Raw genomic sequence first — 288,358 nt, 5'->3', positions numbered from 1 at the left:
GCCAATAGCTAGTCAAAGTAACTTGTTTTTGATTGCTTCCTGGTCTGCGTATAAGTGCCATACTCCTTTAGAGCAAACTATCCCTCCTGAACGGTATGTAACACTGAAATTCGTACCACCTGGAACCACTGGACAAATTCAACTTGTGGATGAAATGTTTCGAGAGGATCGCCAAATCTCTTTTCCATAGTAGCAGGTTTCGAGGTTAGGCCTATTACTGTTTCCCTAGTTTCTGCGGCATTGTTGTAATAATAATTGTTATTATTTGTGTTATTTTAAAATTGGATTATATCTATAATGACCCCTGCTACATATGTGTAACGTCGAGAAATTATCACATTATTTTTATCATACATTAATGTTTAACACGAATGTCTGATTTACAATTATGTAACAACATTAGGAATATATTTGGTTTCGTTACAATGGAAATTTAGTCTGCCAGCTTCTTTATCTTCAAATTATACTAGCATCAGCACCGCGACCCCTGTAAGGAACGGTTACATGGCGTCCAGGCCTTTGATTTTCATTAATTGCCTATTTCTTCTTTCCTTGTGCCAAATATAGAACGTTCTCAGTTTTGTATCACCATCGTTTCTTTTCACATTAAAATGGATAACTGGTTGAAAAGGGTTCAATAAAATCCCAAGATAATGTTACGTCAGGAAGTCATTGAGCGCCTAGTGATACGTGTCAATCCGTCAAAAATGAACCGTGTGTAAAGAAAAGAAAGTAAGAAGATAATTGCATTAGGTTTGGACTTTCGTATATAGGTGATAAGGGCTGTCAAATACCCATAGTGTGTTGTCTGTTGAGACATTCTTGCTAAAGGTTGTATGAATCCTTCTCTATCTAAACGCCTTTTAGAAACTAAGCAGCATACCCACGAAAACAAATCTGCTAATCCTCTTTACACGAAAAGCTAACGAGAGGAAAAATGATTTAACTACTTTCGTATCAGCGGCAAACACTGACAATGAGATTGCTCTTGAAGCGTCTTAGCGCGCCACGGAATTGCTAAAACAGCAAAACCTCATTCAGTAGATCAAGATTTATTGCGGCTATGTATAAATGATGTAGTGCAGTGCATACTTGGAGAATTTTTCACAAAAAAGTCAGTATGGTACCAGTTTCCGACAGTCCGATCAACCGCCAGATTAAAGACGTGTGAAATTAGGTCGAAAATGAAATTTTGGAAAGAATTCGTGCCAGTTCTTCTTTTTCGAAGCTACTTGAGAAATCGACTGATGTTGCCAATTTACCCATTATGTAACTTTTCGCCCGTTATATTAATGGGGTTTGTGTAGAAGAGGAGTTACTATGCTGCAAAGGCTTAAAAGAGACAACTGCGGGAAGAAATATATTTAAGTTAACTGATGAATGCTTTCGTGCAAATTCAGTATACTGGACCCGCTGTGCAGACATTTGCTCAGATGACGCGAAATCAGTGACAAGTTGCTATGCTGGGCTTCTTTCCAAAGTGACATTGGTATCGCCGAACGGTTCTTGGTTACTCTGTTGCATTCGGAGACAGACTCTTGTTTCTAAAGGCATGCCCGATGGACTGAAATCTGTGCTGGGCGATGCAGTGAAAATAATTAATCTTATTAAGGCTCGACTTACAAATGCTGGCATCGTTGCAGTGCTTCGTGAGGAAATGGGAAACATTTATTTGCGTCATTGTCTCACGCTGAAGTTAGGTGGTAATCACCCGGTAAAAGTGTTTCCAGACTGTACGAGTTTAAAGGCGAAGTTTACATTGTTCTCACCAGCCATGCCTTTCACGCAGCAAAGTACGTGGGAGATGAAAGATGGCTTCAGACTTTATTTGACAGAAATTTTCTCAGGAATTAACAGTTTAAACCTCTCTCACTAGGGGTTACATATAAACGTTTATATTGTACGAGACAGTATAGAATTATTCATTAAGAAACTTAATCTTTGGGAAACGTGTTTCAATAGGAATCAAACTGAATGCTTTGATACCCTTCAAGAGATCCTGATGGAAAATCATCTTTCTTTGGACGAAAATGTCAAGAATACAATTAAAGGACGTTGAAGGGACTTGGAAACACCTTCCGAGACTATTTCCTTGCTGTCTCAAATAATAACAATTGGATTTGCAATCCCTTCGAAGAGCCAACGATTTTGAGAACCTATATTAACCATAAATGAAAAATAGTAGCTTCTTGAAATTTTCACTGGGTTTCAGTTACAGATACTAAGGAACTCGCACTCAAGAGTTCCCTGTAAGAGGTTATCTTCACGCCTCTCGACTACAGGCGATATTATAGCCAAGACTCCTCGTAACGAATATAAATGTACGGGCAGTCATGCAATGATCTTAGCCGACATATTTCTCAGTGTCTGTCAGCTGTTTATTTCTGAGTGAGTATCGATGTTCCACGAAGATCTCTATGACGACTTGATATGAAATTTAGTTCCATGCGCCTTGTCATTAACTGGTTTTTGGTTAAGTTTAAAGGATTTCCCTGAGTTAACTAATAACACCGCAACGAAACTCCGCTACGCCGGTCCCAAGCCCGGGGCCTCACCATACAAGAGGTGAGGAAGGAGGAGGGAGAGGAGTAACAACCTCGTTAAAAAACCAAGGTTCACCTGGTCCGGGTGATAGCACCATGTAAGGGCTCCTTGCTAGGACTACAGTGAAGACCTCAACGGTAGTGAAGGCGGAGGCAATAGTTCTCGGTACGGCGGAACTAGCGGAAGAGCCAACCAAAGGAAAAAAATCCACTTGGTGTCTGTCTTGAAATAAGCGGCTGAGTGGTCAGCGTCTGTCCACCAGTGGTGCGGCTGAAAACCATTGCTCGGAGCTAATAACCTCGAGTAGAATCCTTAGGGGACTTGTTCCCCTAACCCAACAAACAATCAGCAATGGATACGCACCTTGTAAGAGATTTTACCCCAGGGAGTAACCAATCTCCAATTTCTAAGGAAATTAAAAGTAGGCATTCGGATTCTGGGGGCCTACAGCAATGTGCGAAGGATGAGTCGGAGCATCCTGAAACCTGCCTTAAGCAAGCAACAAATAAAATTAAACACAAAAATATAAACTACTTGGCAACGTTCAACGTAAACTCACTTCTAAAAACAGGAAAACTTAAAACGTTAATAAATTTTATAAAACAGAAAAATATAATGATAACTGCACTCCAAGAAACAAGGTATACTGATGAACATTCATTTGATTCAGAGGGATTCAGAATCTTCAAAGGGAAGCCAGGAAAAAGAGTTATGAAGAATGTACCCCAATTTGGAACAGGATTCATTGTAAACCAAAATATATTAAACTCGATAGTAGAATTTAAATCTGTCAATGAAAGGCTTTCAACATTAACCTTCAAATCAGTAAACAAACTGTATACCATTGTAAACTCACATGCACCAACAAATGAGAAAAACAGAACACAAAAAGAACAAACAGAAATTTTTTGGCAGGAACTGTCAAACACCTTAGACCAGATTTCATCCAAAAACACAATAATATTGTTGGGAGACTTTAATGCTCAAATCGGCAAAGAACGTCATCTCCAATCCATAGTAGGCAAATTCCCTGCACATAAAAGAACCAATGCAAATAGAGAAAGACTTATTAGTTTATGTAGAGAACGTGACATAGTTCTAAAGACTACATATTTCAAAAAACTCTCTAGAAAACAAACTACATGGGTATCCCCGAATCCAGTCTGTGGGGAGAAACAACTTGACCATGTTGCTATAAGCAGACTGTCTGCATCAGAGATACTCAATGTAAAAGTTGCTAAGAGTGCAAGTTTAGATTCAGATCACTATCTGTCTGTCGTTAAATTCAAAATTAGACCAATATATAAAAGAAAGAGCGAATATCAACCTAAAAAGTTTGACACTCAGAGATTAACCAAGGAACACAATTTCAGGACACTTTTGGAAAAGAAAACACCTAAAACATGGGAACAACTTCAAAAAGATATAGTACAGACAGCAGAAGAAACCATTCTCCTTACCAAAAAATTGAAACATGCCTGGTGGAATGATGAGTGTGACAAACTAATCCAAACAAGACAACGAGCTTGGAACATTTGGAATGCCAACAAAAATGCTAAAAATAGGAACTCCCTAAAAGAAGCCCAGAAGCAAGCTTCAAAAGGCCTTAAAAAGATCCAAGTTCAATACATAAAAGACCAACTAGCATCAATAGACTCCAACTTCAAATAGAACAATGCTAGGGACTTTTACAAAACCTTCAAAAGTAACTTAAAGAAATACTCTCCTCCTAGTCTATTTTTCACGGACCCGAAAACGCAGAAAACTGCATACAATAGCATAGAGAACTGTAGAATACTTGCTGAATATTTTGAAGAACTACATAACTGTTATCCACCAAAAGAAAAATTTAATTTCAATATTGTAAACCCAACACCACCAAGCCGCCAACCACAGAAGAGAAATCATAAAAGAGCTTAAAAATAATAAAGCCCCTGGAGAGGATAATATAGTTGCTGAACTATGGAAGTACTCTAGTGACAACATGATACAGTGTCTATCATAAATACTAACAGAAATCTGGACAACACACAGATTACCACCAGACTGGACATCTGCATTAATACATCCACTACATAAAAAAGGGAAGAAAACAGATCCTAGCAATTATAGGGGAATCTCCCTCTTATCAGTGACCTATAAGATCTTGGCTAAGGCGCTTTTAAAAAGAGCAGAAGAGATACTTGACAAACAGCTAGGAGAGTATCAGGCTGGATTTAGGAAGGGAAGGTCATGTGCAGAACAAATACTAAATTTAAAGAACATAATAGAAATGAGGAAAATCAGGAACTTAAAATATGTAATTACTTTTGTGGATTTTAAAAAAAGCCTATGATTCAATTGACAGAAATACACTGCATGATATCTTAAAAGAATTGGGACTCGATGCTAAAACAACTGCAATAATTAAAGGTACTTTGACAAATACAAAATCGAAAGTAAAATTTAGGGGAGAGCTCTCAAAATCGTTTGAAATAAACTCAGGTGTTGGACAGGGAGATGGTCTGTCACCTCTACTTTTCAATTGTGTCTTGGAGAAGGTAGTTCGAGAATGGAGGAAGGCCATCAATACTAAAGGGATTCAACTAGGGAGAAATCCAAACAAGATCACTGTCGACTGTTTAGCCTTCGCAGATGACATGGCATTGATTACAGATTCACTAGACAATGCCCAAGAACAAATAAGAGAACTACAAAAACAAGCAGCCAAAGTAGGACTACAAATATCGTATGAAAAAACACAGTTTGTGACAAACATCTGTGATGCTCCTCAAAATATTGCAGTTGACAACAACACAATACACAAAACAGATTCCTTTAAATACCTAGGAGAGAGGATTACATAAAATGCCAAAGGAAAGATAGCTATAGAAACTAGAGTGCACAAAATGGAAAGAGTGTTTCATATGACCAAAAACGTTTATAATAAAAAATCCTTGTCCTGGAACACGAAATTAAGACACTAACAAACAGTGGCCAGACCTGAAGCTCTCTGTGCGGCAGAAACACTTAAACTAACAAGAAATGGAGATCTTGACTAACTAGAGAAGGTCGAAAGAAGAATTTTAAGGAAAATACTGGGAGCTAAAAGAAACGATAATGCTGAATACAGGTTAAGACCAAACAGAGAGCTATATCTGAAAACGGAGAAACTAGCTGATGTAATGAGGAAGAGGAGACTACAGTTTTTTGGACATATATTCAGAATGGATAACAACAGACTAACCAAGCGGATATTCACATTACTCAATAGCTACAAATCCAAGCCAGCATGGTTCATAGAGACTGAAAAGGACATTGAAAATGCTGGAGTTACAATAGACACAATAGAAAACAGAACACATTTCAGAAAGGCAGTTCAAAAGGCAGAATTTCAGGAGAGAAAGAAAATAATTAGACGAAAGTGGACTCAAGAAGAAAGGGAACAACACTCTAAAAGGATGAAGGAAATTTGGAAACTGAAGAAATCTAATACAATGAAGAGTAGCCAAAGTTGATTCATCGTACCCTCAAAATGGGTTATTCGAAAGAAAAAAAAAACCGCAACGATTTTACTACGCTTTTCACCCATATACTTGTGTCAAAAGTCGTGCTCTTTATGTGCCTATTTAGAAAATAAGTACAGAAAGAAGCTTAGCGCTGAAAGTGACTGGAGAATTTATTTAATCTTTTGTGGTTCCTGACTCAAAGCTCTGTGCCGTGGAAGGTAGGTGAAACCTTCTCACTGAATTCCAAGGAAGTGGTGGTGAATTACAATGAAAACTAATATTTATTGTTGTGTAACTTTATCTTGGACATCAACAAAAGCAAAACGAGAATAATGGAATGTAGTCAAATTAAATCAGATGATGCTGAGGGAATTAGATTAGGAAATGAGACACTTAAAGTAGTAAATGAGTTTTTGTATTTGGAAAGCAAAATAACTGATGATGGTCGAAGTAGAGAGTATGTAAAATGTAAACAGGCTATGCCAAAGAAAGCGTTTCTGAAAAATAGAAATTTGTTGACATCGAGTATAGATTGAAGTGTCAGGAAGTCGTTTCTGAAAGTATTGGCCTGGTGTGTAGCTAGGTATGGAAGTGAAACATGGACGATAAATAGGTTAGACAAGAAGAGAATAGAAGCTTTCTAAATGTGTTGCTACAGAAGAATTCTGAATATTAGATGGATAGATCACATAACTAATGAGGAGGTACTGAACAGAATTGGGGAGAGGGGGAATTTGTGGCACAACTTAACTAGAAGAAGGGATCGGTTGGTAGGACATGTTCTGAGGCATCAAGGGATCATCAGTTTAGTATTGGAGGGCAGCATGGAGGGTAAAAATCGTAGAGGGAGAGCAAGACATGAATAAACTACGCAGATTCATAAGGATGTATGTTGAAGTAGTTACTTGGAGCTGAAGAAGCTTGCACAGGATTAAGTAGCATGAAGAGCTGCATCAAACCAGTCTCTGGACTGAAGAGCACAACAACAACTTTTAAGACGTAACTAGAGTAATTTTAGGTTTTTACCGTTGAGGGTTACTTTAATTTAAGGGTATTAAATCTTTTGCTTGGAATTAAATTTGTTGCATGTCCACTGTTTGTATATTTAAAACTCAGTGGTTCACCCAATTTAGATCGTTGCAGAAGGGGCTGGTGCGTCGAGAAAGATTGAGAAGCTCCACGACAGACTGTTCCGAATTCAGTTGCATGCCATCACATTCTATCAGTTTTAATAACGCCTTTACTTCAATGTGATTCTATACGCGTTGTTTAAGAGTGACTACGTAGCTGAACGTCCCGCACGGTTTGCAGCTCCCAAGGCGTTTGCCTTTGATCCTGATGGTAGGAACCTTTATGATTACTACAGCACGCCATTATTCACTCGGTTTCATGGTGTAAGTTAATGGTTTGTTTTGAACATTTCTTAAATGTCGACGATATCCATTTTGTGGTGTGTAATACACAAATCCCGTAGAAGGTTGATCTCTGCGTTTCCCGGATACTCGTGATGCACTTGGTGGGCCATTAACAGCTAAAATTTTTTTTTGCAATAGTTGTTAACACTTTCAAAAGAACCTTACTAAAAATGTAACTTGCGATCTCACCCTCATGGTGTTTCTTGCAAGAAGTTATGTTCACGAGTTTCGGCTATAGGCGACATTAAAGCCGAGATTGCACGTAATTAATAGAAATATCTGCAGAATCATGCCGTGATTTATCTGAGTTATTTCTCAGTATCTATCAGCTTCTTAGATTTGAGTGGCTATTGATGCGAAGGTCTCTATGGCGACATGATATGAAATTTAGTTTCATATGCTGTGGTAAGAGCAATAATTTCAAATTTTATTTCCATAGGAATACGAATACCTCAAGGTCAGTGTTTTCTTACACGCATAATGAGATAGAACGATTCGACGTACGCAAATTAATAAACAGATGGCATAAGATATATGCAGTTGTTAAACTAACTGTCCAACACGCATAACCGGCTAGAAAATTACGAATACTCAATGTGCTCCTAATATTCTCAGGTTAAATTTTTTATTGCCATTTGCAGTACGTTCGCGGAAAGGACTCCTACGTCTAACCTGACTCTTCAGTTTGTTCTGAGGAAACATTCGAGAACATCCTGTACTTTTAAGTCGAAGATAGGAAATTTATCGCCCTATTCATCTGGAGCTCATTAGAAATAGACCATTACTGGATTATAATCGCTGGTGAGGTTTACTGAAGAAACCATCGCGAGCCTAAACTAAGATTAAACTTATGAAACATTAGCGACTTTACCCTAATTTTCTATTTGAGTCTTTACACTGTAGAGCTCTGTGCACTAAGTGTGTCGAAACAGTAGGACTGGAAATGACGTGACTGTGGGCACAACACAGCTCCTAAACTAATTTCAGGGCAGCGTGTGTTACCTCACTGGCTCCTCGTGGGAATTACTCAAAATCGTGGCCTAACCCAAACCATTTTTCTGCATTGCAGTGGTGCTTGGATAGGGTGTGTCAGTTACAAGTTTTGTCTGCCTGAAATAATTATGCTACCAAAGGAGAACTAAAAACGATAAAGAAATTGTTTGAAAATTACAGGAGACAATAGTCTGACGTAGTTATTATCACGCACTTCCTCGTCTAAAATATTAACATATACTGAGCCACTCGAGCAAAATTTTGATGCAGTAGTCTTAAAAGTCTAGTAAATTCCTCATCGATTACGGATGAGAAATGTGTTGCGCATAGTTTCTTGGCATTCTGAGTTTCTCATATCCATAGCCAGAGTATGTAGCAAAATTAACTCGAGGAAAGGTATTTGATCAGCTATACTAACCATCGTGTGACACATGGGGACGAACATACTATCGCTTACCCAGTTTTCTAGATGCATACTGTAGCTTATACGATTTTATAGTAGAGTTAACAAAGTTCGTTCCTTAGTTCTCCGCACTGGATTTTAATATGTCACTAAGCGGACCTAATGCTTACAGCTGCTGTATACTTTTAAGTTGTTCTCTCACAAAGTCTAATGTATTCTTTGCCTTTCGCGTCAGGTTAATTTCAGAAGCATTGTGTAGTTACATATTCTTTACTTCATCGACAAATATGAGTCTTTCTTCAATCACAGATGGTATGTTATCATTTTCTATTTCAGCTAAATATCTCAACCTGCGACAAAAATGTATTCGATGGAAAACATTTCACCTATCAATTTCGTCGTCTTGATTTATGATTTCTGCGGTTTACCTGTACGATTTTAGACCAAGGGTGGCCAAGATTTCGGCTCACAGGCCGTGACCAGTCCCGAGTGTCAAAGCACTCAACCTTGCTTCACATGTCCCCCACCGCCACGTCTCGCTGTATGAGCACGAGGGTGGGAGCGAAGAGTGCAGTACAGTTGTACTACTGCAAACGACTTGGTTGTATATTTCACGCTTCTCTACAATACAGCTCACAAACGAAACAAGTTTTCAGGATTAATTAATTGTTTACCACACCTACACGGAATTTTGTATACACCACATGTCGGCACAGGATAAACGCCCTCCTTTGTCGACACTGGAACTACCACGAGGAGCGTAAATACATCGCTAAAAAGAGCGCAAAAGTCTTTGCCGACAAGAGAAAATATAGAAATGAGCTACAGCAGGGCATGCTCTACAGCGAGAAACCCACAAATTGAAGTTTTCTGAATCAGAAATTTCATCTACAACATCAAATTACTATACTCGACTATGCAGAGAAGCCTTTGAAATTTATAAGCATCAGGAAAATTTTAATAGGAAAGAGGAGGCAATGAAACTCAGCGACATATGGACAGTAGCTCTGCAGAATCTCTAGTCAGTTTTATCTCTGACAAGATGACAATCGATAGTTAAGTTTTATCTCCGACAAAAAAGTATTGTCTCTGCACATCCCGTGTTAACTGCGCACGCCCCTTTCGTACAATATTTATGTCGCTCTCGGTCGGACATCCGACCGGTCAGTCGGCAAGACTCAGAGGAGGAGCGTCTATGAGGATTTCCAGCGCAGTCCTGAACGAAACGTCCCGAAAGGCTTAGCAACAACTATGTCAACCGGTCTTGAAAGCCTTCATCCTACGATCAACGTAATTATTTGGAAATTAAAGTCTTTTCGGAAGAGATTCTTCCTGTAAAGGGAGTCTGACTATAAATGGTACAAACGAAAGGACAAAATAAACAAATAATTCTAGTGAACGTAGTTCTACATCTACATCTACATAAATACTCCGCAAGCCACCTGACGGTGTGTGGCGGAGGGTACCTTGAGTACCTCTATCGGTTCTGCCTTCTATTCGAGTCTCGTATTGCTCGTGGAAAGAAGGATTGTCGGTATGCTTCTGATTTTATCCTCATGGTCTCTTCGCGAGATATACGTAGGAGGGAGCAATATACTGCTTGACTCTTCGGTGAAGGTTTATTCTCGAAACTTTAAGAAAAGCCCGCACCGAGCTACTGAACGTCTCTCCTGCAGAGTCGTCCACTGGAGTTTATCTATCATCTCCGTAACGCTTTCGCGATTACCAAATGATCCTGTAACGAAGCGCGCTGCTCTCCGTTGGATATTCTCTATCTCTTCTATCAACCCTATCTGGTACGGATCCCACACTGCTGAGCAGTATTCAAGCAGTGGGCGAACAAGCGTACTGTAACCTACTTCCTTTGTTTTCGGATTGCATTTCGTTAGGATTCTTCCAATGAATCTCAGTCTGGCATCTGCTTTACCGACGATCAACTTTATATGATCATTCCATTTTAAATCACTCCTAATGCGTACTCCCAGATAATTTATGGAATTAACTGCTTCCAGTTGCTGACCTGCTATTTTGTAGCTAAATGATAAGGGATCTATCTTTCTATGTATTCGCAGCACATTACACTTGTCTACATTGAAATTCAATTGCCATTCCCTGCACCATGCGTCAATTCGCTGCAGATCCTCCTGCATTTCAGTACAATTGTCCATTGTTACAACCTCTCGATACACCACAGCTTCATCTGCAAAAAGCCTCAGTGAACTTGCGATGTCATCCACAAGGTCATTTATGTATATTGTGAATAGCAACGGTCCTATGACACTCCCCTGCGGCACACCTGAAATGACTCTTACTTCGGAAGACTTCTCTTCATTGAGAATGACATGCTGCGTTCTGTTATCTAGGAACTCTTCAATCCAATCACACAATTGGTCTGATAATCCATATGCTCTTACTTTGTTCATTAAACGACTGTGGGGAACTGTATCGAACGCCTTGCGGAAGTCAAGAAACAAGGCATCTACTTGTGAACCCGTGTCTATGGCCCTCTGAGTCTCGTGGACGAATAGCGCGAGCTGGGTTTCACACGATCGTCTTTTTCGAAACCCATGCTGATTCTTACAGAGTAGATTTCTAGTCTCCAGAAAAGTCATTATACTCGAACATAATACGTGTTCAAAAATTCTACAACTGATCGACGTTAGAGATATAGGTCTATAGTTCTGAACATCTGTTCGACGTCCCTTCTTGAAAACGGGGATGACCTGCGCCCTTTTCCAATCGTTTGGAACGCTACGCTCTTCTAGAGACCTACGGTACACAGTTGCAAGAAGGGGAGCAAGTTCCTTCGCGTACTCTGTGTAAAATCGATCTGGTATCCCATCAGGTCCAGCGGCCTTTCATCTTTTGAGCGATTTTAATTGTTTCTCTATCCCTCTGTCGTCTATTTCGATATCTACCATTTTGTCATCTGTGCGACAATCTAGAGAAGGAACTACAGTGCAGTTTTCCTCTGTGAAACAGCTTTGGAAAAAGGCATTTAGTATTTCGGCCTTTAGTCTGTCATCCTCTGTTTCAGTACGATTTTGGTCACAGAGTGCCTGGACATTTTGTTTTGATCCACCTACCGCTTTGACATAAGACCAAAATTTCTTAGGATTTTCTGCCAAGTCAGTACATAGATCTTTACTTTCGAATTCACTGAACGCCTCTCGCATAGCCCTCCTCACATTACATTTCGCTTCGCGTAATTTTTGTTTGTCTGCAAGGCTTTGGCTATGTTTATGTTTGCTGCGAAGTTCCCTTTGCTTCCGCTGCAGTTTTCTAACTCGGTTGTTGTACTACGGTGGCTCTTTTCCATCTCTTACGATCTTGTTTGGCAACGGTTTCCCCGGAACGAAGAATGCACAAGTGCTATCATGCCAATGTTATAACACTGTTAATGTATAAGGTTACGTTTATTTTGAAACGTAGTGACACGTAAATTACTAAGTGATTAACTATCCTGTCTGATCATATCGGGTATCTAACCAATGGTCACTTAAATTTCAAAAGCTAGTGTATCGGTCGTGCCTCGCAAATACCATGGCTTCCAAACTCCCTTCCCACCCCCCCCCCCCCTCTCTCACCACCATTCTTGAACCCACTGGATCTGGTTTGGTGGGGGATATTCAAAAGTTTTGGTATATTCTAGTCCTGTTCACAGTGTCAATAAACTCCAGGAACATATTATGCAAGGTTGTCAGTGTTTTCGGTAGACGCCTCAGATTTTTCAGCGAGTTCAGACATCACTGAGGAGACGTGCTGAAGCCCATCTTCACATGGAACGTGGCCGCGTGTAGCATTTGTTGTAATGTGTTAACTGGATCGTCGGGGACTCTGTTGTAAGGCACTCAGGTATAGACGTGAAACATCGTGTCGGGGAAACCATTGGTTTCCGGACGTATGCCTGTTGCGAGTATTTGGTTATTTCATTGTACTATGCTCTCCTCTTTAATTTGTACTTACAAGTCAGACTACTTTTATGTGAAAGAATTACGGTAAATTACCATACTCAGCCAACACACAAGTTCAACTGTCAGTATGACATATACAAAGACGAAGACAAGCATAAAGGTTCAATTTTTTTGCTGTTACCACCACTACAATGAAGCTAACGAACTATCTCAGAAATATCCTTTTGTCGTACATTAATGCATGTAGATAATTCATATAAATTTTCAGATATTTATTTCAAATAATGAAGAATGTTGTTTTATAGTTAAGTGTAAGAGTGGTTGTAACAACTCCTCTCGTTAAAAAAAATAAAAAAAAAATAAAAAAATAAAAAATAAAAAAATAAAAATAAAAACCTATGCTTTTTTTTTAAACGAAAAGTACTTTCTTGTATATGTGTTCGTATATTCTCCTGCAATTGTGTAGCTTTGATTTTTAATTACTTACATTAGGGACTTAAAAGAAGCCCATATTTATGAAATATGGGGCTAGTGTGAGCTAAATAATGAAAACTGAACCAGTTACACATTTTTTTCGTGCTTAGCACAAGGCGATTTCAGAATTTATTTTCATTTTCAAGTGCATTTGTGTATTTGTTTCTTCTTCTTCTTCTTCTGCTTTTACGGCCTCATTGGACCACTTCAGTCAATCATTTCTGGTCCTCTTCTTTGGTATTTTCCCCTTCCGAGTGGCCCAGTATCTCTTCATTCGTTCCGATGCTTTTTGTCGTTCCTTATCTGTAAATACCCTTTTCATTGTATGTCGTTTGTCAATTTTTGGTTTAAATCTTATTTCTGTGTCCCTCAACTTCTTTAAATTTGGCGTTTTGTTCTGCAAATCATCCAGAGTTATTTCCAGTTCTTCCATATCCTCTCTTATTTCCTTAAGCCATCCTCCTTGTTGTTTCAAATTCCAGAGTTTCTCAATAATTTTCCTTGATAATCTGGTTTCTGGTGTCCTCAGAATGTGACCACAAAAACAGATCCTTTTCTTTCGTATAGTATCAGTGATGGGCTCCAGTTCTCTGTATACCACTTCATTTGGAACTATCCGCCATTGCCCAGCTTTTTGATATTTCTTATTTATGCATGTTCTAGCAATTCTTCTCTCTACTTTTAAAATTTTGTCAATTCTGTTTTTCTGGGTGACTTTAAAAAGAGTTTCACTTCCGTATGTAACCTCTGGTTGAACCACCGTCTTGTAATGTTTTAATTTTGTTTTAATTGATAGACATTTTTTATTGTACGTAGACCATGTTAGTTTTTGAGCTTTTATCATTTTATTAGTTCTTGCTCGCCATGCAGGTTTCTCGTCCAATTTATGTGTTATAATTTCACCCAGGGTTTTTAAATTGTTTAACTATTTTAATTTCCCTATTGTTCACTGTGATGTGATCTATTACAAGTGGAACCGTTACCATTATTTCAGTCTTTTCAAATGATATCTGGAGTCCTAATTTTTGTGCTATATTTTGTAAGCTTGTTATTTGTTTTGTGGCTTCCTGAATATTATTAGCTAGTAATGCTAGGTCATCAGCAAATCCCAAGCAATTTAGGTTTATTTTATCTTTCTTAGTTCCAATTTTAATATTCATAGGATTTTCCTTGTACCATTCTCTCATTACATATTCAAGAGCACAATTGAATAGCAATGGTGATAAACAATCTCCCTGTCTCAACCCTGTTTTAATCGTAAATGGTTCAGATATTTCTCCTCTAAATTTTACTTTGGATTTGGTGTTTGTTAAGGTTAACTGGATCATTTTTATTAATTTAGGATGAAGTCCAAAATTCCTTAATATTTTCATCATTGAAGATCTATGGATGCAATCATACGCCTTTTTGAAATCTACAAAGGTTATGACTAGTTGTTTTTGCCTTCTTTTGTAGACATCCATAACTAACTTCAAGGTGATTATCTGTTCTGGGCAGCTTCTCCAGGGTCTAAATCCTCCTTGATATTCTCCCAGTTCCAGTTCTTGTTGATCTTTACAGCGGTTGTATAGTATTCTTGACATGATCTTATACGTGCAGTCCAAAAGGGAAATTTCCTCTATAGTTGTCTGGATTTGATTTTTCTCCTTTCTTATGTAATGGATGTATTATAGCAGTAGTCCAATTTTCTGGTAATTTCTCTTCACTCCAGATTTTTACTACGCATTGGTGTAATGCTATCTTTACTGGTTCTGCTGCATATTTCCAAAGTTCAGCAAACATTTGATCTTCTCCACTTGCTTTGTAGTTTTTGAGTTCTTTCAAAGCTCTGTAGACCTCATTAATTGTAGGTGGATTTATATTTTCTGCTGGTGTTTTAATTGGGGTTTCTGTGTTTATCTGAAGAAGTTCTGGGGGATCTTCACAATTTAGTAACTTGTTAAATGTTTCTGCTAGAATTTCTGTATTTTTGCTATTGCTATGGGCTAGGTTATTATCTCTATCTTTTAACATTAATGTTGGAGGATCATATCTTTGTAATTGTCTGCCAAATATTTTGTAATAGTCTCTTGAGTTTGTTTTTTCACTATTTGTTTCTATCATTAGAAGTATATCTTTTTGGTACTGACGATTAACTCTCCTTATTATTTTTTGTGTTGTCTTCCTTTGTTTTGTGAGTTCCAAATATAATTTTTCTGTTTTTTCATTTTGATGCCTTAACCAGGCTTGGTGTCGATCCAACACTGCTTCATCACATTCATCGTTCCACCACTGGTGTTTTTTCCTTGGATTTATAGGGGCAACTTGTTCAGCTATTTGTTTCAATTTGGGAATTATTTCTTCCAGATCATCTGTTATTTTTATATCCCTGGTTTGTGCTTCATAATCCTCATTTTGTATCAGTTTATGAGGGTCATAGGTTCTCTTCTTCTTCTGGTGGGATTTTTTCTTTGCTAATGGGGTTAATTTAATTTTAATTTTTATCATGTAATGATCTGATCCGGTATCTGTCCCTCTCAGTACTTTCACATTGTAAATTTCCTTGTGGTAATTCTTATCCATGCAGACATGGTCCAGTTGCCATTCTCCTTTTTTCCAGTCTGAATGTTTCCAAGTTTTTAGTTTACTTGGTCTTCTCTTAAAATACGTCGACTTTGAGATCATGTCATGGTTTCTGCAAAATTCCACTAGTCTTATGCCATTTTGGTTTGTTCTTCTTTGTGCTGTTCATTTCCATATTATGTCTCTATATCTCTTTTCCCTTCCTAACTGGGCATTGAAGTCTCCAATTTGTGTTTACATGAATAGTTTTGGTGATTTTCGCATGTGTGATTTATGCTTCTCGCCCGTCTATATGAGGTTATACTGCAATCGGAGAAAATGAATTTCTGAGGGTTTTTAAACGCTAATGTTAGAAATGATATTTTTGTTTGTCTACTTACAGGTACTGTGCCTCCTCCATTACACAAAATGTCACACACAAGCAAATGATTACTTACACTGTTAGTTTTCTAAACGTGCTACAAAGCTACAAAGACATTACGACACGAGGGTTTGCCGAAGAGTTTGTACACAGTCCGAGGTGTTACAGTGTTTTCATAAAACATAACGTGTATTTTTACCACAATTAACTACTGAATTATCGATTATATATTTTTTACAATATGTCTTGCTGTCGCTGGGCACCCATTCGAAAATACAGAAGATCTTAAGACACTCCACCACTTCCCAAAATCACACACAATGGGTTTAATGAAATTGCCTGAAATTTTTCTACACCACGAGAAGGAAAGAGAAAAAATTCTAAACGAAATACTAGATGGTGAATCAGTTATTTTTTCAAGTGTTTCTCCTGCATACGATAGCTGTAACCCGAACACTGCAACACCTCTGACGGTGTACAATCTCTGTGTGAAACCATCGTGTCCTAATATCTTTGTAGGAAGTTTCGAAAAGAAACAGTGTAAGAGATCATTTGCGGTCGTGTGATGTTCTGTATAATGGAGGACGCACAATACTTGTTAGAAAAAAAGAAATATACTATTTCTAACATTAACATTTAAGAACACTCAAAGATTCATTTTGTCTGATTTTCCGATTGCAGTACAAGCTCAAAAAGACAGAACTGAGGCAGAAAGTCACACATGCAAACATCACCAAAATTATTCATGTAAATAAATAAACAAACGCACTTGAAAACGCGCTGTGCTAAGCATGAAAAAATAAGTAGCTGGTGCAGTTTTCGTTAATTTAAATTATGAATGACAACGTTGCCGACTTTCTGCTGCATTCATGGAATCAGATCCGCATTAACCTGCAAATACGATGCGAAATAAGCAACTAACGTTTGATTCAGCAACAAACCTTTAAATTCCTTTTCTTACTTTAATCCGGTGTAATGAAGCTTCCACACAGTTGAGCAGCAGCCGAGAATGGATCGTACCAAAGTTTTAAACCCTTAGATACAGTGTAAGAATCAGACCAGTTGTCTCTTAGGAGAATTTCGGAGTTAGAGGGATAATTTGGAAGAGACGATCGTGCGTGGGTGCGCTCACAAGCACACACAAACACAAACACACACACACACACACACACACACACACACACACACACAGTCCGCAGCTCGTGGTCGTGCGGTAGCGTTCTCGCTTCCCGCGCCCGGGTTCCCGGGTTCGATTCCCAGCGGGGTCAGGGATTTTCTCTGCCTCGTGATGACTGGGTGTTGTGTGATGTCCTTAGGTTAGTTAGGTTTAAGTAGTTCTAAGTTCTATGGGACTGATGACCATAGATGTTAAGTCTCATAGTGCTCAGAGCCACACACACACACACACACGCGCGCGCGCGCGAGCTCGCGGTTGCACATAAATATACACCCATTCCCATTTCAGTGCCGGTTATTGTAATTTAGTAAAACTGGTTGCATTTCTCTGTGATTTCTCGTCTGATCTGCCTGACTGGAACTGATATCGGAATACGCGTGTTATTTGCAAAGCTTCGAGAGCCAGGCTAATGACTTGAAAGCTAATGTATGTTAAACAATCACTCGAGACGCATTATCTGGTGACATGCAAACGCTTTCCGTTAATCTGGTCAACATAACGGTGTGATATCTCGTAGCTTTAAGCACAGACAGTCGTTCCCCACGTTTGAGTCCGAAAATGAGCTAGAAAGTTTGTCTATCTCTACAAGTTTCACGTGTGAAACTTGTGAGAATATCTCCATTCGTCGGAATACTGATTTCGCTCTAGTCCCACCCTTAAACAGGAAGCAGCGATTTGGTTGGAAAGTGTTTTAATGACTGTGTACAATAGATTATGTACGATATGAGTTACAGTTACTGCTTTCATTAGCACTCCTCCTTTAAGCAATTAGTTGTCCTCAGGTACCTAATTCTTGCTTTACGGTATTGATTCACATTTAAATAAGAAAACACAAATGCTTTAGCAGTCCAGTATTACTTTCGAAATGTATCACATTAAATTCACTATATTTGTAACGTTATGCATGGCTACATATGAACGTTAATAATTATCATTTACTTCTACTGAAGCATCTAAAAACCTATAGAATGTATGGGAATGGCCACAGCCTTTGACGGTCCATATAAATTGCAACATACTAACAGCTTTGCAACATTTGCCAGCAGTTGCACATTATCACTACTTTGTGATAACTATATTTTAGTTTAATATATTTCTAAGTGACAGATACATTATTTGTATAACGAGAATTTTGAATCTTCTAAAAGCGAACGGTGTGTGTTTAGAGTCACTCTTCTGCATCAGAATACGCAGCGGGTCATGAAATTTCACGTTTGCCGAACAGGTAGATATGAGGTTGTGTGAGACAAGACGCAGTATTGCTGGCTACGACCAAAGCCCCTCACCAAAATTTATCGCGTTACGGACGTAGCGCCACCTGACATCCACAGAAGAACTGTTGCATAAATGGAGAAAAAAGGAACAGAAAGTAGATCCCAGACATCCCTTGTTTGGGTACGAAGCACAAAATCTAAGTTGAGGTCAAGGAGGGCAGCATGCGCACATCATCAACAATTCCATCAGCACCTGGGATTCGGTGAACAGAGGTATGGCAAAAATCATTAACCACGTGGTCGTGGAGAATACGAAAGAGGAACCTGTTGCGAGCTTTTATCTGCCTTAGATGACATGGAAGACAGTAAACCGATTGGTGACAGAAGTGCCACGATGCAAGGCGAATCTCGAAAAGTGGGGTTTCGTGATTCAAGGTGAGTCGTGTAAGTGTGGTGACCTGCAGCACTCATGGTATTCCCCGGCCTGCTAAAACCTTCTCGATCCTTGCACCACACAAGATCTATACGCAACAAATGATAAGACCATCAAGACAGCGAAATTCGGGACCATATGGTCCATATAACTGCAGATCACCAGTGTCAGGCAGCATTTTGTTACTGTTCTTATCTGTATAACCTCAGTCCTGGACACGTGAAATAAATTAATCATGAAAATTTTAATTTCCTCAACAAAATTCTTTCCGTTTTTTTTAGCTATGTGAAGATTCTATACGGAAATATACACAACAAGCGTAAATGGATTTCAAAATGCGTTAGTACACGACAAATGTAATGTACAGTGCACTAGAGATCACTAGATATGAAAGAGCTTGTCACCTTCGACAAAAAAGTCCTTCGATTATGAATGCACATTCGAATCGCGTGTCACTGAATGCATACTCTCTCTCTCTCTCTCTCTCTCTCTCTCTCTCTCTCTCTCTCTCTCTCTGTGTGTGTGTGTGTGTGTGTGTGTGTGTGTGTGTGTGTACTTCATAAGAATAATTATAAGACTAATTAAATTTTATTTCTGGGTATATCTACGAGTAAATGTCGTAGGGTCCAAGCTGCTTTTGCTTACTGAAGTTCCAAAGAGTGAAATATCCCTAACCTATGAAAATAAGGCAAGTGTTGTTGTATAATACTGTTAGCATTTGGGACGTTATTATGAAGCATCAATAAGGAAACTGAGGAAATGCGTCGTAGTAATGTACTTAAGAAAAATAGATAAGACATCTCAGTGCTTAATTTACTTGAGTCCAACGGTAGAGAAATATTAGAATGGCCACAAACCTTCCGGACTGTAGTAGCCGAAACGCTGTTAATATTATTGATTTTGCGCTCATCAGTCCTAAGACTGGCTTCACGCAGCGCTTCACTCTAATCTAGCCTGTGCAACCCCGTCCCTCTTTGTATAAATAGTGCCACACATATCCCTTTCAAATGGATTACAAAATCAAGCGTTTGTCTCTCTTTGTAATTTTTACTGTTCCTCACTTCTTTAGTTTTCTTTTTAGCTATTTTAGTTAGCTTCATGTGCCATGGATTATTCGAGCGATAAATCGTAATGATGTGGAACCAATTACCTTATATTCAGATCACAAATTATTTTGTAAGTGTGACTACATGCTGACCATTTACTAGCCTTTTTTTAGCATGCAGATGTCAGTTACTAATTCCGACTCACAACAATACCTGAAAATAAACTCTTACCTGGAACGGTGGGAGTTGTCAACCCGAACTTTTTGCAGCTTTCTAAATGTTACTTTGTTATCTGTCAGACATTTTATATCACTGGATAAGCGATCAAAATTTTGGCTGCTTCACTGTGAACCTCATTCTGTGCCAAATACAGTCTTTATATGGAATAATGAATGTCATTTTTTCTATTGGTAATGTAAGTGCGTGCATCGTTGTTAATTTTCCACTGCAGTGGATTATTTACAGCAGAAGTGAAAATACCCAATGCCTTAAACAGATGTCTACATAACTGTCGTTGGTGAGCACCACAGATTATTCTTAGAGCATGTTTTCGAGCAAGGGAGATTTTCTTTATTATGGGTATGTTATCGTATAACATTATTCCATATGACTTTGCTGAATGAAAATACGGTAAAATTGCTAAAACTGATCACACTATCAAGTGTGATGCTTATTAAAGTACATTGATGGTCTTTTCCATGCCATCCGCTCATTGCTGCGCTTTTGATTACCACATAATGATTGGCCGAGATCGCTTGTTGGAGATGGAGAAAGACTCTTGGTGGAGGGGCAACACCTTCGGGGGTTGGCTAGCACCGAAACAGTGATCGCTACATGACCGCTAAACGAGGATTCAATCGAAACAGAACACTGAGCAATCAGGTATTACTGATGTCTCTCTCCCCAAAATTTGCAATGACCATCATCCTACCGACTCAGAACAACACACCAAAATGATCAGGCTAAATAACCACAACGGATTCCTTATACCAGTGCAGGAAAAGTCCATGAACCCAAAAAAGTGTTGAAATGTGTGTGGATCTCTGAGGGACTAAACTGCTGAAGTCATCGGTCCTTACTACTGAAACTAACTTATGCTGAGGACAACACACACACACCCATGTCTGGCGGGAGGGGCCGCGCAATCCGTGACACAGGGCCTCTAACCACGCGGCCACACCGCGCGGCTCCATAAACCCACTGCAGACATGTCAGCATTAATTCTCTCCTAAACTTAGGAAAGGAATTGTAAGATAAAAAATTAACGGTATCGAATTACACGCTCACCATACTAAGACGAACACTGATTCCCACGCGCGCACGAATGCACACACACACACACACACACACACACACACACACACACACACACACACACACACACACACACACACAGATATCACAAACATACAGTGGATAGAAGGCAATAACATCCAACAGTTGGCGACAACATCCAAAACGCAGCATTTAACATAAATGAGTGATCCTTCGTACTGGTGTGCAAACGAAATGCTGAATGGCAGTGAGCAGAAGAACAGCTCTAAACCAGTAACAAGAACTTAAGTAGAGCAGCAGAAACGGAATTTGTAAGTAGAAACTTAAACAAGATCTAACGTGATAATTATCAAAACAATACTACACGCAGTTGTGCCCGAGAGGATAGCCGTGCTGTCTAACGGACGCACGGCTTTCTGGTCCCCGGCACGAATCCGCCTGGCGGACTTGTGTCGAGGTCCGGTGAGCAGGCCAGTCTGTGGATAGTTTGTAGGTGGTTTTCCATATGCCTCGGCGAATGCGGGCTGGTTCCCCTTATTCCGCCTCAGCTACACTATGTCGGCGACTGCTGCGCAAGCAAGTTCTACACGTACGCGTACATCACCATTACTCTACCATGCAAACATAGGCGTTACACTCGTCTGGTGTGTGACGTTTCCTGGTGGGGTCCACCGGAGGCCGAACCGCACAATAACCCTGACAGAGTGGTTCGGTGTGGGGCAGCGGAGGTGTGAAGTGGACTGCGGTAGTCGTCGTGGGGTTGTGGATCACTGCGGCTGTGACGGGGACGGAGCCTCTCCGTCGTTTCTAGGCCCCAGTTAAAATACTATACAATACGCAGTTGTGGACGACGTGATAAGGAAAGTTAATGATCCTAACGTGATTAGAATAACTGTGTACTGTGCAGTTATAATTCATTTCCACACCTTCATGAAAGCTCTCCAACGCAGCATACAGAAATTATTTTTCATTTCTTTTTCTTGAACCTTAATTCCCTTTCCAAATTTCTACCTGCAGTCTACTGTGGCCATGACTACTACCTCGATGTAGGCAGCCGAAGAAGTGGCTTCACAAATGACGCAGGTAAGAGAGGAGGTGGGCGTGGAGGAGGGAAGACAGTGGTGACAAAACACCTTTCACGACTTGCAGGCTGTGCACAAAAATATGGAAACACCGAAACGACAACACATTACCATGCCTAACACAGCGCAGGAAAATCTTGGGCGTTCAAAACAGCTTCCAGGCTATGTATGGTTTTAAAGAGGATCTTACAGCGTACTGTGTGCAGAATTATGCTGTCTTTACGTGACTATGATGGTAGATAGTGATCAAGTACCCTTCTGTCCAACACAGACCATAAAGGCTCAATGGCATTGGGATATCTGGTGATTGTGGTGGACAGGCGAGATGCGACAGTTCATCCCCATGCTCGTTAAGCCAATCCGGTACGATGTGAGCTCCGTAAACAAGGGTCCTATCGTCTTGGAATACAGCATCACCCTTCGGGGACATACTTTGCGCCATCAGATGGACCTGATCAACTAACATTGTCACATAATCGTCGACTGTAATACGACCTAACAGAACTACTATGGCTGAACAAATCATTACAGAAACCTCGACATGTTTCAATTTTTGAACGTAAACACTACCAGAATTTGAAAACAGTGTACGACAAGACTCATCTGACCAAATGACTTTCTTCCATAATCCAAAAAAATTGCTCTGAGCACTATGCGACTTAACTTCTGAGGTCATCAGTCGCCTAGAACTTAGAACTAATTAAACCTAACTAACGTAACGACATCACACACATCCATGCCCGAGGCAGGATTCGAACCTGCGACCGTAGTGGTCGCTAGGTTCCAGACTGTAGCGGCTAGAACCGCACGGCCACTCCGGCCGGCTCCATAATCCAGGTTATGTGGCTTCGGCAGCACGTTTTCCTGTTACATAAATTTATGTCACTGTTGAACGGTTCTGTGACTCCAGCTTGGTCTGCCAGCCACTCCTTATAAAGTTCTCATCGGGGGCGTTTTGATTCTGACACGGTTCGCGTGAGCGACATTCACTTTTGCAGTGACTTTTGCAGCTATCGTCCTCTTCCTTTCTGTCAAAATCGTCTTCAATGAGCGTGCGTCTGGATCACTCGACACACGCTTTGATCCCCGCTGTGAGTTAGCGGATGATGTCTTTCCGCTTTCTCTCTATGCAGTAGGAATCTCCTATATTGTGGATCTTGAAATACCAGCCACTTCGGCAACCTTGGTTACGGGAACACTCCCAATATGACCACCACCAAGTTGCTCATACTGTAAATCACTTACCTCCCACACAATGCACTTGTAATTTTGCGGAACACTGTTCTGGCAGCGACTGACGTTTGCAACATGTTTAGAACGTTTGCAGGTGCCGTTCTTGGTCACAAGCAACAACGCAGCCAGCAGGCTTAGCTATGTCCATTTATGTTCAAGTATGCGTCTTTTCGTGGTCTCTCCATATTTTTGCCGTACCCCTGTAACTTAAGGTGACTTAAGGGGGGTAGGACGTCAAACGGGCCGACTTGGAGCAGGAGAGGCACCACAGGACATATTCTTTTCTACTGTCTATACTTTTAGAAATAAATTCATAAAACTTTGTCTGCAAGACCAGGAAGGATTCAGGATTCACATTCATAGCAGTGGAAGCGCAAAAACATAACAAAATAATTTTTTTTTAGATATGAAATGTCATCGTTTTTTCACCTACTGTTGGCTGCATTTGTGGCTATAGGTACATTTTTCTTCACAAGTAAGAGAGATTCTTTGATGAATTTTGCACAGCATACAAACCATACTTACAGGTGTATGAAACTGTAGAATTTTCCAAATCTATTAAAAACTGTGGTAAAAATTGAGATAATTAACTACAAAATTTGATTTTCTTCTAAACATAAAGTTTGAAACGCAACAGCTCATTCATTTTTTCATAAATTTTTTCATAAATTCTAGAGTTTCACACACCTGTAAGTATGCTGTGCAAAATTCATCGTACAGTCTCTCTTACTTATGAAGAAAAGTGTACCTATAGCAACAAATGCAGCCAATAGTAAGTGAAAAAATGATGAAATTTCACATGTAAAAAAAATTATTTTGTTATGTTTTTCAACTTCCGCTGCTACGAGTGTGAATCCTGAATCCTTCCTGGTCATGCTGACAAAGTTTTATGAATTTACTTGGAAAAGTATAGACAGTGGAAATTAAAATGTCCTGTGGTGCTTCTCCTGCTCCAAGTCGGCCCGTTTGACGTCCTACCCGCCTTAAGGAGTGAGGGTGTGGACGTAGAAATAGACGGTATCAAGCAACCTGCTTTCGAGCTCACTAATCTAGTTAACAGCAAATACGTGCCCTTCGACGTTAGACGTGGTGATTCAGAGGATATGATGCAATGGCTGGATACTGCTGTACAAGGGCGCGAGCACAGTGCTGGGGCGAGTGCACTCTGCGTCTGCAGCGACCGTCCGTATTGTGAACGCCGGGCAGAGCTACGAGTGGCTGCAGCAGTCAGTAGTCGGCAGTCGGCACTGAGCGGGATAATCGCGCCGGCCCGGCAGGTGAGGCTGACGGCTGCGTGGCGCCTGCGGCGGACGCGGCCGACTGCTCGCCATTGTCCGTGGCCGCCGGCCGGCAACCGCCTCTCCGCTCAGCGCTCCGGATGACGTCGTCCGCCCCGTGAAAGGCCTGCAGTGGTAGCAGCCTGGAGATGCGCGCAGCTGCAGGGCCGCCGACAGGCACGAGTCGTGCCACTGCCGCGGCCTGCTGTTGCCGATGAATGTAAACTTCCACCACTTGTAGCTGAATATAAACTTCCACCACAGCGAGAGTGCTGCTGCGTAGACTGTTGCCAGCACTCGGATACTGTGTGGGGTAGATTCTGCTGTGAAACTATGCTCCTGTCATCATCATCATCATCATCATCATCCCCTTCAAAGTATTAGGTGTTATAGTTACCTGTTCCGGTCTCTCTTATGAAATCTGCTTAGTTCCCTCTTTCCAGTCTGCCAATAATTTTTTGAAATCTGTTTTCTGTTGTCCTATCAACATAATCCTCCCATTTCACTCTCTTCTCTTCTACACTGAAGCGCCAAGGAAACTAGTACACACAGGCGTATTCAAATACAGAGATATGTAAACAGGCAGAATACGGCACTGCGCTCGGCCACGCCTATACAGGGAAAAATTGTCTGGCGCAGTTGTTAGATTGGTTACTGCTGCTACAATGGCGCTTTCTAAATCTGGTGCTACAGAAGAATGCTGAAGATTAGATGGGTAGATCACATAACTAATGAGGAGGTATTGAATAGAATTGGAGAGAAGAGAAATTTGTGGCACAACTTGACTAGAAGAAGGGATCCGTTGGTAGGGCATATTCTGAGGCATCAAGGGATCACCAATTTAGTAGAGGGCAGCGTGGAGGGTAAAAATCGTAGAGGGAGACCAAGGGATGAGTACACTAAACAGATTCAGAAGGATGTAGGTTGCAGTAGGTACTGGGAGATGAAGAAGCTTGCACAGCATAGAGTAACATGGAGAGCTGCATCAAACCAGTCTCCGGACTGAAGACCACAACAGCTACAATGGCACGTTATCAATATTTACGTGAGATTGAACTTAGTGTTATAGTCGGCACACGAACAATGGGACACAGCATCTCCGACGTAGCGATGAAGTGCGGATTTTCCCGTACGACCGTTTCACGACTAAGCTGTGAATATCAGGAATCCGGTAAAACATCAAATCTCTGACATCGCTGCGGCCGGAAAAAGATACTGCAAAGAACGAGATCAACGACGACTGAAGAGATTCGGTCAACGTGACTGTAGTGCAACCATTCCTCAAATTACTGCAGATGTCAATGCTGGGCCACCAACAAGAGTCAGTATGCGAATCATTCAAGGAAACATCATCGACATGGGCTTTCGGAGGGGAAGGCCCACTCGTGTACTCTTGATGACTGCATGACACAAAGCTTTACGCCTCGCCTGAGCCCGTCAACACCGAAATTGAACTTTTGATGACTGCAAACATGTTTCCTTGTCGGACGAGTCTCTCGTCAAATTGTATCGAATGAATGGACGTGCACGGGTATGGAGACATACTCATGAATCCATGGATCCTATATGTCAGCAGGAGACTGTTCAAGCTAGTGGAGGCCCTATAATAGCGTGGAGCGTATGCAGTTGGAGTGATATGGGATGCCTGACACGTCTAAATACGACTCTGACAGGTGACACGTACGTAAGCATCCTGTCTGATCACCTGCACCCATTCATGTCCATTGTGCGTTCCCACGGACTTGAGCAATAGCAGCAGGACAACGCGACACTCCAAACGTCCAGAACTGCTACAGAATAGCTCCAGGAACACTATTCTGTGTTTAACACTTCCACTGGCTACCAGACTTCCCCGACAAGATGACTATTGAGCATATCTGGGATGATTTGCAGCGTGCTGTTCAAAAGAGATCTCCACCCTCTGGTACTCTTACAGATTTATGGACAGCCCTGTAGGATTCATGGTGTCAGTTCCCTCCAGCACTACTTCAGACATTAGTCGAGTCCATGCCACTACTGCGTGCTCGCTGGGGCCCTACACGATCTTAGGCAGGTGAACCCGTTTCTTTGGCTCTTCAGTTTATCTTGTAATTAACTGAAAATATTTTTAAATGTGCTCCTGATGTTTCATTACTTATTTTATTCTTCTTATTGTAGCCTCTTACATATACCATAAATTTCATTTCTTCTGCCTGTATACGTGGTTTTTCCTTTGTTTTGCTGTTCAAGACTCGCAATAACGTACAGGGATAGGTAAAGCCCTAGCTTTATAGAATTACATTTGTGTGTCCTTTCTTGTTTTCTTCCCAAAGTTCTTCCAATTTTTTCGCTGATAGCTTGGTATTTGTCAACCTTCTTCTCAATGTCTTTGTCTTAATTTAAAAAAATACAACATCCTGGATAACTGAAGTGGGATACTTGTTCTAATATTTTCTCATTTATTATTATTTTCAGTCTGACTGGATTTTTTCCTTTGAAAGCCAATATCATTTTGTTATTTGTAGATTTAGTTAAGTTGTAATATATCGCGTTTTTCTCAATCTATGTACTGTTCTTTGTAAATTATCTTCCATTTCCTGTACAAATATCTGGTCATCAGCATGTAACAGAATATTTCATGGTACGCTACATCCTATTTTAATTTCGAAGTTTATTTCATCTTTACATTTCGTAACTAGTTCCTCAGTATTTAAGTGCAATAAATTGGGAGGTAGACTGCACTCTTTTCGAACAACGTGATGTATTAATATTTCATCTGACATTTCGAACCTGCAATTAAACTTGTTTCGTATTTACGTATAGACTCTTTACATTTTTAGGAAGACCTTTTGTTTCCAATATTTGACACAAAAGAGGTCATTTTACCTTGTCAAAGACTCCCTTAAAATCATTAAATCCTAAATGCGTTTCTAGCCAAATTTCCGAAGTTTTTCAGTAATCTGTTTTATTGTGAATGTATTAGCGTTACACGAACGTCCCTCTCTGTTCTTCTGAGAAATAATTTGAAGCGTTTGAATAAGAATTTTCCCATAAATTTAATATCTTGTATTCAGTAAACTTATTCCTCCATAATTTTCTGCGTCTTTGATATTGCCTTTTTTAAATATAGAAAAACTTTAGCTGTGTTCCATTCTTGAGAAACGGATCAGTTCCTTCAACAAACAATTCTTCCAAAACATATTTAAAAATTGGAGGAAGTAAAATTCTAAAGTGGATACTCCTTATTTGATTAATTCAGCATTAAGAACCTTGTGCTGATGGTGGCAGCCGCAGTCCGGCCTCGACCCGTGGCTATTCACTGTTCCGCGTAGCCCTGGCGTCGGTGTGTGTGTGTGTGAAGTAGCCCATATCACGAGATATTATCTTTGGGTAGCGCTGAACCGCCCACTACGGTGCGCTGCACCGTGCTGTCTTCCACTAAGCCTGGCTAGCCTCGTCTCGCAATCCCCTTATGTGTAATTTATTCTGACCTACATCTCGTCACACTACGGCTACCACCTGTGTGTGCTAATGCAATACTTAACGGCGACTGTCTCACTACTTCTTGTTGATTTTGCTGAAAAACTCGATAGCGTTACTACGATAAGGCGTTACACTCGTCTCCGATCCGTGTCGTTTACGATATTTTTGCAGTTGCTCTTACGCTGTGTCCCAAGGCTGTGATTGGTACAACATTTCTAGCAGACACTTTTCTCTGTCCGGACAGATACACTAGGAAATCAGGTAACTTCATCCACAGTTTGGTCATGGGCTTATTAGAAAACGATGCATACTTGCTGCCATTATCTCCCATCTCTACGTCGACCCATATCACAGTGTTTATATCACACAATCGACTGACACATACACACAACGTGTCTTGCTCTCGAGTGTCCAGTCAGGAGCAATAGTTCACGGAACACGATATTTCGACATCATACCTTGACGTCATCTTTGGGTAACGCTTACAGAATGTTCGTCTTCGCCACACTGAGACTTTTATACTCTAGCGCGGACGAGTAGTGGCGGAATATATGGAGAGCCATAAGAGTATGGAAGCACGGCGTAGGAAAGGCACCTGAAGATGACGACAAGGTACGCTGTCAAAAGATCGTGTTTCGCCAATCATTGCATCTGCCTCAACACTCGACAGCAAAACAAACGGTTGATTCACCGGGAAAGCTTAAGATCACATGCGAACACACTACTTCAGTTGCGTGCCTTACAGTGCGTCTCAATGAAATCTCCGTGATTCAAAAAAAAAAAAAAAAAAAAAATCAGGTATAGATATTATCTGATACTGGCATCATGTACAGGATCTCAAAAAGTGCCCCACAAAAAATTTATGTTTTTGAAGGGCTGCTTAAGTAAACATTGGAATGTTTAGACAATACTCTGTCTCAATCCAAGCCTGCAAAAGTATGTCTGGGGTGAAGGAAGACTATTCCATCCACAGTTCTGCTAAGATCGCGAGACATACACAACATCTTTCGCTTAATCCAGAAGGTTTATGTTCAGAGATTGGATCGGCCATTTGGTTGGTCCATTAATTTCTTCCCATTGCTGTGAAAAATTTCGGTCCAGGATGTCCAGAATATGAAACCAGTGCTGCGGTCCTTCATCCAGCTAGAAAATCAAATTTGAGCGAAGAGAAGGAAGGTGGGGGCAGCAAATTGTTCCAGTATTTCGAGATGAATGGTCCCTGTTTCTCTTTGTTCGATGAATAAAATGATCCAGTTCAGCGGTTTTTAGTCAGTTCACCCCACACATTCACCTTTTCATTGTCTCTTACATGTTCCCCAAGCTATGGAGGTGTACTTCGGTCAATGCTTGCAGAATTCGAGCTATGTCAGACCGCAAGCAGCATAATGTTAACTGTCGAGATAGGGATGCTTAGCTCTCGTGATTCTCAGGGAACTGACTTTGATCGGCTTCATTGGTAGGTCTTACTGATCTCCTGTACCACTGCATCATACGCGCTTTTTCGTCTTCAACCTTGCTGGCTGTTTACACCTTCAGTGGCTACGAACTTCTCACACCGAAACATAATCGTCTTAGCGTCAGGTCGTTCCCTGTGGAAGTCATGTCGAAAACTTCTTTGCACAGCTATGGGTGACTCCGTTTCCGCACACCACAACATGAATTATGCTTGCTCTTGAGGTGTAATCATTTCTGGTAATTATTCCTGAAACAAAAGAACAGATATGACTTTAAAAAATCTATGCATTTATTTTTTAGTTGTTTTACGTGATGCCGCAAACCTCAACTATTATTTAGTTGTATCTCTCTATTTAACCGGATCTGGCTAGGGCTATCAGGAACTCTGTTACATCGGACCAGGGTTTCATATACACAGTACCTTTTTAAGATCATAGATACCTAAGAAATAACAATTTTAATGTAACAAATAGTATTAAAAGGGTTTAGATGTCCAAATTAACAACGTGAGTGAGTAATATTATGTACTAATAGAAGTTAATACTGGCAATTATTTTACCACCGCTGCTGCTGCCACTAATATTGATAAAATTAATAATAGTATTAAAAATAACAATAACAACGACAGCGATTTCGGTAAATATAAGAAAAAAGATTTTATATATGCAGAAAACTATTTTCTGTTGCAGAGTGTTCTGGGGAAAGCAAATTTAAGCAAACTACACCACCTAAGAATACTGGGAAAAGAGGAATATTTTTTTAGAAAGAAGTATGTACAAGGGTGACGAATGCATGCAGGGGCAATGGTAGTCCTTATTGTTGGCTTAGTAGATATATTATTAACTGTCTTCTGAAGATGCAAATGTTATGCAGATCTCTAATACTGATGCGGAAGTTTATTCCAGAGTCGGGCTCCTGCTTTTGATTAGCACTTCAAAAAAGTGGCTGAACGATGGAGTGGGACTGAAAAGATCTTTCTCTGTTGGGAGCGCTTGTTTCTGCTAAGTTGTTCAGACAAGAGCGTTACCGTCGAGGAGAGATATGGGGGACAGTATACTTTGATAACACAGTAGAGAAGACAGAGGATATGGAAATTTCTGCACTTGTCTGCACGCAGCCAAGATAGCTCTACATATGATGAAGAAATATGATCAAAGAGTCGAACATCGCGTGTATAACGAACAAAGGCATTCATAACCAGTTCCAACCGCCTTCAACTTTCCAATGAAATACATTGCAGGATAATATCGCTGTAATTAATAATTGGAAGTATAAGTGTTTGTACAAGTATCTTTTATCAGGTAAGGAGGGATGAGCTTTGTATGTTTTTGTAGGGTATGGAGTGATGCCTTCTCGCAAAATGCAGTTAAGCGCTCAGTTCTATTTATATTTTCGTCTGCTATTAGCCATAGTCTCTTTTTCTGAGGGAGAGAAGCTCATGCTTGTACAATTTAGGATTGAAAATGATACCAATTCCCGATACTTAAGGCTAATGAGGCTAGAATGAGAAACGGGCACTGGTGGGTTTTTGGTAGTCTGCGCTTTAATCTTACATCCTAAGCCCATTTTGATAGTGCACATAGGTCGGTAGTGAGATTCTCGATATCTGTCTTCAGGTTTATTTATTTTGCACTTAGATACAACTGGAAGTCATCATCGTACATGTGGTATTTGCAGTAAGATAAAATTGGTGATACGTCATTGACGTACAATGAAAGGAGTACAGGACCTAATATCAAACCCTGGGGGACACCCGATACTGCTTGTATTGTGTCTTTATGGGGCCGGATAAGACGCACTGGTGCAGATCATCAGCGTACAAGTGGTATTTACCGTAGGAAAAAGTTAATGACACGTTATTAATAGAAAATGAAAAGAGTACAGGACCTAACAGCAAAGCCTGGTGTACATCTAATAATGCCTGTTGTGGTGGGTTTGTTCTGTTTGTTTGAAGTTTTGGTTGTGTGTAGGCGTTAATGTGAAACGTATGAAAATGTAGCAGCAAGAATAACACTATTATTTAAAAGAAATAAGTAATCTCTGTTAAGTCTTATTTATGTGCAACTGAACCCGACAATAATGAATTATTTTGTCATATCACTACAAATATATACTAAAATGCTGTTTAATTAAGTCAGTAAGTGACATTAAAATGTGTGCACCAAATAATTAATATCTGTATATCACACTACAACCTCTTCCCATAACAACAGTGGTGTCGTAAATACTTTTTTTTTAAGTCACTGATAAATTACTCGGAGAAAAATTAATCTTACTCACCAGTCACAAAAATTATTTCATTTACTTAAAGTCTAAGATGGTTCTACACAATGATATTTTCACTGTTAGACTAGAAAAATAATCAGTTCCTGTGGTCCTTGTCCTCTGAGTTCAAGTATTGTAATATCGATCGAAAGAATTAATGTCTGATTATTTCCTTAGTTTGAAATTGCTTCTCCAGGCGCTCACGTAATGGCGCCTGACAAATCACAGTGTGGGCTGGGTATTTTTACCGATGTAATTTTTAGTAGAAAATCAATAACATCAACCTCCCCCTTTATGCTGTGCTGCATTAAATGTCAGAATCCTACATCGTTCGGACTCTTCACAATATCAGTACTATTCACCAGTTACCAATAATTCATTATCGCCGTACCAGGCGCTAATGGCCGCTTTCCTGTTTGCTGTGGACACAAAACTTAAAACATTAATAGTAGGTTATCTAGTTACACATAAAAGTCCGTACACTAGAATTCCATTTAGTAAATTGTACGTTATGTTGTAGATTACTTGTACTTCACACAACACGATTATTTTTTACAGTATTTAAAAGAACGGACCTCAGTTTAATCTTTGATCTCAGCCACTTCATACATCATAGAAAACAACAGAGGGAAAAATTTCACAAACAATACAATGCCAATGTATTCTTTTGGTGGTATTATCTTTTGTTATACGATTATTCTTTGTAGAAAACAGTGCATAAAAATAATAAAACATATAATAACAAGTCTTTTCTTAACCAGTTTTCACATATAGGCGTAAAAGTCACATCTGGAAAAATATACATCACTTCATAAAACTCGAGAAGTGTCGCATACATGGGTGATACAAAGGATTGGCGTTGACATTACAATTCCTCCATTGTGACTATGGCGCGGGGCAAGACGCGTTGCTGGTGAAACTTGACGTATGAGCGAAACCATTACATCGCACATGGCGAGAAAATTAGGATACTAGGTTTGGCAATTAAAATGACGATCTATATTACCGACATTATGATCTACACTCCTGGAAATTGAAATAAGAACACCGTGAATTCATTGTCCCAGGAAGGGGAAACTTTATTGACACATTCCTGGGGTCAGATACATCACATGATCACACTGACAGAACCACAGGCACATAGACACAGGCAACAGAGCATGCACAATGTCGGCACTAGTACAGTGTATATCCACCTTTCGCAGCAATGCAGGCTGCTATTCTCCCATGGAGACGATCGTAGAGATGCTGGATGTAGTCCTGTGGAACGGCTTGCCATGCCATTTCCACCTGGCGCCTCAGTTGGACCAGCGTTCGTGCTGGACGTGCAGACCGCGTGAGACGACGCTTCATCCAGTCCCAAACATGCTCAATGGGGGACAGATCCGGAGATCTTGCTGGCCAGGGTAGTTGACTTACACCTTCTAGAGCACGTTGGGTGGCACGGGATACATGCGGACGTGCATTGTCCTGTTGGAACAGCAAGTTCCCTTGCCGGTCTAGGAATGGTAGAACGATGGGTTCGATGACGGTTTGGATGTACCGTGCACTATTCAGTGTCCCCTCGACGATCAGCAGTGGTGTACGGCCAGTGTAGGAGATCGCTCCCCACACCATGATGCCGGGTGTTGGCCCTGTGTGCCTCGGTCGTATGCAGTCCTGATTGTGGCGCTCACCTGGACGGCGCCAAACACGCATACGACCATCATTGGTACCAAGGCAGAAGCGACTCTCATCGCTGAAGACGACACGTCTCCATTCACCCCTCCATTCACGCCTGTCGCGACACCACTGGAGGCGGGCTGCACGATGTTGGGGCGTGAGCGGAAGACGGCCTAACGGTGTGCGGGACCGTAGCCCAGCTTCATGGAGACGGTTGCGAATGGTCCTCGCCGATACCCCAGGAGCAACAGTGTCCCTAATTTGCTGGGAAGTGGCGGTGCGGTCCCTTACGGCACTGCGTAGGATCCTACGGTCTTGGCGTGCATCCGTGCGTCGCTGTGGTCCGGTCCCAGGTCGACGGGCACGTGCACCTTCCGCCGACCACTGGCGACAACATCGATGTACTGTGGAGACCTCACGCCCCACGTGTTGAGCAATTCGGCGGTACGTCCACCCGGCCTCCCGCATGCCCACTATACGCCCTCGCTCAAAGTCCGTCAACTGCACATACGGTTCACGTCCACGCTGTCGCGGCATGCTACCAGTGTTAAAGACTGCGATGGAGCTCCGTATGCCACGGCAAACTGGCTGACAGTGACGGCGGCGGTGCACAAATGCTGCGCAGCTAGCGCCATTCGACGGCCAACACCGCGGTTCCTGGTGTGTCCGCTGTGCCGTGCGTGTGATCATTGCTTGTACAGCCCTCTCGCAGTGTCCGGAGCAAGTATGGTGGGTCTGACACACCGGTGTCAATGTGTTCTTTTTTCCATTTCCAGGAGTGTATATTGACGACATAGGAGACAATTTGAGTAGCCGTCTTAGATTGTTTGCAGATGATGCTGTCATTTACCGTCTTGTAAAGTCATCAGATGATCGAAACGAGTTGCAAAATAATTTAGATAAGATATCTGTATGGTGCGAAAAGTGGTAGTTGACCCAGAATAAGGAAAAGTGTGAAGTTATTCACATGGGTACTAAAAGAAATCAGATACACTTCGATCACGCGATAAGTCACACATATCTGAAGGCTGTAAATTCAACTAAATACTTAGGGATTACAATTACAAATAACATAAATTGCAACGATGACATAGATAATATTGTGGGTGGAGCAAACCAAAGACTGTGATTCACTGGCAGAACACTGAGAAGTTGCAACAGGTCTACTAAAGAGACTGCTTACACCACGCTTGTCAGCCATATTCTGGAGTATCTGTGTGGTGTGGGATCCGCATCAGGTGGGACTGACGGATGACATCGAAAAAGTACAATAAAGGGCAGCTCGTTCTGTATTATCGCGAAATAGGGGAGACAGTGTCACAGACATGATACGTGAATTGGAGTGACAATCATTAAAACAAAGGTGTTTTTCGTTGCGACGGGATCTTCTCATGAAAATTCAATTACCAGTTTTCTCCTCCGATTTCGAAAACATTCTGTTGGCACCCACCTACATAGGGAGAAAAGATCAACACGATAAAATAAGATGAATCAGGGCCCGCACATAAAAATTTAATTGCTCGCTTTTCCCGCGTGCCGTTCGAGAGTGGAACGGTAGAGAGACAGCTTGAAGGTGGTTCATTGAACCCTCTGCCAGGCTCTTTGTTGTGAATAGCAGAGTAATCACGTAGATGTAGATGAAACTGCCATAGACTTTGCCGGAGTCTAAGAAGCACTAAGTCCGATAGGTTTTTAAAACACATTTGGAAATCAGAGATATTTCACGTGGATATTCCTTATGTTAGTAGTGGAGGGTCATAAGACTGACTGGTGCCAGTGGACCATCACCTTACGAGGCAGTGAATAATACTTTGACGGGCGAGCTTGTAAGTGCTGCTATAGAGACAGCAACAGCGGTAAGGGAGCCACGCTCGGCCGCTGCGTCCGCGGGGCGTGTCCGGTCGATACGCGTCGTGGCGTGGCGGTATCGGCGGCCGCTCCACCGACGCCTCCGCCTCTTCGCGGAGGCTGCGGAGAAGGCGGCGTCGCGGCCCTTTGTCCGCGGCTGCTCGTACACAGGGTCAGCCGGAGAGAGGAGGTCCGCCGGTGCGCGGCCTAAGAAATGTGATATCGGCCGGCGCCGCCTTTGTTCGCCGTTTCCGGTATTATGTGCCGGCGGCCGGGACGGGGCGGACCCTGCGGCGCCGGAGATGAAAGCTGTCGGCGCCGGAGTTGGCTCTGAGTGCTGCGGGCAGCCGGCGGCAGGCGGCAGGCGGTAGGCTGTGGAGCGCCGGCTGCCGCTCCTGTCGGCGAGCGCCTTTCAGCTGGCCGGAGGAGCACCGCAATCCGATGAGGCCGGCCTCAGCGGGCCCACCGCTAAGTGATTGAGAGGTTTTGCGGCTTACGTTGCCAGCAGCGGAACGTCATCGCACCTCGCGCCTTTATCCGACTACGGGGATATGTCACGTAGAGCGAATAAGATTTCTTCCTCGTTTCAACTCAAACCACGTTGTAACGACAATACTTGTTTTTGTTTTGTTAATATGCGGCTAAGTTCATTTCAGATTTTAATTGTTTATGATACACAAAAAATAGCCCCAGGCTTCGAGAACGATTGCAATGATTCCTGTTACAAAATGGTTCAAATGGCTCTAAGCGCTATGGGACTTAACATCTGAGGTCATCAGTCCCCTAGAGTTACAACTACTTAAACCTAACTAACACATCCATGCAGAAGGCAGGATTCGAACCTGCGACCGTAGCAGTCGCTCGGTTCCGGAGAGTAGCGCCTAGAACCGCTCGGCCGCAAAGGCCGGCAATTCCAGTTACAAAGAAGGCGAGTGCTGATAAGTGTAAATATTACTTAACCATCAGTATAACAATCCATAGGTGCAAACTATTAGCAAATTCACAGATAAATGGGAAAACAGGTTCGAGCGAAGAGTTCAAATTTGGAAATTTGTGGTTAGTTCTATGGGACCAAACTGCTGAGGTCATCGGTCCAGAAGCTTACACACTGCCCTATCTTACTTAACCCTAACTTACGCTAAAGACAACACACACATACCTATGCCCAATGGAGGATTCGAACCTCCGACGGGGGAAGCTGCGTGAACCGTGGCAAGGCGCCTGAGACCGCATGGGTACCCCGCGCGGCCAAGAGATCAGTTGGGCACAGAGCATGCTAGGAGCATGAAGAGCAATACTCACTCCTGGACTCACCTTAACGTTAGCCACACAATGGCACACACTGAACAACACTGGCGCGGAAGACACAACGCTGTTTTTCTACTCTTTCGTGATGCGTGGATTCTAGGGAAGACACAACATTTAGATGAAAATCATTTACTTAAGTTCAAGGGAATCCGATGGAATGTGGCCGAGCGGTTCTAGGCGCTTCAGTCTGGAACCGCGCGAACGCTACGGTCGCAGGTTCGAATCCTGCCTCGAGCATGGCTGCGTGTGATGTCCTTAGGTTACTTAGGTTTAAGTAGTTCTAAGTTCTAGGGGACTGATGACCTCAGATGTTAAGTCCCATAGTGCTCAGAGCCATTTGGACCATTTTTTTTTTTGCGATGGAATACAGGTGCAAGCTAAACCAATTTACAATCCAGGATAACCCTCGTCCGCTGCCAAGTCCGAGTTAACGCTGCAGTATTGAAAAAGAGGCAGAGTATCCGCAAGAGTGGAAGGGGTAATGATAGCGGCCTCTTATACTCCTCGATAGTCCTGCTACTGGGTCAGGTGAGGAGAGCGTCTATGGCGAACGACCACGTAAGTGTCTCATTTTCTTCTCCACTACTACTTGCCTTTCATGATCTTCGGCTCTGATAATTTCAGACAGAAATCTCGTATCCCTGCTACATTAAGTACTCCAGTCAATTTCGTGAAAAGCTTTATGTAAATCTACATAGGCTATAGAAGTATGTTTGCCTACCTATTAAACTAAACAAAACTCCGTCCGAACAGGCCTTGGAAGAAGGCCCAACGGTAGCGACCGGCCGCCATGTCATCCTCAGCCTACAGGCGTCACCGGATACGCATATGGAGGAGCATATGGTCAGCACACCGCTCTCCCAGCCGTTGTCAGTTTCCGAGACCGGAACCTTTACTTCTCAATCATGTACCATCTCAGTTTGCCTCACAAGGACTGAGTGCGCCCCACTTGCCAAGAGCACTCGGCAGACCGAATAGTCACCCATTCAAGTGCTACCCCAGCCCGACAGCGCTTAACTTCGGCGATCTGATGGGAACCGGTCTTACCACCGCGGCAAGGCCGTCACTTACCTCAAAGAAAATCTTCATAACACGAACTACAGTGATTACAGCAAGTAGCACCAGTGGCAAGCTAAATTAAAAGATTCTAACTACTGTAGACTATTAGGAGACATATGGTTAGCAAAAGAAAGATTTTGTTGAAGAGCAAGCAATGTATTCAGAAAATTTTACCATATTCACGTGACATCCAGTTCCAAAAATTATATATTGCCAATAATTCCACTGCTCAAACATTATCGATCACATATCCATCCCCATACATTTCCTTGCACATTTTCTTATAAACACATCATTTCGTCTCACTTTACAATGCATGTCCTACCAACACAGACTCTCCACTAAGAGTATCGTGTCCATACACTTCCCTATCCTGTCGCTAATTGCTAGTCCGCCCAACCCCAGAATCTCTTGCCAAGGGCGCAGAGTGCTGTCAGCGATAATAACACAGCCCATAGCACTGTCAACATACAAACAGGCTACATACAATATATGTCAACAGCAATTAACAAATTAAAGTTCCTTTTTAATTTTTTTCGGATGGGCATAAAGTACACCCCTCTCCCCCCCCCCCCCCTCCCTATCCGGTTTGGTAATGCGAGCTATGCATGCAGTAGACGAGACAAAGCACAAATTTGCAAAGGGACTCAACGTTCAAGCAAAAGAACTGCATGAAAACGGATTCTGAGAAGCAGTTGAGCGGAGTGGATAATATACTGAGCCAAAGGCCTTCCCGCAGTGGTAACACCGGTTCCAGTCAGATCATCGAATTGAACCGCTGTCGAGCTTGGCTATCACTTGGATGGGTGACCATCCGGTCTGCCGAGCGCTGTTGGCAAGCGGAGTGCACTCAGCCCTTGTGGATGAGGAGCCACTTGTTTCAAAAGTAGCGGCTCCGGTCTCGAAAACTGACATACGGCCGGGAGTGCGGTGTGCTGACCACATGCCCCTCCATATCCGCATCCAACGACGCCTGTGGGCTGGAGATGACACGGCGGCCGGTCGGTGCCTTTGGGGCTTCCAAGGCCTGTTCGGACGGAGATAATGTATTGAGGTAAAGTCATAAAATGAATACCAGTGAGACATAATCAAATGTTATACTTCTACATCTACATTTAGATTCAAGTGTAGATGTCAACAAATGTTATACAATGTAATTGAATTAATTCAGACGATTGAATTTATTCAGGCAATGCTGGCCGTATTACGTTAGGAACCGGGATGCTCAAAATAGTAAACATGTTTTGAAATTGTAGACAACGAAGAAGTGGCGATGACCAAAGTAGAGTGTGAATAAAGTAGATTGACAATTAGAAGTGTTTCTAAAAACTGAAGTTTATTGATGAAGGTTTCTCGGGTCTCCAGCCGGGTGGTAGCGTTGATATATCGCGACGTTTCGGGAAGTTAGGAAGTGTCATGCTACCCAACATCTGGCGAAGTGTCGAGATTCGCGGAGAGCGAGGTATTTATACGAGCGGTCTTTCCCTTCTACTAGTCCTCGGTAGGCTCGATGGTCCGGCAGTGGGCGCGCGGTGGTGGGGTTAGCATCCGCCTCGGAGGCCGCATTCGACTCTCTGTGTGGGCATTCTGTTTGCGTCTGCGGCGGAGTATGTTGGCGGACGCGCTCCTGACAGATTGCCACTATCGCAGGGTTCCACGCTGCGCTTAGTTGGTCTACTTCAACATTGTTGACCAGGTTGTCGTGAATCCTTGTTTCTAGGGATGCTTTGATAATAATGAAGTCAAATTAAACACCATTCAGCCGTCAATTTTCAACCTTATTTCATTAGGCAACCAGTTTCAGCTCTTTATTATGGCATGTTCAGGCCCCTGACCGACGTGTAGGAATAATCTACCTCACTTGTGATCGAAGCAGGGTCCAGCAATTCCGGTGCCAGAACATATCTGCTTGCTACAGTGACCACTTCAAACATCACCCGTCGACTGTTAGATCAACAGTTGCCTAATAAAATAAGGTTGAAAACTGACGGCTGAAAGGTGTTTAATTTGGCATCATCAGTTGAACAGCCGAGTCCGGTGACCATCGCTAAAAAGATGGACATAGAAAGACTCTTTGATAATACCTTCCCAGAAGCCAGATGCTCGGCAAAGCACCTTCGCGTTTTCGAAGTTGAAAGTGCATTCTTCCTTTATGCTGTGTTCTGCTACTCTCGATTTTTCCGTGTCCCACGTGCACACATCCGATATGTTCCTCACAGCGTTTAGACATACAGAGCTGTGTTTGTGCAATGTATTGTTTTCCGAATTCACGTGGGATGCTGTGTATTCCTGGAGTGTTAAGTTTGAGCGGGTCTTTATCAGAACGTAGGAGTTCCCTCGTCTTCGGTGGTGGGCGGAGAACGGTTTTGGTATTGTATTTGGCCAGAAGTCGTGCAGTTTAGGCCGAGAGCGGACCCACGTATGGAAGGAACGTGAGTCGTTCGTCCTCTTCTTCTGCAGTTGTCACTGTTTCTTTCTTACGTTTTAGCGCCCTGTTGATCTGCGTTTCGCTGTATGCATTTTGGCGGAAGACCTCCCGGAGGTGTTGCAAAAAAAAAAAAAAAAAAAAAAAAAAAAAAAAAAAAAAAAAAAAGGCTCTAAGCACTATGGGACTTAACATCTGATATTATCAGTCCACTAGACTTAGGACTTAGAACTACTTAGACCTAACTGAAACCTAACTAACAACTATGCCGAGGCGCCTAGAACCGCTCGGCCACAGCGGCCGGCGCAGGTGTTGCAGCTCGGATGGTAGACTGCTTTTGTCGCAGATGGCGCGTGCACTATATACCAGGGTGGTGAGCACTTTCTTTATGCTGGATGGTGTCAGTTTGTTTCACGAAGATATTGGTCCATGTGTGTCTTCTTCCTATGCACTGTATGGCCTAGTGAACCAACTGCCTTCCAGTATGTCATGGAAGGGGCGGCATCCATTTTCTTCCATTTCCATCGTAAATTTGATATTCGGATGGATGCTCTTGGGGTGCTCCAGAAACGCATCTAGCGCCTGTCTGCCATGCGCCAAATCGACATAGCGGAAGAAGTGCTTTGATTTCTGTCTAGCAGTTTTAAGGGCCACCTCCTCTAAATGTTCCATATAGAGGTTTGCAACCGCCGGAGCCAGTGGGGAACCCATGGTTACACCGTCGATCTGCTCGAAGAATTCCCCGTTGCACTGAAAGTAGGTGGTTGTCAGTGCGACACTTCGCCAGAAGATGGGTAGTATGGCACCTCCGAAACGTCGCGTTGTATTAACGCTACCACCCGGCTGCAATCCCGAGAAACTTTCATCAGCAGTATACGCCGGAAAAGCCTACAGTCACACTAAAATTTATTAATATAGAATATTAATTTAAGTGTTAAGAAGTCGTATCTGGAGGTTTTCGTGTGCTTTGTACTAAAGTGAAACGCTGACAATAAACAGTTATGCGATGACTGATACGGAAGTGCCACCATACCTTTTTCTAGTTCCCCTGTTTACTTTAATTTTTCCCAAAAAAATAACTATTCTCTAATCTTTTATCCATTACATAACCTAATATCGCAAGCCGCCGTCAGTGTAAGGGGTACCGGGATTAATTTATGAACAGTTTAAAAATTATCTTCACACTCCCACCCCTGTCCTACTTTTACACTTTTGTCCATAACGATCGACCAGGATGGCCCCTCTCACTCACTCGACTGACTGGTGGGTGGTACCCCGTCTCCAGGGTGCGTCAATACTATCCCGTACCACAGAATATAGATGATTTTACCGCTCAAACTTCCTAGTTTCTTTGCACGTGCTTGAGACGCCCACGCGCTTGGGTATCCTGACAATTCCATACCAATGGTTCAAATGGCTCTGAGCACTATGGGACTTAACTACTGAGGTCATCAGTCCCCTAGAACTTAGAACTACTTAAACCTAACTAACCTAAGGACATCACACACATCCATGCCCGAGGCAGGATTCGAACCTGCGACCGTAGCAGTCACGCGGTTCCGGACTGAGCGCCTAGAACCGCTAGACCACAGCGGCCGGCAATTCCATACCACTCGACCCGTTATACACCTGTCCATAAGCTTCTGAAATGTGTTACTACAGGTGAATTCTGAATATTATGTAGGTAGATTTCGTAACTAATGAATCGAATTGGTCAGAAAAAGGAAATTACAGTGCAACTTGTATGAAAGAATGGGTCGTTTAATCGGACACATACTGAGGTGGTGGTCAGTTTGGTAATGGAGAGCGGGAGATCGAGAGGACTAGGAGGGGCTGACCAAAGCTTGACTATGCTAAGAAACGTTCAGATGGATGACGGTTGCAATACTTAAGCAGAGATGAAGAGTGCACTTGATAGACCAGCATGTAGAGCTGTTTCAAACCAATCTTCGAAAGGGAGAACGAAACAATATATCTCTATTCTATCTTATTTTTACAACAATATGGTGACCCAAGTGAAAGAGAATATCATAAGAGGAACAGATACTGATACTAAAGTTAGGAAGACTTAGATGATCTTCTAAATAGAATGCAAAACAACATTAAGCCCTTTCTGCAGGAATTTATTTTCCTTTTAATAAAAAATGTATGTATTGTTTTTTTAGTTTACTAGACCATATTGGCACGCTGTTTTGAAAAAAAAAGTTTTATTTCCTAATATAAGAAATGAATGGTTCGGCATATTTCCGTCACACCATGCGTATTAGCTGCAAACCAGCAGTTCAGCGTTTCTTTATGAGTACTGTACTACTATATAAATCGTACTGCCTAACTGCACACGATCGACATCAGTATTCCTTTACTCCTGCAGTCTGGGGCCTGTAGAAATAGTCTCTGTTCTTATTCACCTCTAAATGAAACAGTGTTGGACACTTAACTATGTGGGGAGGTCAACAGCGACGCGAATTGTCACAATTAAAGGGTGTAGATTCTTAGTCCAGTGTTTGAATCTCGAAGTTCATTTTTCTATTAATAAGTACACAAACTGTTCCAAAATTGTCCAGACTGCACAATTAAATGAATATTAATGCAGATCGTAAAGCAGTAACTGTGTCGCGTACTGAAGTAGCAGTAGAAAAACAATGGGCCGCTAAACATGGCACCTTACATGCAAAGTGTGCCACAAATGTTCCAAACCAATTTTTTTCTTACATACGTCTCTTTGCAGAACTGTTTGTATGGTACAATAACCTCAAACGTCAATAACCTACATACATACTAAAAGAAAAAAAAACTTGCTGAAAGTACACAGCCATTTCCCGGCTTAGCACATGTATAGACCGCTATGTAGTAACAGGTTACCATAGAACACGCCTTCAGAAATGAAAAAGATACCGCAGAAGCAAACATGACTGTCAAAGATTAAGCGAAAAACCAGGGTACCTTCGTATCATTTGTGTGTCCAGAGAAACCCCTCCGCAAATCTCATGTGAAATAAGATGTCCACAGTCCATAGAATTTTGAGACTGAAGTAGAGAAAGAGGGAGAAGAATAATTTATATCCTCAAACCTTAGCACGAGTAATGTTATTGGAGACTCAAGATAGACCAGTTACAGTATAAGGCAGGGTTGCAGCTTATCACCAGTTTTGTTTTACGTGCACGTTGAAGAAACTCTGAAGGAAGTGAAGAAATGTTGAATAGATTTATAAAGATGCAAGTCTATCTACGTAGCTTAAGTTTCAATGTGTCTGACATGTACGTGGAAGGCCTGGTTTTGATTTTGACGGTGGGAGGATTTTAAACTGGGTGCGCACACTCTGGTGAAGCCTACTGTGGAGCTACTGAGAAGCAGCTGACAGAGGCTGGGAGACCATACCATATTTGGATGATACCATGGTCAGAGGATGACGCAGCAGTCTATTTATACTGAATGGTCTGACAGGGCCAGTAGACGGAGCTTTAGCATTATTTTAATACAGCTGGACTGGCAGCATATACCAGAATTAATTATAGCAGTCTAAATATTTTTTTTTTTTTTTGGCTGGGCTTGAGACACACGTGACGAGTTGAAAGAAATGGACGTTATATTTAGGACAGATTAAGAGTTGGAAATAAAAGAAGGTATAGTCGAAGAGGATAAAGAGTGGTGGAAAGGAGAATAATGCTTATTTAACATCGAAATTGTGTACATAAAAAAAGCGGAATAAATTAATGAATTCTCCTACCTATGAATCTAAATCTGACAGGATGGTCTGAGCAAGGACGATACCAGAAGTAGTGTGGTACAGACGAAGAAAGCCTGTTTCAGTACAGCGTTATACTGTTATTACATTCCGAGATGGAAGTAAGAAGGAAGTTGTAAATGGACCGCCAAATCGTAGTTGGATATTTCGGCTAATTGCTGTAATCGCACTATTTCACTCCAATTTACGGAGCTTGTTAGCACTTGATGTTAGGTTGGCGCCATTACAAAATATTGTATTGTAGTAATCGCTGCTGCTTGCTGGATCGCTGCGGTGTCTCGTTGCTGATGCTGGCTCTAAATTTGGTTGTCTAGGGTAAACACATGAGGTTCCGTGTTTTTCATGTGCTTTTGATGATAAAGAACGAGCGAAACCAACACATATGTAAACATCAAACATTTATTACTTTGGTGGCCATATTGATTCCACTGTCCACCAAAGACCATAACACAACACAAAGTAATACTTCCTTTACATGTTCTTTGACTTGTTTTGCCAAACAATAACACAGAAACACACTTCACCAAAGTGACATTCCGACTGCCTTGACTGCCTCCGACTGGTCTGTATTTATAACATTGTCAAAGAACTACTAAAAAGAGATATAGTTTATAAGTCACATATACATCTGTTATCATAATTTGTGCAGAAAAGTTATTAATTTGCATCGAGTGACATAATTTAACATGTTATTAAAATGACAGACAGATTTGTTGACTTGACAGAATAATTCTTTGTTACAAAAAGGTCGTTTTTTAGAAGTTTGTCAATTGACTTCTCTAATTTGCATAAATAAGTAAGTAACGTGAATTATGAAGAATTACATAGGTTTTCGTCTAAAATAGGATTGATTACGTGAATACTGAGTGAAAACGCTCCTAGTGAACAAATAGGTTTCACTGGGCGATTTTTATTTAAGGAGATCCAAAATACGTAAGTTGGCCACTATTTCTCGTACTTCATATTAATTATTTAAGATGAACTTAGTGTTTTTACATGATGACATTTGCTGTATCAGTGATCAAGTGATATTAACTTTTGTGTGGGTCAGTTATTCAGTATAATTTAATGGGTTGACTGTTTATGGAGACATGTTGTGCAATCATTGTTAACATACACAATAACTTTTCTATAATCATAAATACTCATTAAACTGGTTGAATTTGGAAGGGATCGCATACTTCATTAAAGTAAAGCCTTTAATATGTATCGTTACAATACCCCCCTCGGGTAATATCATTTACAGAATGTTAATGATATTAGCCGACTAGGACAAATGTGTCAATTACTGTGCATAATGTGTATGTATACAACAACCGTTACACCGTTTCAAAATGACTTATTCCTGCAAATATTTTAGTTGCGTTGTTTGAAATGCACTTTGTGTTATGTCAATCAGTATGACAGCATAATAAAATTATTTAGTAATATATGAAAGTAAAAAAAATTGTTAATCTTTGCTCCCAGTGAGCCACATGGAAAATGATCAAAAACAGACACAAATATATCACATGCGATTTTAAGATATATAAAAAAAATAAATATGTAAATTATTTCAAAGTCAGCTCTCATTGAGTCACAGATTAATCAAGATAATAGAAGGAACATAAATATATTACATAGATGGACAGGTCAGATGTCCATAGCAAAATTTTGCAACTGTCTTTTTCTTTTGAACCACATAAAAGAAATGAAAACCAAGAACATAATTATAAGTATGGACATGATATATAAACATAAACACTAGAGAAGTCACATGTATGAATATAATATGCATTTAAAAAAAAGAAAATGAAATATAAAAAAAAACTTGTCTCCCATTGAGACACATAGTCAAGATAGTACAAGAACATATGAATACTAAAATTGGACACTTAAATTGGTCACAACATAACAAACATCAAATTTGGTAAACATCTGATTGGCTGTAGAAAATTGTCCACAAATCTTATGTCTAAGAAAACAATAGTAACACAATGATGGGTCTTGCACCACAATTTTTACATTGTCTTTTATTTGGTGCAATCATGTCCCATATTCAACAATACAAAAAGAAAGTAATAAATGTTTGTCACCTTCTTGCCCATTGCAAGTAAAGAAGATATCACAATATTTAATATTCAATAGTGACAATGAAAATATAAAAACATTGTCTCAGATATCTGGAACTTCTCCAGGGTCTGTAGTGGTAGTTGCTATTTGACACACCCAGTAAAAATCTTTGCTGGTAAAACACTTTACGGAAAATGGGTAAGTAACTGTATTCAAACAGGGAAATGTGCTTAATCATGTTTATATGGTTTCAATTCAGTGATGTTTCTTAATCCAAATAACCTTCTTGATCTGGGGAAGATAAGTCTATACGCATTAGGATGTGGGCTTTCTTTTATTTCAAATGGACCAATGTAAATATCAAAAAACTTTTTAAGTTCAGCGGACAATAATTTTGATTTCTCTTGTGTCTTGACGAGTACAAGGTCCCCAGGTTTGAACTGCGTAGCTTTTCCTTTGGCTGCATGTCGCCTTTTTCTCAATTCCCCTTGTTTTTTCATGGTTTCCCGTACACAGTCTTCTCTTTCTTGGGGTGACATAATTTTGCAAGGTGGATACTCTATGTTTTCAGTGAAGAAACTAGCGGGGTATTGGTTGTACATTATTTCGTGTGGGGAAAATCCAGTGGAAGAGTGCTGTAAGCTGTTCATTATTTCTTCAAAACTATTTATGTACTCTAACCAATTAGTGTGGTTCTGGCTACAGTAGGTTCTGCACAGTCTTCCAATTTCTCTCATGTATCTCTCAGCCGGGTTGCTTGACGGGTGGTAAGCAGATATTAAAATGTGTTTAATTCCCGTGTCTTCAACAAAAGTTTTCCAGTATTTAGAGGTGAACTGAGACCCATTGTCTGAAAGTATTGCCTTAGGTTTTCCCACAGTGTTGAAATAATTACTTGTAATTTTTGAAACTATCTGTTTGCTGGTAGCTTTCCTCAAGGGATAAAGCTTTATAAATTTGGAGAAGATGTCTACCATGACATAAATATAACTGTAACCCCCCCTTGTCTTGGGTAATGGTCCGTAGATGTCAGTTGCAACGAGATCGAGTTTATTTGTGGGTAATATGTTCTGCATTATTCCCCTGGTTGTTTGGTTAGTCACTTTTACCCTCTGACATCTGTCACATGTTGATAACCTTTTCTTTACTCTTCTGCTAATGTTGTAAAAATAAATGTTCTCCTGTATTTTCTGAATACACTTAGTGGTGCCACAGTGGCCAAAGCTTTCATGTACATAAGTAATGAGCGTATCAATTTGTTGCTCAGGCCAACATAGTTTCCAATAGTCTAAATCCGGTTTAGGTCTTCTGAATAGTATCCCCTTGTGTACTTTATAATATGCTTCTACCTTTTCTCCTCCAGTTTTTCCTATGTAACTTTTGACTAGTTTCCAGTTCTCATCGTGGTTCTGAAACCTCCTAATGTCGTTACAGATTTTTTGTATTTCCTTTTCCTCTTTAATGCCCTTTAGATACATAATTTTGAAAATTCTCTCATCCTCCCCACTACTTCCCTCCAAATCACTTCCCAAAGGTAGTCTTGATAAAGCGTCTGCTACCACATTTTGTTTTCCCTGAATGTACCTCACTTTGTAATCAAACTGCTGGAGAAACATGGCCCATCTGGTGAGTCTGTTATGGTATAACCTGCACTCTTGGAGATAGCTTAATGCTTTGTGGTCTGTCTGTACTATTACTTTATGTCCCAAGAGGTAATTTCTAAATTTTGTAAAACCCCAATGTATAGCTAGTAATTCCTTTTCTGTCACTGTGTAGTGTTTTTCATGTTTTTGAAGAATTCTGCTGGCAAATGCGATTGTTCGGTGTTCCATTTTTCCATTTACTTCCTTTTCTTGAAATAAATGTACTCCTAACCCTGCATCGCTGCTGTCAGTAGCTAGCCAGAAAGGACTTGACATGTCTGGTCTATGTAGAAGTTGGCTGTTACATAGTTGAGATTTGATTTTGTTAAAAGCATCTTCACATTCTGGTGTCCAATCCCACACTACATTTTTCTTAAGTAAGTTGTACAAACAAACTGCATTTAATGCTTGATTACTGATGAATTTTCTGTAAAACCCTGTGAAGCCGAAAAATGATTTGAGTTGTTTCTTGTTTCTAGGTGTTGGAAAATTTTCTATGGCTTTTATTTTGTCTTTGTCTGGCAAAATCCCTTGTTCTGTAATTATGTGTCCCAAAAATTTTAACTCCTCTAGCCCAAATTTACATTTTTCTAATTTTAATGTCATTCCTCCCTTTCTGAGTTTCATAAATACTTCCCTTAATAGTTCAAGGTGTTCTTCCCAAGTTTTCCCAGTGATTAAAATGTCATCTACATAAATGGTTAATTTTGAACTAGTTTCATGACCAAGTACAAAATCTAATGCTCTGATGAATTCCGCAACTGATACATTGAGACCAAATGGTACGACTGTATACTGATAACATTTACCATTATATAAAAAGGCTGTATATTTTCTCGAATCAGGACTAAGTTCAACTTGATGAAAACCAGCGGTGAGATCTAGGCTTGTCATATGTTTGACACACTCAAATTTACCTAACAGCTCATCTATACTTTCTGGGTGGTCATTCTCTCTGATGAGATACTTGTTCAGATGTCTGGAGTCTAATACAATCCTAACGCTATTGTCTCCCTTTTTTACAATGACCAACGGGTTGTTGTAGGCACTGCAACTTCTTTCTATAACTTCCCAATTTTCCATTTTTTGTATTTCTTTTTCCACAGCGTCTCTTTTTGCAAATGGTATTCCATATGGTTTTATAAAGAAAGGCTCATGCGGTTTCAACTGTAATTTACATTGATAATATTTCACTCTACCAGGTCTATCATCAAACACATCTTGGAATTCCCATAATAACTCTTTTAATTTTTCCTTCTGTGTAATATTTAGGCTTTCAGCTTCCCCCAGTTTTTTCTCTACTAACTTCTCAAACTCTTGACCCTCTGCATCTTCCTCTAAGTTCTCATCCAGGTAATAAACATCCTCCTTTTCATGATACACTGATTGAATGTGATTACAGCTGTCACCACAGTTTAAAATTAACAAATTCACTACACAGCTTTGTTGTGTAACAGGTTCTATAATACACATTTGTTTTGCTGTAAAATTAAACTCTGCATTCACTTTTAATATCCAATCCATACCTAAAATGAAATTTTCATTCAGGTCATCTACTACTAAGCGTCCATGTTCAAAATTTAGGTTATCAATTTTAAAAGTAAGTAACACTTGTTTCTTAACTACCTTGCTGGCTCTGCCTGTAGCTCCTTTCACTTTTAATCCAACAACTGGCATCTCGGGAAAATGTTGAGAATTTCTGAGCTTATCTCTAAGTCTAGAAGTGATGGCAGAAACAGGACTTCCTGTGTCTACTAACACTCTCCCTTCCCACTCGTCAATGTTTACTTTAACATATGGACAACCTAGCTCAACATCTTTGTCTATTTCAGTATTTTCAAACAATAGATCATTTTCAATTTCTTTAGTCCCTAAGTCTAATGTCTCTTTCCTACACTTAGACACATCCCTCTCTGTTTGTAACGCATTGACATTTAGACATAAACTTTTGTTTTCATCTGTTCCTCTTAACACTGTGTTGTCACTTAACAAACTACTGTTTTCACCCCATTTTTTATAAAGTCCACTACGGATTCTTGTCCACCATGTAGGATACAAGGTTGCACTTACCTTTGCTAATTCTTTCCAAAAGGCATCTTTGTTTATACAGTTTCCATAGTTGTTCCACAAAACTTCTAAAAACTTTTCCCCTTTTTCTTGAAAACACCCATTTACATTCAATCCCTTTATATTTTCTTTAATATTATTCTTATTAGTACCATTCTCATAGTTTAATGTTTCATAGTTCCCAATAGGCAATAGCTTGTCCTCAGATACACATTCCCTAGTCTGCATTTCACTTAAATTAACCTCATTATTACCCATGTTCGTCACATCACTTACCTTTATCTCATCATCACTTTTCAATTCTACAAATACTTTTATTTCTTCCTCTACACTCTCATCAATAACATCACTTGATTTAGGATCATTATTTAAATGTCCCTCTATTACTTCTTCCTCCTCCTCCACAACAACCTCATCTTCAGTTTCCCCCCTATGTATCTGAATCTCAGCAATTGAGTCTTTGGCTCCATTAAACACTTCGTCATCCCCCTTCATATCAAATAAACCCCCCAAAATAGATTCTACTTGTGGTGTGTCTGACTTGTTATTAACACCAGTATCTTTTTCAGCCCAACTATGGAACTCTGCAATACCTTCAACTTCTGCACTTTCACCAACTACCTGTGCTTGAGTACAGTTTTTATTAACTGTATCACTTTTACTCATAGTATCCCAAAACCTTTTATTAAATTCTAATTTATTCATTCTAACAACTTCAGTATTTTCATGGTATTTACTCTTTACATTGTATCCTCTCCTTTTCCAGTTTCGGTTATGTGTTGTCCTGTCATAATATTGTCTAGCCCCTAAACTACGGACATCTAGTGGGACTGTCCACCGTTTCCCGGTTGGTTTCCTCGGTCTGTCCGTTTGTAGCTGTCGTTTTGTTCACTAGTTTCAACAAACCCCCTTCTATCTTGTTCTCTTCCCCAATACCTATTTCTATCATTCCTGTTATCTCTCCTCCATCCTCCCTCCTGTGTATTGTTTCTGAAATTATTTTCATATCTCCTATCTCCCCTATTTGGAGCATTATTTCCAGAATTTTCAAAGTCTCTCCTCCCATAATAATCTCTATTTACATTCCTGTTCCACCCCCCATACTGGTTGTTGCCAGAGCCAAAACTTTGGTTATTTTCTCTTTCCAAGGCCCTATCTAATCTATCTACAAATTTCAGGAACTCTTCCATTGAATCGTCTGGTCCATGGACCAATTCCCACTGCAGTCTCTCTGGTAATCTTCTTTTTAAAACATCAATTTGTGTCATAATATCAAAAGAGTTATTTAAGTGAGCAAGTTTTTTCAATTGATCTCTGCAAAATTTTTGCATTCCCCCTACTTTCCCTCTATACACTGGTCCATTTAGAAATTCTGACTTTAATCTGGCTTCTATGGACTGTGACCAAAATTTACAAATAAATTTGGCTTCAAACTCTTCAAACGTATTCCAAGAATCATTATTCTCATTTGCCCAGGATAGGGCCTCCCCTTCTAGAAACCGTTTTACTAATTTAATTTTTATGTTATCAGACATTCCTACAACAAACATATCCTTACATTGGTGAATAAAGTCAATAGGGTGGAGATTTTCACCAGGAAAGCATTTCACTTGGATGTGCCCATACATTGTATTTTGATTGTAAAACGTTTGTTTGGACATCACTGCATCTTCCAATTGTGAATATTTAGTGTGCATATTTTCTACTTTTGTATCTACATTAGTGGTGTACAGGTTGTATTCCTGTTTAAGGTTTTCTGATGTTTTGTCTATTCTCTGATCTAATCTTTTAGTTTCAGTATCTACTCTGTTGTAGATGACAGCAATGCTGTCTGTGTTCGCTTGTATGTTTTCATTTAAACTTTCAACTTTAACTTGAAATTCTTTTCTGAAGTGTATCAACTGTTCGCTAGTGTTCTTGCTGAGGGTAGTTTTAATTTCCTCACACTTCTCATTGAGATGAGTACTTAAGAGATCAAAATCCAAGCTTAACTTATCCAGTCTATCTGTGTTTTCTTCATGTTTCAAACTTACTTGTTCACTTAATTGTTTAGAATCCAAACTTAACTTATTCAGTCTATCTGTGTTTTCTTCAAGTTTCAAACTTACTTGTTCACTTAATTGTTGAAAATCCAAACTTACTTTTTCACTTGATTGTTTAAGTTGCGAGCTTATTTGAGTTGCAAACCCTGCTAGCCACTCTGTTAAGTTTAATTGTTCACCATCCCCTGGTTCAATTTTTACATTTCCTACGCTCTCATCCCTCTCAGATAGAGACATTTTCACTAATAATTATTTTAAATGACAACAACAAAATACCTTGCTTTATGCTATGATGTCGTGATCGGTGTTCTTGTTGGCTTTCTTCACTTCTATTCAGTTTTATCGAAGCTGTAGTCTTGATTGATGAAATCCATTGACATAATCCAGACGTTAATCTTCTGAGCGGTGTGATGATAGTTCTTCGTAGTCGCACAAACACACTTTATTTATTTATTTTTGACATATTTTCACTGTTGCCACACTGCACAAATAAACTTTTTTTTTTTTTTTTTTTGGAATGCTAAGCACTTACGAAATTTATTGCTGCACTATTATCATCGATGCACTTAAAGATCCCGGACGAGCCCCCACTTTTGTAAATGGACCGCCAAATCGTAGTTGGATATTTCGGCTAATTGCTGTAATCGCACTATTTCACTCCAATTTACGGAGCTTGTTAGCACTTGATGTTAGGTTGGCGCCATTACAAAATATTGTATTGTAGTAATCGCTGCTGCTTGCTGGATCGCTGCAGTGTCTCGTTGCTGATGCTGGCTCTAAATTTGGTTGTCTAGGGTAAACACATGAGGTTCCGTGTTTTTCATGTGCTTTTGATGATAAAGAACGAGCGAAACCAACACATATGTAAACATCAAACATTTATTACTTTGGTGGCCATATTGATTCCACTGTCCACCAAAGACCATAACACAACACAAAGTAATACTTCCTTTACATGTTCTTTGACTTGTTTTGCCAAACAATAACACAGAAACACACTTCACCAAAGCGACATTCCGACTGCCTTGACTGCCTCCGACTGGTCTGTATTTATAACATTGTCAAAGAACTACTAAAAAGAGATATAGTTTATAAGTCACATATACATCTGTTATCATAATTTGTGCAGAAAAGTTATTAATTTGCATCGAGTGACATAATTTAACATGTTATTAAAATGACAGACAGATTTGTTGACTTGACAGAATAATTCTTTGTTACAAAAAGGTCGTTTTTTAGAAGTTTGTCAATTGACTTCTCTAATTTGCATAAATAAGTAAGTAACGTGAATTATGAAGAATTACATAGGTTTTCGTCTAAAATAGGATTGATTACGTGAATACTGAGTGAAAACGCTCCTAGTGAACAAATAGGTTTCACTGGGCGATTTTTATTTAAGGAGATCCAAAATACGTAAGTTGGCCACTATTTCTCGTACTTCATATTAATTATTTAAGATGAACTTAGTGTTTTTACATGATGACATTTGCTGTATCAGTGATCAAGTGATATTAACTTTTGTGTGGGTCAGTTATTCAGTATAATTTAATGGGTTGACTGTTTATGGAGACATGTTGTGCAATCATTGTTAACATACACAATAACTTTTCTATAATCATAAATACTCATTAAACTGGTTGAATTTGGAAGGGATCGCATACTTCATTAAAGTAAAGCCTTTAATATGTATCGTTACAAAGTTCTTGAAAGTATATGTCTGGAACACAACAGTGTTTGCAAGTAATACGTGACTCATAGGAAATCCAGGAACAAAGAAACTCTCAGCATTTTGTTTGTGGTGCTACCAAGAATATTACGTATTAAGTGTACGAAAGAAGAACTAAAATGAACGATAGAGGAAAATAGCCTGCGGAACGCCTTTACCGACACTGGGAGCACGTCACTGATACGCCGGCTACGGCATTCAGATATTCTTAACGTGACAGGATGGAGATGGGAGAAATATTAGGGACAGACGAAGACTAGAAGTTGCATAACAAATAAGAAATGATATTGAGTATAGTATCTACATGGAGATCATAAAGTAAGCACGAGATAGGCAAGGTCATGGACAGCATTAAAACAGTTAAAATATTTATTGCTTAAAAAAGCCTCATGCGAAATTATCTCTCTCATAATTAATGTTTATTGAGAATGTACCGCGTACCGAAGTGTCCAACATAGTTGTGGAAGAAGCTGTTTACCTTCTCTTTTTAGAGTGGTACATTCTCTATACTATCAAAATTATCCAGAAACCAGTGTGTAATGCGAAATGGACCACTAGATGCGACGAGATGTGGACTCACCGGTATAAAAGGAGGCGGGGAGTATTGTGTTGTCAGTAGAGATGCAGTAACAACAGAATGAATGAGTCAGGAGAGCTCAGTATTCGAAAGTGGACTAGTCGTTGGATCTCATCGGAGTAACAAAGAAATCAGCAACATTTCAATCTCACTGAAGCTGTTGTTAATGTGACTGAGAAGTGGGAATGCGAAGGAGCATCTGTGAGGGAGTACCCAAAAAGAAATAAAATAATATAAAAGAAAAGGGAATAGCATTGCCGTGGGCGGAGCTTGTGTAGTACGCATTTCTGCCGCTACGCGTGTATAGCGCAAATAATTGCAAGCTCAGTGCCGTCTGTGTTGTCGACCTGGTTACTTCTGTTCACCTGCAGTGATTGTTTTTGCTAGCGCTATTTTGTTCTTGTTTCCTCTTTTATGATGGCAAGTTTAAGTGAACAACGTGCAGCCATGAAATTTCGTTTTCTACTCCGTAAAATGCCGCTGAAAATGTTTTAATGTTGAAAACAGATTGCCAAGGTGACGCTAAGAGAAAAACTCAAGTACACGAGTTCTCTGTTGGATTTAAAAATGGCGACATGTCGATTGATGACAAATCTCGTTTTGGACGTCCATCAATGGCCAGAACCGACGAAAATATTAAAAAACCGTCAATCAAACTTTTTATTTGGAAGTTGTAAGAAGATGACGCAACAGTGCTAATCGAAAAAGACCCGATTTCTGGCAGACAGGGGACTGGTTCTCCCACCAGGACAACGCACCTGCATACACAGTCATCCGTGGTAACCAGTGTTTGGCTAAAAATGGAATGGTTCTGCTGCACCACACACCTTACTCGCCTGCCCTGGCTCCGTGCGACTTTATCTTATTCTCACGCATGGAAAGGAGCGTGAAAAGTCAGCGATTTTCCAATATTGAAGAAGTCAAGGAAAAAACTAGATAGGTGCTATGAGCCATTTCTAAAGATGAGGACAAAAAATGTTTCGAACAGTAGAAGCACCGGTGGGACAAATGTATTAGTTTTAATGGACATTATTTTGAATGGGATAAGATGGTTCTGTAAATAATCTGAAAATATATGGATTTAAAAAAAAATATTCCGTTCTTTGTACCCCCTAGCACTGCTTAACCAAGACCAGGCAGATCTAGCGTACTGACTCACAATAACCGACGAAAATCGCAGGGGTTGTTTGTAAAATAATTGCATCAGATCAGCGGAATGAATCGCTCGTGAGTTCCATAGTGCTAATAACAGTCAGTTATCACAATGACTGCGCTTAGAGAGTTAAAAAGAACGGGGTAAACGTGGAGCAAGTACTCGAGTGCAATGTCTGTATTTGGGTCCCGGGTTCGATTCCCGGCCGGGTTGGGGATTTTCTCTGCCCGGCGACTGGGTGTTTATGTTGTCCTCATCATTCTATCATCATCATCATCATCATCATTTGTGACAGTGGTTAGACTGGACCGTGTCAAAAAAATCGACTGTGTAACAATTGGGACTGCGTATAGGAGCTAACGACCGCTCAGTTGAGCATCCCACAAACCAAACATCATGATCATCGGGGACTTATGACTTCCGCAGTTGAGTCCCATAGTGCTCAGAGCCATTTGAACCATGATCATCATTTCTGTAGTCAACGCTAAGTGACGCCTGAGGAGGGGTAAAGGGCGATGCCACTGGACACTGGACGACTGGAAGCCAGTGTTTTCGACTCATGAATCACGCTCTAGCCTGTGGCAATCCGATGGAGGGGTTTTCTTTTTGCGAATGCGTAGAGAACGTTGCCTTCCAACATGTGTAGTGCCAAAAGTGAAGTACGGACGATGAAGTTGTGTATGTGGACCCAGCCCAACCACAAAATTCACGGTACTGGGATGTATTTGGTGGTTGGGGTGTAGTGACCATATTGCGCTTAACAAAATTGCTAAATGCTTAATGATATGAACACATTTTGCAGCTGTGTATATAGTAGAGGAACACTTCGGAGACGATGACTATATCAGCATGACAATACATTCTGTCATAAAGCAGCATCTATGAGACAGTGATTTGTGGTGAATAAGATTCCTAAAATGTCGATAGTTCCGACCAGAAAACAACTGAAAACCTTCGGGATGAGTCAGAACGTCGAGTTCGCTCCATGCTCCAGCGTCCAACATTACTACTTCCTTTGTTTTCTTATCGTGAGGAAAAATGGGCTGCAATTCCTCCACAGACATTCAGACACCTCACTGAACGTGTCTCCAGCAGAGTTCAAGCTGTCGTAAAGCCCTAGGGTGAACACACGCCATATTAATGTCCACTAATACACTATGTGATCAAAAGTACCCGGACAACTGGCTGAAAATAACTTACAAGTTCGTTGCGTCCTCCATCGGTAATGCTGGAATTCAATATGGTGTTGGCCCACCCTTAGCCTTGACAACATCCACTCTCGCAGGCATACGTTCAGTCAGGTGCTGTAAGGTTTCTTGGGGAATGACAGCCCATTCTTCGTGGAGTGCTGCACTGAGGAGAGATATCGATGTCGCTCGGTGAGCCCTGGCACGAAGTCGGCGTTCCAAAACATCCCAAAGGTGTTCTGTAGGATTCAGGTCAAGATTCTGTGCAGGGCAGTCCGTCACAGGGATGTTATTGTCGTGTAACCACTCCGCCACAGGCACTGCATTATGAGCAGGTGCTGGATCGTGTTGAAAGATGCAATCGCCATCCCCGAATTGCTCTTCAACAGTGGGAAGCAAGAAGGTGCCTAAAACATCAATGTAGTCCTGTGCTGTGATAGTGCCACGCAAAACAACAAGGCGTGCAACTCCCTCCATGAAAAACGCGACCACACTATAACACCACCGCCTTGTTACTGTTGGAACTGCACACCTGGGCAGATGACGTTCACCGGGCATTTGCGATATCCACACTCTGCCATGGGATCGCCACATTGTTTACCGTGATTCGTCACTCCACACAACGTTTTTCCACTGTTCAATCTTCCAATGTTTACGCTCTTTACACAAAGCGAGGCGTCGTTTGGCATTTATCGGCGTAATGTGTGGCTTATGAGTAGCCACTCGACCATGAATCCAAGTTTTCTCACCTGCAGATTAACTTCCATGGTACTTGCAGAGGATCCTGATGCAGTTTGGAATTCCTTTGTGATGGGAGTGGATAGCTGTCTGCCTATTACACATTACGACCCTCTTCAACTGTCGGCGTTCTCTGTCAGTCTACAGACGAGGTCAGCCTGTACGCTTTTGTGCTGTATGTGTCCCTTCACTTTTCCACTTCACTATCACATCGGAAACAGTGGACGTAGGGATGTTTAGGAGTGTAAATATCGCGTACAGATGTGTGACACAAGTGACACCCAATCACCTGACCATGTTCGAAGTCCGCGAGTTCCGCAGAGCACCCCATTCTGCTCTCTCAGGATGTTAAATTACTACTGAGGCCGTTCATACGGAGTACTTGACAGTAATCGGCAGCACAGTGCACCTATTATGAAGAAGGTATTTTTTTGGGGGCGTCCGGATATAATTTTGATCACATTGTGTAGGTTCCGAGTACGGTCGATCAGATGGTGTTTGGCTCGAATGTACAGAAATATAGGCTAGTATACCTCTGTCACCCGGCTGGAAATGGTAGCTCACATTATACGCGATTTAGTAGATTCTAAATGGTTCAAATGGCTCTGAGCACTATGGGACTTAACTGCTGTGGTCATCAGTCCCCTAGAAATTAGAACTACTTAAACCTAACTAACCTAAGGACATCACACACATCCATGCCCGAGGCAGGATTCGAACCTGCGACCGTAGCGGTCGTGCGGTTCCAGACTGTAGCGCCTTTAACCGCTCGGCACTAGTAGATTCTCTTAGAGGGTGAGATACAAATCGTCTTAAACACCGCCGCATTTCTGAACGTGATACCTCGCGAATAGTAGACGACCAGCAAACTGATGAAAACGATGGCCGGCCGAAGTGGCCGTGCGGTTAAAGGCGCTGCAGTCTGGAACCGCAAGACCGCTACGGTCGCAGGTTCGAATCCTGCGTCGGGCATGGATGTTTGTGATGTCCTTAGGTTAGTTAGGTTTAACTAGTTCTAAGTTCTAGGGGACTAATGACCTCAGCAGTTGAGTCCCATAGTGCTCAGAGCCATTTGAACCATTTGAAAACGATGAAGCAGACGCGTTACAAGGCTTTCATGATTTTCGCTGAATTTCTGATGACTTTCAACAGTTCATAGGAAAGAATATAATCAGGGTACAGTAGTTCAGTAGTTACTTTTTCCCTTTTATTCGAAATTCATACACCTCGGCTACCTTTTTTGATTGGTTGATTTGGTAGAGGGGTCCAAACAGCTAGGTGATCGGTCACACTGGATTGCAAATGAGCCATCCCGGCATTTCCCTGAACCGATTTAGGGAAATTACGGAAAACCTAAATCAAGATGGTCGGACGCGGGTTTGAACCGTCTTCCCCCCCCCCCGAATGCTAGTCCAATCGACTACTTTAAATAGCCGTATTCAGGGAGATACTTATTAACATTAAAAAACGCCTCAAATAACGTAGATGGGCTGAGGCGCGTAATGTAACACACACTGGGCCGCAAATGTCAGGAAATACCTGTAACGTGGATGACAAATGTTGAGCATGTGACGTCATATCAAAAATAAGGAGGGTATTTTTAAGCGTGTGCGTGAAGAAATGATTGAGCATAGCAATATTCCCATTCAAGAAAACGGTGGAAATTTCGGAAACCTTGTGCAAATGTGATCTGTTGTAAATGTAGCAGTTACAAAATTACTGTCCTCGCTTTAACCTACCAAAAAGCTATTCTTATTGTGTTTAGATTCTCTGTCCGTAATTTTTTTGTTTACAATAGTTGTTCAGTAAAGAAAGAAGAAAGCACGACATTTACTGATAATGGTGCATTCCAGAAGCTTATATTTATTTACATGTGACACATTACGGTAGGTTTTTGTTGTGCTGAACTTTGGAAGAAACGATCGGAGACCAAGAAAGCGGTAAATAAACTAATAAACCAATAGCACACTGTGAACACATAAGTGTTTCAAGCAACAAAAAAATTCTGCCAGACGCAAAATTCAAACCGTGGGCCCCGAGTGCTGAAGTCGCGAACGTAGGACTGGAGAAACACAAACGTGAATACTTGACTTAGATTGGGGTGATTAGGTGCAACGGACCCGTAGTATAAGGCGGTGCACGTGCGGCGACGTACGCAATCTGGTGACGTCCCATACTCAACATCTGTTGTACGCTTTTGCGATATTTCTCGGCATTTGTGGCCCCATGTGGCTTATATTAAATTATTTCTCTCAAGCTAATCTACGCTTGTTCTGAGGCTCTTAAACGGTCGCAAGAACCCCCGTGTACATTAAATTGTTGCACAAATCGAAATGAAACATGCGTTCTCGTACAACGAAATTTATTTCCTATCAGTACCATTTGTACCCAGGTTGTGAACTTTCCACTTTGTTGTTATTCTTGTACTTGGGCTGCTTCAGTGTTGGCAGCGCTGTGTAGCGCTCTGCATTGGACCTCTGACTGCGTTTTCTTAGTAAGGGACTCTGTGGCTGGTTGGACTCGTTGTTGGAAGTTAATCGCCAATAGTTTTGGCCAGTTGGAAGTTAGTCGCCTGCAGTGATGGACGTACTGTTGGGCAGTTGGAGGTGAACGGCCAGCAGTGATGGATGTTAGATGTGAGAAGTTAGCATTGATACAGGGTAGAGGTCTGAAGTGTTAGCGTAGGCTAACGATCTGTACATGTTCGACTTGGAGATTGATTATTATTCATGATTATTTACCTTTGTACTAGATGTCAATGACGATTTGAGTTTGTGTCTGAACTGAATGTCACATTGTTAATGTAAAAAAATACATTATTTGGTTTGCAACAAAATCTTTCCTTTGCTAACCACATACCTATTAGTAGTTAGTGGCTTTAGTAGTTAGAATATTTTATTTAGCTGGCAGTATTGACGCACGCTGTATTGCAGTAGTTGGCGTAATGAAGATTTTTGTGAAGTAAGTGCTTAATGAAATGTATAGTTTATTGTTAAGATTTCTTTTTAGTCAGGGCCATTCTTTTGAATTAATTATTTGAAGTCAGGTTATCCTTTTCTTGAGCAGTCAGATTGCGTTGCGCTAGAATATTGTGGGTCAGTGGTGACATGATAAGAATAAGTAAAGAGAAAGTAGGTTCACTTGCACTCAATTTCACTCAGCAGTTTAAGTAAAATATTTAATAAAGAAGTTTCATTATGTCTACACTAATAAGCAAGAGTCCTAGAATCGTATGGTCTTATATAATCCTTTTAGCAAGAGGGGTATAGTGTCGATGATATAAGACTTTCATTCGTAGTTACAATTCTCAACTTGTCATTGTTCAACATAAGCTCTGGATGGTACTTCTAGAAGTGGCTCAATCAGAAAAATCGAACGCCCACAAGTGAACATAGCTTCGTCACATGGTTTCAGCATCTCAGAGAATGATCAGTCAGCTGTACAGTATCGGCCGTTACTGGATGGAAGTAATATTACAAAAGTTAATTTTTTTATATTTCAATTGATGTTCGCCAGTGCCTTCCGCCTGACGACTAGTTTCAGCTCGTAAGTCACATTGCATTATACCCGACCCAACCACTTCGAAACTCACGTGTTGAACCATCAGCAGCTAAAATCACGTGTTGCTAAAAAGGTAACGCTACCGAACCACGCGTTTACAATATGGCTGTCCAATAGGGAGGTTTGGAGGTGGTCACGTAGGGGTGGAGCCGCGGCCAGCCGCCGGGAGCTGGCAACGTCCGACCCTGTTAGATTCCCTCCTCCCCAGCTCTCTGGGGCAGCAGCCCATTCAGCTTCGGTGGCTTTTCTATCCCTGCCTTCAACCACTTTTTACTCAAATAAAACATCATGACTATCATAAAATGTTTTTCATCACCTCAACGGGTGCCTGCTGCTTTCCCTTCCTCGCCAATCCTGACACATTAACACTGCTAGGTATCAATGAACTTCAGCCCCAATCGAAATGCTGATGCCTATAAAAACAACGTTCACAATAAACATAAGAACAAAAGAAAGTTTTAATATCTACTGACGAGTAAAGTAACTACTTTGTAACTCACTGGGGAACCTCCCCATCGCACCCCTCTCAGATTTAGTTATAAGTTGGCAGAATGGATAGGCCTTGAAAAACTGAACACAGGTAAATCGAGAAAACAGGAAGAAGTTGGGTGGAACTACGAAAAAAATAAGCAAAATATACAAACTGAGTAGTCCATGCGCAAGATAGGCAACATCAAGGACAATGTGAGCTCAAGGGCGCCGTGGTCCCGTGGTTAGCGCGAGCAGCTGTGGAACGAGAGGTCATTGGTTCAAGTCTTCCCTCGAGTGAAAAGTTTAATTTTTTATTTTCAGACAATTATTATCTGTCCGTCCGTCCGTCCGATGCGAGGTAACTGCGCCGTAGTATGGGTTCGGAAAATATTCATTGACCTTGTTATTGAAGTCGCGAGCTATATTTGCTGGATTCATATTGCCCACGGAATACATCCCACGTATTTAATGCACTCTCGTCCAAAGTAGCGAACAGTCAACTGCCTGCCAGGGAGCCTCGTTAGCAGGAATACTCTGTCTTCCGTGCGCTGTAGTCGACTGACGACGTGTGTTTCGATGTTTGTTTAAGTGTAGCGTCCCCATACTACGGCGTAGTTACCTCGCATCGGACGGACGGATAGATATTAACTGTCTGAAAATAAAACATTAAACTTTTCACTCGTGGGAAGACTTGAACCAAGGACTTCTCGTTCCGCAGCTGCTCACGCTGACCACGGGACCACGGCGCTCCTGAGCTCACATTGTCCTTGATGTTGCCTATCTTGCGCATGGACTACTCAGTTTGTATATTTAGCTTATTTTTTTCATAGTTCCACACAACTTCTTCCTGTTTTCTCGATTGATGTGTGTTCAATTTTTCAAGGACTATCCACTGTGCCAACTTATAACTAAATCTGAGGTGGGTGCGATGGGGAGGTTCCCTTGTCAGTGGAACTTTAAAATTCTATACTAGAGCATACACTCCTGGAAATTGAAATAAGAACACCGTGAATTCATTGTCCCAGGAAGGGGAAACTTTATTGACACATTCCTGGGGTCAGATACATCACATGATCACACTGACAGAACCACAGGCACATAGACACAGGCAACAGAGCATGCACAATGTCGGCACTAGTACAGTGTATATCCACCTTTCGCAGCAATGCAGGCTGCTATTCTCCCATGGAGACGATCGTAGAGATGCTGGATGTAGTCCTGTAGAACGGCGTGCCATGCCATTTCCACCTGGCGCCTCAGTTGGACCAGCGTTCGTGCTGGACGTGCAGACCGCGTGAGACGACGCTTCTTCCAGTCCCAAACATGCTCAATGGGGGACAGATCCGGAGATCTTGCTGGCCAGGGTAGTTGACTTACACCTTCTAGAGCACGTTGGGTGGCACGCGATACATGCGGACGTGCATTGTCCTGTTGGAACAGCAAGTTCCCTTGCCGGTCAAGGAATGGTAGAACGATGGGTTCGATGACGTTTTGGATGTACCGTGCACTATTCAGTGTCCCCTCGACGATCACCAGTGGTGTACGGACAGTGTAGGAGATAGCTCCCCACACCATGATGCCGGGTGTTGGCCCTGTGTGCCTCGGTCGTATGCAGTCCTGATTGTGGCGCTCACCTGCACGGCGCCAAACACGCATACGACCATCATTGGCACCAAGGCAGAAGCGACTCTCATCGCTGAAGACGACACGTCTCCATTCGTCCCTCCATTCACGCCTGTCGCGACACCACTGGAGGCGGGCTGCACGATGTTGGGGCGTGAGCGGAAGACGGCATAACGGTGTGCGGGACCGTAGCCCAGCTTCATGGAGACGGTTGCAAATGGTCCTCGCCGATACCCCATGAGCAACAGTGTCCCTAATTTGCTGGGAAGTGGCGGTGCGGTCCCCTACGGCACTGCGTAGGATCCTACGGTCTTGGCGTGCATCCGTGCGTCGCTGCGGTCCGGTCCCAGGTCGACGGGCACGTGCACCTTCCGCCGACCACTGGCGACAACATCGATGTACTGTGGAGACCTCACGCCCCACGTGTTGAGCAATTCGGCGGTACGTCCACCCGGCCTTCCGCATGCCCACTATACGCCCTCGCTCAAAGTCCGTCAACTGCACATACGGTTCACGTCCACGCTGTCGCGGCATGCTACCAGTGTTAAAGACTGCGATGGAGCTCCGTATGCCACGGCAAACTGGCTGACACTGACGGCGGCGGTGCACAAATGCTGCGCAGCTAGCGCCATTCGACGGCCAACACCGCGGTTCCTGGTGTGTCCGCTGTGCCGTGCGTGTGATCATTGCTTGTACAGCCCTCTCGCAGTGTCCGGAGCAAGTATGGTGGGTCTGACACACCGGTGTCAATGTGTTCTTTTTTCCATTTCCAGGAGTGTATATCACGACCCACCCGTCCCGGTTTAACTTCTGCCAGAATACGTCTGCAAATAAGAGACAGCCACTCTTAGAAAGCTTTAGATCGGCACACACTCCAGTGAAATGTGGTCTCTGGAAGCAATTATTATATGGTTTCTGTATTTGGGGAAAATGTCATAAACATATAAATGGTCGTGTCACGTTAATGTGACCACTGCTTATGTTCGAGGTCAATGTGCAACGACCACTCATAGACAACAGTTTCGAAGTGGTTCTGTCTGCGCGGCGTTGTCGCAAATTGGAAACGGAATGATCTAGCTGACTTCCGAAAGGGCATGACCATTGGCTTTTGGGCGAAGAATGGAAGCACTTCGGAAAGGGCTTTATTTGTAAACAGTTCGCGAGGTGCAGGAGTTTAAGTATACTTCGCATGGCAAAATGACGCAATCCTAAAACGGTGCTGACGCATCTGTGATGCACCACACCCGTGGAGGAAGGTGTGAACGACGGCTGCGGAGGTGTGTACGAGCGAATAGACCTGCAAGTGTTGAGCAACTGATCTCGCAGATGAACCAAGGGGCTACCAACAGTATCTCCTCAACAATCATTCAGCGATCGCTGCTGCATACGGGCTTCCACAGCAGGTGCCTCGTTCATGCAGCCATGGAGACCCTGTTCATCGGTGACAACGGCTGGAACTTGTACCCGAGTACTGTAACTGGACTTTATATAGAGTGATAACAGGTGACCTTTTCAAATGAAAGGTTGCTACTCAGGATATTGCGAAAATTCTGAGTTGCAGATTACGCGTTTTGTTGTGCCTATCGACGACTCAGAATTGCGCTATATGGTGAGTAGCAACTTCCCTTTTCATAATATTGCTACATTCCATCCTGGATTTTCCATTGTTTGATGTATACTCCATAAGACACGTGACCCTCGGCGTGTATGAGACTGCAGCAATCGTCATAAGGGTCCAAGCTGGCGGCGGGAGCATTATAGTCTAGAGAACATCTTCGTGGCATTCCCTAGGTGATCCCATCGTTCAGAAAGGCACACTGAATCAACATAAGTACGCATCGATCTTTGAGGATTGTGTCAACCACAACGTGCAGTTTACTTTTTCTTGGAACAATGGCATCTAGCAGCAGGACAATGCGTCGTGTCATATAGCTCGTAGCCAACGTGTGTAGTTCGAAGTCCACAAGGATTAGTTTACCGTATTATCCTGACCACCAAATTTCCCGGATTTAAACCCAGTCGAGAATCTATGGGATCAAATCGATTGGACAGTTCGCAGCCGGCCACTGTGGCCGAGCGGTTCTAGGCGCTTCAGTCCGGAACCGTACTGCTGCTAAGGTCGCGGGTTCGAATCCTGCCTCGGGCATGGATGTGTGTGATGTCCTTAGGTTAATTAGGTTTAAGTAGTTGTAAGTCTAGGGGACTGATGACCTCAGATGTTAAGTCATTTGAACCATTTTTTTTACTGTTCGCACCATGGATCGTAGCCCAAGGAAAGTAGCGCAGATGGCCACGGCACTAGAGTCGGTATGGGTTCGCATCCCTGCTGGTACCTTCCAGAACGTCAATTATACTTTTCCTGCACGTCTTGCAGTGGTCTGCGATGCAAAATTTGAATGTCCGGGCTTTTGACAGGTGGTCACATTAATGTGAGAGGGCAGTGTAGTTTCTAAATGAAATTAATAGACAATACAGTGAAGAAAAAAGTACAAAGGAAAAGTAAAATGGTAGAGGGAGAACGCGAAAGCCTTTGAAATAAATTTTCAGCACTAAAACTGATGAAAGTGAAATGTAGGAATTTCAGAACTGGAAGGGGTCTTATTGACGTTGTTCATTAGAAAATTAGATCTTACAAGTATTGTGTAGGCGTGGTCTGTACTTCCGTGGTCACTGTTTTACAGTTCAACGTTGGGAAAGCCGCAACAGTGGTCACGCTGCTGATAGTCCGTGGTGTTCTATACCTCGTCGCACTATCCTCGTGAATACTGGTCTTCCTGTTAACAATTGTGTTTTGTAACAACCCGGTGTACCGAGTTTGATTCCGAGAGACGAGGCTTTGAGGAAAGCTCGGAAGGGTAACTGTGCAGGCGGTCATTTGTAGCTGCCGTTGTCCGTGCAGCCCCGGTGTAAACAGGGCCGCGACGGAACCGAGCTGTCAGCGGCAGCGGCAGACCTCTGTTCTCGACAGTCGCGCCCGGCCGAGAAGCCACGGCAGACCGCGTTGCCTTAGGCCGGCGCGGTGGGTGCGCGTTGCTGACGCAATCCGGCGGCCAATCCATCACCTGACGTCACGGCGTGATTACCCCGGCCAGCGAACGCAGTCCGGGTGCGGGCCTGCGCCATGTCCCTGCCGGGAAACACGCCGCAGCCTTCCCGTTGTCATCCAGTGTCTCTCCATGGTCACATCTCTATTCCCCGCCTACTCTCACACTTGCCTGTGTACTCATAGACATTTAAGTATCACCTCCGAACAAAAAGTCACGCTTCAACCGTGGAACTTGGTGTTGATGTCTCACTACAAATGAACCCTTCACTGAGACACATTTTTCCTAATGCTCGATCACTGTGTCATACATTGACTGTAGAATTCTGGCTGTGGGCAGGCCAGGAAACATTGTGTTTCGAGAAACACCTCGTCGTCGCTCTGGAAACCCCTGTCACACAAAGGTTTCTTTAAGCCAAGAAAGAGGAAGAATCCACTGTGTGCAATGTCAGGAGATACGGGACGCTGGCATATTTTGATAGCCCTAAGGAACAGCATGAAAGAGCCGTAATCGTTTGGAGAACTAGGTAGTGTGCTCGTGTGACGGTTTGCCCTTTACGAGGTTAATCTTTCACCACGGCACAATGACATTCACGAAGAAACTTCAACATCACCATGCAAGTTGTTGGTTTGTTCGCCGGCCGGAGTGGTCGTGCGGTTCTAGGCGCTACAGTCTGGAGCCCAGCGACCACTACGGTCGCAGGTTCGAATCCTGCCCCTGGCGTGGATGTGTGTGATGTCCTTAGGTTAGTTAGGTTTAATTAGTTCTAAGTTCTAGGCGACTGATGATCTCAGAGCCTTTTGAACCATTTTTTGTTGGTTTGTTAGTTATTTAGTTAAATGCTTCATGGATCATCTGAATAATTCTTTTATCGAAATAACGTGAAACGAGTCAGTTTACACGGTATGTATATTGACACATCTTAAGTGTTAATTTTTTTTCTTAGCAACTACAGCCTTCTGAGTGGTTTCATAGAGCCCGTCACGGACTCCTCTCCTGTGCCAGACCCCTCATCTTAGGGTAATACTTGCAATCCATTCCTCAGTCATTTATTGCTTGTATTCCAATCTCTCTCTCATACATTTCATCCACTGAAGCTCCCTTTAGTAGCATGAAAACTATTCTCTGACGTCTTAACTAATGTCCCATCTTCCTGTCACTTCTAGTTAGTGTTTTCCATGTGTTCCTTTTCTCGCTGGTTCTCCTGAGAATCTCTTCATTCTGTACTTCTGTACTTCTAAAGTTCTTCTTAGCACCACATCTTAAGACCTTTGATTCTCTTCTATTCCGGTTTCCCCACAGTCCATAATTCACTACCATACAATGCTGTGCTCCAAACGTATATTCTCAGTAATTTTCTCCTATACATAAAGCCTATGTTCGATGCTAGAAGACTTCTCTTCGCCAGGGATCCCCATTTTTCGTGTGCTAGTCTGCATGTCCTCCTTGCTTCGTAAGATATGGGTTATTTTTCCACCATTGTAGCAGAATTCCTTAATTTCGACTATTTCGTCATCCGCAACTAAGATGTTAATTCTGTTGCTATTTTGATTTGTGTTCGTTCTCATTATTCGTCCTCCTCATTCGTTCATTATCACCACGGATTGGAGATCTAATTTTCAAGGCTGCTCCTAACATAGAATACAGACACCCTTGGCTGGTCGCTTCTCTGGAGTATAGGCGCCGCATATGTTGCTCATTCTGTTCCACCCCAGGTATCTTTCCCGAATGGCAACCATATTTGAAGGCTTTCCCCGAACCGCCACCTGGGTGTGTGCCCGATGGGGGACTATCAACCCCGTCCCATATTAAATTTATTGCAGAATTTAATTAGTCGTTCTTCTTTCTTATTCCTTGTGCCAAACCCATATTCTCTCCTAACCCTTTCTTCTTTTCCTTCCCGTACAACCGCATTCCAGTGCCCCATGATACTGAATTACCCGTTACAAACATCCACATATACTTCCTACTTAGATTTAAAACATTAAGAACACGGAGACTGGAACATATCCAGAAAATATCTGAGGATGTAGGTTGCAAGTGCTGCTGTGAGATGAAGAGATTGAGACAGGAGATTCTAACGGGGAACTAACCCGCAATCTTTTGCCAATGGAGAGATGATCATGACACTTTTTCCTGTGAATACACATGATTTGTCTTTAATGGAGTATTTTCAGTTGCCAAAAAAAAAAAGTTCAAATGTGTGTGAAATCTTATGGAACTTAACTGCTAAGGTCATCAGTCTCTAAGCTTGCACACTACTTACCCTAAATTATCCTAAGGACAAACACACACAGCCATGCCCGAGGGAGGACTCGAACCTCCGCCGGGACCAGCTGCACAGTCCATGACTGCAGCGCCAAAGACCGCTCGGTTAATCCCGCGCGGCTTTCCATTGCCTTCTGCATTCTCATTATGTTGACCACTGCTGATGCTCCCACCTTTTAGAGGCAGTTGCTGCACCAAGAGCAAGAGAATGCCCTGAACCTCTGTTCACAGAAGTGAAGACAAGGCCGTTGGCAGGACGTGGGTGACTTTTTATGCCGGAAGTGTTCGGCCGCCATTGCAGGTGATTTTTATTCAGAATTTAAACAATGGCTGTGTTCGAACGTTGGACACAGGATGTTGTTCTATTATCTGTCAAAGACACTACCGCTATTCCACTGATATGGGAGGCAGTATGGGAGCAATTTTTTGATGTGGTTAGTGGCTATAATATGGACATGGGTGTGAACAGAGGTATCAGAGATGTAGATAAAGTCCAGGAATGTGGGACGTCGAGTTGAGGAAGACTAGTTGAAGTACATGGGACAGAAGGTACTTCAGATTGTGGAGAAATGACGTTATGGTTTCTCGTCCCTGAGTCAATATCATGAAGATATCATCAGTGAACCTTAGCCAGACTAGCGGTTGGAAGTTTTGAGTGGAAAGGTATGTTGCTCTAGATGGCGTATAAACAGGTTGGCAAAGGAGGGTGCTATGCAGGTTCCTATAGCTGCACCACTGATTTGTTTGCACACAGTTCCTTGAAAGGAAAAGTAGTACCATGTTAGGATACAGTTGGGAATATGTATAAGGTGAGGTAGTGAGCTAGGAGTCAGAAGGAAGTTGGGAGATGTGGTGACGATAATAGGAATGCGTAGGGCATCAGGAATGTTGGTCTAAATTGAGGTGGCATCCACAGTGACGGGTAGGAATCCAGGAGATAACGAGCTTGAGATGATTGAGAATCAATGAAGGAATTGTTTAGTATGTTTGGTATGGGAAGCTAGATTTCGATCAGTTTGATGGAAGTGTTGGTCAACAAAGGCGGAAATTCTTTCAGTGGAATCACACACAGTGGGGGATCGTTCAGTAGCGGAGGGAGATGAACTCGTCAGAGAGGTTCAGTGGAATCACAATAGTCGCTACAATGGGGCGTCCAAGACTGTTGGGTTTGTGGAATTTGGAGAGCATGTAGAAGGTGGTGGTATGGGGGATTGTGCGTTGGGGGGGGGGGTGATGGATTCGGGGGAGAGGTTCTGGGAAGGACCTATTCGATTTCAGTAAGGATTGCTGGTTATGGTGGACTTCTGTGGCTGGAATATTATAATAATGACTAGCTCAACCAAGGATTACTCCGAAAGGTAGCTAGTTTTCTTTCTTTGTGTGTGTATCTGTCAAAGACTCAATACTCCTCTTTTACGGTGAGAGGTTTCTGATAACGTTGACTGAAGGTACCAGGGATAAAATACAGGAAGCTGAAAGTTACATGTTTACAACTTCTACAGGAACCAGAAGCCAGTTATAACAATGAAAGGACATGAAAGAGATGGAATAGTTCACGATGGCCGAGCGATTCTAGGCGCTTCAGTCCGAAACCTCGCTGATGCTACGGTCTCAGGTTCGAATACTGCCCCGGCATGGATGTGTGTGATGTCCTTAGGTTAGTTAGGTTTAAGTAATTCTAAGTCTAGGGGACTGATGACCTCAGATGTTAAGTCCCATAGTGCTTAGAGCCATTTGAACAATTTAGTTTAGGATGCTGTGAGACAGGATTGTAGTCTATCCCTGGTGCTATTCATTCTGTTCACTGAGCCAGCTGTTAAGGAACCCAAGGAGACATTTGGAAAAGTATTTCAAGTTAAAAGAGAAGAAATATAATCTTTCTGATTTGTTCATCATATTCCAGTTCTGTCAGAAGTGACTAATGAATTGCGAAAGCGGTTGAATGGAATGGAGTGTAGCCTTCAATAGTTGCGTAGGCTTCCGCGGCTAGTGTCAGTTAACAGAAAAGTTGTTTGAGCACTCTACTGCGTCATAATGTAAAAAAAAGAAATTACTGGAGAAACCAACGTTTTGGCAACGGTTACAGTGGCCTTCGTCTGGGTCTGCTATCAATTGTAGCCTTGTGTGGAAGTGAAATATGGGCGATAGGCGTTTAAGGAAAGAGGTACATAGAAGCCTTCGAGTGTAGTGCTAAGGAATAATGCTGAAGATTGGATAGGTAGATCGAATACAATGAGGAGGTATTGAGTCGAACTGGAAAAAAATTTAGGGAACATCATGACTAAAATAAGGGATCATTTGATAGAACTCTTCCAGAGCCATGAAGGGAACTTCAGTTATTTTACGGTGAGGAGTTGCAGAGCGTAGACGAAGACGAAAGCTTGAATACTGTAAGCCAGTTCAAATGGATGCACGTTGCAGAAGTCATGCAGAGATATAGAGGCTTCCATAGAATACAGTAGCTTGGAGACCTGCTTGAAATCAATCTTCTGACTGAGGACCAGAACAACAACAAGAACAACAACAATAACTTTTTCAGAGATACTGGAGTAAAATATCCTTCTCATTTAACAACGTTTAATAAGCTGAATAACCGTTTCCTCTAGCTCATAGAAAATGCTCAAGTCCCCCATATTAACAGCTTCTGCAATGTCATTGTAATGCCTCCGAACAGAGTTTTATTTTCATTACTTAAACTGGCTCTAAAATTTTCCATACGGACATAAAACATAGCATGCACTTCCGATTAGCTCAACACAATTTGTATATTGAGGTGATCCTGCCCAGCATGGGGCAGGAACTCGACGTAGCATGAACTCAACAAGTCGCTGGAAGTCCACTGCAGATATACTGAGATGCGAAAGTATTGCCGGTGTAGGATTTTGTGCACGAACTGACCTCTCGATGATGTCCCACAGAGGTTCGATGGGGTTCAAGTTGGGTGACGTAGTTGGCCAAATCATTCCCTCGAATTTTCCAGCAAGTTCTTCCAAACCTGTCGCCAACCGTTGTGGCCCAATTACATGTTTTGAAACATAAAGTCCATCAATGGCTGCAAATGGCCGAACATAAACATTTACAGTCAAAGATCGGTTTAGTTGGACCAGAGGACCCAGTCCATTCGACGTAAACGCAGCCCACATCGTTATGGAGCCAACGCCAGCTTCCACAGTGCACTATTGACAACTTGGGTCTTTGGCTCCGTGGGATCTTTGCCTCACTGGAACCCTACCATCAGCTCTTACCAACTGAAATCGGGACTTGTCTGACCAGGCCACGGTATCCCAGTCGTCTAGGATCCAACCGAAATGGTTGCGAGCCGAGGGAACCGCTGCAGGCAATGTCGTGGGGTTAGCGAAGATATTCGCGTTGGTCGTCTGCTGCCGTATCCCATTAACGCCAGATATCGCCGTACTGTCCGAACGGATAGATTAGTCGTATGTCCACATCGATTTCTGCGCTTAACTCACACACTGTTGCTTATCTGTTATCACCGACAACTCTACGAAAACGCCGCTGCTCCCGATGGTTAAGTGAAGGCAGTCAGCAGTCGTATTCTCAGCACACTCTCGACACTGTGGATCTCGAAATATTGAATTCCGCAGCGATTTCCGAAATGGAATGTTCCATGCATCTAGCTCCAACTACCATCCCGCGCTCGACGTCTGCTACTCTTTTCACATGAATCATTTGAGTACAAATGACAGCTCCACCAATACACTGCCCTTTTGTGCCTTGTGTAAGCGACACTGCGGCTATCTGTGTATGTGCGTATCTCTATCCGATGACTTTTGTCATCTCAGTGAATAACTTAGTGTCTGGAAAAAACCACTGTGGGGTTGAGAACCACGTACCCCACAATGGGCTGAGTGTGGGGATGGAAATGGAACGTAGCTCAAGACTGGCCAATAACCTGACTACATTAATCTAGTATTAGACTGAGAGCACATAGTGATTTGCAAATAACTTTACACGTAATTTCAACCCTTTTAGAGACTTTTTCTCGCAGTTACCCATGGCAAAATGAAGAAAGGAAGAAAGTTTTTCGCTTACTATACTTTCGCTGCTCAAACAGCAAAAGTGCCGCGTTAGGCACAGGGTTCTAATTATCACTTCCTTGCTACTGTCTCTATTTGCAACACATTTTGCAGAAGTTATTTACATATACCACTGATTGTAGTTGGAAAATTATATCGCTCTGAGATATATGTTTTAGGAGATGTGACGACATAAGCATTGAGCTGCGTGAAAACGTAACTACAGGGCGAATTTCGCTGTAAGATACAAGTTACATATGTGTATAAATGTGTGACATGTGTCATACATTGTATGCGAAATGCATGTCACATACATGCGTTGCCAAAGCCAAGGGTAACAAGCTCCTCCCAAACATCAGGATCGATTTCAGTCAAACTTCGTACATATGGTAATATCTGGAAAGAAATACTGTGTGAGAAAGAGCCAGCAACTGTACATTGAGATGGCGACGATAATGTGTAGATGGGAGGTGTTAAGAGAAGGTAGTCAGAGGGAGGGGGAGCAAGAGGTGGAGAGAGATGGGAGGTGAAAATGGACAGAGAAAGGGAAGATGGACATGGATAGGCGAGAAGACAGACAACGGGAATGAGATGGAAAGAGAAGAGGAAGAAGGAGATGGACAGAGACGGAGGGGAGGAAATGGACAGAGAGTTGGTGAGGTGGACAGAGAGGAGGAGGAAGAGCTGGAGATGAGGAGGAGAAGAAGACGGGGGCGAAGGAGATGGACACAGTGTGGTGGTGGAGGAGATGAGAGAGAGTGGAGGAAGATATGAGCTAATAGAGGATTGAAATTAAGACATTCCCGGGAAACGCTGGGAACACGGCTAGTCATAAAATAAAATAAAACAGCATAACGATTAGAAGAATTTTAGTGACGGGACATCAGTGGGTACTGTTGAGTGTGAGTTGTAATTTCGCATATCAATTAGAGGAGACAGGTAGAGAAGGGAAAAATCATCATACAGAAAAGAGACAGACGTAGTTGTGAAGAATGAATAAATGAAAAAGAATGAATAAATAAATCATCCACCTTCGTCCGTTGAGATATCTCAAACAGCTCTTAGAAATTGAAAGCTGTGTAACACCACTGACTTCATTCACTCGAACACTGCAATGACATACATTTCTGGACAATAACACTACGTACAAGAGTACAATTTTTTCTGATGTCTGCTACAATTATCTATCTCTAGTATTACGTATCCGTCTCTATCGTTATAGTCACTTACCATATCTCGCAGTAAACTGTGAGATGAAGGATCATTTTATCGGAATTATCACATAGACCTGCCTCAATGCTGGCATTGGCACCAGCTGTCCGTCGCTTATAGATTTAATGTGATTGCATTGGCTAAGTAACATACTGCGAAAGGAAATGAAGCGTATCCAAATAGTCATTGTTCATTCTCTCAGAGACTCTAGAAAACATTCATGATGATCTCTGGTTTTTAAAGAACAGCCGCCTCATCCTATTGTTCGAGACCAACAGCCCAGTTGCGCAAACAGTACTTATTCATAATTCTGTCCCAACCTCCGTTATAATTCTCTCCAAATAACTGGCTTTCAATCACAATATTTCAGTATTTCACCGAACCTATCTTATTTTTGTATGTATAATATGTATTTCTAGTATCTTTCAATTGTCTGTCCCGCGATACACTTAAGGTACTTCGCTTCCAGTAGATAGCCAAAGATACTCCATCTCTTTGACATTAAGAGCCGCTGGCCAGTCATATGATGTAAAGACATTGCATTCTCAGACGTTAGTGTGATGTAGAAAAATAAGTACGTGCAAAGTAAAAATGAGTTGTATTTTCTCCATTCTACAAGGCGACCCAAAAGTTCGTTAACATTTGAAAATCCAATACTTCACGGAATAATGTTGGTAGAGAAGTAAAAAAGGACACATATGCTTGAAATGCTTGAGGTTTTATTGAAAAAAAAAAAAACAAGTGCAGCAACAGATGGCGTTTCATACGACACAAGTGCAATAACTAGCGTAGTAATAGAGATTTAGCAAAGACGATGTTCCTCATATCTAATGCTCAACACGTTGACCAACAATAATAATCATCATCAACAATACTTGTAGTCGAGGGACATTGTTGTGAACATATCAGCAGGTATGATGAGAAGCTGCCGTCGGATATTGTTTTTTAGCGTCCATAATGAGATTTGACGATTGTGGTAAACTTGCAACTTCAGGTAATCCCACAGTCCATAATAAAACGGAGTGTGATTAGGGACCTGCGAAGCCAAAACTGACGGAACTGGCGGTTCACTAAACAGATCTTTCACACGTGAAACAAAATGGGTTGGAGCACTATCGTGCATAAAATCGTACTTTCCAGCATGTGTTTATCAGTCAAGCTAGAGATGATGCATTTATATAACATATAGGAGTACCCGGCATCCGTCACGCTACAGTATAAAAAGTAGCACCCCTCATTTACTTGGGGAAAAAGGGCCCAATCACGGTTGATGTGGTAAATCTACAAGTGTCTTTCTCGTTATGCAATGGGGTTTCCACTACAGTTCTAGGATTTTCGATACCCAAAATACTGCAGTTATGGGTGTTGACAGATGGATTGTGAAATGGCCATCGTCAGTACACGACACTTTAGGTAACCAACCGTTATCTTCCCTCATTTTCTGAAGATTGCATTGGCAGATGCTCTCCGCGTCACAAAATCAGTGGCTACCAATTCATGAAGACGATCGATTTTGTAGGGACAGCATTCGAGGATACGTCTTAGAGAGATCCAAACCGTAGTGCGTGGAATGCTAAAGTCGCCTATTCTTCCTTAACAGTCCGAGCAGCAGGAGCACTTGTCTGATAGCCTACTACAGGGCCGTTCGTCTAGACAACCCTGGGTTTCGAACTTCGTGATCATTTTCTTCATAGCGACACATGTCACAGGACGTGTACCCGCTAGCATCAGAAGGCTTATAGTGAAGCTTTACTAATACTACCTTTTCTGGTAAAGTCAACATGCCGCAACTGTTGGTGCATCTGACTCCCTCAGTAAAGCTCGTTTTATATAGCTGTAGCTGTTCAGCGCCATCGATTGGCCCGTTTCTGCACTCGTTTTCGTTTCACTAAAACTCTATGTCTTTCAGGCATATGTGTAAAGTTTCACCTCTGTACCTACATTATTCCGTGAATTTGTGAATTTTCAAACAATGACTTATGGGTCACGCTGTGAATTCCCTTAACTTCGAAATCCTCACGATGTCAATTAAAATTTACTGAAACATTGATCGTAGCTTCTGTTTTGTTAGTCTGCAAGGGCTGCTTCGGAATACACTCTGCTGCCACATTCATGCATCATCCGGCCTGTTGTGTAAAGTTGTGTGTGGACGCACTCGTGTGTGTGTGTGTGTGTGTGTGTGTGTGTATGCTCACGTGGGCGGAGCTGTAGAGCCAACACCAACACCGCCCACTGCAAACAGCCCAGTCCGCCAGTCGTTACGGCAGGAAGGCATGTTGTGGAGGATAAGAGACGTATTTTCATTTTGTTATAAACAGTGAAAGTGCCGTCTCCGTTTGTTGAATTTAGTGTACCAGTAGTAGTTTACACTTTATCTTGTGAGGCAGGTTCTCACTGTGGATAAAGGAATTTTCTATCAGTAACAACTAGCACTTTGTAAAGCGAAGCATGTACTCCTGTCATATAACAAGACTGCTCTTACACACAGAAATATGTCAAAGACAGCGCAATGTCTATTCGTAAAGCTGCTACAGCAGTCGGTTGACCTGCGTCTGTACTTCAAACGTGCACATTACATTTCTTACCGCCGTATTTATCACATACACTGTATGAGGTGTATTTGTAAACTATGTAATACGCACATGTGTACTATTTACATTTAAAAACTGAAAATAGCTTTATTTTGCAAAATCTACAGTAGGCTTACATTAAAAAACTGAAAATAGCTTTATTCCACAAAATCTACAGTAGGCTTACTGAATTTGTTCCTGGGGACCTATGATTTTCATTCCTTGTGGAAGGATACTTGTATGCAGCTCTCGTCAGTACAGATTTAAAATTAAGTAAGCTGCCTGTTTAGCGAAAAATATAAGTTTTTCGTGCCTCCATTGAGATAAGAATACAAGGGGCGGAACATGAGAAATGCGCTGGATGTGTAACGACACTGATGGACGAGAACGTTGCGAACACTGCTCGCTGCAAGACTGAAATACATAAACCAAGCAGAGACCAATAAGGAACCATTCTGTTGACGATACGGTCCACAAATGGGGAAATTCACTGACCAGTGCACGCAAATCTGAAGGAACATTTCATTGAACTGCGCAGGCTCTATCAAATACTGGCACAGCACTGTTCCCTTTCTAAGTTCTGTGAGTAGGGCTTCACTGATATTTTGTGATGCGTCGCCTCCCATATACTGACTGACCCCGACGAAAGATATATATCATAGTGATATACATATATATTTCTGAAAAAGAGGAGGAAGTCTTCTCGATGTTTTTCCGGGTGAATGCATAAGTATCGTCCAAACTCCTACGGGAAAAAGAATTTGCGAGTACTAAGTTTAATGGATGAGGGATACTGAATTGCGGCGTGCGATAAGTTGGAAATCTGAGTCGGTCAGCGACCGCTCATGAGAAGCGGTAAATCCCAGTTCTAGTCCCGGTCCGGGACAAAGTTTCAACTTTCGCCATTGCATTACCACAACTCCCTATGCGGTTAGCCGTCACGATTTCCCACCCATCCTATCCCTTAGCTTCCTCTTCCCACTTTTCGTTTTTAACTTATGAAAAGGACTAATGCTGATGAGGAGAATTTCTCTGATCGGCCACAAACGAGATATTTACATTCTTTTAGCGCCACAGCTTGTGCTATCACCTGCCCCTTTACAGTGACTAGCTTAGGTTAAACACAAGGTATATTTGTCGTAAACATGCCACAGTGTTAGCGTTAATTGAATTTTATTACAATCCCTTATCTTTGTAGGACGATTTTGATTTTTACGGTCGTGACCATGCTTGTCCTTCTTTATCTCGGATTTTTCATTCGCATGAGGAATCCAAGAACAAAATTTTAAAAGTTAAGGGGATGTGAGGTAACCGTTACTACATCTAGATTGCTATAAGAAAAAATACAACCTCTGTGAGCGGCAAATAACACCATTAAGCATATCTGCACTCAACAGAGTTTTAAGGTTGGTTGTTTGTAAGCGCACTAGCATGGCAGTAGTTAAAGTGAAAGTTCAACAGATGTGGTCGGTCGAAAACACTCGGTCGGAGGCAGTATTCCAAAAAAACCAAGTAGTGTATTAAATTTTATGCTCGTGTGTTTGAAGTATATTGTATGGCAACTCGCAAGTAGCGAGTGTCGCTTAAGATTGTGGCATTCATAAAAGCTGGAGTTTTTTTTTCGAAACTCGGGGCACGATTTTGTTACTATAGTTCAGTGATGTCTTTCCACGCTTTACAGAAAGCATGTAATGAATTAACAACGATCTTTCAATCAGCTGCTCTTGAAACCGGATCTATCATCAGATAATCCATCATAGACAAGGACGGGAGCAATTATCAGCGAAGTCAGGAAAAATGGAAAGGAACGTCACAAGCTTTGTGCATTACTGTATACAGCGCCTAATTTTACGAATTTCCCTGCTCCAAACATCTGTTGCATGTAACTTCTTTTGAAATATTACCTCGGAAAATGATCGAAATGGAACTTTATTAACAGAAAGGTATGAAATCGATTCTCATTGACAAGCCTTCTCGTTCGCTTCCGATTCCAGTAGCTTACGATATCTTCTACGACCACTGTTCATACGCCACGTTATATTCCTTGTAGACGCTTTGAACGTCCACCGTTGGTGCACCAGTATATCAGGTACCTTCATTCACGGTGTGGTTACGGACACGCCCGAAAGTGATACTTCCTTCTGCCATTTTGGCCCACTTCCTCGTCTGCCCATCTTACTGTGCTAATAACATGCAACGGAGTGCTACCTACACACCATTCTGGCCTTACATTTGAGGAAGATAATGCCCACCCGTACACGGTGATATTTTCTGCTGGTTGTCTTCGTGCTCGCCAAACCGTATCTTGACCAGCAAGGTTGCCATACCTCTCCGCAGTTGACAACGTCGGTTCATTACAAGCAGGGCCCTACAACCAGCTCCGGATTTTGACGATCGAACGCACTAATTGAACATAATTTGACGCAATATCCCTCAGGAAGATCCAACAACTCTACCAATCATTGCCAAGCCGAATAACTGCTCGCATAAAGGCCAGAGGCGGACCAAAATGTTACTTATTTGCTCAATTTGCGAAACTCTTACTCTTGAATAAATCAATATTTTTTTCTGCAGTTGCAATCATTTGTTTCTACACGTACATCCACTCTAACGATTTCCGTCCCATTCGTGAAATTCCTTCCTGGTGCGTCATTTTTTTTTCTTTTTTTTTTATCAACGATTCCTGGGTTGCCTACCGGATGCTGAATAATACGTCGACATACAAACGACTTTTCTGCAGTCCACTTCAATGACACCTGCACAGATTATTTCGTTCATTTATCGGTGCAGACCCTTTGCTTATTAAAGGATCTTTCCAATCATCCATAGTTAATTACCGAATGAAGTTGGATTTTATACATGTTATGTGATCCACCCTTATTTTCCTTACTATCCGTGCGCCTCTGGATATGCAAATAAATGTAGAGAGCATCTTATTAAAATTAATTTTGAGTTCAAAGGCAAGATCTGACAACATAGCTATAAATCGAATAAATCATGATTTGTAAAACAAAATAAAACGTTCCCCGTACCAGTTGATTTATTGTTTTTTCATAGAGTCGCATAAAATTTTTGAGTCGGCGACGTCCAGATTTTTAAGTCAGTAGTGTAATCAGTCTTAGTTAACATCAGTTAAGTACGCATAATGGCGGCTGTAGACTATTTTCGCGTGCTTTTCTCTAATGCTGGAACGCAACTCTCCTCTCACACTCAGTGAACACAAGTCTTCGACCCCTGCGGAAGGGAAAATATCAGAAGGTAGGCACAGTGGTAAGGTTTATATTTATTTGTTATTTAACGTTATCTCAAATCGAGGTACTGAAATACTTCTTTAAAATTTTATGAAAAAAATTGTAGCAGGATTCCCACTCACGACGGGAGCCTGAGACCATACGAGTTGTTCCAACGTTTCTCTTTGTGCTATGCACTTTATCTTTTATATCTGTGCGTTTAACAAAGCAGCCCGTACAGTTTTTGTTTTTCCTATCAGTGTGTACCCGTCACGCGTGAGTCACGTCGTAATGGGCGGCTCACGTCGAGTGAATTGTCCAGGCAGACAGCGGGATCCTGAGCGCACGCCTCCTTTGTCCATGCATCTGGGGCGGCAGCTGCAGAGCCTCGGCCTTTTATGGCGAGCCGTAAGCGCGCCGCGTTAAAGCTTTTATGAAAGTTCATAATTACGAGCGTTAAATTTTTTACGATTCGGGTCTCGCTTTACCGCCGCCGTGAATCCAGTGAGATACGATGTCGCACGGTTTCTGCATTCACTTTTGTACAAGCATTTTACTCGGCTTATTATTACTTAGCACCGAGGAACACATTGCTGACGATGATAATTATTATCGTAGGTCGTAAACACATTTCCGCTATTGCCACGATGGAGTTTGATTACAAATTCTTGTAGGACATCGTAGAGGGTTTTACTTGTCTCTGTAGTCTAGAACAGTAGTACTCCAATTAAAACGTCAAGTGAATGATGGTCACTGTCAGGCTCGTCTGTTACTTCGATCAGTTTGCATGTTTGGCTACTGCAAAGCGTTCAGAGAAAACAATGAAACTCTAAAAGACGCAGCGTTGACCCTGAAACACGACCCTTTTCTACTAAAACCGACGTTGATGAATATTAAACTAATAGAATACAGGGTGTCCCCTATGATTAAATTCTAAACTGTGTACATGATAGATAATACAAAAGTATTTTTCAATAACACAATTGCAAGAAATCAATATGAGTCTTTTTTACTTCATCTTACACAAAATACTTATTGAAACCTCCCCTTAGAAAAATTTATGAATTACTGTGCTGATATACCTCTTACATTATTTGGTTTTCAAACGGCTGAGCAGAACTGAACTGACTAAGACATTTCTCTCTTTACTTATTCGGATCATCACTAAACTGAGACACAATATTTTTTAGCGCAATACAATCTCACTTTCAATAATCCCTAGAAAAGAATGGCCGTAACTAACAATAACCTATACCTTTCATGAATTACTTACCTCACAAAAATCTTCTTTACTCGAACTACTGCAATACAGCGAGCGCCATTACCGCCAGCTAAATAAAAGATTCTAACTACTGAAGGCACTAACTACAGATAGGCATAGCAAATGAAAGATTTTGATAGAGAACAAACAATGTATTTACCTCAATAGTGTTCAAAAGTCATATATATCAGTTCATGACATCCAATCTTACAAATTTACTCTCTCTGATGGACACACGTCCAGATCATCCGCTCTCAAAACTCCGCCATCTCACTCCCCACATCCACCACTGCTGGCGGCTCACCTCCAACTGCGCAACGCTACGCGCTGTTCACATCCAACTGCCCAACACTACGATAGCGAATATTCCAACAATGCCAACCAGCCACAGACTGCACACAGCACAGCCAGTGATTTTCATACAGAGCGCTATGTGGCGTTACCAATATAAAAAACTAAAAAGCCTACTTACATTATTTGTTTATTTATTAATGCATTTGTTTCATTTTAATATCTCCAGACCCTCTCTTACATGTGACCAGACACCTTTGATGAGTCAACACTATAGTCGGTATAGTACAAAGGCAGTATAAAATAAATTCCAAGAGTAGAAGCACTTATTTTTGAGCTGCATCACTCCGTTAGACAAGTCAGATCATGTTCTCATTGAATTTTCACTATAGCACAAGTATCTGATAAAAAAAGATTGCATCTTCTTACACTTTTATCGATTATCAAACAAGACATATTGTGAAATCTTGTGGGAATCACCAATATCAATAATAATAATAATAATAATAACAATGGCGTAACAAATATATGGCATTTAAGAAATATCAGTCCTTTCTGCTTCTGCGTCTGTATAGAGGGGGTCATGTCCAAAGAGTTATAAGGCGCATTTTCTCTGGAGTTTCGGCTCGTATCTGCCATTTTCATTTTGCAGTGTGTAGTTGGCGACAGCCCAAAGAGATGCGACGCTACCTATCGACGCAAAGCGTCGCCTTGTCCCCTGTTGAAAACACAATTATTTTTAAACCGGAATTTTACGTGCCCAGTCAATAGAGCCGTCTCAGATTAATCTAATGCGAGATACCTTTTGTCGATATATATCAACTGGGACAATGAAACATGAAGAGTAACCAGTACTCTAGCAACGGCAGCTCAACTCTGGCCCGTGCTGAGTGCTACCGCCATGCAGAAGCGCTACTCAGTCGCTACTGGAGTACTGTTTACTCTTCGTGTTTGATTCAAATGGTTCAAATGGCTCTGAACACTATGGGACTGAACTTCTGAGGTCATCAGTCCTCCAGAACTTAGAACTACTTGAACCTAACTAACCTAAGGACATCACACACATCCACACCCGAGGCAGGATTCGAACCGGCGACCGTAGCGGTCGCGCGGTTCCAGACTGTAGCTCCTGGAACCGCTCGTCCACAGCGGCCGGCCGTGTTGGATTGTCCCAGTTAATGTATGTCGCAGAAATGGATATTGCACTCGACTAATATGAGATCGCTCTAATTAATGGGACGTAAAATTTAGCATTAAAAATCATTTTGTTTGTAACTGGGAACAAGCCGACGCTTTCCACATGCACTGGGTATCACGTGAAAGACTTTGTGAGCAGTATTTGTTTGGCGCAATTCCAGTTATACACTACAAAAATGAAACTGAAGATACCTGCCGAAACACGAGAGAAAACGAGCCCAGTCACTCTGGAGATACACCCCCTGTATGAGCCACAAGCCAACATACAGTGTAAAGGTGACATTCCGGACACGGAGACAGCGACCGACGTCAGCTACAGAATATAGACGGCTTTGATGTCGCCTGCAGTCGCTGCGGAACGCAGCGACAGTCACGCAATGCAGTCCATTCTAAGAACACCGTGGATATTGCACTGTTACTGGAAGTAGAAGATGATGCCATTTGATTCTTACATACAGGAAAAGAAGAAAGATGGCAATGTCATTATATAAAAGTAAAATAGCAGAACGAAGTTACGCAGCGTTGCTTAAAACACATTTGTTAAATGATGAAAACATATTCAGGAGGTAGTGTTGTTTAAATAAAAATTTAAGTATATGCTCATTTTTTATTACAGATGACGTAAAACCACAGTGCCAAGTAAATTTAGTTAGAGCAGAAGAAGAATTATTTTTGATATTCAGGTAAGTGTACAAAATTTCATTCATTTTTATGTTGTGCTGCACTTCCAAGACGTCCTTTCTAATACGGAATACATTGCCAGTGGTGTGGAGACTGCAGGTACCACTTGATGACTGATGTGTGCTGCACTGAGCAGCCACTCGTATTTCATAGTCAGCAACAATATTTTTCTTTTTGCCCTATAAACTGGAGCTAAGGGCCTTACAACTTCGCCGATGTGACGGAAAAATAGTCAGTGTCATCTTCTTTGTATTCTATAAATGTGTTAATACTATTTTATTCTCTTTCGTTCCACCTTTTAAATATTACTTCATCGTTACCACCAGCTTCACTGCCTTTTCTTTTTTGTACTGGTACTAAACTTTTCCTCGGTTGTTAAGTCATATGTCTCACCATTGTTTGTATTTATTTGTGCTATTCCAACTCCATGCGATGCCGAAAGCTCCAGTTGACGAGTTTGGTCTCCTCTGCTGACTTCGTGGTCTATATCTACATCAATGTCCATCGCAAGCAACACTACGATGATCCTCCACCCACAAATAAAGCGAGGGGGAAACGAATGTCATAATGTCCCCGTAGGAGCCGTAATTCCTCTTATATTCGTGATCGTTACGAGAATAGAACGTTGGCGGCAGTAAAATAGTCGTGCAGTCAGAGTCGAATGCTTGACCTCTGAATTTTATCAATAGTGTTCCTCGAAAAGAACGTCGCCTTCCCTTCAGAGATTACCGTTTGAGATCCCGATGCACCTCCGTAATACTTGGGTGTTGTTCGGACCTACCGGTAACAAATATAGAAGCTCGTCTATGAACTGCTTCTATACGTCCCTTTAATCCGACCTGGTACGGATCCGAAACACTCGAGCAGTATTCAAGAAGGGGCCGCACTAGTGTTCTATACTCGGTCTTCTTTGCAGATCAACCACAATTTCCAAAACTTCACCCTTGTAAACAGTACTCGACCACCCCCCTTCCTCAGTATAATCATTACAAGCTGGTTCCATTTTAGGTCGCTTTGCAACTTTACACATAGGTATTTAATCGACGTGACAGTGTCGAGCAGCACACTGCTAATGCTGTATCCGAACACTGTGGGTTTGTTTCTCCAATTCACCGGCCGGCCGGGGTGGCCGTGCGGTTCTAGGCGCTACAGTCTGGATCCGAGCGCCCGCTACGGTCGCAGGTTCGAATCCTGCCTCGGGCATGGATGTGTGTGTTGTCCTTAGGTTAGTTAGGTTTAATTAGTTCAAAGTTCTAGGCGACTGATGACCTCATAAGTTAAGTCGCATAGTGCTCAGAGCCATTTGAACCATTCACCACCTGTTACAGTTCCTGTGTTGTTGACTCCACAGTTGTCACTAATTGCTCCTCCAGACCTATGTAGTGAAACATCAGAAATAAACGATAGCTGTTCGTGTCGTTTGGCTTTTCAATTTTTCGATACAGCAGGGCCCACTCCTGTTTCTTTTCTTCTTGAACCTCTGGTAACCGCATGCTGAAAACTTCCACTTCTTCCAACAGTTATCACCTATAAATGGAAACTGTGTTACTAAGATGTTCCATATTGTTTTGTTGGCTGTTGTGGAAGTAAATTGTAAATCCATTGGTATTGATGTCGGCACGTATGAAAAAAGAATCTGATGACGGGATATTTTAAAAATCGGTTATGGAGAAGAAAATAGCAGCAAAGAAGTTTAATATCCCTCCGCGAAAGTTTTTACTGGGGTCAATTCTTATGTCACCCTATTTTATAATTGGATACGAAGCGCTTGAACTTTGTATAATGAAAACTTATTCGAGAAGAGCTGCATCACCAAGAGCTCGAGCTCGTCGAGTCACAGAAAACGCTTTTGGTCTACTGGGTCATTTGTTTAGGGCTTCTATTACAATGCCCCTGTCGTGGCTGACGACCTGATAGTTTCGACGTGTTGTTTACACAATTTACTAGGTGACATTTACTTTGAAGATAAAGCTACTCCATTTTACAGTTATAATGTTAAGTAGGGAACCAGCCAAAAAATGTTGCTTAGCTTTCCTCGTTTTGAAGGATTTATAGACAACAATGGATACGAAATTAAAGATAAATTTAAACATATTTTCTGCACCGAATATAGTTCTGTGGCGGCCAAGAGTGAGCCGTTAACAATGGATTTTAAATAGTGCTTTATAGAAGATAGAACTTATCCTCTTGGGTGTTTAACGTACACGTATAATAGTCACAAACAATGCAGATATGAATCTGTTTGTTAATAAATAGCAGCTCCATTATACTTACATCTTTTATTCAACTCTCGAACTAGAGCTTTCACTATAGCATTTCTGTATTTTTCAAATATTGCGTCATAAAGTAAAAAATATCTTGCCACGATGTTTATTTACTTGCCTTCATAGAAGTCGTTTTCACTGAAGTGGATATTTTTGGCCACTGAAGGCTGCCTACGCTCGCCATACGTTTAGGCCGGATAAGCACTTGTGCTAACTGAGCAAGGATGTCGTCTGTCACCGAAGCAGGTATGCGGTGGCAGGCACGCCGCTGCCTCGCATTGCAAACAATGGGAACCAGTGGTGACGCGTGCGGCCAGTCAGTGCAGCCTACCGTCTGCGATCGTGTTCGGAATCGCACCTTAACCGATTAGTCCTTGTTGGCAAAGATAGTCACCAAATTCTTTTAAAAATTCGCATATTTTACATTTAAGTATATTTGTAAAAATGGCTGTGCACAATGAATAATTGTCTTACTGTTGTTGTTCTTGGTGAACTTTGCAGTTCTACCGAGAGAAGATTGTTGCAATCTGGTTTTTACTGTTGAATTTAGTTCAAAATAAACGTATGTAATGTCTGTAGTATTTAGAGATTTTTAATGTAGCTTCTTGTCTTTGTTGCTCACATACATGCATATTTCATTAAATGACTTTACTCCATATATTTCTCTCATTGCTTGTCCATCTTGTGAGAGTTTAACATCATCAGTTCTCTGGAGCCTTATTCATTTAGATTCGACAGCATACTGTCCCCAGATGAGGAACTTTCTAATGATTATAAAGACTTTCCTGGATTTTGATCAAGTATCAGGTTACTTGAAGCCATTCCTCCATTTGATGACTCCACCGTTGATACAGATGAATATTCTAATTTGTCAGATTATGCCGTGGTAGGAGAAACAGCTCATTTTCCTAGGTGGATTCTTAGAGTAAAAGCAGCTATTGAATATGAAGAATGTGATGTGAATCGTGAAAAACTACATGTAGAAGTGGAACCAAAGCATTTTATATCGAAAGGTTCCGGAGAAACAGGCATTAGGATTAGGTTACCTTTTGCCTCGTGTGATACATAAAAAAAAAAATGAAATTATATTTGCCATATTTGGACAACGCCTCTGAACCGTATATATTACATTGCCTGAAACTCACTGTTGCTTCTCCATTGCATACATTTTAGTGTCTCATCAAAGAAAATTCGAGTTCATTACAATGCAGATTAATTTATGTACAGGCCAAAAAGTGAGTCGTAGTTTGCATGTTACCTGTTGTTGTTGTGGTCTTCAGTCCTGAAACTCGTTTGATGCAGCTCTCCATGCTACTCTATCCTGTACAAGCCTCTTCATCTCCCAGTACCTACCGCAATCTACATCCTTCTGAATCTGCTTAGTGTATTCATCTCTTGGTCTCCCTCTACGATTTTTACCCTCCACGCTGCCCTCCAATACTAAATGGGTGATCCCTTGATGCCTCAGAACGTCCTAGCAACCGATCCCTTCTTCTAGTCAAGCTGTGCCACAAACTTCTCTTCTCCCCAATCCTATTCAATACTTCCTCATTAGTTATGTGATCTACCCATCTAATCTTCAGCATTCTTCTGTAGCACCACATTTCAAAAGCTTCTATTCTCTTCTTGTGCAAACTATTAATCCTCCATGTTTCACTTCCATACATGGCTACACTCCACACAAATACTTTCAGAAATGACTTTCTGACACTTAAATCTATACTCGATGTTAACAAATTTCTCTTCTTCAGAAACGCTTTCCTTGCCACTGCCAGTCTACATTTTATATCCTCTCTACTTCGACCATCATCAGTTACTTTGCTCCCCAAATAGCAAAATTCCTTTACTACTTTAAGTGTCTCATTTCCTAATCTAATTCCCTCAGCATCACCCGACCTAATACGACTACATTCCATTATCCTCGTTTTGTTGATGTTCATCTTATATCCTCCTTTCAAAACACTATCCATTCCGTTCAACTGCTCTTCCAAGTCCTTTGCTGTCTCTGACAGAATTACAATGTCATCGGCGAACCTCAAAATTTTTATTTCTTCCCCATATATTTGAGAACCTGCTCCGAATTTTTCTTTTGTTTCCTGTACTGCTTGCTCAATATACAGATTGATTAAGATCAGGGATAGGCTACAGCCCAGTCTCATTCCCTTCCCTTTCATGCCCCTCGATTCTTATAACTGCCATCTGGTTTCTGTACAAATTGTAAATAGCCTTTCGCTCCCTGTATTTTACCCCTGCCACCTTCAGAATTTGAAAGAGAGTATTCCAGTCAACATTGTTGAAAGCTTTCTCTAAGTTTACAAATGCTAGAAACGTAGGTTTGCCTTTCCTTAATCTAGCTTCTAAGATAAGTCGTAAGGTCAGTATTGCTACACGTGTTCCAATATTTCTACGGAATCCAAACTGATCTTCCCCGAGGTCGGTTTCTACTAGATTTTCCATTCGTCTGTAAAGAATTTGCATTAGTATTTTGCAGCCGTGTCTTATTAAACTGGTAGTTCGGTAATTTTCACATCTGTCAACACCTGCTTTCTTTGGGATTGAAATTATTATATTCTTCTTGAAGTCTGAAGGTATTTACTAAATCTCTGTCTTACCATTAGATAATCTGTCTGAAACCTGTCAGTATCTCCAGGCTTCTTTCATGTATACAGCCTTCTTTTATGATCCTTGAACCAAGTGTTAGCTATGATTAGGTTGTGCTCCGTGCAAAATTCTACCAGGCGGCTTCCTCTTTCATTTCTTAGCCCCAATCCATATTCACCTACTACGTTTCCTTCTCTCCTTTTTCCTACTACCGAATTCCTGTCACCTATGATTATTAAATTTTCGACACCCTTCAGTATCTGAATAATTTCTTTTATTTCGTCATACCTTTCTTCAATTTCTTCGTCATCTGCAGAGCTAGTTGGCATATAAACGTGTACTACTGTAGTAGGCGTGGGTTTCGTATGTATCTTGGCCACAACAATACGTTAACTATGCTTTTTGTAGTAGCTTACCCGCATTCCTATTTTCCTATTCATTATTAAACCTACTCCTGCAGTACCCCTATTTGATTTTGTGTTTATAACCCTGTAGTCACCTGACCAGAAGTCTTGTTCCTCCTGCCACCGAACTTCACTAATTCCCACTATATCTAACTTTAACCTATCCATTTCCCTTTTTAAATTTTCTAACCTACCTGCCCGATTAAGGGATCTGACATTCCACGCTCCGATCCGTAGAACGCCAATTTTCTCTCTCCTGATAACGACAGCCTCTTGAGTAGTCCCCGCCCGGAGATCCGAATGAGGGACTATTTTATCTCCGGAATATTTTACCCAAGAGGACGCCATCATCATTTAACCATACAGTAAAGCTGCATGCCCTCGGGCAAAATTACGGCCGTTCGCAGTATCAGCACAGCAAGGCCGTTTTGCTTAGTGTTACAAGTCCAGATCAGTCAATCATCAAGACTGTTGCCCTTGCAACTACTGAAAAGGCTGCTGCCCCTCTTCAGGAACCACACGTTTGTCTGGCCTCTCAACAGATACCCCTCCGTTGTGGTTGCACCTACGGTACGGCTATCTGTATCGCTGGGGCACGCAAGCCTCCCCACCAACGGCAAGGCCCTTGGTTCATGGGAGGGAGGGGATGTTACTTATGATCATATATTCACTGAGCTACATGTCCAGCTTTTATCAGGTATCATTAGTGTTAATAAACGAATGTGTTCGCAACAATATACTGTGAAGTAAACATTGTGAGTGACGGAGGTCTGAAGAAATTTCGAAATGGTTGCTTTTGAATCACATTCACATCAACGAAAACAGTGTTAATAAAGTTCGAGTTTTTGATACCAAAGGGCAAGGAATTGTCAGTTGATGGAACTATAATACCGTAGTATCGACGTCACAGTTCCAAAAAGTTCATTTAGAGTAAACATATTTGGTTTGGTATCAAGCTGTGGATGCTGGGCAGTAATCTATGCAGAGCTTTACTGCGGAGCTCACACAAGACTGCTAAATAATGCACTCCGTCAGTGCGGAAGTGTAGCGATGGAGTGGATTGAAATTCCTAATCTTTAGATTAGTAGACAAGTTCAAAAATGGTTCAAATGGCTCTGAGCACTATGGGACTCAACTGCTGAGGTCATTAGTCCCCTAGAACTTAGAACTAGTTAAACCTAACTAACCTAAGGACATCACACACATCCATGCCCGAGGCAGGATTCGAACCTGCGACCGTAGCGGTCTCGCGGTTCCATACTGCAGCGCCAGAACCGCGCGGCCACTTCGGCCGGCCAGTAGACAAGTGGTGTCGAGCTATGAAACTGCTAGTAAAGTGATCTCCAGTACAGCAACAGGAATAACGGCAACTTCACTAAAGATAACAAGTTTGTTTGCGTGGCCATCCTCCGCAGCAAGCGTAGAAACACTTGATTTGTACATGAAACCGCCTTTTCCTGCTGCCACTTAATTTATTTTTCCAGGAACGTTTCACCTTTTTCTTGATCTAAGGCATCATCAGTGGGATCTATAAAGATACATTGTTGTTATTTTTAAATTATCAAACAGTTCACATCTCGATTTTTTATGTAAAAAAGTGATTACGTACGATTTCCTGATCCGCGTTCCCTCTCACCTGGTCTGGAGGTCCACTACCACTTTGTTACTGACATATAAGCACATTTTGAGTTCTGATCTTTTCTACTCTGTTCACCGTGTTTCTCCTTCTTCTTTGTGGTGTACTATTGTTCTTTTGCCACTCGATATATCTTCGGACACTGTGCTTTAAACAACATAAATATTGCAACTCTATTACGTTTCTCCTCTTCTTTGGTGTGTTTACCTACTTGTTGCCAGCCGAAGTGACCTAGCGGTTCTACAGCCTGGAACCGCGCGACCACTACGCTCTCAGATTCGAATCCTACCTCGGGCATGGATGTGTGTGGTGTCCTTAGGTTAGGGAGGTTTCAGTATTTCTAAGTTCTAGGGGACTGATGACCTCAGAAGTTAAGTCCCATAGTTCTCAGAGCCATTTGAACCTACTTGTTGCCAACTTAACTAAGTACACATTCAAAACCAACTTCTATTCATGAAGTTTATACCGTGTGTGATTATTATAAGAGTGAGAGAGTGAGATGAAGAATGTGTAAGTTTCTTTGTGTGTGTGAGAGAGAGAGAGATTGTGTGTGTATTTTGTTGGTTGGGGGGGGGGGGGGAAGTTGGTTGTTTGAATTGCATAGTGTTGTATACGAATGTATTAGCTGTTAGCGAGTGGCTGAAAGCTTTGGTGACAGCTGATTTGATTTTTCGTTTCGATGTTCTGTGGAAGGTTTCATGGATAAGTGAGTGTAAAGACGTTGGGTGGTATTATTATTGTATTGTATGGTGTTGTTACATTAATCCTCTTTCGGAGGATTAAGTAAGGACCATGAAGACAATACAGAAGAAAATAGTGCTCGTACGGAAGCATACAGACAGTAGTTTCCACTCGCTGCATTTGCGACTATAACGATGAGAAAAATAATTCGAGACTGTTTATTGTCATTCTTTGCTGTTTTTTTAGATACATGAGAAACTATGTAATTGTTCGGAGTGAGTAGAAAGACCACTACTTTTCAGTTGGCTTTTATGACTGCGGGTGCATGCGCAAGTAATCGGTGAAACACTAGAAGCATTGCATGAGAGTGGGAAATTCAATTACGAAAGAAAAGTGGAGAGTGCGTTATCGTATATGACAGAGCTTTACACAGAAATGAAGTCAGTTGTAGCGGTTCAACGAGATTTCTGCAGATTAACCCATCCCCATCCAATCACTTGGTATCACCAGGACGGTACAACTGCTTACACCGCCCGTCTGTCAGTGGACGAACTGCGTAAATTGTTTCCCGGACGTGTAATCTCCAGAATTGAGATATGGCTTGTCCTACACGTTCGACCGATCCGACGGCTTCCGATTTCTTCCTCTGAGGTATCTTCAATCTCTTTGAAACTCGCACTGCAAACCTCCGGCGCTGTAGGCCAACGTCTTAAGTCAAACACTTGTTTTGTAAATAAAAGCGCCTTTTCCTGCTGCTACTTAATTTACTTTTCCCAGACGCGTTTTGCCTTTTTTTGTTCTTAGGCATCGTCAGTGGGATCTATAACGATACATTTTTGCTATTTTTAGATTATCAAACAGTTCTCATAGCGATTTTTTATGTAAAAAAGTAATTATTTACGATTTCTGATCTGCATTCTCTCTCATCTGGTCTGAAGGTCCACTACCACTTTGTTACTGACATATAAGCACGTTTTGAGTTCTGACCTTTCCCACTCTGTTCACCATGTTTCTCCTTCTTTTTTGTGGTGTACTGTTGTTGTTTTGCCACTAGAAATAAGTACTGTGCTTTTAACAACGTAAATATTGCAACCTCATTACGTTTTTCCTCCTCTTTGGTGTGTTTACCTACTTGTTGCCTACTTAACTAAGTACCTGTGTGTGTGTGTGTGTGTGTGTGTGTGTGTGTGTGTGTGTGTGCATTGGAGGCGGGAGTTTCAAATGGTTCAAATGGCTCTAAGCACTATGGGACTTAACATCTGAAATCATCAGTACTCTAGACTTAGAACTACCTAAATCTAACTAATGTAAGGACATCGCACACATTCATACCCGAGGCAGGATTCGAACCTGCGACCGTAGCAGCAGCGCGGTTCCTGACCGAAGCGCCTAGAACCGTTAGGCCATAGCGGCCAGCAGGGGGGGGGGGGGGGGGAGGGGGTGTTGCTGGTTTGAATTGTATAGGGTTGAATATGAACGCACTGGCTGTTTGTGAGTGGTTGAAGGCTTTGGTGACAGCTGATTTCACTTTTCGTTTCAGTGTTCTGTGGAGGGGTTCATGATACGTGAGTGTAAAGACGTTGGGTGGTATTATTATTATTATTATTATGTTGGATGTTGTTGTTATGTTAATCCTCTTTCGGAGTGTTACCCTATTATTTTACCTATCAGTGTAAGCAATGAATTGCTTGGTGTGTGTACTTGATCATACAGCAGGTTTTTCCTTTCTGCTTTTGTTTTGTGTGTGTGGTAATTTTCTTGCATTGTTAGGAGGTGTTTTTTATTGTTGATTCTAATTAATTTCATGTCTTATTCTCTAGTAGTAGGTTTTTGGTCACGTTCTCTTAGGTGTTCTGCAATGTGGAGTGGTTTGTCCCATATTTCCAAGCTCTTATGTGTTCTCTGTATCTGACATCGAATGTTGTACCTGTTTGTCCTATGTATCTGCCTTCACAAGTGTTACATTGTAGTTGATATATACCTGTTTTCTGGTATATGTCTCAGTTTTTTGTCGGTTTAAGGTGTATTTTTGTATAGAATTGTCTGTTGTGCTATGTTTATTCCCTGTCTCTTGAAAAATGTTGGTGATTTTATTCATGAGTTTGTCTCTGTATGTCATTGTGAACCATCTTGTGTTTTCATTCATCTTTTTCTGATTATCCTGTGTGGTTGTTATGGGACTGTGTGTTTGTGTTTGGTTCTGTTGTGTTGTCTGTGGTTTGGTGCTTTCTGCTTTTATTTTACTTTTAATTTTGTTGTTTAGTTTTGTGTCTAAGTTACTATTGTAACCATTGTTTGGCGCTACCTGCACTATTACGCTACTGGCCATTAAAATTGCTACACCAAGAAGAAATGCAGATGATAAACGGGTATTTATTGGACAAATGTATTATACTAGAACTGACATGTGATTACATTTTCACGCAATTTGGGTGCACAGATCCTGAGAAATCAGTATCCAGAACAACCACCTCTGGCCGTAATAACGACCATGATACGCCTGGGAATTGAGCCAAGCAGAGCGTTGATGGCCTGTACAGGTACAGCTGCCCATGCAGCTTCAACACGATACCACAGTTCATCAAGAGTAGTGACTGGCGTATTGTGACGAGCCAGTTGCTAGGCCACCATTGACCAGACGTTTTTAGTTGGTGAGAGATATGGAGAATGTGCTGACCAGGCTAGCAGTCGAACATTTTCCGTACCCAGAAAAGCCCGTTCAGGACCTGCAATATGCGGTCGTGCATTATCCTGCTGAAATGTTGGGTGTCGCAGGGATCGAATGAAGGGTAGAGCCACGGGTCGTAACACATCTGAAATGTAACGTTCACTGTTCAAAGTGCGGTCAATGCGAACAAGAGGTGACCGAGACATGTAACCAATGGCACCCCATACCATCACGCCGGCTGATACGCCAGCATGGCTATGACGAATACAGGCTTCAAATGTGCGTTCACCGCGATGTCACCAAACACGGATGCGACCACAGAACCTGGATTCATCCGAAAAAATGGCGTTTAGCCATTCGTGCATCCAGTTTCGTCGTTGAGTACACCATCGCAGGCGCTCCTGTCTGTGATGCAGCGTCAAGGGTAACCGCAGCCATGGTCTCCGAGCTGATAGTCGATGCTGCTGCAAATGTCGTCGAACTGTTCGTGCAGATGGTTGTTTTCTCGCAAACGTCCGCATCTGTTGACTCAGGGATCGAGACGTGGCAGCACGATCCGTTACAGCCATGGGGGTAAGATGCCTGTCATCTCGACTGCTAGTGATACGAGGCCGTTGGGATCCAGCATTGCGTTCCATACTACCCTCCTGAACCCACCGATTCCATATTCTGCTAAAAGTCATTGGATCTCGACCAACGCGAGCAGCAATGTCGTGATACGATAAACCGCAATCGTAATAGGCTGCAAATGGGAAACGTGATTGTACGCATCTCTCCTCCTTACACGAGGCATCACAACAACGTTTCACCAGGCAACGCCGGTCAACTGCTGTTTGTGTATGAGAAATCGGTTAGAAACTTTCCTCATGTCAGCACGTTGTAGGTGTCGCCACCGGCGCCAACCTTGTGTGAATGCTTCGAAAACCTGATCACTTACATATCACAGCATCTTCTTCCTATCGGTTACATTTCGCGTCTGTAGCACGTCATCTTCGTGGTGTAGCAATTTTAGTGGCCAGTAGTGTATGTCCAGTTCTATTTGGTAGTCTGTCAGAAAGAACTGGATATATTAATGCCCCAGAGTCGTTCTCGGGAGGGGGGCTTGAGGCGCTGATAGAAGAATGTCATCTTCCATCCAAGAATTGTTCTTTTGGTACATGGAGCGTTTTCGTAATAATCGCGTGTCGATAAAACCTCTTGCTAACAAATCTAGCAGCACACATCTTAATTGCTTCTCTGAGTCCCTTAGATCAGACCCACGGGAGATATACCCATCACTCGAGCAGTACTTAGTAATTGGTGAGACAAAAGTTCTGTGTGCATTTTCTTTATTGTGGACCTACACTTTCCTATAATTCTGCCAACAATGCTAAACGTCACTCTAAACGTCACACCTAATTCAACCGACGCCACTGTGTCAGGCAGTGCACTAATAATACTGAATGCAAACATAACAGGGCCGCATCCGTCCCGTCCGCCTGCGATTTCGGCATCCCGCATGACTTAACTGCCGCCTGCTTCACGTCTGCTGTGCAGCGAGCTACCTTAATTTGTTAACTGTATTTTTTTTATCTTGTCACTTCTTCTTCAGTATGTTTTTGCTTTTAGGAAGCTTTACTTGTCGAGTGCTAGTAATAATGTTCCATAGATTTCGTGTTTGTTTTGAATAAGTCAGAGTGTCCATTTAGTCAGCCATAGTGCCAGTAGTGCTAGTGTTTGTTTTCAATACAGTCCAGAGACAGGTTGTGCTATTTTCATTGTTTTCTACAATAAGTGGCTAGCAATCACAGTTTAGTCAACAATCAGCCGCCTTTAGTGAATTAGCAGTCTAGTTAAAAGTTGATTAACTCTCTACAGTAAATTGATTCCTTAGGATGGATAGGATGTGTGACTGCTGTGTACGGACGCAGGAAGAGCTGGCCACTGTTCGCGAACAGCTGAGCGTGTTGATGGCCGCGGTCAGCCGTCTTCAGGCTGCTGCCTCGGAGTGTAGCGGCAGTAGGGAGGCTGGTGCGTCGCATGGTACACCCCAGGTGTTACATGCCTCACCCACTGTCCCTGCTGTCGAGACATCTTCGCGGCTACCGGGCGCTGTTGGGCCACCCTCTCCCCAAGGGGAGTGGCGGATTCAGCGGCGTTCGCTGCGCACGAGGCGGAGGGTAAATGTGGAGGCTGGCCCTGTGGCATCGCCCTCTCTGCCTGTGAGTGGACATGGGGCTGCTCCTTCAGCAAGGTCCGAGCAGGCACACGGGAGGAGGGGTTTGTTAGTTATTGGGAGCTCCAATGTTAGGCGGGTGATGGAGCTCCTTAGGGAAATAGCGGAAAGGTCGGGGAAGAAGGCCAGTGTTCACTCTGTCTGCTTGCCGGGGGGTCTCATCCGAGATGTGGAGGCGGCCCTGCCGGGGCGATAGAGGGCACTGGGTGCACCCGACTGCAAATTGTTGCTCATGTCGGCACCAATGACTCCTGCCGTCTGTGTTCAGAGGTCATCCTCAGTTCGTACAGGCGGTTGGCGGAATTGGTGAAGGCGGAAAGCCTCGCTCGCGGGGTGAAATCAGAGCTAACTATTTGTAGTATCGTTCCCAGAACCGATAGCGGTCCTTTGGTTTGGAGCCGAGTGGAAGGCTTAAACCAGAGGCTCAGACGATTCTGCAGAGATCTGAGGTGCAAAATTCTTGACCTCCGCTATCGGGTGAAGAAATGCAGGGTCCCCCTGAATAGGTCAGGCGTGCACTACATGCCGGAAGCGGCTACAAGGGTAGCGGAGTACGTGTGCAGTGCACATGGGGGGTTTTTTAGGTTAGAGAATTCCCTCCCTAGGCCTGACAAGACGCCCCCTGAGACGCGGCAAGGTAGGAGTAGGCAAAATGCAACAGGGAATAACAATATTAATGTGCTAATAGTAAAATGCAGGAGCGTCTATAGAAAGGTCCCAGAACTGCTCTCATTAATAAACGGCCACAACGCCCATATAGTACTAGGGACAGAAAGTTGGCAGAAACCAGACGTAAGCAGTAATGAAATCCTAAACTCAGACTGGAATGTATACTGCAGAGGCAGGCGGGACAGTGAAGGGGGAGGCGTGTTTATAGCGATAAGAAGTGCAATAGTATCGAAGGAAATGGACGGAGATCCGAAATGTGAAATGATTTGGGTGAAGGTCACGGTTAAAGCAGGCTCAGACATGGTAATTGGATGTCTCTATAGGTCCCCTAGCTCAGCAGCTGTTGTGGCTGAGCACCTGAAGGATAATTTGGAAAATATTTCGAGTAGACTTCCACACCATGTTATAGTTCTGGGTGGAGATTTTAATTTGCCGGATGTAGACTGGGAGACTCAAACGTTCATAACGGGTGGCAGGGACAAAGAATCCAGTGAAATTTTTTTAAGTTCTTTATCTGAAAACTACCTTTAGCAGTTAAACAGAGAACCGACTCGTGGCGATAACATATTAGACCTTCTGGTGACAAACAGACCCGAACTATTTGACACAATTAACGCAGAACATGGAATCAGCGATCATAAAGCGGTTACGGCATCGATGATTTCAGCCGTAAATAGAAATATTAAAAAAGGTAGGAAGATTTTTCTGTTTAGCAAAAGTGACAAAAAGCAGATTAGAGAGTACCTGACGGCTCAACACAAAAGTTTTGTCTCAAGTACAGATAGTGTTGATCAGTGGACAAAGTTCAAAACCATCGTACAATATGCGTTAGATGAGTGTGTGCCAAGCAAGGTCGTAATAGATGGAAAAGAGCCACCGTGGTACAACAACCGAGTTAGAAAACTGCTGCGGAAGCAAAGGGAACTTCACAGCATACATAAACATAGCCAAAGCCTTGCAGACAAACAAAAATTACGCGAACCGAAATGTAGTGTGAGGAGGGCTATGCGAGAGGCGTTCAGTGAATTCGAAAGTAAAGTTCTATGTACTGACTTGGCAGAAAATCCTAAGAAATTTTGGTCTTATGTCAAAGCAGTAGGTGGATCAAAACAAAATGTCCAGACACTCTGTGACCAAAATGGTACTGAAACAGAGGATGACAGACTAAAGGCCGAAATACTAAATGTCTTTTTCCAAAGCTGTTTCACAGAGGAAGACTGCTCTGTAGTTCCTTCTCTAGATTGTCGTACAGATGACAAAATGGTAGGTATCGAAATAGACGACAGAGGGATAGAGAAACAATTAAAATCGCTCAAAAGAGGAAAGGCCGCTGGACCTGATGAGATACCAGTACGATTTTACACAGAGTACGCGAAGGAACTTGCCCCCCTTCTTGCAGCGGTGTACTGCAGTTTTCAAGAAGAGCGTAGCATTCCAAAGGATTGGAAAAGGGCACAGGTTATCCCCGTTTTCAAGAAGGGACGTCGAACAGATATGCGGAACTATATACCTATATCTCTAACGTCGATCAGTTGTAGAATTTTTGAACACGTATTATGTTCGAGTATAATGACTTTTCTGGAGACTAGAAATCTACTCTGTAAGAATCAGCATGGGTTTCGAAAAAGACGGTCGTGTGAAACCCAGCTCGCGCTATTCGTCCACGAGACTCAGAGGGCCATAGACACGGGTTCACAGGTAGATGCCGGGTTTCTTGACTCCCGCAAGGCGTTCGATTCAGTTCCCCACAGTCGTTTAATGAACAGAGTAAGAGCATATGGACTATCAGACCAATTGTGTGATTGGATTGAAGAGTTCGTAGATAACAACGCAGCATGTCATTCTCAATGGAGAGAAGTCTTCCGAAGTAAGAGTGATTTCAGGTGTGCCGCAGGGGAGTGTCATAGGACCGTTGCTATTCACAATATACATAAATGACCTTGTGGATGACATCGGAAGTTCACTGAGGCTTTTTGCAGATGATGCTGTGGTGTATCGAGAGGTTGTAACAATGGAAAATTGTACTGAAATGCACGAGGATCTGCAGCGAATTGACGCATGGTGCAGGGAATGGCAATTGAACCTCAATGTAGACAAGTGTAATGTGCTGCGAATACAAAGAAAGACAGATCCCTTATCATTTAGCTACAAAATAGGTCAGCAACGAAGCAGTTAATTCCATAAATTATCTGGGAGCACGCATTAGGAGTGATTTAAAATGGAATGATCATATAAAGTTGATCGTCGGTAAAGCAGATGCCAGACTGAGATTCATTGGAAGAATCCTAAGGAAATGCAATCCGAAAACAAAGGAAGTAGGTTACAGTACGCTTGTTCGCCCACTGTTTGATACTGCTCAGCAGTGTGGGATCCGTACCAGATAGCGTTGATAGAAGAGATAGAGAAGATCCAACGGAGAACAGCGCGCTTCGTTACAGGATCACTTAGTAATCGCGAAAGCGTTACGGAGATGATACATAAACTCCAGTGGATGACTCTGTAGGAGAGACGCTCAGTAGCTCGGTACGGGCTTTTGTTAAAGTTCACCGAAGAGTCCAGCAGTATATTGCTCCCTCCTACGTACATCTCGCGAAGAGACCATGAGGATAAAATCAGAGAGATTAGACCCCACACAGAAGCATACCGACAATCCTTCTTTCCACGAACAATACGAGATTGGAATAGAAGAGAGAACCGATAGAGGTACTCAGGGTACCCTCCGCCACACACCGTGAGGTGGCTTGCGGAGTATGGATGTAGATGTAGGTGTAGACAAAAACAGAGGTGTTGGACGCCTTTATCATCGCGAGTGAAACCAAAGCACATGTTTGCGGTATGACCGAGGTCGCTGCCGGGGACGAAAACACGGTCTCGTGTCTCACCCAATGACACCCAGGGCCCGCTACTCCAGCACAATTTTGTCGACATCAGAAATGTTTCTTTTTATTGGTTTTTCCCAATAAAACAAGTTGAGAACTATCATTCGTGTTTTCTCTCTGCTAGCGGAGACACAGCAAATAGGTTTAATTTTCCTATTAATCTGCATTAAATTACATCTGTCCACATTTAGAACAAGCTGCCGTTCGTTACACCAACTAGAAATTTCCTGTAATTCATCAGCGACGATAACTGGCCGTACTCTACAGTTTTATACAAAAAAAAAAAAAATGCAGCAGCAGATTGCTGCTTGTTCTATTCGTCACGTCGTTAACGAACTATAGAGGACAACTCTTCGCTAGGGCGTTGTCACAGATAAACACTTTCCGTACTTATTTTTATTACGTAACAAATCTTCGACCGACTCACATATCTTAAAATCTATTCGACCTTCTACGACCTTCGTTATCAGACGGCAGTGGGGCGCTACATACGCTTTCCAAAAGTCTGGGAATATGTAATCTCTCTGTAGCCTTTCATCCGTGGTTTGTAGAATATCGTGGGATAAAAGGGCCATCTGAGTTTTGCACGAGAGATGTTTACATCCGTTCTGATTTTTGAAGCTAATAACATATTTCACAATGTCCTCTTAAGATTCTTACCGAATGGTTATTGACACCTAACAGAAACGTGTGACGACAGCGCAGCAGGAACTAAAACTAAAACCCGCAGGTACTGTTCAAAGTTAATTGTATCTATCATAAAGGATGTTTTTCGGTAGCCTGCATTTAAATGATAAAGTACTGTATCAATTAAACCCTTCACCTCGTAGCAGGACACATTTCAGGATTTTTGACGCATTTCGTAGAGATGTTGTGCATTAACAGATTTTTATTGTGATGGCTCGGTGCGTATTGTTTTGCATCTCTTTTTCCTGCGACTTCATTTTTTTTTGTGTTACGCTAAAGGGAAGCACGAAAATATAAATCTGGTACTGTTAGCGGTGTTATAAAAATCTGTTTTTTTGTGTATGTACTTAATATCGGAATCTAAAATTAGTCTTAGGTAAAACCAAGACATGGCAGACTGTGCCCACTTAAGGTGTTGTAACATTACTACAGTGAAACCAACTGGAGTCATTCTGAATGGCCGGTAGATACGAGCCATTGTGAATATTATTTTAAAATTAGTACTAACACTCCGACTGGTAATAGTCGACCTACTATGTTGATTCCTTGAAAACAAGTTTCCAGTCAAATTAACCTACTGTTTCCTGAATCATGAATACGTTTAATGTCAGGATAAATAAAAAAATGCGTATCGAAGCTCTGTCACTTTCGGCAGGAACTCGAATCTGGTGGTAATGATGCGAATTTGATACAAAAATAAAAACACCGCAATCACCAGAGTTTTGAAGCCTCCAAAACTGTTGGTGTCTGACATAGGAGTTAATTTACGAAGTACACACAACTTAAGCTGATGCAGCAAATTTTCTGAAGTTTATTACAGAAAGTAAATGATTTTGGATTAAAGGAGACCATTCACTGAAAAGAAGAAAAGGTTTTCTGAATTAATCTTTGACGAGGGAGAGTAAAATACACACACACACACACACACACACACACACACACACATACACACACACATACTTATCCTACATGGTGCCATGCAATATTTTTGTAGGTGGACTGGTTGTGGTTTCGAGTGGGTTGGGTAGACGGAGTATAGATTTAGGTGTCAGGAAGTCTTTTCTGAAGGTATTTGTATGGAGTATGGAAGTGAAACGTGGACAATAAATAGTTTAGACAAAAAGAGAATAGAAGCTTTCGAAATGTGGTGCTACAGAAGGATGCTGAAGATTAGATGGGTAGATCACATAACTAATGAGGAGGTGTTGAATAGAATTGGGGAGAAGAGAAATTTGCGGCACAACTTGACTAGGAGAAGGGATCGGTTGGTAGGTCATATTCTGAGGCATCAAGGCATCACCAATTTCGTATTGGAGGGTAAAAATCGTAGAGGGAGACCAAGAAATGAATACACTAAACAGATTCAGAAGGATGTAGGTTGCAGTAGGTACTGGGAGATGAAGAAGCTTGCACAGGATAGAATAGCATGGAGAGGTGCATCAAACCAGTCTCTGGACTGAAGATCACAACAACAACACGGGGTACACGGAGAGAGAGGTGGGAAGAGGGATTTCGGGTGACTCATGGCTGGCTAACCACTCACCCCTGAACCGTTGCGCGATCGATAGCTCGCGCCACGTCTCTTGGAGCACAATATTTAGCGTGAAGTGGGAGTGGCACATTATCCGTGAGTATCGTTGAGGCCTTTTCCCGGGTAGAGGCAGGCAATGAAGCAGCACGGACAGCGGAGGTCTGCGGGGCAACGGGCCAGCTTTTCGTTCTACTGCCCTTGTGACTATTAAGTTGGTCTTGCTAAGCATCATCCGGACACGAGGGACATGCACCGAAAACGGCTGTGAACACATTATTCCTTTGGCACACCAAGTCTGGAGTCGAGTAGTGGGCCGTCTTCATCCACACGTTTCATGGTTGGCTCAAGTTTTTCCACTCTTTGTCATTCCACAGCGACTCTGTACACTCGATGAGCTTCGACGCCGAGGTCACGTGACATTCGTAAAGACCGACCTTCTTATCCGCTGTGAGCGTATTAGTTGTGACTAGTTCGCTACCTGCACGTGTGTCTGTGTCGTTTAGCTTCTATATTGCACCCGGTTCAGTCTTCTGTTGTCGTTATTCCCTATTCCTGTGCCTGGACAAGGAAATGTTCAAACGTGCGTGAATGCCTAAGGGACCAAACTACTGAGGTCATCGGTCCCTAGTCTTACACACTACGTAAACTAACTTAAACTAAGAACAACATCCACACCCACGCCCGAGGGAGGACTCGAACCTCCGGCGTGATGGTCCGTGTAGTCCGTGACATGGCGCCTCAAACCGCTCTGCCAATTCGGCTACAAATATGGAAATTCATTCCTATGATCGACAGCAGAGCAGAATAAAGGTGAAGGCACGAGTGTTGTCGTGCTCACCGCTCAGCTCACATTCTTGCACATGGGGCTCTGCAGAAGACAATTCTTACGTGTTCCCGTGTTGACAGAACGACGCTCGATTAAGATTTCAGTGGGCGCAGGATAATGGATGGGCACAGGACAATGGACACTGGATAATGTACCAGTGGAAACGTCGCGCCTGGTAGGATAAATCACTTTCCTTTTTACACCAGGTTGATGGTCCTGTCCAGATATACCATCATCTATGTAAACATCTTCTCAAAATATGCACAGCACCTCAGACACAGTACGGAGGGGGCAGTATTATGCCATGGGGTACATTCTCCAGGGGTTCCATGGTGCCTGTGGTGGTAATAGAAGGCAACATAGCTATGGCCTACGTGAAATTTATTGCGGACCACCTGCATCCTTCCATGCTTGATGTGTCACCTAATGTCGAGAGGATCTTCCATCTTGATAGTCGCCACGTCATACGGCCAGAATCCTACTAACGTGTTTTAAGAAGCATGATAGTGTGCACACGTTGATGTCTTAGCTGACAAAGTACCAAAATTTCAGCCCAGTGGGTCGGTGACGGGTGTCAGCTCCACGCTCTGAATCCACTGGCCCATAAATTCCATCAACTGCCTAAGTTATGGGTAAACAGCGCGTGGCATATAGCTCCTGAAATTTGACAAGGGATTTTCGAATCCATGACATGTAGAATCACTGCTGTACTGCGTTCCCGGTGGACCAACACTGTTAATCATGTGATTATAGTGGTTTGTTGCACGGCAGAGTGTTTTCCATTGCAATGTTACGTTGTAGAGGGTGCTTCACGCCGATATTGCGTGGCGGAGGTTGTTCTTAACGTTGTTATTTGGCAGTGGGTATTCCATACCAATTTTGTGCCGCTGAGGGTGTTTGCTACCTATGCTGGATGCCAGAGGGTGTTTTGTACAAGTGCTGCACGCAAAACAGCACTTCTTAGCACGCCACAGGGTACTTACTTGCTTTCTAGCAATATTCTGTATCGACGTTGTGTGACCGAGAGTGTTTCGCACTAATATTTCGTGCTAGATGGTTTCTCATACCGATGCTACATCCCAGAAGGTGCTTCCTACCAATTCACGTGCAGTTACGCCCTGTAGAGGGTGCGTCATATCAATGATGATGCTTGCCAGAAGACAATTCGCACTGATGCTATGTGGCAGTGGGTGTCTCACACAAATGTTGTATGTCATTGTGTACATCCTACCGACTTGCATGATGGAGGGAGCGTCATGGTAATGTTTCATGGTGAAGGTTACCTCTTACCAACATTAAATAGCAAAGAAGGCCCCATCCTAAACTTGAGTACCCTGAAGTGCTTCGTAGCCACTGTTGCATGGCAGTAGGAGTTTCGTACTGATATTGCGTGGTAGATGGTGCTTTTTTGATGACAGAGGGTGCATTTACCGACGAAGCGTCACAGACGGTTCTTCATAATATGTTCCCATGCGGGAGTTCCTTCGTACCAGTGTTTCGTGCTGAGGTGCATACTACCGATGCAGCGTCGGTACTAAGTAACAATGTGGTTGTGCTTCGTACCAATAACCCGGGTAGAGGGAGTTTCTTCAGGGATATTACGTTTCGCAATGCGGGAAAATATCAAATCTTAAATATTGCTCGTGCCGACCTGGCAGTTCAGTCTGGTAGCTGGCTAGTGGCTGTAACTTGCGCAGAAAGAGCGCTGCAGTGGGGTGGATATTGTGATACTGTAGTCCTCAGCTGACATCATTGCCACGAGATACCGCTCCAAACATTAATTAAATACAATAAAAATTGCAAGTAAAAATATGAATCAATGTCTACTGAGAACTTTCAGGTGGTCAACTACTTAAATCGTTCGTTATATGAAACTTACCTAACTTTGTTCTCAGAATTTTTAAAGTCTACTCAGACTTCCCACCATGCCAAACAATTTGTCCAGCCATAGACACTTATGTCTTCCATGTGAAACTGGGTAAGGTTACCAGATTAGTAAATCATCAAGCTTTTATAAAATGTTTCATTTGATTGTTGGGCCCACGTATTTTTAATCGAACGCTACATTTTCAGATGACTATATTTGTTATTTTACGATCTCCATCGTGATCGTATATTGTACACGATGTCTGCCCCCGGTAGCTGAATGGTCAGCGTGATGGATTGCCTATCTTCTGGGCCTGGGTTCGATTCCCGCCTGCGTCGGGGAATTTTCTCCGCCCAGGGATTGGTGTTGTGCTGTCCTCCTCATCATCATCATCCTATCATCCTCATCGACTGCAAGTCGCCGAAGTGACGTCAAATTGAAAGACCAGCACCCGGCAAACGGTTTGCCCGACGGGGGACCCTAGCCATGAGACTCAAATAAATAAATTGTAAAGGATAGTAATTGTGATGGTGGAAAAGAAGATGTGGATAGTCAGGGGCGATTTATATACATGAATTCAGAGAAAATGTGTGCATTTATTACAGTAGCGGTTTACATTAAAACCCTCCAGAAGGAAGCGCTAATACTGTTCCAGCCTCGAAGGTAACAGGTATTTATGGCTAAAAGTTTTAGAAAGTAGCAGTGAAGTCACAGGACGAACGATGAGAATAGAGAGGCTAAGGGAGACCGAAGCTGCAAGAGGCGGCTCGTAGATTATAACTGAAACAAGAGAGTGCCAGAGGCAGTGAGCTTCAATAGGTAAGCACAGGTCTCGACGCAGGGGTCACATACCGACCGCTATTGATCTGATGGTGGGTCGCCCTTCATTGTGTAATTTTTTTTATCCGTGTTTCATTCTCTGCTGAAAAGTTTAGAGCGGGCTGCTGTAGAGCTTAGTTACCTTATGCCCAGTCAAACTGGCACTGGGGCAGCGGATCCTAATTCGGAATGATAAATTGTTTCACGCTACATTATTTTTAAATTTTGCAGTCCTTACTTAGTCACAGTGAGACGAGACATTTGTGGTCGGGTGTACTAAGTCTCTACACCGGTTGCTTAAAGCAAAGAAGTGAGATTCACGTGGAGGAAAGGGGAGGTCCGGTGACATGACGTCAGCGCACCGCTAGCCCGGTTGTTTATCAGACTTTCTAGACCATGGAGCCACAACTACGTGGTCAAGTAGTTCCCCAATTTTCATCACAAGGCTGAGTCCACTCAGTTCCATGTCTTCCACCAAGGAAAAATCTTTGGTAGTACTGGGAATCAAACTCGTGTCCCTGCATGACAACCATCTACTCTGAGCACTCAGCTACGGAGGTGGACAATAAGGTCTTAAGATGGAGTGAAAATTAATGAAGTATGTACGAGGCAAACAAAAACGTTTATTTTGAACACTGTACGTTCCACAATCGGTATTACAATGAGCCAAAATCGCCACGAGCACTGAGGTCATCCAACCGACGCACAGGGTTGAAGATACAAGCAGAGCACAGTCTATAGCTGCGTGAAAAATGTCCGTAACTGCCTGCTGCACATCCTCCTTCGTCAGGACCGAGGGCGTAATAGTCGCACAGGGAGAGAGCAGGACTGCAGGGCGGGTGCTCGAGGGTCTCCGTCATGTTGTTGTCCGTACTGGATGAGGCTGGCCTCCCACATCGACTGGCGTCTTTTGACGAATCGCGACCAGTACGGAACTCGGCTCGTCAATCGCCAACTGTAGTTTTCAACAGACATTCTGCCCAATAGACACCATTCATTCTCAGATGCATGTCTACCTGTGTTCTTTGGCACCCATGGAAAGAATGACAGCACGCTGGTCTTGTGACGAATCGCGACCAGCGCGGACGTTAGCGCATCATTCGAAAACAGTGGTTTTCGACAGATATGCTGCCCGCATCTCGTGGTCGTACGGTAGCGTTCTCGCTTCCCACGCCCGGGTTCCCGGGTTCGATTCCCGGCGGGGTCAGGGATTTTCTCTGCCTCGCGATGGCTGGCTGTTGTGTGATGTCCTTAGGTTAGTTAGGTTTAAGTAGTTCTAAGTTCTAGGGGACTGATGACCATAGATGTTAAGTCCCATAGTGCTCAGAGCCATTTGAACCATTTTTTGACAGATATGCTGCCCAACGGACATCCTTCATTCTCCGATGGATGACTACCGGTGTTTGACCTTCGGCAACCAAGAGAAGAGTAATAGCACGCTGGTCCTGTTTGGATGAATTACGTAATAATTTCGTCGTAGTTCACGTCTCTCCATTTAAGGCACACACGTCGGAAATACACGAATGCCAGGTTGATGCCTTGCCTGCATGTCGATGCTTACGTACCTGCACCGGAGTCGAGCTATGATGCATACGCACCTCAGCAACGCCCTCAAAACGGAAACATTTTGGTCGCACCTTTTTTATTTGTATGGGTTCATATTTGAAGGGGAGCTTGGATTGTAGAATATAAGTTATTTAGAAAGTGCGAATTTACTATTCGAGAAGGTTCGATTTTGCAAGGGTAACGCACCTAGAGGTTTCTCGGGTAACACATCTAGAGCTACCTCTGGCCAGTATAATATTGGTCCAGTTCCTGTAATTACTGTGCTACAATTAATTGTAGCAGGTTGATGAAACTGTGGTACAATTATTTCACACTTCATACCATTAATCAACAATCCGCTCTGTCTCAAATCTACATTATAATACCTGTAAATGTTCTATTGTTTCAACAATTAACTGCAACTGTCTCTGATGAGAACATGGAATAAATTCAGTGGTTGTCAACTAGAGGAAAGTGTGGTTGCGGCATTGATGCTACCGTTTTGCAGTCTGATGCTTCGACTTCTTCTAGGAACAACTGAATTTCAATGACCACTTGTCGGTTCGCATCACATGGAAAAATAGTGACTGACTCTTTGATATAATTGCTACGATGTCTTATTGACGTAACAACGTCCGTATTCCTTTCTTCAGAAACTGGTAATACCTCGCTAGTTTGAACCTGCACCCATTTATTAAAAGTTTCCGTTTGGCTTGATACAGATGAAACGTGAATCTCTGAAATCGAGAGCTTAAAACTACTACTGGAAATTGTATATTAATCTATACTATAGCTTGATCCGAATAAACCTTAAACGACGAAACGTGATAGAAAAATGTTATGTTACTTTTAACGAGAGGTACAAAGTGTCGTAATCGTATTGGAAAATCTTTCGCTGCTTACTATAAACCTAATAAAACTGCTGTGGGTGTTAATAGGGGTGTACTTATATGTCCATGGTTAGCATGGTTAACTGTTCTGGTACCCTTCCAGTCTCTACTCTTCCATGCCCCAAGCTACTAACTAGTTCGTGTAGTAGTCTGGCTTACATTTTTCTTTGATGTCGCACTATTTTTGACCGACTAACCGTGTCGAAATGTTTACGACTAGCGGCTGGCTCGTGTTGATACTTCCATGTCCTTCAGCAGTGGCAGGTCGTAGGGATTCCACACATTAAAAGTGTCCTACTCGGCGCTGAGGTAACCGGCTTTCTTGTCACATGTTGCTAAGTTTTGACAATCTTACACCAGTTTAGAGTGATCCGGCAGATAGAACAGATAATAGTAATGGATTTACCATTTTATCCTTTGAAACTCTGGTTCCACTTCGATCAGTCGCTTCTTGCAGCTTTATTACAGGCCTTTAGTAAGTGCGAAGTTCATTGACCATATCCCTAATACAAACTTCAGTGGTTCAGCCCGATGAACACGCGTGTGCACTTTGTCTCTAGTTTACAAACTATAAAAAACTCCGTGATAATGCAAAGAGGAGCAAACGATTGCGACAAGTTGCCATACCATTCACTGCTATGTGAATATTGCGGTATCGACGGTGTCTTTGTCGACCGTACATGACGCTCTGCTCACATATCTGCGGGAGTGGATGCATTTAAGTCTCCCGTCGGCGCGTCTCCGCTCACCGCGCTCTTGACAGATGTCTTCGGTATAACACCAATGAAGCCGCCAGTGGACGCTGTCACCGCTTTACGCAGCAGTCCTACATACAATTGTTCTGGCGGCAAGTTATTTCAAGACGCTGGAGACCGAGTTCGATCCTCATATCTCGGAAGACTTGCAGTGAGAATACATCGCTACAGCACGACGCTACTAATCTTAATTTAAGATTAAAAGCTATCCAGTAATGGTGTCATCTAACTGCTATCAAGTGAACTACACACATCAAAAAACGTTTTGCATCGCCCCATTTCCTAAAACATATAGGTTGACTGTGGATATTGTATCACAGAAACAGTCCCTTTGACTGTTCAGAGATGTCACTAAACCCGCCCAAAGACGTAAACAACCGTGCATGAGCAGCGCCTATTAGTCGGAGGGGGACCGACAGCCAACCAGTTCCAGTCATTCCACCAGGAAGGACGTACACGGCTCGTGTTATCTGTAGTTCAACCATGCCTAGACGGTCAATACCACGGTTCGATAGTTTCCTCATTGTTACTTTGTGCCAGGAAGGACTCTCAACAAGGGAAGTATCAAGGCTCCTCGGAGTGAACCAAAGAGTTGTTGTTCAGACACGGAGGAGATACAGGCTGCCCGAACGCTACTACTGCAGTGGATGATCGCTACCTATGAATTATGGCTCGAAGGAACCCTAACTTCAACGCCACCGTGTTGAATAATGCTTTTTGTGCGGCCACAGGACGTCGTGTTAAGACTCAAACTGTGGGCAACCGGTTGTATGATGCGCAACTTTCCTCCCAACGTCCATGGCGAGGTCCACCTTTTCAACCACGACACTATGCAGCGCGGTACAGAAGGGCCAAACAACATGCCGAATGGACCGCTCAGGATAGGCATCACATTCTCTTCACCGATAAGTGTCGCACATGTCTTCAACCAGACAATCGTCGGAGACGTGTTTGGAGGCACCCCGGTCAGACTGAACGCCTTAGACACACTGTCCAGCGAGTGCAGCAAGGTGGAGGTTCCGTGATGTTTTTGGGTGGCATTATGGCTCATCTGTGGTCATCTGTCCCCTAGAACTTAGAACTACTTAAACCTAACTAACCTAAGGACATCACACACATCCATACCAGAGGCAGGTTTCGAACCTGCAACCGTAGCGGTCACGCGGTTCTACACTGAAGCGCCTAGAACCGCACGGCCACGCCGGCCGGTGGTGGCATTATGTGGGGCCGACGTACGCCGCTGGTGGTCATGAAAGGCGCCGGAATGCCTCGCCAATATGCTGCCGATATTACAACCATATCGCTTCATTACACGTGCTCAAACTATAGATTGTCTAGTGACGAACTACTGAAGAATTATAAAAGAAAATTGTTGTGATTACTTATGAAACTATTTCTCACACAGGAACACTTCTCTGTGGAAAGTTGAACGTATCGCGCAAGCATTCTACACGTATCGATCGAGTGTAGGTCTGTTTCTTCATGAGTAGATTGCGTGTAGTGTTGCCTGCAATGATGTGTTTCTTATGTCAAGAAACACAACGAAAGCCAATGATGCATTTGTGCACCATTGGCTAGTAGTAACCAAGCAAACAAACCAAGTAAACAAACGATTAGACAGAGAGGTATTACGCTCTTTGACACTATCCTCGGAAGACTTAATTGAACACGCATCGTTAGGAAGTTTATCAAGCGATGTGGCGCTATGGTAAGGCACTGAACCCGAATACCGTAGAACGAGAGGCGGAAAGGGGTTTAGTAGTAAGTCCCATCACTAGCGTGACGGCTTCAGCCTTATCGGCGATTGTTGAGTCGGTGAATATCTGACACCTGTCGATACTAGGTTGTTGAGTTCGGAGACTGCTTTAGAGAGGACAGCATCCACATTTGTATTCGTCGAAGCGGAACTAGTATCCGTGATATTCACAATATAATGTAGACAATATTTGTAGCTACTCATGTCATCAATTCAACTGACTGATACCTGACTGGGAAGTAGTAATCTAAAAGCAAACAGTTTATCCGTCAAACTTTCTTTTGCTGCTGCGAATAACTGTACCTGGAAATATTTACTGAGCTTAGCACCGTAGTGCTGTTACTATCGTATTTCCGAGTATCGACGTACACTTTTCTCACAAACAGTATTGTGCAGCACTTGTTTGAAATAGCTAATATTGAGATATCGCTCTATAGAACCTTCGGTTCAGTGAAAGAAAAGAAGAAACTAGCCACTGAAACTATAATTTATATAGGAAATTTACTTTCTCGCTTGGACTTCGCCCACTTTTTGTAGACTCAAATGCTGTGCTTTCCTTATATCGTGTTACCAAACAATATAACGCACGAGATAGGTTCCTGTAGAGTTCACATCTTAGACGTTGTCCGTTCAGGTTATTTCATTTCCTGCGTCAACAAAAGGCTATTTCCTCCCGTGTTTTAGTGGCGCTTGTGCCCTCATCTTGTTTCCGTTATTGGATCTGAGACAATGATTCCAGCGTGAGATTGTATTACTTTTCAAACCGATTTGTTCGGAAGTAAATGGTGTTTACTGACCACTGGGGGCCAGAAATGTCAAATACACTGCGGTTCCCGAGATAATATCGATCTATAAACAACCACAAGCAGTGGAGCTGCGCGCTGACATGCTCTGTGTTGTCGACGTTTTGTTTCAGAGCAATAAAGAATGAATTAGTTTCATTTTACGTAGACCATAGTCACGATAAATGTAATGATGTGGGAAGTGTCTGTTGAACTGAAGATAATAAGTGAAATACAAGATGCAGCTAAATTAAAACGAGACATATAGAGAAAAGTAAGTTAATTGGTTATTTCACTGAATAGTCGAAGAAACTGGTACACCTGCCTGATATCGTGTAGGGCCCTCCACGAGCACGCAGAAGAGCAGCATCACGAAGTGGCATGGACTCGACTAATTTCTGAAGTAGTGCTGGAAGGAACTGACGCCATCAGTCCTGCAGGGCTCTCCATACATCCCTAAGAACAGGGGTGGTGGAGACCTCTTCCGAACAGCACGTTGCAATGCATCGCAGATATGTTCAATAATATTCATGACTGGGGAGTTTGGTGGCCAGCGGAAGTTTTCAAACTCAGAAGAGTATTCCTGGAGCCACTCATAACAATTATGGACGTGTGAGCTGTAGCGTTGTCCTGCTGGAATTCCTCAAGTCCGTCGGAATGCACACTGGACATGAATGGATGCAGATGATCAGGCGGGATGCTTACGTACGTGTCACCTGTCAGAGTCGTATCTAGACGTATCAGAGGTCCCATATCACTCCAACTGCACACGCCCCACACTATTACAGAGCCTTCACCAGCTTGAACAGTGCCTTGCTGACATGCAGAGTCCATGGACTTATGAGCTTGTCTCCGTACACGTGCACGTCCATCCGCTCGATAAAATTAGAAACGAGACTCGTCCGACCAGGCTACATGTTTCATCAACAGTTCAACGTCCTGCTGACGGGCCCAGGCTAGGCGTAAAGCTTTTTGTCGTGCAGTCATCAAGGGTACACGTGTGGGCTCCGGCTCCGAAAGCCCATATCGATGATGCTTCGTTGAATGATTCCCACTCTGACACTTGTTGATGGCCCAGCATTGAAATCTGCAGCAGTTTGCAGAAGGGTTGCACTTCCTTCACGTTGAACAATTCTCTTCAGTCGTCGTTGGTTCCTTTCCTGCAGGATCTTTTTTAGCAGCGACGTCGGGGATTTGATGTTTTACCGGATTCGTGATATTCACGGTACACTCGTGAAACGTCCCACTGTTAGTTAATTATTGCTCCGTTTTCAGAAAGTAAATGAGCAGCGGGCCCTTGCAGCCAAATAAAAAGGCATCATGACTTTCTCGGAGCTGCCTGGCACGCCTTGTGTTTTGACTACGCTGCAGGAGTTTCGCTGGGAAGCCCCTACACATCCTCCGTACAGCCCCGTTCTCTCCCCATACGATTTCCATGTTTTCAGAGTCCTAAATCAAGACATTCGTAGCAAGCCTGGGTAGAATCATGGTTTCCTATGCAAATTCAAACATTTTTCCGTGAGGGCATTGACCCTTCTATGACACAGTGAAATGTATGTATCAAAGGTTGAGGCGATCGCATTTGAAATAATATGAAGTTTACTTACTTTTTTCCCATATTTTTATATGACTGCGCTTTATACAATTAAGGACGAGAGAGAATACCAGGACCCTACTTACATAATCCAAGAGATTTGAGGATCCTTTTGTTCTAGTTGCAAGTTCAAGTTTTACCTAGCGAGCTTTTGCTAGTATGCTTTGAAGTTGGCATAAAAATGATCTAAGGCTAAACCAGATTAATGACAAATGAATTGGCCACCTTAAGAACACATGTGTTGGAAGTACACAGTTGTAAAGAGACACAGAATATTTCTACCTGGATCGACCTATTGAATTGGGCTGGCAAGCTGAAGGAAGCTCCTTAATTTTTCAAGTCTAAGATGTCAGCTGAGCTGAAGAAAACGGTTCTTGACCAATGTATGCTACCAGTAATAATCCACGGCTATGATACATGAAAATCAACTGAAGCCATTGAAGAAAACCCATAAGAACTCTAAGAGGATCGGAAATATCTATTTTACACGGTTTTGGAACGTGACTATCAACTGTCTCAGGTAATGTGTAAAAGGCAAGTTCAACCATCAGCTCCTGTTTTACTTAAAACCCAAATATCTGCCTGTTTAAGTCATAGACCCTCTTCACGGATTGGGGTTAAAACAGTTTAAGCCATAACAACTGTAATTACTTAAATAATAGCCACGTCTCATGTGTAGAGCATGTCATGAATTCCAGTATACAACACAGGACTTTTAAAGAGCAACATTTTAATAACAAGTGTAAACAAAGAAGTACCATTCTGATCGGCTACACAATAACCTTTATATCATCCGAAAAAAGTGCTGACTTTGCCTCCTCATTCAAATAAAATGGTGGATCATTCAAATAGAGAAAAAATGTGTTGATACGATGATTGAACCGTACGGAAGAGCCATTGTGACTTCTCTCCGTTGGAATGATATGATATCATTGTCTGTATTACTCAAAGTTGCCAGCGACGAATGGCATACAGTAGCGTCCAGTTACTCCGATAATGTTTCAGTTTGCTAAAGCACGTGGTTTCTGCAGTGAAAAGGGGAATTAAGTTTATCGTTCACCGAGTAAGGAAGGTCAGCTGCACTCAGACCAATTTCAGAATGGAATATCAACTGCATTCAGATCAGTTATAACTAAAGCTCTTCTCATTTCTACTGTTTGGTGAAGAATAAAGGAATTTAAAATTCGTTATAGTGTCTTTAGAGGATTATTTCTCAGTTCCTTTATAGCTTAAGGCGACGAAATACCGTACCATCTGTTAAAATACAAATCACAGCCGCCCTTTGAATACAGTCCCTAGTAAAATGTCATAAATTTGCTCACTGGTGTATTTTAACTTCCAGTGATCTAGTGACAGCACGCTGTGTGGTGGGAAGGTGTGACGTCATGCATTTGGTGTAGGAAGAGTCATCGGAGCTAGAAACATGCTTACCCTGTTTCTGGTGGCCGTGAAAGCAACACGTATTGTATTTCATTGGCTAATATTTTATATTTAATGTGCAAGGTCACTGTTGATGCGATTTTATTTGTCCTATCACGACAGTTATTCATCACTTTGAAAGTATTTATAATTAATTAATTAATTTCAAAACTCTGGTAGTAAATCACACAGCCAAAGTGATTCAAAGAGAAACAAAAATTCTGTGTTAGTGTAAATCACACGACTGAAAATTTGTCATTAAGAAATCTTTGGCCCCTTCATATCTTCTGATATTGAATAATCTAATGGCTGGTTTCAGCTACAGCGATCAACACATTTCCAACAGTGTACTTGAGTGAAACAGTCAAGGCATACCATTTTTGTATAGAGTAGTGTAGTGAGGAACACGTGAACTGAACCCCTCATTCGCAACTGGTGGTGCAGCTGTTTCTGGCAAAGGCCGCACAGAGCAATAGATGCGTGCAGGGCTACAAAAACTTCTGTGGGCTATTAATAGATTGATAGCAGGTAATTAATCATTGTACATTGGTGTCATTAGAAGACAAACCGTGTAATCAGTTAACAGTATGGGGTTCTTACTATTTTGTGTAGACATATTTAGCGAACAAATACTTCAAGCGGCACAGGTTATGAGACCTGAGATTCTTCAGCCGTATACAGCAACCGAGCAAATCCGCCATTATAGATCCCTGTCTTGGCACCGTTGATCCTACGGAATATATACCAACATGGAGATTCTGGCATGCACTTCCAGCTTTCGGGGTACTGTTATTAAGAGAGCTGTTGAAATTATATTTGCATGTAATATTATGAATAGAGATTGTGGCTTTTGTTTAAATTCTGCATGGAATCCAGCTCTCCCCTGGTCAAAAAACATATGAATAGAGTTAATACTACCTCACCCATTGATTATTAATTTCGCTAACGATAATTTCTAGCGTCGGTCATCTTTGGTTTGTGATGGTGAGTGTTTACAGTGTCTGTGAGTGTTACCTTGACCGACTTTCTCCGAATCCCTTGCTCAGTTCCTACTTGCTACAGCTATGGCTTGAAAATGGCGTGGTGTTCTGCTATCGAAATACCGTCGGTTATCGACGACGTCAACTGGTTGCATTTCCGTAGGTTATTTAAACATTCTATACACCGGGAGCAATCAAGTCAGACATTATTTATCTCTGGGGGATAAATGTATCGTTGCTTACGGAGACTGGATAAACTTCACAGCAGTAGAGTGAGATTGCAATGTGTATTATCGTTTTTGTTAAGGTGTCGTGATCAAAACATTTTTCCAACGTTTGCCAAAGTCGTGTAACATATTAATTCTCTATCAGGCAATCGCATCAAGCAACGCTATGGCCTAGCTCTTGTTTGTGACGGGATCCATTACACTCGTCGGAATGCGGATTTCATTTCAAAGAAATTGGTTCGACTTCATTTAACGATTGCTTCCAAAATTTAGGCTTTTTCTTGAGATTGTCTGGATGATGCTTCATGGTGGCAGTCTGACCGGGAATTTCATTCTGTAACTGCCCGGTTGGCGAAGTTTGAATCTTCCTGTGTCTTGGAGTCCAATACTATATCTCGACGCTCTGTGACAAATCTCACGGTGAAAGATTTTGACGACGCATCTTTGTTCGTGCTAGGGAAATGTTTGAATTTTGCGCCAACTCCCGTGAGTCAGCCGGTGGTTGAGTGCATTAGTTTTCTAAGACGCTGCAGTCATGGACTCTGCGGCTGGTCCCGGCGGAGGTTCGAGTCCTCCCTCGGCCATGGGTCTGTGTGTTTGTCCATCGGATAATTTAGGTTAAGTAGTGTGTAAGCTTAGGGGCTGATGACCTTAGCAATTAAGTCGCATAAGACTTCACACACATTTGAACATTTTTTTGTATTATTTCGGTTCAACAGGCTGTTTTTAAACTACCTCCGGATTGTGAAGAGGAGACTAGGAGGAAGGCATGTCTTGTGTTGACTCTGGCAAGTCCACCCAACAGCAATATCAGCGGAGCTGAGAGGGCTGCTTCGCGTTCACTTAGAGCTGATTCGGATGTTGTTATTTTACCTGTGAACAATGGCAACACTACCGCTGTTTTGTAAAAGCAGGATTGTGTTCAAAAGATGTAGTGTTTACTGTCTAATTAAACGTATCGCTGCCGGCCGGGGTGGCTGAGCGGTTCTAGGCGCTACAGTCTGGAGCTGCGCGACCGCTACGGTCGCAGTTTCGAATTCTGCCTCGGGCATGGATGTGTGTGTAGTTCTTAGGTTAGTTAGGTTTAAGTAATTCTAAGTTCTAGGGGACTGATGACCTCAGATGTTAAGTCCCATAGTGCTCAGAGCCATTTGAACCATTTGAACCGTATCGCAGGATTAATGCTGACCGTCCAAGAAAGACAGTTTCCTGGGGGCAAGAGACTATCGAGAGTCTTAATTCGTAATATGCTGGACCCCTCACAAAGGTACAAGGAAGGAGTTCCTCATCGTCCGATTTGAGTTGTATTGGTGCTCCGACATATCGCTACTCTGTTGAGCCCTATAGTAGGTTGGTGTGAAGAATGTGTTTGAGTGACTGATATTCTAGTAAATTTTGACCAGGTCACTCGTTTTATCCGTGTTCCTGTTTCTGACTCGTTACGGTTGATTGCGGTTACGTTTGGTGCTGAATCAACCACCTTACTTCGACTTCTACTTACTTTTTATTCAGTGACAAGTACTACGAGCTGACAAATAGAGTTGCGATGGGAAGCGATGCCAGAATTGCGATTGTCCTTGGTTATTGCCTACTTGTTTATGGAAACCTTGAGGAACGTGCCTTGGATCAAAGGCTTTCAAACCTGCGTGCTTTTTCAGATAAGTAGATGCTACTTTTGTTGGTTGGTCTCATGTTAGTGAAAATTTGAACGACCTTTCAGAATACGTGAATTCCACCCACCCGACTGTTTCTCTGACGATGGTGGTGGAAAATGATGGCTTTTTCCCTTATTTGGCGTGTCGGTAAGGATATGGTTGATGGTACATTGGGACACGCCGTTTACAGGAAGGTTACCCACACTGACGTACCTGCGGACTGACAGTTGTCACCAGCCGTGTTAACGTAACTTGGTTCACAGGACCCAACTAATCTCGGACGCTGAGAGTTTGTCAGCTGAGTTAGCTCACGTAGAAGTCACTTTTGTCAGAATGATTATAGTGAAAAACAGATCAGACGTGCGCTGCGCTATCAACCTCTTAGAGTGAGTGATAATACCGAGGTGGCGCCAAAGTCTACGGCCTTTCTGCTTATGCAGAAACATTTCGAACATGATTCGACTTATTTTGCAGAAATGTTTTGTGAAGTATGTTTTCGACCACCATCTGAGGTAACAGTTCTTTCCGTACACACTGATCTTGATTTGCGTAAGCCGAGTGTCTGCAGTGTTCCTTGCAGTTGTGACATATCATATATTGGTCAGACTATCAGGACTGTGAAGGACTGGCGTACCGAGAATAAGCGTCACACTCGCCTACAACAGCCGAGCAGATTCTCCATTGCAGAACATTGTCTTTGCACCCGTCATAGAACAACAAGGAGATTCTGGCATGCACTTCCAGCTATTGTGACAGTGTTATTAAGTAAGCTGTTGAAATTAAATCAGCAAATATCTTTATAACAAAATATACTGAATTTTGATAAAAAAATTTTGTCGACTCCAGCACTCTCCCTCGTCAAAAACAGAGGAACAGAGTTAGTGCCGCCTCACCCGTTGACTGTTAATTTCACTATCGATAACTTGATTTGTGATGAAGTCAGATTTTGCAGTGTGTGTGTGTGTGTGTGTGTGTGTGTGTGTGTGTGTGTGTGTGTGTGTGTGTGTGTGTGTGTGTGTGTGTGTGCATGCGTGTGTGTGTGTGCGCGTTATCGTTCCGGAGTTTCTCTTAATACCAAGGTTTTAAATTCCTTTTCACACCCGCTTACTTGCTGCAGTTGTGCCTTGAAAATGGTGGGGTGTGTTTGTCGAAATATCACCCAGCTGTATTCCCGAAACTCATTTGAGCGCAGATTACACTCTCGTCCGTACACAAGATTAAGAAAGAGGAATGGGTAAAATGTAACTGACACAAACAGAAATTTCCAGCTAGCTTGGAGTCCTTTAATATGCCTAACTAGCTAAGCTAAGGAAGGAGTGACCTACTTCATTGTTAAGGCAAATAATATTGCTAATCACCATTTATTAAATAACAAACCAGTCTCTTTCTCTAGAAACAAAGTAAACATAAAACAATACAATCAAGTAAACACAGATTTTTCCAAACATTTCGCGTTAGTTTAGATTTAACTCAACCTGAGGAAATGTAGAACGAATAACGCAGCTGTAATGGATGACTTGCGACTTGAGATGTGCTCCATACAGCAACTTTCGGAACATATACGTAGATGCACATGAGGGCTTTAGGCAGTTCAGGTAGTAGTTTTACGTCAATACTGAAGTATCTCTGCAATGGGTCTGTCTGCTATTTTGCTGGGCTTCCAAAACGACGAGAACAGTGCAGTTAAGCGGAAACCTGCCTTACGTGAAATTAATTTACAATAACTCAGAAAGTGGCAATGGCTATTAAGTGAGAGCGAAGTTCTAAATTCAGACCAAAATATCTTATTTGCCGCGCGGTTTGAGGCGTTTTGTCACGGACTGCGCGGCCCCTCCCGCTGGAGGTTCGAGTCCGGCCTCGGGCATGGCTGGCTCTGAGCACTATGGGACTTAACATCTACGGTCATCAGTCCCCTAGAACTTAGAACTACTTAAACCTAACTAACCTAAGGACATAACACCCAGCCTCGGGCATGGGTGTGTGTGTTGTTCTTAGCATAATTTAGTTTAAGTAGAGTGTAAGTCTAGGGACCGATGATCTAAGCAGTTTGGTCCCTTAGGAATTAACTCACATTTGAACATATCTTATTTGTTCACCAAAAACAATGTTAAACATGCGACTAAAAGCGAACATTTAGAGCAACAATAAGCCATGTTCAATATGACTTTATTTATTTTGTTATAAATACAGTCATGAAGAACAAAAATTTTATTAATCAGATAATTAATTTCGGTGAGCTATGAGCATCTTCAGTCCCTCGTGAATTCAGTGTATTATATATTCGTATCATTGCGTATATAACTGATACAGTCACATCAATCAGCCAATGAGGCTTCGTTACAAAACCTAAAAAAAATTTCTGATTGCCGTGGATATAATACACAAAAATATTTTTCGATTTTATGTCGTAGCTTGCTTGACTGATTAATGTGACTGTACCACCTATATACACAAACACTCGAATTACTTAATGTACTATATTCGCTCAAGATTTAAGGTGGTCATAGATACATAGATAGATATCCAGCGATCACATGTCCTGCAGACCACGCTCTGCTTCCACAAGCTGCCTCCATTCCTTCCTGTTTTGTGCCCGGTTCCTCCAGGTGTCTTCAGTTCCCAGAGCTGCTATATCTGCTAGGTCCTTCACCAGGTCGTCCATCCAGCGCTGCCTTGGTCGTCCAATGGGGCGTTTGGTGTCTGGTTTTCCCTCTAGTGCCATCTTCGCCTGTCCTCGATATGGCATACGGGCTACATGATCCACACATTGTATTCTTTTGCTCTTTACCTTCTGTAGGATAGTTGGTTGTCGCGTCAGAAGGTAGATTTCCTTATTTTTCCTCCCCTCCTCCTCCATTCTCCTTTATCTAAAACTGGTCCCCATATCTTCCTCATTACTCTTCTTTCAAATATTAATAGATTTTCCTTTTCTTGCTTGGTCATGGTCCATTTATCTGAACCGTACATTACTGCTGGGCATAGCACCGTGATGTAGATTTTCATCTTAGTGTTCACTGAGATCGATTTAGAACCGAGCGTCTCTCTGAGGGAATGCATGCATTTCATTCCCACTGCTATTCTTTCCTTGATGTCCATTTCTATGTTGTTGTCCGTGGTAAAACAAGATCCCAAGTATTTGAACTGGTGTACTCTCTTGAACCTCTTGCTATCAATCTCAAAAAATTCGTCCTGCTCTTGTCTTCTTTCTAATTGGATGAACTCTGTTTGTCTCGATTCACTTTGAGCCCTACCTTCTGTGCATAATTGTCCATTTTCTGGTACATTCCTTTCCACTCGCGCCTTGATTCACTTAGTAGTAATATGTCGTATGCATATGCGAGACAATTGAAGTTACCGTCCATCTCTACTCCAGCCCACTCCTGTTGCCTACACTCTTTTATTACTTCCTCTAAGATGACATTGAACAGAACACATGAGAGAGCATCCCCTTGTCTGAAGCCTGTCTCAGTCTCGAATGTTTCTGATGTGGCTTCTCGGATACGTACTGCTGCCTTTGACCCTTCAATAGAAGCTTGCACCATTCTCACTAGCTTCTCAGGGATTCTGAAGACACCCATTGCATTGTAAAGGCTATTCCTGTGGATGATGTCATATGCACATTGAAAATCGACGAACAGGCGTTAGATATCTTTATCATATTCCCCGTGTTTTTCAAATAATTGTCTTAGTATGAAAATGTGATCTATTGTCGATCGGTTTGGTCGAAAGCCAGCTTGATACTCCTGTATGTTTGTCTCTATGAATGGTTGCAATTTTCTGAGGATAATGATAAGGTGGTCATAGATGACCGAACTTAATTAACTGATTAATAATTTTTTTTGTGATCCATGACTGGATTTAAAACAAAGCATATATTTCCTGGATGGCTGTAAAACCTCACTGCAGTTCGTCAATAAGGCTTTAGTAATGGGTATACAGAGGACGCAATTATCGGACCTTGGCTCATTATGGTAAGCTGTGTGTTGGCTTACGATAATATAAACAACCTCGGGGCTTTGACAATTAAGGGCCTCTGACAATCGGGTGCCTCTGACGATCAAAGTCTTTGGCAGTTAATTGACTTTGTAAATCTATGATGACTTAGCAGTTCTCATAGGACCGATGTATAGAGATGCCTGTGAATTATCGCAAGACTAAAAGAGTACTCAAGTGCAGACGGAAAAATGCAGACAGTAACCGAGGAAAAAATGTCTGTGGGGATTCAGTCTTGGACCAGTTGCCTGCGACATATACTTCCAAGGCTGTTCTTCACTGTCTTCTTTGAAAATCATTTTATCCTTTATAAAATATCAGACCTTATATCATCGAAACATCCTCCCACTACAACTACAAACAAATGGAAAGTGTCTCTCTTCTGCGAACTTAAAATCTTCATGAACTAGTGATGGACCTTTTGAAAACGTTATACCGAACCGACCTCTACAATCAGTTTCCATTTTGATTTCCGTGTGCTATTTCCAGTCTGAATTTATTATTCTCGCTTTTTTTAAATTCCTTCCTTCCCTTTTCCTCGATGTCTCATAACAATACTCTAAATGAAACTGATTAATTTCTAAGTCAATAATATTCTTCTGTGACCACTTTGTGAATGTGTAAAATTATCCGACGTTTCGGCCGCTGTTGCAAATGACCTTCGTCAGGATATTTTTGCTAATACTAGGCAGGGTCACTTGCATCAGTCACCGAACCGTCGGAGAATCTTATTCGCTGTCACATACCCAGAGGAATTTTGTTGACGTGACCACGGAAGCCTTCGCTAATATGATTAATTTCAGTTTCACGTTTGTGCTTATTAATTACTTCTCTTTTAGGAGTACTGACTGATTACAAGGAATTTTTTATACATATGCATTTGATTTATCTGTCATCTGTTGCCTCTAAGCACTTCGTCTTCGGCGGGATTTTAAACACTAATCTTCCTTCGTTTCTTCACGTTATTGATGTTTGCTATCATATGCGTTGCCAGTATATGACAACTTTTATTTTAATGATATTTTCTTTATGCTTAGCGTATGGTGAAGAAAGCACCAGTTGGAAATGTTAGCCAATGACTGACTTCAGTTTCATAAACTGCAAAAGTTGCAATACCATCTACCAATTTACGCCCGACCGGTTAGCCGCGCGGTCTAACGTACTGCTTTCCGGGCGGCAAGGCGTGCCGGTCCGCGGATTAGTGTCGAGGTCCGGTGTGCCGGCAATTAGTCTACTACGCAAACATTGTGGCTACACTCGTCTGGTGTGAGACGGTCCCGTGGGGATCCCCTGCGGGCCGAACCGCACAATAACCCTGGGTTCGGTGTGGGGCGGCGGTGTGGTGAGTGGAATGCTGTAGCTTGGGTTGTGGGGCTGTGAACCACTGAGGGCTACGGCGGGGACGAAGCCTCTCCGTCGTTTCCAGGTCCCGAGTTCCATACAATACAATACAATCTACCAGTTTAATGCAGCAAATAGAGACATAATTGATGGAAGGCTAGTTTTTACCTCATTATCATTCTACTTGATGCCACTAGCATACGAGGTCGTGAAGAAAACTAATGCCTCCGAATTTTTTATGTGAAAACTCTTAAAGCTTTTTAAATAAAACAAACGTCATTGACATTCTGTCGCCCGAGGTCATCGTATTGTAGTGTGTAACCTGGTGGTAAGTACTGTAACTATGTAGGTGCCTGAGAAATAGCTTGCTGTAATCAATTCCCAAATTTCCACACAAGGAGCACCCTGTCTTCAGCATGACAATGCCAGACCACACACGAGCACTGCGATATCTGCAGCAGCCCGATGCTGGGGGTTCGATGTGATTGATCGTCCTCCATACAGTCCCAACTTGGGCCCATTCGATTTTCATCTGTTCCTGAAACTTAAAGAACACCTGGGAGGACTTCGCTTGGATAGTGATGAAGCATTTCAACAGTAGTTGGAACCGTCAACAAATTTAGACATTTACTGACGGAATCAAAAATTGGTCTCTCGTCGGGAGTAATATGGCTCTGAGCACTATGGGACTTAACATCTATGGTCATCAGCCCCCTAGAACTTAGAACTACTTAAACCTAAATAACCTAAGGACTTCACACAACACCCAGTCATCACGAGGCAGAGAAAAGAAAATGCCTGGCCCAGCCGGGAATTGAACCCGGGAGGGAATAATATGTTCGTAGCCGCGCTAACTACGTTGAAAAACAAATATGTTGCATGAAGATATTAAATGATGATAAAAATGATACATCTTTTATTTAAAAAGAAAAAGAAAAGGAGTTATTGCTTTTCAGCACGCCCTCGTATAATGAGGGTTTGGGTTGTTTTGGGGAGGGAGGGCGGCAGCGGGGGGAAGAGACCAAACAGTGAGGTCATGCGTATAATAAAGGATATGGATATATGTGCGAAATGGAACAGTCTGAAATATATCCAGATGAAATATTTGTTGCTTAATGTAATGATTAAGTGGCGCTGCAGTTTATCGCTGGAGATAAAAGTTTCAGGTGAATGTACTTTTGAATCTGCTGGGAAGACTCATATTTATAGTCATTGTCTTAGTGCTCGTGTGATACTGAGAAGGAATGCGTCGCGTATCGACAAAATTTAATTTTATGCTGCATACATTTTTCCGCCATGTTTTGGTTTCGCTATGTATTTGTGGTGTTGTACACCTCTGTATTATTATTTCCAAGAGTTATCTTTAGTTGTCCCACCCCGCAATGGCGATTCGGCGTAGATCCCTCAGAGTGTTTGATGGGTCACGTCGTCCACAAACAGCCCTTTTCAATCTATCCCAGGCATGTGCGATAGGGTCCATGTCTGGAGAACACGCTGGCCACTCTAGTGGAGTGACGTCGTTATCAGCCGGCCGCTGTGGCCGAGCGGTTCTTGGCGCTTCAGTCCGGAACCGCGCTTCTGCAACGCTCGCAGGTTCGAATCTTGCCTCGGCCATGGATGTGTGTGATGGCCTTAGGTTAGTTAGGTTTAAGCAGTTCTAAGGTCTAGGGGACTTATGATCTTAGATGTTAAGTCCCATAGTGCTCAGGGCCACTTGAACCATTTGACGTTTTTATCACGAAGGAAGTCATTCACAAGATGTGCACGATGGGGGAGCGAATTTTCGTCCATGAAGACGAATATGCTGCCGATATGGTTACCCTATCATTCGGAGGATGGCATTCAAATACCGTGCAGCCGTTACGGCGCCTTCCATGACCACCAGAGGCCTACGTCGGCCCCACGTAATGCCACCCCAAGACAGCAGGGAACCTCCACCTTGCTGCACTCGCTGGATAGTGTGTCCAAGGCGTTCAGCCTGACCGGGTTGCCTCAAAACACGTCTCCGACGATTGTTTGGTTGAAGGCGTATACGACACTCATCGGTGAAGAAATGGTTCAAATGGCTCTGAGCACTATGGGACATAACATCTGAGGTCATCAGTCCCCTAGCACTTATAACTACTTAAACCAAACTAACAGAGGTAGGATTCGATCCTGCGACCGTAGCGGTCGCGCGGCCTTGGACTGAAGCGCCTAGAACCGCTTGGCCACCGCGGCCGGCTCATCGGTGAAAACGTAATGCCAATCCTGGTGGGCCCATCTGTGCCGCGCTGCATGGTGTCGTGGTTGCAAAAATTGGAGCTCGCCATGGACGTCGGGAGTGAAGCTGCGCACAGCTTGACTCGTAACACGACGCCCAGTGGCTGCACGAAAAGCATTATTCGACATGGTGGGTTCGCTGTCAGGGTTTCTCCGAGCCATAATCCGTAGGTAGCGGTCATCCACTGCAGTAGTAGCCCTTGGGGCGCCTGAGCGAGACATGTCATCGACAGTTCCTGTCTCCCTGTATCTCCACCATGTCCGAACAACATGGCTTTTGTTCACACCGAGACGCCTGGAGTCTTCCCTTGCTGAAAGCACTCCTTCGCACAAAGTAACACTGCGGATGCGATCGAACCACGGCCTTGACCGTCTAGGCGTGGTTGAACTACAGACAACACGAACCGTGTATCTCTTTGCTGGTGGAATGACTGGTACTGATCGGCTGTCGGACCCCCTCCGTCTAATAGGCGCAGCTCATGATTGGTCGTTTACATCTGTAGGCGTGTTTAGTGACGTCACTGAACAGTCAAAGATACTGTGTCTTGATACAATATCCACAGTCAACGTCTGTCTTCAGGAGTTCTGGGAACTGAGGTGATGCAAAACTTTTTTTGATGTGTGCATTTTGCCAGTAACTTTATTTAAATGGTGATTGTAAGCGCTATTAAGAAACTGTTCAGATTAAAATGTGGTAAATCGTTTCGCTTGTGTTAGCGGACACCATATTTGTAATAGAATGTCAAAAGACATTTCTGACAAGTAGATCTCAATAATTGTTTAAACTGTATTTAAAGACAGTTCGTTGTCATTTAACGTGGGAGCACTTGAACAAGAATACTGGCTTACTTAATTATGATTCAGTTATTACTTATGTTTATTGTAATGGTCTGAAGTAAATCAAATGTTTATAACATTTCTTATATTTAAATATTGTTTTAATTAATTAGTTTATTGCGGGAAAGAGGTCAGGTGAGTCAGATCAAGTACGTAGAACCTGAGAACAATGTATTTTTGGTGGGGACGGCCTTCAGCTAATGGTAGTCGGACAGTGGCAAGTCACTGCTGGAGTCAAGTTGGCACTGGGACTTCTCGTGTGAAGCGATTCTGCGGACGCTTTGAGTGCTGGAAGAAGGCAATCTATAGTCTGTGGTAACGTGCGTGATTCAGTCGTAAAGGCGATTGATTCTCGGCTGTGAACGACCGCTACAATACTTATGAAGGGGCTTTACATTTCGAGAGGTCTGAATGTGCTCCAGAGCAAAATGGCTCTGAGCACTATGGGACTCAAAATCTGAGGTCATCGGTCCCCTAGAAATTAGAACTACTTAAACCTAACTAACCTAAGGACATAATACCCATCCATGCCCGAGGCAAGATGCGAACCTGCGACCGTAGCGATCGCGCGGTTCCAGACTGAAGCACCTAGAACCGGCTCCAGAGCAGGACCTAATTTTTTGCGCTTGTACGATGGAACTGTATACAGACAGATTATGAGTTATTACTTTTCATATCGCGTGTGTTAATTTGTGACACACTTTGTTGATCTCTCGACTATTTTGAGATGGTGTATCTTTCGTGTATGGTGATCACGGAAAGGACTTAGTTTTCGCGACTCTTCGATGATTAGTTAGTTTCATAATTTTGCTATTATTCCCAAACGCTATCAACGTAACGGGACTCCATTTCATAAGGGTATTTTTTCTCTGTACTTTGATTGACTATCGTGGGACCACATCCCGTTTATTTGAGATGTCCTTTCTTGAATAAACATTATTCAACATAATTCTCTGCCGTCTACATCAGCTACAGCCGTTAGACTATAGCGCTTGTTATTCAATTATTCATTTAACTTTTATTTTTTATCTCAGTGTATTTCATTAGCTTGCAATTCTAGCCAGTTTAAGACCATGGGGTTCTTAACTGCAGTGAATTAGCTGTGGGGCATGAAGACAGACGTGCATGGCTGAACCCTATGAATATATCGAGCTATTCTTTTTAAACAGAGCCGTACATAGCCGCTGTACGTGAAGCATTAGTAACAGCAGGCAAAGATGCAACTGGTTTGCTCGTACGAGATGCTGTTTAGAAGAGAAATTACAGAGCAGTAACCGTTAGGTACTATAAGACGTCATGGTCTCCTGACCTTCATTGCTTACATATTCCGCCCTCACAATCAAATTCCATACATCAAGACGCTTCATTCTAACCCAAACTCGATAAGATAAAGTCAATGTTGTATCAACTCACGTTAACGATATGCAAATAACTAATGAATCGCAAGTGCGCACTGTGGTTGAAATACTCGAGGCTGGCGTACACACATACATTCCAGACACGACAGTCACAGGAGCTTTTAGTTCAAGAGAGGCAACCGCACGTCAGGAGGCCGGTCCTAACCCGTCTACGTCGGCCGGAGACCGCCCGTAGAGCAGACAGCATTTGCCCGAGTGAAAGGACGACCCCATGTTCGGCTTAAAAGCAAATTCCGCTACATTTTGTGGGAGCGCCTAGCCTACTCATTCTTTACACATAGCACGCAGTTTCAGAGAAATGTACACTGAGACAGCAAACGCCAAACGCCGACACTACAGATTTCCGGATTGGTCGCCTTAAACGAAACGTCATTCTCCCGTTTAAGAAGAGCAGTGCTGATTGGCAGACGATATTTCTGACGCCTTGAGCTGAAGGAGTAATGGAAGAGACCGAAAGATATACCTCTTCACGTCTGGCGTGGAGACGGCCCGTACCGTTGTCGCTCTTGGAGCGAGAACACATAACGAGAGCGTGCGCGCTCGTACGTGTACTAAAAGAGCGAGGAACAAGTCTCTCCTCAGTACTTCACTGGGAGAGCACCCCTCTCGAGAGCACACTTATTGTGCGGTGTGAACGGACAGAGTTATAGTTAAACGCCTGCGAGCGAATTTTGAGTGGCATCGCGGTGGACTGGTTATCTGACCGGTGTACCACGCCAATAGTTAGACTAGGGGCAAATAGGAGTCCTTGACTTCATCAAGGCATAGGGAGAGTTTAATTGGCGAAGGTCGACCCAGATAGAACGAGAGTTATCTTATTTGTCAGCAGCGAGCGGCGCAAACAGCAGTCATCGCAGCTTACGGTATTGTGCGCTACAGATATTGCGAGCCCCATATTTCCTCCACAAGATTACACTTCACTGCATTTCACACGCGACTGCCGCGACCGTACCCAGCAACATTTTAGAGGATAATTATTCAAGTTGAGTAGGCGCGACTCTCAGCCATTCTGCCAAGTCAATAACAATCTTAAACTTTGTATAGTAATTTCATTAGCGAATCCTATCCTTGAGAGGTAAGTTCATATTCCGAAAAGAACCCAGAAATAATTAGTTAAGTTCATAACTAAAAGTGCAATTGTGATTTCTCAGAATTTTTGCAAAATAAATAATAATTTTCGTTAGTTTCATATTTTTCTTACACTAACTAGCACTACTCCAGTACCCAAGTATCCCACTAGTTACGTAAGAAATTTTGTGCATTTTTGTGTCATTTCCTTACAGCGGACGACTCCAGAAGATATTTATTGCTGAAAGTTTTTCAGGCATTTCCCTTTAGAACGTTAGGAGCGTCTGTCTGACTTCTGTAGTAGTGTGGGGGTGGAAATTGCATCTTGCAAGAGCCACAGGGTAAAGCGTACATCTCAGATTAATCCGCTGCGCAAAATAACAGAATAGCAACACCACGCTCACAGCACCATCGCAAATTTCGTCGAAAAAAAATAATAATTTTCTCATTCAGAATGAGATTTTCACTCTGTAGCTGAGTGTGCGCTGATATGAAACTTCCTGGGAGATTAAAACTATGTGCCGGAACGAAACTCCAACTCCGGACCTTTGCCTTTCGCGGTCAAGTGCTCTACCAACTGAGCTACACTAGCATGACTCACGACCCGCCCTCACAGCATCAATTCTGACATTACCTCGTCTCCTACCATCCAAATTTCACAGAAGTTTTCTGCGAACATGGCAGAACTAGCACTGCTGGAAGAAAAGAAATTGCGGAGACATGGCTTAGCCATGACAGAAGACGAGGTACTGGCAGAATTGAAGCTGTGAGCGCGGGTCGTGAATCGTGCTTGGGTAGATCAGTTAACAGAGCACTTTCCCGCGAAAGGCGAAGGCCCCGAATTCGAGAGTCGGTCTGGTACGCTGTCTTCGTCTGCCAGGATGTTTTAATTTCCTCTTTCATTTTTTAAATTCAATCACCAGCCATACAAACAGAAGCCGGATAAGGACAACGTTATTTAAGTACACACTCCTTTAATTAGAATTATTAACACTAATGTACTTAAGTGGTTAGATAAAAGAAAAGCAATAATAAAAATAATAATCGGGTTTCGAATACGGGGCGCGGGAGTGTGAAGCCACGACGCATTCTACTGTGCCATCCCTTCGGGTGAACTGTTTACTAAAAAAAAATGGTTTGAATGGCTCGGAGCACTATGGGACTTAACTTCTGAGGTCATCAGTCCCCTAGAACCTAGAACTACTTAAACATAACTAACCGAAGGACTTCACACACATCCATGCCCGAGGCGGGATTCGAACCTGCGACCGTAGCGGTCGCTCGGCTCCAGACTGTAGCGCCTAGAACCGCACGGGCACTCCGGCCGGCTTTTGAGGGGACTCTTTGAGCTGAAAACAGGAAGTGGCCCTAGCACGCTACCTTAGAGAACATCAGACTCTAGAAGTGCTCGACCCTTGAAAACTGCCCTTCCTCTCTGCGGCATTATTAAACAACTGACTCGAGTAGGAAGGCTAACTTCACGCGTGGCTTTAGTCCCACCTGCTTAATAACTAGCGCTCCTGCAGGACGCGAAACAGTAAATCTAGCGCCGCTATAATGGGAATGGCGGAATGTAGCGCAAGAGGCCACTGCGGTGCTGCACACGCAGGGGATCCGGCATGCGCGCCCACATCCCGGACGTACTTGTGCGGCGGAATTGGTAGTAAAATATTCAGAAGCGCCATCGCTGGGATCTACGGCGCGGACGGCCACAGGTCGTTGTTTTGAAGACGGCCGGACCGGCGAGCGCAGCAGAGTGGAGCGGCGACCGGCAGCCGGCTGACCGCTTGCCGCACACGCTTCAATTACTCGGCGTCAGCTGATTGCGCGGCCAGGCGCCCGCATTATCGCTGTGATTAGTTTCCCTTGTGCCGCCAGCGGCCGAGTATTCGCAATCGCGCTTTAACGAAGAGCATTTGAGCTCGGCGTGTATTCGCTCCGCCTGTCGTTTGCGACTTGCGCGCCGGAAATTGTAATCAGTGGCGTGCTAGTTTGCAAACATAGCGAAATTCCACTCTGTGTATTCACGGAAGTACGATCACGTGTCGTTATCGGAAATAACGAGTGTTTTGAAAATAATACATGGTACTTGTTCGCAGTGAATATCTTAATACTTCTAGAATGAAATTTTCACTCTACAGCGGAGTGTGTGTTGATATGAAAATTCCTGGCAGAGTAAAACTGTGTGCCGGACCGAGACTCGAACTCGGGACCTTTGCCTTTCGCGGGCAAGCGCTCTACCAACTTAGCTTCCCAAGCATGACTCGCGCCCCGCCCTCACAGCTTTAATTCCGCCAGTACCTCGTCTTCTACCTTCCAAACTTCACAGAAGCTCTCCTGCGAACCTTGCAGAACTAGCACTCCTGGAAGAAAGGATACTGCGGAGACATAGCTTAGCCACAGCCTGGGGGATGTTTCTAGAATGAAATTTTCACTCTACAGTGGGATGGTTCCAAGATGGCCGCCGAGTAAGTGACGCCAGAAACCATTTCCAGAAAGATAAGTGATTTAGACAGTAATATAATTTAGTTTAACGCCGACAACAAATTAAATACGTGCATTAGTGTATCGTTTAGTCTTGCCATTAAAGGTTTCACTTTTCTTTGCGTATTTTTTCAGAAAACACAAAAAGATCGTAACTTCGTGAAGTCGCGCTTAGGCTTAAATTTTGTAAACGTGTTTGTTTCTTGTTTCACGGTAATTTAACTAGTTTCTCGGTAACAAATAAGTAAACTACCGCAAATAGCGTATAACTTCATTGTTTTAATACAGATTTCAGAAAAACAGCGTAACTTTATATCAGAAACTTGCCTATATACATTTGTTTATAGGCCTAATTCTCGTAACGTTTTTGGAGAATCATAGTTAAAGTATCTCGTTTAATTGTCCTTTTTTTCATTCCATCGAGTGAAATATATAATAAATAGCGTATACCTTCATTGTTTTAATACAGATCTCAGAAAAACAGCGGAATTTTAAATCAGAAACTTGCTTATATACATTTGTGAATAGGCTTAATTCTTGTAACGTCTTTTTTGATTTTCGGTAATTTAATTGATTTATTCTAGCTAAAGTATTATTTTTGCCATGAGTGAGAAGTGCCTGACTTGCCGTAGAATTGTTAGTTCCGGGGTTTGGTGTGATGGATGTAGTAGTTTTTTTCACTGGGGGGACTGCAGTGGCGTGGGTGTTGGGAAAGTGGATCAGGCTCATCAGTGGTTATGTAGGATTTGCAGCAGAGATAGGAAGATAGTGGAACAGGAGGGGAAAATTGCTGCCCTTCAGGCTGAGATAGATCAGGCTAGGGAAGATCTGGACAGGTTAAGGAGGGAGAAGGGCAAAGAGAGGTGGGAAGTGGCAACAGGTAGCAGAAGGAACAGGCCTAGAACTAAGTCTGACAGTTTTGTGGTGAATGGCAAAAATAAGTTTGACCTGTTGCTTCAGTTAGAAACTGATGAGCCTCAAGCAGAGGTAGGTGTAGACAGGACACAACGAACTTTCAATAGGAAATTGAAAAAGAATGTAGGAAAGTTATCGAAAAGGAAGAAAGTTTTGTTGTTAGGCAGTTCTCATGCCAGAGGTGTAGGCCAACTTCTGCAGGAGGAATTAGGACCAGAATACCAGGTCACAAATTTTTTCAAACCAAGTGCTAGTCTGGATCAGGTGACAGAGGATTTAGGTTCACTCTGTAAAGGATTTACCAGGGAAGACACCGTGGTTATTGTGGGAGGGCCAGGGAACAGCATTGACAGAGATCCTGGGTACAGTATAGAGTGTGACCTGGTAAAGATTGCGTCGGCATCGAGACACACCAATGTTGAATTTGTATCTGTCCTGAGACGTCATGACCGGCCTCATTTGGACTCTTCTGTTGGGAGAGTTAATTTGGAGTTGGAACGGCTGCTTGGGTCGGGTGTGGGGGCTCATATTGGTGTGGTTCCTGTTGATTATCTCAGTAGGTGGGACTATACCAGGCACGGCCTACATCTCAACAGGAAAGGGAAGGGGAAACTGGCTGGGGTAATAGCAGGAAATTTAAGGGGGGGAGGCACTGCCATGAATGGTAAAATACCAGTGGTTACAGGTGTTGGAGCAGCACCTTTTTTAGGATAGGTAAGACAGAAAGATGTCAAGTTCTACGAGAGGTCAGGATTGAAACAAATCTTCAGTTTAGGAAAGAAATTAAACAGCACAATTCTAGCACATTGGATCACCGATCACAGCTATCAATTATAAATTTTCACCAATCACCAGAAATTTTATTTCCACCAAGTTGTAGCTCAGTCCTAGGTAATTGCATTGATGAATTAAAGTCACCCAACCCAGTTGACATAATCTGCCTCTCTGAACACCGTGTGACCACTTGTATAGGAACTAGGCCTAAGCACAATGAGAAACTCAGACAGGAGAGTACTGCAAATGTTAGAATAAGGAAAGGTTCTCATAAAGGTATAATTAAAAATAATGTAAGTATATTTCATCAAAATATTGGGAGTTTAAAGAATAAAGTAGATGAGCTTCTGGTTTGTTTAGAAGATTTAGAAGCTGAGAATGAAATAGATATACTATGCCTGTCTGAGCATCACATTGTTACTGATATGGATAAGGTAAATGTAAGTGGATATAAGCTCTCTGCACATGTAATGAGAGAAAATATGGAGAAAGGAGGAGTTGCCATATATGTCAAAAGTTATCATTGTGCAAAAAGTATAGAAACAAAAAAGTTTTGTGTAGAGAAACATATAGAAGCATGTGCCTGTGAGCTTAAATTAAATAAAGGCACATTTATAATTGTAACTGTATATAGGTCCCCATCAGGAAATTTTCATCTATTTCTGAAAAATTTGGACTCCTTCTTGTGCTATCTGTCAGACAGGGGGAAGCAAATTATTATTTGTGGGGACTTCAATGTAGATTCTCTGAAAGAGGGTAATAGGAAAAATGACCTTGAAGTATTACTCGGTTCTTTCAATTTGACACCCATTATTGATTTTCCTACTCGGGTGGTAAAGGATAGCAGCTCACTGATAGATAACTTCTTTATAGACCAAGATAAGTTTAACCAGATAAATGCTCAGCCTGTTGAGAATGGTCTTTCTGATCATGGTGCACAGCTAGTTACAATATATGACATAGCTCCATTCAGCAATACTAAACAGTCCTCCAAAGTGGTACGTTCAGTCAACAATTTAACAATTGCAAATTTCAGGGAAAGCCTACAGCAGTTAGACTAGGATGAGGTGTACCGTGAACCTGATGCCAATTTAAAATATAATTTATTTCATGACATTTTTGTAAATGCATTTGAAAACTGCTTCCCCAAGAAAATAGTTAAATATACTCGTAAGAAACCTTGTAAGAAACCATGGCTTACTAAGGGTATAAAAATATCTTGTAACCGCAAAAGGGAAATGTATCTGACAGCAAGAAAGAGTAGTGACCCAGAAACTATCAAAAATTATAAAAACTACTGTGTTATATTAAGAAAAGTTATTAAAAAATCCAGGAGTATGTGTATCATGTCTGAAATCAGCAACTCTGATAATAAAATTAAAACAATTTGGAATATTATTAAAAGAGAAACAGGTCAACCAAGAGCAGAGGAAGACAGTATTACCATCAAATTGAATGAAAACTTTACGAACAAAAAGTCAGAAGTTGAAAATATTTTTAATAATCATTTTCTAAATGTTGTGGATATAGTAGGATCCAGGTGTTCATTAGAAGATGCTAGGCTGTTAATGGAAGAGGCCATACCTATGCAATTTGATACAATTGAAATCTCACCCACTTCTCCCTTTGAAATTAGGAAAATAATAAACTTGCTTAAAAGCAAAAACTCACATGGAATTGATGGCATTTCCAGCAAAATACTAAAAGCTTGTTCTCAACAGATAAGTAAGATTCTCAGCCACCTGTGTAATAGCTCTCTGGAACAGGGCATTTTCCCTGATAGACTGAAATATGCTATTGTTATACCTTTGCATAAAAAGGGGGATAGATCTGATGTCAACAATTACCGTCCAATCTCCCTTCTAACAGCTTTATCCAAAATTTTTGAGAAAGTAATGTATTCAAGAGTAGCTTCACATATCTGTAAAAATGAAGTACTAACAAAATGTCAGTTTGGTTTTCAGAAAGGTTTTTCAACAGAAAATGCCATATATGCTTTCACCAGTAAAACTTTGAATGATCTGAATAACCGAACACCACCCATTGGGATTTTTTGTGATCTCTCAAAAGCTTTTGATTGTGTAAATCATGAAATTCTGCTAGACAAGCTCAAGTATTGTGGCATGAGTGGGACAGTGCACAAATGGTTTAATTCGTACCTAACTGGAAGAGTGCAGAAAGTTGAAATAAGTAGTTCTCGTAACATGCAAAGATCAGCACATTCCTCAAACTGGGGAACTATCAAGAATGGGGTTCCACAAGGGTCAGTCTTGGGTCCTTTGTTGTTCTTATTATATATTAATGACTTGCCATTCTATATTCATGAAGAGGCAAAGTTAGTTCTCTTTGCTGATGATACAAGTATAGTAATCACACCTGACAAACAAGAATTAACTGATGAAATTGTCAATACTGTCTTTCAGAAAATTACTAAGTGGTTCCTTGTAAACGGACTCTCACTGAATTTTGATAAGACACAGTACATACAGTTCCGTACAGTGAATGGTATGACGCCATTAATAAATAGAGACCTTAATCAGAAGCATATAGCTAAAGTAGAATATTCCAAATTTTTAGGTGTGTCCATTGATGAGAGATTAAATTGGAAGAAACACATTGATGATCTGCTGAAACGTTTGAGTTCAGCTACTTATGCAATAAGGGTCATTGCAAATTTTGGTGATAAACATCTTAGTAAATTAGCTTACTACGCCTATTTTCACTCATTATTTTCATATGGCATCATATTTTGGGGTAATTCATCACTGAGGAATAAAGTATTTATTGCACAAAAGCGTGTAATCAGAATAATAGCTGGAGTCCACCCAAGATCATCCTGCAGACATTTATTTAAGGATCTAGGGATATTCACAGTAGCTTCTCAGTATATATACTCTCTTATGAAATTTGTTATTAACAACCAAACCCAATTCAAAAGTAATAGCAGTGTGCATAACTACAATACTAGGAGAAAGGATGATCTTCACTATTCAAGATTAAATCTAACTTTGGCACAGAAAGGGGTGAATTATACTGGCACTAAAGTCTTTGGTCACTTACCAAATAGTATCAAAAGTCTGACAGATAACCAACAAGTATTTAAGAAGAAATTAAAAGAATTTCTGAATGACAACTCCTTCTACTCCATAGAGGAATTTTTAGATATAAATTAAGAAAAAAAAAGAAAAAATATTAAAAAAATAAAAATAAAAAATAAAGAAAAACAAAAAACACAAAAAAATAAAGTTGTTATATTAACTTAAGTATGTTGTTAAATTAACCTAATTATGTCATGTATTGGAAAATTCGACTCGTTCCACATCATTACGAAATATCGTATTCATGATCCATGGAACTAGTATTAATCTAATCTAATCTAATCTAATCTAATCTGTGCGCTGATATGAAACTTCGTGGCAGATTAAAACTGTGCGCCGGACCTAGACTCGAACCCGGGACCTTTGCCGTTCGCGGGCAAGTGCTCTAACAACTGAGCTACCCAAGCACGACTCACGCCACCTCCCTCACAGCTTTAATTCCTCCAGTACCTCGTCTCCTATCTCGCAGGAGAGCTTCTGTGAAGTTTGGAAGGTAGGAGACGAGGTACTGGCGGAATTAAAGCTGTGAAGGCGGGGCGTGAGTCGTGCTTGGGTAGCTGAGTTGTTAGAGCACTTGCCCGCGAAAGGGAAAGTTCCCGAGTTCGAGTCTCGGTCCGGCATACAGTTTTAATCTGCCAGGAAGTTTCAGCGTGATACTTGTTCCGCACACAAGGTGCGCCGGCCGTTGTGGCCGAGCGGTTCTAGGCGCTTCAGTCTGGAACCGCGCGACCGCTACTTTCGCAGGTTCGCAGGTTGGTAGAGCGCCTGCCTCGGGCATGGATGTGTGTGATGTCCTTAAGTTAGTTCTAATTTCTAGGTGACTGATGTCCTCAGATGTTAAGTCCGATAGTGCTCAGAGCCATTTGAATCATTTGAACACAAGGTGCTACTGGAGCTCACCGATAAATTTTGAGATTCTATGTCCGTCGCAGAAAGTACAGTTCTTTTTGGTAATGATTTTATTCTTTTTAATGTGTCGTGTATAAGTTCTTTCTTAAAACCAAACAAGATAGTGCGCGAGCTACATTTCATTAAACAGATAGTGAAAAAAATTTCTGCGCTTATTGGAATGCCTGCGATAACTCATATTAACGAAGTATTTTGGTTAAATTGAGACGTATGCTACTAAAAATGTTAGGCTGCCATGAACCCAAAGATTAGAGCACAACTGTGATTTACTGGCAATAGTTCTGAAGGATGTAATATGCCCTTAAATTACACAGCCTGATGTACTAGGACCTAAAGTCGACTCCGATCCACGGTGCAACTGCCCTTTCTTCTTCTACATTACCCACCTCCGTTGCAGAGTGCGTACTTACAGCAACGTGATCGGGCTGATTTTCATTAAAAATCTGATTTGGTAACACTCATGTTGCTTGTTGCCTAAAAACGGCTTTGATACTCGTTGATTCTGGGACCGTGTTACTCGCTTTCCGTACACCCGTGAGTCTTTCTCGGTTTGCTTAGGCTCTGATGTGATTCTATTTCGTGATATTTCGTGCTTTGGTTCTCTTATGAGAAGGAAATTTTCGTACTCTGGACTTTTGATGACATTATTTGTCAAATTGTGCATTAATGTTTCCATTTAGTATTACTGTGTTTTTCGATAAAATGCCTGTGGTACCGATAGCTACGATGCCACGGCGTAGGCGCAAGTTCGTAGGTTGGCACTACACCGACACCGACGACAGCGCCCTCTAGCCGACGCCGTTCAGCTCTACGGGCGCCGCTGCAGATTCTACCCGTTTGCTTCCGAGGAGTCAACCTAGTAACATTGTTTCTATTTCACAGTGGGCGAACCACTACTTGTAACTTAGTAACTTGATGTACGGCTTCGCACCTAGGTGCTCATCTGTACGCAAAGTTAAGTAAAGGTGATTTTAGTTCACACTGCAGTGCCGAGAGTTCTACCTCCTAGTTCTGCTCTTCCTAGCTTCCTACATTCGACCTACCCTTCAGTTTCAGGAGCAGACCTACGCGCCGCCTTCCAGGCGGGATACAAAAATGTCATGTGGAATGTTACACACACTGTGCTGCAATTTTTGTTTCCTCTTTCTGTGTTCTGTTTTCCCCATTTTTTGATACGCGTGACTTTACAATAATGCTTGACAACTTAAAGTTTGGCGTGGAAAACTTTTAATAATGGATTTATATTTTATTCTTGATAAACGTACGTTTTTTCAGTGGTAGCGCTATTTCTTGACTTTCCTTCAATATCCTGAATGTTCCGCCGTAACGACAAGCGCCGGCACGACGATCAACAACAGAAGAGCAGAGAGGGCTGTGAGACGACGCCAGCCAATAGTACGCTGACTAGGATGACACCAAGAGTGGAGCGGCGTCCACACCGCGCTGCCTAGTCGCGGGCGGAGTGGACGAGGAGCCGTCGTACAAACGCTACAGCAGTGACTTATAAACTATTTTGTTTTGATTGCATTGAAATGTGGATAGCGAAGGAAATAGATTATCCGCATGTCGCCATTTGCTTGCGACACACCTCTGCGAATACGCTAAGTACTGTCAATTTAACTAACTGTAATATACTCCATTAATACGACTTGCCTGAATTTTTGTCTAGCGATCCGAGAAAACACCTTCCTAGGCACCCTATATTAGATCAGTGGGCAGGATACAAAACTGAATCATTCTGAATCAAAGGGATGCTGATCATCAAATCTCGCTTCTTGTAGTGTTGTAGTGCTGTATCGTTATATTTTTTTTCCCTTTAGAACGTTTATTAAATTTTTATGTTTCTTTGCTTTTAAGAGCGAATTAACAGTAAAAATTGGCTAAGTAGATTATGTTTTTATGTTTGATTTGAAGTAGTTGCAGTTTAAAGCAGAATATCGGCTGCTCCGACTTATTCTTTGCGCACTGTTGTAAGTCTCCAACATTCTGTTGCTTATTTCTCATTTCCTTGGAAGTGAGAATCTGGTTACTCCCTGAGCTGAAATCCCTTATCATATCAGCGCACACTCCGCTGCAGAGTGAAGATTTCATTCTGGGAACCTCCATATAATCCCGATCTCTTCACATGCGATTTCCACCTTTTTGGAGCCCTCCTTCGTTTTGCTACGGACGATGAGGTGCACGTTTGGGTTCAATCACGGTTCCACGTAGAACACCAAACATTTTTTTCCATGAATGCATTGACTATCTTGTCTCACAGTGGGATAAGCGTGTTAAAAGTTATGGCATTTACTTTCGAAATAATCAACAGTTTACGTACTTTTCGCCATCTGTCTCGTTTCCAGTTGACTGCCCCTTATATGATAATCTATCCCAGAGGGAAGGGGGAAGGGGCAAAAGGGGATTCCTACAGTAAAAGCTTGAAAAGCCTAGTATGCACACTACCTGCAAAAAAGAATTGTCGTCTCGGTCGTGTACCATTTATTTGGCTGCAATCAAATGCACTGTATGTTGTCTTGAAATTTAGGATAATTTCTGACAGAAGTAGATCATTCTATTAAGGGCAGAGAGTAGCAGCACGTATAAGTCATTTTTAACTATTATCAATGAATCGTGCATATAGTGAGTGAAGTAGGCTACGTGACGTATCTTGGGTTTTTTAAAACTCGACTTCTCTTTCTGCCCAATTGGTAGAATACGCTCAGAAACAGTTGTCAGTTACCTTCTACATACGATAGAATTCATTTTGTCGTCATGGACATTACACGATTAGTGAACTGGACGACGTACTGTAATACGTTTATTTGTTTATATTCTTTGAATGTTAGACTAATCGCACCTTTGGTAATGTTGGATTGATTTGAAAACTTTGGTGTCTCTCTTGCGCTGACAAAACACTACGCGATGCCTATGTTTGATTCTTTTCTGCTTCTTACGTTAATAATTCTTGGTAAGGGTTCCATGCTGACGAGATACACAAAAATAGGTGGAATGACTTTTTAATAAGACTACTTTAGGATTTGGTTGGGATTCTTCCCGTTTTCCTTTAACTCTCTACCCAACAGCTGACTTCCTAGTGGCTACTGAACAGGATCGGACCACATTAAATCGCCCCGACAAATATTTGTAGATCCATTATCATCATCACTGATTCCAGAGATGGCTTCTCAGGTGATTGGTCGTCTTGTAGAGGAACAGCTGGAAAGGAACGTTTTGTAACTCGATAACGAGTTCGATTAAGTGAAACAGACTTAGCTGAAAAAGTCACCAGTACACAAAAACGATGGGATTCATTAACAATGAAACTGTTCGTCAGGATAGAGGTCAGGAGCGGAGGGCGTTGTAAAATGAAAAGTAATGAAGTGGAATGGACCCAGTTTATTCCTGTAACGATGATACATTGGTGCCTACGTAGGGCTGAGCAGCCCCGAGAGGGGTTGCCGTCTGCTCATCAGAGAGGCAGAGGCTAGAGGAGCGACTACTCGGGGCCGAGGTCTAAAGCTAAGAGAACGCGGAGCTGTTTCCAAGCCGCCCTCGCCGCTCCCGGCCGGGTCCCCACGTGATCACACGATTAGTCTCCGATTTGAGGATTGATTCCGCCAACGCGCCTTGCTAGTAGCGTACCCCGTCAACGCAACCAACCCGTGGGACTTGAGTCTGACCGAGAAGCACGTGGCAGGAATGTGCCGACCATAGTCTTCCGGCCAGCACCTTCCACCACAGTATGCCCAAGCCGGCTACGGCCGAACATTATGCATGGAAACTTTTATTTAATAAAATTTTGTCGGCAATGATCCCTGCACATCCTTTCCCCTTCCGAAGAAGGCTCTCTGGATGAAAATGAATGAGCTTATTCCAATAGATTATTCCATTTAAAAAAATATATGATCATTATGAAGGGTCCCACAAATTAACATCCATAAAATAGTATAAATATCAATATGTGCAAAAGTTAGAAAGTGGCCTGAAGGGCCTGAAGGAAGGCTCTTGAATAACAAACTTGTGAAGTTGGTGCGACGGCAGTGGGGCGGCGCCATGCTGTGAGTGTGTGTCGGCGGTATCAGTGGTGGTGGGTACCCAGGCGATGATGAGGGGCACCGGAGCACAGCACACTGAAACACTCCACCCTCGTGGGGGTGAGAGAATGCTCCCAGGCCTAACAGTCACAAGGGGATTTTTCCCCGTAATATTACTTTGAGTTCTTAAATCTAGGATTACAATGGTAATTGCCCAAGTGGGTGAATGAGAACATTACTAAATGACAAAAAATTTAAAGAGAAAACAAAATGACTTACATGAGGGTTAAGACTCGACAGTTAAATTGTGATTCCATAGACTTTACATAGAAATACAAACCCATTACAAAATTAGTTCATTGACCTGACACCTAGACTACAACTTAATTCTAAGGGGGGGTCATGCCTGATCGCATGCACCAAGGTTGGCAGTTAGTTTCAGGTGTGATATTCACCTTCAGGTTGTGAGGGTGGTACTACTTCTCGGAAGGAAGTGAAACATTTGCAAAACCCTCTTTTACAGAGTGTCCAGGATACTATAATCAGAATCATTACAATGATGATTACCGAACCAGCGCTGGGTAATACAACGGTGGTTAATCGCTTGGTTTGGTGCCAATCAGGAATATGTGAGGCCACTCGGTCAAGAGCAACTTGGTTGTGTTCCTGGGTAAGGAGATGATTGATCGATTGGAGTAGATCTGAATCATTGGTATTCGGTAAATTCTTTAGCTTCTCATGGTGATGGAGTTTAAAAGAGAGTTCAGGAAGGTATAAGGTAAATGTGGGAATGGTGACATGAAAGGTGGAGTGCAATTGAGCTGATATCCTCATAGAAGCAGCGTATACGTCACATCTTGAACTATTATACACTAGGCCACTATTATTCAGTGTTACCCGGTACGATTCAGTCTCTGACATTGAACGGTGGCACACCAGGGTGGCGGTGACAGTCTGTGGAACAGCGAACAGAAAACTGTTGCCAACAGGCTGACTTATTGGTTGACGAAGTGAGACTAGAACACGAGGACATGGGGGTGTAGTAGTTTCAGCTAAAAACAGTGACATCTCGCACTCAGTAGTGTTAGTGTGTAAAATTAGCGTGGAGCATAAGTAATGTGTTGTATGGAAGCAACTGGATAGTTCTGCGCGAGAGAGAGTGGCGTGAGTTTGTCGATCCCGACTAACTATTAAAAATTCTTGAGTCTGCCAAACAACATGGTGGTGAAGGGTAGCCCAAGAGACTGGAAAAGTGTATATTTGATAGCACTCGTATTCGCAATTTGCACACGTGATTGGCAACCTCATTCGCATTCGAATACCGTCCGAATTACGGGTAAGTCGGACCTCCAACGCAGCATAGTAAAAGGGGAGGTTGCTTTCCCGCACGGCATAAAGCATTTGTTTAGGGGCCAAAATTTGCGACGACACATTGAGTAGGATGTGCAAGAAGGGCTCTGAGGGTAACAGATGTGGACTGAGCTTTCCTTGCACTACGAGTTGAATGGCCGAGTGTAACATGTGCACGTGTAACTGTGCTGTGTGTATATTAAATAAAAGAATCTGCGTGGTCTTCACAATGTCCAATGTGATAGTCAGATTACGTAATCCCGAGCGAAGATGAGTCCACTCTAGGTTAAAGGATTGTTCAAGTGCACCATAGTGTCGTGTTAATCTGTCGGCTACATATTCTCAAGATGTGTCAGGCGCACCTGTTGATGTACCAACACTTCGTGATTAACTTGTGTTTCCGAAAGCGCTTGCTGTGTGTCCAAATCCCAGCGTTTTGCGTCTGTTTCGTCAGGAGTCCCAAAGACAGATTTTAATAACGTACCTCCAACGGGCAACCAGGGTCGTTTGAAACGAGGCCGTGGTACTGCATCCCTAATACTGTTCAACTGACTTCGAAGGGTTGAAATAATTCTAGTCACTTCCCACAAAGATCGGAGAAACTCATGTTCCTTAGTCTGCGTCAAGAATGTTTCATATTTTGACAATTGCTGAGCTGTATCATATAAAGCACGGTCTTCCTCTTCTAATAATGTTAAGTTGACATCAGCTAACACAATAGCATAATGTGGAGTATGCACCAGATTATGACGACGTCCAAAAAGCACGCCAGATGTGGAAGGGTAGACGTGAAATGGAGGCGCCTTAACGGCGACGACGACAACCATTGAGGTTAACATGCTTCCCATTGCGGATGATAAATTGACAGCCATTTGAACGGAGGTTGCTTTCAGCTTCCAATGTTGATAACGGTCGACTGCGAGAGAAAGTATTAGTGACCCTACAAGTAAAAATTTCCTGGCTTACTTGATGAGTAATTCAAAGATGACAGAGGGGGTACAACGTTGTAGCAATAATTACCTGGCAAGTAGCGACGATGGACCAGTTCAGTCACGCTTACTGATGAAGAAGGCCACGAAGTAGAAGCACGGCAGGCAACTAATAGTTTGGCAGCCGTGGGGTTAGCAAGGCGGCAAGACAATGGTGTAATTCAACACTGAGTATCCGCTGATCAATCACGCGTCAGCAAAAAAGACGCTGAACGCGGAGGCAGTACTACGCAGCGCAGACTAAGCGTAACTCGTTGGAAAAAATTTTTCAACCTGCTATGGGACGAAGGCTAAGTGTCGTTAATTAATTTGAGATTTTGTACGAAGAAAGTTTTTTTTTAAATGAATAAAATGAGAAGGAATCCTGTGATCGCGGTGTAAACCTGCACAGCCTAGGCACCTCCCACGCATTGGCCACTACGCAGGGGCACCCACCCCGCTAAGGCTCGACACGGCGAGACAGGTGAAGTACTTCATAAATTTCAGAAATAATATTGAGTGGTTTTTCAGCTGTAGAAAACCCGAATGAGGGTAGGACAACTAAAGTTAACTCAATAATCATAGGATCTTTACTTACAGAAGTGGTCAATAGAGAGATTAACTGTACTGAAGTCGGAAATGAATGTTAGCGAGAGCGAGTCTGTTGCTCGTGAATACAGAGGCTGGGCGTGAAGCAGTGGAGGCGGCGCAGCGCAGCTTTATCAGCGCTGAGCCGGCAGAGTGCTGAGCTCAGATAACAGCGTCGGAGAGCGCTAGTGGCTCTGCGTCCGAGACTAAGACACTGTAAGTGCAACTTAAAAGTAACAGTTTATTGCAAAGCAATAATAAACGAATAGCTGATGTCACAAAGACATTTGATTTCATTTTAACAGAACAACTTAAGTGTTCAACAGGTAAATTGATTACGTTGTTGATTAAAAGAAACTGCTACTGAACATAACGTACATACGTACGTACTTCCCTTTCCCTTTCCCCTTCCGAAGAGCGGAGGGCATAAACGATAAAAGCCTTGTTCATGTACTTAGTATATGACAATAGAGGTCTGGTAACATCAACAAGTTACACCAAGGTAGTGTGGATATGAACAGTGTGAGTGTGTTGTAAGTTGTTATTGGGCGTATGAAGTGTTGTGTAAATGTGTGACTAATGATAGCTGATGGCGGATACGAATTGAAGGCCAATAGGTGCTATCAGAGATACTTCCAGTCGAGAAACAATGAAAATTAAAAGGGAATACCGAATATGACACAAAGATAACGTATAACCATAAAGTGTGCTAACATTAATCATAACTACAAATTGATAACAATAAGACATGACATTGAAATAATAATAATTGACAAGAAATAGAATAAAGGGAATATTTCCCGAACATAAACTTCCGAATCGGATACGAAATCCGTCAGGGGATGTTGTTTTTTTTAGTCGGTTGACGAAGTGCATAAGAGACTACGTCAGTAGAATCCGACAGTGTGTGTATATAACAACATTGTTATTAAAAGTGCAGTTTGCACTGTCAGATGGTGAAAAGCAGCGAATCCGTTCAGCAACGGAAAAGGCTGCCATTTGGGCAACGGTATCTGAATCTTTGGCAGAATCCGATGATTTTGCAATGGAATTGCCATGTACAAGAAAGTGGCGTTGTATAAAATGTAATAAAAGAGCGTCTGGGGCTCAGTTCATTTGTGGTTGAGTGCCAAAGGCGTAGTGTGAGCGCAAATTGTCTCACGGTAACTGATGTACGAATTTTTTTGTAGTCAACCGAGGAGCCTAGGATTCGGTGACGTGTAAGTACAAGTTCGCGGTGCGAATGAGCTACCTGCGAGTGACTCGACTAATAAGTTCAGCAGTGCATTAGTGCAATCTGCAGACTTGGATTGATGATTATATAATTTGCAGGGCAATGGAGCAACCTGCGGACAGTGCTAAGGCAACCTGTTTAATAATTGAGGGGTAGGCAGTGCATTGGAGCTATCTGCGATACCGTGGTTCAGCGGGCCTAAGGGCGTCCGTCTGACTTAATAGGAATTAGTGTAGGCACATGGGTTTCCTGCGATGCATGGAATAAAAGTATCAGCGGCGTTATTACCGACCTGCTGTACTAGGAAAATGTCGACTGTTCAAGCAATAAAAATAGCTCTGAAGCTAGAATAGCGTACATGCATAAATAGCGTCACTTTTTGTGCGCGCAGAACATAACACTACATAAAATGAAAATCATGAACTATAAATCACTAGCGCTAGCATAATGACATAATTAAACACAATGACATATATTGACAGGAAAATAAAAACACAATGATGTATAATAATAACGCTGTAAGTAGTCGGAACGCTCAACGTTAACATGTAACACAGGCCACCTGGGGCTGGCTGCTGGGCTGTGTGTGTGTTAGTTTTAAACTGACGATAACAAATTGAACTGAAAGGACAACTAGGCACAGTTCCCGTAGCGCTTACATCACCGGCTAATTAGAGGCAAAGTACGTATCTCACAATGGATCATCGGCCGATATTTTGGGGCAAGACTGCAACAAGGGAGAGTAATATCTCGGTGTAAATGGGTGGTAAGATTAAAAGACCGGTACTGTCGGAAGACAGAAGAAGGAAAACAGGATAGAACAATGACCACGGCGATAGAGTAAAATAAATGGGGAGGGCAAAAATAACTGCGTAGCAACCAAGGAACAATCGCCCACCGATATACAGCAGCCCGGACGATTGGTCGTTTGTGCTTCGTCAGTAGCGTGAAAAACCCGTGGCATTGCATTGGTTTGCCCATATCTGGCCTTGGCCAAGGAAGATAACGTTAAATATCCTCATAGTTCGATGTATAAGAGGGTTAGTGCTGTAGTTTGTAGCTTATACAATGAATCAAAGCAGTAGTGAAACTTCACTTATAGGATTGGCAGACTAAGGTATGCAGAATAATGTAAATCGTTAAGAACTTCGTGTGATTTATCCAGCTAATGTGAAACAAAACAAGGAAAAGAATTTAAACAATGAATCACATCTACTTAATATTTATTTTAAAATTTATTGGGATGTTTGAATGAATTTTGTTTGCCGTGTCTTCCGGCTGCATGAAAAACCAGCTTGGAGCTGTTAGCGAGCGCGCAGCGCACGCGTAGGTGCGGAGTAGGCACCGGCACGTCAGCGGTTATGTGAGACGGCGTGTAGCCGCGAGAGACCGGCCGCTACTGCAGCGACAAATATCACGCGCTTAGCGTGTACCAGAAGTAACGATGAATTAGAAATTGCTAATTATCTAGAATATGAGTTTTTTTAAAAGGCTGTTAGTTATATAAAATGATGGTAAATGCATTGTATAGGATAGGGCAGTAATTTGCGGTTTGTTTTCGTAACTACTCGGACGCGCCGCGTGTTGAGACGCTGGTGGCGGCAGCGCACGTGGTGATAAGATACGTCATCGCGCGGAGCGCTGTTACTGGCTGAGAAAAAATGATGGCCGCTGGCTGATGTGTTGCCCCGCCAACAGCTGGTCCCGTAAACAAAGCGTACGAGGCGTATGCATTTCAAGTCCTGGCTTTATCTGTTCCGATTACTTACGATTAGCTGCAGCAAATACAGAACTACGACATACAGTACAATACACTAGACGTCAACGTAACAAGTATTAAGAAAAGCTCGGAGTAAAAATACTCCACATGTACTGGTTTGCCAAATAGATGGCAACAGAGGACATTGAAGAATATTATTCGGAGTTAGCAGCCGCGGTACTGCCAACACCAAGCGTAATGGTTGCATTTGAAGCAAGTCAGTTGCGTGACGTCTAATGCGTGGCATTGCTTGCAAAACATAAAACATAATCATACATATAAAAATGAGCAAAAATACATGACAGGACTGGAAATTGACAATTGAGAATGGCTGGGAACTCTGTGGTGGCCAGGCATGTCTTGCTTCCAAGTCCCTGGAGAAAATGACTTAAACTAAGCTGCAATAAAACATAACATAAAACTCTAATTAGGCGTGATTAATCACGCGACCTCAACCCATAAGGGTGTCGATTCCGCAAAGGGTATCTACAACCCTGTGGAGGTAATCTCCTCCGTTTTTTCTTTCGTCTTTGTTCCACTTGAGGTGGACGTGACACAGGCGGATCGGAGGCTGCGACCTATTGTGGTGACACAGCCCTACCGTGGTAAGGTTGCAGGCGGTCAAAGTGCACTATCACCGTACGATCGGGTAATTGCAGTTCTGCATTGACTGGTGAAGTCAAATGTACAATCCCATACGGGCCTTCAAAGCGGGGAGAGAACTTTTTAGTTCGTCCCTTTTTGATTGCCGGGTTTCGTAGTAACACTAAATCACCTGTTTGATAAGTCGGTAAAACAGCATTTTTGTTCTGCCTGTGCAACTGTTTATTAGTAGCTTTGATATTATTCCTCTTTACCTTATACCAGATCGCTTTTAGCCGGCGGGCTAAATTTTTTACTTCCTTTATTTCTACACCTTGAGGTAGTTTGTCTATTCCGAACGGCGAATACATCGGCCGTCCAAACACAGCTTCGTAAGTGGTATACCCCGTGGATTCATGTATTCGGGTGTTGTATGCAGAAGAAATGAACGGTACATATCTGTCCCAATCAGCGTGAGTTTTTGCAACATAATAGGATAACATTTTACAAATTGTATGGTGTACGCGTTCAACGCGACCGTTGGCTTTAGGATGGAAGGGAGTTTCACGCCATTTTTTGATTCAAATAAAGCAGACATGAAATTGGTTCCTTGATCCGTTAAAAATGGCATCAGGACTTCCAAAAGGTAGTATCACACGATTTACAAACTCTCTCGCCACAGTTTCAGCTGTCATGTCGAGGAGGGGAACCAAAATTAGATAACGTGAAAAGTGATCAATAACAGACAAAATGTATTTGTTACCTTGTTGCGACTGTGGAAAAGGACCTTGGAAATCTAAAGCAAGAATTTCGAAGGGTGAAGATGCCTGAGGAAGTGTTTGCAGCGGCACTCGCGGATGCCTATTTTGTGCTCGTTGTGCACACGGCAGGCAAGATCTTACATACCTGTCCACGTCACGTTGTCGGTATTGCCACCAATAACGAGTCGCAATTCGAGCGTTCGTAGCGCGTTTTCCGCTGTGACATGCTTGGATTGTATCATGGCATTGCCGTATTATACGTTGCAGCAAGCGTTCCGGTATTACCAAACGATTTCCATGGGGAGTTCTTCGATACAATAGGTCGTCTGTTACTTCAAATTCTGGCAAGGTGGCGTATCTTTGACATTGAACGTCCACCTGCTGTGCTTCTTTTAACTCTTCAATTGATACCTCAGCTGTTGAATGAAACGCACTTTTCTACTTAACGCATCAGCATTTTGATGCAACCGACCAGGCTTGTGCCGAACTTCAAAATCATATTCTGACAGTTTCATGGCCCAGCGCATAAGTTTGCTGCTAGGGTCTTTAAGATTCAATAACCACTGCAGAGCAGAGTGATCGGTAAGAACTGTAAACTTGCGACCATAAAGGTAACATCTAAAATAATTAATTCCAAAAAGAAGGGCAAGCAATTCCTTTTCTGTAGTACTGTTATTAGTTTCTGCTTTATTCAGTTGACGAGAGGCATACCCAACGAGTTTTTCCTCGCCATCTTGCACTTGGCGTAGGACACATCCTACAGCAAAATCAGATGCGTCACAAGATAAAATAAAAGGTTCAGCGAAGTCTGGGTAAACAAGTAGAGGTGAACTAGTTAAAATAGTTTTCACTGTTTGAAAGGCGATCGAACATTCATCCGTCCAAACAAAAGTATCCTTTTTCAAAAATTTAGTAAGTGGTTTGGTAATAGTAGCAAAATCTTTAACAAAACGGCGGTAATAGTTTGCAAGGGCAAGGAAGGATTGTAATTCCTTTAAATTTGTTGGAATAGGAAAAGTGTCTACTGCTTCAGTTAATCGTGGATCTTGCTTGTCTCCGCTGGAACTGATGAAATGACCTAAATACTGCACTTGTGATTGAGCAAAAGAACATTTTTCTAATTTTAAGCTTAAATTAGCATTTTTCAAGCGCAACAGTACACTGCGTAGATGTTCAGCATGTTCAGCAATAGATTTTGAAAATATAATTATATCATCAAGATACACAAGGCATATAGTAGGTTTCAACCCACGTAATAGCAGATCTGCAAATCGCTGAAAGGTTGCTGGCGCGTTGTGAAGCCAGAAAGGCATCCTTAAGAATTCATATAAGCCACCAGGAACTACAAAAGCTGTCTTAGCTCGATCCTGAGGAGCAATTGGAATTTGATGATACCCACTGCGCATGTCTAATGTTGTAAAGTACCGGCAATTGCCCAGACGATCGAGTGTTTCATCGATCCTGGGTAATGGATAATGGAGTAGTAACTTTGTTTACTGCTCGCATGTCTACACAGAGGCGATAGGATTTTTCTCCGTCTATAGATTTCTTTGGAACGACTACAATTGGGCTAGACCACGCACTTGAAGAGGGTTGTATTATTCCTGCTTCTAGTTGCTGTTGTATAGTTTCCTCTACCACTGACTGAAGATGGTAGGGAATTCGGTACCCTTTTTGAGCAATTGGCCTAGCATTTCCGGTTGGAATCTCATGTTGGATTAGATCTGTTGCTGGTAAATATTTCCTGTCTTCAAACAACCATGAATACTCATTCAATACTTCATTTATTAGCTTTTGTTCATGCAATGGGAGGTGACTAAGCTTAGCTTTAAACTTATCTGTCAGATGTGACGTGATTGTCAAGGGGTGTTGAGAGGCGGCAGCAGTCTTTTTCTTTTTCAGAGAAGGGGTTCTCATTGGCAACTCATCTTCTGTGATAACCTGTAAGCTGGCTAATACTGTACCACGCGGTATTAAAACTTGCTTGTGACTAAAATTGTCTAAACACACGGGTACGCAATTTTCTTTCTGTACTTGCTGCGCTTTGCACAGGCTACGTTTTACGTGGACCTGCATCTGGTCAAGAGTTTCATTCTGGCAGAGTGGATCTACCAGGAAATGAACCTCTTCGGATTCACGTATCCCGACAGGCACCCAAAAGATCTTTCCTGTGCCTTCTGGTATCTCCACGGGATTATCGGCTTTTAGTATTGTTACGGGAGACTTTGAAACTTGGGAAACGGATCCTTTTTTCCCAGCTCCGCTCGCCCGCAACGTGCAGTCACGTCCAAAACGGTGCACGTTGTCGCCGAATTGGACGATATTTAACCTATAGTCAATAAACCCCTGGAAATGACGCAGAAAGTCACTTCCCAGGATGACGTAATCCGTGCACCTGTTCCGTACAACCTTCATCGTAAAAGCATATTCTGTGGAGTCCAACATGAACTCAACGCAACAGCTGCCATCCGGTTTCACTATGCCGGGACCAATACCACTTATATGGTACCGCGGCGGTTGCAATGTTCTTTTATCTCTCTTCGATAAAAATGCCAAGCTGATCTGTGCGCCTGTGTCAATTAGCACGTGTTTTGGTTTGCGGCCTCTAACACCATCGACAACCACGCTTGCCACCTGCGTGATTCCCTTATAAGCTAGGGGGGTCACTATTTTTAACGGGGGCCGGGAGGAGTGGCACTTCCTGCCCCGCGGCCGTTTCCCGAATTCTATGGTTGGTTTGCATTTCGCCTGGAATTTGCAGGCGGTTGTGGCCTACTATTTGGACAATGAACGCTTTGGTGACCCATGTTCCTGCACTGATGACAATATGACACGCGACATTGATCTGCCACAAGTCCTTGTCTATTACAGCGCCCACACTTAGTATCGTTCGGAAAGACACGTCGGGGCTCGCTTTGCCGCGCGGAGACGGCCACAAATCGGCTCGCCTCCTCTCTCAAGAGTGCTATTCGCACGGCTTCGTGTAAGGTGCGGAGGGAAGCTACCTTGATTTCGCCCCCTATTTGAGGGTTTATGCCACGAATAAACACGTCTATCGCACGACATTCTGATTCTTCCAACAGAACCTCGTTACGAGCAGAACTGGCACTTAGTGCGTACGTGTGGCATGCGACGCTTCTAATCCTGTCCGCGAATGCTTCTAAATCTTCACCCGTTTTTTGCTTAAGGGTGGAAAGCAAGTCGCGATAGTAACTAGTACCACGTTTGTCTGTATACCTTTCAATCAACCTTGTTGCAAGGGACTGGAAGGTAGGGGCATTTTTCAAGCTCTCGACCGACTGCACGTAGTTCCACGCTTCGCCGGTGAGTTTCATTTTCATCACGTTTAAGAGAAATTCATCTGGCCAACCGCAAAGCTTTCCGATGTCCTGGATATTCTGGACAAGCGTTTGAATATCCTCGTGCGGCTTTCCAGCGAACGCCGGAAAGCTCTGCACCAAAGCAGAGGTGGCTACTGCCACAGGTGATTCTGCACTAGTGAGTGGTGTCGTCACCTGCTTCAGCTGTTCTTCCACTAGCACTTGCTTAGCAACATTAGATTGCGGAGAAGCCATTTTAAGATCATCTATCTGTTGCTTAAGCTCCGCGTTAGTTAAAATTAATTGATTTAACTGGGACTGCAGCGCCAAGAGGGGATCTTTATCCTCTCCGCCTGCTCCTGCCTCCGATTGCTGCCTGGTGATCGGCATGTTACAATAGTGTGGGCATCTACACCACCGAAGCGTCTCTAGCGACTTACATTATTTGCTGGCGTGCAGACGACGGACGGCAGCGGTGTCGACGAGCGGCGGCAGGCCCGTTGATCACGCGCGGGCGCAGCAGGCGGCGGGCGACAGCACGGACAGCTTCGACGGCGGGGCGGCGCGAGGGCCGCACCCCGGACCCTGGCGCAGGCGGTGACCCGTGGCAGCTACGGACGGCGGCGGCGTCGGCGGCGGCGTCGGTGAGCGTGACTGCATCGCGGACCCTCCTCGGCTCGCGTCCGGCGGCGAACTGCGTCACGCTTGTGGAGCGCTAGTGCGCGGCCACGCACATTCTGCAACGCAGGCGACCGACTGGCACGCGCATGGCGCGCTGCAGCCTCGCCACGTTCGGTCTAGTTTCCTTTACTTGTTCAGCCTCGGCCCCTTTGTAGTACTCATACTCAACTGATGAGTTGATTTTACAACCGTAAGGTGGGTCGCATCCCACTCCTGACACCACTTGTTCGTCAGTATAGAGGTCAGCAGCGGAGGGCGTTGTAAAATGAAAAGTAATGAAGTGGAATGGACCCAGTTTATTCCTGTAACGATGATACATTGGTGCCTACGTAGGGCTGAGCAGCCCCGAGAGGGGTTGCCGTCTGCTCATCAGAGAGGCAGAGGCTAGAGGAGCGACTACTCGGGGCCGAGGTCTGAAGCTAAGAGAGCGCGGAGCTGTTACCAAGCCGCCCTCGCCGCTCCCGGCCGCGTCCCCACGTGATCACACGATTAGTCTCTGATTGGAGGATTGATTCCGCCAACGCGCTTTGCTAGTAGCATCCCCCGTCAGCGCAACCAACCCGTAGGACTTGAGTCTGACCGAGGAGCACGTGGCAGGAATGTGCCGACCATGGTCTTCCGGCCAGCTACGGCCGAACATTATGCATGGAAAATTTTATTTAATAAAATTTTGTCGGCGATGATCCCTCTTGGGTGGTCTCCTCCCTGCACAAAATGAAACAGCCCCTAGTCCAGAAGCACAGCAGAATAAGGCTTTATAAGACTTACCAAGACCTATGCTGAGCTGTTGCAGCGAAACCTGAACAATAAAAGCAAAAAATGAGAAAAGACTAACACCTTCTAAAATGGTGTTGTTGAGACGAACTGCTGCTTACACCAAATGGAATTACAAAAGGAGTTAAGATATGCTAAAGGAACTTAAATTGGAACACATCACATGTTGCACACAGAGCTACCAAAACAACTGGAGAAAGCATCTACAACAAATGAGCTCAAAGAGGATGCTGTAGTACTACCCGAACGGTGTAACATTGCTAGTTTAATAAGTGATCATGCCAACATGCCACAATGCCTAACAGTAGGCAGGTAGGAAGGAAGGAAGAAGAAGAAGTATTTTTATGTTTTGAACACAGCTGCACTTCTGCAACGGTTAGCCAGCATGTTCTTCTTCTTGCGGTTTATCTACGACTGGCGCCGATTCTCAACCCACAGTCGCCATCTTCTTCTCTCTTGACTTTCCTCAACGTTCATATTCCCTTCTTCCCTTGCCTCCTCCACATCCTATTCACGTGGTCAAAGTTTTTGTGGGATGTCGTCACATATATTCCTACCCATTTTCATAAGTCACTTCTTATCCTATCCATACCAGTATTGCTTGAGTTTCGACTTAATGGTAAGGTGTTTATTCTTTTGCTAACGACACAGGCTCCTGTTCCGTACGTAACTACACAGTGGACAGTAATCTCATACATTCTCTTCTTAGTGGTTTTTCTTATGTTTTTGATCCACATAACGAAACTCGTTGCCATTGTTACAGCTCGTCCTTGGCTAATCATATGAACCAAAGCAGCTAGGCAGGTGCAAAGAAAGGTGGTTTTATTTAACCTCTGACCATGTTTTCGACAGCTGTAAACCGTCATCTTCAAAAATATATGTCACTAAAATTTCATACTGGAAAAACATCAAATGATAAGCTATCTGACATTTGTCCAATGAAAATATGCTGCCAGTGCACATCATTCTCTGCGCTATTACATACGTTGGCCTCGAATGATCATGGCTTGTCAAGTGAGAATAGTTGAAATACAGAAATAAAATTAGTGAAATAAAATAACATGACATTTTCAAAGCTGCAAGCCGCTTAGGCCAGAGGTGGACTAATGAGTTACTCACTTGCTGAATTCATTAAGCTCTCTCTCTCTTTTGAATAAATCATCCAATTTTTCTGAAATTGTGACGATTCGTTTGTTTGAACGCGAGTATATCTACCGATTACCGCCCCATTCGGATAACTCCTTCGTGGTGCCTCTTCTTCTTCTTCTTCATCTTTTTTGCGAAAGTTTTCGAAGTGTTTGCGAATCGTATAACTGGGGTAGGATTTGGGTACCGGCCCGGTCTTTACCTAGTCGGATATGGGAATCTCCTAAAAGACACATCTAGTAGGCTCGGAACACCGGCCCTGGGCGCATCCGATACGGGGTCATCGTACCTCTCCGTCCCGAAAGCGACGCTTTAACATCCACTGATATTATGTAAGGGCGAAAGGAACTGGTATAAGAATACGTACTCAAATACAGAGACATGTAAACAGGCAGAATACAACGCCGCGGTCGGCAACGCCTATATAAGACGACAAGTGTCTGGCGCAGTTGTTAGATCGGTTATTATTGCCACATTGGCAGGTTATGAACATTTAAGTGAGCATGGACGTAATGTTTTAGTCGATGCACGAGCGATGGAACGCAGCACATCCGAGGGAGCGATGAAGTGGGGATTTTCCCATTGGACCATTTCACGAGTGTGCCGTGAATATTAGGAATCCGGTAAAATATAAAATCTCCGACGTCGCTGCGGCCGGAAAAAAACCTGCAAGAACGGGACCAAAGACGACTGAAGACAGAAGCACAACCTTTCCGCAAATTACTGCAGATTGCAATGCTGGGGCATCAACAACTTCCAGCGTGCGAACAGTTCAACGGAACATCATTGATATGGGCTTTTGGAGCCGAAAGTCCAATAGTGTAGCTTTGATGACTGCAAGACACAAAGCTTTACGCCTCGCTTGGGCCCATAAACACCGACATTGGGCTGTTGATGACTGGAAACATGTTTCTTGGTCGGACGAGTCTCGTTTCAAATTGTATCGTGATGAATGACGTGTACGATTATGGACACAACCTCATGAATCTATGGACCCTGCAAAATGTGAGCAGAGGACTGCTGAAGCTGTAGGAGTGTGCAGTTGGCGTGGTATGGGACCCTTGATACGTTTAGATACGACTCTGATAGGTGAACGTACGTATGCATCATGTCTGATCACCTGGATCCATTCCGACGGACGTGAGCAATTCCAGCAAGATACTGAGACACATCACACTTTCAGAATTGCTAGAGAGGGCTCCAGGAACATTCTTCTGAGTTTAAGCACTTCCGGTGGCCACCAAACTCCCCGGACATGAACATTGTTGAGCATATCTGTGATGCAACATGCTGCTCAGAAGAGAACTCTACACCTCTCCTACTCTTACGGATTTATGGACAGCCCTGGAGGATTCATGGCGCCAGTTCCCTCCATCACTAGATTAGACATTAGTCGAGTCCATGCCACGTCGTGTTGCGGCACTTCTGCGTGCTCGCGGGGGCCCTACATGATATTAGGCAGGTGTACCAGTTTCTTTGGCTCTTCAGTGTATTATGTAATTAGACCATATGCTAGTCTCAAAGATCTTCCGGACCGAACTTAATAGATGATAGTGATATTTCAGGGACAAATACTGAATAATGAGAGGGACTAAGGCCGTCTAGAGCAGACCTCAGGTTCAACAGATCAGCGGCAGAGAGAAGCAGTGGCCTGAAGCCATCTGCTCTGGGGCGAAGCTAAATAACAAGAGAGACGAAGGTATACGGGTCTCTGTGAGGTGGTAAATGCAGGAGAGACCGAGTCATACGGCCTAAGGCCGTCTGATCTGGAGCACGCTCAAAATCTGACAGAGCGAGATTCACGAGCGTCTCTGTACAGTCGGACGCATGAAGCAGTAGCGTGGCCCCTCACCCAAGCCTCCTGATTGTATATTCAAAGAAAGCTATTCTGTGCTGTGCTGTCGTACAAGCTCTGTATTACCCTTAGATTTCACATCGATTTCTGCCGCTAGAGGGCTCCGAATTGTAGCATGTTACATGGCGATGTGCATGTTAACTATATAGGTGCGTGAAGAACAGCGTGCTGTAATCCTGTTCTGAATTCGAAAAGTTCGTCCACACACGGAGCTCTTTCTCCTCCAGCATGAACGTGCCAGACCACACACGAGCGCTGCGACATTTGCAACAATCCGACGCCGTGTGTTGACTGCCATTGATCATCCTGCATACAGTTCCGACTTGGTCCCACCCGATTTTCATCTGTACCCAGAACTTATAGAACACCTTCGAGGACAGCACTATGATAGTTACGAAGTGGTGCAAGCAAAGATGAGGTTGTGGCTTCGCCAGCAAACGTTCTACAACGACAGTATCAACACAATGGTCTCTCGTTGGGAGAAATGTGCTCGTTACCAGATTGGCAATGTTGAGAAATATACATGTAGACACGAAGAATAGAGATTTAGAATGTTAATAGTGTTTTATTCAAAAAGCCTCAATAGTTTTCGAATAAAGAAATCTAACCTGGCATGAATGTAGCCACTGTACATGGTTGCTGGCAGCGGTGAACACCAGAATGTAAGGTCTCAAGAAGACCGGTTTCCGTACGGCCACGTAGTACTACCGAGACGGAAGGCCATCGAGTTTAATGTATGGACTTGGCGCATCGTATTGCATCTACAGCCGGAATCTCAGCAGCAGTTGACACCGCCGTGACACAACGAATTGTTACAATTGGTTACTTCAAGGACAGCTCGGAGCCAGAGGCCCTGTAACGTGCATTCCACCGCTATTTACGACATTAGTATCGTCAAGCGAGAGCTCGTTGGAAAACAGTGTGGAGGTCCGTTGACTTTTCTGAGGAAGGCTAATTCTGCCTCGGTGCTGATGATGGCCATGTATCGGTGAGGAGGCAGTTGAGGGTCCGTAACCAACCTATCTGCGCGCTAGACACACAATACCTACGCCTGCTGTTATGGTCTCGTGTGCGATTTGATATGACAGCAAAAAATGGCTTAAATGGCTCTAAGCACTATGGGACTTAACATCTGTCATCAGTCCTCTAGAACTTAGAACTACTTAAACCTAACTAACCTAAGGACAACATACACATCCATGCCCGAGGCAGGAATCGAACCTGCGACCGTAGCGGTCGCGCGGTTCCACACGATATGACAGTAGGAGCACGCTTGTAGTTATTCCACGCAATCGGACTGAAAATTTGTACATCAGTCTATAAATCAACGTGTTGTGCGCCCTTCAAGAGCAGCTTCCTAGAGAGTGTTTTCCAACAGGATAACGCTTTCACATACTGCTGTTGTAACCCAACATGTTCTACAGTGTTTCCACATGTTGCTCAATTAACAGATCTATCTCTTGGCCGAGCACCTACAGGACGTCATTGGAAAACTGTAATGTCATCCACAAACCGCATTAATCGTATCTGTACTGACTGACCAAGTGCACCAGGCACGGAACTCAGTCCCATAAATTGACATACGGCACCTGAACAACACAGCGGGACTCATCAGCAGAGGCAGCATTTTCCTGAAGATGGCGAACAGTTGGATCGCCGAAATATCGAGTCAAGTTGATTTTAGGATCCGGCAGCAAACCCGAAGAGAATTTCAAGACTTATTACGCCGGGAAATCCTACGTAATCACAACAGAGGAAATTGCTTCGTCGGTAGTGGGAAGGATAGCTATATCATTATCGAAAAACGAAGAGACAGGGTGCACGCGCAAAGCAGTTGCATATGCAGTCGGTCGCACCAGAGCCATCTGTCACGAGCTACATTCCGGTGTGTGACTATTCTCGCCTTTGTAATCCGAGTATCTACGTCGCCACAAAAATACCAGAATTCTCCATTCGACCTCTTCGTACTAGGACAGCGTTATTAAAGCAGCATTAGAAATTCACAGCTCGACAAATCTGCTGATCAGAGACCCAGCACACCAACTCAGCACAGCATTGAGTCCAGGACTGCGATGTTAAATCACAGCAAGCACAAAGGGAAACTATTGATCATACAGGAGACGATGATACAGTGGCGACACAGATATTCGGATGAAAACGGTGAGGATAGTCAGATCCCAGTGCCAACGCTCACATCACGATAAATCCTACCTACAGCATTTTCATTACAATACCGTCAAAACCGCTATGGTGCGTATCAGATAAGCATCTAGTGGACACTATGGCATCACAGTATAAATGATGAAGCTTATTACCGACCCCCTACTGCCCACTATAACAGATACTTTCAACCAATCCTTAACTACATTCTTTGCGCAAGAAGAACGTGTTCTGAAGTCTCCGCACTTGCATACCCCTCTGTCTGTACTTATGTCGTTCAAGGTAAGTGGGGTACTAGCAGTCTCCAGTTCCACGGTTCTGTTGTTGCAGCACCGAGGCATGTGTGAGCTGGGAAGTCGTTGCCCCGTCAGAAGCCGAGCTGCGTGTGTCCCACGGCAGCGTGGCACTGTATCTGTCCCTCTGTACGGCACAGTCTGCTTTCCTTGTCACGTTTCGGGGCGTAAAACTACTTCGCATCCCATCCACAATCGCTAGCTGGTGTAGGCTGTTTTAGGTACGAGTCGAATAGAGACTGCAGTGGCACTTGTCTTTTCGTCAGTATGCACGGAATACATAGCATTCATTCCTGATGAGTATCAGCAGTACATGCCGGTGATCTGTGTCAACTCTTCCTGCACTTGTCACCATGGCCTTCCAGTAAGTAGTAGCACTCTCTGCCAAAACGTTTAGACTAATAATAAACAACTACTTTACTTACACACTTGCTTGAGACATACAGTGCTAAGGAACGAACTAGAGAGACACATTTGTGAAAAGTCTTAAATATAATCAAACACAAACATTTCGAAAACAGGGGTTTTGTATAGATGAGTTTCCCGTGTAGTGTAACAGTTGGGAGATAATTCTCTTTTAGGCGCTGCTCCCACGTGAGAATATCAAGCGCCTTACTCGTTTCAGCCTCACGCCATTGTCAAAGGCTCTAGAAGAGAAACGCATGGAAGGGCATCAGTGAAACAACATTGAAACGTACATCGCAAAATCGAAAGAAGCAAGTATTCGGCGAAAAAAAGGTATAATACATGAAACGCATATCGTAAAGAACGAAGAGGGGAAAAACTCACCAAAATATGTATAACATATTCTTAGGTAAAACGAAACTTAATTTGTCTGGTCATCAGTATTTGAGACATTTGGTTGGGAACTCACTCGCTGTACACATCGAAGTCTTAGATAATGAAGCCGCCAGATGGCAGTTCCGTATAGCGTTTATGAAAATTATGCGGTTTAAAATACTAAAGTGCTGACTCAACTGACTGATACTGTGTAGTTATAAGTGAGAAATAATATTCTACTATATCTGTTAAACAATCCAGTTTACTATCTAACTAATATCCGTCCGGTGCTAGGATAATGGCGAAAACTATCATCGCAAGACGGCGTCAATATGTATAAATATAATTAAAATAAATGAACAAATAGCACTTCTGTAAGATAATGAATTACAGCAGATGTGTAATTTAGTATCCAGAAAAGTTTACATATTATAACGTGAAAATCAGTATTTTGTATCCCAACCATATGATAAAACAAAATTTACAAAGTTTCACTCAAAATAATAAGCAGCGCATTTACTATGTAACAGTTTTTCAGAGACGAGCACCACTGTATAGAACAAAATAAAATACAAAAATGCACCTGTTCCTTATTCTTCGAAAACTTTGATTCTACCCTCGGAGAGATCATGACCAGTTAGAAAGACGTCCAATACATGTACAAAGCTGGTGAATCATCTATGCTTAGCCATTCTCCATACAAGAGTTAAACAGTTAGAGTTGGATCAAAGAATTAAACAACGGCCCCAATCCAACAAAGGTTCTACGAGCGAAAACCAGACAACTTCCAATAGAAGAAGAAACCAGATACCATCAAGAAATTACAACCTACTCAGGTGGCGACGATCAATCATTTCATTCTGATGTAGCGTCTGAAATGGACTTAAAACTGTCTACTGCACAGGAAGACAACCAATCTGTGTGTCTCGTCTGCGACCAAAAATTTCCCGAAAATGAGAAATGAGAGATCTCGGTGGATTGTGTAGTTTGCTCGCTGTGAGTCGCAAAGAAGGAAGACTATATTAGTGAGTCCTGTAAATAAAATGAAGTACAGTGCTTACCACACTTGGAAACTATTTTATGAATTTTACTACCCATTATATATAGTCATAGTTTCATTACATCTTGTTTTTCGCCAAATATAGTTTGTTTTCCGTGTTTTCAACCCCCTATTCCACGTTATCCGACGGTTTCATATTACAGTCCATTTGACATTTTTAATTCATTTCCTTTTGTAAACTAATTTTTCCCAAGGTATAACTAATCACAATGAGCTACAGTCCCTGTTAGATTTAGTTTTGAGTGTCTTAATCATGAAGGTAGTAACTTAACGCTCAGAAATGTAAATGGTATTCCCTAAGACCCAAATGTGCTATACTTGGCGACAGTGCATAAATGTATCGAATGCTTTTGAGCTAGTGACCTGTAAATGTAGTTACGCAATGATCTTTGTTTCAAACACAGGTCCGCCCCGTTTTTCTAGCACCGTTAAATAAATTGTTATTAGATAAGGGGAACTAAAAAGTGTCACTGAAAGTTAAAGAAAACATTTATACCTAGAGTGAATCCGTGATCTATCCAGACTATCGGACATGTTCCTTGGCCGTATTAAGAGGTTCCAGCATTGCAGCGTCATAGGATACCCTGCGAGGAGTCTGGACAACAGGGAAGATAAGCAGTCATGTTGAAACTATAATGTAGAAATATAAAAACTCCGGCTTTGAATCTTGATTCAGCACAAAGATTTGATACACTGGATGATTTATGCTCGAATCTGCCTACTTGAGTAATACTTTCCCTCGTGTGAGAGTAATGTTGATTTTGTTGTGTTCAGCCCGAAGAACGGTATGATGCAGCTCTCGATACTGCTCTACCCTGTGCAAGCCTCTTCGTCTCTGCAGAGCTACTGTAACCTAATTTCATTTCAACCTGCTTATTCTTGTCAAGCCTTCATCTTCATTTACAATTTTTATTCTCTATACTTCGCACCATTTCATGCTTGATGACTCTTTGATTCCTCAGTATGCGGCGTATAAATCGACCCCTTCTTATAGTCAAGCTTTGCCATAATTTTCTTTGTCTCCAGATTGATTCAACCCCTCTTCATTAATTATCTGATCTAACCCACCTGATCGTTGTCATCGTTCTCTGTAGCACTACATTAAAAAAAAATCTTTTCCGGTTTTGTCTGAACAGTTTACAGTTCCTGTTTCATATCATTCGGGTACTGAGTCTAACTTTGTTACTTCCGGTAAGTTCTGGTAGTCCAAGCGACTGTAGTTTGCCTGCTGAAATCGTTGGGTGACACTAGCAACTGTGACTTTACGTGCAGAAAATGGTAGCCAGTGTTAAATAAACTCGTGAGTGATATTCACACGAATTAGAAGCGTTTTCGACTTGACAGTGAAGTAGTTGGTTTTAAAGCATAATCTATGCCGAAACAGCCCCCAGTCTGAATTAATGTCTTGAAATATTAAGTATACAGTATGTACAGTATGATAACGTTGATCATGCACCAGCGGTGTTAAACAACATTCAAAATTCGTGTTGTTTACTTGCTGAGATTTGACCCTTTGTCACCTCACGACCTTCTCCATCCTTCATTTGAAATTCATAAAGCTGAAAATTGGAATTTCGCTGTGAGCAAACCATGTGCGTTTCGTACGCTACTTGTACACCTGGTACATATCAGACATTGCCGTTGCACCTCTTTGTTTGACTTCATTTGCACCGGGATTCGAACCACCACCCACAACAGAAGCGGGGTGTTATCAAGACGTTAGCGGACAGAACTAGAAATATTTGTGAACCTGTGTTGCTCGACGCTGAGATTGAACATCTCCACAATGCATTAATGAAGAACGGACATTCATCCGCAGAAATAAATCGTGCATTGAGACAGCCTCGCAGAAATCACAGTGACGTACAGGCTACTGCAAAATCTAAGGTTCTCCTGCCGTTTGTTAAAAATGTAACGGAAACAATAGGGAGGATCTTGACGAAGCGGAATATTACCGTAATTTACGAGCCCAACAGGAAGATACAGGAATACCTTAAGCCTGCCAAGGACGCTCGCAAACCATTGGAAAAAGCTGGAGTGTATGTGATCACATGTAGCTGTGGAGATGCTTATGTGGGTACTACTAAAAGAACTGTTTCAACACGTTTGGAAGAGCACAAGGGCAATGGTAGAAGAGGAGAAACGGAACGATCAGCTGTTGCGGATCATGCTTTCCAGCCAGGTAACCACCATATTCGCAAGTACTAGCGATCTCAAGCGGATATTACGAAAGGCTCTACAGGGAGGCAATCGAAATCGCCAAACACCCTAACAATTTCAGTCGAAAGGAGGAGGGCGTGAAATTAAACGGTATATGGACGCCGGTGTTGAAGAAGATGTGTACCACCCGTCCACTACTGGGTGATGGCAACGGCGATCGACGGCAGCGGACAGCGGCCAAGTCCACTGACGTTTTCAAAACACGTGACGTCACTCCTCGGCGCCGGAGCGCGCGGACACGGAATTTAGCGGCAGTCAGTAGCGAGCCAGTGAGTGTGTTGGACCTTTCATCGAGCTACAGACCCCCTTGAAGATGTCCTCCGTAGACGGGGACGAAACGTTGGGAATTGACACAGTATTCATCAACCGACCACGGCACAACAGCCCGGATAATTATAATGGACTTGATTGCAATTGTAATGGAAATATTGGAAATTGCTGGGTAATAGCCAAGGGAACTTTCTTATAATGTATCGATAGCAATGACGAAATGGTAGTAGCTGTGCCGTTGTTCATCTTTGCGTTTGGAGAGTTTCTGACGCGTTGCGAGCCGAAAGGAAGCAAAGCAACTTGAGTCATGAAAGAGTGCGGAAGTGTTTGTTGGGCGCTTCCGCCGTCGGGTTGTGCAGCTATGCTCGCGCCAGTGCAGACGCACTTGATTTGTTAACCCGCGAGTATTTAAATAGAGATGGGGCCCCTCCACGCCCGCACCAACGTGGTGACCAAACCAAAAGTTCTACTGTCACCTCCGTCAACATGTTAGTTATCTAGTAAGTGGATCACAGGATGCTGGGCTGTGATGTTATCCTTGCGTCTGGGTAAGACTACGCATTAACACGGTCCATCAGGTGATAGATAGTGGACGAAACGCGAATGAGGGTAGCGATTTGAAGAGCAGAGGGAAAAAAGTGCCAAGGCTCGTGCCGTGGGAAAAAAACCTCTGCGACAGTGGGATGGGTAGTAAGAGTAGTAGTGGCTTACTAGCTGCGATAGTTCATGCAAGGTTGGATTTGTTAGTATGGGTATCATGCATCATTACCGTGGCAAGCGATGGCGATGTATTCCAGCTGCTGCAGCCGCTGCATTCCTGGAACGATCAAGATCGTTATACAATAGTGGGAGATCGGCCATAGATCATCTCACTGTGTGGGGGATATGTGGAGCTTGTCTGCATGCAGTATACGGTACGGCTTCCCTGCGTGTTGCCAGTTATTCGACAGTGTATTCCAGCTGGATATCCAGTAATGGCGTCTGATTAACAGGGGCTCACCTGTACCGTTGTGTTTGCGTGTACTTGGCCATAGTTGTTAGGTCCTTACAAGTATGTGTTTTGGTCTTTTATGTTTCCATCTATGGTTGTGGTCGTAGTTCCCCAGATTCAGAATAAACGGCTTCTGCGAATGTCTGGAGTTTCTGTATAGTCTTGTGGTGAGTTTGTGGATTACCTCCGTGAGAGTCTCAAGTCGGTATTCCCGGTGAAGGTCCGCGATGCGTGTGTATCGTGGAGCATTGCTTATGATTTTGAGTACTTTGTTTTGTATGAGCTGCAGACGGCGCAGGCGTGTAGACGCACCGTATCCCCAGACAGAAGCTGCCGTCCTGTGTCCAGGAGTCGGATAAGTGTCATGTACATGGACCACGACACCCTTGTGTTCAGTGTGCTACGCCTGTTGAGCATAGCGTAGAGCTGTTTGAGCCTCTCGCTAGCTCGGTTGGTCAGTGTTGTATGTGGTCTCTCCAGAGTAATTTCGGGTCCAGCCAGACACCGAGGTATTTGACTTTCTCACGGAAACGTATTGGGCGTGCTTGTAGAGTTATTGGTCTGCAGTATCGGTGTTTGTGCAGTTGCTTCGGTCATCTTTGAACAGAACGGCTTCGCACTTGTCGACGTTTACTCTAACACGCCATTTCTCCAACCAAGGCTCAGCCACTCTGAGTGCAGTCTGTAGGCGTGGCGTAATGTTTGATGTTTGATGGTTTCCAATCTTGCGCGAGGATGGCTGTGTCATCCGCGTAGATTGCCATCGTTGTGTTGTGTGTGGTTGGGAGATCGTTTATGTAGAGGTTAAACAGTAGGGGCCCTAGGATGATTCCCTGGAGTACTCCCGCGTGTATACCGTGTCGTGTTGATTGTTTTCCCTGCACGTCAGTGTTGAATCTCCTGTCTGTGAGGTATGAGTGTATTAGACGCACCAGCCAGTCGGGGAATCCCGCGTCGCTGAGTTTGCGAATGAGGCCGTTGTGCAATAGACGGTCGAAAGCCTTTTCTATGTCCAGGAACACCGCCCCTGTATCTTTGTTTATGTTGAAGCCATGTGTTATATGTTCAACGACCCGTAAGGGTTGTTGTGTTGTGGAGTGGTGATTCCTGAAGCCGAATTACTCCGGTCTCAGGATGTCATTTGTTATGCAGTGCCTAGTGATGCGTTTGAGAATCACCTTCTCAACAATCTTACTGAGCGAGCTCAGAAGGCTGATGGGTCGGTAATTTTGTGGGAGGCTGTGGTCTTTCTCCAGCTTCCTGAACATCAGGACCTTGGCCGTCTTCCAAAAGGCGGGGAAGTGTTGGTGTTTTTGTATGGCATTCGTTATGTGTGTTAGGTACTCAGTAGCTTTATCCGGGAACTCTTGGAGGACAAGGTTTTGAATGCCATCATGACCAGGGGCTTTCCTAGCAGTGGAATGCATTATAGCCCAGGAGACTTCAGCTGTGCTAGCATGTCGAATGTCTTCGCGCGATGGTTGGGCTAGAATGCGTGTAACCTCTTGGTTAGTAGCAAGTGTGGACACTGGTTCTGATGGTACCACGTTCGGTGTGAATGACGCTGCGAATGTGCGGGCCATTAGTTCTGCTTTCTCTTCCGCTGAGTATGCAGGTCCGTCAGGCCCTTGAAGCGTTGGGGTGTATATTTTCTCCCTGGTGAAGTGTCGGGCTAATTGCCACACGCCAGGTCGTGCTGTGTCCAGCCCTTCGAGTTTTTGGTTCCACTGTTGTGTTCTATGTGTTTGTATTTTATCGTGTATGATGCCCTGTAGCCTGTTAATGTGCCGTTTGAAGTACTAACGCCTGGTGCGCTGCCATTGTCTCCTGAGGTGATTCCTCATTGAGATTAGACCCAGGATTTCCTGGGACAGGGCCGCACTGTGTTGTTGTGAGATGCGATCAGGTATGGTGCCTGCCATTGCGTCCTGGACGGCGTTAGTGAGGGTTTCTACTGCCTCGTCGATTTGTGCTGTTTCATTAATTTCGTGTATGGGTGGGATGTGGCTATCGAGCGTTTCCTTGAACAATGTCCAATTCGCACGCCCGTAGTGCAACATCTTGCGTTGTTCCATGTGTTGCAGTGTTTCCTCAATGTGTAGTATTACAGGTTGGTGGTTTGAGGGCAGATCGTTTTCAACGGCAACGTTGAGTGTCGATGTAATGCCCTTGATGAGGGCCATGTCTATAACGTCTGGCCTGTGTCCCCTCTGATAGGGAATGTGCGTCGGTTCAGTCGGCGCTGGTATAATGTAGTTTCTGCCTAGTGAATGTTCGTACAGTTTTTTGCCGTTGGGATTTCGTATACGTGAATTCCATTCTGGGTGTTTTGCGTTCAGATCTCCAGCGACTATTACTCGCGGTGAAATGTTGAGTAGTGTGCTGATATCGCGTGTTGAAATACCTACATGGCTGTTGTATACCGATATCAGTGTGGTGTAGGCTCCGTTGAACTTGACTCTGACTGCCGTAGCCTCGATTTTTTCCAGTTCAATGTGTGTTCAGTTTGTGTGCTCAATGTCTTTGTGTATGATTGCAGTTCCACCTGCCACGGCGTCGCCCGGTCGGTCGGTACTATAGACGCAGTAGCCAGGAAAGTTTAATTGTTTGTGCGGTTTAAGCTTAGTCTGGCTCAGTAGCGCAACAAGGATTCCCTTGCGCTCCATAAACGCGGCAAATTCTGCCCTTTTGTTGTGGATCGAGTCTGCATTCCAGAACAGGATCTGTGATAGTGTGTGCGGGTTTGCGTTATGGGCCGGGAGTGGTATATTATTCACGTAAGAGTGTGAAAGAGTGTTGTGATGGCAGTGTGTATGACAGCCCAGTATTGCACGGGTTTGGCGCTCATGAGCCGGGTGATGAGTGTAGCGACGGCCGTCAGTACCTTGGTAAGGATTTGAACGGTCGTGTGTCGAGGGAATAGTGTTTCCAGTATTCCCCCAGGTGATGTGTTGGTGTTGGGTGTGGCAGCCTGAGGTGCTGTTGTTGAGATAGCGGCCGCTTGTGAGGGTATTGGTGTGTTGTTAGGAGTGGCATTTCTGTTTATGTTTCGTGACAGAGGTTGTGGCGCTTGTGTAACTTCTGTGGTGAGGGGGATGGTAGTGTGGATTATAGTCTCGATGTCTTGTTGACTGTTTTCCTGTGTGTTATTGGTCTGTGTGGGAAGGCGGAAGAAGCTGCACTTCCATCTGTTGCATATCCTATAATTATCCGTGGCTCTGGAGACGACTCTGAGTTCTCATTGAACAGCAGCAGCAGCAGCAGCAGCAGCAACGGCAGATTATCATTGTCGTCGGCTACATTCTTCGCCGTCCGCACTGTTAAGTGAAAAATTATAAATTTACGTTGACATTACCAAGCAACTTTTGTTTCACAAAGTATGACCACTTGAATAATAACTTGAAACAGTTAAAACTTGTAGGGCACCTGCATTGTCATTGTACTCAGACATTATTACCAAACGGGGTCCCTTTCTTTTCCATGCAATCACCAAGTGTCGTAAGAATATGAAAATTGATTAAATATTTACTGCCAGTTTTGTGTATTTCCTAACGACCAGTTTGTCTAAATTTTCTGCATCAGTAACTGTTCATTCGTGTATTGCATGACAGAGGCTACTTAAAGTAAAATAAAATTTCATTGAGAAAGCAAATAACTAAAGATGCAGCACAAATTAAAGAGTGCCCAATTTCATTTATTCTGTATTTAGCTTAGCGAGTGACTTCTGCTGGCTTGGTATGTCTTTTATTGTGGTTAATTCAAAAGTAAAGCCAGTTGCTCATTTCCTTAAAGTAAATTCAGTTCAGTCTTTCAATAATCAAAAGTAAATTGCTTGCATTTTCCTAAATTTTGCATTACGTTACACTGAGGTTACTGAAAGTAATTAGTTTTACATAATAGAGTTTAAGTTAAGCTAGTCATTCATATAACCAGTAACTCCATTTATGAGTAATTTTTCATTCAAAATTTAGTATTTCAGAATAATTAACTACAAAGTCAGTGCTTTGTGATTCATTTATTTTATCGTGAACTGTTGCGCTATGAAAAAGCCAGTGATTATTTTCTTAAATTTCTTTGCCATTACTTTTCTCAAGGTTTTGGAGATTCATTGTCCTAGCGCACTGGCGACCGTTCAATTATCCTTTTTTTAGTTAATCAGTGTTTCTTTGTGTTATCGGTGATTTTTGTTGTAAGTATTGCGTGGTAACCTTCCCCCCCCCCCCCCCCATGCTCTTCGTGACCGATTGCATTATACTTCAGCTATTTCAAAATTATCATCAGTATTTAGCTTAAGTTTAGAACAGATTCTTCCTTCCGAAGAGTCTATTGTAAACTTTCCTCCAACAAACCGACGTTATTTTTCTTCGTAAATGATAGCCTCACTCACTGTAAAATTTCATTAGGCACATGCGATCACGGTCAGTTATATCGCAATCCAGTAGGCCGATTAAGAAAGGGGAGGTTACAAGTGCTTCACCAGATTCTTGCTAACTTCAAATATTTGAGATAGTTTGGTATGAGCTTTCCGTGGGTCGCGAAATAATGTTCTTGCAGCTGCAGGAAGCTATTGACCTGCTGTGGCTTGAAAGCACATAAGGAAATAAATACCGAATCAATAAGTGGCGACTGGCTGTTGTGCCCGCCCGCATTATTTTCTTTCCATTTCGCAGTTCCATGACTCTCTAATAGTAATGTGTTGAATGGACAAGTTTGGTGTGCAAAAGTCTGTTTGTATTCGCCGTTTTCCTTTGACAGAAGCAAAAAATGGCTCTGAGCACTATGGGACTCAACTTCTAAGGTCATTAGTCCCCTAGAACTTAGAACTAGTTAAACCTAACTAACCTAAGGACATCACACACATCCATGCCCGAGGCAGGATTCGAACCTGCGACCGTAGCGGTCTCACGGTTCCAGACTGCAGCGCCTTGAACCGCACGGCCACTTTGGCCGGCTGACAAAAGCAGAAAGATTATGAACACATATATATTTAACAAGAAAATGAGCAAATATAAAACAGTAATGAATATTAGAACTTATGCTTCCGCTGCCAACCTCAATAAAAATTTTCTGGGTGTAAAATCAATGTGATAATGTAAAGTGGTATTTAGTCAGAGGCGACGTTCCAACAGAATTTCGTCGTTCTCAGGTCGTTGAGTCTTAACGTTGAAAAATGTAATGCTCCCTCTTGTAGCAGTGGCACCTAATTTTTATTAACAATTACGAAACTTAAGTTTTGTGATTAACCAACATATCCCATCATTACAACTGAAGACTGTTTTTACTGCGTACGAAATTCATGGTAAAGTTTTAGCTTTAGTCGGTATCAGTCAATCCGTTACACATTTTAGCAGTTTAGAGATTATCAGAAGTGTTTATCCTACAGCTCAGTAGGCTACTCGAACAATATTGTAAAGGAAATCTAGCTGTGTGCTGCCCGGTTGTCACGGGATGATGAAAACAAAGGAGCGCTGCAAAACATCAAATAATGACCCCCAAAAGTCCCGCCTCCTCTCCGTGCTCGCCTCCTCCTCTTTACTCTGACCATCTCCACCTCTTCTCTTTCTACACTCCTGGAAATTGAAATAAGAACACCGTGAATTCATTGTCCCAGGAAGGGGAAACTTTATTGACACATTCCTGGGGTCAGATACATCACATGATCACACTGACAGAACCACAGGCACATAGACACAGGCAACAGAGCATGCACAATGTCGGCACTCGTACAGTGTATATCCCCTTTTTGCAGCAATGCAGGCTGCTATTCTCCCATGGAGACGATCGTAGAGATGCTGGATGTAGTCCTGTGGAACGGCTTGCCATGCCATTTCCACCTGGCGCCTCAGTTGGACCAGCGTTCGTGCTGGACGTGCAGACCGCGTGAGACGACGCTTCATCCAGTCCCAAACATGCTCAATGGGGGACAGATCCGGAGATCTTGCTGGCCAGGGTACTTGACTTACTCCTTCTAGAGAACGTTGGGTGGCACGGGATACATGCGGACGTGCATTGTCCTGTTGCAACAGCAAGTTCCCTTGCCGATCTAGGAATGGTAGAACGATGGGTCCGATGACGGTTTGGATGTACCGTGCACTATTCAGTGTCCCCTCGACGATCACCAGTGGTGTACGGCCAGTGTAGGAGATCGCTCCCCACACCATGATGCCGGGTGTTGGCCCTGTGTGCCTCGGTCGTATGCAGTCCTGATTGTGGCGCTCACCTGCACGGCGCCAAACACGCATACGACCATCATTGGCACCAAGGCAGAAGCGACTCTCATCGCTGAAGACGACACGTCTCCATTCGTCCCTCCATTCACGCCTGTCGCGACACCACTGGAGGCGGGCTGCACGATGTTGGGGCGTGAGCGGAAGACGGCCTAACGGTGTGCGGGACCGTAGCCCAGCTTCATGGAGACGGTTGCGAATGGTCCTCGCCGATACCCCAGGAGCAACAGTGTCCCTAATTTGCTGGGAAGTGGCGGTGCGGTCCCCTACGGCACTGCGTAGGATCCTACGGTCTTGGCGTGCATCCGTGCGTCGCTGCGGTCCGGTCCCAGGTCGACGGGCACGTGCACCTTCCGGCGACCACTGGCGACAACATCGATGTACTGTGGAGACCTCACGCCCCACGTGTTGAGCAATTCGGCGGTACGTCCACCCGGCCTCCCGCATGCCCACTATACGCCCTCGCTCAAAGTCCGTCAACTGCACATACGGTTCACGTCCACGCTATCGCGGCATGCTACCAGTGTTAAAGACTGCGATGGAGCTCCATATGCCACGGCAAACTGGCTGACACTGACGGCGGCGGTGCGCAAATGCTGCGCAGCTAGCGCCATTCGACGGCCAACACCGCGGTTCCTGGTGTGTCCGCTGTGCCGTGCGTGTGATCATTGCTTGTACAGCCCTCTCGCAGTGTCCGGAGCAAGTATGGTGGGTCTGACACACCGGTGTCAATGTGTTCTTTTTTCCATTTCCAGGAGTGTATGTTTATCTCCTCCTTCCTCTCTGTTCATCTCCTTTTTCTCCCTGTTTCTGCCTCTTCCTCCCCCTGTCTCTGTCCATCTCTTTCTCTTTCCTTTCTGTCCTCCCCTTACTCTGTTCAGTTCCCCGTCCCTCTTTCTCTGCCCTTCTCCCCCCCCCCCCTTACCGGTATCCATCACCTCATTCCCACTCCCTGTCGGTAAATTTCGTCCTCCCCTCGTCTCTCTCGACATTATCATGTTCAACTAATAACACTACCGTCTGCTACAGCTATACCATAACCTAGAAGCTGGAGGTAGGTTGTGAAATGAAACTACCTTATTAAAGCAATTATGGTACAACGCAACAGAACAGTGTTACCCTCTGAGAGGAATTTTGCTCGGTTGCCGTGTTGTACCTAACGGAAAAGGCTTATCGGAAATGAAAGTCAGAATTACGTAAATATTCGAACAGTAACAAACAATAATTTTGTTTAGCTATACTGTTTAAAGAATAAGGAAAACGGTCGCCAACCTAATTAGGCAAGAGAAAGATTAACGTTCTCGTTTAAGAAAGTAGGTATGAGTAACTTTAACGGACAAACACAAGCTATACTTGGCCACACGCGAGTGCAATGAACTCTGACACATACCTATGTTTACGGTAAGACTGAAGCTAACAGCTAGAGCAGCACAAACTATTTGCAAAAATATAACAGATACCGAAACACACTATTACTTTCAGGGCTTGTTCAAACTCAATGGTCTTTATAACATTACTATTAACATTCACTGCAGAATCATTAATTGAACATGGGTTCAGTATTATTGTTCAAACATTTTTATAGCTGGCATGAAATTATAAATGTAGTTCACTGCAAAATTATGAACTGTCACAGATTAAGTATCTCTCAACTAAATACTATTCTGTTTAGAATGAAAGTTAAATGGAATTCACTAACAAGTTACTTCTCAATGTCTTTTGAATAAAGAAATTATTGTTTTCATAAATAGTGGTAAAGGATAACCTGTGGATTTTATTACACTATTAACATGCACTTACAATACCCAAAAGAAACAAGTGCTTAGCAAGCATAAGTGTATAACTTTCCATAAATGCAGTTCACGACTTTTACTGCAGTGAGACACAATGTTGACAAATTTACAAGAAACTGACTCACCTTTTAGAATTTACTACAGACAGCAATGTGATCATCTACTGAGCAAAACTTTATAAGCCTCAGTTTTAAGAGCTTATAATCTTTAAAAGAAACTGCAAATTGTCTTTATTACCACAGTCTTCTACTTTCAATTAAATGATTAAATAGGTGACTTTAAACTTCACAAAACTCCATTTACTGCCTCCCACAATTTCACTAAATCCACAGTAAATCTGAATATTCCCTTCTCATCAAAGATCAAACAACATCATGTAATTAACTGTCTTTGAGGCTTTCATTTTTTCCACAAAATAGGACACTCGGTAATCATAATTCAAATGGAGAGGAACCTGAGAGGTGTCGTGATAAGGAAAAAAATCAAGGTAGGTACATAAATTCAGTTATAAGTTACCTTATATTTTGCACACTAAATCGCCCAATAAGCTGATCTTTCACTGTACATTATTATAGTACTCCTTTACAGTGATTGCGCAATGTGGTGGCAACTGCACGTTGGTAGGCGGATTTGCAGACATAATTGATGGTCTCTGGCCCATCTTGGCGACGATGATGAATTCCTTTTCCAGAATCTTTCCAGCTATTTATCCATCCATCCGAGGCATTGGAAAGTAGCAGAAAAAGCCTCTTTCGGAACCAGCACAACATGCAACTTTACATGGCAGTACACAGTGTGGTAGCTCGTCCCCGACTGACTCTTGGTTCCACCTTTTCACCCTAGGTCAACCACAATTTGCGCGCGCTACACAGTTCCGTTCCCGAGGGGAACCACTACACCTTTTACACACAGAATAACTAAGAATCCTAAGTGAGGATCAGCAGTTTACATAACAGCAAACAAACATTTTAAATAAAACAGAACATTTGCACATATTGACAATTCTACAAAAAATTATTCACACAAAAATTACAATTGTATGCAGTAAGTTTTTTTCCCTCCAAGTGGGACAAATAATTTAAATGACAGATATACTACATTGCATAGAATCAAGCCACGACGTCAAAGTCTTAAAGCAAGAAAAGAGTATACAATTTTGTGTTATATATTCAATGAAACACATTTACAGAAGCTCAACGATGTAACATTAAACCAAAGCAAAAGGCAAAATAAATCCGTACAGCATTAGATCCATGGTGTTACAAACTGACTAGTAGTTCTACCCTCGCAATGTTTATGATCGTACGTATGTGCTGTAGAATGATATTTTTCAGGACCATCCAATGTTCTATGTGGTAAAATATTATTAATTGAAGAAGTAATTAATGAAAACGTCATGCATGATGTGGAAGCTTTTCACGCGTCTCAGTATTTGACGTCATATGTCCTGGTCTATGTGTCGTATGATATTTTTGAAGGTACATCCGACGGTATATGTAGGTACTGTCTGCGTAATGTATTGACGAAAAGAGTTGGTAGCAAAGAAGAAATGAATTTAAACGCCATATATGATGAGGCAGTTTTTGACCCATCTGGCCGGCCTGTGTGGCCGTGTGGTTCTAGGCGCTTCAGTCTGGAACCGCGTGACCGCTACGGTCGCAGGTTTGAATCCTACCTCGGGTATGGATGTGTGTGATGTCCTTAGGTTAGTTAGGTTTAAGTAATTCTAAGTTCTAGGGGACTGATGACCACAGATGTTAAGTCCCATAGTGCTCAGAGCCATTTGAACCATTTTTTGAATCACCCATCTGTGTTTATGACGCTATATCTTCTGAACTGCTTGTCGTACAATGATATAATTTTGCTGGTATATTCACTAGTGCAGGTGAATATTGTCTGCAAAATGAGTCGCGAATGCAGTTAGTAGTAAAAGAGCAAGAAATTAAAAACGGCATTCGACAGTTTTATTGCACGTACAACAAAAATGTATCAAATTATAGAACTTTTTCATTTCGTCGTTTTGTGGGCGTTGTCAGAGAGGAAAAGTTGGGAAAAGATTTGAAATCATGTGTAAAGTTTGCTGCAAGTCACTAAGTACTCCCAGTTTTAAACAAAGAAGGACTAAAGTATAAGAACTCGCCTGTCGTGGCTGCACAGCTTTTTCACGTCAACCCCACCCTTTTCTTAAGTAGATGGTTCTTAACCCGGGAGCGATTTTATCCAGACAGTAAGTGATATGCCTACCAAGTTTGGTTGAAATCGGTCAAGTAGTTTAAAAGGAGATGGAAAATTGGAAATTTGTGGCATGGTCTTATGGGACCAAACTGCTGAGGTCATCGGTCCCTAAGCTTACACACTACTTAATCTAACTTAAACTAACTTACACTAAGGACAACACACACACTCATGCCCGAGGGATGACTCGAACCTCCTACGGGGGGAGCCGCGCGATCCGCGACAAGGCGCCTCAGATCGCACGGCTACCCCGCGCGGCTAGGAGGAGATGTGAAACCTACGCACATATCATTTTACGTGCATCCGTTTTCAATTCAGTATTTTATCGATCTTCAGCAACTGTAGTTATATATAAGGAAATAATCAGCAAACAGCTGCATAAAATAAATTTAATTTCTTAACCGGTTTCAGGTACATAGCGCCACTCTCCAGAAGGTAATAAGTATTTATAGATACACTTTAGAAACACTATGTCAAATTATTGTCAAGGTCATGTACAAATAGAAATCATTAAAAATGTAAATGTCGTACAGCATTGTTGCATGGAAACCCCAGCTAGCTGTCGGAAATTGTTCCTCCGCGCACAGTGGCCACACAGTGGTATGGGTATGTATGTTGTCATTAGTGTGAGTTAGTTTAAGTTAGATTAAGTAGTGTGTAAGCCTAGCGACCAATGACCTCAGCAGTGTGGCCCCATAGGAACGTACCACAAATTTAAAAAAAAAGAAAAAAACTTATATCAGCACACAGATTTTACGAACCTTCACATACATAAAACACCATGCAAAAGATAGACACTGCTGCCAACTGCTGCTAACAAATCTGTCACGAATGTGAAGATGTGTTTCCCACTTAAGCAAGTAAATAGTTTTCATTAAGTTATCCGTATGCAGTGCTGCGTAGCAAACGTTTTAAAATAATTATCGGGACATGTTGATATAGTTAACGGATCAGATCTTCATATAACTTAATTGCAACGAGAGCTCTGCACAATGGAACATTCTATACAGATTCGGCATCAAATTTTGAAACTGATAAACAAGGATGATCAGGGTTTACGTGACCTGTACTAGTTTTAAGCCTGCTTCTCTTGATGATTCATTAATTTTATCAAAGTTTATTTCAATCGTACTAGTTTAAGTCTGCTTTTCTTTCAGGTCGAGCAGTCTCCTGACAGGTTTCATGTGGTCCTCTCGAATTCCTCTGCTCTCATATTAGCACTTGCACGCAACGTCTTCAATTACTTGTTTAATTCATTCTAGTATCTGTCTTCACCTACAGTTTTTACTCTCCACAGCATCCACTGGAAGAGTGGAAGTTATCCCATGAAGTTTTGCAACACGTCCCGTAATCCTCTCTCACTTTCTTGTCAATGTTTTCCATATACTACTTTTTTCGCCCATTCTGTAGCAATCCTCCTACTTTCTTACGTTACGTCTTCTTAAATTTCAGGCTGTTTCTGCCATATCACAACTGAAGCATTTCGATTATATTCATTTTTAGGATATCTCTGAGCCCGTGATAAACTTACATGCAATGCTGTGTTCGAAACATGCATTTTTAGCATTTTTTTCCTCAAAATAAATCCCAAGTTTGACACTAGCATAGTCTAATTTTATCCACATTTTCGCAGCTTCAAAAGTGATTGTATTCAATACACTCGAGGTATGAATTAAAAAACGCATTCAGTCACAAGTTTTCGTGTTTTATTCAGTACACGGTGCATTTAGAACGCTGTAATTCTTCTTAATAAATCCTTCATCTTTTCTCTTGAATAAGGTGTAATGCATATTCCTGTCACGAAAAGGTTTGATGTTAGGTTACTTATTTCGTAAGTCAAACGCGGGAAATATGTGCGAAATATTGGAAAGATGAACAGCGTAAACTTGCCAAATAATCCAAGAAAAGCGTCTTTAACGTTTTAGCACCAGCATACGTCTTTTTCTCCATCGTTTTCGTACATATCACTTTAAACAAGAGGCGCTTTCAAATACACGTGGTTGTAAACATTTCACAGATGTTTTTGTACAGGGTGTGGCCAAAGATGAATTTTTCGTAGTGCTACAGATATAATTATTAAACAATAGGCATACGCGGGAGACAGTTGACATATGCAGGAAATAACTTTAGAATAGGTCTTTAACATTACTTATGTAGGTGTGGCTTGCGAAATCTGTTTGTTCATTTGACATCGATTCTGGTTTTTGGTTTTGTCGAGGTATATTTCCAGTTGTTCTAACACATTTAAGGTTTTACCATTGGCTTCTTTATGTAATACCACCACATTGTTTTCTAGATTGTTGATGACATTTTTCTTTTCCAGCATATGTTGTGCAATGACAGTTTTGATTGAGCCTGAAGGCATTTACATGTTCTTGAAAACGGGTTTTGAAGTTCCTGCCTATTTTCTCTACATAGTAGCAGGACAACTGGGTCATGGTACATGATAGCATGGTACATGATACCATGTTTGCGTATCTGATTTCATGTTATGAGTAAGTTTCCTAACTTATTATCAGTTGAGAATGAAACTGTTACATTTGTTTTTTTGAAAAGGTGAGCAGTTTTTTTGATATGGGTCCCAGGTATGGGATAATGGCGAATATTTTCTCTTCTTTCTTATCGTGGCCATTCGTTGCCTTTCTTTTATGTATTTGTCTGTCTAAATTGTCAGTTGTTTTGGATGTGTAGCCATTGCTTATGGCAATGCTCTTTATTGTATCTATCCCATTCTTGATGGTATTTTTTTCTAAATCAAGAGAGTGTATTCTGTGTAGAATGGACCTAAATGCAGCATGTTTCTGTGTAGTGGGATGGCATGATGAGTTGTCCAGTGTTATGTCTTTGTATGTGTATCGAGGAATACCCTCTTCGCCTGTGACAGGCTGCTTCTAGTGGCCTCATTGCTGTTATATCATGCATATTTTGCTTCTGTGGTACTAGTATTCCTTCACTTCTTCTATTTCATGGTTTCCACTGTTGATGTTAATTTAATCATTAGTCTCATTGGTAACGGGACTATGATCTAGCACAATGATTAATTATCCTGCCCTGTCCCCCATTTGTCGCTTTCAAGGTCACCTGTCCTCCCACCCGTATAGGTCATTTAGACTGTCATTTAGTGTTCATGTAGTGTGTATTTAGGATCTAATTTATTGTCCTGATCGCTGTAAGTTTTAGCTAATTTGACTGACCCTTTTCCATGTCGCAATTATTTATTATCCTTATAGCAATAATTTACTAACATATTAGGAATATTTTTTCCCTTATGGCTGTAAAGTACTACCCCATTTATTATCCATATTATTGTTATTTATTATTCAGTTATAATAATTTATTACGCAATATGGCGGACGCAATATAGCTGAAGCTATGACATCAGAATCAAACATGCCGGTTCAGGATGTCAAAAGATAGAAGACACACCATGATGACGGATAAATAAAATTTCACTTAAGTCCACTCCCAAGGAATTTTCCTTCCACCGTTCCCCACTAAAATAGTTATTAAGAAGAGATTGAAAAGTCAACCAACCAGCTGCAAATAAAGCTTTCTGTCCCTTGCCCGTGGTTTCGATATTTGTAAAAATATCTCCTTCAGAAGTATTGGCCTTATTACATCAATTTCAATCTCTTCAGAATTACGCAGTTGTTGTTTCGCAACCATGTTTAAGATTTTAAAGTAGTTATTCCAATTTCCGTAGTACTGCAGTCGCCTACACCACCACTCATTCACAACGAAGGCATGTCAGCCGTTAGTTGGACATGGCACTCATGATCTGTATACCATAGTGAAAGGTCTGTGTCGTCGGAATCTTTCGTGGCAGAATGTCTGAATAAATAAAATCATCTCGGTTTTGAAGCAGCGCCAATTCGAATAAAGCACTCGTGCTTTCGATGGCCATCTCTGTCATCGCCGTCAGGAATAAAAACCACCGACTGCCGGGGCTGCTAAGGTTTTCCTCTTATATATGCACGACTGCAGCCTCTGGTACAAATCAGAGAGGGCCGAAACGACGCGTGGGCGGAAGGCGAGCTGGGCAGCTCACAGCGGCTCCGGCCTGCAGCGGGATCGAGTGACGTCAGGTGGCGAGCGGCCGGCGCCATGTGTGACACTGCCGCTCTCGCCTCCCTACAAGAGTTAAGAATCCGTCTTTGCTTTCGTTCTATATACAATGCTCGCCCCTACGCCCTACTAAGTGTAAATCACTGTTGCAGTTAAAATTCTTTAATCTCAGCTGCCTCCTTTACAAATGAATCCCAATATGTTGATGTGAGAGCCAACTCTCGTCTTTTCAAACTGTATTTTGTGTTCATTTTCCAGGAAATGCTCAGCTCTTGTCGATTTCTCAGACTCCCTTTGCTTAACGCGTCGTTTGTGCTATGTACAATGCTCTGCAACTATGCGAATAATTATGCTGCCGCATTCGCATATGAAGAGGAATGTCGTCTTTAACCAGGCGCAGCATATCTCGTATCCTGGGGGAAGGGCCGGAGCACTGGTCTCATTTCATGTCTCTGCAGCATACGTACTAATTTTCTGCTCGTTGCCCCACAATATGAATTGTATTCGCAGTGAAAGATGTATTATCACCAGACATGTCGCCTCCAGAGAGAACAAAAAAGTGAGTCACTTAGTCGAATGTAAGTACTAACTAGCTGCTCTCTCTCTCTCTCGATGTGTACTGTTATTATACATTGCTTATATATTTTTTCATCCATTATTGTTAACTCTCGCCGGCCGGTGTGGCCGTGCGGTTCTAAGCGCTGCAGTCTGGAACCATGAGACCGCTACGGTCGCAGGTTCGAATTCTGCCTCGGCCATGGATGATTGTGATGTCCTTAGAGGGAGCTGTAGAGGGCAAAAACTGTAGAGGAAGACAGAGATTGGAATACGTCAAGCAAATAATTGAGGACGTAGGTTGCAAGTGCTACTCTGAGATGAAGAGGTTAGCACAGGAAAGGAATTTGTGGCGGTCCGCTTCAAACCAGTCAGTAGACTGATGACCAAAAAAAAAAAAAAAAAAGGTATCAGTGATCATAAGGCTGTGACAGAATCTATGACGTCGGGTCCTACAAGGAATGTTAAGAAAGCTTGGAAGATATATTTGCTCAGCAAAAGTGACAGGCTACAAATTTCATAATATCTCAGCAGTCAGCATCAAATATTCGGTGATGAGGACGAATATGTGGAGAACAGATGGAAAAAATTCAAAGGCATCGCTCAGTATGCCCTACACAAGTATCTTCCGAGTAAGTTTTTAAGGGATTGAAAAGATCGACCATGGTTTAATAGCCGTGTTAGACAAGCGCTATTTAAACGAAGAGCACTTAATTTCAGATTCAAGAGAAGTTAAAACCTAGCTGAGAAACAAATGCCGAACGAAACGAAAATGAGCGTAAGGAGAGCAATGAGAGAAGCGTTAAGTGATTTTTAAAGTAAGATGTTGTCAACCGACCTGAGTAAAACCCTAATAGATTTTGGTCGTATGTAAAATCAGTAAGTGGGTCAAAATCATCCATTCATTCTCTCAGCGACCACATCGTCACCGAAACTGAACATAAAAGAGAGAAGGCCGAAATACTGAAATCGGTCTTCCGAAGTTGTTTCACTACGGAAGATCGAAACACTGCCCTTCCTTTCAATAATCGTGCGAACGTCGAAATGTCACATATTGAGATAACCATGGAGGAACTGATCAGCAGCTACAATCGCTTGGTAATGGAAAGGCTTCGGAACCCGGTGAGATACTTATAAGATTCTATAAAGATCATGCGAACGAACTTCCTCCTCTTCTTGCAGTGATTTATCATAGATCGCTTGAGCAACGAAAGGTACCTAACGACTGGAAAAAATTGCAGGTCATTCCCGTTTTTAAGAAAGGCCGTAAGATATGGTTCAAATGGTTCAAATGGTTCAAATGGGCCGGCCGAAGTGGCCGTGCGGTTAAAGGCGCTGCAGTCTGGAACCGCAAGACCGCTACGGTCGCAGGTTCGAATCCTGCCTCGGGCATGGATGTTTGTGATGTCCTTAGGTTAGTTAGGTTTAACTAGTTCTAAGTTCTAGGGGACTAATGACCTCAGCAGTTGAGTCCCATAGTGCTCAGAGCCATTTGAACCATTTGGTTCAAATGGCTCTGAGCACTATGGGACTCAACTGCTGAGGTCATTAGTCCCCTAGAACTTAGAACTAGTTAAACCTAACTAACCTAAGGACATCACAAACATCCATGCCCAAGGCAGGATTCGAACCTGCGACCGTAGCGGTCTTGCGGTTCCAGACTGCAGCGCCTTTAACCGCACTGCCACTTCGGCCGGCTAGGCCGTAAGATAGATCCACACAATTATGGACCTATATCGTTGACGTCAGTCTATTGTAGAATTATTGAACATGTTTTATGCTCAAGAATTATGACGTTCTTGGAAAATGAACAAATCCTCTATAAAAATAAACATGGATTCCGAAAAACAGAGAACCTTCGAAAGTCAGCTCGCTCTGTTCCTCCATGATATCCACAGCGTAGTGAACAAAGGCACTCAGGTTGATGGAGTGTTCCATGATTTAAGTAAGGCATTTGACACCGTTCCACATTGCCGTTTAATGAAAAAAAAATACGAGATTACGGAATACCGGAGCAGACCTGCGATTGGATTTATGACTTTCTGGCAGATAGAACTCAACTCGTCGCTCTTAACTGAACTAAATCGACAGATGTAAAGGTAATATCCGGAGTACCAAAGGGAAGTGTGATAGGACCGTTGCTGTTCACAATATAAATAAAAGATCTAGTAGAAAGCGTCGGAAGCTCTTTAAGGCTATCCACAGATGATGCAGTGGTTTATACCAAAGGAGCAACGCCAGAAGATAGTAAGAATTTGGAGAACGACCTACAGAGAATTGATTAATGGTGCAGACTCTGGCAGTTGACCCTGAACGTAAATAAATGTAAAATATTGTGCATACATAAGAAAAGAAATCCACTATTATACAGCTACACTACTGATGGCAAATAGCTGGAGACAACGTCTGGTGTAAATACTTAGGCGCATCTATCCAGAGCGACCTTAGGTGGAATGACCATATAAAACAGACATTGATTAAATGGTTCAAATGGCTCTGAGCACTATGGGACTCAACTTCTGAGGTCATTAGTCCCCTAGAACTTAGAACTAGTTAAACCGAACTAACCTAAGGACTTCACAAACATCCATGCCCGAGGCAGGATTCGAACCTGCGACCGTAGCGGTCTTGCGGTTCCAGACTGCAACTCCTTTAACCGCACGGCCACTTCGGCCGGCAGACATTGATTAAAGCAGACCCCAGACTCAGATTCATCGGAAGAATCTTAAGGAAGTGTAACTCATCCACGAAAGAAGTGGCTTATAAGGCGCTTATTCGCCCGATTCTTTTGTTCTTCTATCTGGGATCCCTCTCAGGTAGGACTGATAGAGGAACGGAGTTTCGTCACGGCATCGTTTAGCTGGCGAGAGAGCGTTACGGATATGCTAAACAAACTCCACTGGCAGTCGTTACAAGAGAGGTGTTGTGCATCACGGAGAGATTTCCTATTGAAATTTCTGGACAGCAATTTTCAGGAGCAGTCAGACGACGTATTACCTCCCCCCACACACATCTCGCTTATTGATCACGTGGAGAAAATTCGAGAAATTCGAGCCAATGCAGAGGCTTACGGACGATCATTCTTCTCACGCACTATTCGCGAGTGAAACAGGGTTGGAGGGATGAGATAGTGGTACCGAAAGTACCCTCCGCCACACACAATTAGGTGGCTTGCGGAGTATGATGTAGATGCCGATCTATCGAAATCTGCTACTATTACTCCTATAGATATTAAATTCATACAAGCAGATTTTACAGATGGAGTACCTAACTATATTTTTACTCCTATCTGTGGAACGCATTGCAGGGTGAATTGAAGGCATTTAGAAAACAATAATTATTTACGAAATATTGCAGTGAGGTTGATGAAGAAAGAAAAGAATGACAGTGTTTTAACTGTTGTAATTTATTTTCAGCAATGTATAAAAATCTATAATACAAAAATAATGTTACAAAACTGCTTTATTCCCCAAAATTTTTATATTTTTAATTCTAATACGTTTTAAAAGTTTACTGATTTTGAAAGTATATGCAAAACTTACTATCCTTGATGCAGCTGTTAACAACGTGGCATGCCACCTGAACGAACATAAAGTCGCTTGCTTCAGGTCAGCTGTGAAGTGTTCGCTGTTCATCCCCATCAGTAAAGCGGATGCATGAAATGAAATGAACATACTTAAATCTATAGTCGCAATTACTAGTATATTTGGTCCCTCAAAACAGGATAGTTGGAAAAATATGCTGGGACCCGCTACAAACGAAAATGGCTGTCATCTAACTCAGAAACTTTAACAAGCCCAGTTACATATCAAATACTGTTTCTCATGAACACTGTTGGTGATATCAGTCAACCTTTCTGTGCTACACATTTTAACAAAGGATTACATACGGATCTCCTCAAAAATTAAAGATTTATGCTCACAAAATCGCCTGAAATAGTCTTTAATTAACAAAACGAATCAACACAGAATATTTTCTCACATATTTTCCAAGGCATCTTGTCACCAAAGAAACCAAAAAGACAATAATAAGATACATTCATCCTTCAGCGTAAATTATTCCTGTAACAAATGTGGCATTCTGCCTGTTCACTTATAAGTGTTGCGTTCTTTATTCTTTATTATTGACAATATCAAGGCCACATTAAGACAAGCTCTGTTTAATATGGCAGTAACTCACCCAGTCTTTAACTATTTAGTAAATATTGCACCCTATTTGTAACTTTTTAATCCGTACCACACATGAATTGCAAGGTAAGCTGTAATACAATGCATCACATGCCAAAGATCATGATGTGGCAGAGTTTGATATCTAACATATTTATATTCTTTGTACTTTCATACGGTGTTTAATCACTGTGAATAAATCTAAAACAAAGAGCGTGTGCGGGTATGGTCGAAAAGTGTGCGTCACGAATCTGCTATGGATCTGCTATGGAGACAGTGCACTGTAAGAACCCAAAACGTAACAATCTTTTTGTTTCGTAAATTTGGGCACCGTCGACAACGTGTAGTCTGTCTTCTGCTGTGATGGGTGATTTCATCTTGTTTGCGTCTCACTGCCTGCAAGCGAGCAAGCGTTTGTGTCCGTGTTTACCGACAACCATGGCATTTTCTTATCGCCAAGCTACGATTAAATTAACTTTTCCTTTCGGTTACGAACGACCGAAAGTGTACGAATTAGAAAGGTTTATGCGGGACGAAATGCGTCTCCCTCCGAAGATGTTCTCGGGATTCACTTTTCGGTTATTAGTACCACTATGTACATCGAGATGGCGAATGAAGGAATGTTTGCCGACGTTGTGCAGTGCCATGCTAACGATCTCAAGTTCCGATACTTTGACGGTCATGAGGTACTGTCTTGGTTGATCATTCAGATTTTGGTCTTCGATCATCAAGGGTCTCGAGCTCCTATTTGAGATGCAATCGGACGTTGTGATGGCCGCCTTTAAAACTTACGGTCACGTCATCAATCACATTGCCATGTTCTCCATGGTGTCCATCAGTTCAAAACTGAACTGAGGGAACACGTGCGTTCTTACGTTGCTATTGCCGGCTGCAGGGCTATTGTCATGTACGATGGCCAGCCACTCAATGTTCATGTTGTGGCCAGGAAATGCGATGTCCGTTCGGAATGGCTTCGACGTAGACCGGTTCTTACGCCGATCGGAGACGTCGTTCTCCCTGCGCGCCCACTGTGTTACATTTGTCTTACGCGTGTGCGGCGGGACTGCCTCCTGCGCCTACGTTGAATCAGTTGGCACCGGCGTCAACTCCTCTCGACGACGCAATGGACGCTTTGCTGTCTGTTTTACACTGCAGCCGGTGGCAGTACCAAAGGACGATGGCCGTCAGCACCCGCAAGACGTCTGTCCAGGCTCCGTGTTTGTTGATCATGTAGCTGTACCGTCTGATACGCCCGCTAAACCCGCTGGGCAAATCAGGTAATAGGATTGTCGAAAGGGCCAAAGGTTGAGGTCAGTTTCTCCTTCTAATTGTCATTTATTGTAATTTAATAACCTTTACAACCAAAGCGGCACATAGCCGGACCTTTACCGAATGCAACTCTTTCACGGCTGAAGGCCTCCAAACAAGACATCTTAACAAATCAACATAATAGAAATCCAATTAAGATAGCAATAAAATAATTTAAAGAAAAACAGCAAACATGTTCAAGGTGCAGTACCAATGGCTGAAGGCCACAATTAAGTTCCAAAATTTTAAAGTATATTACCGTAATCTTTAAAGGCAGAAGGCCTCAATGTTTAAGATTGGAAGATAAATTTAAAAAATTAATTTTGCAAAATTTTTAAGAAAATAAAAACAAATAGCCATAAGCCTTAAATTTAAAGTAGCTGACAACAGATAATTAAAAACCGGTGGCACTCAGGAGCTTCCAGGGAGGTCGGTCTGCCCTCGTTCACTTAGGCGAGACAGGTGGTGAGCCCAACTATACTTCATCCGTCGGAACCCTACCAGGGAACAGCCACGGACCTACCGACACAACGACTTGCTTCCCGTCAATCAGTACATGAGAACTGAAACCGGGATTATTACAAACGAGATAATCCACAATGGAGTATGTATTAGCTCTCAAAATTACATAACATGTTGGACAGCGACAACAGGTGAGGAAAGGACGCTGCCTCAAATTACGTTAGTGGCCCGGCCAGGTAACTGGAACACTAACTGCCAATAGGCAGAAAATTCCGATGGTACACTTGAATTTGAAACATGGCAATATAGTTTACTTCACCAAAAGAACACTGCCTGAATTTACGTCAGTGCCCAGGGCAGGTAACCAGAACACTAATGGCCACAAGGCAGAAAATTGCACTGGTGCACTCAAATTGTAATCGACCAAAATAGTTAATTGTACCGCATGGCGGCTAAATTTCAGCAGTAGAAACACGCGGTGTCGCTCACAGGAAAACCTCCCCAACAGCGAACCACCGAAACGAACCACCACAACATGAATAGACGTGGCTCGGCTAGTTGAAACCACTACTCAATTATGACGTCCTGAGTCGGTGAACCACGAAGCTCGTAGGGATCGGACAGTTCCACACACCCTCCGACACTGCACGGGAGCTGCCAACGGCCCCAGCCAACTGCACCGCCCGGAGATAGCCTCCCTCATCCGCAACAACCGACCGACTCCAGCTAGTCCGTCCGCGACTGCTGCTCCGTCGCGACTGCACTGCTGGTGCGTCTCCCACTCACTTCCAGACACACGACGGCGGAAATACTGGCTCGGACCCAACCATGTAGAGGGAACACACCCACTGGCTAAACGACATCTCTGCACCAGGAAGGACCGACCCAAGTTCCACAAGATGGCAACTGAAGGGGCCCAAAAGCGCTCGGAGAACCAGTCACACGTCGCCCGATGAGACGACCGACCTCTCAGAAGCAGAACGCCGAAAACAGTTAAAATAACTTGTCAAAGGAAATAACACCAACTACACACACAACCTGACAAACCCGTGCACGAAGACCTGAACGATACCCAACAGGAACTAAGCACGCACGAAGAGAAATCGGGAGTCGATGCACACACACAACACAGACACACACAGACACACACACACACACACACACACAGCCGACTCATTAATGATCGGTGACCTGAAACGCGTCGTCCAGTAGGACTACCGACCGACGATCCAGCAAGACCGTGGCCCGGCTCAAGTGATTCGTGGCGCCTATGGTCGTGCGAGCCATGTCAATGCAGACCTCACTGCTGCTCCAATCTGGCTGCACTAGTGCCGCATTGCAACTCCCAACTGGCAGATCCGGCCTGCACTCCGGACACCTTCCAACTGACTACCAGCCCAGACTTGCGGCCCGAACTGGCTATCCGAACTCGCTTACGACAGACACGACCGGGAAGTAATGACAGTCGAGCAAAGATACTACGAGAGGGGATATATCGATACGCGCTGCTAACGCCGCTCATGGTCAGGCAAAGCAGCAAATCAGTGACAATAGTAATTTAAATTAAAGTAGTGAGGTGGAAGTACGTTAAAAACAGGGTGTAAAATACATGATGGTGGAAACACGAGCCACGCGCGGCTCACCGACCTCCGCTTTTCTGTTGTCTGGTCACATGTCAGCCGACATCCGTCCGCCATCCGACATGGAACAGAATGCTTGCAAGAGACGGTTGCCGAGAAAACGGAAGAGACAGCGCCTTACCCCTTCTGATGACTACCTCCACTGGGTGTGTGTACAGGATGACGACCCTTCTATTCGTGATGCACTGTCCTCTGACGCCCTGGTAACATATAATGGGAAGTCTCCCACCGCCACCGTCTCTAGTCAGCATCCACCTACTATTGCCGCCCTATGTGTGTCTGGCGCTACCTCTAGGTGCACCTCTGAGACTGCACCACTGAACCAGCTTGGTGAGAAGTCTGTTTCCTGGGCAGGTGCGACGTCGATGTATGTTGAGGATGCCGTTCTGGATGTACACATGCCTATGGAATCCCCTTGTCAGGGAGGAGTCCCTCCATGTTATGGTGATGCTCCTTTCCACAGGAGCCTAGTAGCGAGCCCCCTGCGCTTCCTCCGTGACTGCATCGGTCGTCTTCCTGACCTTGGCCGCTTTTCAGACTTCTTGCACAGTCACAGATAGTGTCAACAACGTTCGTGCGCTCCGTAAACTGTCAGTACTCCATGAAATGCTGCATGCTGCGGACGTTGACGTCGCCCTCCTTCAGAAGGTACATGTTGCAGCTTTTTGTGCCCGTCTTGACTTAAGGCACACGTCTGCCATTCTCGCGCTACTGATAGTGCGGTGGCGATCCTCTTTCATGACAGTATCTCCGTTAAGGCAGTTGCCTATCTCCCGGATGCATCATCGGTTCGGGCCGCTGCCGCGAACATTCTGCTTTCTTCTCTGAGGTAGTCACGCCTCTTTTCCTGGCTGGATCATGAGAGGTGACTTCAAAACCACCCAGGCGAACATAAACCAATTGCCACGTCACTCTCGGTTCGTGGTTCTAGTGGCCATTGTCCATCATCTCAGCTTTGTGGACTTTTGGCGACGACATGGGGTTAAGCAATTCAGTAGTTATTCTTCCAGTGTCCCGCAATATTGTTAGTGGTGTGCAGACTGCAGGAGCCTGTCCAACTGCGCCCTCTGACCATGACGCCTGTATCTGTGCCGTCAGTCTCTGCCATCAAATGGTGTGGTGCGGCTGGGACTGGCTGCCAACTGCAGGCAGCTCGTCAAGATCAGGTGGACAGCAGTTCATCAACGTCGCTGTGCATATCGTCATGCCCTGCCACCCGTGGGTCCTCTGCGCAAACTGCCTTCCGCAAGCCTTTAATTGGTCAGGGAATGGAGGTCGTGTCGTGACGGCGACGAACCAGGATACCTACTTCACCATTCTCTGGGAAAGCACTGCAATGCCGTATTTTCCAGAGTATCAGGCGACGGTTAATCTTACCAGGGCGTAGCTCACTGCCATGTCTCGATGCCACTATGATTAGTGTGTGCGAAAAGAATGAGTTAGCGCAGGAGCGTCCGTCTGTATATTAATTGATAGAGGAATTGCGCCACAGACGGAGAACTTTGATTAACCTTTTTACGCCTGACGATGAACGGCGTTTAGCTACACAAGGACGTAGGAATGCCCTCAGTGCACATGATTTTACGCCATTCTCTGCACAACTTTAACACCCTGACAAAAATGGGGCGGTCTTCCCACTCGTCTTTGGATTAGTACCTGGGAATGCAACGACGTATGTTGCCGACGTCATGGGGGACGAAGTCCATAATGCAGTGAAGGCGGGTTCTGTGAACAAGTCGGCCGGCCCTGACGGCCTCCCACTAGAATTTTATCGGACACATCATCATCTAGTGGCGCCGGCGTGGACGGAATTTTGCCGTGACTTTATGTTGTCTATCGTGCTCTGGTTTGCCCGACGGTCTCCTCATTCTCATTAAGAAGCGTTTGTATGCTTCGCAGATATGCGACTATCGCCACCTGACATTGCTCAACAGCGAAACGAAGATCTTTACTCAGCTTTTGGCCCGGTACGGGGTTTACCCCGATTAAACTTCTCTCGGCGGTGACAATAACATCCGCACTGCCGTCTCTCGCTATCTAGACATAACAGCTCCTGCTCACGGTCATCGTTTGCCTGAGCTTTTAGCCGCTCTTGATTTCAGTCAGACATTGGATCGGGTCCATCACAACAACCTGGACAGGATGCTATGCTGTTTAGGACACCCCGTTACTACCGTCCACGTCGTCACGCGTCTCCCTCAAGGAGCGACGTTCCGTGTACTCTACAGTCGCCGTCTCACTCCTCCCATCTGTATCCATCGTTCATTGCGTAAGGGCTGTCCACTCTCTGAACAGTCGTATGCTTTCGCCATGGAACCGTTGTTCTGCGGCGTCCATCGACGCCTGTCTATGATGTCTCCCGGTGGCCATGTCTTTTGCTACACTGCTTATGCGGAAGATCTCATTCTAGTTATTTGTGGTGGTGTTCTGGCCGGGGTGTCCTTGGCATGTGTCAGCAACTGCACAGAAGCTTCTGGTAGCTGCCTTAACGTCCGCATATCGAGCGCGATGGCTATAGGTACGGGTCTTCCTAAGGACAGCGCTGCTCCATTACGTATGGCAGCGCCATTACGCATGGCTGCTACTGTCCGATGCTCAGGACTCAATTTTTCGGGTGATCTGCGGCGCACGGTTGCCCTCAGCTGTCAGCATGTACTGTCCCCATTATGTGATGGGCTCCTAGATTATAGTTTGCGAGCCTCGACCTTCTGCAACGGATACAATAAGTCGACGTATATTTGACGTCACGTGTTCCCCAAGGCTTGCGGTACTGAGTCCGTACTTCTGATGTTCAAGATACTGTAGGAAACCGGTATCCTCCTGCGGTGTAGGGTGGTTTAGCTCTCTGTCTTGCCCCTGACTGAGCAATAGCTCTTGCTGTGGCGCGGTTCTCCATGGTGCCTCATCAGCCTGTTGCTGGAGACACTTTCCCGACGTTCTCTATCAGTCCCTATCCCGTTTTCAGATGATCCACGGCTAGTTCTTCCTCGAACCGAGATATATCCGTGCTGCGCTGTTGCCAACGCACTTGACGTCCACAAAGGCCATCTACGGTTTTCTCCAACAGCATACCAAATGTCGTTGAGGAAAAACATCCCCATGTAGACTGATGTGACGTATGGCGATCGGAGAGCGATCGGTGTGCCCTCTTGCCACTAGCGTTCAGTCTGCATGGAACCTTATGGCCAGCCGGTAGCAAATGTGCCGGTCACACATTAATAGGATTCACCTTGCATTCACCCCATTGTGTGCCACCTGTGATGTTCTGGACATGGACGAACATCGCCTGGAGTGCAGATTGGCGATGGGTGTCCAGTTCTTGGTGCTACAGATGCTGGAATTTACTACCTGTACCACTCCACAACAGGTACCACCTCACCTGTTCCACTTTCTAGATTCTGAATATTTACCACAAAAGACAAATTCTCCGTGTAGTGGATTTGTGGACACACTGTTCAATGCTTGTTTGGTGACAGCGAGAAATATGTCTTTTATTTTTGGCATTTCCTTAATGAACGACATTGTATTGTTGTCCGCAACGTCAAATATAGACAATTTTTCTCCAATTTCCTTCCTAGTGTTGCTCTTAACCCACACTGGAGTTGGGATTCTACTGAAATAAGAAGATAAACCACGCGTTTTCAACGATTAGCACCAATTACTTTCTGATCATTGGAATGTTCTTCTGCTAGAAAGTATGCCTCTATATGTAATAAAATGGGCCACCTACAGCCGTCCTTACGATGTTATTTATTATATGGCTACCAGTATCGGTGCTTCAGTACACTATCTTCAGGCGTTAACTGACGCTGAAGGGGTTAACTCCAGTCATATACACGATTCATTAGTGGCCAACATCTATAAACTGGTTGTCACGGACTAGCGGCCAATATCTATGAACTGGTTTTCACAGACTGCCTCCGACCAACTCAAGTTGGTAGTTGGAGACAAAACATCGTTTATATATGTAGTCTGCGATAGCCAGTTCATAGATATTGGCCACTATTGAACTCGATATACAACAGTAGTTAATCTACTCAGCATGATTTTTTTTTTTTTTTTTTTTTTTTTTTGATCACCAGTCTTCTGACTTGTTTGATGCGGCCCACCACGAATTCCTCTCCTGTGCCAACCTATTCATCCCAGAGTAGAACCTGCAACCAAGGTCCTCAACTATTTGCTGGATGTATTGAAATCTTTCTTCCTCAACACTTTTTGCCGTCTACAGCTCCGTCTGCTATTATGGAAGTCATTCTGATGCCTTAACGGATATCATACCATCCTGTCCCTTCTTCTTGGCAGTGTATTCCACATATTCATTTCCTCTCCGATTCTGCGTAGAAACTCCGTATTTTTTACCTTATCGGTCCATCTAATTTTCAACATTCGTCTGTAGCACCACACCTCAAATGTTTCGATTCTCTTCTGTTCCGAATTTTTCAAAGTCCACGTTTTACTACCGCACAATGCAGTGCTCCAAACGCACATTCGCAGAAATTTCTTGCCCAAATTAAGGCCTATGTTACATACTAGTACCGTTCTCTTGATCAGGATTGCCCTTTTTGCCAGTGCTAGTCTGCTTTTGATGTCGTCCTTGCTCCGCCCGACATCGGTTATTTTGCTCCCTAGGCAGTAGAATTCCTTAGCTTAATCTAAACCGTGATCGTCACTCCTGATGTTAAGTTTCTCGCTGTTCTCATTTCTGGTACTTCTAATTACTTTCGTCTTTTTTCGATTTACTCTCAATCTGTATTTCTTGGACTGTTCATTCCTTTCAGCAGATCCTGTAAGTCTTTTGCAGTGAACACATAGTGTGTTGTGGGGCTATCACTCTGTTGTAGAAAGAATTCAAAAGCCAAGATCGCTTAAATATTGTTTATTAGATGACTGGTTTCAACACACTAAAGGTGCAATCATCGGATCTGAAAGTCCCTTAACATGTATAAATCATTAGGATATAACGATGCATGAGGCAGACCAGCTGATATAAAATCATTGTCGAAGAAATAAAAATTAAAAAGCAACTGCTCTCATGCTCATACTATTCCATCAGATATACAAAACCAAAATGCTTATGAGTTCGTTTTTGTCCCAACTGCAACTGGTTATGATGATAATCTTTAAGGGGGGGGGGGCGGCACTGAAACTTATGGGAGCAGTTTTTTAGGCTAAGATCAGTGTTCAATCGTCCTACATTGATTGAAATTAAGCTTAATGAGAAGTTCAACCAACCTAAGGACATCACACACATCCATGCCTAAGGCAGGATTTGAAACTGCGACCGTAGCAGCCGCGTGGTTCCGGACTAAAGCGCCTAGAACCGCTTGAACACAGCAGCCGGCATTCTCATAACAGTACAACTGAAAAATAATGTTAGTATGTCACAAGATTCACATAAAAGCTCAGTGAAAAATAATGTTAATACATTGCATCAGGGGATTAAAAAACAAAGTAGATGATCTTCTTGTATGTTTAGAAGATTTAGAAACTGAGGATGTGATAGATGTACTATGCCTGTCTGAACAGGATAGTTACAGGTATGGAAATGGTAAATGTAGGTGGATATAAGCTTTCAGCACATATAAGTAGAGAAATTATGGAGAGAGGAGGAGTTGCCATATACACTCCTGGAAATGGAAAAAAGAACACATTGACACCGGTGTGTCAGACCCACCATACTTGCTCCGGACACTGCGAGAGGGCTGTACAAGCAATGATCATACGCACGGCACAGCGGACACACCAGGAACCGCGGTGTTGGCCGTCGAATGGCGCTAGCTGCGCAGCATTTGTGCACCGCCGCCGTCAGTGTCAGCCAGTTTGTCGTGGCATACGGAGCTCCATCGCAGTCTTTAACACTGGTAGCATGCCGCGACAGCGTGGACGTGAACCGTATGTGCAGTTGACGGACTTCGAGCGAGGGCGTATAGTGGGCATGCGGGAGGCCGGGTGGACGTACCGCCGAATTGCTCAACACGTGGGGCGTGAGGTCTCCACAGTACATCGATGTTGTCGCCAGTGGTCGGCGGAAGGTGCACGTGCCCGTCGACCTGGGACCGGACCGCAGCGACGCACGGATGCACGCCAAGACCGTAGGATCCTACGCAGTGCCGTAGGGGACCGCACCGCCACTTCCCAGCAAATTAGGGACACTGTTGCTCCTGGGGTATCGGCGAGGACCATTCGCAACCGTCTCCATGAAGCTGGGCTACGGTCCCGCACACCGTTAGGCCGTCTTCCGCTCACGCCCCAACATCGTGCAGCCCGCCTCCAGTGGTGTCGCGACAGGCGTGAATGGAGGAACGAATGGAGACGTGTCGTCTTCAGCGATGAGAGTCGCTTCTGCCTTGGTGCCAATGATGGTCGTATGCGTGTTTGGCGCCGTGCAGGTGAGCGCCACAATCAGGACTGCATACGACCGAGGCACACAGGGCCAACACCCGGCATCATGGTGTGGGGAGCGATCTCCTACACTGGCCGTACACCACTGGTGATCGTCGAGGGGACACTGAATAGTGCACGGTACATCCAAACCGTCGTCGAACCCATCGTTCTACCATTCCTAGACCGGCAAGGGAACTTGCTGTTCCAACAGGACAATGCACGTCCGCATGTATCCCGTGCCACCCAACGTGCTCTAGAAGGTGTAAGTCAACTACCCTGGCCAGCAAGATCTCCGGATCTGTCCCCCATTGAGCATGTTTGGGACTGGATGAAGCGTCGTCTCACGCGGTCTGCACGTCCAGCACGAACGCTGGTCCAACTGAGGCGCCAGGTGGAAATGGCATGGCAAGCCGTTCCACAGGACTACATCCAGCATCTCTACGATCGTCTCCATGGGAGAATAGCAGCCTGCATTGCTGCGAAAGGTGGATATACACTGTACTAGTGCCGACATTGTGCATGCTCTGTTGCCTGTGTCTATGTGCCTGTGGTTCTGTCAGTGTGATCATGTGATGTATCTGACCCCAGGAATATGTCAATAAAGTTTCCCCTTCCTGTGACAATGAATTCACGGTGTTCTTATTTCAATTTCCAGGAGTGTATGTTAAAACTAGTCACAGTTCTAAAAATTTGGAAACTAAAATATTTTGTGTAGAGCACCATACAGAAGCATGTGCAAATGAGCTTAAACTAAATAATGACACGTTTATAATTGTAGCTGTGCGTAGGTCCCCACTGGAAATTTTCAACTATTTTTGACAAACATGGATTCTTTGTTGAACTATCTGTCAGACAGAGGAAAGCAAATTATTGTTTGTGGGGATTTCAATGTAGATTTTCTGATGGAGTGCGATAGAAAGCTTGACACTGAAGTATTATTTGGTTCTTTCAGATTGACATCAGTTATTGATTTTCGTACTCGGGTGGTACAGGAAAGCAGCATACTGATAGATAATGTTTTAATAGACCAAGATAAATTTAATCAAATAAAAACTTCATCTGTTAAGAATAGTATGTCTGATCTTGATGCACAGCTAGTTACAATATATGATATACTTCCATACAGTAATGCAGAACAGTTCTCTAAGTAGTGCATTTGATTAATGATTTAACAATTCAAAATTTTAGTGAAAGCTTGCAACAGTTAGAGTGGGATGAGATATACAGGGACCATGACGCTAATTTAAAATTTAACCTATTTCATGGTACCTTTGTGAGTATATTTGAAAACATTTTCCTTAAGAAAACAGTGAAATATAATTGTAAGTAACCATGTAAAATGCCATGGCTTACTAAAGGGATAAAAATATCTTGTACACAGAAAAGGGAAATGTATCTTATAGCTAGGAGAAGTAATGATCCTGAAACAGTCATACATTATAAAAACTACCGCACTGTGTTAAGAAAAGTTATTAAAAAGTCCAGAAGTATGTGCATTATGTCTGATATTAGCACATCTGATAATAAAATTAAAACAATTTGGAATATTGTTAAAAGGGAAACAGGGCAACATAGAGCACAGGCAGACTGCATTTCTATGAAACTCAATGAACAGTTTGTTAACAAGGAGTCAAAAGTAGAAAACATTTTTCATAATCATTATTTAAGTGTTGTAGAGAAAACAGAATCCAGCTATTCGTCAGAAAATGCTAGGCAGTATATGGATGAGCCAGCTCCTATGCAGTTTGGCAAAATTAAAATTCAACCCACCTATTCTACTGAAATTAGGAAAGTAATGAATTCACTCTAAAGTAAAAGCTCACATGGAATCTATGACATTTCCAACAGAGCACTAAAAGCTTGTTCCCACCATATAAGTAGCGTTCTCAGCCACTTATGTAGTAGCTCACTGAAACAGGGCATTTTTCCATATAGATTGAAATACGCTATTGTGAAACTGTTACATAAAAAAAAAGGATAGGCGTGATGCTAGCAACTACCTACCAGTCTCACTTCTGACAGCTTTATCCAAAATTCTTGGTAAAGTAAATGTATTTAAGAGTAGCATGACATATTTGTAAAAATGAAGAACAAACAAAATGTCAATTTGGTTTTCACGAAGCTTTTCAACAGAAAATGCTATATATACTTTCACTGATCAAATATTAAATGCACTGAATAACCGAACATCGCCTATTGTGATATTTTGAGATCTCTCAAAGTCTTTTGATTGTGTGAATCACGAAATTTTTCTAGATAACCTTAAGTATTGTGGTATGAGTGAGACAGTGCTCAAATGGTTTAATTCATACTTAACTGAAAGAATGCAGAAGGTTGAAATTGGCAGAACAGATAGTCTACAAAAACCAACAGAGTCATCAACTGGAGACGTATCAAAAATGGTGTCCCACAGCGTTCAGTCTTGGGTCCCTTATTGTTCTTAATATATATTAACGACTTGCCACTCTATATTTATGAAGATCAAATTTAGTTATTTTTGCTGATGATACAAGTATAGTAATCACACCCAACATGCAAGAATCAACTGAGGGAATTGCAAATAGTGTCTTTCAAAAATTATTATGTGGGTCTCTGCAAATGGACTCTCACAAAATTTTGAGAAAACACAGCTTATACAATTCTGTACAGTAAATGGCATAACACCATCAGTAAATATAGGCTATGAACAGAAGTCTGCTTTTAAGGCAGAATACTCAATATTTTTTGTGTGTTTACTGATGAGAAATTGAACTGGAAGGAACACATTGATGATCTGCTGAAACAGTTAGTTCCAGCTATGTATGCTGTTAGGGTTATTGCAAATTTTGGTGATACCAGTAAATTAACTTACAATGCCTATTTTCATTCTCTGCTGTCATAGGGCATCATATTTTGGGGCAATTCGTTATTAAGAGAGAAAGTATTCATTGCACAAAAGTGTGTAATCATAATAATAGCTGGAGCCCACCGAAGATCACGTTGCAGACATTTATTTAAGGAACTTGGGATATTCACAGTATCTTCGCAATACATATATTTATTTATGAAATTTGTCGTTAATAATCAATCCCAGTTCAAAAATAACATCGAAGTGCATAGCTACAACACTAGACGAAAGGATGATCTTCACTATTCTGGATTATATCTCACTTTGGCACAGAAAGTGGTGAATCATGCTGCCACAAAAATCTTTAGTCGTTTACCAAACAATATTAAAACTCTGACAGATAGCCAATCAACGTTTAAAAGCAAATTAAAAGAATTTCTGAATGACAACTCCTTCTTCTCAATAGATGAATTCTTAGATCTGAAGTAGTAACTACGAAAAATTAATTATTATATGTAAAGAAAACTTACGTTAAAGTGACATGTTCCACATCATTACTAAAAGTCGTATTCATGATCTATGGAACAAGGATTAATATAATCTCCTGGAACATGAAATAAGAACACCGTGAATTCATTGTCCCAGGAAGGGGAAACTTTATTGACACATTCCTGGAGTCAGATACATCACATGATCACACTGACAGAACCACAGGCACATAGACACAGGCAACAGAGCATGCACAATGTCGGCACTAGTACAGTGTATATTCACCTTTAGCAGCAATGCAGGCTGCTATTCTCCCATGGAGACGATCGTAGAGATGCTGGATGTAGTCCTGTGGAACGGCTTGCCATGCCATTTCCACCTGGCGCCTCAGTTGGACCAGCGTTCGTGCTGGACGTGCAGACCGCGTGAGACGACGCTTCATCCAGTCCCAAACATGCTCAATGGGGGACAGATCCGGAGATCTTGCTGGCCAGGGTAGTTGACTTACACCTTCTACAGCACGTTGGGTGGCACGGGATACATGTGGACGTGCATTGTCCCGTTGGAACAGCAAGTTCCCTTGCCGGTCTAGGAATGGTAGAACGATGGGTTCGATGACGGTTTGGATGTACCGTGCACTATTCAGTGTCCCCTCGACGATCACCAGTGCTGTACGGCCAGTGTAGGAGATCGCTCCCCACACCATGATGCCGGGTGTTGGCCCTGTGTGCCTCGGTCGTATGCAGTCCTGATTGTGGCGCTCACCTGCATGGCGCCAAACACGCATACGACCATCATTGGCACCAAGGCAGAAGCGACTCTCATCGCTGAAGACGACACGTCTCCATTCGTCCCTCCATTCACGCCTGTCGCGACACCACTGGAGGCGGGCTGCACGATGTTGAGGCGTGAGCGGAAGACGGCCTAACGGTGTGCGGGACCGTAGCCAAGCTTCATGGAGACGGTTGCGAATGGTCCTCGCCGATACCCCAGGAGCAACAGTGTCCCTAATTTGCTGGGAAGTGGCGGTGCGGTCCCCTACGGCACTGCGTAGGATCCTACGGTCTTGGCGTGCATCCGTGCGTCGCTGCGGTCCGGTCCCAGGTCGACGGGCACGTGCACCTTCCGCCGACCACTGGCGACAACATCGATGTACTGTGGAGACCTCACGCCCCACGTGTTGAGCAATTCGGCGGTACGTCCACCCGGCCTCCCGCATGCCCACTATACGCCCTCGCTCGAAGTCCGTCAACTGCACATACGGTTCACGTCCACGCTGTCGCGGCATGCTACCAGTGTTAAAGACTGCGATGGAGCTCCGTATGCCACGGCAAACTGGCTGACACTGACGGCGGCGGTGCACAAATGCTGCGCAGCTAGCGCCATTCGACGGCCAACACCGCGGTTCCTGGTGTGTCCGCTGTGCCGCGCGTATGATCATTGCTTGTACAGCCCTCTCGCAGTGTCCGGAGCAAGTATGGTGGGTCTGACACACCGGTGTCAATGTGTTCTTTATATATATATATATATATGGATCTCTCTCTCTATTCGTTTAGTCGGTTCCGACTCTTCGTGACCCCATGAACCAAATCACGCCACTTTTTCCTGTCTTGCACTTTCTCCCGTAGACCTTCCAGGTTGGAACACATTGCTTCTGTGATGCCATCGATCCATCTCATCCTCTGACGTCCTCTTCTTCTAGTTCCTTCAATCTTCCCCAGCATTAATGTTTTTTCCAGCGAGGCATGCCTTCGCATTGTGTGTCCAAAGTAGGTCAGCTTTTGTTTTAAGATTAGACCTTCCAGGGAGAAATCTGGTTTAATTTGCTCCAATATTGATCTGTTGGTTCTCTTTGCAGTCCATGGAACTCTAAGAAGTTTCCTCCAACACCACAATTCGAAGGAGTCAATTCTTCGCCGTTCAGCCTTTCTAATGGTCCAGGTCTCACATCCATACATCACAACTGGAAAGACCATAGCCCTCACAATACGGATCTTTGTTGCTAGTGTTATATCTCTGGACCTTATAACCTTGTCAAGGTTTGACATCGCCTGTCTACCGAGCAACAGGCTTCTCCGGATTTCATGGCTGCAGTCACCGTCAGCAGAGATCTGGGAACCGAGATAACTGAATGTGGTCACTACCTCCATGGTTTCTCCTGCTATATCCCACGAATTGGTAGGTGTAGTTGCCATAATTTTCGTTTTCTTCACATTCAGCATGGATAGATTCGCTGGAATTCTCTGAGGCCGAAGATATTGCCATAATGAATAGCTCAGTAGGCAGTTCGCTTCAAGAGGAATAGACATTTCTTAAGAGGGCAAACACAGAAGCTGAAAAGTAGAACATAGGCGTAAGGAAAGTAATATGGAGAAACCACAGGTAAAATGTGATCGATCATGAGGAGCAGAAAAAATACTTCAGTTGATAAACAGAAGAAGGAAGTAAAAAAATGTTCAGGGAAATTCAGGAATACAGAAACAGCAGTCATTTAGGAATGAAATAAATAGAAAGTGCTGGGAAGCTAAGGGTGCATGAAAAATGTGAAGAAATCCAAAAGAGAATGATTGTTGGTAGGTCTGACTCAGCATACAGAAAATTAAAAACAGCCGTCAGTGAAATTATAAGCAAGGATGGTGGCATTAAGATATCAATGGAATGTCTAGTGTTAAATGCAGGGAAGAGAGCGTATAGGTGGGAAGAATACAATGAAGTCCTCTACGAGAGGGAAGATTGGTTTGAGTAAGCGATAGAAGAAGAAACAGTGGTCGACAGGGAAGAGATGGGGGATCCAGTATTAAAATTTAAAAGAGCTGTGGACGATTTGAGAGCAGATAAGGCGGAAGGAATAGATAACATTCCGTCGAAATTTCTAAAATCGTTGGGGGAAGTGGCATGACAATGTAGCAAGGGGTGTGATGTTCGAAATTAATGAAAAATTTGGGTATGCTACAAGTAACATGTACAAGAACCAAGAGGGAGCAGTAAGACTGGACGACCAAGAACGAAATGCTTTATTAAAAAGAGTGTGGGGCCGCGGTGTCTTCTTTCGCCCTTACTGTTCAATATAAACATCGAAGAAGCAATGAGGGAAATAAAAGAAAGGTTGAAAAGTGGAATTAACATTTGGGATGAAAGGATACCAATGATAAGATTCGCTCATGATATTGGTATATTTAGTGAAAGTGAAGAAGAATTGCAGGATCTGAGTGGAATGAACACTCTGATGAGTACAGAATATGGATTGAGTGTAAATTGAAGAAAGACGAAAGTAAATGAGAAGTAGCAAATGAGAAAAGTGAGAAATTTAACATTAGAAATCGGGATGACGAAGTAGACGATGTTAAGGAATTCTGCTACATAAATAGCAAAATTACCCACGACGGACAGAGTAAGGAGTACATAAAAAAGAGACTAGCACTGACGAAAAAGCATTCCTCTCCAAGAGATGTCTGCTACTACCAATGATAGGTCTTAATTTGAGGAAGACATTTCTGAAAATACACGTTTGGAGGCGAATGTTGAAAATTAGGATGGATAGGAATGAGGAGGTTCTCCACAGAATGGCTGAGGAAGGGAACATGTGGAACTCACTGACAAGAGGAAGAGATAGGATGATAGGACATATGTTGAGACATCAGCAAATAAATTCCAATGTGTTAAGAGAGCTTCAGAGGGTAAAAACTGTAGAGGAAGGCAGAGACTGGAATACATCCAGCAGATATTTGAGAATGTAGGCTGCAACTGCTACTCTGAAATGAAAAAGTAAGCAGGAGAAGAATTCGTCGGTCCTTGATATCTTGGATATTCCCTTGAGACGAAGATGACGCCCGAGTTGGTTCCACACATGTTCCATCGGTCACAGAACTGTGTAGAACTTGCTGACCAAGCGAGTACCGTAACATTGATAGACATGTTCCGCGAGAGGTAACAAATGAGGACGCAGGATGTCTGTACGTACTCTTGTACCGTCGAAGTTCCCTGAATCAGTACAAGCCATCACCCCGTGCTCCTACCCAACGGCTCTCCGTACTGTGAGAATGGAGTAGCACCACTGCGCCTCTCCAAAACAATGGACGAGTAAAACTCCTTCCCAGATAACTTCTGTACTCGCCGCTGACGGCAATACATCCGCCGAATATAATGCAACGCCATTCATCACTAGTCCATGCTTCCTGTTCACAGTAACAAACGTGTTGTGGCGTTCTGGACAGCCTTTGCATCGAACGGTAATTCCCCAGTCCGGCAGCTGCTCTCGGATCAATTTTGCAGGATGACACAGAATGTTGTAGCGAGTCCATTATTTGTTGTCAGGTGACAGGCGAGATATGATCGGGTATTGTGCTTGGTACACACAGGAGCGATCCTCCCTTATTGGGATCAGACGTGATTGGCCAGAATCTTGGCGACAGGTGTGCCCGACCTCATATTCCGTTGCACCCAACAACAGGCCAGTGTTACACCCAAATACGCAACAAATCCGGATACTGCAAGATTCGAGCAGTCAACGAAATGAAACCCAATTTTAAAAACTGTCAGCTGCTGATACAACTGTCTCACACGAGTATGCAGCATATCCGTGTCCTTCACAGTGGTGCCTCAACATCTTGCTCTGTTCACGCTCCTCTTATACCCAACCAGATCTGGTAACAGCACTAAACACGATCAACACGAATGCACTCCATCATCGTTCTACCTGATGATGAAAATTATTATACGAGGGTTGGAAATTACATAGCGGCAACTATTTATTCACAACCGATACAAAAGACTTACATGTTTGCACCTGTTACTGTCCTTCAGTGTAGTAGCCAGCGTTGTGCAGAACCTGTTGCCAGCGATGTGGAAGGCGTAGTATACCGTTAGCAGAGCCTGTTCTGTTGATGGTGCGAATGGAGCTGTCTACTGCTTGTCGAATCTCTGGAACAGTTCTGAAGCGAATGCCACGAAGTGGTTCCTTCATCTTCACAAGGACTTAAGTCCGGGGAGTATGGTGGATGGTACAGTACGTCCCAGTCCCATCGATCGAACAGAGAAGCCACAGCTTGCGCTGCATGCGCCAGCGCATTGTCGTGCAAAATGATGGGTGGGTTGAGCAGAAAGTGTCGCCCTTTCTTTCGTAAAGCTGGTCGTAGGTAATGTTCCAAAAACTAACAGTAGTACTGTGCATTGGCGGTCTGCCGTGGAGGATCGTAATGCGTTAGGATAACACCATCACAGTCGTACACGGGAATCACCATAACATTCACCATACTGGGGCTCTAACGCACTTTCGACTTTCGCGGCGACCCATAATGACGCCAATCGTTGGATTGGTGTTTCGGTTTTCGCTTCGTGGCATTCGCTTCAGAACTGTTCCAGAGATTCTGCGGGCAGTAGACCGCTCCATTCGCACCATCAACAGAACAGGCTCTGCTAACGGTATAATACGCCTTCCACATAACTGGAAACGGGTTCTGTACAACGCTGGTGGCTACTTTGAAGGACAGTAACAGGTGCAAACATGTAACTCTTTTGTATCGTCTGTGAATAAATTGTTGCCACTATTTAAGTTCGAACACTCGTAACTGTGATCATTCTCATAGTCACCGATAGTGTGAACATGTAAAAAGAGTTAGATTTGTATCAGACCACGCCTTGTGACTGTTTTTTGTAAGGCACTGTATTTCCTATTCGACAGATTTCGTGAATTACCATGGATTGTTATTGTAGCTTGCGAGTGTTTTAATTCCTTCTGCAGCCAGCCGGGGTGGCCGAGCGGCTCTAGGGGCTACAGTCTGGAACCGTGCGACCGCTACGGTCGCAGGTTCGAATCCTGCCTCGGGCATGGATGTGTGTGATGACCTTAGGTTAGTTAGATTTAAGTAGTTCTAAGTTCAAGTGGACTGATGACCTCAGATGTCAAGTCCCATAGTGATCAGAGCCATTTGACCCATTTTTTGAATTCCTTCTGCAGATAATTTAGAACCAAGGACAACCACACCTAAAATGTTTATACGAGGTTTACTTGTTTGACCACATTTGTTGGTTTCTTACCGACGGGAATCCCTTAAAACCATTTTGATATTCAAGGGTATTGGGATTAAGGGATTCCTGCCGGTACGACACACACCAAAGGTGGACACACAAGTTCTAATTTTCACAGTTGCTAAGGATATTGCAGGTCGGCGTCGACCATTATACACTGTCAACAGTTAACTACAATAGCCACATGTAACAGCAATAGGTGCACCAGAAGATGTAACTAAAAATGTTCCGAAAATGGTAGTGAGAGTGCACAAGGGCTTCAATAAATACAGCTGTAGTCGATTAACGAGCTATCATTCAGCTATATGTTCATTAGTTTTACCCATGTAACATATCGATTTTACTTTTTGAAAGTTTTGTAAACAACGTATTAATTCTTTCTTTCAGCTACCTCCATTCGTGTTGCATTTGTATAGTCATAGTCAGTAAGATATTTTCGTTATCTTTAAATGATAAGCGATTACTACATGGAAGTAAACTACGGAATCGAATATCTGTAAACACTCCACCTACAGTGTTACATAAAAAATTCTCGCAGCTTTCTTTCGACGAAATTTGTAAGTGAGAAAATGTGGCAACACTGTTTTCTACACTTTTAGCTCTGGCGCTTACACTACATAATTACATCGTAGGGATGTTTCTTGTTAAATCTGTGAACAAAGCTTCTCTGCTTTTGTTGTGCCTGGGAGTTTTCCTTCCCTGTCTCGCTTGAGTCTTCATTCACTCTTTCGACTAGAACGAATTAGCGTAAACAGCTGTGCGTAACTAGTTTTTTTACCACTTTAGAGCACGGAGAAAAATCTTCCTCTTTCCCTTAACGTCTTGACAGAAGTAACGAAGACCCGACATAAAGAAGGTAGAAAGTCAACGTGGGCAACGCCGGAGGTAGCTCAAACTAACAACAAGATGAAACAAGGCACTTCGCTTTCTTGGCTTTGTTCAGGTGGTAGCTATTTGAAAGCCTCAAAGGGATGAAAACTCTCAGGAGAAACTGTAATTAGTCTCTTTCTCCACTTTCACTCTGACAATATGGACAGGTGGCAGCTAAGTTTCAATATAAGGATGTACTTGAACCCTCATTTTCCAAGAAACCATATAACACGGAAGTTTTTTTAAGATCCATTTCACTCAGCGAGTTCACCCACTATCACATAAGGACGTATTCTTCTCAGATGGAACCCAAGAATGAGGATAATACAATCTTCGAATATTTCTTTTTTCTACACGTCGTCTCTCATTCGACTGCCATAAAGTAACAATCCATAATGGGGAAATAGGGCAGATTCCACAAGCCTTGGCATGTTTCCACTTTGGGGGAAAAAGGCCAGTTGTGAGACAGCAGTTCAGGACGCTGGCCCCCCCTACGGGTCCGGTGGTTACAATAGGCCCGAGGTATACCTGTCTGCCGTAAGAGGCGACTAAAAGGAGTCTCACATGTTTCACGTGAGATTTTTTCAGCTGAAATTTTTATTTGCAGAATAAAATGCATCATAGTTACATTTGGAATGAAATGATCCGCACAGGCTGTAAAATAGTTTTTATTAAAAGTGACGATCGGTTTCGCTTCGGTTGAGGATGCATCGTCAGGCGATGAAGATTCTTTTCAGCAAGTCGTCGCTAACTTTTTAAGAAGAGTCTTTATCACCTGAGGATGCGTCTTCAGTTGACGTGAAACCGGTCGCGACATATAATAAATAGTATTCTACAATCAGTGTAGATCAAGTAGAAATTTGGCTGCGGTTACCTGCTATTTAAAGTAAAATTGTCATGATATCAAAGTTAATCGTGAAAAGAAGTGTTTAAAGTTTTTGTATCCCAAAATTGTCATAGTTATTGAGGAATTGTAATAGCTTAAGTTTCCAAGTCACGTCCCATCTCCTAATGGGTCTCACCAACGCTTGCCAAAGTCGCTAACATGCTGAGCATAAGCGTATAACCGTAAAACGGCAACAATATCTGGTACAGAGGCAGCGTCTTGAGTAACTGTCAGAGTCGAATATGACGTAGAGTTCTGCTGTTTTCTAAAGAAAAGATCGCCGCACACACGGCTAGCTTCGTAGCAGTTGTGTACGCTCATCGTCCAAGTTTATTCGAAGACCAGAAACAGTGAACAGTTGTGACGTATCAGCTTCAGCGATCATAGATTTACCCGATGTAGTTCTCTGTGAGTAAGAGAAGGTATTGTGCTCGATTGGGCCAACAAAACTACTTATGTATGCTGTAGCACTGTGTCTTGTCAGTTTGGCGGGTATGGAATTGTCACACGTCCTGACATTACCATCTTCATAGATAACATATGTTTCTGAGTGGGGCAAAATACAATTTTGTTTTCTGTCCCAGACATGTTTCACTGCAGTTGCAGCATCATCAGTGATTTTTAATTGTTATGGCTGTTAAACATAAGGAATGTTCTTTATTGTTTAAATACATACAAATATTAGTTTCTAAATCGTAATTACAGGTTTTTGAGGAGCTTAGAAACTAATATTTCTATGCATTTAAAGCATAAAGAACATTCCTTATGTTTAACGGCCATAACAATAAAAAAACCACTGATGATGCTGCAACTGCAGTGAAACATGTCTGGGACAAAAACAAAATTGTATTTTGCTAAAGACGGGCCCCAGACAAAAACATATTTTATTGTTAAAGCAAACACACACAAAAGAGCTTCATTATCAAGATGATCTTCTTCAGAGAATTGATCAATTTTACTTGATTCTGCTGTTTAGTTTATTATTATTAGTTTGCCATATTCGTTTACTTGCAGATGGTTATTCGTTGAAATCTATGTATCAAATACAGGTGTTCGCACTCCTGTGAAATGGCGAAAGTCGTCGAATAGCGATAAGCACAAATACATGTGGCAGTAATATCGAGTACACAACGTATAACAGGGCAGTGGATTGGCGGAGCTGTTATTTGTACTCAGGTAACTCACGTGAAGCAGTTTCTAACGTGATAATGGCCGCACCATGGGAATTAACATACTTTGAACGCGGAATGGCAGTTGGAGCTAGACACATGGGACGTTCCATTTCGGAACTCATTAGGGAATTCAATATTCCAAGATCCGCAGTGTCAAGAATGTGCCGAGCATACGAAAGTTCAGGCGTTACCTCTTACCAAGCACAAGGCAGTAGCCGACAACCTCCACTTAACGAACGAGAGCAAGGGCAGTTACGTAAGAGTCGTCAGTGCTGACAGAAAAGCAACATTGTGTGAAATGGACGCAGGAATGACATGGGAAACACGGAGAACGTATCCGTTAGGACAGAGCTACGAAATGTGGCATTAATGGGCTATGGCAGCAGAGGACTGACACGAGTGCCTTTGCTAACTGCAGAACAAATCTCCTGAAGCGCCTCTCCTGGGCTCGTGGCCATGTCGGTTGGACCCTAGACGACTGGAAAAACATGGCCTGATCAGATGAGCTCTGCTTTCAGCTGACGCACACCCCATCAAGCCATGGACCCAAAGTGTCAGCAATGGAGTGTGCAACCAGATGGTGGCTCCATAATGGTGTGGACTGTGTTGACGTGTAATGTACTGAGTCCTGGTTATGTTTGACAACTTGAAGGCCTTTTTCAGCCATTCATGGGTGTTACGTTCTAAAACAAAGATGTAATTTTTATGAATGAGAATGCGCCTTGTCACCAGAGCTCAGTTGTTCGCGACTGGTTTGATGATCATTCTGGGCATTCGAGCTAATGATTTGGACACCGAGATCGCCTCACACGAATCCCATCGAACTTTTATAGGACATAATCGAGAACGCCAATTTTGCAGACGTAGTACTGCTGGTATCTTCGTCCTCGCTGATATTTTCCGTTGTCGTACCGTTGGTCGGGCAGAAGAGTTTGACTAGGTTGTTGGTCGGTCCTTCAGCTGTCCCTGGGTTGGATTGCCGTCCGATTATTTAATCTTAGTTTTGGCTGCCTGTCTCACCTAAACTTACGTTAGAGTTGCCTCCCAAGGTCGACCCTTGGAACACTTCTAAGCACCACTGTTCTACTGTTTGTGATTGTGATTTTCTTTTGTCGCAAGTACTGTGCCAGACCCTCAACCGTGTATTAGTTTTGTCTGTTCTATGTTCAGTGTATGGCCTTCAGCCGAATCATTTGTGAAGTATTTTAAGATTAGGCCTTCAGCCATGTTTTATTTAAAAATCTTGTTTGCTCTGTATTTAGGCCTTCAGCCGCGTTTGTTTTAAAATCTGTGGCTTTCTGCCGTAACCGCGGTGGCCGAGAGGTTCTGGGCGCTACAGTCTGGAACCGCGCGACTGCTACAGTCGCAGGTTCGAATCCTGCCTCGGGCATGGACGTGTGTAATGTCCGTAGGTTATTTAGGTTTAAGTAGTTCTAAGTTCTAGGGGACTAATGACCTCAGAAGTTAAGTCCCATAGTGATCAGAGCCATTTGAACCATTTTTTTCAGCCGTAATGTTTAAATTCCTGTCTGTAAGGTTTCTCTTTAATTATCTTGAATTCTTAAAACTGCCTTCAGCCGCACAATCCAGTATCTGATTTCTGAATCTCTGACTGATCATGATGTGATCTAACTGAAATCTTCCCGTATTACCCGCACTTTTTGAAGTATTCCTCCTCTCTTTTGATTATTGAGCAGAATATTCGCTAATACCAGCTGAAATTTATTACAGTACTCCATTAATCTTTCTCCTTTCTCACTCCTTGTCCCAAGCCTATAAACTGCTGAAACCTTTTCTCCTACTGATTTTCATCTACTTTAACGTTCTGTATTACCTTTCCAATATCCTAATATGCTTTTTGTATCTTTTCATCTTCAGCTTGCAATGTCGGCACGTATACCTGCTGTCGGTGTTGGTTTGCTGTCGAACACTATCCTTGACTTTTCCACAGTAACACACCTCTGCCCAATCTTCCTATTAAGAGCGAATCCTAGTCAGGTTATACGATTTTCTGCTGCTGTTCATATTACCCTGTACTCATCTGACCAGAAATCCTTGTCTTCTTTCCATTTCACTTCACTGTCCCCTTATATATCTAGTTTGAGCCTTTGCATTGCCATTCTCAGATTCTCTAGTTCCACTATCACGTTCAAACTTCTGACATTGCATGCGTAGACCTGTAGAATGTTTTCCTTTCATTGGCTTTTGATTCTCATTCTTTTGGTTACCTCCCCTTTGCAAGTCCCCTCCCGGAGATATGAACGGGGAACTACTCCGAAATCTTTTGCCAATGGAGAGATCATCATAACACTTTTTCAATTAAAGGCGACATGCCCTGCGGATACGCGTTACGTGTCTTTAAAGTAGTGGTTTCCATTGCCTTCTGCATCCTCATGCCTTTGATCACAGTTGATTTCTGCGTCTTTAGGGGCAGTTTCCCGGCCACCAAGGTCAAGAAAGTGTCATGAACCTCTGTCTGCTCCTCCACCCTCTTAGACAAGGCCGTTGGCAGAATGAAGTTGGCTTCTTGCGCCGGAAGTCTCCAGCCGCCAGTGCTGATTATTAATCATAGTGTAAACGGTGGCGTGTTTCTAACCCGTGACCGATGATGTTTTGATTACCAATCAAAGATACTACCGCTACGTCTTACTACTACACACAAATACGAAAATTGGCTAGTGGCATGAGAAATGTAGCACATCTTTCTGAAATAACAAATTAGACCTGATTAGTGATCATGTTGCTTATGTACTCCGGTACGGACACACTGAATGAAAATTACCAAATACTTTTCAATCTGTATTCAGAGGTTTACCGTATTTATAAAATACACTACTAATCTTTGGATGATCTCGGCTCCCTTGGCCGTATTTAATAAAAATCTTATTATGCGGCATAATGGCGGACATCAGTGAAATCCATTTAAGTACTCTTATTAGGCTGATATTCTGTTTAGGGTACTATTTCTATATAATGAAAGGCTTTTGTAATTAACCAGATTAAATGTATTTTCATGTTCACTTGTCACTGTAATACAGTACAGAGCTTAAAAGGCAGTTGAGAGGAATCAGATATTGCGTGTATTCAGGCCAACAAAGAAAGTCATAAAGTTCATGTATAACAAAAGACGACATTAAATTTCCGATTACGTCTTTATGACCTTTGAGAGACCGTTCGTCCGCTGCTTATTGATAGGCCTTTGACCTCACAGCACTGTACATCCAATACATTTATGGAGTTATTTTGTTTACTATATTCCAAGAGATGGTACAAGAGCGAGTGACAAGATATGAGATTTTCTAGTGGGTCAAAAGCAAGCTCGCTGTCTTGTGCGTCGATGGAGGATTCTAAAACAAATTGTTTACATAACATACAAACATGCTGCAGGTAACCCAAATACACCAGAGAAAACATGGCCGTGAAACGAGCTCACTGCAACTTTAAGAATAATTTTAGACACATTTTTTGTAAGTTATAATTGTTTTAATCAGAATAGTTTATAAAATTAATAACCAATGAACCAATGAAAAATTATATTCATATGAGGCGTCATATGAAGCACCAAAATAAGCAGCTTGTACATAAAGTGTGTGTACAAACATTTATAGAAAAATTAGCTCCATGTGCAGATTGGATCACTACTACAATTTCTCCAAGGATACACGTAACATGAAGAGAGCATGAGTATCCCATATCTGTTACCTAATATTCTAGTGTATAAGCAATAGTAATTTGTTATTTCGTAAGTATTTTTAATGTTTCATGAGTTTTAACGTGTTGCAAGATTACATGTACGAGGACGTACTTAAAAGTATTGCGTCCGAATTTTTTATGTGAAAACTATTGAAACTTTGTAAATAAAACGAACGTTATTAACGTTCCACATCTTTATTTTTCTTGTCTACACATTAGCAATCCTCTGCCGCTAGAAGGCCCCGAATTGTACCGTGTAACATGACGGTGTGTAACGTAACTGTTTCGGTACGTGAGAAATAGCATGCTGTAATCGACTTTCGAATTCTAAGAGGTCGTCCAATACATGGAGCATCACATGGAGCATCCTCTCCTTCATCATGATGATGTCACACCAAACTTGACCACTGCGACATCTGCAATCATCCGACGCCTTGGTTTAACTGCCATCGATCATCCTCTATACAGTCTCGACTTCGTATTATCTGAATTTCATCTGATTCCAAAACTTAAAGAATACATTCGAGGACTTCACTTTCATGGTGATGAAGTGGTGCAGCTGGCGATGAGTTCGGGGCTCCATCAACAAAGCCAAACAGTGATGGCATCAGCAAACTGATCTCTCATTGGGAGAACTGTGTTCGTCGCCTGGGTGACAATGTTGAGAAATAAATGAGCATGCAAGGAGAATATAGACACATAAAAAAGTTTTGCATCACCTCGGTTCCGAGAGTTCCGGAATCTGTACGAAAAATTGGAATAGGTATCAACACAAACATCATTTCCACCCTTTTTATGGCTCATATAAACCACACATTGCATGTTGTACCACCATACAGCGAGATCTTCAGAGGTTGTGGTCCAGATTTCCGTACACACCGGTACCTATAATACCCAGTAGCACGTATTCTTGCATTGATGTATGCCTGTGTTCGTCGTGGCATACTATCCACAAGTTCATCAAGGCACTGTTGCTCCAGATTGCCCCACTCCTCAACGGAGATTCGGTGTAGTTCCGTCAGAATGGTTGGTGGGTCATGTCGTCCGTAAACAGCCCTTTTCAATCTATCTCAGGCATGTTCGACAGGGTTCATGTCTGGAAAACATACTGGCCACTCTAGCCTAGCGATGTCGTTATCCTGAAGGAAGTCATTCACAAGATGTGCACGATGGGAGCGCGAATGGTCGTCCATGAAGACGAATGCCTCGCCAATATATGCTGCCGATGTGGTTGCACTATCGGTCGGAGGATGGCATTCACTTATCGTACAACCGTTACGGCGCCTTCCATGTCTACCAGCGGCATCCGTCGACCCCACATAATGCCACCCCAAAACAGCTGGGAATCTCCGCCTTGCTGCACACTCTGGACGGTGTGTCTAAGGCGTACGGCCTGACCGAGTTGCCTCCAAAAGACGATTGTCTGGCTGAAGGCATATACGACACTCATCGGTGAAGAGAACGTAATGCCAATCCTGAGCGGTCTATTCAGCATGTTGTTGGGCCTATCTGTACCTGGCTGCATGGTATCGTGGTTGCAAAGATGGACCTCGCCATGGACGTCGGGAGTGAAGTTGCGCATCATGCAGCCTATTGCATACAGTTTGAGTCGTAAGACGACGTCCTGTGGCGGCACGAAAAGCATTATTGAACACGGTGTCGTTGCTGTCAGGGTTCCTCCGAGCCATAATCCGTAGGTACCGGTCATGCACTGCAGGGCTTGGACGGCCTGAGCGAGGCATGTCATCGACAGTTTCTGTCGCTCTGTATCTCCTCCATGCCCGAACAACTTCGCTTTTGGATCACTCCTAGACGCCTGGACACGTCCCTTGTTGAGAGCCCTTCTGGGACAAAGTAACAATGCGAACCGCGGTATTCACCGTCTAGGCATGTTTCAACTACCGACAACACGAGCCGTGTACCTCCTTCCCGTTGGAATGACTGGAACTGATGGGCTGTCTAAGGCGTACGGCCTGACCAAGTTGCCTCCAAACGACCTGATGACACAAAAAGTATAAAATAGGTGCTGCTCATGCACGGTTTTTCATATCTTTGGGTGGGTTTAGTGACATCTCTGAACAGTCTAAGGGACTGTTTTTTTGATACAATATCCACAGTCAACGTTTATTTTCAGGAGTGTGGGAAGTGTAGATGTAGATTGCTAATATCGTTTGCTTTATTTAAAAACCTTTAATAGTCTTCAAATAAAACATGCGAACACATAACTTTTCAGCACGCCCTCGTAGATGTGCGTTCATAAATTTTATTAAACTCACTCTGTCGATATATTAAAGAGATGGCACAAATGATGGTAATAATCGTCTCAGTGTTCTCGTAATTGCACATGAAGTTAATTACCTTTAAAATGGAATGCAGGTGTTGACTGAAGAAAACTAAAGAGCTCTCAATAGCTGTGATGACACAAAAAGCATAAAATAGCGTACAAAAAAAAAAAAAAAGGTCTTAGAATCTGTCATCTGTGATTGTTTGGCAGTCTTTGGACTGGGTGGCTGACACGCCACACGAATTTGATTAACGTTCGTTGGACTTTCAAAAGATGTGGCGGATGCATGAGATAAACACTTTAAAATTTATCTGAAGTTCGCATAATTTTTTAGAGCGAAGTCATTTGCAACTACTGTACTCTAGTGATATAACACTTGTGTTCAATTTTTCTCCAGTTAATCAACATATTGGCTCATGCCTTACTAAGTCCTCAGTGTGACAGCACGGGAGACGATTATCTACATAAATAAAACACTTCAGCGCTTAAATTTATACAGACTTCCATATGTCTTCTTCTGGAAAAGATACTGTGGAAGCTTAAAGAGTATGTGAAACAGTTGATTCCACGACGTGAGCGACTGGACCTCTGGACATGCATTCTTGTACAGTATGTTTGGGCAACATGAGAGATGTGTCCTCCTATGCAGACCGTTACTAGGATTAGCTTTTCAGAAAAACATTTACTTGGTAATGACCTCGCTGATACCACCAATCTCATTATACATTGTTACATGTAGTTTATCGTTACTGGATGTGATATAATTCCTTACCAATGTTTTTCCTTCTACATCCACATGATACATTTAATTGGACATTTGAAACAATTTTTAATATGAATTATGTCCAAGGAATATTGCCTTTATGTATGCCGTGATGACTGTTCGTCACTGTAGATGAATTCCACAGGACACTTGAGTTTATACGGTTAGGTTCATCCAATGTCTCTGAGACTGCAATGTATCACTGCAATCATATCAAAATTGATCTCAACCTTTACCGCTGTCAGAACGATTTCTATAGTCAGAGACTGAAAACATTCAATCCGCGTTCCACTCGCACATTTTCTAACCACTTCCGGTAGTTACCAACTACCGCATTTGCGTGCATTTTTGTCTGTGGTCCACTTGTATCTCCATATTTATTTATACGTTGCATCATGTACAACTGTTTGGTGTATACTTTTCTTTTGTTTTTCAGGTGCGAATACATGAATTCACCAGTGCAGTAGAATGCGGTGGTAAGTACGTCGCGTTTTTTCTCCATATAGAAATCTGACATTTTGATTATGAACATCTGATGGCTGGTTTGTTTGCTTACGGACAGCACTACAATAATCGACCATAGAACAGAGCGAGCTGTGATTTAGATTCAGTGTGAAAACTATTCGTAAAGGTAGAAAAGCTTAAAAAGTAGTGACATAAAATTAATGACAGAACACAGGATGCTGAAGGCTTTCTCACTTTCTCCGCTTATTTCTGAACTGGAAGTCGAACTGAGTACGTAACATTGGTCTTAATGACGACGGATCTCTGTGCAGTTACACATTTATACAGAATGTGATTCGTTCTGCACTACCATTATTTAAGTTGTGCGTTACATATAAATATAAATCTCGTATGACTAGAAATGTATACTCCGAAACCTATTGACTATTTTAATACACTCCTGGAAATTGAAATAAGAACACCGTGAATTCATTGTCCCAGGAAGGGGAAACTTTATTGACACATTCCTGGGGTCAGATACATCACATGATCACACTGACAGAACCACAGGCGCATAGACACAGGCAACAGAGCATGCACAATGTCGGCACTAGTACAGTGTATATCCACCTTTCGCAGCAATGCAGGCTGCTATTCTCCCATGGAGACGATCGTAGAGATGCTGGATGTAGTCCTGTGGAACGGCTTGCCATGCCATTTCCACCTGGCGCCTCAGTTGGACCAGCGTTCGTGCTGGACGTGCAGACCGCGTGAGACGACGCTTCATCCAGTCCCAAACATGCTCAATGGGGGACAGATCCGGAGATCTTGCTGGCCAGGGTAGTTGACTTACACCTTCTAGAGCACGTTGGGTGGCACGGGATACATGCGGACGTGCATTGTCCTGTTGGAACAGCAAGTTCCCTTGCCGGTCTAGGAATGGTAGAACGATGGGTTCGATGACGGTTTGGATGTACCGTGCACTATTCAGTGTCCCCTCGACGATCACCAGTGGTGTACGGCCAGTGTAGGAGATCGCTCCCCACACCATGATGCCGGGTGTTGGCCCTGTGTGCCTCGGTCGTATGCAGTCCTGATTGTGGCGCTCACCTGCACGGCGCCAAACACGCATACGACCATCATTGGCTCCAAGGCAGAAGCGACTCTCATCGCTGAAGACGACACGTCTCCATTCGTCCCTCCATTCACGCCTGTCGCGACACCACTGGAGGCGGGCTGCACGATGTTGGGGCGTGAGCGGAAGACGGCCTAACGGTGTGCGGGACCGTAGCCCAGCTTCATGGAGACGGTTGCGAATGGTCCTCGCCGATATCCCAGGAGCAACAGTGTCCCTAATTTGCTGGGAAGTGGCGGTGCGGTCCCCTACGGCACTGCGTAGGATCCTACGGTCTTGGCGTGCATCCGTGCGTCGCTGCGGTCCGGTCCCAGGTCGACGGGCACGTGCACCTTCCGCCGACCACTGGCGACAACATCGATGTACTGTGGAGACCTCACGCCCCACGTGTTGAGCAATTCGGCGGTACGTCCACCCGGCCTCCCGCATGCCCACTATACGCCCTCGCTCAAAGTCCGTCAACTGCACATACGGTTCACGTCCACGCTGTCGCGGCATGCTACCAGTGTTAAAGACTGCGATGGAGCTCCGTATGCCACGGCAAACTGGCTGACACTGACGGCGGCGGTGCACAAATGCTGCGCAGCTAGCGCCATTCGACGGCCAACACCGCGGTTCCTGGTGTGTCCGCTGTGCCGTGCGTGTGATCATTGCTTGTACAGCCCTCTCGCAGTGTCCGGAGCAAGTATGGTGGGTCTGACACACCGGTGTCAATGTGTTCTTTTTTCCATTTCCAGGAGTGTATATATACTGCAGTTATATGAGAAGACGGACGTTCTCAACATAATTCTTTTTTTATAGGTTACCCACTGTATGTCCATCCGACGAAATAAATATTACATAAAATTATCTGAATCGCTCAATTTTACTTAAGATCCTGATACTAAATTTCCGTCTGTTTCACCAATGCCAGACAAATTTAATTTCCGGTACACAATTCAATGTTGAAATATCGCTCCATCTAGTCCAAGGAAATAATTATGAGACTGAGAAGTCATCCACGTTAAGTGAATAACATAGGAACTTGTGGTTTCGCGGAATACTACTGTGTTTTTAGAAACTTTGAAACTCATTGACACCCATGAAGACGGTACTAGAATCACTTACGTTAGAATCAAATTAAACATAAAGCGAATATTAAAGTGTTTCTAAGAAAGACTTATTGGTACCCGTGGTCTAGGGGTAGCGTCTTTGATTCATAATCAAAACGTCCTCGGTCCCGGGTTCGATCCCCGCCACTGCCTAAATTTTGATAAATAATCAGGATTGGCGGCCGAAGACTTCCGGCATAAGAAGTCAACCTCATTCTGCCAACGGCCTTGTCAAAGACGGCGGAGGAGCTGGTAGAGGTTCAGGGCACTCTCTTGTGCTTGGGGTGGGAAGTTGCCCCTACAGGCGGAAGAATCAGCAATGATCAACGACATGAGGATGCAGAAGGCAATGGAAACCACTGCATTAAAGAAACGTAACGTGTATCCACAGGACATGTGGCCTGTAATTGAAGAAGTGTCATGATGATCTCTCCATTGGCAAAAAGATTCCGGAATAGTCCCCCATTCGGATCTCCGGGAGGGGACTGCCAAGGGGGAGGTTGCCATGACAAAAAGATGGAATAATCAACGAAAGGATAACGTTCTACGAGCCGGGGCGTGGAATGTCAGAAGCTTGAACGTGGTAGGGAAACTAGAAAATCTGAAAAGAGAAATGCAAAGGCTCAATCTAGATATAGTAGGGGTCAGTGAAGTGAAGTGGAAGGAAGACAAGGATTTCTGGTCAGATGAGTATCGGGTAATATCAACAGCAGCAGAAAAAGGTATAACAGGTGTAGGATTCGTTATGAATAGGAAGGTAGCGCAGAGGGTGTGTTACTGTGAACAGTACAGTGACTGGGTTGTTCTAATCATAATCGTCAGCAGACCAACACCGACAACGATAGTTCAGGTATACATGCCGACGTCGCAAGCTGAAGATGAACAGATAGAGAAAGTGTATGAGGATATTGAAAGGGTAATGCAGTATGTAAAGGGGGACGAAAATCTAATAGTCATAGGCGACTGGAATGCAGTTATAGGAGAAGGAGTAGAAGAGAAGGTCACAGGAGAATATGGGCTTGGGACAAGGAATGAAAGAGGAGAAAGACTAACTGAGTTCCGTAACAAGTTTCAGCTAGTAATAGCGAATACCCTGTTCAAGAATCACAAGAGGAAGAGGTATACTTGGAAAAGGGCGGGAGATCCGGGAAGATTTCAATTAGATTACATCATGGTCAGACAGAGATTCCGAAATCAGATACTGGATTGTAAGGCGTACCCAGGAGCAGATATAGACTCAGATCACAATATAGTAGTGATGAAGAGTAGGCTGAAGTTCAAGACATTAGTCAGGAAGGATCAATACGCAAAGAAGTGGGTTATGGAAGTACCAAGGAATGACGAGATACGTTTGAAGTTCTCTAACGCTATAGATACAGCAATAAGGAATAGCGCAGTACAGTTGAATGGACATCTCTAAAAAGTGCCATCACGGAAGTTGGGAAGGAAAACATAGATACAGAGAAGGTAGCTGCGAAGAAACCATGGGTAACAGAAGAAATACTACAGTTGATTGATGAAAGGCGGAAGTACAAACATCTTCCTGGAAAATCAGGAATACAGAAATACAAGTCGCTGAGGAATGAAATAAAGAGGAAGTGCAGGGAAGCTAAGACGAAATGGCTGCAGGAAAAATGTGAAGACATCGAAAAAGATATGATTGTCGGAAGGACAGACTCAGCATACAGGAAAGTCAAAACAACCTTTGGTGACATTAAAAGCAACGGTGGTAAAATTAAGAGTGCAACGGGAATTCCACTGTTAAATGCAGAGGAGAGAGCAGATAGGTGGAAAGAATACATTGAAAGCCTCTATGACGGTGAAGATTTGTCTGATGTGATAGAAGAAGAAACAGGAGTCGATTTAGAAGAGATAGGCGATCCCGTATTAGAATCGGAATTTAAAAGAGCTTTGGAGGACATACGGTCAAATTAGGCAGAAGGGATAGATAACATTCCATCAGAATTTCTAAACTCATTGGGGGAAGTGGCAACAAAACGACTATTCACGTTGGTGTGTAGAATATATGAGTCTGGCGACATACCATCTGACTTTCGGAAAAGCATCATCCACACAATCCCGAAGACGGCAAGAGCTGACAAGTGCGAGAATTATCGCACAATCAGCTTAACAGCTCATGCATCGAAGCTGCTTACAAGAAGAATATACAGAAGAATGGAAAAGAAAATTGAGAATGCGCTAGGTGACGATCAGTTTGGCTTTAGGAAAAGTAAAGGGACGAGAGAGGCAATTCTGACGTTACGGCTAATAATGGAAGCAAGGCTAAAGAAAAATCAAGACACTTTCATAGGATTTGTCGACCTGGAAAAAGCGTTCGACAATATAAAATGGTGCAAGCTGTTCGAGATTCTGAAAAAAGTAGGGGTAAGCTATAGGGAGAGACGGGTCATATACAATATGTACAACAACCAAGAGGGAATAATAAGAGTGGACGATCAAGAACGAAGTGCTCGTATTAAGAAGGGTGTAAGACAAGGCTGTAGCCTTTCGCCCCTACTCTTCAAACTGTACATCGAGGAAGCAATGATGGAAATAAAAGAAAGGTTCAGGAGTGGAATTAAAATACAAGGTGAAAGGATGCCAATGATACGATTCGCTGATGACATTGCTATCCTGAGTGAAAGTGAAGAAGAATTAAATGATCTGCTGAACGGAATGAACAGTCTAATGAGTACACAGTATGGTTTGAGAGTAAATCGGAGAAAGACGAAGGTAATGAGAAGTAGTAGAAATGAGAACAGCGAGAAACTTAACATTAGGATTGATGGTCACGAAGTCAATGAAGTTAAGGAATTCTGCTACCTAGGCAGTAAAATAACCAATGACGGACGGAGCAAGGAGGACATCAAAAGCAGACTCGCTATGGCAAAAAAGGCATTTCTGGCCAAGAGAAGTCTACTAATATCAAATACCGGCCTTAATTTGAGGAAGAAATTTCTGAGGATGTACGTCTGGAGTACAGTATTGTATGTTAGTGAAACATGGACTGTGGGAAAACCGGAACAGAAGAGAATCGAAGCATTTGAGATGTGGTGCTATAGACGAATGTTGAAAATTAGGTGGACTGATAAGGTAAGGAATGAGGAGGTTTTACGCAGAATCGGAGAGGAAAGGAATATGTGGAAAACACCGATAAGGAGAAGGGACAGGATGATAGGACATCTGCTAAGACAAGAGGAAATTACTTCCATGGTACTAGAGGGAGCTGTAGAGGGCAAAAACTGTAGAGGAAGACAGAGATTGGTATGTTGTTGTTGTTGTGGTCTTCAGTCCTGAGACTGGTTTGATGCAGCTCTCCATGCTACTTCATCCTGTGCAAGCTTCTTCATCTCCCAGTACCTACTGCAAGCTACGTCCTTCTGAATCTGCTTAGTGTATTCATCTCTTGGTCTCCCTCTACGGTTTTTACCCTCCACGCTGCCCTCCAATGCTAAATTTGTGATCCCTTGATGCCTCAAAACATGTCCTACCAACCGATCCCTTCTTCTAGTCAAGTTGTGCCACAAACGTCTCTTCTCCCCAATCCTATTCAATACCTCCTCATTAGTTACGTGATCTACCCACCTTATCTTCAGCATTCTTCTGTAGCACCACATTTCGAAAGCTTCTATTCTCTTCTTGTCCAAACTGGTTATCGTCCATGTTTCACTTCCATACATGGCTACACTCCATACAAATACTTTCAGAAACGACTTCCTGACACTTAAATCTATACTCGATGTTAACAAATTTCTCTTCTTGAGAAACGCTTTCCTTGCCATTGCCAGCCTACATTTTATATCCTCTCTACTTCGACCATCATCAGTTATTTTACTCCCTAAATAGCAAAACTCCTTTACTACTTTAAGTGTCTCATTTGCTAATCTAATCCCCTCAGCATCACCCGATTTAATTTGACTACTATCCATTATCCTCGTTTCGCTTTTGTTGATGTTCATCTTATATCCTCCTTTCAAGACACTGTCCATTCCGTTCAACTGCTCTTCCAAGTCCTTTGCTGTCTCTGACAGAATTACAATGTCATCGGCAAACCTCAAAGTTTTTACTTCTTCTCCATGAATTTTAATACCTACTCCGAATTTTTCTTTTGTTTCCTTTACTGCTAGCTCAATATACAGATTGAATAACATCGGGGAGAGGCTACAACCCTGTCTCACTCCTTTCCCAACCACTGCTTCCCTTTCATGCCCCTCGAATCTTATAAGTGCCATCTGGTTTCTGTACAAATTGTAAATAGCCTTTCGCTCCCTGTATTTTACCCCTGCCACCTTCAGAATTTGAAAGAGAGTATTCCAGTTAACGTTGTCAAAAGCTTTCTCTAAGTCTACAAATGCTAGAAACGTAGGTTTGCCTTTTCTTAATCTTTCTTCTAAGATAAGTCGTAAGGTTAGTATTGCCTCACGTGTTCCAACATTTCTACGGAATCCAAACTGATCGTCTCCGAGGTCCGCTTCTACCAGTTTTTCCATTCGTCTGTAAAGAATTCGCGTTAGTATTTTGCAGCTGTGACTTATTAAACTGATAGTTCGGTAATTTTCACATCTGTCAACACCTGCTTTCTTTGGGATTGGAATTATTATATTCTTCTTGAAGTCTGTGGGTATTTCGCCTGTCTCATACATCTTGCTCACCAGATGGTAGAGTTTTGTCATGACTGGCTCTCCCAAGGCCATCAGTAGTTCTAATGGAATGTTGTCTACTCCCGGTGCCTTGTTTCGACTCAGGTCTTTCAGTGCTCTGTCAAACTCTTCACGCAGTATCTTATCTCCCATTTCATCTTCATCTACATCCTCTTCCATTTCCATAAAATTGTCCTCAAGTACATCGCCCTTGTATAAACCCTCTATATACTCCTTCCACCTTTCTGCCTTCCCTTCTTTGCTTAGAACTGGGTTGCCATCTGAGCTCTTGATATTCATACAAGTGGTTCTCTTCTCTCCAAAGGTCTCCTTAATTTTCCTGTAGGCAGTATCTATCTTACCCCTAGTGAGACAAGCCTCTACATCCTTACATTTGTCCTCTAGCCATCCCTGCTTAGCCATTTTGCACTTTCTGTCGATCTCATTTTTGAGACGTTTGTATTCCTTTTTGCCTGCTTTATTTACTGCATTTTTATATTTTCTCCTTTCATCAATTAAATTCAATATTTCTTCTGTTACCCAAGGATTTCTATTAGCCCTCGTCTTTTTACCTACTTGATCCTCTGCTGCCTTCACTACTTCATCCCTCAGAGCTACCCATTCTTCTTCTACTGTATTTCTTTCCCCCATTCCTGTCAATTGTTCCCTTATGCTCTCCCTGAAACTCTCTACAACCTCTGGTTCTTTCAGTTTATCCAGGTCCCATCTCCTTAAATTCCCACATTTTTGCAGTTTCTTCAGTTTCAATCTGCAGTTCATAACCAATAGATTGTGGTCATAATCCACATCTGCCCCTGGAAATGTCTTACAATTTAAAACCTGGTTCCTAAATCTCTGTCTTACCATTATATAATCTATCTGATACCTATTAGTATCTCCAGGATTCTTCCAGGTATACAACCTTCTTTTATGATTCTTGAACCAAGTGTTAGCTATGATTAAGTTATGCTCTGTGCAAAATTCTACAAGGCGGCTTCCTCTTTCATTTCTTCCCCCCAATCCATATTCACCTACTATGTTTCCTTCTCTCCCTTTTCCTACTGACGAATTCCAGTCACCCATGACTATTAAATTTTTGTCTCCCTTCACTACCTGAATAATTTCTTTTATCTCGTCATACATTTCATCAATTTCTTCATCATCTGCAGAGCTAGTTGGCATATAAACTTGTACTACTGTAGTAGGCATGGGCTTTGTGTCTATCTTGGCCACAATAATGCGTTCACTATGCTGTTTGTAGTAGCTAACCCGCACTCCTATTTTTTTTATTCATTATTAAACCTACTCCTGCATTACCCCTATTTGATTTTGTATTTATAACCCTGTAATCACCTGACCAAAAGTCTTGTTCCTCCTGCCACCGAACTTCACTAATTCCCACTATATCTAACTTTAACCTATCCATTTCCCTTTTTAAATTTTCTAACCTACCTGCCCGATTAAGGGATCTGACATTCCACGCTCCGATCCGTAGAATGCCAGTTTTCTTTCTCCTGATAACGACGTCGTCTTGAATAGTCACCGCCCGGAGATCCGAATGGGGGACTATTTTACCTCCGGAATATTTTACCCAAGAGGACGCCATCATCATTTAATCATACAGTAAAGCTGCATGTCATCGGGAAAAATTACGGCTGTAGTTTCCCCTTGCTTTCAGCCGTTCGCAGTACCAGCACAGCAAGGCCGTTTTGGTTAATGTTACAAGGCCAGATCAGTCAATCATCCAGACTGTTGCCCCTGCAACTACTGAAAAGGTTGCTGCCCCTCTTCGGGAACCACATGTTTGTCTGGCCTCTCAACAGATACCCCTCCGTTGTGGTTGCACCTACGGTACGGCCATGTGTATCGCTGAGGCACGCAAGCCTCCCCACCAACGGCAAGTTCCATGGTTCATGGGGGAAGAGATTGGTATAAGTCAAGCAAATAATTGAGGACGTAGGTTGCAAGTGCTACTCTGAGATGAAGAGGTTAGCACAGGAAAGGAATTCCTGGCGGTCCGCATCAAACCAGTCAGTAGACTGATGACAAAAAAAAAAAAAAAAAAAAAAAAAGACCTGTAGCCGGCAAAATACGATTTTATAGTGTAGTTTACTGCTCAAAAGAAGAATTAATGTTTTTCAAGCTGATAATATACAACTCGTTGTTATTGAATTAGTGTGTGTAGTGTCTCTGTATGTCTGTGAAGGACACTATCTGTATTGGCGTCGGCTGCTCCCACAGTTTACGTAGTTTCGTAGACGTAGACAAGTTGCTCTCGTGGTATAGACGCAGCTGCCGACTCCGAAATATAAGAGAAAGAAAACTACCATAGGATCTTCTCGAAATGGAACACTGACACGCACATTTGGTCCTTCGATGATTGTCTGCGAGTGAAAAGAGTTCCTTTAAGCAGAGAATATTTTCTCTATGCTATTGTCCGTGTTATTGAAGCAGGTTACACAGCAAACGTCGACCACCAAATGTTCGAAGTCCTATACAGCCTTGTAGTACTTAACAGTTCATCACAGAATCATTTGATCAAAATTAAATACGCACAATTACCTTAGAAATGCAACAGACTGTATTATGGCCGTTACTGAACTCCACATTAACATTACATATCGCTTGTGAATCTCAAACAGCACAAATAATACAATATGGTGACTAACAATGACTATTTCATTACATCTACTTCCTACACGTCCTCTTGTTATCCTGTCTCGTAACAAAGTCCAGTCACATTCCAATTTTCTTACTTTACTTCGCTCAGCATGGAGAAACGTGAAATCAAATAATAAATATTTCGCTGGTGCAGGCGACATGCACCACCTCGCGATATATATTAACTTTACACCAATAACAATAGGCAGGTCGTTGAGCTGATAACTTTTACTCGCTAGCACGAGGCAAGGAATATTGTAATAGCGATACTTAGCACAATATTTTCAAAATTTGTCCCACAGTTCATTGAAATCCTCCATTGGAGTATTTTTTTATCATTTCATTTGAAATTTTGAAGTTTACTTAGTCTCCTTTGATTTCCACCAGTTTTCAGACAAAATATTCGAATAATACTTAAACCACGAAACATTCGCCAGAAAAAAAGGCTGGTGGAATAGGTCCGGCTCATGTTGCTAATCAAGGTTAACGCCAACAGAAAAATTTGCTGGGTGGTGGCAAGGGAGTGAAGAACGTGACATAATTTGTTGTGTTCGCAAATATTTCATTAAAAGAGTCCGAAGATGTCTTTCGTTCTAAAATATCTTGTTTCACACACCTCAAATGTCTGCTTCATCCTGGCGTTCTTCTAGGAGATAAACGAATAATAACCACCAGGAGCCAAGTCAGGAATATAATTATTGTAGTGTGACAGTCCCAATACTACTATGTCTCTCGCAAGCGCCTTGTGAGCACGAGAGAATTTTTGCGGGAACAGTCAGAGCCCCAGCCATCATATGATTCGCTTTCTTTGGCAAGGTATTTCGTGTGGAAACATACATAAATGTAGAACATAGTTTGACATTAATTGTGGACACTTTCGGCGGAGCACCAAATCAGCAGTGGCCGTCCGTAGTGTCAAAACTGACCATACTGTAGATTACCACAAAACCAACACACTTCGGCAACTTTCATTCTTCGGGATTGCATGATTAGGGTCCAGAATAGCCTAATAGGCTAAGATAGCGGCCTACAACTAAGTCAGTTGTGAAACCTTGCACATAACCGAGATAGGACAAAGCTTTTCCGTACAGTGACGTCAGCCTCTGGCAACGATAGGGGAGCGACTGAGGGCCATAGTTCGCAACCTGGCGTTGCCAAGTGCACCAATGCCAACCATCCACCGCGGCTGCAGTACGGATATGTACAGGACTGAAATTGTGGAAGGGGGAAGGGCCACAGTATCTACAACGCCTATCTGAGAAGAACAGCAGTCATCAGGAACCACCTGAAGATGACAACGCGTCTACTTATCGAAATATCGTGGAGAAATTCGAAGATTGCAATGAGTCTGTTTGCTGAAATATCATGACGAACCTCGATAGGGGTCGGGTGGACGCTCGAGAAATCTACAAATTAGAAATACGCCAGGTAGACCTCAGACAGCATATCGGTCTATTATGTTTGTAGTATATAATATTTACGTGGATTATGTTTACGGACTGTTATTAGGAATATTTTAAAATGGAATTAAAAACAGTCATCGCCGCAATAAGTATTTATTAGCAGCGGTAACCGATTTCGGTCAAAATGTTATCATCTCCAGACCATATTACACCATGATGGCAGGCGGTGTCAGTGAATGTAGCACGTATCGTAGATCCAAGAACGTCAACCGCTCGTGAAAAGATGTGGACTCGTGAAATACTACTGAGGAGAGGTTGACGATCGTGGATCTACGAGACCAGCTGCGTTCACAACCACCGCTTGCCATCACGGCGTAATATGGTCTGGAATGGTCTGAAGATGATCACAATTTGACCAAAACCAATCACCACTACCAAAAAAAAATATTCTGTTGCGATAAATGCTGCTTTTAATCCAATTTAAAAATACCGGGCGTATTCCGAAAGTAATGTCCGATCAGTCGGGAAATGGAAGCCACAGTGAAAATCAATAGTATTTTATTTGCAATAGTTAGCCACACCTTCCAGCAACGTCTCTACATAGTCGCCGCTGCATCTCAGACACTGAGACATCTGTCGTTGCGTTGTACCAACCTTCCAATACCCTCGTCATAGAAGGCAGCAGCCTGCACGTTTCGCCGATCTCTACGCTGATATGCACTTCGTTGTCTGTGCAAAAACGTTGAGTACATAGCCAGCGATTCATGTCAGCAGAGATGAAAATCACAGGGACTGAATGAAGTCCTGGCTGTAAGGAGGACGATCAAACACTTCTCATGCCATACACTGCAGGGGTGTCCTCATTTCCCCCGCAGAGTGCGGCCGAGAATTACCATGAAGAAGGAAATGCATTACACTTATGTTGTGTGGGCTGCATCAACTAAGGCGAAATCTCCGACGGCAGACATACTTGGTGGGAGACACTGTTTTCTAGACATATTTACGTGCTCACTGTGCGCTCAGATCTGAAAAGACAGACGTGACGCGATCAACGGGCACAGGAGGAGGAGGAGATTAGTGTTTAACGTCCCGTCGACAACGAGGTCATTAGAGACGGAGCGCAAGCTCGGGTGAGGGAAGGATGGGGAAGGAAATCGGCCGTGCCCTTTCAAAGGAACCATCCCGGCATTTGCCTGAAGCGATTTAGGGAAATCACGGAAAACCTAAATCAGGATGGCCGGAGACGGGATTGAACCGTCGTCCTCCCGAATGCGAGTCCAGTGTGCTAACCACTGCGCCACCTCCCTCGGTCAACGGGCACACTAGAGTCACTGTCCAATAGAGATATGGAAAGCTTTATCGGCTTTTCACTGGGGTTTCCATTTCGCGACCGATTGGACCTTACTTTCGGAATCGGCCTCGTATTTTATCGACACCACAGATATTCTCCACGAACAATGTTCTCAAAAATTACTAACCTGGAAGCTACGTCCACATCTAGTTGTGCACTTGAAAATGAGCTAAATATTGAAACTGACCGGTAGTACAGAAGAAACTATTGTTTTAACCAAGCAGCCTGATAGAGATGATGTTTGTGTTTGAACACAAGCATTGTAACACACTCCATGTGCAATCATCACAGTCTCTTACACAAAATCTAGGAAAGGTGAAAGTGCGCGAAATAAGGGAAACCTCCAGGTTTGGTGCCTGAAATTTCTGGCTATTCCTCCTAAGAAAGGAACACAAGTGCAGTTTACATAATATGCGATGTCATTGTGTAGATGTGTCTCGTCATTTGGCGTATATTTATGCATCCTATAAGGGAGCATAGAAAATAAATTAAACATTACATTCTCGTTGGTTTCATACCACTGGAAGTTAGTGACTTTAATTGTGAGGTACTTTGTTACGGAGAAAAAAAAGCTTTTCTCTCACTACTTTTCTCACAGTCAGCTGTCTTTATTGTTTTAACTGATTCATAAACGATTTAGAAACAAACACAGCATCGTTTTCATGCACATGCACTCTCTTATCGGTGCATACACCACCACAAGTAATGCACTCCAGCATCTCTAGTGTATTCTTCGTGTACCTGTAACGGAGTTTCCATCTGTATCTATCTTGCAATTTCCACTTAAGTGCTTGGCAGAGGCTTAATAGAACAACTTCCAGAAAATTTCTCTGGCATGTGGGAAAAATGGACTTCTAAACCATTCCGCAAACAATAACATAGGAAATAAAATGTTAATGCAAATAAATGAATTTTGGTACTTTGGAAGAACAATAACAGACTACTTCAGAAATGCACTGGATATCAAAAGAAGATCGGAATGACAACACAAGCATTCACTAATGAGAGTAAGCTATTAACAAACAACGACATTAATTTCGAAAACAAAAACAAATTCACCAAGACCTTTATTCGGAGCGTTTAGAGATAGGCTTTGACAGACTGACTGTGGGAAGCTTCATAGGCAAACAGAAGCAACAGAGATGTCAATTTGGAGATGAACCACGAAAACGATGCTGAAAAGAAAGCAAATATAACGCACAAAAAGAAAAATAAATTAAAGGAGCAATCACAGTGATTAATATGATACACAGAAGATAAACTAAATTGACACCTAATTCAACGAAACAGCTTCATAATAAAACAATTTAGAGAAAGGAAGGACAAGACCGGAATATATATTACAAAGTGTTGTCACTGGAATTAATTGCACCAACAACTACCAAAATAGTGCGAAGGGACAGAAAAGTATGGCTGCATCAACAAGGCGTTACTTTTAGCGCCTGATAATGATGAAATCTTTCCGTGTGAGCTCTAATTTTTCTTATTGTATCAGGCTGGATGTTTTTGTCTAAGCAAGTAAGAGTCACAAAATATTTTGGGATTTGGAGGAAATATTTGGTGGTTTTAAAGATTTAGCAGCAATGGAAACCCCTTTTGTTTTTATTTCCTTTACTTCCATTTTATCTAGATGAAACGAGACTGCAGCTCTTCAAAGACTTGAAGGAAACAGATACCGACAGCCGCAAATTTTTCAGTTATTTTATTTGACTGAGAGTTTGGGTGCCTCATTGGCACCATATACTGTACGCTTGAAGCTAGAAATGGCATCTAAACTTCTGTACTATTACAAGGATTTCAACGGGCTGCTGTAAATTTCTTAAACTGCGGTAGCTTGTTGAAATTAGTACTCCCTGTAACTATACAGAAGTTTAAATGCCATATCTAGCTTCGAGAATAGATGCCTGAAAATGGTACCAATGCGATAATGAAACTGGTAGTCAAATAAAATAACTCACAAACTTACTGCTGTGGGTAGTTATTTTCTTCAAGGGTTTTAATGGTTGCTAGCTCAACTAGGTTATCATATGCACGATACTCAAAAAGTGCCTTTCGACATCCTACGTCAACGATATCTATTAAGGATCACATATCACGCAATAAAACCCCAGGTGACGGACAAGCATAGTGTAAGCAATTTGTTTCGCAGATTGCTGGCATCTTCTAACAGTTCTGCCAATAAAATACAATTTATGGCTCGGTTTCCCGAGAGCATTTTCAGAGTGACAATTCCAATTTTAGTTGGTAGTTGTAATCATTGGGTATTTACATCAATCGATTATCTTGAGATAAGTCTCCTGCTTTATAATATTTCGGAAATTTCACGGAATTTATTAAGTTACCGTATTCGTATGGAGGACTTCACGCTGTCCGTTGTTCATAATCAATTTCCGCTTTTCGCACGTTTCAGATATTTTGTCTAAATAGTTTAGCTATTCGTTTTGGTTTTGTGTTGAGTTTACTAAAAGGTAAACGACAGCATCATCTACTAACAACGACTACTCAGATTATCTCCTAAAGCATTTCTGCAGATTAGGAAGCGGACAGAGCCTCTTATATTAGGATAAATATATTCGAAGTGGTGTATCACACTAATTAGGACTTTAAGTGCCTAAAGATGAAAACGCAAATCCTTCGAGATACATCTCAAATAAATGAATTAAGTGAAAACAGCTTTGTGGAAGAAAGTACGTAACAGAATAGATTTTCAGTAAGTTTTTACTTATTCGATACCACAGCCACAAATTTTTACGTAGGAGCTTGAGAAAGTAACTTGATCGAGGAGGAGTAGTGGTTAACACACTGGGTTGAAATTCTGGAGGACGATGATTCAAATTCTCGTCCGGCCATCGAGGCTTAGGTTTTCCGTGATTTCCCCAAATCACATAAGATACCTGTCGGAATGTTTCCTTCGGAAGGAATGCGAGCTTGTGCTCCGTCTCAGATGACCTCGATATTGAAAAGACGTTAAACACTAATCTTCCTTCCTTCATACCCTCAGAAATTAAGTTACGCATGTCCTCCCACGTTTAGACAGACCATTGCACAACAAGAATAGCACATTGTCAAGAGAGAATATGTTCCGCATTTCCTGCAATTACAGTTCAGATGAGGTACGGACAACAAATGCGTCACAATGTGGGGCTGAAATGGCACGACACCTGATTACGAACTCCAAAGTAGGCGGCACTGTGTGGTTATTGCGAAGCAGTCGTCTACGTCTCACACAGGTTCGTCGTGAAAGTCAGACGGTGTATGGATCAAATGCAGTGTCTTTCCCAGCCATGGTGAAACGGTATTATCGGTCTGACCAAGGCTGAAAAAGCGTGGGTGGTGGTGATCCGGGAAGAGAACCATAGTCATCGACTACAGAGGCCAATAACTAGGCAATCGAAGGAGAACACCTTGGTGAAAAAGATTTTCCGATGAGGACATTCATTCAGAGATTCTCGAAAGGAATTCTATAGTTTAGCACTTAGAGCCTTTGGAGAACATTCCGAACATTGTTTACTCATGACATGTTCAAAAACTACATTCAGATCTGTGTCACTGTAAAGCTGTAATACTTGGCCTGCCAAAAAATGTTTAACTTACATTTGAAGTCCCCTCGTAAGGGACAGATACATTTTCCACCTTCGCTCCATTACCATCACACTCATTTACTTCACACGACCAACTAATTTCGGTGATGTAACATATTCATGTTCTTACTTATTACATGTACGTATGTCTTTTAAATATACGCTGAAGCGCTAAATAAACTGGTACGGGCATGCGTATTGAAATACAGAGATGTGTAAATAGGCAGAATACGCCTGTATAAGACTACAACCGTCTGGCGCAGTTGATAGATCGATTACTGCTGCTACAATGGCAGGTTATTAAGATTTAAGTGGGTTTGAAAGTGGTGTTATAGTCGCTGCATGAGCGATGGGCCACAGCATCTCCAAAGTAGCAATGAAGTGGGGATTTTATCGCATGAGCATTTCACGAGTGTACCGTGAATATCAGGAACCCGGTAAAACACCGAATTTCCGGCATCGCAGCGGCTGGAAAAAGATCCTGCAAGAACAGAACCAACGTCGACTGAGGAGAATCCTTCAACAAGACAGAAGTGAAACCCTTCCGCAAAGTACTGCAGATTTAAATGCTGTGCCATTAACAAGTGTCAGCGTGCGAACCATTCAACGAAACGTCATCAGTACTAGCTTTCGGAGCCGAAAGCCCACTCGTGTCCCCTTAACGCCTCGTCTGGGCACATCAACACCGACATTGGACTGTTGATGACCGGAAACATGTTGCCTAATCGAACGAGTCTCGTTTCAAATTGTATCGAGCGGCTGGACATGTACGGGTATGGAGACAGCCTCATGAATCCATGGCCCCTGCATGTCAGCAGGGGACTGTTCAGGCTGGTGGATGCTCTGTAACGGTGTGGGGCGTGTGCGGTTGGAGTTGTATGGGACCCATGATACGTCTAGATATGACTCTGACAGGTGACACGTACGCAAGAATAGTGCCCGATCACCTTCATCCATTCATGTCCATTGTGCGTTACGACCGACTTGGGTAATTTCAGCAGGACAATGCGACACCCCACACGTTCAAAATTGCTACACAGTGACTACAGGAACACTCTCCTCAGTTTAAACACTTCCGTTGACCACCAAATTCGCCAGATATGAACCTTGTTGAGCATATCTTGGATGCGTTGCAACGTGCTGTGCAGCAGCGATCTCCAACCCCTCGTACTCTTACGGATTTATGAACAGCCCTGCAGGGTTCACGGTGTCAGTTCCCTCCAGCATTGCTTCAGACTTAAGTCGAATCCATGTCGCGTCGTGTTGCGGCTCTTCTGCGTGATCGCAGGGGCCCTGCACGACATTAGGCAGGTGTACCAGTATCTTTGGCTCTTCAGTGTATAACTACTGTCGTAGTAGGGCCGAACGCGAACAACGTCCAACACTTATCAGAGGTTCGAAGATCACTGCTTTCTCTGTGGTGTATGTACGTAAACATAAAGCCTCTTGATAAATAGGGTAGAACACTGTTCTCCACAGGTTGATTTGATTCTCTCCTGCTTACGATAAAGAGCATTTAGAAGATGTATCGACAATGGTCACCACAGCCCAGCAGGTATAACTGATCTATATATTAAAAATATAATAAAAACATTCTAGACCGCGTAAAATATTTTATTTTAGGCCATACTCAGACCGTTACATACTCTGTATATGGAGTAACATGGAAGCTATGAGAGGACGCTTAAAGATAAACACAACAGTAAAAATTATGTAACTACAAATAATAGAAGAGATATTCTTGCTGACTGAAGGAGCTGGTTTCATGGAGCACTAACTGCTATATGCTGGTGTCAAGAGCAACTGCTATGTGACACGGCACTTGCCGACGCATAAATAGCGTGAGTTTCGCCAACAGTCTCCAGCATTACGTCAGTGATAGTCAATGGCCGTCAAATATGAATAAAATCAGTAAAAATACAGTCGTAGCAGAAATATTTGGATCACGATCAAGTCATTTAATTACAAAAATAGGGTTGGGTATACCGGGAACGTGGTACTTAATATAAAATATCTTTTGCGGTCAGTTTAAGATTATTGTAGTATATCTTTCATCCAGTCTACGTACAAATATTTTCACATTTACATCGCTTCATGTAGTACATTATCATACACAGACTGACAAAAAAGTGAAGCACCCGGAGGAAGAGGAAATGAAATCAAACTTCACATATGTGACATCATTTCAGTGAGTTTGAAATCGAGTCAAATTTATAAAGACCTTGACAGTATGAGCTTACTAAAAAATGGTTCAAATGGCTCTGAGCACTGTGGGACTTAACATCTATGGTCATCAGTCCCCTAGAACTCAGAACTACTTAAACCTAACGAACCTAAGGGCATCACACAACACCCAGTCATCACGAGGCAGAAAAAATCCCTGACCCCGCCGGGAATCGAACCGGGGAACCCTGAGCTTACTAGTTAGCATGAAGCTGCACACCCTCTGGCCTGGATGCAGACACTGACTCGATTGGAAAGGGTGTCATAAACACTTTTTATTCTCTGCTGAGGCTAGTTTTTCGAAGCTGTAAATATAACACAGACGTAACTGCACGACACCTAGGCATTTATCTCTTACATTTAATTTCATCAATTCAATTTCAACGGACTACCGATAAGGTGGGAAATGTTTTAAGGAAATTAGAAGCGACGATAAAGAAGTTCAAGTTCGTGGTCGTTGCTTCAGTGTATACGCAACGTAGCGTGACGCAAACGCTCGTATATAAGCACGAACATGTAGGAAAAGTTTGGTACCGCATTCGTATCTTCACGTGCGCACTGTAAACGTATAAACTTGAACTACGGCGACTTTATTACCCAGTGCCTCCAAACAGGATCAACGTGCTGTTATTCTTTTCCGGCTTCAGAAAGACAAACATAGTTAGAAATAGAACAGAGAATGAAGAATGCGTATGAGACAGCATGTCTCTCAAAAACCACAGTTGTGAAATGGTGTCATAATGGATGCTGTTATTTCGTGGTAACGATGTTCCGATATCGGAAATGACGTAACGCAGAAGTCACGCTCAAGTGGAAGACACCCGAGCACCTGACCTATATTCTTGATCTCTCCCCATGCAATTATCACGCCCTCGGTCCCTTGAAAAATGTCTTGAAGCGTCGACGATTGCTGTCGGATGAGGATGTGCAGCTTACTGTAGCACAAAATTCTGCACTCGCAGGACACGGTGTTTTTACCACATGGGTATTTTCAGCCTGATGCTTTGTGACATGATTGCCTCAATGCTCATGGAGAGTTTGCGTGACTGGTGCACCGGTACTCGACTGTACGGCCTTCGAACGTAAACATTTTGTTCGCCTCTTGCCCTTGTTCAGATTGTCTGGACAGGAAGATGGTTTGTACAGGCAAAGACATCCTTAATTAGCGATAGGTATTGTGACAGAATTCAAAAGGGAGATGCAGTGTGAATATTTATGAGGCGGAGCGTAGCCTTATGCGGCTCCGCAGTGGATCGTTCCGCGGGAGCAGGTGACGGGGTCGACAGTTTTATGAGCTCGACGTATCGGCTGCTCTCGCCAAAGCGTCGTCGAGTTAAACAAGAGATTTAATGGGATTCCTCACAGCTCAAAGGCGGCGGAGTGGGGCGCGGCTTTGTGACGTCACGATGGGAGGGTGGCGGTGTTCCCTCAGCTTTAATTCCCCGCAGGCGGTGTGCGGCCTCTTTAAGATGCTGGCGGCCTCATTTAAATGTATAGAAAGAGAAAACCGCCGCTGCCGGCTCCTCTGTGCGACGCTTTGTCTACCCCCCACCCCCACCACCACCACCCCCTCACCCCCTCACCGCTTGCATTCGCCATTCCTTTTTCAGGACGGGACGATGCCACTTTCTGAATGGGCCACCAAGAGTGTAATGCCAGTGGAGCTGCACAATTTCTCGCGCGTGCTGTAAGGCGAAGCTCCTGCATAGCCGCCTTAACACTTGTCGGCCGCTCGCGACCCATCTTGAAGAAGGGCAACTACGTAATTATGACGGAAAATGGTGGCGCCCTTGTACTGTGTACACAAGGCTGTGGCACGTTGAGCTAATTTCTTCTTCGTGCATTAATTCAGGAGCGATGGGAAAAGTTGATCATATTTTCACTGTGCTTTGGACTGTCTACTTGTACAATGCGAATGACTTTTGTTTCCATCACGTAATGGCAGCACAGAAGGATGTCCTCAGATAAAAGGAAGCTGAAAGTTTGATTTTATTCCTGATATTCTTAGTGGCATTCACCCAACAGATTTGCGTGGAGTTGACAAAAGTCACGCGATAGAAATATGCACATACACAGATGGCGGTAGCATCGCGTATACAAGGGATAAAATGACCGTTACACGCTTGGAAAACTTCCATTTCGGAAATCGCTAGGGAATTCAGTATTCTGAGATTCACAGTATCGAGAGTGTGCCGAGAACACCAAATTTCAGACATTATCTTTCACCACAGACATCACAGTAGCTGACGGCCTTCATTTAACGACCGAGAGAAGCGACATTTGCGTATAGTTGTCATTTCTAACAGACAAGCAATATTGTGTGAAATAACCGCAGAGATCAATGTGGGACGTACGACGAACGTATCGGCTATGACAGTGCCGTGAAATTTGGCGCTAATATGCTAATGCAGTAGCTTTTGCTAACAGCACGACGCCGCCCGCAGTGCCTCTACTGGGCTCGTTACCATATTGGTTGCTAGACGCCTGGAACACCGTTGCCTGGTCAGGTGAGTCCCGATTTCCGTTGGTAAGAGTGTGACGCAAACTCCCTGAAGCCATGGGCCAAGGTCGTCAACAAGACGCTGCGCAAGCTGGTGGTGGCCTCGTAATGGTGTCCGCTGTGCTCACGTGGAAGGGACGGAGTCCTCTGGTGCAACTGAACCGACGATTGACTGGGTTATGTTGGGCTACTTGGGGACCATGTGAAGCCTTTCGTGCACTTCCAAAACAGCAATGGAATTTTTGCGGCTCGCAATGCAGAATGTCACCGAGCAACGGTTGTTCCTGAGTAGTTTGAAGAACATTCTGGACAGTTCGAGCTAATCCTATGGCCACCCATAGAACATTTATGGGTCAGTTCATGCATAAAATCCTGCACCAGCAACACTTGCGAAATTATGTGTGGCTCAATATTTCTTCAGGGGACTTCCAGCTACGTGTTAAGTCAATGCAACGTCGAATTGCTGCCCTATGCCGGGCAATTTGATGTCCTCCACGGTGTTACAAGGTATCCCATGATTCTTGTGACGTCGAAGTGGAACCAAACAAAGTTATGGGATGAGCTAGTTCAACTCTGTGCGCAGACTATAGCCTACAAGTTTCCACAGCGTTGCGAGGGAAAGTAGATTACGTGTAGGTGTTAAAAATATGTTGTAGTCTTTTTTAAAGCTGCAATTAAATGATACTTTTCCACAGAGTCTCAACACAAATGTAGGCCCTTATCACAGGGGTGAACAAGCTTTGAAACTGCATTGACATAAAATTTTGTCGCCTGAAATTTCATCCGGTTAGTCACATCCTTCTGAAGATCGCGCCGACGTTAAAGCGCTATGTTGGGAGCCAGATCTTAATATTGGGGACAGATGGTAGTCACTGCATGCAAGATCCGGACTGTAAGGCGAATGAAGGAACATCTCACAACTGAAAGCATCCAGTACTCTAGGGCGATTCGCCGTGTGGGGTCGAGCGTTGTCGTGCAAGACAACAGTTCCTGAGCTCAACTTTCCTCTACTCATACTCTGAATTGGACTTCTTAAGTTGTACAGAGACTGACAAAAAATCACAATATTCATTTTTATGCAATTTTTTCTTTTTTTGTGAGTCATCAGTCTCCTGACTGGTCTGATGCGTCCCGCCATGAATTACTTATGTGTTCCAACCTCTTCATCTCAGAGTAGCACTTGTAACCCAAGTCCTGAATTAAATACGGTTTGTATTGCAGTACCAGTCTTCCTCTAGAAGTTTTATCCTCTACAGTCCCTCTAGTACCACGGATGTTATTCCATGATGTTTTATCATCCTGTCCCTTCCTCTTGTCAGCGTTTTCCATATATTCGTCTCCTCGCCGACTTTGCGAAGAATCTCCTCATTGTGAACCTTATCAGCCCCCCTAATTGTCAACATTCTTCTGTAGCATCACATCTCAAATGCATCGATTCTTTTCTCTTTCGGTTTTCCTACAGTTCATGTTTCATTACCATACAATGCTGTGCTCCAAACATACATTCTCAGAAATTTCTTCTTCACATTAAGGCCTGTGTTTGACACAAGTTGACTTTTCTTGGCCAGAAATTCTGTTTTTGTCAGTACTAGTCAGCTTGCTTTTTATGTTCTCCTTGCTCTGTTCACCATCGGTTATTTTGCTGCCAAGGTAGCAAAGTTCCTTAACTTCATCTACTTCATGATCACCAATCCTAATGTTAAGTTTCTCGCTGTTCTGATTTACTCTCATTCGATATTCTGTACTCGTCAGAATGTTCATTCCATTCAGCAGTTCCGGTACTACTTCTTCACATACAGTGAGGGTAGCAATGATATCAGCGAATGTTATCACTGATATCCTTTCACCTGGAATTTTAAACCCAGTCTTTAACCTTTCTTTTAATTTCGTCGTTGCTTCTTCGATATACTATAGATTGAACAGTATTGGCATACCTGTTGCGAACTAACATCCCAAAGATGTTCGGGCTCACATGCGGTTCCTCGTCTCGAAATGTCTTGGCTCAAACTCGTCTAGGAGTTAAACCGCAGGTATCGCATTACACGCCCTAAATTATACACTTGTAACCCTTTGGTTGGATTGTCTGTCTGATGGCAAGTTTGCGAAATACAAAGTTAACATAACATTTAATAACAATAATAATAATAATATCGGGAACTAAATTAACGATCCTAAATTATGTAGGCCACACAGTTGCCATTTGTTTAGAATAATGTTTGTCCAGAAAGCAAACTAATAACGACAGTGGTCGTATTTATAGTTACTGTTACACTCGAGCGCATATCCATTTGACACAGTTCGATCATTCACAATCTCATCGCGAAATACAAGTTACCTACGCGAAAAGTTAAGAGTTCACACCAGGCGCGCATCTGCTCACCGTTCAGAGATTAAGTCCCGCGATACCACACAACGCGAAATTTTCTAAGTCGCTTCACATACTAGCTGCCTAAAGACCCACTGCCCGCTTTCGTGTCTCAATCCAAACTGTTCACTTTGGTGTCTAGACCAGCTCTGAACTGCCCGATTTCGCGTCTGCACCAGCAAAGTCCTTCTGTCCGTCCCCGGCCGCGTTTTCCAGCGCACCGAACATCGTTGCTCAACTGACTAGGGCAGTTCCCTCTCCTGAGGACATCCATCTTATTGGCTACAGCTTATTCTACATTATTTTACATTTTAACGTATTTAAATAATCAAAGTTTTACCACTTTCACGTTCTAAATAAAGTAACAATAATATCCATTACCTAATAAACGTTAAATTCTCTTACACAAAACCAATACAACTTCATTCTATTACCTAATGAATCAATAAGGTGCTCTCATCGCTCAATGTGTTTTGTGAGGAGGAAATGATGCTTAACTGAAAATACTGATAATTTAAGTTTACTATAACTTTTAAACAAATAAAGTTACTGAGTTGATATTTACAATGTTTGTCATTTTAATGATGCTCTTCTATATGAAATCGTTCTGATTTTAGCATTCAGTTCTTCGTTACGAAACTTGTTAATTTAACTTTAACAGTAAACCATAAACTATTATAGATATGATCAATATTCAAGTTTTATTGGTTTCACCATGAAAATTTATGAAGGGTGGTAGATTAAAATAACTGTGGCTTAAATCCCTGAATCACTACAGAATTAAATAGTTTCCATAAATGTTTCCCTTTATGGCCAATCTTAGGACCGCCATATTTAACACTGCTACGTCTCCCTGGCCACATACGCCTTCTACTGGGTTTCCCTATGACGTAGGTTCTCGTCTGTGTCACTCGCACACTACAGCACTTAGGCCTCAGTAGACAATATACGCCTGTGATTTTCCCCATCTTGTGGTGAATCTGCGCCCTTTGTGACACACGATCATCGACGACAAGATTCATTTCACAATTTCTGAAGGCTGACTCTTTCGGCCATACACTTACATGAGAGCGCCTTACAATCCAGTATCTGATTTCAGAATCTCTGCCTAATCGTGATGTAATCTACCCGGAATCTTCACGTATCTCCTTGCCTTCTCCAAGTACACCTTTCTTCCTTGTGATTCTTCAACAACGTATGCAGTATTACCAACTGAAATTAGTTGCAGGACTGAATTAGTCTTTTCCTCGCTCCTCGCTCATTCCTAGTACCAAGCCCATCTTCTCCTGTAACCATTTTTTCTACTCCTTCCCCTACAACCGCAGACAGGTTCCCATTCCTACTACATTTTCACTTTACGTACTTCATTACCCCTACAATATCCCCATATGCTTCCTCTATCTCTTCATATTAAGCTTGAGTAGTCGGCATGAATATCTGAATTATCGTTGCAGGTATCGGTTTCCCGTTGATTTTGATGAGAACAAACCTATCACTGAACTGTTCCCAGTAACTCTGTCCCTACGCTACCTTCCTAATCGTAACGAATTCGACTCCCGTTATACCATATTCTGCTCCTTTTAATTTTACACTACAGTCGTCCGTCCAGAAATCCTTGTCTTCTGTCCACTTCACTTCGCTGACCCCCTCTATATCTAGGTTGAATCTTAGCATTTCCCCCTTCAGATTTTATAGCTTTCCTACCACGTTCACACTTCTGAATTCCACACCCAGTTTTTGGAACGTCATCCTTTTCGTTGGCTATTCAGTCTGTATAAGATGGTCATCTCCCTCTCGGCAGTCCCCTCCCAAAGATCTGAACGAGAGACTATTCTGGAATCTTTTCCAAAGGAGATATCATCCCGACACTTTTTTCGATCATAGAACACATGTCCTGTGGGTACACGCTATGTGCCTTTAATTCAGTGGTTTCTATTGCCTTCTACATCCTCATGCCGTTGATCACTGCTCATTCTTCCGCCTTTAGGATCAGTTTTCCATCCCAAGGATAAGAGAGTGCCCTGAACTTCTGTCCGTTCCTCCGCCCTTTTTGAGAAGACCCTTGGTTGTATGAAGGTAACTTTTCATGTCGGAAGTCTTCGGCTGCCATTGCTTTTGCTGACAATTTAAGAGTTGGCGCGGTCCGAACCTAGGACCAAGGACGATTTGATTACGAATCAGAAACGCTACCTCTAGACAACACCCAAGAAAATCGACTTGGTGAACACATTTTTCGTCCCAGGAAATAGTCCCCGTAATCTCTGTTGCAAAGGACGTTTGCAAACATTTTCTTGATTTTTTAAAGGGGGGAGGGGGGGGGGGCAATCTGTGTGCTCTCACTCCACGGACTGTAGTTAGGTCTCGCAGTTCGCATGTTTGTCACAAGGCCCATCTGTAGTTACTATCTGATAGAGTAATGAGACACAATCTTTTACGTGAGAGTCCATAAATGTCAATGAAGAAGCTATTCGCTAGTCGTTAGGTTTTTCTGTCAAGATTTTTGGTACCCAAACTACAAAAAAACTTGAGATAGCGTAGCTTCTGTGCAACGATTTCTTGCAATAAATTTCAGAATTGTTGCAAAACAAAATGAGAAGTTCGACAGTTTTCTTGAATGTTCTCATCAATTGTTGCAAGCAGTTCATCAGTAATAATTTTTGGTCGTCCAACTCGCTCTTCATCGTAAACAGTAGTTCGGCCACTTTTAGCCTAATGCACCATTAGCACACAGACCGCGTCCAGTGGTAACATTTTCTCCTTACACTTCACACAACTGCATATAAATTTCTAACTGTTTATCGTTTATTGCCAACAAAGGCCTTATTACTGACCCCACTTAAATTGCACACATATTTAGGACTTGTATTGTGAAAAATTGGATGCCGACTCAACGGAAAAACGCCCAGACAACAATGAGCCCGCGCTAGCCCCGCCCATTATTCCTGCAGGCGATAACGCAGTATACTTTCTCGATAGCCCATATGTAACTTTTCCCTTACACAATACAGAAAATTGATTACCTTAGTAAATAAATTACACTCCTGGAAATGGAAAAAAGAACACATTGACACCGGTGTGTCAGACCCACCATACTTGCTCCGGACACTGCGAGAGGGCTGTACAAGCAATGATCACACGCACGGCACAACGGACACACCAGGAACCGCGGTGTTGGCCGTCGAATGGCGCTAGCTGCGCAGCATTTGTGCACCGCCGCCGTCAGTGTCAGCCAGTTTGCCGTGGCATACGGAGCTCCATCGCAGTCTTTAACACTGGTAGCATGCCGCGACAGCGTGGACGTGAACCGTATGTGCAGTTGACGGACTTTGAGCGAGGGCGTATAGTGGGCATGCGGGAGGCCGGGTGGACGTACCGCCGAATTGCTCAACACGTGGGGCGTGAGGTCTCCACAGTACATCGATGTTGTCGCCAGTGGTCGGCGGAAGGTGCACGTGCCCGTCGACCTGGGACCGGACCGCAGCGACGCACGGATGCACGCCAAGACCGTAGGATCCTACGCAGTGCCGTAGGGGACCGCACCGCCACTTCCCAGCAAATTAGGGACACTGTTGCTCCTGGGATATCGGCGAGGACCATTCGCAACCGTCTCCATGAAGCTGGGCTACGGTCCCGCACACCGTTAGGCCGTCTTCCGCTCACGCCCCAACATCGTGCAGCCCGCCTCCAGTGGTGTCGCGACAGGCGTGAATGGAGGGACGAATGGAGACGTGTCGTCTTCAGCGATGAGAGTCGCTTCTGCCTTGGAGCCAATGATGGTCGTATGCGTGTTTGGCGCCGTGCAGGTGAGCGCCACAATCAGGACTGCATACGACCGAGGCACACAGGGCCAACACCCGGCATCATGGTGTGGGGAGCGATCTCCTACACTGGCCGTACACCACTGGTGATCGTCGAGGGGACACTGAATAGTGCACGGTACATCCAAACCGTCATCGAACCCATCGTTCTACCATTCCTAGACCGGCAAGGGAACTTGCTGTTCCAACAGGACAATGCACGTCCGCATGTATCCCGTGCCACCCAACGTGCTCTAGAAGGTGTAAGTCAACTACCCTGGCCAGCAAGATCTCCGGATCTGTCCCCCATTGAGCATGTTTGGGACTGGATGAAGCGTCGTCTCACGCGGTCTGCACGTCCAGCACGAACGCTGGTCCAACTGAGGCGCCAGGTGGAAATGGCATGGCAAGCCGTTCCACAGGACTACATCCAGCATCTCTACGATCGTCTCCATGGGAGAATAGCAGCCTGCATTGCTGCGAAAGGTGGATATACACTGTACTAGTGCCGACATTGTGCATGCTCTGTTGCCTGTGTCTATGCGCCTGTGGTTCTGTCAGTGTGATCATGTGATGTATCTGACCCCAGGAATGTGTCAATAAAGTTTCCCCTTCCTGGGACAATGAATTCACGGTGTTCTTATTTCAATTTCCAGGAGTGTATTTCAACCACAATCGCTGCAAGAACTGCTGTTAGAAGTGCGCTGACTCAAGCAGATACCTAGTTACTGTCAAAGAGCAGTATGTCTCCGAAACAAAATTGCGCTCTAGAATTTATTGTGGAAATAGCCTCTTCCCCCCTCCGCTCCCCGGCTGTGCACAAGCCATGTCTCTGCAGGATCCTATTTTCCAGGAGTGCTAGTTCCCAAGGCATGCAGAAGGACGTCCATGAGCTTTGGAAGGTAGGATATGAGGTAGTCGTGGAAGTGAAGCTGTGAGGACGGGACATGAGTCATGCTTATGTAGTTCAATCGGTAGAGCACTCGTCCGCGAAAGGCAAAAGGACCCACGTTGGAATCGCGGACTGACATGAAGTTTAAGTCTGTCAGAATGACTTAAAATGACACTTGTTACAATTTTATGTTTATTATACCAGTCGAAAAATATCCAAATTACAAAATAATCCAAAGTATTTTAAGTGACACACTGCTTTACTGTGTTAGAATGTCTGCAGCTACTGAGCGAAAGGCAAACCAGTACTGAGCCACGCGGTCGCACCTGCAACAGTAATTATAGCTTTTTGACTTTTCACATTTTCATCCATTACAGTGACTAATTACAGTTAAATGCGGAAACACCATCTGGATAATCAAATCTTTTATTAACGACTAACGATTTCGATTTTTCCTGCACATCATCTTCAGGTCTGGAACCAGAGGGTGGTCGGCCGCTGTGACCTAGCGGTTCTAGGTGCTTTAGTCCGCGCTGCTGCTACGGTGTCAGGTTCGAACCCTGCCTCGGACATGGATGTATGTGATGTCCTCAGGTTAGTTAGGTTTAAGTAGTTCTAAGTCTAGGGGACTGATGACCTCAGATGTTAAGTCCCACAGTGCTTAGAGCCATTTGAACCATTTGAACCAGAAGGTGCAGTTGGTCACCAGTTGTCAATTGCTAACACACTACACCTTAGTGAAAGAACTGAAGTGACCTGCATATCCGATAGAAAACGATACTAGTTAAAAAATAAACAGAATTCCGGATGATATTTCTCCGTTTATCAACAACTCAGATTGCTAGTAACGACGACTACTGCGCAATTACAGTCAGCTTAATGATATACTATGTGATCAAAGGTATCCGGACACCTGGCTGAAAACGACTCAAGTTCGTCGCGCCCTCCGTCGGTAATGCTGGAATTCAATATGATGACAGCTTCCACTCAAGCCGGCATACGTTCAATCAGGGAATGGCAGCCCATTGTTCACGGAGGGCTGCGCTGGGGAGAGGTATCGATGTCGGTCGGTGAGGTCTGATACGAAGTCGGCGTTCCAAAACATCCCTAAGGTGTCCTATAGGATTCAGGTCAGGACTCTGTGCAGGCCACTCCATTGCAGGCATGTTACTGCCGTGTAACCACTCCACCACAGGCCGTGCGTTATGAACAGGTGCCGGATTGTATTGAAAGATGCAATCGCCACCCCCCCCCCCCCCCCCCCCAATGCTCTTCAACAGTGGGAATCAAGAAGGCGCTTAAAATATCAATGTAGGCCTGTGCTATGAAGTGTCACGCAAAACAACAACGTGTGCAAGGTTCCTCCATGGAAAACACGGCCACACCACAACACTACAACCTCCGAATTTTGCTGTCGGCACTACACACGGTGGCAGATGACGTTGACCGGGCTTTCACCATACCCACACCTTGCCATCGGATCGCCATATTGTGTACAATCTGGACCAACAGTGCTTTGATGAACTTGTGGATAGTATGCTATGACGAATACAGGAATGACGAATGCAAGAGGATGTGCTATTGGGTATTAGAGGTACCGGTGTGTACAGCAATCTAGACCACAACCTCTGAAGGTTTCGCTGTATGGTGGTATAACATGCAATTTGTGTTTTACATGAGCAATAAAAAGGTCGGAAATGATGTTTATGTTGATTTTTTTTTCAATTTTCTGTACAGGTTCCGGAACTCTCCTAACCGAAGTGATACAAAACTTCCCTGATGTGTGTATTATACAGACAGATACTATAGATTCATCACTACAGCCATCATCCGAAGCACCGACACCCAAAATAGAAAAGTGTCCGTAGATTCTTTCCGTCCCCCATTTCTCTTGGAGTAGCAAAAATACAATTTGCTTGTAAGATATAGCGAAGCCGAAGCATCTTCCAGATAACCTACGACCGTTTTGTCCTCGTTGAGCAATAAATGTATTTTCTGCAAAAGTGTATCTCTCAAGGTGGCGATATCGTTTCGTTCTATAAGAAGTTAACGTTCAACTTCAAATTTTCTTATTTAAAAGCGATGTCTCTCAGAAGGCGACTCATCGGATTCAAATGGTACAAATGGCTCTGAGCACTATGGGACTTAACAGCTGTGGTCATCAGTTCCCTAGAACTCAGAACTTTTTTTTTTTTTTTTTTCATCAGTCTACTGACTGGTTTGATGCGGCCCGCCACGAATTCCTTTCCTGTGCTAACCTCTTCATCTCAGAGTAGCACTTGCAACCTACGTCGTCAATTATTTGCTTGACGTATTCCAATCTCTGTCTTCCTCTATAGTTTTTGCCCTCTACAGCTCCCTCTAGTACCATGGAAGTCATTCCCTCATGTCTTAGCAGATGTCCTATCATCCTGTCCCTTCTCCTTACTAGTGTTTTCCACATATTCCTTTCCTCTCCGATTCTGCGTAGAACCTCGTCATTCCTTACCTTATCAGTCCACCTAATTTTCAACATTCGTCTATAGCACCACATCTCAAATGCTTCGATTCTCTTCTGTTCCGGTTTTCCCACAGTCCATGTTTCACTACCATACAATGCTGTACTCCAGACGTACATCCTCAGAAATTTCTTCCTCAAATTGAGGCCGGTATTTGATATTAGTAGACTTCTCTTGGCCGGAATGCCTTTTTTGCCATAGCGAGTCTGCTTTTGAAGTCCTCCTTGCTCCGTCCGTCATTGGTTATTTTACTGCCTAGGTAGCAGAATTCCTTAACTTCATTGACTTCGTGACCATCAATCCTGATGTTAAGTTTCTCGCTGTTCTCATTTCTACTACTTCTCATTACCCTCGTCTTTCTCCGATTTACTCTCAAACCATACTGTGTACTCATTAGACTGTTCATTCCGTTCAGCAGATCGTTTAATTCTTCTTCACTTTCACTCAGGATGGTAATGTCATCAGCGAATCGTATCATTGATATCCTTTCACCTTGTATTTTAATTCCACTCCTGAACCTTTCTTTTATTTCCATCATTGCTTCCTCGATGTACAGATTGAAGAGTAGGGGCGAAAGGCTACAGCCTTGTCTTACACCCTTCTTAATACGAGCACTTCGTTCTTGATCGTCCACTCTTATTATTCCCTCTTGGTTGTTGTACATATTGTATATGACCCGTCTCTCCCTGTAGCTTACCCCTACTTTTTTCAGAATCTCGAACAGCTTGCACCATTTTATATTGTCGAACGCTTTTTCCAGGTCGACAAATCCTGTGAAAGTGTCTTGATTTTTCTTTAGCCTTGCTTCCATTATTAGCCGTAACGTCAGAATTGCCTCTCTCGTCCCTTTACTTTTCCTAAAGCCAAACTGATCGTCACCTAGCGCATTCTCAATTTTCTTTTCCATTCTTCTGTATATTCTTCTTGTAAGCAGCTTCGATGCATGAGCTGTTAAGCTGATTGTGCGATAATTCTCGCGCTTGTCAGCTCTTGCCGTCTTCGGAATTGTGTGGATGATGCTTTTCCGAAAGTCAGATGGTATGTCGCCAGACTCATATATTCTACACACCAACGTGAATAGTCGTTTTGTTGCCACTTCCCCCAATGATTTTAGAAATTCTGATGGAATGTTATCTATCCCTTCTGCCTTACTTGACCGTAAGTCCTCCTAAGCTCTTTCAAATTCCGATTCTAATACTGGATCCCCTATCTCTTCTAAATCGACTCCTGTTTCTTCTTCTATCACATCAGACAAATCTTCCCCCTCATAGAGGCTTTCAATGTATTCTTTCCACCTATCTGCTCTCTCCTCTGCATTTAACATTGGAATTCCCGTTGCACTATTAATGTTACCATCGTTGCTTTTAATGTCACCAAATGTTGTTTTGACTTTCCTGTATGCTGAGTCTGTCCTTCCGACAATCATATCTGTTTCGATGTCTTCACATTTTTCCTGCAGCCATTTCGTCTTAGCTTCCCTGCACTTCCTATTTATTTCATTCCTCAGCGACTTGTATTTCTGTATTCCTGATTTTCCCGGAACATGTTTGCACTTCCTCCTTTCATCAATCAACTGAAGTATTTCTTCTGTTACCCATGGTTTCTTCGCAGCTACCTTCTTTGTACGTATGTTTTCCTTCCCAACTTCTGTGATGGCCCTTAAACCTAACTAACCTAAGGACATCACACACATCCATGCCCGAGGCAGGATTCGAACCTGCGTCCGTAGCGGTCACGCGGTTCCAGACTGAAGCGCCTAGAACTGCACGGCCACACCGGCCGGATCATCGGATTCGAAATTGTCTTGTAGTTGGTCAGGACAACGCCTGTTTGCCTGTTATTGTCTATCTTACAAAGGCAACAGGAGGTAACATTTGGCTACTTTTCCGAAACTTATTCGACGTAATAACTTCTGCTGCCTGTTTCTGAAGCTAACAATCTAGTTTTGCTACTGGACACCCTGTTTAACGCGGCAATGTTGCCTTTGTACGTCGGCTATGGGGCTATGACCACGCATGTTTCGTTCGATGCCGTGTCTCAGTTGTCATGAAAAAATGAAAAAGGTGATGCAAACAATCAGATATAATAGTGGTATCAGGCACGAAGAGAGACGCATGAAGCTTCATCATCAGTTACTGTGACGACGTTGTAATTTAAATCAGAGCAGTCACCGATAGTAATTGTTTCCCCCCATATCTCCAAGCCTTAATGACACTAGCTCTTTTTCTGCCGGATAGGTACCCAATTAAATATTTACCTCATCCATCTACCCCTGGATGGACTTTCATAAGGCTAAAACTATGAGTTCTGTTTCCACCTAGTAGTTAGTGGCTGCAATTATTTGAGACTCGATTCTTGGAAGCTTAATATTAAATTGGAAAAAGAAAAATTTATATATCCAATTCTTGGAACGCTTCATATTAAAGTGGAAAGTGAATAATGTAGAAATCCAGTTTGGCGTTGTATAATTATTTACAGAAGGGTGTTTGGAACACTTGGAAATGCAAAGTGAAACTGTTATACTACAGCATACACTCTTGCCCCAGTCTTAGGAAGACACAACAGACAAATGTTGATTGTGTTTCTAACTTAATTAAACTGTCGCAGTGATTAATGCGAGGCCGCTGCTAGCGCTCTCTCGTGTGCGTTGGAGAAAATTTAGTCGAAGCTTTATACCTACGTGTCTGAACACGGGCCCGTGTAATGCCCCGACTTCGGTATTTTAATGCCATTTATCTTTTATGTAACAAAAGAAGCACCCGGTGGGTAGAGGAAATCGGACGCTTAATTCAGTTTTGCAGTTCCTAGGGGTGACAACGCATACACTCATATTACCACTCCAGAAGTCTCCTGAAGGTTTATTTACGCACATTGTGTCAGAAGAAAAACGAATACATGAAAATACGCATAACCAACGCCTCTCCAGGATTACTCAGCTTTGTAGATCACAGCTTGTCTTACTTTCGTTATTTTTGGTTGTGGTATCAGTGTGCGCTCAAAATGGTTGAGTACCACTGACGTGGTGTTATTCGTTTCAGTGTCCATAAGTTCAACAATGCCGTGCATTCGTTAACAGCGTTTTGGGTTCACGTGAGGAGGGTCTGCTGCACGGACACACAACCTAACGCTATGACTACATGTAAATGATTCATTCACAATCAGGTATGTGGCGTGCAAGTGGACGACGTGAGATAGGCGAGATTGCTAGCCGCAGAATATGTCTACGGAGTATCTTACGTCACCGAGTGAAAAATAAATATGAGTTATTAAGGAAAAAGTGCATGATGTTATACAGTAGGATCACCAGAGAAGAGTATTTTACGAAGATAATATTTTAATTCGTTTCCTTTTTGACATCTTCAGATAAAAAGAAACATGATGAATTCAAGCATAGGAAAACATTCTTACATAAAATTTGAAAAATAATACTTGCTCCATGTAGCCGTGAAACATTAATTTAGCTAATTCAATACTCATCATTCTCAGTAAGTCTAAAGATTTGTAGGCCGACCCAAATTGTCCAAAGTCACAATCGATGTTTTTATTTATGATTGTCTTTCAGTACCTGCCGGAGTGGCCGAGCGGTTCTAAGAGCTACAGTCTGGAACCGCGCGACCGCTACGGTCGCAGGTTCGAATCCTGCCTCTGGCATGGATGTGTGTGATGTCCTTAGGTTAGCCTGCTAGGTTTAAGTAGTTCTAAATTCTAGGGGACTGATGACCTCAGCAGTTAAGTACCATAGTTCTCAGAGGCATTTCAACCATTTTTTTGTCTTTCAGTATGAGATTCTACTTCAGAAGCTAAACTTTTCCTCTTCATTTGATTACCTTAAGAAGTTATTTCTTTATTTCCTCACTACTTCAACATTCATATCTGAAACTGCAGGATAGTCCTGTTCAGTGGTATCGTCATCAACATCATCATCAACAACAAGAATAACGAGACCCTATTGCTGACTGCAGTGATCTTTATCTTTCAGAAGAATATCAAATTCACTGATATCTACCGACAAATTTTTGTGCAGAGAGCTTTGTCAGTGGCGACATAATTATCAGATGTACCCATCACTTGTTGTTAAAATATCTACGTTGACATCCAGTTTCACGACACTGTCATTGATGGCAGAAGATAGGTCATTATTTGAGTTGAATAAACTTTTAAAGCCGTTAATGAGAGAGACTTGTCTCAAGGCAGAATATATGGGCAGACTTGTATTCAATATTCATCATTTACTCCGTAACATCAGGATTGTCCATTAGTTATTGAATTTGTTTAAGTACTTTTTGCCTGTAGAAAATTCCGGAATCATGTATGAACCTCTGTACGATGTTATTTTCTCCGGAAAAAGATTAAGTTCAGTGTCGTAAACAGAACTTGAGGGGAAAAAAGCTGACCGGCACCACCCCATCGGACAGTGTCCTAAAAATCAAGTGACAAAAGAATGACCATCAACATATTTCATATCAAACGCTGGCCACTAACAGAAATATCCAAGCTTGTGCCAATTCGCCTTCGCATTGCTTTTATAAAAGACACGTATCAAGAGATAGCATATCAATTTCGGATCTGTAATATCAGAACATGCGGTAATGCTCAACGGCTTACGGCAGCAGAACATTACGATTTCACTTAGTGAACTTAGCACTTTCGCAGAATCCATAGCGCGGCAGACACGATTTCTGCTGTTGAGACTCGGAGGCTCCTCTCCCAAACGCCCAGCCGCCTCGCGGCTCCTCCCCCGAGGAAAATAGACGCTAGCCACTAATGGATAGCAAAATTCCAGTCGATTCGCAGAATCGTGGCAACCGGCACAATGATAAGCTTTTCTTTTATGAATGTCTAAAGCAAAGTCTTTGACAACAGATTTCACTTCGTCTCTCTGCGCCTAGGAAGTTTACCTCTCTTCAGTCAAACTAACAACACCTGTGACTCTAACCCGTTCTCTCTTCTAGTAAAGGACTTCCATGCTTGCTCTGCTTCAGTGCAAAATTTATATTTTTTCTTTGTCGTTATCTGATGTAAGTAAAATATAAGAACTTTCTTTACCTGCTGCAGTACACTACCAAAGCTTTTCATGTATCGTCGTTCTTGCATAGTTCAGATCACAAGACGTTTGTTTTCATTTTATCATTTAATGACTCATCTTTCCTTTTGTTTTTTTAGGCCTCAGTCTTCTGATTGGTTTCATGCGGTCTGCCACGACTTCCCCTACTGTGCCAACCTTATCACCTCAGAATTACACCCCTCCCGCTGGAGGATCGAGTCCTCCCTCAGGCATGGGTGTGTGTGTTGTTCTTAGCATTAGTTAGTTTAAGTAGTATGTAAGTCTAGGGACCGATGACGTCAGCAGTTTGGTACCTTAAGAATTTACACACATTTGAACATTTTCAGAGTTGCAACCTACGTCCTCGCTTATTTGCCGGATATAGTCGAGTTCCTGTCTTCCTCTACAGTTTGTACCCTCTAGAGCTGTTTTTCCTCTCTAGAGCTCTGTCTAGAACCGTCGAAGCTGTTCCCTGATGTCTTAACCTGTGTCCTATCATCCTGTTCCTTCTTCTTGTCAGTGTTTCCCATATATTCTATGCCCCACCGATTCTGCGGAGAACCTCATCATTCCTTACCTTATCTGTCACTTAATTTCAACATTCTACTGTAGTACCACATCTTAAATGCTTCTGTTCTCTCTTGTTCCGGTTTTCTCATAGTCCAGTTTTCATTGCCATACAAGTCTGTGCTCCAAACTTACATTCTCAGAAATATCTTCCTCAAATGGAGACCTATGTTTGATATTAGTAGATGTCTCTTGGTCAGGAATGCCGTTTTTGCCAGTGAAAGTCTGCTTTCTACGTCCTCCTTGTTCCGTCCGTCGTGGGCTATTTAGGTGCCTAGGTAGCAGAATTCCTTAACTTCATCTGTTTAGTGGTCACCAATTATGACATTAAGTTTCTCGCTATTCACATTTCTGCTACTTCTCAATACTTTCATTTTTCTTCGATTCGCTCTAAATCCGTATTTTGCACTGATTAGACTGTTCATTCCATTCGACAGATCCTGTAAGTGCTCTTCATTTTCACTGAGGATAACAATGTCATCGGCGATTCTTATCGTAGTTATCCGTTCACCTTGAATTTTAATCCCACTCTTGAACCTTTCTTCTCTTGCCGAGTTAATTTGTCGAAAATTAGTGCTTTTCTTCATACTACATCGAATCATTTTAGTCACTGTTCTTCCTATCGTTAACCTAAATGCAATTCTAAGCAACCAATCCACTGTTTTGGAATTCTTTCTTTTCTAGCCATAAAGACTACGTCTGCAGGATCATATTACTTTCCCATTCTTTAGCTGAAACTTTCGAGACTGATCAACCGAAGTCCTTAGGCTCACATCACGACCTCTCTTAATAGCACTCATCGATGTCATCGTGGGATATCTGCAATGTTTAGTAACTCGTTACGATGCGTATAGCTGTGGGATTTTCATTTAAGAAATAGCGACAGTTGCAATGGGCTCAGTATTTCTCAGTACGTCTACAGCAGGCGTTGGCACGAAAGCTGCCCACATGATTGCCCGCGGGCACCTTGAGCCACGAGGGCAACGCTGAGCAGCTGTGAGGGTATGTAGTGCGGGTAGCAGACCTGTGCGATGTGGCTGCCCGCTTGGGTATGCACTCTCGCCGTGCCGTTGTGAGAGTCTTCGCGCACAAAGCTATGGACAAGCTAACGTACATAGTGCAGGTGGAACAAACATACGTCCGAGGTCGTTTCACTCGTATGCAGCGTCCGTGAACACGGCACCGGTGGTTATCGGGAGGCCAATCATGTGTGGCACAACATGCGTATATTGGACGTAAGTGCAAAACGTGCTTACCCGAAGTTTGTATATCCTGTGCCATGCAACGGTTGGCCATGTACGGATGAAACACAGTTTCGAATCATTGTAATAAGTTCTACTTTCATGGCCACAAATAGGATACAGACGTAAAGTATTAAGAAACGAACACATTTGTATTGTAAATGTTACGTTATATTTACACAGAAGCGTGTAATTCAGAGGAGGGGTACTACGTACGGATATGACACAGGCATTACTTTTTATCATCCTGGATGATTTTACAGTGATTATGAACTAGCATCCCAATATTTGATGTGAAATTACTGGTCATAAGGCGCACTGCAGCAGTCAGATGAACATTCATAAGACTACTCCTAAGCTTCGATTTTGTCAGTTTCGTTATGGAGAAAGCACTTTCCAACAAGTATGTTGTTCCAAATAAACTACACACACGAGCAGCTATTTTAAATAACAATGGAAACTGTTCATGCGGGAAATATTTGTAGAAATTTTCCAAAGTTTCTGCAGTGTGAAACTTCTCCTTCAGCACACGGTTGCTTTGAAAGTCACTGAGTTCCAACTGAATTTCAGACGGCACATTTTCAATTTTAACTACAAAAGGAGTCGCAAAAAGGTTGACATCGTATTCCAGTCGATTTAAGTCCTCAAAACTATTATCAAAAATGCCTTCGAGAGACTGGAGCGCCGTTACAAACCCATCAAATGTTCTTTGAGCCTCTCCTGTTCCAAATTGCTTTCATTAATAACTAGTGCAAGTGAGACCTGATAGTCAAGGGAAGGCAAGATTAGGTTACGATTGTGGACGGGGCCGTAATCAGTTACTACTGGTTGCCTTTTACAGCTAAACACAATTTATTTTAAACTAGTAATTCCAGACTCAACAATAAATAAAATACCACCCTTATTAATGAAGGAATAAACAACTGCGTAAGTAATAGTGTTTTCATTGAGCTACAATTTAGCAAATCGCCATTAAATACAGATACAACTTATAATGCTTTAAAAACAAGCCACTGTGATCTGGGCCGAAGGCCTTACACGCCAGGAATGGTAATAAATTAAGAACTGTTTAAAACTGGCAGCAACTTGCAAATTACAGGTATTGAAATATTAAAGGCAAGTCGCCACAAACACAGCAGAAGGCATCAGACGCCAGGAATGGCAGTAAATAAGGATTCAAGGCTTACTGCTAAAATACAAATATCAAATTAGAATTTTAAGGCAAATGACCAGAATTACGCCTGGAGGCCTTACACGCCAGGAACGGCAATAATATAAAAATTTTTGAAACCTGCTGTAAAACAGCAAATAAAATAGAAAAGGTTAATTAAAATACAAGCAAATGATCACCAAATTGGTGAAATAAGATGATGATAGACTTTGTAACACAAGGGGCCACAGACGGTGCTCAAGGAATCGACCTCTGAGAAGGACCGGCAACAAACACTTTCGTGAGCGATGATATAGGCAGCCAAGAGTGGCATTCACTTCACAAGACGGCAACTCAGACTAGTGGCAGTCTTACGAATGACTAATGATAATCTTGCTGAAGCTACCTGACTTCCGATAAACCAAATGCAATGATGGAACAATACGCCAAAGCTGGAACCGGCGGTCTGCACTGCTTCCCCAGAATGCTGTGTTAAGAGCGCCCGGAACGAGAAAGGAACCACTACCACCAGAACAGAAAACACTCCACTCGCTGCTCTTCACCTCGGCGACACTACAAGCAGCAACACGAACCCAAGTCACTGGAGAATCACGAGTTATCACAATGGTGGAGATTTCTCTACTTGGATTGAAATGCACTCATCTTAAAGCTTGCTGGATCCGGTTTACGACGAGGTCGTGCATCGTCGTGACCACAGCCGCTCCATCCGGCAGTCTATGCATACTGGCAGCTGTCCCGGCGTGCCGGCCGGTGTGGCCGAGCGGTTCTAGGCGCTTCAGTCTGGAACCGCGCGACCGCTACGGTCGCAGGTTCGAATCCTGCCTCGGGCATGGATGTGTGTGGTGTCCTTAGGTTAGTTAGGTTTAAGTAGTTCTAAGTTCTAGGGGACTTATGACCTAAGATCTTGAGTCCCATAGTGCTCGGAGCCATTTGAACCATTTTTTTTCCAGGGGACTGATGACCTCAGATGTTAAGTCCCATAGTGCTCAGAGCCATTTGAACCATTTGTCCCGGCGTGTTCTGGCACTGCGCGGACCTGGCTCCTCCTGAGTCCCCAACCGAACTGGCCACTCACACGACCGGAAAAACAAAGACGTCGCCCCAAAGGTAGGGCAACAGTTACTACATATCGATAACTGCCGCTGCTGCCACTAGCGGACAGGAAACGCTTGAGAAACCGAGTGGCGCCAGTCAACACCAGAAGAAGACAAACAACCGCAACCTTGCCAACTAAACGATACCATCCGGCCAACCTACAAACAGCATCAACGCGAGCCGCAGCACGGCTCAGCAACGCTCGGGAAGGGTACACACGACATTTCTGACATTTGCTTTGCCCACAAAAGCAGTTTTCTCTTGAATGCCAAAGTACTGTCAAACACTTCACTAATTACCTTAGTTCTACCTTGCAAAGTTACACGCAAGCTATTTAGACGCTTGGTTACGTCAGTTAAAAACGCAAGGTCTAAAATCCACTATGGGTCATCCAATTATTTCACCGGTCTTCCTTTCGCATCCATGAATAACGAGGTATCTTTACGTAAATTAAAAAAAACAGTTCTAAAACAACACCTCGACCCAACCAGCATACTTCACAAAAATATGGAACATTGCTGTATTTTCACTCTAGATCTGCCACCAACGATTTGAATTGTCTATGTCCTAAACTGTGCGATCTAAGAATGTTAATTGTTGTTATAACCATGTCCATAACGCCAACTAGTTTGGCACATGTTGCTAGCTTATTAACAAGGGGAAGAATGCAATGTATTGATGGTAGCTCCTGCTGGACATTGACGAGTATCAACTTCTTTCGTATCAAAGCAATGACACCAGACTTATGACGAATCTGTTTCAATCGATGAAAGTTTTTCTCAACATAGCTCGTAATACTCTATTATTAGTTCTACACGCGAAAGTATATCGTCGGCCGTAGTTCTGTAAGGCATTGGCACTAAATTGAGGAGTTCCTGAATCACATTAAACTGAGCATCAGCTCCTCGCAAAAAGAGCGCAAGTTGAGCAACATCACATAAATCAGTGCTTTCGTCCAATGCTAACGAAAAGTAAACCAAATCTTTGATTCTCTCAATTCAGCTTCTACATCGTGTGCCATTTCCTCAATGCACCTGTAGACCGTTCTCCGTAAAAGAGGAATGGTTTCAAAAACAGGAAGACTTGCTGGGCACAAAATTGTTGCGGCAGCAACAAAAACAATCTTTCATAAATTCTCCATCGCCGAAGGGCCGTGCTGCTGTAGCTATTTTAAGAGCTACATGATAGCTTATTGTCATCGCTGCATCGATGATGGGGTTTTCGCCCTGTAAATATGTGCAGGAGAAGGTGAAAGTGACGGAAAATGCACATAACATATTATTAATAACAGTAAGAATGTGAATCATTGTTATAATTATCTACATGTATAAGTACGTCTTTCTCCTTTTTCTGCTTCAGTTCGATAAGTTTGCCTTTTCTTTCCTCATTATTCAGACCGACTATATCCTTCTCGTGAAGCAGTTGATAATGTCACTTGATATTGTACTTCCTGGGTGAAGACAATGTTGCACTGCAAATCAAACACTGAGGTCCACTTTGCGTTCCAACAAAAAAGTGTCTTCTTCCCACCGTAAGGATTCAAAGGTTTCAATAGTTTTAACTCCTCCTCAGCCATATTCCACCAACTAGTTCTGTTTTATCACTAACGCCAAACGCGATGTCTACACAAACAATAGAAATGACTGGAAGTAAACGGACCAAGTGACTCCGGGCAGGATCAGTGACGTGTGGCTAGGCGAGTAGATGGTGGGGGGACTGCTGGCTGGTAGAAGAGGAGAGAGCCGCGGGCAGGCCTTGCCTGCATCTGCGAGCACCTGCGCTCTCGAAATGGTATTTCTCCAGATCTGGTCTACAGCAAGTCGTTTTGAACTATTGTCTAATGTTCAAATGTGTGTGGATTCCTAAGGGATCAAACTACTGAGGTCATCGGTCCCTTGCCTTACACACTACTTAAACTAACTTATGCTAAGAACAACACACTCACCCATCCGCGAGGGAGAACTCGAACCTCCGGGGGGAGGGGCCGCGCAATCCGTGATATGGCGCCTCAAACCACGCGGCCACTCCTCGCGGTTGAAATATTGTCTTATCTGTCCACTGTCAATGTGTAAATTTTGCTTATGATAAGACTCGAACATTGTATCACGTATAAATAGTACAGTGCACTGACATAAATGGGGTGACTGTCTACGGAGTGTAATACAATGCCTCTTATTAGTAGAGAACATATTCTGTGAGTGTCACCATCATTGACATAATCATCAACATCCACCTGAGAGTCATTTTTTGCGTAAGAGCCTTTTGGATACTTTTCCATTCGTATATCACAGTCTTCTTACATATTTATGTTTAATATGTACAGTTATAGTCTCATCTATCAACCTTTCATAAGATCACCCTTTAAGTCTGTACTTCATGGTGTAACCTCCCCACGGAAATTTAAATGACAATACTTAATAGAAATGGAGCCAAGTGTAACCTTCCCACAAAATGAAAGTCTAATGTTACTCAAATGGAAATGTACCTAGAGCTAAGTGTAAGCTCCCCGCAAAAATATTAATGACAATGACAATTAAACAAAATTAGCAATCTGACGCAAGTATAAGTTCGCATAAAATAATGAAACATGATCCCATGACAATGGAACTACAGTGACAATCAAAACTCAGCTTAACCGAAATGTCGGTCTTTGGCCCTGTGCAAAAATCAGAATTAATTTCTTACCTTAATATAACTGCATGTCAAAATTCTGCTCTTATTCTGCGCCACAGCTTGCAGCAGATGTATCCCAATAACTAAATTTTGAAGTTAATTGAATTTTTTTTTTAAAGGAAATGGAAGGAAATCGAATGATTCTTTGTTAAAAATTGCTTTTAAATCAAAATTATTATTGGGGCGATTCTTTAAAGTTCATTACATTTAATTTACATTACTAGCTGAGCGCGATGCTGCTTAATAATATACCTTGTCCTGAATCTCGAACATTGCGGTGCCGACGCCCGCCGACTGCTCTGCGCTACCACTAGCTTGCAACTATACTCGGCTACTACTGTCGACAGACTCCTGTACTGCACTGCGCTTCGAGCGCAACTGCACCAACTACATGCTCTCTGGTCAGAGATTCTACAATGCCTCGCCATCGCCGCCGCACAACATACGTGTTTCATAACCCCCCACTGGGGGGGGCAAAAATTTGGCAGCGATGGTGAGTCATTTGGACTTGCCAATCGCGGCAAAATTTTTCTGTAATTAATTAACTTTTACATTTTACAAACAAAAAAATTTCAGATGTAGTACATGAATTAAATGTTGTGCACATGCACCTAGTACAAAACACTTCAGACAAGACAAAATATAAGTACAAAACATATTAGTAAATCAGAAAAATGTATAAACAAATTATTTGACAGATAACAAAGTGCACACGCACTGTAAGATTCTGTAGCATTTTTTTTTGAACAAAATCATGTTGATAAAGGACATGAGTGCACATGCACTGCAGTGGAGAATATATCAGCAAAAGACGAAATGTATATACAATGAGGAACAAATGACATAAATCATAAAAGGTATGCAGAATGAACACAAATCATATTGAAAATTGAGAAGAGTGCACAGGCACTGGAGTTCAGTAGAAAACATATCCACATAAGTGCACATGCACTGAAAACTTTTGAACAGTTTTATAACAAATAAACGCAAGGGTAGAAAAATCATCAAATCACAAAAAGTATATACAATATAGATGACAAGAGTGCACACATACTGCACTTCAGAACAAATCGAAAAATGTCTTTAGTATTTTCACAATAAATAAACAATGGCAGAAAATCATGTCGACAAGTGACACAAGTGTACTCGCACTGGAGTTCAACAAATCGAGAAAAATGTATAGGCCATTAACATAAATGATGTTAGTTAAAATGATTTTCACTATTAGGATAGGAAAGGAAAGGATTGCATCATGGTTGTAGCACTTTAGTTTGCACACAGCTGCACTGAAAGTCCATATCTTTCCACAGAATCACAACACTAAGTGATACAATCTGCAGTTCCGTTCCAAGAAGTATTTATCAGCGTATCAAGACACTGAAACGTCGTAGTAATATTCCATGCTATCATTTGGCAGTATACCAGGTACACCAAACAGTGGGACCATAATAACGTCTTCATCGCTTACAGTGGTGGACAGCATGTCGTGTCAACACCACGCTCTTAAGAGGCGGCACACCAACGTAGAATTAGTGCAAAAACCAAATATAGTGCTCCATGATAATGAGGATGGACAAGACAAATGGATGTTACAATAATTTCAGGTAGTTAGGTCAGAAGGTGAAGGACATTACACAAGTCTTGATTAGTGATTACATAATTAGTTTGTGGCATCCATACTCTAGTCATTGAACATTTCTGTACCATGTATTTTAGTATTACAGAATAATATTCATAAAATTAAATTATTGCCATCATGGGTAGTCGTATTACAATAAACAGCGGCAATCTTTGTTCAGTTACACAATTACAATCCTAGCATTAATAATCATGGGCATAATAAGTAGTCTCATTACAATAGACAGTGGCAATTTTTAGCCAGTTACACAATTACAGTCATAGCATTAATAATCATGGGCATAATAAGTAGTCTCATTACAATAGACAGTGGCAATTACTAGCCAGTTATAAAATTACAATCATAGCATTAATAATCATGGGCATAATAAGTAATCTCATTACAATAGACAGTGGCAATTATTAGCCAGTTATAAAATTACAATCATAGCATTAATAATCATGGGCATAATAAGTAGTCTCATTACAATGAACAGTGGCAATTACTAGCCAGTTATAAAATTACAATCATAGCATTAATAATCATGGGCATAATAAGTAATCTCATTACAATAGACAGTGGCAATTATTAGCCAGTTATAAAACTACAATCATAGCATTAATAATCATGGGCATAATAAGTAGTCTCATTACAATGAACAGTGGCAATTATTAGCCAGTTATAAAATTACAATCATAGCATTAATAATCATGGGCATAATAAGTAGTCTCATTACAATGAACAGTGGCAGTTATTAGCCAGTTACAAAGCATTATTATTCAGATAATTAAGAAGTCATTATTAAAGTGACATACTATTCAGAACTGATCAGTATTATTCAGAATTATCATAAACTAGTGACATTATATGAGACTGGTAATACATTTTTTTTTGTGCTAGCAATGCATTGCTTTGGGTAATTATAAGGGAAAGCAAGAAGAAATAAGAGAAAAAATTGCTTCTAGGTTGTTCCTATAAATGAAAAATGTGTAACGTCATTCGTCATGAGTCAGCTGTAGCAAGGTTGTGACACAAGGTAGTATATGTGATCACATGTGTAAATGATAGACACAAATGGGAAAAAAATAAAATGCAAGTACTAGAACAGGTATAGTAAGTAACAAGTTTAGTAAATATCATGAAACGATTCTCCTGGAAAAAATACAAAATGGATTATTGAGCTGAAAGAAGAAACGCAGACTATGCTGAAAAGTAGTGAACTTCGAATTAACAGGTAGTGAAATGTGTATAAAAAATGTGTTCCATAGCTGTCCTTTCCAAAACCTTCAGTCATCCTACTATGCAATATAACACCTGCTGTCAAAGCAAACTGCAACAAATACTTAAATAACTACATAGCATAAATACATAACTTCAACATTATCCTCATCTGTAAAGAAAAAAACTTCATTATCCATATTATCATAACTTCATTATCATCATCACCTGTAAAGAAAAAACTTCATTATTCATAGTAGCATATTCTTCATCATTACTCTTCATCAGCATTAATTATCATCTGCAAAAATCACTTCATTATTCATCACACAACTATTCCTTATCTCTAGCATATTTCATCACTTAAAACTAAGATGTGTAGTTCTGTCTGACAGCTTGCATCAATCGCTTCGTATTCTGAAAGAAAAAATTAGTTAAGACTACTATTCTGCTATGTGTATAGTATATTCTTGTTAATGCTTGTTAATCCTAATCCATTTACTCTTCTTCATAAAGTTATTGCATCTTCTTTCGTTTATTCCGTAGGTGAAATCCCCATTTCTTTTTAATTTATTTCCTTTACGCATCATTTCTTTCTGAAATTGATGAACAAAGATTAATGTCTTGCATTTAAATCATATACTCTTTAAATAATGACTGGTTAATGGTGACAAAATTAAGCATACAGCATAACATGACAGAAAACGTAATATGTCAAATGCATAAACAGTGTTCAAAGGCAAAAAGTGTACAGAGAATATCACAATGCAGCAGTAAAAAAAAAGAAAAATAGTCAACTGGTGTGTGTTATACCTTAGCTATTTCATAATGTATACAAACAAAACGGGAAAACAATTATACACAAAAAAATGAAAAATGTCCACAGTCTGATGTGTAACGACAAGAAAAGCGACCTGTTAACCTTACCTTGTCGGGCACTTGCCAAGAAAAAATACGATAGTCATCATCAGTAATTAGTCATATAATTATAATTGCATAAGTGGTCATAAAAAAGTGTAAGTTCATCTGGAAAATATGCACGGTCTGATGTGTAACGACAAGAAGAGCGACCTGCTAACCTTACCTTGCCGGGCACTTGCCAAGTAAAAATACGATAATCATCAATAATTGTTCACATAAATATCTGGAAAATGTATTACAGTGTGCTAAATCATAAAGTATGTTCACTCAATAAAGGGTTTTATGTTTGACCAATGGTGGTTGCCTTTCGATTTCCTGGTTCTCAAAGTTTCGACGTGTACAACATTGGGGTGAGGAATGCTGCGAATCCGATATGGACCTGCGTATAGAAGTTCAAATTTACTGCACTTACCTTTTAATTTGCTGGATAAATAGTGTGTACGTACTAATATCTTCTGTCCAACGTGAAAGTCTCGGCGTCTACAAACCTGTTTTTGCTGTCTTCTCCGGCGCTCTGCGGCACGTTTGATGTTGTTCAGCGAAATGTCAATTATTTCGTGGTGTCGTAATCGACGAGATGTAGGAAATGTTACTAATTCTTTAATTTTGTTTAGTGGTTCAACGTTTTTCAGTATTACAGACGGAGATAGCATAGTGGATTCATTTGGAATGGAATTAATTACATCTTGGAATGAGTGTATGTGTGTGTCCCAATTAACATGTCTTTTGTGGCAGTATATTCTACACAGTTTACCAATTTCCTTCATTATTCGTTCACAAGGGTTCGAAGAAGCGTGGTACTTGGATATATAAATCGGAGAAATGTTTCTAGCTCGTAACATGCGTGTCCATATAGCAGAACGAAATTGTGATCCATTGTCAGAAATTACTTTCATCACATGCCCTACATGAAATAGAAAATGTTTTACAAATGCTTTCGAAACGGTTTTAGCAGTAGCTTTGCGTAACGGAGTGAAGGTAACAAATTTTGAAGTGAGTTCAACAGCGACAAAGATGTAGCAAAAACCTCTATTAGTTCTCGGAATTGGACCAAAAATGTCTACTGCGGCCTTATGTCTTAATTTAACTGGTATAATGGGATATAATGGAGGAATGTGTGAAGTCGTGTCTGACTTAGCTTTCTGGCAAATTTTACATGACGCTAAAACTCGTCGTATACGTTTTTCCATGTTCGAAAAATAACAGTTCTGTCTCAGTATAAGAAAACATTTTCTGGCTCCGTAATGTGCATAACTTAAATGAGTGTACCAGATTAATTTGTTAATCAGTTCGTCAGGAATGCATAATAACCAATTGTTGCTGTCTGGATGAGAGCGGCGAAACAGAATGTCATTGCGTACAGTGTAGTGGTTCCTAATCGTAACATTATTCTTATCTTGCCAAAGGTGTTTAATTTCTTTCCACACATTGTCTTTGCTTTGCTCTCGTGCTATGTCTTGTAATGACGATGAAATAAAATTTTCAAATGCAACTTGTTGAATGTACAAGACGCTGAAATTTGCTTTGCAGAAGTTGGTTGCTACGTCTTGCTGATTGTTGCTGAGAGAACGAGAAAGTGCGTCTGCTATAACATTTTGTGTGCCGGGAATGTGAAAAATCGTAAAATTAAATTCCTGCAAATAAAGTTTCCATCTACTTAACCTGTCGTGAGTGAATTTAGCCGAAAGTAAGAATTGAATAGCTCTGTGATCTGTGTAAACGGTCGTGTGTCTTCCATAAAGAAAATGCCTAAATCTCGTAAAAGCCCATACAACACATAATGTTTCTAGTTCAGTAACGGAATAATTTCGTTCAGCAGGTGACAAAATGCGGCTTGCAAATGCGATGTTTTTAATTACTGTTGAGCCATCTTCTTCAATTTCCTGAAAAATGTGTACGCCTAAAGCTGTGTTAGAACTGTCGGTGGCAATAGAAAAATTTCGAGTAAGATCTGGGTGCGATAAAAGTGGAGCATTCAACAAAGCATGTTTCAGGTTCACGAATTCAGAATGTGCTTGCTTATCCCATGACCAAATAGTATTTTTACCTGTTAATTGGCATAATCTAGGTGTGTCTAAAGCAGAGTGATGAATAAATTTGCGAAAAAAGTTAATTAAGCCCAAAAAACTGCGTAATTGTTTCTTCGTTGTAGGAACAGTAATGTCACGTAAAGCTTGAAGTTTTTCTGGATCAGGCGCGATGCCTTCTGCTGAAATTACGTGTCCAAGAAATTTTATAGAAGTTTTGCCAAAATGCGATTAACTGAGATTAATTGTAAGTCCTTGTGCATGAAAGGTTTGCAACAGTTGTTCTAAAATCAGATTGTGTTCAGTCCAGTTAGCTTCTGCGATAAGAATGTCATCTACGTACGTCGTGATTCTGTCTTTAAGTTCTGTCGGAAGTATTGTGTTCAAACCGCGAATAAAAGCTGCAGAAGAAATAGTTAAGCCGAATGGTAATTTGCAAAATTGATAACAGTCACCAAAACAGAGAAAAGCTGTATATTTTCTGCAATTTGGATGAAGTTGAATTTGCCAAAATCCCGATTTCAAATCTAACGTAGAATAAATAGCAGTACCATGAAATTTCTGTAGTAGTTCTTCTAATGTCTGTGGTCGATCTGTTTCATTAATAATAATGTCATTAATGTGACGTGAATCAAGTACAAGGCGAAGTGAGCCATCTTTTTTCTTAACAATATGTAGCGGGTTTATGTACGGACTAACTGCTGGTTCAATAATTCCTTGATCGAGCATATCCTGCAATTCTTTTTTAACTTGTTCTCTATGAATATACGGAATAGGATAATGCTTTGCTTTAAATGTGTCGTGCTGTTTGACTTGAAATTCATACATAAAGCCGGACATAGTACCATGAATGTTGTCGAAAACTGGAGCTTGCTGCAAAAGAATTTTGTGTAATTGCGTGCGTTCGTCGTCTGTATTTGCACTGCTTTGTTTAACTTTATCTGAAATCATCTGCATTACGTCGTAGTCAGCTTCGCCTGGAATGTTATAGTTATGTACGTACGTGTCCGTGAACAATGTGGAACTACAGTCTATGTTACGTGTTGCGGAAATGACCTCTGTGCGGTTAATTGTTTGTTCTTCTGCAGATAGTGAATGCTGAAATTCTAAAGCTAATTGCACATTTTCATCTTTTAGCATTAAATAAGAATTTTGAAAATCAACCACTGCGTCGTGTTGTACGAGAAAATTAGTACCTAAAATTACGTCTGTTGTCAATAAAGGAACAATCCAAAAATTTGAGTGAAAAATATGACCTCCAATACAAAATGATAAATGCGTCTGTAATTTAACGTCTACTCCTTTACTCGATACTGCTCCTTTCACTTTTGTTTTGCCTAATGGTAATGTGGGATACGTATTCTCTTTGTTACACTCGTTAAAAGTTTCCTCATTAATGACTGACATAGGTGAGCCAGAATCAATTACTGCTGAAAATTTCGATGAACCTATTTTAATTTCGATGACAGGATGTGAAATGGTTTTCTGAACAACTGGTCTTTCCTGTAAAAGAGTGTCTCGGATGTCGTCGAAAGTAATAACATTTTCATGAACAACATTTTGCGTGTCAAAAGTAGTGCATATGTTATTGGAAGATGCGTCCTGTACTGTATCTAGTCAGATTCTATCTGACGTGTTATTATTATCAGGAGGATGTTGTGGCATTTGTACAATTTGAACAGTTCTATTACTTCTTCCAGACGCATTACGCTCTGGATGATACCTACTGTCGGGTTCATTCATGAGAATAGGTTCTTGTGGACAATTTTGCTGTTGGTATGACCGACTGTTATTAAACGTACGCTGATAATTGTGCTCATCATTTTTACGTCTGTCGTGATACTCATTCCTATACGGTGCATTGCGATAGGAACTGTAATACTGTCTTCTCTGTACGTAGTTATTTCCTTGCTGCCGTGCGTTACTATTTGTTGTATCAGGGACTACACGTGCACGCGGCGAAACATTAAAGCCTGGTTGACCTTGTGCATTCCATTGTTGGTTAGGTATGCTAACCGGCTGACTTTCATGTTGTTGTGGCGGAAAACGTCTATTGTTACCAAAATGTGGTTCCTGTTGCTCATAATTTTGACGATACCGATAATTAGAATTTTGTCTGTTACCAAAGTTCTGGTGGTTGTCAGTCCTAAAGCGTCTATCACTTCTACCATTGAAATTACGTGTCTGATCATAATTGCTGTACGTTTGTTGGCCTTGGTTGTTATACGAAAAATTTTTGTTTACAAAGGAATAATCAGATTGCTGCACTTCTAAAAGCTGCAACAGATCCCTGAATGCTGAAATATTTTCTTTCTGTTGACCCGTGAGAAGTGACACTCTTAATGATCGTGGTAATTTAGAGATACATAATTGAATAAGTGCAGATTCACTATAGGGTTCACTTAGGTACTGGTTCTGCTGGACCATGTGCTCAAAAAATTGCGTGACACTGGAAAAATTTGTGTTCTCATAATTTGGTAAGCTAATTAACTGATCTTTAATTCCGCGCTGTGTCGTCTTCGACCAATACGCTGATAGAAAAGCATTCTGAAATTCCTCTACCGAGTAACATTGCCTCGCGATCGGTCTCATACGAGTTGCCGGTTCGTCTTCCAAAAAACTGCAAATAAATTCAAGTTTGTGCGTAACAGGCCAAGTCGGTGGAAAAGCAAAGCTAAATTGTTGTATCCAATCTAGCGGATGAATCTGTGTTCTGTCGTTTTTAAATATTTTAAACTTTCTCACTGACAGAAAATGTTTGTAATCGAAATTATCGTCTCTGTGTGATGGAACAGGTTTATGGTTGTAAGAGAATCTGTTGAACTGTGATTGTTCGGAATCAAAGTCGGGTGCTCTTTGTAGATTACCCAAATTACACGCGTTGCGCGAATCTGACAAATGTTCGCAAAGTGGCGTCTGCTGTGATGCGTTATTAACCGAAATATTTTTCATCTCTGTTACTTCCTGCTGTAAACTTGACAGTTTTCTACGCAACGTGTTATTAGACGAATCGATTTCATTAATTGTCTGCTGTAAATTTTGAAATTCAGTTGTTTGACTAAATAAAACCGGTGAAATGTCGTCTGATTTGCTGTCATTAGTACTTTCGATGACGTCAATACGACTGGCCAATTCATCACATTTTTCAGTCAGTATTTTAACCTGATCATCGGTTTTAGAATTAGAGGCGTTAATCTGTTTTTGCAACTTACGTGTAGTTTCGTTCAGTTTTTTAACATCAGCTTTCACGACATCGGAATCCTGTGTTAGTTCTAATTGTTCGAGTCTGTCGGTCACTGTTTGAAAATCTGTTATGTTTGTGTCTGTTTTCGATTTCAGATCAGAAATTTCGTCACGTAATTCTGTGTTTGACTGTTCGATGGTATTAATTTTGTCGGACACTGTAGCAATATTGTTGTCCACGTATGTTTTTGCTTTCGCAAACATCTTACGTTTGTCTTCCTGTCTCTGAGCAGTGATTGTTTCCATTACTTGACGTTTTACTTTATTTTGATCATCAATAAATTTGCGGAAACGCGTATCACTGTTCTGTATGTGAAGACTAAGACGTTCGTTAATTTGAGTGTTCTGTTGCTCGAATTTCGCATCAATCTTTTCATCCATTGTGCGCGAAAGTTCTACCGTCATTGCTTTAAACTCGTCACGTAATTGTGTACCTTTTTCAGAGCATTGTTTAGCGACTCCGCTAATTTCGTCTCTGAGTGTCTCTGTTGCAGCTGTTTGCATTTCCCTTAATTCCAGAGCAACAGACCTAATTTCTTCGCTACTTTTCTTTGAATAAGCCTCAATTTCCACGCGTAACTGTACCTTAGTGTCATGACATTGCGCGGCAACGGCTCTAATTTGTTCACTAAGCTGCCTGGAATTGTTGTCTAATTTTTCACTCTGTTGTCTGACCTGTTCATTAAGTTGTTTGAGATTTTCATCATTGTTGTCTAATTTTTCATTAAACTGTTTGGAAGTGTTGTCTTGTTTTTCAAGAACTTGTAGCAATAATGCCATCAATTGATCCGAGGTAACATTACCTACTTTATTCACTGTGCTGTTTAATGGTGGATCTAAAATTGTCTCGCTTTCTGTAACCATTTGGTTATTCTGAGATTCACAAAAGGGTTTGTCAGTCGGATGTACACTGTCAGACATTGTTTCGGAATTAAATAAATCAGTCGCACTTTGTGTATCCCGCTCATTTTCACTAGACAAATTTGTCTGTACATTATTTGAATTTTTCAAACCGGGTGTATTAAACTGGGCAGCGCTCATTACAATAGAGCCCCCCGCGTCATCAATTGTCGTCAAATTAACAGTGGAGACAATTGAGTTCGCTTGTTCATCATTAAGGCAAAAGTCATCATTAGTGGTTGGAACGCATTGATTGTCAGTGAACGCAGGATTGTCATCATTGCACTGCGTGTCACTAGTACTATTGGTGAAGTTATTTAATTCGGTCATTTCGTTCATGATACCTCGCGATACACTATTCACAGTCTTTCGCGGCATTTTCACAATAGTCACAATTAATCACAAAACAAATAAGCACAATGCAAAATCAACACACAAATACAACAGAGCAACGGATTGCCGATGATCTGAGGAAAGAAAGTCACTAATTAGTAAAAGCGTTGCGCCAAATTCTAATTATATTTAAGCAAATAAGAGCAGATATCTGACTGTTTTACAAAAGATTCTCACGAAATACGATCCTGGACTGGATGTCGCCAAGTGTAACCTCCCCACGGAAATTTAAATGACAATACTTAATAGAAATGGAGCCAAGTGTAACCTTCCCACAAAATGAAAGTCTAATGTTACTCAAATGGAAATGTACCTAGAGCTAAGTGTAAGCTCCCCGCAAAAATATTAATGACAATGACAATTAAACAAAATTAGCAATCTGACGCAAGTATAAGTTCGCATAAAATAATGAAACATGATCCCATGACAATGGAACTACAGTGACAATCAAAACTCAGCTTAACCGAAATGTCGGTCTTTGGCCCTGTGCAAAAATCAGAATTAATTTCTTACCTTAATATAACTGCATGTCAAAATTCTGCTCTTATTCTGCGCCACAGCTTGCAGCAGATGTATCCCAATAACTAAATTTTGAAGTTAATTGAAATTTTTTTTTTAAAGGAAATGGAAGGAAATCGAATGATTCTTTGTTAAAAATTGCTTTTAAATCAAAATTATTATTGGGGCGATTCTTTAAAGTTCATTACATTTAATTTACATTACTAGCTGAGCGCGATGCTGCTTAATAATATACCTTGTCCTGAATCTCGAACATTGCGGTGCCGACGCCCGCCGACTGCTCTGCGCTACCACTAGCTTGCAACTATACTCGGCTACTACTGTCGACAGACTCCTGTACTGCACTGCGCTTCGAGCGCAACTGCACCAACTACATGCTCTCTGGTCAGAGATTCTACAATGCCTCGCCATCGCCGCCGCACAACATACGTGTTTCAATGGCCATTGTTACTTTACGTTAGTCCACTATCTCTTCTTCTTTTTCTGAATTCCTTTTTTATCTTCTCATGACAGACTCATTCACTTGACATCGTTAGTGGTGACGATTATGACTCTTTTCTAGTCATGGCCAGGCTAGTAATTTTCATCATGCACACTGTTTCAAGAGAGCGTACATTCGAATGAAGAGTGGACGATTGATACAAGAATATAAACTTTTAGAGGTTGAAAGTATCTAACTAAAATTGTATCCATTTTATTTGTGAAAGTAGCAATTTTAAAATTGTTTCAAATTAATTATTCAGCAAACCTACATCTGACTGCATCTGCTGACTTGTTTCTTGCATTCCTCCATTTTTCCAGTAACGAAACATGTATTTGACTCAGCAGTCAGATTTAGGAGAATTATGCCGTTTGTGCAATGGCATTAAGATGGTACTGAAAAATTAACTCTTGGCTCTGATGTTTACTTAATGAAATTATTTCTTGACTTGAATAATGCCAGTTGTTCAGTGGCATAAAATTTGTTATTTGAAATAAATTTGCTCTGATAACTTTAGTTATACCAAAATCGATTTCAAACCGTGAACTGTACATATATATTGCATAGAGGCCTCATTTTTTACGTTCTTTCATTGGTGGGTAACTTTACTTTACTACTCATTTTCATATTCAATACAAGCAAAGAATGTGGATTATGATTCAGACTGTTAGATTTAAACACAGTGTTGATATATATTGTTAAAATTGTAAGTCATACACAAAACCTACCATTTCCAACATCTTTGTAGCACGAAACACTCTTACAAAATAATTTACAAAACGCTTACTGTGCCAAACCTTGGACGTACAGATTCTAACTCTCAACACTGTCTAACAAAAACCATTTTGAAAACATTATATATCTTCTCTCATTTACGTGCTAAAGTGTGCTTAGGGTAACTTCGCAGCGAGAGCGACTCCTCCCTTAAAGCTGTCTGCACACGTCTGCTTCCTCCGGGCACCTACCTGCGACTCCTCCCTTAAAGCTGTCCGCACACGTCTGCTTCCTCCGGGCACCTACCTGCGACTCCTCCCTTAAAGCTGTCCGCACACGTCTGCTTCCTCCGGGCACCTACCTGGGACTCCTCCCTTAAAGCTGTCCGCACACGTCTGCTTCCTCCGGGCACCTACCTGCGACTGCCGGCCGAAGTGGCCGTGCGGTTAAAGGCGCTGCAGTCTGGAACCGCAAGACCACTACGGTCGCAGGTTCGAATCCTGCCTCGGGCATGGATGTTTGTGATGTCCTTAGGTTATTATTCCTTAGGTTATTTATTCTTGCTGTACTACACACTCATGAGAATGGATAACAGCAATATTTTCCGAGTTAAAAAAACCGAGACCTTCCTGTCCTTCTATATTGTATCAAAAGGATGAAGCATTCTGTTTCCCCCAGTTTTGTCATTCACATCCCTTGTGCTTCGAAAACTATGAGTCAACGTCCCCCTTCTTTCACTCCCTCTCCTATTTATCTACCCTACCCGCCTCATATCCCTCTTTCTCTTTCTTCTTTCTCTCTCTCTCTACCCCCCCCCCCCCCCGGCCCCTCTGTCACTGATCCTGTAGGAGTGGGACATCGATACAGCTGTCCGTGGCTTTTGTCAATCTTATCTTTGCTTACAAACAATCAGAATAATCTGCTTTTTTCCTTCATATTAATGCTATCGACTTCATGTTAGACACTGTATCAAAATATAATTGTAATAAGAGATATAAATACTCTTTCGTTCAGAGTCGTTATTGTACGTTCTGTTTGACACCCACTACTTAAAACAATAAGCTGCTGATCACTCGCAATGCATTGCACCGCCATCTTCGCAACATACACACATAAAGTCGTGTATTTACAACCATCTGTACATCAGCTAAATACATAGCACAGTATTACATCTTCGAACAGTCTATTAAGCATTTTCCGACACTAACTGCAAACTTCGTTTCCAAAATCAACATTTCATTCTGATTAATACTATTATGTTGGCTGAACTATGATGGATTTTACTGGTGTCAACAGCATACCTGAAGAATATGTCGTAGGTTCTGTGCTCGTGCATACTAAAATTACTATCCTACTAGTACGAAACGGATGACTGAGATGAAAAAGTTCGTAATTCCATTTCATTGGGGACACCGAAAGAAATGAGGCTACTGCTTCCTATTCTCCACAGGAATGGGCAGGAATTCCCACTACGCTCAGCCTGCGTCACTGTGGAGAAAACTCCTGTGGTTAATTATGAATCTTGGTATTTAAGATACCATGCCACTACAGACGGTTTGGGTGGAATTTCTTGGGGTGAGAAACCATAGATGACTTCTGGACACTTGCTGCCTTAGTGTTATTCTTCTTTCCAGTGTTGGATCAATTCCCTAAACCGTGTAGTTCAATTTATCTACGCAATAAACAAATTAAAAGCCATTCTTGCAAACAGAGCCAAAAAATTCATTAGGGGGAAACTGAGGGGTGGAACAGGGTACTTATTTCTTAAAATAAATGAACACAAGAGAACAGTTCTTAAAGGAATAAAAATAATCTTGAAGTCAGTGGCGGCTCATGAGTATACATTTTGAGTGTTCACAAATTTTTACATTGAAATAAACTTGGAAGTGCGAAATAGCATCTGCTGTGTAACAGTTATTATTTGAACAATTTTATACAACTGCAGTCTTTGCGATAATAATAATAATAAATGTTAAATCCAGCCCAGTCGTCAAATATGGGATGTCTAGGAAACCTGCTTTCTCTGATCGCTAGACAACATTCCAGCAAATCTTATTAATGAGTTTTTATTATAAAATGAAAAAAATACAATACTTAACTTTCGTGTTACACAGATGTGTCACAAGCAAAGGGCAACAGACAAAATAAGCAGTTTCCTTCAGTATAACACTTCCCAAGTCCGTGTTACATAAACAGTACAAGCAAGTGATTATAGTTGACGCTTCTATCCTAGTTGTTAGTCTTGCAGCTGCTGTAGAACTGGGCCGCGATCAGTCGGGCGCGGATCTTATGTCCTCTTCGCATAGGGGCTGCTGCCGTCGCTTTGTCGTCCTGGAGCACGGTCAGTCAGCATCCACTTGGCTGACGTCTTCTCACAGCACTCTCTGCTCCATCGTTCCCGACTGGCGTGTCGGCACTTGACTTTACGCCGTAACAATAACAGTAAGAGTCATTATCAGTACTTGATTTATGATGGTACGTGCAGGTATGGTGCAACAGAATCTCTGACAATAAAAGCGTTAAAATAACGTTTTAAGACGTCTAAATTAAAGAAAGAGGCCTCTGGAACGTCACAGTACGACTCTCTTTTTTTACAAATCAAGCACTGATAATAATAATAACAATAATGATATGTATACCAATTTGTCTGACAAAGGAAAGATTTTTTTGTGGAATTTTGTTGTTTTGTACATAGTTAAGTACAATTTATGGCAAGAGCGACATAATGGGTATGCTTTCGCTAATCTCAGTTTCGTAAGCCACATATTAATACTGTGTTACTAAAGTATTATCACTCACCAAGTTTCATTTTTCAGAAGCAGAAAACAGCATAATTTCCTCTTATGAGATATCCTGTCATTCCATGTCGTCCACACAAAACTTTATGTTGATACACACAACTGCAGGTACACGTTGTACAGAAAGGACTATACTGCAGCATGACTAACACTGCCTATTTATAAAGGAAAGCCATGCATTTGTTTTTAAATTGAGCTAATGTCTCGATCACGCTGTGATTAAGTCTTTAGTATCATTACGACCTTTTTCTCGATTGCAACCATTGCCAACGCCTGTTGTGTATCACTGTGTTTCAAAGAAAGTAGTTTATCCTTTTCATTGCTGAGAAACAACAGCTTTACTGTATGACAAAATTCAAAATTTAATGTAGTATAACACATGAGGAAAGACACAAAATAGGTTTTGGTTTCTCCATCAGTATGACTACAACATACTGACTTCTGATATAATTTTACTGTACTGTAAGTGAATTGGTATATGTGAGGAGTGTGCTGTCATCTAGAGGGATTTATGCCCAGCGAAAGGGAGTAACAGTTTGCTGCAATGGACTACCACCTGGTGGCATTCACGTAAACTTGTAGCCAAGTGGTAAGGGCTAGGTGTGCACGCCGTGAACCGTGCACGTTGTTTATCAAATGCGTATGTATTTGGCCCATAAGGCTATTACGTCACGCCAGTTGCATATGCGCATAAGCTCCTTAAAACGAGCACAACTGAAGGTGCGCTCGTGAGCTTGATTCCAAGTTTCACAGAGTCTAGAAGAGTAGCGATGTAGCATACCGTGGTAGATTTAGGTGCCTTTTGTTAAGATTATCAAATGATTCAAATGGCTCTGAGCACTATGGGACTTAAAATTTGTGGTCATCAGTCTCCTAGAACTTAGAACTACTTAAACCTAACTAACCTAAGGACATCACACACATCCATGCCCGAGGCAGGATTCGAACCTGCGACCGTAGCGGTCACGCGGTTCCAGACTAAAGCGCCCAGAACCGCACGGGCACACCGGCCGGCTTAAGATTATCGCATCTATGTCACGTTTAATAGCTTTCAAAGAGAAATAACCAATCAATCTGCAAGGTGTCAAAAGTTAGGTGTTTGTTTGCTCTTACACAACACCCGTCACTGCTTACGGTATAACCTAATGTATCTTACTTGAAAATCACTTAACGCTCTATGTTATGTAGTGTCTACATTTTTCAAAGAAATGCTTGCAAAGTTACAGTTCTGCTACACCCACGGGGTAGAAAGGGATAAAGCCACTTTTTAGAGTTTTACATAAACGTGAAATTGTTAAGAATATCATCTTAAAACTAAGACATAAAGTGGTTTATTGAAAGATTTAGGCTAAGGCTTGAGAATAGACTGCTTAAGGCACCTAGTAACAAACGCTGTAGCTCACTCCTGCTCAGATAGGCCAGGTTTTATATCCAATATGTGTGGTAAGCCATTGCTTTCTGCTAATTGATAGACTAATGATCTGACTATGAGATGTTTCGTCGTTGGACTGAAGAGTCTGCTCTTCACTGACTTCAAGTATGCTAGAAGCTCTTTTTTTCTGCGATGTACTGATTTTTAAATTTCCCAAATTGTTTCTCAACTCTGTAGTTGGGACTTTCTTAACCTTACAAACGTTTCTTTCCAACGTTTATTTGGGTGGGTTAAACTCCTTAGATGCTTCCAAAACTCCCATTTTAGGAGATAAAATGGTTGAAACTGTCAATTACTTTGTATTCCATTGCTGTCAATCACTTTTTCTAACGTAAAATGTCTATCAGTTTTTCTAACGTAACTTCACAACATGTAGAAAAGCTAGGAAAAGAATGTAAATTGTAATCAGCTTGCGTCAAAAAATAAATGGGCAGAATCGAACACTAACCATTGGATTTTATTGTATTGTATGTTAACCGAGGACCTAGAAACGACGGAGAGGCTCCGTCCCCGCCGCAGCCACAGTGGTCCACAACCCCACGACGACTATCGCAGTCCAATTTAGCCCTCCGCCGCCCCACACTGAACCCAGGGCTATTGTGCTGTTCGGCCACCGGTGGATCCCCGAGGGAATCTCTCACAACAGTGTAACCCCTATTTTTTCGTGGTAGAGTATTGGTAGTGTACGCGTACGTAGAGAACTTGTTTGCGCAGCAATCCCCGACATAGTGTATATGAGGCGGAATAAGGGGAACCAGCCCGTATTTGCCGAGGCAGATGAAAAAACGCCTAAAAACCATCCACAGACTGGCCGGCTCACCGGACCTCGACACAAGTCCGCTGGGCGGATTCGTGCCGGGGGACCAGGCGTTCCTACCCAATCCGGAAAGCCGTGCGTTAGACAGCTCGGCTATACCACCATTAGTGCCCCGTCTCGTTTCGCCGCAAGAGCAAATGTCTGGTTAACAAGTTTTAGGGGGCGTAATAACTGACAGATTGAAAGTTGTTATATAACTGGCGTATAGTGGATGGCATGCAGTTTAATTATAGGTATAATTCAAGGGCGTACAATAAACAGTTAACTCATTCTCTCTATCTGAAAGAACCAAAAGTTAAAAAACATAGCTAGAAATGCGAAAGACCACTGTTCACGTAGATACTACTCTCCAAACCAAGTCAAAATGGCTGCCGCGCATTTTCTTCCAACCAGAGACATAGTTAGATGTCACTACAATAGGCTGCAGCACACTCCAGTCTAGAAAACAACACTGCAATCCCGTTGTGCTTCGCAGTCACATTCTGCCTCGAGTAACCTAATTACTTTCCCGATTACTTTTATAGCTCATTCTTAGTGCCCAAGGTCTGTTTCTGCTAGTAAACATAGGCTTGTTGTTTTTCTACAATGCGTGTTATGCTTCTTTTAATCTTAGAGCATCGTCAGGGCCCTGTAATATGACTTTTCTTTCTTTCTGTGCATGTAAGAACGCAATTTTTTTACTTTATTCTGCATTACAGATTTCGTGGTAATCTCGTATCGGAAACGTAAAAGAGCTTTTTATGTTAACCTTCTATGGTAAACATAAAACTTAAAGTTTCATCATTTATTACTTATACTGAAGATTTTGTGAGGTCTTTTACTTGAATCTGTGAGCTTTATTTTTTGCATCCAGTATGACCACCACTACTGAAATAGTGAAATGTGCACACAAAACTCGACAATAATAGGTAATATTTAGTACAGACGAATGACGATGCTTCAGAAATAAACGAAGCGAAACACTTATGTCAGTCAAACCGTAAGTTTTGTGTCGTGACAAGAAGTGATCTACCCCCATGAGAAGTGAATAGAACATCCCTGTAGTTTTAAATTGTGTATTACGTATGAGTTTTAACCAGCAGAATGTAGCTGGAAGCGCAGCCTGATCCGCTGTAATTAACGCAATAGTCACCCCCTCTCCCCCCCCCCCCCCCTCCACACACAGTTTTAAAATATAAGCTCTGTTTAAAGAGGGTTTTATGTAACCATCATTTTAACATTGCGCAGGAAGTAATGATTGATCAAAGAACTGACCAATAAATAAGTGTTTGCTTTCTACGTATAGCGTCCAGCAGCGAAACGACGATGTTCCCTCAGACATTCAGTCATTGACTAAGCATAAGAGCCGGCCGAAGTGGCCGTGCGGTTAAAGGCGCTGCAGTCTGGAACCGCAAGACCGCTACGGTCGCAGGTTCGAATCCTGCCTCGGGCATGGATGTTTGTGATGTCCTTAGGTTAGTTAGGTTTAACTAGTTCTAAGTTCTAGGGGACTAATGACCTCAGCAGTTGAGTCCCATAGTGCTCAGAGCCATTTGAACTAAGCATAAGAGAAAAACTGATCTACCAAATCTGAACATAAATTATTATTTTTACAATTCAGGAAAGGGTGACAACATTTAGTAAACAGGCAGATGGATTGAAAATGTAACATTCGTCACTATAATCAGTTTCCATTTCGTCAAAACTGAGCAACCTGTGAGCTCCCGTTTCGCCACGCGCAAGAATGCTGCCGCACACCGGACGGCGGAGTAATAGCGAGTAATCTGTGCAGTGATTCAGTAAGCATTCCGAATATCGGAAGCAGTTCACATGAGCTGCACCGAACCAAATAACTGAAATAATCTCACCCAATTTCTGCATCATCGTAGCATATGCAAACCACCACAAACCGAAACCAAAGTGTTCCTCCCTGAGCAGAACTCTCTGCAGCAAACACAAATCACCGAACTATACGAGAAATAGAACCAGAACGAGACTGACAACGACGCAAACACATTCAAACAAGGATGACCGGGTGGCTTCCAAAAGGTATAATAATGATAATGTCGTCTGACGACGGCCTCCCGCCAGGTAGACCGTTCGCCTGGTGCAGGTCTTTCGATTTGACGCCACTTCGGTGACTTGCGCTTCTATGGGAATGAAATGATGATGATTAGGACAACACAACACCCAGTCCCTGAGCGGAGAAAAATCTCCGACCCAGCCGGGAATCGAACCCGGGCCCTTAAGATTGACATTCAGTCGCGCTGACCACATTTTTTTTTTAATTCACATTTTGTTCGTTGTCGTTCGTTGTATGTGTTCGGGGCGGACGTCGTACGACATCCGTTGAAGTTCGTCTTTGATCGGTTAACTCAGTTTTTTTATTACAGAGGGCTGCTAACCCTCTGACCGAACACGCTGAGCTACCGTGCCGGAAACCACTCAGCTACCGGGGGCGGACTTCGAAAAGCTGAAATTTTCCCACTGGCTAATAGACAAACCAGATTTACGGACATATTTGTGAATATGCAAAGAAGTTGCTGAAAAGTTTTATTTCCGTCAATCGAAGATACGTTTGTATTATGTGGGTTTTATGAAAGAATTCATTCCTTGATACACAGATTCACCTGTGGTAGTGCAATGGAGATTTGGATGTTTTTCTCGCGAAAATTGGCATCGCTTGACTGGCCGGCCACCAGAAATACAGCAACACGACAACTGTTTGGGCAAGATGAGCCGTGTTTCCACCAAGAAAGAACAACGTTGCCGTATGGATGATTGAACACATAACAAGCATAATAGTAAACTAATAAGAAATCTAGCATGCTTATATCCTGTACGCATTTTGCCGGCCGAAGTGGCCGTGCGGTTAAAGGCGCTGCAGTCTGGAACCGCAGGACCGCTACGGTCGCAGGTTCGAATCCTGCCTCGGGCATGGATGTTTGTGATGTCCTTAGGTTAGTTAGGTTTAACTAGTTCTAAGTTCTAGGGGACTAATGACCTCAGCAGTTGAGTCCCATAGTGCTCAGAGCCATTTGAACCATTTTGTACGCATTTTGGAGGATCGCAGAGGACGCAAATCACACAAATGTTTTTGAGAATATGGCACGAATACGTAAAATATGCCTTACACGTCTGATAATCGTGTGTAACGCATATCGCAACGAGAACTATATACATAAAAGATACACTAGCCACATGTGATGCGTAATACACATGAAAAACATTACAAGGAGAGTAAACCGGACTTAAATAATTCTTAGATAGTGTGTATGATATTACTTAATCACTTCGAGAGTTCCCAAGAAACTGTTTAATTTATCATAGTATACTCTTTTTACTGGCTACAAAATCTCAACGTTTAGAAAGACGTTTTTGTAAGATTTCGTTATATTCATGAAGAAGAATCTCGCTTTTCGGTTCTCCTCGCTAAATAGCAGATCCACAACAGCCTTGAAGCCAGCATTGCTGTAGTTATTTGCTCATATGAAATCGAAGAGAACGTAAATTTCAGGAGTGGAAAGAATTCTTTATTTACAGAAAGAAGTAAATTTTAGTATCACAAAATATAAATAAAATATGAAATCATAGTAGGAAAGAATGTTGCATTGGGCACAGATGCCTACCATTTGGTGTTCGTGCTCGACGGATATGCTAAGCAAGTTGCCTAGCGACCCTGTACCGAAACAATAATCTCAGCTATAGCCTGGGGGACCAGTGTTCTGCACTTGGAATAAATTTAAGTCCGATGTCCACGGGTCGTGAGGTGCCGTAAAAGAAAATACTTCAGATGGTGAATAAACTTTGATCTAAATAATATCTAGCTGCCAATATCCTCCTAAGCTTCACGGACTTAACGACATTAGTGGAATTAAGAACAGAAGGTGTTATCGTACATCCTAACTTCCTGTGTGGTTGCATATCGTTGTCTGTCATGCTACAGACTTATGAAATTTTGTTACTGCATTGCGAAACGCTCGTTCTGCCCACGGCCTAATCAAAGAGAGCAGAGGAGCTGACAGAATATCAGAGCAGCCTCATGGTCTTGCTATGGGAAACTACCCTAAATGCCGAAGGAATCAGCGATGACTGACGGAATGAAGATGCAGAAGGCAATGGAAACCACTGCATTACAGACAGATAACGTGTATCCATAGCCTATGTGGCCTGTAACAGAAAGAGCATCGTCATTGTTGGCGAAGATTTTCAATTAGTGTCCCATTCCGATCTTAGGGGACTGCCAAGGGGATGGCGACCATGATAAAAAGATTCAATAACTGACGGAAGGGTACCATTCTACGACTCGGAGCGTGGAATGTCAGAAGTTTGAATGGAGTAGGAAAGCTAGAAAACCCAAAAAGAGAAATGCAACTACCGTGGGGTCAGTGAAGCGAAGTGAAAAGATAATATGTTCAAATCGAATGAATGTGGGGTTTTAGCAATGCGTCAGAAAGTAATGGGACTACAATTCGTCGTGCAGGAGAAGTTAGAGCAGAAACTGAATTACTGTAAACACTTAAGTGATTAGACTATTCGCACGAGAATGATCAGCAAATAAGCGTCAAAAACATTATTTCTGATAACACGCTGACTTTACAGGCAGATGATGAAGAGAGAGTGAGAGAAAGGATATTTAATGGATAATTTAGTATGTACACCGCGATGAAAATGTAACAGTAATGGGGACTGGAACACAGTAGTAGGAGAAAGAATAGAACAAACAGTTATGGGAGAATATGGGTTTGGTAGCAGGAACGAGATAGTAGGAAGGCTAACTGGTAATTTTTAGCTAGTCGTAGCAAATACACTGTTCAGAAATCAACGAAAGAAAGTGTATATACGGAAAAAGCTTGTACACACTGGAAGATTCAAGCTCTGTTATATAACGGTGTGACAGCTACACCGAATCCAATATTGGATTTCTGGCTGTAACCAGCAGTAGACGTGGGGTCACACGACAATTTAGTAACGAAGAGTAGGCTTCTTAGAGAATCTCCAGGAAGAATGAACGTGGAAAGATGTGAGACATTAAAATACTAAAAACCGACTTGAAGTTATATAAGATTGCAGATACTGCTATGATGAATACCACAGTAAGACGTTCGATGAAAGGGTAACGGACTTCTCTAACAAAGGAAACACTGAAGTTGGGTAGACACTATAGATACAAGGACGATAACTCCGAAGAACCCTTAGCTAACAGAAGAAATTCTCCATTTGGTCTTTGAAAGAAGGAAGTACAAAAATTTTCAGGTGAAGACAGGAAATAAATAGTCCGACTGTGACTAAATAAAAGGCTGTTGGTTTTGAAAGCTGCATGCTCATTCGCGAATTTCATTTTTACTCATTATGTTTTGCTTTTAGTAGATCGCCACAATTAACTTAGCCATTCTTTGTGTATCTTCATTTTTGCTGTGTGTTGGTCCATAGGACATCGTCTATCATATACTTCGTAAGTGTTAATTTTCAATCACTTGTCACGGCGAATTTACTTTTATTTATTGGTATACATGTTTCTCATATATAGCCATTTTATTGTAGGTCTTCAGAAAAAGGCGTAACGTCGAAAAGGGTCTAATACCTAGTTTTCCCACCTCTATTTTCCCTCCTCCTAAGGCGATAAAGGAGATGCCATGCCTTACTAACGACAGTCTCGGCCTCAGGATCCCTGAGATGTATAACATCCCTTGTAGTGTGGAAGCAATCATCCGCAAGGCTCCCGAACGCCTTGCGCAACATCAACGACATAGCGTATTAACTGTAGAAATATGCAGTTGCTGAGCTCAGTCTAACAAACAAAAGCAAAATGCTGTATGACGAAACAACAGCTCTGTCTCAGATTACTACATACTGGGCTTGTGTAACTAAAGAGGCTGTAGAAATATGAATTTCCGAGAAGAATTTCAACCGTGACAGCGGATTAATCTTTGCGGTGCTTGGAAGATCTCTCGCTGCAGAGAAGAGGCTGGGATATTCGTCACAATGTCTATGGTACCACGGTTGCAGTGGCGCCACCAGAGCTTATTGATACCATCTGCGACAGCGTTACGTATTTAACGCAGTCACAAGTCGTCTGTGGGCTACATAAGGCCACACATAAGCAGTTTTGAAAGTCCTTTGCTCCTGACAAAGACGAGGGAGATAATTGGCGAAAGCTCGAGGATTTACCCTGAACTGACGTGGCTGGAATTCCGAGAATGTTTTATACTATACAGCCGTCTTGAAAACTTTGTTCTCGTATCTAATTTGTCATTCGTCGAAATCTTGTCAATGGCGAGATGATACCAGAGAGATAGTATGCGCATTGGTAAAAAGAATCGAAGGATATTCCACCACAGTATGTCCCATTCGGCATCTGCGATTTGGTCTCAGTACAGCTGTGACTATCATGAGAGCGTAAGTATTTTTGTTCCTCAGCTGATTCGGCCGCTCAAAGCAGGCACGTTTTTGAATAACCCTTTTAAAGCCTTAAGAATTTAATTTCGAGAATTCTAATCTCATTACAACGTAGTTTGAATTCCAAATTTCGTTTTTCTAGTGCTAATTCATTGAGAACCTGGAGGATCTACGTCTGTTTGCGAAGGTTTGGAATACAAATTCTCGCGATCTAGCAAGAGCTGCAAGCAACGGGGACCAAGCCCTTTAACAGTTAACTGTAGCGTGTTGTATAGAAATACCATCTGTTTCCCAGGGCTGTCCGTGTTGCGCTATTCCAGTGAACATTCTTTACCACAACTTCTTAAATGTTATTTTCTGCTTTTCATTGACGATTTAAGTGATCAATGATAGTACACAGTTGCCCAGTGAATTACTTCCTAAAAACCAAATTCCGTATGTGATCGCCATCTGTGTCACATGCAGTTCGGTAAAACCATGGCGACTGACAGCGTAAATGACGTTGACCGGTTTACTGACATTACGTAGAATAGAATATCTTAAGCAGTTTCATTAGACAAAGGCGTACTGTGTGTTTCATTGAAAGCTTCTTGCTTTACTCTCAATACGCTCATTTTGGATTCGTTCGGCGTTTTTACAAGGCTGTGCTTTTACTTCAGTCTGCAACGAACGATGTTTCGACTTTGTAGCAAGTTTGCAAGGTGGTTTTCGAAGCACGACGCATATGCCTCATCTCCCACAACTTCTTCGACACATATTCGTCTAAAGCATTTTCTAAAACACTTCGCAATATCACAATTGTTATTCCAAATTTTTACCGGCAGGACCAATATCTTATATTGCGTGCACAGCCAATCTGCAATCTGTCGCCTTGCTAAGCAGAAATTGTTTCCAGTATTTCTTAATATTCCAAACAGGTGTAGTCATTGTTGGCTATAGCAGCTAGGAAGAACACCATCACTTAAAAAGACACGCATTACTGTTGAAATACAACCTCTCCATACCTTTTACACATTTAATACTTGTGCGCACCTGTATTAATTTTCTTGAAATAAATACTTTCACCTAAACTTCCAACGCATGTAGCAAACAAGCTTACAAGTGAAAACTGAAACTTCTTTATTGAAATGTGTGAATCTGTACTTAAATTGCTGAATGACTGAGAAGAAGAAATTTCTACGTTATTTGATTTTGAAACAGCTAAGTAATACTGCACGTCCTGAGCCTACTTTCTCTATACTTTTTCTTATCATGTCAACACTGACTCACAATATTATAGCGCAACGCAATCTGACTGCTCAAAAAAATTACAGCCCGACTTCAAATAATTAATACGAAAGATTAGCCCTGAATAAGAAGTAATCCTGACAATAACCTATACATTTCATTAAGCACTTACCTCACAAAAATCATTACGCGAACTACTGCTATACAGCGAGCTTCAGTACAGCCAGCTAAATAAAAGATTGTAACTATTAAAGCTACTAACTACTAATAGTCATGTGGTTAGCAAAGGAAAGATTTTGTTGCAAACCAAATAAAGTATTTTTACCTTAATAAGGTGACATCCAGTTCAAACACGAATACAAATCGTCATTGACATCTAGTACAAGGGTATACAATCATGAATAATATACAATCTCCAAGTCGAACATGTACGGATCCAGAATGAGATTTTCACTCTGCAGCGGAGTGTGCGCTGATATGAAACTTCCTGGCAGATTAAAATTGTGTGCCCGACCGAGACTCGAACTCGGGACCTTTGCCTTTCGCGGGCAAGTGTTTGGAAGGTAGGAGACGAGATACTGGCAGAAGTGAAGCTGTGAGGACCGGGCGTAAGTCGTGCTTTGGTAGAGCACTTGCCCGCGAAAGGCAAAGGTCCCGAGTTCGAGTCTCGGTCGGGCACACAGCTTTAATCTGCCAGGAAGTTTCATGTACAGATCGTTAGCAGACGCTAACACTTCAGACCTCTACCCTCCTACAATGCTAACTTCTCACATCTAACATCCATCACTGCTGGCTGTTCACCTCCAACTGCCCAACTGTACGTCCATCAGTGCTGGCGACTAACTTCCAACTGCCCAACACTACTGGCGATTAACTTCCAACAACGAGTCCAACCAGACACAGAGTCTCTTACAAAGAAAGCGCAGTCAGAGATCCAATGCAAAGCGGTACACAGCGCAGAAACAGCCCACTTACAAAAATTCGACTGTAGATAGCTGATCGTGTTGGCGAGCACATGGCGTTTGATCGTCACTTAGAGCTAACCAAGCTCGTTGGAAACACCTCTGCATTACCGTTCACATGTCGTGTGAGGATGATTTTAGTGCAACTGATCACCTGTACAACATTTACAATTTAACACACTTGTAGATTTGATAGGACTACAAAAAGGTAAAGAAGCAGTGACTGGACCAGCTCACAAGCTTAATTAGCGAAATATTTAAGGTTAAACGATCATATAAACATAGTTGTGAAAGCAGTGACACGGCAGACTGAAATTCATTGAACGGCTCTTCAGGAATATAGACTGAAGCGCCAAAAAAATTGGTATAGGCATGCGTATCCAAATACAGAGGTATGTAAACAGGCAGTATACGGCGCTGCTGTCGGCAGCGCCTATATAAGACAACAAGTGTCTGACGCAGTTGTTAGATCGGTTACTGCTGCTGCAATGGCAAGTTATTAAGATTTCAGCGAGTTTCAACGTGGTGTTATAGTCGGCGCACTAGCGGTGGAACACAGCATATCCGAGGTAGCGATGGAGTGGGGATTTTCCCGTACGACCATTTCACGCGTGTACCGAGAAAACCAGGGATCCGGTAAAACATCAAATCTCTGACATCGCTATGGCCGGAAAAAGATCCTGCAAGAACGGGACCAACGACGACTGAAGAGAATCGTTCAACGTCTAACCCTTCCGCAAGTTGCTGCAGATTTAAATGCTGGGACATTAAGAAGTATCCGCGTGCGAGCCATTCAGCGAAACATCATCGATATAGAGTTTCGGAGCCGAAGGCCCACGCGTGTACCCTTGATGACTGCACGACAAAAAGCTTACGCCTCGTGTTGGCCCGTCAACACCGAAACTGGCCTGTTGATCACTGAAAACAAGTTGCATCAGGCGGATAGATGTGTACGGGTATGGAGACAACCTCATGAATCCACGGGCCCTGCATGTCAGCAGGTGACCGTTCAAAGTGGTGGAGGCTCTGTATGGTGTAGGGCGTGTGCAGTTGCAGTGAAATGGGACCACTGATACCTTTAGATACGATTCTGACAGATGACACGTACGTGAGCATCCTGCGGATCAGCTGTCCCCATTCATGTGCATTGTACATTCCGATGGACTTCGGAAGTTCCAGCAGGGCAATGCGACGACCCACACGCACAGAATTGCTACAGAGTGTCAGCAGGAACACTCTTCTGAATTTAAACACTTCCAATGGCCTCCAGACCCTCCAGACATGAGCACTATTCAGCATATTTGGCATGCCTTGCAACGTGCGGTTCAGAAGAGTTCTCTACCTTTTCGTATTCTTACCGATTTATGGACATCCCTGCAGTATTCATGGTGTCCGTTCCCTCCAGTACTATTTCAGAAACTAGTCGAGGCCATGCCACGTTGTATTGCGGCACTTCTGCGTGCTCAAGGAGCGCTATAGGATATTAGGCAGGTGTACCAGTTTCTTTGGCTCTTCAGTGTAATTCGTCCACGTACAAAATGGTTTAGAAAAGTCTCTTCAAATCCAAATTTGAGGTGTATGTCCTTAACAAGCTACATTAAAGGAAGAAAGAAAATTCTGTCAAGACTGCATCGTTTTTCATTGAGACGAAAGGATGACTGGTACGTTCAACTATCTTCAGTGTGAAAAATAGGGAAAATTGTATGCCACATGATCGTTTGCAGGAAATATTTCATACCGAGTCAAGTATAATATGAGTTACTCGCATATAAACCGTACGTAACCATCCAGATTTACATTAAAACGTATTGGCAAATATCGTATTACGCACCGGTAGCGAATGAAATGATACTCCTCCAAATACCACCCAAAGTGCAGATATGATGGAGGATTCGACACTTTAACATAAGCACGTTGTTACAGGTTTCTTTTTTCCTCTGTGATGTATAGGCTTCTGGCTTCTTTTGTATGAGCCTTTGATATGGCACCGTCTCGGTTATCGAGTGTCCTACGAGGAGGCTGCAGCGAGTGATTTCGCGAGCCACGCAGCGCTACCTGGAAGAGGGCAGGTGGAGAGATTGGTAACCGAGGACAGCGTGGAGAAATTGAGGAGCGCTTCTCTCTTACGGCGTCTGAAGGAAGAACATAAAGAGGGTCCTCCAGGTCTTTAGTGTAAACAACGGCGGATCTCTTGCCCTGCTGCGTGGATGTCATGGTGATTTTCATGCTAGTGGACACTGACAGAACAGAGAATGTATGAACACTGTTATTATCGTCAGATTATCTTTATTTCAAGCTCTTACTTCTAAGCACGTGTAATAAAAGCAGTTACCATTATAATTATTGCTCTTGTTGTTGTGATTCAGGGCTCTGTTGCTTATAACTGATCTGCTCTTGTTATTAGCAGCTGTTACTTATTACATTTCTGTTATGTTATTCCCTACATATGAATATATAGATGGAAAGAGATAAGTAACTGTGTGTATTTATTTTATTATGGCTGGATCTTTTTAAACTTATCATTTATTTTATTAAGTTGTAAGTAGGCAGTTTAGGTTTTTATATTGGTAACGCCAAGTAGCGCTCTGTATGAAAATCACTGGCTGTGCTGTGTGCAGTGTCTGGTTAGCATTGTTGAGAAATTCTCTATTGTAGTGGCCAGTTAGATGTGAACAGCGCGTAGCGTTGCGCAGTTATATATATATATATATATATATATATATATATATATATATATATATATATATATATATATATATAATGACTTTTGAACACTGTTAAGATATATATATATATATATAATGACTTTTGAACACTGTTAAGATACATTGTTTGTTCTTTATCAAAATCTTTCATTTTCTAACTATGCCTATCAGTAGTTAGTGACTTCAGTAGTTAGAATCTTTTATTTAGCTGGCAGTATTGGCGCTCGCTGTATTGCAGTAGTTGGAGTAACGAAGATTTTTGTGAGGTAAGCGATTCATGAAAGGTATAGGTTATTATTAGTCAGGGCCATTCTTTTGTAGGGATTATTATTAAAAGTCAGATTGCGTTGCGCTAAAAATATTGTGTGTCAGTTTAGTGTTGATCAGAATAAGTAAAGAGAGTAATGTCTGAGTACGTTCAGTTTTGCTCAGCTGTTTGAAAAGCAAATAATGTAAGAGGTTTATCAGCACAGTCATTCATAAATTTTTCAAAGGGGACGTTTCAAAGTTTATGAGAGATTGTATGGTCGTTTATGACATACCTGCTCTCACAATGGCTTTCTGGATACAGTAGTTTGACTGCATTGCTGTAACGTTTTTGCTGTAGTTATTTATTTTGATTATTTTCATATCTTGTTCCACGTTTGAAAGACGGTGATTGTCGTGCTCTGTGTGCTGTGCAAATGTGGAATAGTCTGTTTCATACACCCCACTCATAATGTGCTCTTTCTTCTGCGTTTTTACATTCCTGCATGTGATTGCTATGTATATCACCTTACAACCTCGACAATGAGGTTACTGTATTCCTGATCCCTGGAATTTGTCAATCTTGATTTTTGTTTGGTCCAAGGGCATTTGGAGAGTGTACACAGTTTTATGTACTACTTGGAGGCGCTGTTTCATTAGTATTTTTGTCACTCTCTATATTAACTTATGCGCTTCTTTTCTGTGAGGTGTTGTGTTTATGTACATGTGTTCTGTAATTCAGGCATTGTGAGTTCCGTGCATTCTTGTTTTATATGATGGGTTGTGTTTGTTTGAAATTTGTGTTTTGATTTTTGAATTCAGTCTGTATACTACATGTGTGTCATGCCCACTCTGCCTTGCTATTTGTATGATTTATTAATTTTACCTTCATAGTTTCTCTTTTTGAGTGGAATCCTATTTATTGCATATATTTTTCGTCTTAAAATCACAAGCTTCTACTTACGAGGATAATTATTTTTGGAATGTATTAATTCGATTTTCGAAATATCAGAGGAATATTTACCATTTTCTTTTATTACTGTTATGTAAAGAAAATTTATTTCATCTACTTTTCCCTTTACAAGTGTGAACTTCTGGTGTGCTTTGTTGATTTTGATCTGGTTATTTCATTTTTCTCATTTACTACACAAATAATGTTATAGACATATGTGTACCCAAATATGATTTTAAATATCAGTGCATGTGTTTTCAGATATTAAGTTTTCTAAGTGACGGACACAAATGGTGAATTGAGTTTCTGACACTGGGGATCTTAAGGGTAGTCCATCACTTTGCAGACTACATTCATCCTCAAAGTGGAAGTAGTTTTGTTCAGTAATCAACCGATGACACTTATTATCTCCGTTATTCCTTCTATAGTGAGAGTGGTGTAGGGTGTGATTTCTATCATTTCTCTGATAGAGACGGAAGTCTACATGTTTTCTAAGTTGAATGAAACCAGTGATGGTATGTGTGGTACGTCGATACTCTGTATGTGTTCAAATCTGGTCTCCCAAGTTTAACACTGTTCTGCTTTCTACTATTTTGTAGCGTTTTATGATTATTTTTTGCAGGTGTTTGGCAATGTGGAACGTTGGGGCTTTCCTGACGTTGTCATAGCTTAATGTGTTTGTGAAATTTTGATTGGCTGTGGTGTGGTAGTGCTTGTGGGTTTTTCTGCCTTGTGTAATACTTGTGTTTATGAATCGGTGCTTGTTCAACGACTTTTATGTGTACTTTTGACAACTGTCTGATATCGTGTGGTTGGATCTGATTTCCGTTCTTGTATGTTATTTGCACTTATGTTTCCGTTGGTTTTGTCGATAGAATAGTGCACTATGCACTTGTGTTCTGCTTCGTCTTATTGTGTATATGTGTTGTGTGTATTTGTCGACTCAGGGCTTGTGTGTTCCCTTGCATTTTGGATGTTGAGCCGTGGCGGGACTGGTGCCAGTAGTATCTCTGACATTAGTACGATCGATTTCCTAGTGCAGAGGTTTGTCTTTGGGCTTGGGCCGGTTCGAGATATAAGGGAGTGCCGACCGCGAGTAGGGGAGATACTCCGCAGCCCCTATGACGCTTTTGACGCAGCGTTCGCCCCCGCGCGGCCGCTCACATAGGCCAATCCTAACCGTGAGGCCAACCACTCGTTCCTGGCCGGCCGCGGTGGTCTCGCGGTTCTAGGCGCGCAGTCCGGAACCGTGCGACTGCTACGGTCGCAGGTTCGAATCCTGCCTCGGGCATGGATGTGTGTGATGTCCTTAGGTTAGTTAGGTTTAAGTAGTTCTAAGTTCTAGGGGACTGATGAGTCCCATAGTGCTCAGAGCCATTTGAACCACTCGTTCCTGAGGTCCACACAGGAATAGCAGCTTCGCTGCTTAGCCTGTCCCCCTCCTGGTAGATGAAACCAGAGACTTACAGTGCAGTGCAGTGCAGAGTAGGGGAGAGGACACAACGCTTGAGAACGGAACGCAGTGGTGCCCGAGTCGGCGATTGGTTGGCGGAGAGAAGCAAAAACGGCGTGCCTGAGGCCAGGCGGCGGTTGTCACGTGGTTGTACTGGAGTCGGCGGGAGTTGGCCGGCGCAGTGCATTCTCCGGCAACCTCGTGAGCTGTGGGTGTGCCCGCTTCCTTGGAGGGACACGCTGTTATGGTCTTGCGAAGTGATGGTCTGGCATCTTCGCAATATCGCCCCAGCATCAAAACACTCAGTTAAGTACGCTTACTACTAACAGCGCTTAGTTAACTGGGATTCTGGTCGCTCTTGGTATAGTAAGACGTTGCACGACGTGTGATGTAATGCTTGTTAGATTTTATTTGAGGCCTCCTACTAAGCGTGTGCTCTGCTTCCGCATAATATTGATGTATTTGCAGATATATGTCATTAAGTTCTAGTGAGTGCCGGTTCTCGTGAGCCAGATCATTACCCACTCTTAGTCTTTGTTTATCAAGTACTGTTTCACTTACAGGTAGCACTCCCTAATGAAATTAGTGGTTGTATACCCTTGATTTTCTAGTTCTAATTTACTGATCAATCTTAAATGTTAAGGTTAAGAAAGGTTTTTCTGCCTTCTGTTGTCGGGTGTGGTCTGTTTTTCAGTGAGCTGAGGCAGTGAGCAACCAAAGAGCAGGGATTCCCCTTAGATTACAAGTTTGGCTTACGGACGGTGGACTTCGCCTGATTTCGGATGTTCCTCTTCGGTGGCGTTTGCTTGTTTCACATTTTGGTGGTCTACTAGACGTGGGGTTGCAAACGGTGCCACGTCTTGGTTCGAAGTTAAGTATTACGTGTCTCTTTCGGTTCCGCCGTTCGTGGATAAACTTTGGCCTTACAAGCTTGGATCTTGCTTCTGTTATTACACATTTATCGTTGTACAAGGTTGTAACTTTCTATGCCCTAGAAGTCTGTCTTATAAGTCAATGAGCATTGGAATAATTTCCTGATCCGCTCTGCAAGATTGCCCAAGCTAAGTTTAATAAATACGTTTTAACCTTTCGTATTAAAGCTGAGGCTGTGTGTGTCAACTGTTATTTTACAGGTGATGTTAAAGTTTGAAATTGAAAGGGTCTTAAATAATGCATCTTAACTAGAGTTGTTTCTTAAAGTTATTTATTAACTTGCTAATGATTTATGTAATGACTGTCTCTTAAATAATCTTGCCCGACTGGTGCCTGTCAAATTGTATCTAAGATTGTTTTGGGTAGTTAAAAAAACCATTGGAACTGAAATGTTCACTTTAATGGGTCAGCCCTTCCACCCCCTTTGATGTTAAAGGTCAAACAAAACAGCTGTTAAGTGATGGAGTACCAGATATGTTGGATGTGTTATGTTATATTTCTATTTCTAGCTTGTGTCCTAATTGTATGTCACACCCGTATTTCGTAGCTGTTTGTATGATTGCAGTCATTTTTTTCATAGCTTCTCTTGTACAGTAGAAAACAGTTTACTCTACATGATATATGTAATAACGGTGAAAGCTGCTGGTTGTTGGTATGATTAGTTGCGGAATGTATCACTGTATCTCAGGCAATTTCTTTTCTGAAAATTTTAAAGGAATGTTCACCATATCCTTTTATTATTGTTATATACAGAGGAACAAATGCTAAGGATCATTAATGTATACACGAATTTTAAAATATGGTTCCAATAACACCATAAGGCTTGGAAGTATGAAAAAAATCAGCCTGCACATGCAGAGTACTTAAAATACCACAACTAACATTTTGCAAACGTAGAATGAGATATGAAAATAACCATAATAAACGATGACAACAAATGCAATATACAAATGCGGGAAATCTACCATATACAGAAAGCTGTTGCTGAGAACAAATGTGTGATAAACAACCAGACACACAACAATATGAACTATGTACTAAAATAAAAATATTGCATTTGTATTTTATATATGCAGCCGTATTGAAACACATGCATATCTTTCTCTTTCTCTCTACACACACAAACTCACACACACACACACACACACACACACACACACACACAGAGAGAGAGAGAGAGAGAAACAAATCACTGATATCACTAAAACACATTCAGTAGCCTCTGTCTTTGTCCGTGTATGTGCCTCTGGGTATGAGAGAGAGGGTGAATATACACTCCTGGAAATTGAAATAAGAACACCGTGAATTCATTGTCCCAGGAAGGGGAAACTTTATTGACACATTCCTGGGGTCAGATACATCACATGATCACACTGACAGAACCACAGGCACATAGACACAGGCAACAGAGCATGCACAATGTCGGCACTAGTACAGTGTATATCCACCTTTCGCAGCAAAGCAGGCTGCTATTCTCCCATGGAGACGATCGTAGAGATGCTGGATGTAGTCCTGTGGAACGGCTTGCCATGCCATTTCCACCTGGCGCCTCAGTTGGACCAGCGTTCGTGCTGGACGTGCAGACCGCGTGAGACGACGCTTCATCCAGTCCCAAACATGCTCAATGGGGGACAGATCCGGAGATCTTGCTGGCCAGGGTAGTTGACTTACACCTTCTAGAGCACGTTGGGTGGCACGGGATACATGCGGACGTGCATTGTCCTGTTGGAACAGCAAGTTCCCTTGCCGGTCTAGGAATGGTAGAACGATGGGTTCGATGACGGTTTGGATGTACCGTGCACTATTCAGTGTCCCCTCGACGATCACCAGTGGTGTACGGCCAGTGTAGGAGATCGCTCCCCACACCATGATGCCGGGTGTTGGCCCTGTGTGCCTCGGTCGTATGTAGTCCTGATTGTGGCGCTCACCTGCACGGCGCCAAACACGCATACGACCATCATTGGCACCAAGGCAGAAGCTACTCTCATCGCTGAAGACGACACGTCTCCATTCGTCCCTCCATTCACGCCTGTCGCGACACCACTGGAGGCGGGCTGCACGATGTTGGGGCGTGAGCGGAAGACGGCCTAACGGTGTGCGGGACCGTAGCCCAGCTTCATGGAGACGGTTGCGAATGGTCCTCGCCGATACCCCAGGAGCAACAGTGTCCCTAATTTGCTGGGAAGTGGCGGTGCGGTCCCCTACGGCACTGCGTAGGATCCTACGGTCTTGGCGTGCATCCGTGCGTCGCTGCGGTCCGGTCCCAGGTCGACGGGCACGTGCACCTTCCGCCGACCACTGGCGACAACATCGATGTACTGTGGAGACCTCACGCCCCACGTGTTGAGCAATTCGGCGGTACGTCCACCCGGCCTCCCGCATGCCCACTATACGCCCTCGCTCAAAATCCGTCAACTGCACATACGGTTCACGTCCACGCTGTCGCGGCATGCTACCAGTGTTAAAGACTGCGATGGAGCTCCGTATGCCACGGCAAACTGGCTGACACTGACGGCGGCGGCGCACAAATGCTGCGCAGCTAGCGCCACTCGACGGCCAACACCGCGGTTCCTGGTGTGTCCGCAGTGCCGTGCGTGTGATCATTGCTTGTACAGCCCTCTCGCAGTGTCCGGAGCAAGTATGGTGGGTCTGACACACCGGTGTCAATGTGTTCTTTTTTCCATTTCCAGGAATGTATATTGGTTTTAATTTGGTTGTATATTAAAATGGATTACATTTATCTTATTGTGCCATTTATTAAACTTAGTATGTCATTCATATTGATGTGTGTCTGGCCGTTTATCACTTGTTTATTCTCAGCAATAGCTTTCTGGATGTGATAGGTTTCCTGCTTTTTTATACAAGATTTGTTGTGCTTGTTTATATTAGACACAACACTGATATCACTAAACTACATTTAAAAACCTGTAGTTGGTAATAAAATTCGGGAGATGGTAACATCATCCAACACATAACAACACACCAAATGTTTATTTCCTAGTGTTGTAAAAACTAATATATGACACTAAACAGGCGAAGAACAGATGTGGCAATGAACCAAGAACACATGTAGACTAGCATCCACGAAAACTGTAGTTAGCAGTCCAAATTATCACTACACCACAGTGTCGGAACGGTTTATAACCTCGATAGAAAACGTCTTAAATGCAGACTACACAGTGTAAACAGAAGTATATGGATATCCATGTCACTGATGATGGCTTGCAAACGGTAAAGGAAAACTGTGTATGGCACAAAAATTGTTTCATTCAGTTGTGATTAGACGGTTCGGAAATAATAGTAACAAACATAGCGTAGTGTTGCACGGAACTGAGGACCACAGGAATAAAGTTTGAAGCTGGTATTGTTATGTACGGCACTAGCCAAGTCTGCAATTCTTGCAGCACTGCTGCTCTGATTCCAACTGGCCCTGAACATTTTAATCCGTTTAAAGACTCATTTACATCCCAACTTCCTCTGTGAGAATGGTGCTACCACTGGCGACGTGTTGAACACTGCGTTCGTCAGTCTCCTAAAGAGGTGGCCATGTCCTGGTTGAACTGGAAAATAGGTTTTTGTCAGCACACAGTAGAGTGGCTAGTGATAGACCGCTGATGCAATAATAAAAAGGCGAGGACGGAGATCGAGCTTCAGTAAAATCACACCGTCGGATATGCCTTTTCAGTACTCTGGAAAAAAAGCCAAGCGAAGGTTCTTTTGGTTGCACTTACTTATCCACAGAAAACTGAATGTACTAAATAATGTTCAAAATTATTTTTGGAGTTGAACCGAGATGGTCTTGGAGATCTGTCTAAGGTTAATTCCGAAGTTCTGTTCTCATAGCATAAGGAGATTGTCACCATGACCACAGGGGGAGGGAGCTTGGTGCACGTGAGAATGAAACAATACACTGTGGCAAGAGAAGGTGTGGATGGAGATTCCTGGCTCTATGCCAGATACATATTTACATACATATATATGTCTTCATCCGATCTCCCAACAGTTCAAGCGACAGTGCAACGTATACTGCCTCCAATAGACTGAGATCGTGTCATCTGGCTATGGGCTGAAACTGAGGTGTAGTAATACCTGTATACCTTATTACGCCCACGCTTATGGAAGGCATGGTCGCATAGACATTTCCAATGTCACTTCCAGGCAGATTAAAACTGTGTGCCGGACCGAGACTCGAACC

The sequence above is a fragment of the Schistocerca nitens genome, chromosome 2, assembly GCF_023898315.1.
Source record: "Schistocerca nitens isolate TAMUIC-IGC-003100 chromosome 2, iqSchNite1.1, whole genome shotgun sequence".
Classification (NCBI taxonomy): domain Eukaryota; kingdom Metazoa; phylum Arthropoda; class Insecta; order Orthoptera; family Acrididae; genus Schistocerca; species Schistocerca nitens.
This window is presented reverse-complemented; position numbering follows the sequence as displayed.